The sequence below is a fragment of the Acanthopagrus latus genome, chromosome 3, assembly GCF_904848185.1.
Source record: "Acanthopagrus latus isolate v.2019 chromosome 3, fAcaLat1.1, whole genome shotgun sequence".
NCBI lineage: Eukaryota > Metazoa > Chordata > Actinopteri > Spariformes > Sparidae > Acanthopagrus > Acanthopagrus latus.
In genome coordinates this window covers 6,524,837-6,795,338 of record NC_051041.1, presented here as the reverse complement: position 1 = coordinate 6,795,338, position 270,502 = coordinate 6,524,837, and the positions used below count along the sequence as shown (strand labels likewise).

Here is a 270,502-nt window from a genome sequence, read left to right as displayed (position 1 = left end):
CTGCCGCCTTGATTGCGTACTTTGCACAAAGGAGTGAATGCGCAGCTGGTGGTGCAGCTGGCAGGCAGCCAGAAGAGAAGGATTTCCTGTCACCGCTGCAGTTTGACTGCGCACATTAAAGGTGTTTTCATTCTGGTCAGTGGCATGTAGGTGTCTGCTGTGGGGTTATCCCCCGCAGCAGAGATCACAAGAGGAAATACTATAGAATGAAGTGTCATTGCGCAGCAAAAAGAAAAAGAAAGTGGTTGAGAGACGGAGACAGATAGACTGACAGGATGACGGTAAAGAGCAAACCGTGCTTACAGTAACTTTGCTGTTAAGTGTGTTGATTGAAAGTGTGCCATGGAACGGAGATGATCCAGTTGCAGTTGTATTTTGAGGTTTCATGTTCGCTCAGGTGTGCCCATTGTGCCCGTAAATGCATGACACTCACTGTTGTTTTGAGAGTTAAAGATTGAGGTTTTCAAATCTACCTTTAAAGGAGCACCATGTGGTTTTGTGGAAGACATTTTCATCAGAGGAGAAAGATCTACAAATTAGTACAAATTAAACTAAATAAAGAAGCTGACCTTAAAGGACAACACTTTTGTCCCGTTTCATACTGTTTGACTTTGTTTACATTTGGCGGACCCTGCCACCTTTCTAACTTCAAACAGTGTTCTGGGGACCTACTCTTGAAGGTCTTGTCTGAGAATATTGTGCTAATCCATTACATTAAAACAAAACATGAGGTACTCAACACCTGTGACGTCCCTTACTGTAGCTACTGTTAGACGCCAAAACAGGAGTATCTGTGTTCCCACACTCAGTGATTTTGTAACAGGCAAGTCCTGATGTAAGCAGTGCTTTTTCTGAGTTTCATTCGTGCCTGACGACTTTCATTTCCTGTATTTTCTAGGAAAGAGCTTGAAAAGTGTACGAAATGAGGCGAGGGAGGGGGTGTAGCCTACCACTTCCTAGAGGCTATTACCAGCAACAGAGGGGTAGTAAGCAGGTTGTGAAAGGGCATTTGCTTTTGTCTTCCTGTCTACAATGAACAAGGCCAATGAAAAATGCCATTGTAGTTTTTGTGAGTTTAGCTGCTTTGACATGATGATGATGATGATCTGTAAAGGTCCCAAATCAGTCAACCAGATAATAGAAAATAAAAACCAAGATGAACAAGAAGGGTGAAGTGGAATATAATTCAACCGTCTCTCAGCAGGTATGACTCTCTTCAGGAAAGGCCTCATCTTCGCATGACGTAAACGTCTATGATCCTGTCAAGTTACAGGCCGAAAAGGTGTCCTGTGGATTTTTTTGAGTTGCACAGTCTGGTTCCTTGATTTGTTTGCGTCATGCACAAAGATACGCATGCACGCTCACAAGAACATGGGTCATTTCATTCACATCCTGCCATTAGTTTTTTGCACAATTCCGATGAACAACAGCTGACGGAGGTAGACAACAAATGAGGCAATGCGAAACTGGGAAGTGGAGACAAATAGACTGCAAGTGAACAATGATCTGGTGTGTGTTGGTGTGCATTGGCTGAATATGAGTATCACTTTTGTTTGTTTAAAAGACAACACCAATGGGAAACTTGGCCCTTGGCCAAAAGTCTGCACAAACTGAGACTGGGAGGATGGATCCCAATGATTTCGGATCTGTAATTGTGGATAATCTTGGTCATGACCATAACATAGAATCACAAAGATGTCTCCGTCCACACTCAAGGTAGCACAAACATGGACAACAGTCAGGGACCCAGGATGGGCCCCTGGTGGGCTCCACAAACGGAGTGGGTCACTAAAGTAGGAGGTTCCTCCACAGCCCTGTCTCCTGTAAAACTACTTTTATATAATTAATACATTATGTAACAACAAAATATGTATTTGGCTCGAACGATGAGGAAATGCTACTAAACATACCAGCAAGTTATTGTTCAGCACAACACAATTATGATAACGATCAAACGTAATTTCTCTAGGAGGGAGACGGCCGGTTTGACAGGTTGGAGCAAAGCTAGAGTGGTAGCAGAGTTGCATTGATTAAAAGAGCCAAAACTGCATTTAATGAGCAGTAAAAAAAACTCATGGTAAAATTCCGAATTAGGAGCATGACGTAACCTGGGAATTTTGTTAGAGGAAGAACACTAACAATTACCGACTAACACCTAATAACAGACAATGGATGAAATGAAGTGAATCCTGCTAGTCTGTCCAGACTGCTGCCACGCTCCCACTGCAGCATATACTGTAATCAAGATCACGCACGCTAGCACACAGCTAAACCTGTACCGTCACTTGCTGATGTTCAAATAGTCATGTTCATAAGCCCAACTTTCCGCGTACCATCCACCTGAGAGCTCTGACACTTCATCGATGAGATGAACTTCAGTATTTTGTTCATTTAATATGCTAACAGCTGGCCTTACAGTGCTGACAGACTATTGCCTCTCGCCAAGTGGTGTCACGAGGCAGTATGTCCCCGAGGCTAGCTGGTTAGCATGCTAACTAGTAGACATAACACCAGCACTGTTGTTTCTTCACATTCTAGGTGAAAACTTTAGTTAATTCTTTTAAAGTTATTCGTTTTTGGGGTTAAAAAGTGAATGTCTTTTCACTCCTTTCTATCAATCTGACAGCAGCAGTGATCCATGGATGTAAGCTCTGTTGTCGGGTGTTTATGTGCTGTAAAGTGAGTTGACTGCAACTCACTGGAGCTGGAAGGGCAGGGTCAAACCCACGCAACATACATTTGCTGTGTGTTTGGTCTGAACACACCATTAGTGGGACATTTGTGCACTGCCAAAATAAAGTAATGCAGTGCTGCCTTTAACATGGGATTGCAGAAAGGACCTCTTTTCTGCTATCGTTTCCACAAATCAAAAAACACACGCAAAACAGTAGATGTATAGAAACAATATCTTTAATATGCTACATCATGTAAATATAAAAGTCACCATCAAAATAGTCTCTCACATATAAATTCTTAACATCTTATAACCTGTTTCCAAAAATAGAACTACATAGACAAACATATTGTACATAAGAAAATAGAACTACAAAATGGTACAAGAAGGAACATTACTGGCTAAGGACACAAATCCCTGCCCTCTGGTTTTGGGTAACACCAAAAGCACACAGATCAAGTTGCATTTTTTTTCTTTTTTAAATCCAGTGCTACGTGACGAAATTATAGACAGTGTTGCAAAAATGTGCTTCTGCGTCTCTTGGTTGTGCTGTCCAATGCTGAATATGAGGTACCGACGTCTGTATGAAGATTTGGATGAAGCTCAGGTTAACATTTACAGTAAAGCTTTGTTTATATGAAATATCAGAAACATTTGAACCCAGTAAAAAAAAAAAAAAAAAAAGGTTAACAAGCAGTAACCGACAACATAAAAAATGTATTTTCCAGTGGGTCTTGTCTATTTGTTTCTTTTCGTGGCATTTGTTTATGTTCAGCAACAGTGCGTCTTTCTGAATTAGCTGTGAGTAGTTGCTGGTTAATCAAGAAAAAAGTGATTAATGCTCTGTCTGACCCTCTTTTCTCCCTTTGAGTTGAATAATGATCCCCACTAAAAAAACGTTGCTACACATTCATTTTCTTTGATTATGATTTTGGCAATGGCTTATTAACACACAGTTTGAAGGTACCTGATTTTCTTTTCCCTTTTTTATTATCATAAATAAATAAAAATAGGTGCAAACAGTCGAGGAGCAGGAAGGTTGTTTGTGCCGTCACTGTGCCCTGTCGTTCATATAAAAACTTCCACTTGCAAAAGCTCAAACGCACCGTCACACACAAAAAGTAAAAATATAACATAACAAGGGAAGACTGGACCGCATATCGTTCCTGAGTCCATTTGCGGTTTTTCCTAAAAGATCAGATCGCCTTGGAAAATGCCAGCACACATGAAAAAGACACTAGCAGAAGCTATGACACAACTAAATAAATATAGAGGAATCAAAAGTTGTTTTTCTTTTTTTAAAAAAAAAGGTAATAAGTTAAAGCACAAAAAGCAAACACTTCTCTACCTGAGTGAAAAGAGTTTTAAATAATTCACAGCTTCAACAACATCCCTCCCTGATTTCATTTGAAACTGACATTTGGGAGGAAGTACAATCACTGAATAGCCTCAGTCTTTGGAATGCTCTTCTTTTGGTGCTGCGCTCATTGGATTATGGAAGTTTATATCTCCCGTTATGCCCTTCATGGACAATATCGGGAGGTTTTTTTGGCGACATCTCTTTTCTTGGTTGATGGGATGCTGTATGTCCTTGTTTTCCCCTCCACCTTCTCACTGTCCTTCTGTTTTCACTGTCGCCCGTGTGTGGAGATGAACGACGCTGGCCCTCTCCTGATAGGCCACTGGAGAGCTGTGGTGCGACGTAGCTGATTGCGCCATCGATGGTGCGTTAATTGCCGCCGTCAGCGCTTTCAGCAGAATGGTGGCCTCCTTCTGGTCCTCCTTCCCCTCGCCTTCCAGGGTACGGGCCAACCACCGCTCCACGGCCTCCTCCACCTGTGGTGCTGACGCCGTCTCTGCAAGCGTGTCGGCCTCTTGGCTGGCGTCGAACCGCTCCACCATCTCTTTCATGTGCGCGTTGACGGGGGCGTTGGTGTTGGCGAGGCAGCAGCTGCGCTGGTGGATGCGGAGGGAGAAGCGGTGGAAGAAGGTCAGAGCGCAGAGCTGGCAGCGGTAGGGGCGGTCGCGGGTGCTGTGAAGGCGGCGGTGCAGCTTCAGGTGGATGTACTGGGTGAACTTGGTGCCGCACAGCTTGCACTGGTATGGCTTTTCCCCGGAGTGGAGGCGCAAGTGTGTTTTCAAGTTGCTGGTGCTACTGAAGCGTTTGTGACACACCTAGAAGGCATGAAGGGAAAGGTTTCTGTGAGCAATACGTCCACATGACTGATTACTAACACCATAGAAAAGTTTTATTGTGTGTGTGGAAGAACTTATGTAATGTTTTTTGTCATCAATAGTGGGTTGACCATGTTAGTCCAGTTCTGATTTTCTTTCTGTTCTCTGGATACTCACACCCATGAAGTCACACTAAATGTGTTGTTTTGAAAAAAAGGTGGGTCGTGGCACAATGAATATCAAACTGACACTTCACTGAGTTACCAGAGAGGTATGTGGCGTGTGTTGTGTGTACAGTCACACTCTCGATTTTAAATCAACGTCAAGGTTGAGATCAGCAAAGAAGCTCGCACAGAAACGTACACTGAGGTCACGATTTTCGACATACCTGACATTCATGTGGCTTCTCCCCCGTGTGGACCAGGTGGTGCTTCTGGAGGTGGGCCAGCTGAGTGAAGCTCTTTTTACACAGGTTACACTGGAACGGTCTCTCGCCGCTGTGCACTCGGAGATGGACCTACGATCATACAAAAAAAAAAAAAAAGTCATGAGCACCGGTGTCAAATGACGGAATTTTGTTTGGTGTAAGTCAAGTCATGATTGCCAGACAGAGGGATTGAAGCTGTTACCTTGAGGTTCGACAGCTGTCCGAACGTCTTGGAGCAGATGTTACATTCATACTTGATCTTCCCATTCTGCTTCTTCAGTGGGTAGGGCAGGGATTTGTGGCCGGGGCCGTTGCGTGGCGCTGTGCTGCCTTTGGTTGGAGCCAGGCTAAGATTCATGGCCTCCTCGCAAGTAGAGGGCGACTGCTCGGGAGACTGATGCTGATTGGCGGCCTTGGGGAGAGGGGAGAGCTCTGGGGTGGCTGGGCACACATTGGGTGTGAGTTCTTTCAAACCCCCTTGCTGGGACAGAGGGTAGGGGGGGGAGACTGGGAGTGGTTTGGGCTGGCTGATGGGTTGATATGGGAGTCCGTCTGTGCCCAGGTAGCTGTTGTGGTGGACGGGTCCCGTTGTGGTCAGTATCCTATGGAAGGGAGGGGAGTACGAGGGGAGGAGGAGGCGGGGATAATGTGGGGCGTAGGGAGGAAGGAGCTGGTAAGGAGGCTGGAGGGGTCTGGATTGAGGGTAAAGGGGGTAAGATGAAACAAGACCCTCCCTGTGGCCGTAGAGGCCGTGGAGATGCAGAGGGAGATTTCTGTGCTGGGGCTGGAGTTCAGGATGGTGCAGGTATGGGTGAATCAAGCCCAGGCCGAGCTCTCTGTGCTCGGGCTGGGGGGAAGGAATGATCACCCGTCCCTCTGGATCTCTGTCGCTGCTCTCCTCTTTCTCAACCTTTTTGCTGAAGTCCATGACGTGGTCGTCAGGCGTGTCAGGCGGAGTGTCTCTCTCCAGCATCTCCACATCTATCTTCTCCTCGCAATCGTCATCCCTCTCTTCTTTCACCCCCTCCTTTGTTCGTTCTGTGAGCCACGTCTGCTGAGGTAGGTGCCGTTTGGTGTACTCTGGCTCATGGTCTTCTTCAGAACTCGTGTACTCTGCAAGAAAGAAAAATAGAATATGAATGTAAGCTTCACAGGGCTGGATGACTTTAAACGATGGCAGATCTCAATTCAATATCACCGTAATCCCCAAATTCAAGTCACGAGGCTTCACACATGCAAATCACACGTCTGCCCATGGAAGGCACTCCCTCTTATGGTAAATGATAGTAGTTTCACTTTTGACTTGATGCGTAGGCCCTACAATGAAGGTTTCTGTTTGTCAGTCACAGTAGTGATTTTGGTGTGGGAGAGTGGGCTGGTGGTAGAGCATGTGGGAGTCCATGTGTCATGTCATCTATGAGCGGTAGGACAGCAAGATTCTGAGTTTCATTTGTGCAACCTTTTCTGGGTATCGCTGTCTTACCGTACCGGCCACAAGACAATGTAAAACACCCCTTCCTTTTTTTTTTTCTTCTTTTTTTTTCCCCTTTCTGTTTGTGAGAAAGCTTCTGTTTGTGTCATTCTGTGTACATCATGTGAAGGTCCTTTAAAGGGCTGTGCCACAGTACTTAAAAACTTTGAGACATCATCTCATGCCTGAGTCGCATAGGCAGATATTCATCAGCAACATCTGTCATGCTACTTTCCTCTTTTTTCTTAGTTTTGTTTCTTTGTTTTACATTTTTTTTACATTGTGTTTAAATCGCCATTTAGGATTTTCCAGATCTAAATGTTATCTTAGGTGCAGCCACTGGTTTCCCCAGTTTACAGGGACGTGAACCGTCTTTCTTCTGTTTTCTAACTTATTACAGGTGCACGATCATGAATTTGTAAAGCCCAATTACATTCATAATATCTTCTGGGTTTGTGAATCCAAGTGCTGCCACCCCCAGCACCTGAGCTGGCGGAACTGGATCGCCTTGACGGAATAACAGAAAGTTAAACCTGTAAGACAAACAATGACCGACCGCTCGTGGACTTTTACAGAAAGGAAAAGGTGAAAGGCTTTTAAAACCCTTTAGCGTATAAAACAATGTAGTGATACCGCCTTGCGTTAGTCACCAAGCTGGATGGCGACGCAGCTGGTGTATCCAGTTGGAGTGAGTCATCTTACCCTCACCGCTCAAGATGATGAGGGTATGACTTGCAGTTCTACTAATAGCTGAAAGCAAGTGACTCACTAAGGTACTTTGACCGGCCATTATTCCCCTTCGATCACTCCTCTCTCCCTCAGACTCCCACGTCATTTACCACATCTCACGAACCACTGAGATTTGTGCATCCTCCGTGGCCTTAAATAAATCTTGGGCTCTCCACGGGGAGCCAGGCGTGAGGAAATAACATCAAGCTAACTGTCAACTATCTTTTTCTTTTTCTATGAAAGATAACATCAAGTGTTTTTCACAGGAAGGGAAAACTGTGTCCTTTTGTTTTCGCTTTTGAAGAGAAAGAATTTTCTGCTGATAAAAGTGTTCCTCTGCTGGCGCAGACCCAGTGCTACGTGTTCAATCACAGTAGATCAAAATCTGTCATTTTTTTGGTTATCAGATCTAGTATGAAAATAGCTGGAACTGAATAGAATCTATGCGGGTAAGTGTTGTTTCCTCTCTCTAGGTTATTCTTGGAAGCGATTCTTACAAGGTCAAGGCGGGATGGAGCTGGTTACTTTGGTTGTAGGTGACCAGAAAAAAAGTACCTCCGTCGACTTCTATCGCATTTAAAAAGAAAAACAACTAAAAATGTGCATACACGCCTGCGTCATATATATAGATATTAGCGAGTCTATTTTAACTGAAGCGTCTGCTCCTGCTGCACTCACTCTGTTTGATTTCACCCTGCTGCTGGCTGCAGAGCCTCTGGGCAAACTCCTGGCTGTACCACACCAGCAGCTCCTGGTTGGGCTCCACCGGGCGAAGGGTGTAGAAGTAGATGTCCCGGTTGTTCTGGCACGCCACCAGGTTCTGCTCGGCCAGGGAGCGTGCCGGGTTGACATAGCGCATCCAGTTGCTCCTGTTGACGTCATAGCCATCAATGAAGTTTTGAAGGTGGCCGCCGCTATAAATCTGAAGTAGAGGTGAAGAGGTGGGGATTAAAACAGGTGCCCAGGAACTCTGATTTGTGTTTATTAATTGTCAATATTAATTAGTACAGTTCAATTCTTAACCACCACATTGCAGCATGTGATGCTCAAATTATTTTTATGAAATTTAACACACAGGAATCTGGTTGAAAATGCTGATTAAAATCCACATAAAATCAAAGCAATCAATAAAAAAATGGAAATAACTCAAGAATACATCATAAATACAAGTATTTAGAAAATAGAGAACATCAGATAAAAGTGTGTATAATCACCTCTGCCATGAACAGTTAAATCTCCTTTCCTCTCTTCAGCTGTCAGTCAGTGTATTTTGCTCTTACAGCTCTGTCCTGTGTGTCCTCAGTGTTGAACTCTTGAGTGTGTGTGTTTACGCCCGTGCTGTGCACTATTTTGTATTGTCAGGAAGGAGGCGTGGCCTTTTCTCACTCTCCCTCTTTCCTTCTCCTTTTTTTTTTCCTTCTCTCTCTTCTCTCTCACTTCTCTGTAATATCATTGTTTCTGTTTTCTCATTTATTTGTATGGAACGCGCGCCGGCGGCACACTTGTTTATGTTCAGAGGGAAGAAACAAAAAAGCGTCGGCATATGAAAAGACAAACTGGGTGAAGAAAAGGGGAGACGCAGTTGGATTCCTGCCAGACAGGTGCTGGCAGGCAGCCCAATGAACACGGGCACGCAGGCATTAGCTTGCTCTTGGCAGCTAGTCTACACACATGCCATACACCTGTGTGTCATGTGGTTGATAAGATAATCACTCCGGGAGGACGTCAGACTTTCACTATTGCTACGGGGCAGGAACAACCCCTTGCACAGGTTTTACAGGAAATAAAACCGGAAGGAAAATACACAGGATGGCAGCGTAAAGTCCTTTTGGGAATTGAGTCAGCAGAATAGAAAATTTCCTACGTGACATAAGTTTGTCGAGAGAGAGAAAGAAAAAGAAATACGACTTGATAAATAAAAGGAGGGGAGGAAAGACGAGAATTGTCTAGGAGTGTCTGCGTGCGTGTGGATGTTGAACAATAGCCCCTTCCTTTGTGTGTGTGTGTGACACATGTTGTATAGGACTAAATGCCGGTAAAGCTCTGATGACTGTGTGAGCGTCAGCCTGTTTGTTACGTGCCACCAGTGTCCGTCCAACTTCCTCTGAAATTTTTAGCAAAACCACTGTGCGCCAGAGCAATCTGTGTGAAAGCGCTTTCTTGTTTCCTTACGTGCTGACATGGACTTGGATGTGAAACTGTATCTGAGTGACTGACCTTCTTTTTTTTTTAATCATGAATAATAGGGGAAGATGAAAACATGCTGCTGCTCAACTGCTAATTTTCTTACATTTGGATTTGAGACTTGTCTAAAGGTTGGATTAGACTTGTTACCTTGTTGATGCCTATATTTGATCATGCATTGCTTGTGTATAATGTAAACATTCTCTTACCCTCCAGAAGTATTTCCTGTTGGCCTGTTTGGGCACGCTGTCTTTGGTGTAGATGTCTCCTTGAAGGGGACCAAAACGAGTCCCCTGAGGGATGTATTCTTTGCTGAACACACCCGTTACCTGGAACACACAGACCAAATGTATAATTAGATATCCCATCTCTCACCCCATACATGGAATATTACACAACAGGTTGTTAAGAGTCTTCCATGTAAAAACTAACCACCTGTCGGATGGTTGCTGTTTAGCGGAAAGAGACAGTTAAGTTTGCATTTTTGTACATTTCTGTGCGGTATGTTAAATCTGTTGAAGAATATTCCCTTTCTGAGTTTATTTTACGTATCACGCTAAAGAGGGAGCACGTAAAAACATAGCCAAGGCTAGCCGGTTAGCATGCTAGCTTTGAAATACTCTCTCTCTGCAACACAGTACATTGAATTCTGGCACCACACTAGAATTTCTTTGTGTTTCTTCATATCCTGTTGATAATGTCGACACATTTCTGAATGTTTTAAACCTGAAGATTTTACGTATTGCACCTTTAAGGTGGATGGTTCTCTCACTTTGAATGATTGTGTTTTGTTTTGTTTTTTTTCCCATTGTTTGTGTTTGAGTTGCAGTCGTGGCGGCCTCGTCACTTTGACCCAGACGGCTCTAGAGCCAAGTTAAAACCGGCGAGGTGACACACTTTCAGCGCTAATGAGTTAAGCGAATGAAGAGAATTACACTTTCTCTGACCTACTCCACTGATCTCTGACCTGCTGTCCTCACAAACACCGGCGAGAGAGAGGAAGCGGCGTCACCTGATGTGTGTCCTGTGGGCTTCTTACAATAGCTGCACTTAAAATGCACAGGAGACACGTTCCGATCCTTAGACCATGAATCAATCTTAAAGTCAGCACTGACTCAGCTTGCTGTATGAAACGGTTGCTTCACAGCCTAAAATCCCCGATTGCAAAATGTTCATCCTATAGATGTGTAAATCAGACTCCAAGGTGTCTTTTAAAACTTGTCCGGGCAAAAGTGAAAAGTGCATGAGATTTTTTTTTTTTTCCCTTTGGCTATAGTTTGAGCGGGAACCCTTTCTTTTTTGCCAAGATGCGGTAAGAACGAAAAACCTGTCATGTTCTGTACGTTATTGAGTCATTTCCAACCTTTCAGAGGTAGATGATCTCTAGGGAGGACGCACAGGATCTGTCAGTGTCGCCTTTGTTATGCAGAACAGGTCTGTGATTCACACTTTCATACGCATTGCACAGGCGTGGGGTCAAACCCTGGCCGCAAACGCACCCAAACGCTCACACACGCCATCAGGCAGCGGCGTCTGTGGCACACAGCCGCGGTGTCTTGAGGAGCTTTGTGTTCAATCCTTGGACACCCTCCTTGCCCAGCCCCCCACACACAAACACACACGCTCTCTTCCTGCCATTGAGAAATCGGGATTCAAACTGACCCCCCAAAAGGATTTGCATGGCCTCATTTGTAAAGGTCAAACCTTAAAAAACAAAAAAAGAAGCCAAACACCTGTAAACCTTGTGATTATTTACCACACTGTGAAGATCAGACTCGTTAAATTATGTAAAAGCAGTTAATTAGAAACAACAGGTCATCGAGGGCGCCAGGAGTGTGTGTGTGCGTCAAGCTGCCGTCGAGGCAAGTGAGGTGATTCCTGGATGCGATGAGCCGGGGTGACAGCGACATTGTGCTTCGCTGGCGTTGCGTGACTAACGAATCGCTGTGGGCCGCCGCTGCTTAACCGCTCAGTTCAGCCAGGTTGGGAGGGCGGGGGGAGGGAGGGGAGCTGAGGAACGGAAGAAAAGAGGGTTGGGGCGTTTCTTAAGTGGACCCACGCTATATCGCACTGCTGCACGACCCCCCCCCCCCCATCCCTCGTCTTTTCTTAACCCTCTCGAAATAGATTGTGCATCCGCCAGGTTGAAGCCTGATGCCTGGCCGGCTGCCTGTCCCCAACGAAAGTTAATCATCTGGTTTTAACCTAAATCCCCCCCTCCTCCCCATGCACACACACCATCCTCTCCTCAGCTCCTCCCTCCCCACCCATCCCCTCCGTTGCCTCTCTCTCGGCTCGCTGGCACCCGTTTCTGACGCCCCATCTGCCACGTGCCCCCTCCACCCTTCATCGCATTTCCTGGCACGCTTCGGCGCAAAGAAATGGAAGGAAAAGGGAAGTCTAGAACAGGTGGAATGGAAAGATAAGTGGGCCCAACAATCCTCCTGAATGTCAAAGGTGTGCGCCACCAATGATTCCTCTCATCTGTCTGAGAGAAACAAGAGTTTCACACACTCACCTGAGAGTATTAAAAAAAAGAAAAAATCCCTTCCCTCTGAGGCTTCCTGTTAACCGCATGACCTGTGTCTTACATTTAGGATGACACATGTGTGCACACCATCCCTCAAACCCAAACAAAGGAGCGGCTGTGTTTTTATGATCATCGCAGGAAATGAATTTCCCAGCTACGACAGGGCAAGGAGAGAAAGATTCACATGACGCCGTCTTTAGGAAGGGAAACCACTCACCGGACAAGGGCCCACTTGAAGCAATGCAGATTACTGGCAAGCATGTGAGCCACGCGCTCGTGCTCGTTTTCATGTTTCATGTTTCATTTCTTATCTGGTGTGCGTTGACTTACTTATCTCACTTACATGTGGATGTGAGATATCGTTACCTTCTCATGACTGTGCTGTTTGATCAGCTGGGACTGTGCCATTCGAGCACGCACCAAACTGCAAAAATTAGGACTGCGAGTTGCGCGAGGCGTTTTATAAGACGTGCCGGGCTGGCAAACGAGGGCCGGGGGGAATCGAAATTAGCTCTTGAAGAGATTTTATCACTTGAGTTTGCATGCTGTTTTTTCTCTCGAACTCTGCACAGAGAGAAGGGAAGAGATGAGAGTGTGACAGCCAGGGAAGAGGAACGACGACAGAAAGTGTTGCCAGAAAGAGGAAGGGGAGGGCAAGCTGACCACAGTGCTGCTTGTTGAGAAGCGACTACAAAAGAGGTGTGACATCTTTCTCTTCTCTGTCTTCCTTTTCAAGATGGGGATTCTCTGTTGAGTTGCAGAACAAATACCCCTTTTTGAAACCATCCTCGGCCGACGTGATTGCACTGCTTTACAGTAGGGTAACATGCCTGGGCACACGTCAGACCTTACTGCAAGCCAAAAAGTCACTTGACAGAACGGAAATAACCTCAGGGGGTATTGCTGCTTCTGACTCACCTGAGTGGGAGGAAACGTGCGGTAAAGAGGCCAGGCACGGTTGTAAAAAAAAAAAATAAAAAAAATAAGCTAGGCATGAGTGTTGATGTGATTAGATCACCTGGTGGAAGCCGAGTCTGACATGTTTGTGTTTACGTCCTGAGTCGTCTGCATGCGTCGCAACAAGTGAAGTGCGACGGAGCTGTGCACAATGGCTCGAGCGTGAGCGTGACATGATGGAAGTTAAGGTGGCCGGGAGACATGAGAAAGGCCCCTGACCTCAAGCTGCCGGTGGCCTCGTGTGCACTGGCCCACATTCACTCACACACACTCACACACGCGGCATACACCCTGCTGCGTACGTGGTAAACTCATTACTCAGCAGATCTTTTGTTTCCGAGTAGCCCAATACAGATGGCCCAACAGAATGTTATGTAACAGAATTAATGCTTCGAGGTGTCAACACTAAAGCTCTAATCTGACAAAACTGACGGTTTAAGGATGCAAGTAGCTTAAAGTTTGTTTTGTTTTACATTTTTCTCTCGGCAGGCAAACCTCGTTGTCCGCGCCTCGTTGTCTTACCTCGTTGTCCGCGCCGTACTCGAAGGTGAGGTTCCGTGGGATGGAAGTCATGGCTTTGGGCAGGCTGAAGCTGGGGTCCGACACCTGGTCCGGCACGATGTAGGTGCAGTTGAGGGCAAAGTCCATCTCCCTCCAGCCGCTCATGTCTCCCTGTGTGCTCTCCAGCTTCATGTCGACAGTGTAGAATGAACTGCAAGCGATCGGATTCAGGCTTCTCGGGCTTCTCGGTTTGAGTTTGGTTTGTTTCTGTTTGGTTATGTTGCTTTGGTATAAAAGTACTTTGGCTTTGGTTGGGGAGGTCCCCTTCTCTTAGGTACGCTGGTTAAAGCTCAAGATCTGGAAAAAAAACGGAGAGGAGAGAGGAAGTTAGCTTTGAATCACATTGACTTTTGAGCTAAAGGTCCAATTTTAAGAATTCCCAGCTCGTCAAGGACTGACTCTGGTTTTGGGACGGCAGCCGATCCGACCTACAATCCAACAGTGTCAGTGCTCAACGAGTTGAGATAAGATTCAAAAATCAACCTTCATACGAACGGGTCCTTTGAAGTGTATTTTTTAAATGAGAGAGATCTGACTTCAAAGTTGGCCCACTGCAAACTGAGCCAACTCACCCCAACCTTGGGCATGAAAAACAGCTTATTCATAAAAAAGCAGCAGCCTCTAAAGTGAACAGAACCTAGGACTGTGATTGCCACACTTCTTCCGAGACTCGCTATGCCCCCACCATCTCAAAAATGCCATTCATTATTCAAGTGGCCGGCTCCATTCATGACGAAAACCAAAGTTCAATGTCACCGTTTTTGGCCATCATCCCAGCACTCGCCAGTCAGTTCAACCAGCCGTTTCTTATGGGGCCAATTGGTCAACGTGTCCTTTTTCCGCTCACTCCGTTCCATTTAATCCATCTGTTATTCATTCAACGTTATCCTTGCAAGCAAAAAAAAAAAACAAGAAAGAAGGAAAGAAAGAAATTGACTTACTTTCACACATTCATTCAGCTGTAGGATCCTCATTTCTTTGGCTATGTCATCCCCCGTATTGCTTTCTCCTCCTTTTGTACTCTCTGTCCTTCCTGCAGTATTTTTTCAGGGATTCCTTCTCAGTTAAGATCCTTTTGGGTATCCGCTCTTGCTGTGTCCGCTCACTGTCACTGTCACCAAGAAAACTCATGAGCCGGGGATTGCGCCAAGCATTTTTAGCCCAGCGGCCCGGCCAATCGCAGGCAGCCATGGTCATGTGACCGAGCCATCTGACACACAACTGTTGGGATTTTTTTTTTTTTTCTTTCAGACAACAACATCAGTGACGTTGTACACTTGGCCAGCAAGTAGGCTGTTGTGATGATGAATGCTTGGACACACACACACACACACACACACACACACACACACACACACACACACACTCACACTCACATACACACAAGTCCACGCACACACAAAGAAGACATGTTAATGAATGAATAAAGGAAGAGCAGATGGCTGGCCTGTTGCCACTGAAAAACACACTCATAGACTTTTGCTTGGTTTGGCACTTAATGAGCAATCTGCTGCCACTGTATCTCCTTGACCTACATCTCAGAGAAGAACATCTTCAACCGAGACCTTTAAGACCCCTGCCACACACCCACACACACACACACACACACACACACGAGAACCTATGCAAACACAATTATTCTTAAATGTTTTTTAAGTTAATTAAGGAAAAAAAAGTGAAATACAAGCATTTTCCCTCTCTCGCATGCACTCGTACATACCTGGCTCTGATTGGTGTTCCCCCCCCGTTCACAGGTACAGATGTAGGGCAGGTCAATTATGCACGCCACACAGGGAAGGGACTTAGACACCTGACTGGCGGGCGTCCCCTTTACTTTCAGACACGCGTTTATTCTATATTGAGCCCTGGGTCACCTTCGCCTGCGTAAAAATAGCCAGGACAGGAGAGAGCACTTAAAGCACAACATATGGACGAGGTCAGAAAAAGAGAATGTGACTTTTTTCAAATGTAAACAGGCAGTCTGTGTTAGAAAACGGTCGTGTTTTCATATGTAAAAATGTCTGAAACAATGATGCCTTGATGTGAGATCCCCAGAATTTGTCACATGTGAAACCAGTGTCAGTTATTTTCCTCACATGCATCCAGGGGCTTGTGAAATCAAGGTTTTTCACCTGTGCTGTCACAACCAAAACCTTCGTCATGGTCACTCTATCACTGGTGACACATGTACCTATACATCATGACTAACGTCTGCATTTCGGTCTTACCGTAATTAACAGCGTGTTTGCTCATCCAACACGCATAACCTGCAGATGACTTGCACAATTCAATTCCTCAAGTTCTAGTTCCTGAAAAGATAATGCTGCTATGCTGTCTTTCATTAGAAGCTGACATGTGTATGCCTGTTGTATAATTTAAAATATGTCATAAAATCCACTATAAAATATCATGAGGGCTTAAACAATGCAAGCAAGAGAAACAGTTGAAAATGTTATGGCAACACATTAAATTAAAGGTGCAATATGTAGTTTTAGGGATGATATTTTAATCAAAAAAGAAAGATCTTGAAGATCCTGATTTTTTTTTATCCCTAAACAGACTAAATAAACAAACTCAGTTATGGGAACGATAAATGTTTCTGAGTCTGTAATATTTCCTCATTAATATCGTAAATAGTGAAATTATGAGTTTAAATCTAATCTCAAAATGGCATAGAACGCCTTTAATCAAAGGGGCTGTATGTTCACAAATGAAAGACACAGTATCTATTAAACATTTACAAGTATTAATAAATATTATAAACATAATTTGAAACTCAATTATAAAACAAATAATAATGATAAATGGTTTATAAAGCATTATATTGTTTATAAACAGTGAAATAACTAACAAATAGTGTAATTCACTATAATTTTAACCCCCATATCCCCATATTATTATCTTCACCATTATTATTATTATTATTATTATTATTATTAGATGACAGCATACTGTGTAACCACTTATAAATTAATATTTCAATTATTTTTCATATCATTACCACTGTCAGCACTATAAATTGATAAAGCCATAGCTTTGATTTAAAATATATATATATATAACATGTTTGTGTCCACCACTGACCCCTCCTCCTATCGCCCTTTCTTTCCTAACTTGGCTGGTGAAATAGTAAATTGGCTGCCATATGGCAAGACTGCTATTCCAAGAGTGGAGCTTTACTTTACTGCCCAGTGTGGCGTGGGGGTTAATGGTGCTGATAGGAGTGTGTGTGTGTGTGTGTGTGTGTGTGTGTGTGTGTGTGTGTGTGTGGTGGCAAGGGAGGGGAGGTGGGGATTTGGGTTGTTTCACTGGCCTGTGACTGGCTGGGCTAATTTCTCTAATTTGCAGACAGTCTGGGCTCAGGCTCAGGGCTCAGAGGCTAAAGACCCGGCACTCCAGGATAGCAGGCTAGCCGACTCATCTCACCCCTGGAGTCACATCACATCCGGGACACACTTTTTTTTTCCGGGAAGGGAAACCTCTCTCTCTCTCTCTCTCTCTCTCTCTCTCTCTCTCTCTCTCTCTCTCTCTCTCTCTCTCTCTCTCTCTCTCTCTCGAGCAGAGGGAACTGGGCCTATTAGCAGGAAGAGGGAGGACGGGAGGGAGATAACGGCACCAGACGAGACAAAAAGGATAAGTGGAGAAAAGACCTGAGGTCAGCTATATTGAAACTGTCTGAGACACGTGAAGTCAGACAAAGTGATGTGACCTGAAATGTGAACACGTAACACGAAGTTATAGGTGTTTTGTAATAATCTCGCTCTAAATCCACGTGTTGCCATGCAGAAGTCTAAGTGTGTTCAGCTCAAGTGCAGAGAAAGCTGCCACCTGCTCTACCAAGTGTTGATTTTAAAAGTGATTTCAATTAACTGAGGCGGAGAAGATGCACAGTGGTAGTTGTTGATGTTTTAACATAGCAATTGCGGTTGTACTGAAATAGAAACTGTGAAGCCCTACATCACACTCAAGAGAAGTAGGACAGTGAAGATCGAATTGGCCAAAACCTGCAGTGAGCACTGCTAATTTTCACTTCTCAAGAAATGAGAAAAAAACGATTAAATGCACGACATAAAAAAAAAAAATTTTGTTTTACACTCCAAGGCAAAAATAGATGTTCTGTTTCATGTAGACAGCTAACCTACACGACACTTTTTAGATACACTTCAACATACATAAATAACATGAAAGAACTGAGTTCCAAAGATAGATAGATAGATAGATAGATACTTTATTGATCCCGGAGGAAATTCAAGGGATAATGGTCTTTTTTTTTCCCGGACGTGGTGCATCTGTCTCCCTGCGCTGCAAGAAAACAAATCGGGCAATTAGGAGTGTAAAGTAAATAATCCTATCGTTTACCCATCAGTAACCACTGATTCCACCGCCTAAAGCCTCAGTACGGGTGTACCCCAACCAATGGGGCAGCAGCCTGTGAAAGGTGTGTTGTGTAACTGTGCCTTTTTCTGAATTGTACTCGAGTTCAGTTTTGTAGTTTTAAAACATAATATGAGATGATAGATCAAGGTACAAGGAAAGCCTCAATGTCCTATCTTTAATTGAATTTTGACAATAAAAAAACATGAACTATGTACATTTATATAGTTATAAAATCAGCAAATTTGTACATAGTGATTATTAAAAGTAACAACAAATGTGTCAGTCTTTTTTGTCTCAGATTTCATTTTCATTTTATATAACACGTCTACACAAATAAATGAGTGAAGTCATTTCCACTAAATAGCCTTTTGCAAAGTTTAAAGTAACAATTAAGTAATTGTTATTCCAATAAAGGTCTGTTAAGACACTGTCTGTCCCCTAAGGGTAACACAATGGTGATTTAGCCCACTGATGAAGGTACTACAGTATTTCTGTAATTGCCTTATCAAGAACTGGATGTCCATGGCAACATGCCAAGGAACAAAGGCCATGAGCCACTGATTCATTCACATTTGAACGTGTCATAGGCCACAGGTGCTATATTGACATTTCCACAAAACATGTCATATCACATTCACGTTACACATTTGCAAACTCGACTCTCTCATCTGGCAGTGGAGTGGACTGCAGTGGAGTTACAGGCGAGAAGGCTGTCAGGCCATTAATGGCAGTTTCTAGACTGCGTTTGAGTATTTGGAAGCGCGCCACCTCTTGATATATTTGAGGAAATTTTGGGGAATTTTTCCAGCAGTGGCAACAAAAAAAATCTGACCGAAAGTGGGTACAATCCCCAGTCACGTTTGACTGAAATAAACAGAACAGTGACAGGTATTTTAAGCCGATATGAGATCTTTTCCTAACCCTCACTAAGTGTTTTGTGTACCTAAGCCTAACCTGAACATAAGATCAGCACTGTGACAAGAGAAAGACTGAACATTTAACCTGAAGAAACATTCTGTTGCAACATGGTTTGAACACATCTGGGGGGGGGGGGGGGGGGGGATTGGGTTGCAACTACCCAGCAAGGTAACCAAACTCCTTTTACTGCTCCTAATCAATACTAATTGCTTAATACTGATGGGAAAAGGCCTAGTATTGCCTGAGTTCTGTGACCTACAGCACTAGGAAGCATTCGACTCTGCTGCCAGCACAGGTGTCACCGAGTGAGCAGGGACTGAGATCTTCAAGACTGATGCCACAAAGATAACAGGACTTTTGTGAGGTCACACAGTGGTCAGCTGCAGTTAAAACAAAATAAGGAAACAGCAGGTGATAGAAACTCACATGATGACATGTGTCTTTAAGGCCGAGTGTTTGTCTTTCACTGAGAATGAAAGTGATAACTACCCGGTCATGGAAGAAAAGAAAACAGCTCATTGTTTTCTTGAGAGCTTCTCAGCCATGAGTCAGCCACTGCAGCTTCCTTCTGCAGAGGAGACACACCGCTCCCCGACAAAATATATGAAACCAAGGGACCTGTGATGACATTGTGTTTACTTCGCCCGCTCTTGTCTTTCTTAGTTTCTGGGTGCCCCCAATCCCTCTGATTCTACTGGTTCACCCCCCCCCCCCCCCCCTCGCTTGGTGTTTTTTCCAGATCTGCGGTGGTAAACAGTAAACAGCTGAGCGGCAGATCCTTCGAAACAAAAAGAGGATTATTTCACAGTTGATGCATTGTTACCGTGGGCCTGCAGTTGCCGTCCCTAGCAACCAACAGCGTCCACATTACCAGGAAGCAGATGACCTATGGGAAGTAGGTGGAGAAACATCACGTTGTTTACTGAAGGCAGCCGGCTTAGCTTCACATCAGATCCCTTTAACCAGGGAGGATTAACCCCCGGTGATGAACCTTAAATATGTAAGATTATGTTATTGCATTTGGTCGCTAACATGTTGAGGCAATTGTTTTCCTGGAAGCATCTTTGTTTTGAGGCTGAGGGGCGGGGTCTTTTTGCAGGTCGGTAGTCATTTTGTTACCAGTGAAATCCTAAAGCCAGAGTTTTGTCCCTGGAATGCTGCAGTGCAGTGGAAGATTTGATCTAATGTTATATGCCAACAGATAACATGAAACGGATGAGACACACCTCCTTCCAAACTAGAATGTTCCAAGGAAGCACGTCTCATTTCCAGGGACTATTCATCATACAGCTTAACTTGGCAACTGTCAAGTCCAATGAATAGAACTTGTCAGACGTGTTCAATCACTCCGGGGGATATCGTTACTTCACTGGAAGAGGCCTTTGTGTGGCAACATCAAGTACATTGGCAGATTTAAAGCTTATGGGAGCAATCATTTTTGCAAATAAATCCTATGTATCTATAGGTTGAGGCGGGTCAACATACATAATCCAGGTATGATTTGAAGTGCAATTTTGTAATCTTGATGTGTGATCTTTAACAACAGCAGACCACTCCCATGTTCCAAGAGGGTTGGGTTATGAGGTTAAAATAATGAGGTTAAAAAAAACACTTAAATCCTTCTTTTTTCCATCTGTCAGCGCCACGTCAAATTCTTTGGAAGCAAGGTGTGAAAACAACAATGAAAATGAAAGTAGAGATGTAAGGAGGGGCTGTTTGATTTGGAAGCCGTGCTCACTTCTACGCCAGATCAATAAAGGAATGGAGGGAATGTTTTTTAATATAATCTTCAACAAAGCCCATATGTGAATGAAGTGGATTAATGAGCACTGCACTGACATTGTCTCATAAAATCCCTGGACAGGAGGCAAAACACTTCTGATGAGCTGGTGGTTCAGCGGTTGTGCGGTTCTGAAACTGACTGACAAAATATGGACCCTGTGATACAGCGATCACATATAGACCACCCAAACGCATCACTCGGTCGCAGACGACGCACTGTAAAACCAGTTGCTGGCTGGGATGTTGCTCACGTTAACCCCGCTGTCCTGTGTGGTGCCTGCATACGAGCACGAGTGAACCGCTGCAGCAGGGACGGCCTGATCAAGTAGCCCAGATAAAAGCACACACCCTGAGCTGAAGCGCGAGCAGCTGTACCAGTGGTGCAGCTCATAGAAAACACAACGGATAGATCCTAACAGACTTCTGATTTATGTATTTATTGCAGAGCTTGTCAGAAGGCACGGGCGGAGGACCAAGAGTCGCTCATGAGTCAGTTCCCCAGTAACGGAGCGGCTTTAAAGAATCGGTCTGGTCATCATTATTGCCGGCACTGCATTTATTCGTAGCACACAATAGCAGTTGTCCTTACGAGGCCCCTGTCTTTTTTTTTTTTTTGCCCTGCTGCAAATCAGTGACAATCAATGACTCAAAAGTTTCACTGACAACTGACTGCAGAACTGCAATCCATTTTACCGTAACCGTGCATGACACACACATGGCTCTGTGTGTCACAGTCATCAACTACAGTAGAGATGACAGCAGATGTAAGCGTTAAGAGCACTTTATCAGCCTTTTTTTTTTTTTTGCCAGTCGGCTTGGCCTTATAAGGTAAACACCAAGTGAGAGCTCACACTTTCTCACCATAATCTGTAGCAACAAGGCTGAGTTTCTCGGAGGTTGTGACTGTGACAGACCAAAATAACCGATGTCGTTTTCACACCTCCTTTGGGGTTGCATGCCATCACAGAAGAGGAAGGAAGAAGACGGACGAGCCAGAGGCCTCGACAGTCAACATCCTTATCTGCAACATCTTAATCAGCCTGTGTTTATGGTAACTTTAAAACCGTCTGGTAAAAGGGGGATTTTTCAGCACTTCTAATTTTAATCTGAGCATCAAGTATGTGTTGAATTTTAAAGAGGTGTGCTATCTGTTTTTGTCCCCAACATTTAATCACCGGGCCTCTGGTTTATTAGATTAGAAATCAAATGACACATTATATTGTGTTTTTTCTGCTCAGCTTCGTCGGCTTCGTGCAGTCGAGATCTCGTTGTGACCCTGACGCACTGCTTGCGCTGGTAATATCGACATTCAGCAACTTGCCATCACGCACGCCTCTTGTCCTGCGGTGCGCGCTCTCTGAAGGGGGATGGCCTCTTCTTCTTTTTTCAGAAAACGGGCCTTGCCTCCTGACACTTGTCCCGAGCGCCCGCGGCCTGAAGGCAGATATTTGTGACTAAAAAGAGGTTTAATCACGAGACGTATGTGAGATGTGTTTGTAAAATGGTGCTGAGATTCTCTCAGTTTAGGCACGTGAAAGTTCACACTTACAGTAGTGCAGCAGTGTTAGTATCAGAAGGGGAACATGTTAATGGTGCAGCAGCATCTCAGCATCAACACATGTATTCACCAGGTTCCTTGTGTTTCACGTGACTGGGTTGTACTGGGTTTCATATCATAGCTCTGCAGTTAAACGACTAGCCTTTTTTAAAATTAAATCAGTGTGTAATCTGATATAATGTGCTGCAAACACCCACATTTTGAGTCACGCGCAATTTTAAAGAAATTACGACACACATGCTACAGCAGGTCTCCTTTGACAGGCGGAAAAAAAATGAATCAGTTCCGCAGCCAGACAAAACAAAACACGAGACGGATGTAATTTATCAAGTGATGCAACCGGCACAGGACATTTTTCATTTAGTTTATGCGGTTTGAAACGTGAGTTTCTATGAGCTAAACAGAGAGACGGTATTATCATGATGCAGCGGTGGAAGAGGTAAGATCAAAATCTTACTTAAAGGTGCTTTTTTTATCAGAAATGTTGATTTTTGAGGCTCGTTCCCAATTCATCAAATAATTGCGCTTATAGATGGAGGCCAGCCTGTCTCACAATCCCAAGTTTTTTGATGAGTTTGGAATGAATTCAATCAAAATCAACTTTCCTCACACATAGCACCTTTAAAGTAAGTGTAAGTCTCAACAACTTTCTATAAAGACCAGAGGTTCACAAGATTAATCTGATTGGGAAATAAAGACACAGGAAGGAAATAATATGAATTTTAAAAAGTTCTGTGACACAAACCTGGATCATTTTTTTCAACTGATCTCCAATTTGTCCTTTTTTTGTGTAATACTTGAGTTTAACCTTTCAGGCCTGAAAGATGTAAACCAACTAAACTGGACATAATCACACACACACAAATGCAGGCGAGTGACCAACACCTGCGAGACGGGACAGGGCCACGACCACACACTTCTTTGTAGAGTAACAAGCCGAAATAGATGATTTAACCTATATCAGTTTCTTGGATTTTATTTTTGTTTATTTTTATTTGATATTGCCACCAAGGAGGTTGTGTTCCCACCCATGTAACTACACCTATTTGAATTTTAATAGATAGGGAGGATGTATTTTAACACAGTTGCTCATGTAAAATGAACATCTGCAGCTAGTTATGCTGTATATATATATATATATATATATATATATATATATATATATATATATATATATATATATATATATATACATACACACATATACATATATATACACATATATATGTATATGCAGATGTTCGTCTTATCAGCTGTAAGGTAGGACAACCCACACGTGCCCACAGATCACGGCCCATTAGCCAGCACGTTGTGCTAATTTGTCATTTACAGTGCTTCCATAATCTTTCCATGCCACTCAATTATCAGAGGGTGTTTACCGCAATCCCCTACTTTCTGAACTAATGAGTCCCTAATGAGACTCTTCCAGGCTAAAACCCTAATTATTGCTAACTTACAGCACATGCAGTTCACGTCTAGCGGGGGCCCAAATCCAACAACATTCGAGCGAGGGGGACACTGGGGGTATTGGAGGACTTAGGAGGACGGTGTGACGGGGAGAGCGGGGATAAGAAAGGGGGTGACGTAAGGGTGCAGCGAGGTCTTGCACGCTTTTGGCTTGTGGTCAACAGGTGGGCCCCCGTGCACCCCCAACCCCCCCTCCCCCCCCCTCCGCAACCCTTCGCAGACCACCAGCTAAAGAGGAGGACTTTAGCCAAGATCTGTCTGGCAGACAGAGAGGGGAGGGGATTTCAGCTCCAAATCCAGCGGATCAATAAAAATGTCTGCTAATTAGGCTTTCCAGAAAAGGAAGGGGGAGGGGGTAGGGGGGTGGATGAGAGTGAGCCAGAGGAAAAAGAAAAGAAAAACAACCAGAGCAGCCAGTGCTGATTCAGAAGTCTAGACAGATAAGGAAAATCCCCAGACAGGCGTGCCTGCTAAGGAAATCAGGTGAAGCACACTAGGTGACATCCCACCTTGATCTGTGGGTCAATCCGATGCAGCCTTGCCAGGCATCATCTCACCCGCCCACCGTCACTCTCTTCCCCAGTCAGATGCAGCCTCCCAGGCTACAGTGATCAGTTTCTCTGACCCCAATCCTTCCTCCTCCTCCTCCTCCTCCTCCTCTTCCCTCCCTCCACCTTTTCCTTGCCCCTCCTCCTTCCTTCCTCTGGACATCACCACTTTGACCTAAATCTCCTCATTTAATCTTCTTCTTCTTCTACTCGTCTTTTGGATAACAATCAACCTCCCTAATTGTCTTAATCTCCCCGGTCTTTTATTGTCCCCGGGGCATCATGCGTAGCACAGAACAAAAACATTAACCACAGATCAATACTCGGCATCAGGCCGCAACTACCACCATGGTCTTTATCGATTATCACTCATTTAAGGTCGGGGCACATGTACCGATTATGGGTTTAATTAAAATAAAAGGAGGGTGGGGCTCCCCAGCTTTGGAGGAAATGCAGAAATAATCTCTGTTGTTTGTCAGAGAAAACATTTGGGTGTCTTGTTTCATTCACAGGGGCTGATATCATTATTTTTCATAGAGAGCAACATTTAATAAAGAGACGGCTCAGAGCACCAATGGAGGTAAAGAGCAATACATTTTGAAATGTGATATAAAAAGAAAAAAAAAAGCTTTTTGTGCATCCGTGGATTAAGTCTGACTCAAGCGGTTGTAAACACCTTCTTCAAAATCCCCCCCCCCCACACACACGAAGCCTCTTATTGTGCTCTTGAAATAAAACAAATCTGTACATCGGCAATTTCTAAAATGAGAAGCTTATGGCATGGCACTCTCAGTTATATTACAACGCGGCTTTTGGAGGCTCCGAGCCAAAGATATTAGCTTGAGCGCTGCAGTAAGCCCGGAATCAGGCGAAGGTTAGGACACGATTTGTGTATGATTTTGAAATGACAACCCCGAGGGGACGATAATCAAAACATTCAGAACAATAACGGATTACGTGTGTCAGTGGCCGCACTCTGCACCATCTGTTAAAGGAGCGGGTCAGCGGGTGAACAATGTTGTTCATTTGTGTGTGTGTGCACGTGTGTGTGTGTTTATGTGTGTGTTTACATAGGAGCACATTTTTTCTTGTCTTAATTCTACAATTTCAAACATGGCTGCAGCATTTAAAGATTCACGTTCACGTTATAACCACAGATTTTGTCTTTTTAGTGTGAAATCGTCTTGTATCACTCCTTGGCACACATGTTTGTAATATTTTGTCTCCTTTTCATTCTTATTTGCCTTCATTCACACACTTTTTTCATCTTCATCTCCATCCTGTTTTCTGTTTCACAACATCACATCACAACAGCTCCCCGCCCGGCCTCCCCCTCCTTCTCCTCTCCCTCTCTCAGTGGGTGAGTCTGGAGCTGCGTCGCGGTCAGATGACACCATCTGACTCCGCTCCACTGTAATCTGACATGGCTAATCTAATCTCTCTGTCTCCGCAGATTGGCAAACTACCTGGGTCACTCCAGCCAATTAGCCCATCTGCACAGCACGCCGATGCGGGCCAGGCCAAAGCCGGCCGCCGTAAGGGGCCCAGCCCAGCCCAGCCTAGCCCAGCCCTGTCGGCCCAAGTAGTGCCGCTGCGGGGCTCAGCCATGGCTCAGGCTGTCTGAGGCCCCGAATATCTGCTTCCATAACAGCCCATCTGCCTTTGGCTTGGCCTGGTCCACTTTCATCCCCAGCGGCCCCAAAGATTAGGGATCCTCTGCAGACTCTACAGCCAATTAAAGCACTTGTCATGCAGTTGTTAGGTAATCACTGGAGCTATAATTCAACACGGTGTTAGGTGGGCTACTTTGGCACCAAATAACTTTTTATTGTTACTGCTTCTGCAACTCAGACAAGAGAAGGTTTTCTTTTTTTAAATTATTATTATTAGAATTTTTTAGCATTTGAAGGGGTTAGATGACGCACAGGAAACTGATAGCACAGCAGCAATCTCAGTGGGTCATAAATAAGCATTTGATCATAACGTGTCATAATATAACACAGGTGTGGCTCTTATCAGTGTTATATTTTAAACTCTGCAATCAGATAACGATACTAGCATGTATCATAGTGTCAGACTGAAAACTGAAGCTTCTCCCTTTCTTGTAAATAAAGTAGAAGTAAACTGTTGATATTTTTGATATTATAATCGCAACATTTCAAGCGTCAACTGCAACAGGCATCTGTATTATTTTACATACATTTACAACCATTGAGACGCAGAGGTAAATACTCTGAAATAAGGTCAGAGGCCCTCTAACAGCTTATTTTCTCATCAAGCCAGTCTCACTTAATCACCTTAGCTAAATTAGTTCGAAATTAGCCCTCTTTCTAACTCCCCGTCATCCATCTTTCCCCTCCTTTCCTCCCCCTCTCCTCCCCAGTCGTTTTTCACAGCTTTGTTGGATTAGACAGATTACGCGTCTGAAACTCTGTTTTTGTTCTTTCTCCCTCGCCCTGTTGCAGTCGTCCCACCCCCTGCCTGGCCCCTCCATCTTGAGGGGTGTTAATCCAGGATGCACATAGTGTCTCAACATGTTGTTTTGCCTTCAAACCTGTTGCAGATTAATTCATAAAACAACACATAGATGGAATTAAGGTGGCAGAATGACACTATTCCCCTGTGAGCTGCTGGAAAAGCACCCTGTCTTCCAGGGAAGAAGTTCACCCGCAGAGTCTTCCGGTAAGGTTGGGAGTTATTTCTTGTGGTTTGACATTAACATGTGGAAAAGTGACCAAATCATACCCACAAGACTTACATAACATGGAAAGGCTTTCAAATACAGGCATCTTTGTACTTGTGATTTTTGGTGCGTGTGTCATTTTGGGTTGAACTGAGAACAACACATGCCAGCTGTAGACAGAAACCAGATGAAAGATCTGATGATTATATTAGTACATTTGATTTAGAGAGCGATAGAGTTTATTCCATTACAATGGAAGAAAGACAAATTAATAACACATCTGTGGGCTAATTAGGCCTAATTTATATTACTGCATGTCATTCACAGGTTGGAATTAATTGTAACTGTGGCTTTTGAACTGTTTGTGCCCAAGGACTGACATAGTAAATTAAAGACTCATCCAATGCTTGTTGTATGGTTGTATACTGCAATAATAATCCATGGTTGTAACAAAATCCCATGGCACACCTGGACACGGGGTGCTTCGACACACCTTTTGGGAACCACCGATGTAAAACAGACTCCACTGCTGTGTTCACTCAACAAAAGCCTCTAAACTGAATGGATGGACACAGCAAAAGACTCCATCTCATTTTCAATCAATTATCGTGGCCATTTATTTTGACATTGTATAGACCATAAGATAAATGGATTAATTAAAAACATTCAACAAAAAATTAGTTAGGTTCAGCCGCCTGGTTTAAACAGTTTTTCAGTTCACACGCCTTCTACAAACCGAGCAACTTCCCCTTGCTCACACTCCGCCAGGTCTTGAAACCCCATCTGCACCACATCTCCTTTTCTGTCTTTCTTTCTTTCTCATTCCAAAAATTTTAGTTTTGTGTTAAACCGCTCGGTGAAATACATAATTTCACTCGACACATGTCACAACGTCAACATGGCCGCAAACTCTGCACAGAAATGGTGTTAAAAAAGATGGAGGTCACAATACATCTGGGCATATTGAAAAGTGCAGTTATATATGAAAGGGTAGTTCATCAGCTTTGTGAGATGCTAATATATCTTTATAATTACATATTTTCAATGTCTTCATTTCACTAGTTTTATGAAAAACTAAAACTTTCTTGACTTCGAAAATGATTTTTTAAGTTGATGGACATCATATGTGTGATTCATGGCACAACTACAGTTACATTTCAGGGCATTTAGCAGACGCTTTTGTCCAAAGTGACTTACAAACTGTTTCACATTCTTACACTGATGGCATGCAAGGTGCCAGCTGCTCATCAGGAGCTATTTGGGGTTCAGTATCTTGCTCAAGGATGCTTCAACATGCAGCTAGGGGGAGCTGGGATTCAAACCAGCAACCTTCCAATTACTAGACAATTTGCTCTACCTCCTGAGCTACAGCCGCAATTCAAACGGGATCAGCAAATTATTTATTCATCATTCATGTACGTAAAATATCATGTAGTTCTGTGTCAAACCACTCTGTTAACTACATCGTGTTGCTCAACACATGTCATAAACAACAACTAGGCCTCCAGCTCAGCACACAAAAAGGTGATGAAAATCACAATAAACTGGCATATCGACAACTGCTGTAATGTTAAAGAGTAGTTGTCAGTTTTGTGAGCTGCTGAAACACAGGACCAGCTCCACAATGTTTAAATTACAGGTTTTGGTGACAATGTCACTACTGCAACTGTTGACTGTGTAGTTTTTATAATTACATATGTCTTCTATTTCATTAGTTTTATGAAAATCTACAACTACAACTCAACCTTTTACATTGAGAAATGTATGATTGTTGACACAATTCAAGTGGGATCAAAAATGTTTTGTCCCTCAAAATTCTCTACCATACACGCAATTTTATTCTATGGACCTATAAAGTCCCAGGGGTCCAACTGAAGGGGCGTGACTCGGGCTGTCTTTTCCCTTATTTCTTTATGGGCTTTATTGACTTGAAAAATCATCTTTTTTAAAATTCATAAACATCCCATGTGTGATTTCTGGCACAGTTCAAACTGGATCACAAATGTATTTTTCCATTTAGTACCATACAAAGTTTTTCCACAGAAAGGGGCATGACTTGGGCTGTCTCCTCTGGTTTCCTGTATCTGACCTTATTTTGGACTTTATCCACTTGAAAAGGTATCTTTTTTTAATTTAAAAACATAATATTATGTGATTCGCGGCACAATTCAAATATTTTTGCGAAATGGTGCCCTTGGGAGTCCGATGGAAAGGGGCGTGGCCTCGACGGTCTCTTACGGTTTGCTTTATTTGACCTTGTTTAGGACTTAATCTACTTGAAAACATTTCTTTTTTTGATTCATAAACATCATATATGTGAGTCATGGCACAATTCAGATGGGATTTTAAAAAATATATTTGTGTATCTCCTTTCAAGTTTTCCAAAATGAGTTTCCATGGGGACAACCGGAAAGGTCCTTCACTCGGCTCTCTATTTTCAGACATTTTGCCTGTCTAAAAATGGACGTTTTCTGCAGGTGACCCACTAACTAAAGCTGTAGTGGGCGTTAGAGGTAGAATATTTTGCCTCTGAGATTGTAGTGAAGGTATACAGTTGCGATTAAATGAAAGTACTTCGAACTTGTACATAGTTTCCAACCTGAGCACTCACGTACTGCGCGTCTGGCAGCTCTTGGCCTCGGTGACACATCATTTCCTGTGTAAGGACGGGCTCGGGCGCTTTGTACAAACGAGACGTGTGTGTGTGTGAGAGAGAAAACTTGCTTTCACTTTCACTCTGAGGCTCCATTGACTTGGTCGCGGCGCCGCATTCACAACAATAATACCAGGAAAAAATACTAAAGTAGCAACACTCAGGGACACAGAGGAGCACCTTAGGAAGCCCCGTCATGGCGTTTAAGTACCCGGCTGCGAGAAGAGATGAGACTAAGGTCAGTGTCAAAGTCCCGCTGGGTGCTTTCTCTGTCCGGTCTGTGTGTCTGTCGGCGTTTATCTCCGGTTCAAGCACGAGAATAGCGAGAGCAGGAAGAGAAAGACGAGTCAAAACCCGCAGTGTGGATTTAGAACAAATGGCGAGGAGACGAAGAAACTACAACAAAACTTGGGGAGCAGCTGGAGAGGGAAGCGGGGGGGGGGGGGCACGGAACAAGCTGTCCCGGAGAGGAACGACGTGTTCAACATGTCCACGTTGCGCCCACCGTGACAGCCGAGGTGATTTAAGTTTACCAGTAAGCACTTCTCTCGCGTGTTGTGCAAAACCCCAGACACCGTAGACATTTCTTTTATTTTGTTTTCTCGTGAAGGCACCACGTCACCCCCTCCCCTCCCCTCCCCTCCCCTCCCCCACACTCAACTCATGATTCATCCGCGTTAATGTTTTGTTCTATCTGCCAACGTTTTGATTTAGACAGTTGTTTCACAAGCCCTCAACACGCCCTGTGAGGAATAATAAACTAGTGGTGAGGCTGAATCTGTTTTGGTGAAATCGCATGAGGGGCTCCTACTTAACAATGACTTTAATCTATAATTTCCAGTTAACTGAATATTTGTGCAAAACGCCTGACCCATCTAAGTCATGAAAAACAGATCAGATATGCAAGTTACTATTAAGGAAAACAGAAAAAGTTGGATTTATAGGTTTAGGTATACTTATACAGTTGTTACAGTTGTTGTTCTCATTTATGTGTTTAATTAATTAATTAATGATTACTCATATTATGTGACTGAAGCCAATGCATCAGAATGAGCCTTCAAAACCCACCGTATGTCACTTCTATGCAGAATGTCAACTCTGAGGTGACTATAATGTGCAATGAGGCCGTGACCTCCCTGCCCTCAGTGGTCCTGTTTGTGGTCTCAGGTATTTGAAACCTTCACCACAGTTCATAATTCTGCAGTGAATGCAGCTGATGCAAAACTGTCAAACTGTTTTAATGAGTGAACTTTCAGAGTACAGCCCAAAGCGCCTCATCTGAATTGCGCTTGCATGAGCTGCAGACATTATAAACTTAGTTAACAGCAGATGGAGACTTGCAAAAATGACAACGTTGTCTTACAGAGGGGAGTTGAGCTGGCAAAAAGGAAAAAAAGGATAAGTTCATCCAAAACTGAACATTTGCTCATTATCTTGGTCAATGGGGTGAGGTTTCATGATCCGCAAAGCATTGTCCTGAACAACTGAAGTGGATGGGACTATCCCTGGTCCCAAATTGAGAGTGGCGTGTGCCCTAGCTTTTAGCTTGGGAAGATTTTGGCATATTAAAGGGTATAAATAAGGTATTTTACAATTAATTTGGGAATTCCGGCCCTCCAAAGACTGAATGGAGCCATTTTAAAAAAATAAAATAAAATAAAATTGGGGAGGCAGTTTCTTAACATCATAAAACAAGTCCCCATCTACCTGATTTCTGGAGAAGACAGCAACTGTTTTATGCTGAAAAACCTCCAGAAATGTTTTGAGACTATGACATTTCACCTGGCATCCCCATTTACATAAAGATGAGTGGATTTTGACAGAATTATGACATTTTTGGCTGAACTTATCCTTTAACTTGACATCTCAGAGGAGGCAATGACACAATAAAGTGATATTTTGAGTCTTTTGACTTGGGGTTGTATGAGGTACTCATCCATAGTCAGTGTTTTACCGGCAGTAGATGACTGCCAGCTCTCCCCCCGTGTGGAGAAGTAGCATGGAGCACTGACGGGGAAGCAGAGCATTGTACTTCTAAATGACACCGACAGCAAGAATATTTTAATCACCTATAAGAAGGAACATCCAAAGATAATAGATGTTTACTTGTACACTATATTTTGAACATTTTTAATGTGGACGTCAGACACCCGTTTCCTTTGGCACTACAGTCCCTGACGAACGAAAAAGACTTTTGTGCGCAGAATAACAATAAAAGAAATGCTGGATCTGAGCACAAAGTAAAACAATAAAAAAAAAGGTTGATGTGATGACACAGTCTTTACCCCTTTCCTCAGAAATGCAGGCTGTTGTAAGCTGTTGTGGACTTGGTTCCAGTTTGGGCAAGTCCACAGTCAGAAATGAACACAATCCAGCAGCTATTTTGCAATATGATTGATTTGAAGACATAGACTGGGGAATGAGCAAAAACCATGTGACTTCTAGAAATAGATGTGTAATTATCTGCAGAGTGGATTTGCTCCTTCAATGATACCATCTTTTCAGTGTACCATTCCCAGTACAGACTCCAATACCTAAACTCAGGTATCTGCTGGTACTACAAACCAATGTGATTGCCCTGTGACAAATTAAAGGAAAAACTAAGATGTAAATCGTGTTAGCAAGGTGTTGTGCCACCAGCAACGCTTGCTTGTGCCTTGGCATAATCTACAAGTACCTGGAACTCTACTGGATAGATGGCAGCCATTCTTCCCAAAGCTATTTCTCATTTGGTGTTTTCATGTTGGTGATGGTGATTGAGAGCACTGTCTGACACGTCAGTCCTAAACCTCTCATAGCCATTCAGTTAGGTTGTGATCTGGTGACTGATAAGATGTTGTGATTATTGAAATGAGATTATTTTGACAGGTATTATGACTCTAATGTGATTTCAGATTAGTGGGAATCGTCATTTTTCCATTTTCACTGAAAAAACTCACTTCACGGTGATGTGACATTTGTTGGACTCTGCACCAAACAAACATATTTTCATGGATCTGGAGAACAGCATTCGGAGTCCAGGACATGTCTACATTTATTATATGTATTTTTTTGAGATTTGGTTAATATTTTGATTAATTATGCAGTGGACGATTTGCAGTGATCTTCCCCTCTGAGGGAAGAAGTTGAGTCAAACAATATTAGCAACATAATCCCTAAAGCATTACAGAGCCACCTTTGGTTGTATTTGTTTACTCATGTCTTTGAGTTTTTCATTTAATTAGTCATGAGTCTGTTTGTCAGAAAACATACGTTTGTCCTGCTTTTCTTTCCCCAGTATGCTCAATCCCCTCTGAAGTCTCAGCAGAAACAAACATGATTATAGTTCATAACGATATTCATAGTTCTCTCAACACATCTGACTGTCTCTTTAAGACGAACAAAATCATTTTCCCTTTCGTTTTGATATCTTTTGATTGATTCCAAGGTAAGCTAAAATTCTCAGGAAGAGTTGAGCAAAGTAGATTAGTGTATGACAGTCACTTGAGAGGCTGGCATGCCAATAAGGAGTGACACATTTTCTCAGATGCTCTTCTGTTCCACAGAAATTTGTTTTTTCCAATATAGTTTTGTGCAAGGACACAGTTGTTGTTATTGTTTCATGGTAGCATATTTGTTCCCGTGTAACTTTTTTGTGCCTTTGCAATAGATGGATGACTACCATGGGACGAAGATCTGTGATCCCTATACATGGCTAGAAGACCCCGATGGTGCAGAAACCATGGTATGTGTTGATCTCTTGCAAAGAGCTGAAGCTGTTCCTTAACCAAAAGTTCCCCAAATTTCATCCATAATAAATCTCCTTTTATATCCCAGGCCTTTGTTGAGGAGCAGAACAAACTGACCATGCCGTACCTGGAGCAGTGTTCTGTCCGGGCTCAGTTCCACCAGCGTCTCACTGAGCTGTATGACTACCAGAAATACAGCTGTCCTTACAAAAGAGGGAAGAGGTACTAGCTGAAGGATACTCCTCTCATAGGGGTTATAGTCTGTGCAGTGCCAAACCTGAATTGTAGGTTTAAAGATAAAGAAACAATAGTTGTGACCTTATTTCCTTATTTTCCAGGTATTTCTACTTTCACAACAAAGGTCTCCAGAACCAGAGTGTGCTGTATGTGCAGGACTCTCTGGACGCACCTGCTACTGTATTTTTTGACCCAAATGAACTCTCTGAAGATGGCACTGTGGCACTGAAGAGTAAGCCAGAGTTGATATGCTTGCTATCCACAAAAGCACAAATACCCAGTCATTAAGAAAAACATGAACCATGCAAAATCCCCCATTCTTTGTCCTTGTGTCCATCCAGTGGGCCGTCTGTCTGAGGAGTGTGAATACTTTTCCTACGGTTTGAGCAGCAGTGGTTCAGACTGGGTAACCGTCCATTTCATGAAGGCTGATGATCTCACCAAACTGCCTGATGTGCTGGAGAGGGTTAAATTCAGCTGCTTGGCCTGGACTCATGATGCCAAGGGTGTCTTTTACAACTGCTACCCACCCCAGGAAGGCAAAGCTGATGGTTAGAAAGAGTCACCATACACCTACATGCATGCTCCTTCAAAGAAACAACACATTTAAGCAAACTGTTCACAATGCAAAAACTATTAGAAATGTATTTCCATACTCAATCCATCTGTATGTCATTAAAAGGCACAGAGACCACCAGCAACATCAACCAGAAGCTCTACTACCACGTCATGGGCACGAAACAGTCAGAAGACATTCTGGTTGCAGAGTTCCCCGAGCATCCGAAGTGGCACAGCTCAGTAACTGTAAGTCCATAGTAATCTATAAACTGTTAATGATAATTACCAATTTGCATCAAGGTTACGCTACATTATTGCCTGATTAAGTTGTCATTGAATAATTGCATACCAACAGAAAAATCCACAGAGCCATTTTTTTATAGTAGCACATTTAAACCTTTCCTGCTTTGACTTGTACAAAGGTCTTTGGCTGCCATAAATGTTGATTTGAGCCCTATTTACATTGGACTTATATTGCCAGGGACGTCTATTCATTTTTAATAATTGAAAAGGTCCTGATCTTCCCATGAGACTCTGTCGTGTGAAAACCAGAATTCCGCCATGTTACCTTTCATAGTTTGGCAAACACAGGTCATCTGATATGTAGTGTGGAGTATTAGTCAGTTGAGAATTGGCATGACATTGGTTTCGAGTTGCATTTCTTTTTCAAAATTAGTTTTCTAGTGTCAGACAACGGATCGTGGCTCTTAATATGTCAAACGGCAGACTGCCTCTTTGCGGAGTGCAGTCTGCCGCTGGACAGAGAGGGGAAGGTTCACTGAAAGGTTGTCATATTCTTTTTTTTTTTCCACAGTTTGTTTATTGGGATTTTCATGTTAAGAACAACAGATACAACATTGTGATAAAAACAAAAACAGTACAAAAATAATACAATACAGAGTGGTAAGAATATACGATTTATCAAAATGTATCAAAATGTATAACAAGGACAATAAAAGCAGAATCTAAAGGAAGGACAGAGGGCAGAAAAAAGCAAAAAAAAAAGTAAAAAAAAACAAAAAAAAAACAGAGACAAAACAATGTTAAAGCATAACATTATAGCTGTGAGATCATCGCCATATCTTACCTCCAACTACACCACTGAAAATTCAGTTAATCCGGAATAGATGGAAAATTCAGCTTTCCAACATAAACAAAAAAGGGGTCCCAGATCTTGTGAAACTTCCTTAGTGATCCACTCAATACACATCTAATCCTTTCAAGCTTAACATGCTTGAGGATTTCTTTTATCCACAGTGTATGAGAGGGAGGGCTTGGAGACCTCCACCGCAGCAATATCAACCGCCTTGCTAACAAGGTAACAAATGCTATGAATGTTGCGTCTGAGGAAGAAGGTGGAACTGGAGGTGGTGGTGTGCCAAATAGTGCCGTCATAGGATTGGGCTCTATTACTTTACCTGTAACCTGAGATAATGAAGCAAAAATGTCTCTCCAAAAAGAAAGCAGAGCAGAACAAGACCAAAACATGTGGACATGATTCGCAGGAGCCTGATGACATCTGTCGCAAGATGGGTCTACATCTTTATGAATTTTAGCAAGCCTAACCTTGGTAAGGTGAGCCCGGTGAATGATTTTACATTGGATCAACCCATGTTTTGAGCATATGGAGGACTTGTGTACTCTTTGAAGGGCCACCTCCCAAACCCCCCCAGGGATCTCCTCTCCAAGCTCCACCTCCCAAGTCTCCTTGATTGAATCTAAAGAAGTGAGACAAAGGGAGTGAATATGAGAATAAAAATATGACATTAGTCCCTTCAAAGCAGGTGCAGGCTTAAGAAATGTGTCTAAGGGAGATTCTATTGGTACATTGGGGAATCGGGGGAACGTGTTGATGACAAAACTGCGAATCTGGAAAAATCTGAATAAATGATGTTTAGGTAGGTCAAATTTTTCAGATAACTGTTCGAAAGAAGCGAAAACGTTGTCAATATACAGATCTTTAAATGATTTGATGCCGAGATTAGACCAAATAGTAAATGCTGCATCTACCAAAGATGGTTGAAACATGTGATTAGCAGTTATTGGTGCAAGTATAGAATATGTTTGGAGACCAAAGTGGCGTCTAAATTGGTTCCAAATTCTCAGGGAAGTTCTGACAATTATGTTTCCTGTATAATTAGCAGAAGAGCTCTTGATTGGGGCATGGGCTAGTGCAGAGAGTGACACAGGCCCACATGACGCGGCCTCCATTTCAAGCCAGAAAGGAGAGGAGAAGACTGTACCTGAATGAGCCCAAAACTGAATTATTTTAAGATTAGCTGCCCAGTAATAGAGTTTAAAATTTGGCAAGGCCATTCCACCCAACATTTTGGTTCTCTGCAAAAATTGCTTACGGATCCTAGGGACTTTCTTGTTCCAGATAAATTCTAAAATCAAAGTATCAATCTTACGGAAAAATCCATGAGTGAGAAAAATAGGGAGGCACTGAAAGAGATATAAGAATTTTGGTAGAGTGTTCATTTTAACTGAATTAATCCGGGCAGCTAAAGACAGGTTCAGCACTGACCAGCGATCAAAATCCTCCCGAACACGAGTCAACAGAGAAAGAAAGTTAGCCTTATAGAGGTCTTGGAATTTGTCAGTAACCTGAATTCCTAGATAAGTGAAGCTATGCATCGCAATCTTGAATGGGAAGCTATGAAGAGGGTACTCATGTGCCGCCCTGTTCAGAGGAAATAACTCGCTTTTATTTAAATTTAGTTTATAGCCTGAAATGGCGCCAAATGAATTGAGTATAGTGAGGGCTGTAGGAATAGAGACAGCAAAATTAGAAATGTAGAGAAGCAGGTCATCAGCGTAAAGAGACACTCTCTGTTCCACCCCGTTTCTGAAAATACCCGTAAGACATGAGTTAGAGCAGAGCGCGATGGAGAGAGGCTCAATGGCTAAGACAAACAAAAGAGGGCTCAGGGGGCAGCCCTGCCGAGTGGATCGATGTAGAGGAAAGTATTCTGACTGCGTGCTATTTGTCTTCACCGAGGCTACAGGGGAGGAGTAAAGTAGTTTGATCCATGTGACAAAGTTCTTACCAAAGCCAAATGCCTCTAAGGTGTGAAATAAGTACCCCCATTCCACCCGATCGAAGGCCTTTTCTGCATCTAAAGCTATAACTGCCTCAGGAGAAGAAGTATGAGGAAGCTGATATATCGTGTTAAGCAGTGGTCTTAAATTAAAGAAAGAATGTCTATTTTTAATGAATCCGGTTTGATTGGGGGAAATGATAGTGGGCAGCACAGTTTCCAAACGCAAGGCAAGCATCTTAGATAACAGTTTAAAATCTACATTCAACAAGCTAATCGGACGGTAGGAGGAACAGGAAAGAGGGTCTTTGTTCTTTTTAAGGATTAGAGAAATGCAAGCTTGATTAAGTGTTGGGGGCAATTTAAGAGATCTAAATGATTCATTATACATATCTATCAAGACAGGAGCGAGTTTGTGTTGAAATTTCTTATAAAATTCAATCGGATAACCATCGGGCCCAGGACATTTACCACTCTGCATAGAGGAAATAGCAGTAGATAGCTCTTCAATGGATATAGGCATCTCCAAATTATCAACCAGGTCAGGGGAAACTGAAGGAATCTCAAGTGTAGAGAAAAAGTTGTCAATGCCTTGTGTATCTGAGCTAGTTTCAGATGTATATAATGCAGCATAATAATTTTTGAACCGATCGTTAATTGTTTGAGGGTCTATTGTTAGACCTGTTGGGGTGTTAAGTTGAGGAATTTGGTGAGAAGAGGTAGATTGCCGGAGTTGATGAGCCAATAATTTGCCAGCTTTGTCGCCTTGTTCATAAAAACTACTTCTTGACTTAAGGAGTAAACTGACAGCATTATCTGTAGTAAGTGTATCAAATTCTGACTGAAGGGAGAGGCGTTCTTTGTATAAATCTGGGGATGGAGAGGTGGTATAAAGTGCGTCCAATTGATTAATACGTGTTGTTAGTTCATCCAATTTTTTCTTTTTTTGTTTCCTTTCATAACTTGCAAAGGAAATTATTTGCCCCCTGATATAAGCTTTTAGAGTTTCCCACAGCACAGAAGGAGAAACATCAGCAGTCTTATTTACACTTAAAAATATGTCAATTTGGTCAGAAATCATTTCTACAAATTTTTCAGATGAGAGTAAACGTATATTAAAACGCCAAGCAGAGCGTGCCGGAACAACCCCTCTAATCTGGACATTCATGATGACAGGGGAGTGATCCGAAATGACTGTTGCTCCATAGGAACATGAGTTTACAAAAGGGAGATATCTGTTGTCTACCAGAAAGTAGTCTATGCGGGTGAATGTGTGATGGACATGAGAGAAAAAAGAAAATGTTTTGCCGGAGGGATTGAAAAAACGCCATGGGTCAGAAATAGAAAACTCATCCATGAATGTATTAATTATCCTAGCAGATCTCGAAATAGTAGTAGCTTTAAGAGAAGAGCGATCCAGGTCTGGGCTGAGCCAACAATTAAAGTCACCACCTAAAATCAGAAAGTGGGAGGACATATCAGGTAAGTCAGAAAAAAGCTGTCTAAAAAAGTCTGGGTTGTCCCAGTTAGGAGCGTATACATTTACCAATAGAACGGGGGTGTCATAGATCTTACCAGTAATAATGAGAAATCTGCCACCAGGGTCCGAAATCACATTAGCACACATGAAGGGAACTGATTTGTGTATCAAAATTGCCACTCCTCTAGATTTACTGTGAAAAGATGAGTAGTAGGAGGGACCAATCCACCCACATTTAATTCTTGGAAAGGCAGACGGTTTGAAATGTGTTTCTTGGAGAAAAATTATTTGAGCGCCCAAATGCTGAAGATGATGTAAAACCCTACTGCGCTTAATTGGAGAGTTAAGTCCTTTACAATTCCAGCTAATAAACTTTAACGTACCTCCATCAGGGTTCTGTATTAATTTGGGTTGGGCCATCAAAAGCTATGTAAGAAGAGTACAGAAATTATAGATATTGACTGGCAGATCGATCCCACAGCTAGCTCTGAAGTAATGGTGGTTACAAAAAATAAATAAATAAGTAAATAAAAATAAACCAGAGAGAAAAAAGGAAAAAGAAAAAAAAAAGAAATCAAGGGACAGACGCACATCTAAAACAAACAACCAGAAAAACAACATCACATAGAATCCCCCCCCACCCCACTCTGGCACGTGCACCCCCCCAACTGGGATGCGTGCAAAAACCGCCACAAAAGGAAAAACTCCAAAACACTCCATAGTAGCACTAACAGAAACTTAACAGTGCTACCTGAGATCAAACGGGACCCATAAACCAATACCTTGCGTATGTACAATTCACAGAACACCCCCAGCTGAGCCGTAATTAACCCAGTAGGTGCTAATAGTGTAACACTGTTATAATACAATGTAAGAGAAGGAAGGACGCCAGTATGCAACATTATAAACATGCCAGGCGAAATATTAAAATAAACAGTAGCCTATAACCGCTGCTATACTCGTAAGGCATTATGACCACAAAGAATCGTCTATTTACAGTTCTTATTGATAAACTCAGTGGCCACAGAGGGATCCTCAAACCTGTGTGACGTCCCGTCTGGCATGGTGATTCTCAGCACAGCCGGGTAGAGGAGACCGAACCTCACCGCTGAATGGGAGCGCAGGATGCGCTTCACTGGTGTGAACGCAGCTCGCTTCTTTGCTACGGAGGAGGTGTAATCGGGAAACACAGAAACCTTCTTGCCTTTATAGAGGAGAGGAGAGGCTTCTCCAGCCCGCTGCAGAATCAGGCTCCGGACATGAAAAAAGTGGATCCTTGCCAAGATGGGTCGAGGGGGTTCCCCCTCCTTGGGCTTCTCGCGCAGGGTCCGGTGGGCCCGGTCGAGTAGAGGTGTTTCATTCAGCCCGAGCAGGTCCCGCAGCAACTGGGCAATGAAGTCGGTGGGTCTGGGTCCCTCCACTCCCTCTGGTACACCAAGCAGCCTAATGTTATTTCTTCGAGATCTTGCTTCAAGATCCTCGTATTTGTCCTCTAGACCGGCGGCCCGCTTAGTTAGCATGCTAACAGTAGCTTCCAACTCGACAATCCGGCCACCGTGGTCAGAGGCTGAACGCTCAAGATCACACACAGTCACTGCATGAGCTTCAACTGTGCGCTGAAGCGGTTAAATAGAGCTCTTTAGTTCTTGCCTGACAGACGCAATCTCAGACCGCAAACCAGTGGATAAGTCATCAATTTTCCCGAAAATGTCGGATCTGAGAGAGTCCATCATTGATTGTAGCATTGTAGCATCGAGGCCACTAGCATCGCCAGGAGCCTCGGTGCACGTTGAACCTGGTCCTGTAGCTTGCGGTGCCTTGCGGCCTCCCTTTGAGGATTCTTTCGGGCGGGTGTTTGACATAGTGATCGGTCGGGAATCAAAATAACTCAGCTAAAAAGGTGTCATAAGTGCCACACAATCTTCCTAAGGTGTCGATACTTTAAATTGTACAGAAAAATAATACTTTAAGTCTCATTTTCACGGAGCACAAGGGGACACGTCTACTCTCTTCCACGCTCCATAGCGCCCCCCAGGTTGTCATATTCAAGTACAATGACAAAGCCTCTTTTACCTGATTGAAATGACTGAAAGTGAGCCAGTCCACGCTAACCCTGACCAGATCAGCACCAAAAGCTAATGTGGTCAATACTGTGCTTAGACCTGGAAATCTTCTAATAAGCATTTAAGAGAACTCCTTCTACTGATGCTCGAGTTATTCACATGACATTTTTATGTCTCTCATCTCTTTGGTATTTTGAAATGATTAATGACCTGGCCCATTTGTTGTGAAGAGTGCACCATTCCCATCAATAGGAGCCCTGAGAAGATTATTATAACGAAGACTACATTCGCATAATCACGTGCCTTTCTTTCCATCTTTCTTTGCTTCTTTTCCTCCCTCTCTGTATTCATTTCTGTTTCCAGATATCGGACGATGGCAGATATGCCGTTTTATCCATTACTGAAGGCTGTGAGCCTGTCAACCAGCTGTGGTACTGTGACCTTCAGCAGCTCCCCAATGGCATCACAGGTTTGTATCCTGTAACAAACCCCCGACTGAGATTTGAGCCCTACAGAAACACGACTATTGACACACTTTCGTGAGAAGTAAGATAAGAGATGACAAAGGAATCCTGAAACCTGCTGTGGCACTTTTGTACTTGTACTTGTTCGTGGGAATCTTACATTGATCTAAGAACAGATGTAAGCTGGTATTTCAGACTTTACAAGCCTTGGTGAATATTCATCCCCAAATTAAAATTGATGGTTGGGGGCACAAATGGATATGTGTGCAAATGATATTTAGAATATCTCTAGAATATAGCTTGTCATGAGAATTAAACACCACATGAATCATTTGTATTTACATGCCCAGTTTCCTTCTGATGAAGTCAACTGATCATGTAGTTCATGAAACTGCAAATAATTATAAAAAAAAAATGCCCATTACAACTTCCAAGATAGCAAGGTGATGTCTTACCATGTCTTCAACCAGAAGTCCAAACCCAAAGATACTCATAAACCATTTTATCTGACTAAGATATACAGGAAATCCATATATTTTAATAGATTAATCAATTGACAAAAAGGTTTGCGATTATTTTTTGTAGTTAGACTAACAATGATCAGGAGAACACAGGAGAACACAATGAAAAGTCACTTTTATATTATTTTCCTTTTCAAATCAGTTATCATTATTATCAACATATCCAGTCAATGAGTATGCACTACTTTGAGAGTCACCTTGGAGTTAGCATTAATGTTCCAAAATCCAACTTTCATTTATTGTAAACCACATGAGCTTTCCTGTTAGCACACAATAACATCCCTCCAGCTTCGTGGCACTTAAAATAACCTGCTGTATCGACAACTAAGTAGTTGATGCCATCGCCAATGACTCAACCATTATTGCACCAGATGGTGAAAAAATCTACTTTGCCACTGGTTGTCTGTTTGGAAATATCTCTCGCCCCCACAGACAGGAAATTTTACACTTCTTAGTGCAAGTCAGTTGTGAGAATATGATTTGTGATGTGTGCAGCCAGTATGATTCAGGTGTGTGGGAAGGCTGTGTTTTTTTTCTTGTGGAAGACACTGAATCAATACCGTGTCCCTCTGATTTGTGGTGGAGATAAAAAGCACATGATTCATGATTTACGTAACAGTCATATTGTATCTATTTTCTTAATTTTGACTGTTTTTCAGACCTGTTTATATCTTATTGTCACATTTCTTCTTGACTTTGCAGTGCATGCTTTAGGCGTTTCATTTCGTTTCTCTTGCTACTTGCTATTGTATGTTTGTTGTTATTGATAAGAAACACACTGTTTATTTTGTCATTGTATTCATCTTCTCTAGGCCTGCTGCCTTGGGTCAAACTTGTGGACAACTTTGATGCCCAGTACTCATATATTACCAATGAGGGAACTGTGTTTACGTTCCACTCCAACTTGGATGCTCCTCGGTACTGTCTCATCAACATCGACATCCAGAAGCCAGACAGGAAGCACTGGACCACCCTCATTCCACAGCACGACAAGGACGTCCTGGGTAAGACTGAATGAAAATTTCAATAAAATATACAGTAGAAGGCCGAGTCAGCTCTGTAGTCTACCACTATAGTATCAGTTCTCTACAGGAGAAAACTAATACGTCTGAGTGTTCGTACAGTAGCTTGTAAAACAGACCTATGTCACTATGACCATTGTGGGCTTGTGTCAGAGCGCGTGAAAACTCCACCAAGTGTTGAAAGACGTAAAGGGCTTGTACGTGGAATCGTAGTTCCACAATTCCAATCTCAGAATATTGTGAAATAGTTTTTTTTTGCTGAATATCTGTCCCAATGTTTCGATCACAGTTCAACCACAACAAGTGGGAAGTTCTGTCTGTGGTTGAAGACTTCGTCACAGCGAACTCAAAAAGTGAAACTTGGTCTATAAGCACTATGTCTTTTATGAGTCATTTGAATGATGGTAAATGGTGGATTGATGGAAAGATACACGTCCGAGCTACTGCCTAAATTTCTATTTATGTTTATGTTTTTGGTGACACTTAGTAACCATTCCATTAATGTCTGTCTTATTAGCATTAATATTGGTAGCATATTGACTTTTTTTTAGTCTCTATAAAGCACTTATTCTTATTCTGCAACAACTAGGTCATTAATTAAGCCTTTTTCCTCAAGAAAGTCCTAACTATATAGATGGCAGGTAAGGAAGCTGTTGAACATAAATATGATCCTAAGATGCCTAGCTTAGTATGGGCTTTATAAGGCAGTAGTACCACAAGAATAGTCATTCTTCCTTAATAATACATTTAAAAAATAGTCAATTTCTATTTAATAAACACAAAGTTACAAGTGTAGATTGTGTCAAAATAACTCTGCATTAATCTGTTGAGTTAGGTGTTCCTGATATCTAATAATGAAAGGGTATGAATGCTGCTAATATGCATGCTATTAACCAACTTGATAATGGATAATATGTGTACCCCAATATGAAATATTTCCAACTTCCTTATTGTCGTATGCAGAACAGTTACAGCGAAGCAGTCACTTGGCAATGGAATTGTTCATTCTGATTGTAAAACGTGTGCACACACTAGTACAGATTTTGAGACAAATAGTGTAATGACAAAAGGTGCAGAAACAAAGGAACAAATTCTGCATGTCTGCATAAAAATACTAACACAGTGATGTGTAACATAATGATGGTGATATCTTTACTTTTGTTTTCACCAACGTTACTGTTTGAGGAAAGATTTTAAATGAATAATGTGATCATGTAAAATAATGTTTTGAACTACTTTTCCACTTCATGATGATTCATAGTGAGTATGCATGGCGGGTCTTAACAGTATGACACACCTGTTGCCATGGTATCAAACAAATAATTTAATTAATGTTGATGCACTGTTGCTCTGGTGTAGATAGATGTAGATCAGCTGCTGTGATTAAAAAAAAATGGTCATGTTGCCAAAAAACTATGGTCGGATATGTCAATCCATTTATTTCACATTACACCAAAAAAAGAACGTCTCTTAAAATAAACACCAACTTCACCGTGTCACAGTCAAAAACCGTAGACCCTCATTGTGCGCCACACCTGTTACAATTAGTCCTACACTGAAGTGGACTACCATGATTCCACACAGCGCTACACTGGTCATCATTAAAATGGCTCGAACACAACCAGTCCCTAATAGCTTATGGCCATGCAAGACATAACCATTACAATCATAGAGGTAAAACTCAAAACAATAAAATAAATGAAATCATTTTCAAAATATAGAACCGCAACAAGAAACTCTTTTTGTTAACTCTGGTTCACATACGAAAACTTGATACAGATTTTGTCAGTTTTGTCACGTGTCTCTCAATAATATTTGTCTTTCTTTGAATTTAAACAGATCTGACAGTGCCTGATTTGTCAGGGAAAGTTTTGATGACTGTCCAGGAATTTCTGGGAGCAGTGGCATCTACGTTTTAATGTCCCCTGTTTCAAGATTACATTTTGGGTTTACTCCACTTCTGTCTTTTCTGTAATTTGGCAAGGTATTCTTGGGACCATCTTTTGCAGAATAAACCTGAAATGTATTGCGCCTGTTTGCATCCTCTTTTTGCATGCTGGTCCTTACAATCAAACTAGCCTGGGGGGAAAATTGGTTTCCTCTTCAATATGAGCAGATGGTTTGCTGTCAGAGGTTCCAGGTCATTAGAGTCCTCAGAGACTTTAGTAATGGGTCAGTTCTGGCCAGCCTGATCATGCTTTTCCAAGCACCGCCTTGATGTGAGGCTGTGAGTGGGTTGAAAGTCCACTTGATGTCATCGTGCAGCAAAGCTTTCTCAATTGTCCCATTGTTAATTTCTGAAATAGCATTTTTTCCTTTTCTGCTCCTGCGAAAAGTTTTGGCATTATCTGAATGAAAATGTGATATGAGTCCTTTACTTGAAGATGATCATAATATTTCAGATAGGAAAATCTTTGCTTTATCTCAATGGGCCCATAATAATCCACCCCCACATTGGTGAACGTTGGTGAACTGTGGTGAACGTAGGCAAGTCTGGAGCTGTTATTTGTTTGGGAACATCAGCCATCTTTTGCCTACATGTTTTCCTTTAAAACGCTTGCACAAGGCTCACCTTGACAAGATCTTTCTTGCGACTATGTTGGCGTGAGCGATACCCAATATCCCACACCTTTCACTCAACCGAGAGAGTACCTTCTCCCGCCTTCGTCAGTTGACAAACTTTTTTCCACGGAACAAACTTACTCAAATCTAATAGAGCATTTTTTATATTTAATATCCATGCAACTGCAGTTTTCAGTCGCCTCCGATCAGAGTGATACATGATGAGCTGACTGGTTGCACTCGTGTGCTGTACACATCGTCTATAGTGGACTCTACCTTGCAGTGCATCCATGTTTCCTTCTCTTCCCGTTAACCATGTCTTGTTGTCCAGAAGCCTATGGTCTGTCAGTCCTTTAGATGCATCGTCAGCAGGATTTTTTGATGTGTGGATATACTGCCATTGTACTCCGTTTGAAGTTTCCCTAATGACGGCTATTCTGTTCACAGTGGCAAAATGACAGCCATCATCATCAAGGTCGCCTTTCCGATCCTCACATGCGCCATTAACCAACCCACCCCAACAGGGTTTTAGTTTAAATAGGGTTCCTCGCCTTGGCTGTTAACAACTTCCTATGGTTCCAGCAACTTTGAAGTGTTCGTACCAGTTAATAACTCCACTTCAGCATAGATTTTAGGAATGTCAGTGTGATCAATTTAGGGCCACTTGGGGAGGTTTTAGTTTTTGATAATGTTTGCTGTAGTCACTGGCATCGTTTCTTATGTGCAAACATTTGGAAGATTGTAGTACCCTATTCCATGAAAGCTGGATATCTCTAGTCTATTGACAATGTATACTGACATCGTTGTCTTAGGGCTCATTGTTAACAAACACATCTTTGATCTTTTCCCAGTCAGTTTGAGCTTTTGGTCCAGTGCTTCAAATCAGAATGTAGATGTTGACTCACTGTCTAACAAATCATGAGTGTGAATCACCTTGTTGCCTTTTCTTGCTTTCACCTGAACTGGAAGAATTGGGAATATTCCATTACTACTGGCCCCTAGCTTCCAAAAGCTTGAGGTCGACACAAGTGTGTTGTTTACAGTCGCTTCGTTTTTGTTTTTTTTTAGTTCACATCCCTCTTGATTTGCATTCCTCTTTCAGTGGGTGGAATGTCCCCCAAAATTGGGTCAGACAAGAGCTTGACCTGAAGTGCGTCATGTCATTGAAGTTCAGTTTGCGCTTTTGTTTTTCATAAATATCACATGCTGTGCTTCTGAATTGTTCCCTCAGTTTAAAAGGAAGTTTTGAAATTACAACTTTAAGGTTAGCAGACATGTCAAGTTCACTCATGTCCTTTAATTGTCCTTTAATCATTTTGAGCTTTAGCAGCAGGCCAGTTGAGAACTTTTTTCCATGTAACCTGCTGTGATCTGTGTTTCATTGCCAGAAAGTTCTTGTAGGAAGGTTGCAGCCGTTTCAAAGCCTCTCTCAGGACTCCTATGTAAACAACTTTGTCCAATGTCTCATGAACGCCTTCTGGTGTATCTGTCCAGAAAATACAAAAAACAGTCATCATTCAAATGGCTCCAACAATGCATGCAGTTGACAGTGAGGAGTTGATGATTGCATAAGATAATAGTGTGTTAACGTAGGTCAATCGCCAGTTTAATAATGTCCAGTATCAACTCTTCACATCTTTTTAACTCCAGATTGATGTTTGTTGTGATGGTGGTTGTGGGCGACAGACTGTGTAGAATTATGCCAGTAGTCACTGATCAGTTTGCTTAGTTTTTGTCATTGACTCTGGTGACACTCAACCGGAAAATACCATAAATAGAATTGTGTTTATTATGTGTAATAAACAAAGTGACCAAGCGAAGGCAGCCTCTGTAGCACCACTGACAGTAGTTAAGCATCAACATGTATCACACTTTTAGTATATTAGACTGCCCCCTGCTGGCTGTTGATGAGCATTCATCATTTCACAGTGAATGGTTCCATTAAGTAATTCACACTACAGGTTTTAATACTACTGTTTTTGTTTTTATCATGCATTGGTCAATGTAGATATTTTGGAATGTTTTTGCTTCAGTAACACAGTAGTTTAGATTTCCATTCTTGACATGTAAGCATATCAGCACATTTAACACATTATATAGCCTCATTTGCATCATAATACATTAAATATCAGATTGTTTTTAATACAGAAGCCCTTTAAAGAGGCCGTTTTCCAGAAAGGAGTTTATTCTCAGACTCTGAGCCAGAAATCTCCACTTCAGTCTTACTTCTCCTTAGGTCAGGTTTTCATGCAGGGGTTTGTTCATATATTATTCATAGCCTGATTTATGAAACATTTTATTTTTTATGGCTGTCGACAGTATTTTCTTATTTATGGACTGATAAAAAGAGATATCCAAAGTTCTTTCAGCATCAACATTTGGCTGTGATATATCAAGTCACCTTCAATTCATAGCCATTATATTTGGCTTCATACCATCATGAGACGACTCCTCTCTGACATGGCAGAGAGAAAGTTGACACTGGTAGTAACAAGAGAAAGGAAGACAAACAACAAGGATACTGTTTCCCTTGGATACCATGTTTACAATAAAACCAGTCACACAATGTCTTATTCACTTTCTATCACTTCCTTTTTGTTATATATATCTTCAGGCTCCGTCTCCTGTGTGAACCAGCACCACTTGCTGGTCAACTATCTCCATGACGTGAAGGATATCCTACAGGTGTATGAGTTGTCCACAGGCAAGCACGTCAGGGACCTGCCGCTGGACGTCGGCACCGTTGGCGGAGTGAGCTGCAAGAAGAAACACTCTGAATTCTTCTACAAGTTCACCTCCTTCACTACCCCTGGTAATTCTGGCATTCGTTCAAGTATTCCCAGATGTGTTAAATTCATTTTAATCACTTAAATTACTGTAAAATAATCCCACATAAAAAATAACTATGAAAAGTGTTGCTATCTATGCATACAATGTTTTTTTCCGGCATTTTAGCTTGACAAATTTAGAATTGGTTGTTGCTCAGTCTTCGGTTGATCGACTAATTACTGCAGCCCAAAAAATAATACATCTGAAATCGTATTGCTGCAAGTGCTGTATTGCTACTGTAATGGCAACTTCAACAATAACTTTTAATAGTGTATCAAATATCTGAACAAATACATACTCAAAGGAAAAGACTAAATACTAGATGTAATTGTCTTTATTAGGATATCTCATGTAAATTGTAATTAGTATGTGTTACAGCCTTATATTTTCTCTCTAAATATTAAAAAACCTGTCTTAAATCATGTCCATGTGCTGTTGTGCTCAGGTATCATTTACCACTGTGATCTGAGTGAGCCAAACGCAGAGCCCAGAGTGTTCAGGGAGGTGGAGGTAAAAGGCATCAAGCAAGAGGAATATCAGACCAGCCAGGTGACATAACTCTTTCTACTTACTGGATTTCCCCCATCATCTTCAGCTCTGTTGTTTTTGTTCCTGTTGTGTTTTCACACCAACTGGTTGCTTATTCATGTCATGACGCAGATATTCACTGGGGTTGAGGAAGTACAATATTGTGTGTGTGTTTGTGCGTGTGAACTTCACACTTTAAGTGAAAACCTTAGTTACAAAACATTGATATAAGAAATGTTATGTAAAAGAGAGATGCATTGAAAATTAATATACAACAGAGGTAATCTTTTGAGGAACAAGTGTCATCATTCATCTTTTGCCATTTAGCTACTGAACAACAAAGTTAATGTTGCTTCCTGATCGAGAGACAAACAGACTGATTAAACTCATCTTCTCTCACACATTTACAGGTGTTTTATCCCAGTAAAGATGGAACCAAGATCCCCATGTTCTTGGTTCACGCAAAGGGCCTTGTGAAGGATGGGACTCATCCTGTCTTCCTTTACGGCTATGGAGGCTTCGAGCATTCCATACAACCATACTACAAGTAAGTACAGATGCTCTGCACTAAGTCTCATATCACTTCTTTTGTCCCAATCAACAGTCAAAAACTCAAAGACTCTTCATTTACTATCATAAATGACATAGAAAGCAGCAAAGCCTCACATTTAAAAAGCTGCAGCCAGCAAATGTGTTTGCTTGAAGAATTGTTTCGACGGTTAATGAATTATCAGAACTTATTCAACTCATTTTCTTTCAACCTACTAATCACTTAATTGACCAAGGGTGTATGTTCAAATGTCCAAAGTAGGGGAGGTAGATGAAGAATGGCCATACCTTTCTGTAAAACTTAAAAGGCCAGTCATGTTTGTTCTGCAAAACATTCCTGTGCTCTTAAATATAATAATAGTAATATAATATATAGCAATATAGTATAGTATATAGTATATTATATAGTAATATAACATGCGAAAGAGGGTTAGATAAAATTGATATGGGATTTTTTGATTGTGTAGCACATGAAGGTGAGCTGATTGCTGGTTGTTGCCACGGTTTTAAACATACCTGCCATTGTCTGAGACTTCGGGAATACAGGGAGAAATATATGAGGGGCTTCTTTGTGTTTGATTTCTCTGTAAATTATAGGGGATTTCAAAGTAATATTTTGAAAGAAAGGTTTAACTGTACCAACAAATTATTACTACCAATACAAATGCAACATTTACAATTTCAAACTCTGAAAACTTCTAGTTTTAAGTGTATGCAGCTAAACTGTTTTCCTGATTGATTTCCTCCTGTCTGTCTTGTCTGTGGCCAGTGTTGCTTACCTGCTGTTTGTGAGACACCTGGGAGGGATCCTGGCCGTGGCTAACATCAGAGGTGGCGGCGAGTACGGCCTCACCTGGCACAAAGGTAAAGACATCCAGAAAACCAGAACAGTGTCAGTTAGAAAATACTAACCTTAAGTTTGATTTAGTTTTAATTCTGTTTCCTTCTCATCTGTGTTTGTAGCCGGATCATTAGGGAACAAGCAGAACTGCTTCGATGACTTCCAGTGTGCAGCAGAGCATCTGATCCAGGAGAACTACACCACGGCCAGTCGCATCGCTATCAATGGAGCCTCTAATGGAGGGCTGCTCGTGGGTAAGTACGGGGTCCAAAGGTGTTTGTGTTTTGTGTGCAGAGCCCCGACACAGAGAACAAGAGAGCGTGAAGGGTTTTAATAGGTATTCCCCAGAAGCTATAATACAACACTTTATTTGTTACATCAAGGAAATTACATTTTACAAGTGGGCTTCATTTTTTATTGCCGAAATCTGCTAATGGAGCTTTTTACTCTAAATCCTCCCCCAATTCAATTCAGCCCTTGAAGCTGCTGACGGTGCATACAGGGTTCTGCAAGTCTCTGTGTCTGAAGCCAACTGTGTGTCAGCTAAGATCACTCGTCCTTCTCTGGTCTGAGCTGCATTGATCAGAACGCTTTGTATTCTTTAGATCACATCTCTGGCATAATTGGTAATGTCAAATTCATCTAACAGTAGTTAGCTGCTTAGCTGCAATTAATTTAGCTATTAAACAGCACATTAAACAGCGCTTAGTCACATCATTTACCAAAGGCTGGCTGCCATATGGCATCACACAAACCCAACTAATGCCTTCCTCCCTGGTGTGTAAGTAGCTATATAGGAGTGATTGTGTCCTACAGTGTAGACAGTAAAGTGAATGAATGTGTGTAACACAGATTTTTTTAAATACACACACACAGCAGCTTGTGTGAACCAGCGTCCGGACCTGTTCGGCTGTGCTGTGGCAGAGGTTGGGGTGATGGATATGCTGAAGTTCCACAAGTTCACCATCGGCCACGCCTGGACCACCGACTACGGCTGTTCTGACAATCCGGAGCAGTTCAAGTGGCTCATCAAGTATGAAAAACTCTCACACACACACACACACACCAAACTATATTTACATACAAGAATACTGCATGCTCTGCCGTCTGCCATCAGACCAAGGTGGACCCAGCCCGGGTCAGTTTGTTGTAATATATCATTTATCTGCTGCTGATCAGTTTGAAATAATTTACCCTAACAAAAACCGACCTCAGAGATTGCTTGCCTGATTGTGTTTAAATCCAATAAAAACCATAATAGCTCGAGGAGTCATTCTTTTAGAGCAGAAGTCAAAGACTTCTCTTTTTTTGTGGCATCTTGTTGTACACTCGTGATAAAGTAATTATGTTATGTGCGTGTAAGTGACGGTGAGAATGCGTTTTTGCACAGAGCAAAAAGAGAAGCAGGTCGATTTTCTAAAACTGTTTCAATGATATTATCAGTCATTGTGGTCACTTGACTCACACATCATTTTAGCGTAGATTGTAGAGATTTTAGTGATATGAAGCTAATCTTAGAAAATAGGGTGTAGGCACAAGGGAGATAGCAAATGAAACTATCAAAACTCCTTTGCAGTCTGTGTGCAGATTTTAGGGATATGAAGACTCTGAAGACACTCATACAAATGTTAAAATAGAGCCTGGTTCATGAACAACAAATAGGTTATATAGCAGTTCACCCAGGTTCCTGTGCAGAGCTGCAGCTCACCTGAGATTCACTTCACTCACCTTCACCTCCCTCACAAGAGCTGCCCACATCTCTCCATCCAACATCTGATCCGAATTTAGCATTTTCGCGCATTTTTTCCCCCCTCTCTGCTCTGACCTCCAGCAAGGAAATTAAATAAGCAAGTACTACCTTTGTTAATTTATAGTGTTGATCATGTGTTGTCTATATTTACTCAGTTGTTCAGTATTTTCTTCTGAGCATGTTGGTGTGAATAGTTGTTGTGTGTTAAGTCTTTGTTAGTTTCAATAATCTCCAGGGTCTGTTTCCAGATTTACACACACCCACACGTGCCAAAGAATCCCAGCAGGGCAACTGAATCGCGCGCTAAGGTTCATGAACCACTCTCACATTCTCCTCACGTTTCCTTCCAACTGCTCTTCCTCACCTTCTCTCCAGGTACTCTCCTCTCCATAATCTGCCTCCTCCACCGTACTCTGGTCCTCCCTACCCCGCCGTCCTGCTTCTGACAGCAGATCACGATGATCGCGTGGTGCCTCTCCACACCCTCAAATATTGTGCTGCCCTGCAGCACGGAGTGGGCAGCAGCCCCTCGCAGCGTCAGCCTCTGATGGTCAGGGTGGACACCCGCAGTGGGCACGGTGCAGGGAAACCCACCGCCAAGGCCATCCTGGAAGACACACACATCTTTTGCTTCATCGCTGAGACACTTGGGCTCAGCTGGAAGGAATGAAGAGATAATGACAGGGAGAGAGGTTCTGGATATACACGGTGAAGAGAGGCTTTTAAAGAGATGAGAGGTTACTTTTTTATACATTTAAAAAACATATTAAAGAAGAAAATAGAAGAAAATACTGGTACAACTATAGCGAACGGTTAGAGAAAGATGTAAGAAAAAAGTAATGGGCATATCACAAGACACACAATAATGAACAACTACAATACAAACAGCTTTATTAATCACTTCAGGAAAATTTTGCTAACTACGGTGCGCTAAAAATCTGAGATATTCATCACACTGCCTGAAACAACCCTTGACTGTCGATTGCCTTATACCAATGAAATGCACTAAAACATTATGAATTCATTTTGAATGCATGCTCTAAGTTAAGAACTGAATTTTAAACTTTGGATGGAGAATTTTCAATAAAATCTCTTGTTTGTACTGATCTTTGTCCAGTGTGTCAATAATCCATATGTGCTGAATCTAAATATTCTTTCGTAAAACAGATCTAGTTAGATTGGAATCCTTCAGCACTTTGGGAGGAGGAAACGTTTTAAAGCATGACTTTAAAGCATCAAAGAAGGGGTTCCCGGGGGAGCCTGTGGTTTAGGGGTGACATCAGCTCAGAGATCCCATTCATTTTTATACAAGTCCCGATCTACTTCAGCTGTTTATGACAGCACTGCAACACTGTCTTGCCATGAAGCCCCAGAAACTTCATGCAAATTTCCATCGGTAGATAATAACCAAATTTTCACTTTTGGGTGAACTTTTCCAGAAAAATGTGCTGTCTGTAGGGAAGGTTGATTTTTGAGTCTCATTTCCAACTCATCAAGAGCTGACGCTTTTTTGATTGTAGGACGGGTCGGCAGCCATCCCCGAGCGTCAGTTTTTGATGAACTGAAGATGAGACTAAAAAAAATCAACTCTTTGCCATTTGTAAGAAACGTTGGATATCTCAGTATATGTGCTCATTTAGCTTTCTCGCCAAGAGTGAGATGAGAAGATCAGAAACGTCTCTGATGTATGTGAGGCGAATTTGCAGCTAGAGCCAGGAAGTGATAAGTGCCTGCCAGCACCTCTGAAGCTCGCTAATTAACATGTTCTATCTTGCTGAGTAACCTGTAGGAAGAGCCACAGCTAATTGTGATCTTGCGATCCTTTTAATGTTTTATATGGTGATCCTATGCTTTAAATGTAATTCACGTATATATCTACAAATTAACTATATGTCGAATCAGTGAATGTAGCCTTAGTAGCAAAAAAGTGATTACGTCAGAGGAACTTCAAAACATTACTTGAGTAAATCTTCTTAGCTGCTTCCCACCACCAGTCTTCACTCTGAGGTGCAGTTTCCACGTTCACCACCAAGTGGCAGTGTGGGACTACAAACCGTCCCCCTCTCTAAGCTCTGCCTCCTCCACTACCACCTCAAGGTCAAAGGCTGAGTGTCAGTTTAGTGTCATTCTGCTTCTTCGAGAGGGATTTTGTGGAGTAAAAATAACCGCAGTTACAACAAAACGTGGTTTGCTAAATCCTTTTTTTTCATTATCTATCATCTGGTCCGTCTGCCTGCTGGAGGGGGGGGATTCAATCACCGGCAGCTGGAGACAAGTAGGATCTGTGTATGAAACATAAGTGGAACACAAGAATTGAGGAGTCATCGTAGGGAGAGATGAAAGGGAGAAACCACAGAGAGAACGAAAGATGTGTAGATTATTATGTGCAAAAAAAAAAAGTGGAGGGATGCAGAGCGATGATGGACAGCGGCTGTATGGCGAGGCGGCCGAGAGGCAACGTGCAGACGAGCGGAGAGAGGCTGAAAGTGCACTTATGGAAAGTCTCGGGAGACAGCCAGACAGACGGGTGTTTAAACTGTCAAAAAGAAAAAAAAAAAAAAGAAAAAAGAAAAGGAGAGACAGAAAAAAAACCTCCCTGCCAGCTTCCAGTCTGCCAGAGAGCGAGAGAAGTTGTCTGTTCGGTCACTCAGAGTTTAATCTCTGCTCAGTGGGAAGTTTTGATTTCGTCAGGCTCTGGACCCCGTGCCTTATCTAAGTACCCTCTCGGTGGATAGATAGGATGGGAAGGAAGGAGAGGAGAGGAGAGGGGAGAGAGCGAGAGAAAGGGCTGCAGGAGGAGGATTTGCCAGACAATGACTCTTTTGCCACAGGGACCGAGTGGTTGAGTGAAGCCAGGAAAGACAATGGCAGCAATAAGCTGGACATATGAGAGAGACGGGGGGGCTTTAAGATCATGCTGCAAAAAAAAAGAAAAAAGGCAGTGATGCTTCTTCTCCCAGGAGTGTCCCAGAGGATCAGGGGGGCTTTTGCTGGTTCATTTGCTTCATTCACCCTCTCGTCACCTCGTCGAGCTCCCCTCTCTCTGCTCACACACTCACACAAACTTCCCCTGTTTTTTTTTTTTTTTCCTCCAGAGAAACACAAGCTTTCTACCTACAAAAGCATCAGCACCACCTCATTCCTCCTCCTCGTCTTCCTCCCTTACAGGTCCCCATCCTGTCCCCGGTTTGTTTACTTTACTCCCCTCCATAATGCAGGGATTAATTTCTCAAAGCCGATTTGAGCTGCGGCACGCTTCGGCAAAGAGCGGAGAGCAGAACTTTTGTGCTGGGGGAAGTTTCCCCTTCACACTAGCTTAGAGGTGGACTGCTCTCCCCGCTTTTTATGCCGCCTGCTTTAATCTTCACACGGAGCAGAGGGAGCTGGGGGGGTAGAGGGGGAGGACAAGAAAGGGAGGAGAGAGGGCTCCAAACACACAGCTGGGAATCACTAATGTCTTTACAGAGGTGTTGTCTGCTTTCTCGTGTGCCTCTTTCTTGCTCTTGAACACATTTTCCAGCTGCAAATCTTTCTTGGATTTTAAAACTTTGAGGGGTCGGATCTGACTGTGACCGAGTGGATCAGAATGTCTGGTTTGGATGAAAAGCAGTGTGACGTCCAGGTCCGACTTTATAGGGCGATTATGTTCATTATCGATTGATTAATTATTTTAATGATGCTTGATTCGTTACCCAAAAATTAAAGGTGACGTCTGGTCCAACCAACAGTCCAGCGTCAGAATGGATTTAATTTCTGTTAATGTAAAACTGTGGAAAAAGCAGCAAATCCTCAGATTTTTAGAGCATATTACAGCTGCAGCTAATCATTATTTTCACTGTAAATAAATGGAGGAATTGTCTGTAAAATTTGAAATGGTGAAAATTGCCCATCACAGCTCGAGCCAGAGCTCTACTTCTGAACAACAGTCCAGAAAGGGAGGGAAATTTATTTTGAAATGATATGAAAAGCAGAAAATTTGGAGCAGCTGCAACAAAAAGGATGTTTTGCGTTTTTGCCGGATTATTGACTCAAACTCACAAACTAGTAGGGATTCATTAGGGATTGTTTTGGATTTCAAATCTTTGTCTATCAAAAAAAAAAAAGGTTCTAACTTGTATTTATGCACACCTGAGGCTCAGAGATGGATGCAAAGATGGATGACTTAATAATTCGCACTGGCAGTAAGATTTGCTGTGGACTCTTTTCCTGTCTGAACCCTTGTGGGTTTGTACTGCAGACTGCGATCATGTTGTCGTCCTCTGAAATGGTAAAAACCGTCCACACGCCAGCAGAGACATGTTTGTCTCTCTTGTCTACCCGGGTACAGCAGTCTGACGTCATGAGCTGCACGTTTCTTTCTTCTTCTTCTTCTTCATTGTGGTTACTAGTGGATCACAAACCAAACATTAAGGGGTTTTGCGAAACTTCTGTATTGCGTTGGAAGATGATCGTCTAAACCAATAGATACCGTCCATAATGTTACATCCTTTGGACTGTCGACTCCTTACCAATTAAAATCCACATTTCATTGCGGAGTTTGATGCTAAAGGGAAATCTACCTCTCGTTTGCCGCGTCATACGTCATGTATTCGAATTGCCTTCAACATGTCTCGAGTGAAGTCTCGGTTTTGAGCAGGCGTGAGGATTTCAGGTACAACAATCTACGTTTTGCATTTTGAAACACGGCTCGCTGTAATCTCTTGGAAGGATCCCCGGCCGTCTCCCCATCCCAGTCTCATTTACAGTGAATAAACAGGCAAATCTGATTGAAGATTTACGCTCGAACCGTGAGAAGCCTGATAAAATACCAACTAACACAACCCCCACCCCCACCCCCCCCTCGCCGCTCAGGAGAGTTACTGTGGGATATGATGTTTGCATACTAAGACATCACATTCAAATGAATAGCGTTCATTATTTTTGCACCACCAGGGAATAGGAGGCAGAAAGCAGTTGATTAGGCCTCGCTGCTCGGCTCATTTGGCATGTGTGCAGCTGCTACGATGGCTCATGACCCGGAGCAGGTAGGAGTCAAGTGTCGAGACTTATTAGGATTTCATAATTTAGATTATGTAGATGGGAAAAACACATTCATACAGATAGATTTCAAATCCCGATTGCGGCCTAGATTGGCAGTGTGCACTCTTTTTATGTGAAAATGAGCTTTGTATCTTTGGCAGCAGCATCTAAATAAAGGCATTAACATTTCTTTAGAGTCGCCACGTCTCCGTCTCCGAGACAGAATCTTAATGAGCCTGACATGTAAATAAGCCTCTTTGTGTTTTTCTTTTTTTCCCCTTTTCCTCGCATTCAGTCTTTAAAATCATGCAAGAAAATCTTACGAGAGAGCCTCCGATAATGAACGAGCCGATCCCTGCGCAACTGCAGCGGGAGTTCAGATGCTGGAGTCTGCTAAAGCGGCATCTGAAGGAGAAGGTGATGTTTGATTGCGTGGGAGGCCTCGGAAAAAAAAAAAAAAAAAAAAGCTGCAGCCGGCGATGGCTCGGAGATGAAACTCATTAAGTCTCAAACTTCCAATCCTCAGCTCCAATAAGACCGTAATATAAAAAAGTATGGATTTGTTGCCGCGACTGTGTGAGATAAATAAAAAGATATCAGTCTCAAATGTATTGCCCGTGGAACTGTCACACATGTGCTGACCCCATGCGGGCGGGCAAAGCAGCGGCGGTGGCGGCGCCACGAACCGGCGCTCTCACTCCTGCCCACCCACGCAGCTGCCTACAGCAGTCCCACGCAAAAAGTTAATTTGCATTTACAATAACGTCCCATTTGCTCGGTGCTGGTCTAAAGGTGGGTGTTGTGTAATAAAGCAAGTAATATAACCTCGGCCCCAGAGGGGGGGGGGACTTCATGAGGCCACATGGAGAGAGCTAGGAGAGGTAACTGAGAGTTGAATTGTGTTGTGAGTGGATTCGGAGCGTTAACCTTGTTACATGTAGGTAAGTACCATGAGTACAAGAGGCCCGGTCAGCTCGAAGGTTCGAGGGAATGAGTGAGCACCAAAAGGCCGTCGGTTTGTTCCTGAGCACCAGAAGTGAAGTTAAACAGCAGATGTAAAATTTGTAGTTTATCGTTCACCTTAAACTGTTCAGCTGCTCATTACAGATCCTCTGCTTCCTCAGGAAACACGCAGGAACTGAAGGATTACTGCGAAGAGCTGATTCACCCAAATGGCCAAAAAAAAAACCCCAAAAAACAACAGAACATTTTCTTACTTTTGCCTAAAACACCAGATTTAGGATTTTGCTGTTGATTTTTTTCCAACCCTGACTCTTTTAATATACATTTGCAATGTCTGTAGTACCACTAGTGCAGAGTGATGGCCCTCCCTCATAAAACATTTGCGACGCCATTTTAAAAAAAACATTGTTAATAGCACATTGTAACCTTCATGTTGTCATCTCGCAGCTTTCTTCTTCAGTGCCTGTTACAACAGTCGGTGTGTTGCTGGGATGGGATGTTAGTTGCGTCACCCTTGACAGGTCAAGATGGTAATAATATGCATGCATCTAGCAGTTACTCTTTCAAAATAAAGCTCTTTAGTGAAATGGTTGCAGTTTGGCACCAGAAGTGGGCGGCTGTGGCTAAAAGGTAGAGCAGATGTCTTGTCATCAGAAGGTTGCTGGTTCAATTCCCATGGTCTGCATGTCAAAGTGTCCTTGGGCAAAATACTGAAACCCCAAAATTACTTCTGATTTTCTTGTTGCCATCAGTGTATGAATGTATTACGGTAAGTAGCTTTGGACAAAAGTGTCTGCTAATTGTCAGTGTCAAAAGTACTTAGTTAGGTACTTGAAATGTCATGTAGTTAAGTCAATAGTTCCCTTACGTGACCAATGTAACTGCCTCCCGACCCAGACTGTTCTCACTCTTTAAAACACTCCACTAGAAGGAGTAACTGCAGCATCAGACTAAGAAGCACTGGGCCGCTGAAGCGTTTGCTCGTCACCCACATACTAAAAAACACTCACAAGACTCGCTTTCTAAGTTGAAACCTCCATTAGGTACCTTTAAACCAAGATTATCAGTGTTTTTTGTAATTTGGGTATATTGACCCAAACCATTTAGACAACTAAAACTGTTTTTATTGCATAGTGAGGCAAGATGATTAAATATAAGTAAATGTTTTAAATATTAATAAATCTGGAATCTATAGCTCCGACCAGAATGCATCAAATGTTCCCGCTGAAATCAATTTCAAAATCATTAGTGGGGCTTTAATATGTTCATTTCATTTTGAGTGGGGACATTAGGAGACAGAGAAAAAGTTTGCTTGTATTGGAGATTTTTTAATAACACGTTTCAATATTGCAACAGCCATCAGATTTTTCTTCTAACAGTTAAAAATCATCGAAAAACTAACAAAAAAAAGAAACTTTTTTTTTCCAGTTTTATATTCCAAACACCAGAGTTTTCTTGGCTATGGCCCTAAAATTAAAAAAACAAAACAAAACAAAACAAATAAAACCCTTACACAGTGAGCAGATATTATATTCAACACGTTGTTCTTCAAACAAATTATAAAAATAGATTTCAGCATTTTCAAATACATATTTACAGTATTAAACATATATCATGATGGTCACAGTAACAGAGAGGGAGGAGGGGGGAGAAATGGGAGTTTCATTCATTGTGGTGACGAGGTCCAGGTTGTTGCTTGTGTTTATGTGTGTGTGTGTGTGTGTGTGTGTGTGTGTGTGTGTGTGTGTCGTCATAGTCCTCGTGTATGTGTGTTTGTCAAAGGGGACCCCTCGGCGTGTTTCTTCAGATATGTCAACGTGTGTGTGATTATTCAATTTGATGAAAACGGTTACAAAGAGAGAACCAAATTCAAACCACTTACAATATTCCAGTCAAAAAAAATGGTGGCAACCCCTTTAATGCGAAAGTGTGTGGAAAAATCAAATAATGCCTCGATAAACTTCCTCCTTCGCGTCTCGAAATAGGAAAGAAAAAGGCGCGTGGGGGGGCGAGTCACTGTACAGGAGAGGATTCTGGGGGAAAAAAGTGCACCCACATACTGTTGTATGGCAGAGCATGATATCAGCGTCCACATGAAACTCCAGCAAAGAAAAGAAACAATCCATATGACATTCCTTAATACTGTCTTCATACTGCAACACACACACACGGTAATGTACACAGGGGGAATCCAATGATAGGACGTTAAAATGAACGGTATTAAATCCAGTGCTCGAGAAAAATACACAGATACTGTGTGCCGACAGTAAAAATCCTCCAGTGTTCCCCTCGCTTTAACAACCGATAAACTCATAATCAAAACAATAAAATCGACAAAACAAGACGAGACGACCGCTTTGCTTTTCTTCTTCTTCTTTTTTTTTTTTTTAAATACTAGTTGAATAAATAAACCTTCCTCGACTCCGACCACAGTTTGTGTTGAACAGTCTGTAAAACGTAAAATAAATAATATGGATAAATATCTGAACCAGGCCGATCTTCCAGAGCAGGCCCGCGCTCTATACAGAGTCTTAAAAACAGGGAGAGGCTTTGGAGAAGGAGGATTATAATACCGAGTGTGGATGTCCAGCAGGCAAGAAAAGGGAAAAAAATGTGATGTTTTAAGTGCACGGAGAAAACAGCTTCAAAGCAAAGAGGAGGAGGAAGATAAAGGAAACCAACAAAAGCGACGTACGACAAATTAACGGACGATCAAACACACGTTTTTCAACCTTTACACTTGTGTCCTGCAGCTTTTTTGTTTAACCATCACTGGATAAAATTTAAAAAACAACAGCAGGCTGACGTTCCTGAAAGCACAGCGTGTCGTCAGCCATGACTTACTGTAGCTCTTTTTTTTTTTTTTTGTCCCGTCGGCACTCTTCGTGCGCCATAGACGGAACTAAACTGGAGGCTGTCGAGGCCTCGGCCACTGACTCGCCGGACAGTACGGTCTTCTCAAGCCGCTGTTCTGAAATGTTACATTCCAGCCGCGTTTACTCTTTTTGCGCGGCGCTCCGGTCATCTTCGTAAAAATCAGTCTTTCTATTTTGATGTGAAATCAGCGGTGCCAGTTCTGAGGAGAGAGTAATGTATCGTCCAGTGCCGGTAAAAACAACACCCCCCCCCCCCGCCGGCTTTACTGATTTACTGTTTGCAGTGAATTCATGTTGTGGTAAAGGGAAATTCCACCCAAAATGTGAGAGTTTCTTTGAGCGCTTGTTCTGCAAACTGGCGTGTTCGCTCAGAAGTCAGCTTCAGAACAGAGCCCCAACAACATTTCATTTGTCTCTACGCGACGATCACCAGTGAGATGGAGCTGACGCGGTTATTTAAGTGCAGATATGGAGGTCACAAAAAAAAGAGGCGCCGTGTGACGTCACTCCTCTGCTAGCCCCCCTCTGCAATTGTGACGGGGACGCTCTCGCTCATCTCTGGATGGACTCGTAGAAAAAAAAGGAAGTAAGGGATCAAGGAAGGCATGAGGAAGTGTGGGAAGGGGGAGTAGATAGAGGAGTGCAGTCGGAAGAAAGATCTGCTCATCTTTCCTTCAGTTTGGGAGAGCTTTCGTTCTCTCTCTCTCTCTCTCTTGTTTCTCCTCTTCTCCACCCCATCATCCATCTGCACGTACGTGGTGGGGGTTCTGCAGCAGCGGGGTGAGGCTGGGCGCGTCGACTGCTCGTTAGACCTGCACACCGCGGCCGTGCATTTGGATGACCTGGGCTCTGAGGGTCTGGATGGCCGCCAGGATCAGCTTCTGGTGCTCGAGGGAAGTGATGCCAAGGCTCAGTACATCTCTGCGGAAACAGAGCAACAAGATTTACCAAGGTTATAGAGGAAGAAGTTGAGAAGTTCATTGGACTCGAGAGGGCGGCTGTGTGCTTCGTGCTACCGAGTTAGCTAGCTGCTGAACAACAGGCTCGGGGGCTGTGTGTAGTCACTGCTGTCAAGCTCGCTAGGATTAGAAACTTTCCCCGCTACTCTTGTTTGACTAGCTCGCTAATAGCTTCAGCGACATATCCACCTCGGCTTGAGGAAGACTCCGATGATGAGCTAGTAGTGCAGCAGCGGACAGAAAGACAGACAGACAGGTAGCCTGTCAAATGACTTCGTATGATCCAAACTTTTTTCTACTGCATTTGATTAATTGATTGCTCCCAAGATGCTGAGAGATTTTCTACAAACATAACAAACCCGCTCACTTTCATCAAACCACTTCTTAATTTATAGCTTTGTGAAGCTACATTATAATTTCCTAAAGCTAAAGGTAATGTCATGAAATAATAAAACTATGAACAGCTAACGCTTGAAACTGAGACACTCGAACCAAGAATCTTTGTGATCAGTGCTTTAATAACCAATGCATTATCAGAACGGTTGCTGATGTTTGATTTGTTGATCATGTCATTGTAACAGCTCTGATGTATTCATGTCTCCCCCTCCGAGCACCAGTCAGTTATAAATACTATCTTTAAAAGCTCAGGATGAAAAAGGAAATCAATAATAGAGCAGAAAAGGAATGGACATTATCTCCCAAGTCACTTATTTATTCATGCAGTTATCCGTTTAATGATCTCTTCTCTTATTATCTCACTCAGCCGCCCTCTCTACGACAGGAAATGAAAGGTCACGAGACAGAGTCGTAGAAAAGCCACTCACTGTACGGTCATTCGCGCCACGGACTCCAAGTAGCAGTATCCCGCCGCGGTGAAGTTGTCCTTGTAGCGGCCCATGTCCACGGCGTCCAGCCACTCCCCCACTGAGTTAAAGGAAGGGAAGGAGGGGAGAGGCCTCTCCGCTAGCGTGATGGATGAACTCAGGGTTCTAGAGGACGAGAAATTAGCATCGATTACACGGAGAAACGTGTAGGAATGAGACGCAGGCCGAGCCCAGAGACAACCGGGGCCTCACCTGCGTGCCAGTGTGGAGGAGCCGATGCCGTCGGGGGAGCGGATGCTCTTGCTGAGGGCCGAGTGGATCTGGCTGAAGGTGGGCCTCTCCGTCCTCTCCTTCTGCCAGCAGTCCAGCATCAGCTGATGGAGGTGTTGCGGGCAGTTAACCGGAGCCGGCAGCCTGAAACCGTCCTCGATGGCCTTGATTACCTACAGCAGAGAGGAAAAAAAAAAAAACGGGTTAGAAAATTTGGAAGCGGTGTTCGGAATTTTTTAAGGACTTCCACTATAATTGGATCAATTCCCAAAAGAGCAAGTGGGTGACTCACAGAGCAGGATGTGGGGAAGTGAATAAGATTTGTCGTACTTAAAAAAAAAAAAAAAAAGTTGAGTAAGGTATTTCAAACTTTATTTCTTCGCAGTGGAGTTGCTTAGCTGCCAAGACCAGAAGCCTTTGGACGGCAAACGATAAATAAGAATAGAAAAGTGTTGGTTGTTCCATTTTCTCTTGATTCGCTCCACTAATTACACCACCGTTGTTGTGCCAGTGCATTGATTTCGCTTTTTTAGTTATTGACCTTATTTTGAGGCGGCATCCTTTAAGGCCACCGCGCGAGCCAGCATCAGCTGCAAAACAAACAGGACTCGGAGAGATATTGCTAACCCGAACAATATGAGGTCATTACAAATCCGCAGTGATGTCGCGACTTTAACTGCTTCAGAAACATTGATCCATATGGCGAAAAGAGGCAGCTGTCAACTGAAAGAGATGAGGGATTTTCCTGCTAAACAAAATCACAGCTGACTGGACTGAAAGGTCACTCAGCAGGATATTTGACGGGCTCCTATCAGCAGAAAATTTCAGAATAACATTGTAATTGTAAAAACAATCCAGGCGATAACCGATATGACACAGACTGAACATAACAGCCAATTTTTGTTACGAGACTCCATTTCTAAACTAAGGCTGGCAATTGTTGCTCTCTGTTAGCCGATGGGAGACAGTCCGACACAAGCTAAAGATCTCATATGTATAGTTAACTGAAGTACAAGCTGCAGTGGTAGCTGAGCTAACTAGCTAACAGCAGCTACAGTCAGTTAGCGGTGCCCCCTGTGTGTTTGGGGTTTGGGGTTTGATATCGACAGGTGGCCATTGTTACATGTACAAGCACAGGAAAGAGACGGAGAAGGTCTCACTTTCCACGTTATATCACAATCTGCTCACATAGGGCTGATAAAAAAGTGATTCATAGATGTAAATGACTACGCGTTGTTACACAGAGCCCCTTTTAATCACCCGTAAAACCTCCCCGTCTTCAAACAGCACGAACGCCTCCCACCAGACCGCCTCAATGTTCCTCGCTCCTTCCTCCATCAAACTAATGCCGCCCTCGTCCACCACAGCGCCTCATGAGAGTTTTGCGCCCAGTATATTTATGGACGCGCGGTACGTCCTCCTCCCGAGTCCCTGAGAAATACAATCTCCTGAAAGGAGGAAATAAAGTCGGAGCGTAATCACAGAAATGACATCCATCAGTGGCATTACTTCCTGAAGCGCTCTCTCCCTTCTCTTCTTCTCCACCTGCCCGCCCACCGCCGCCACTTCACCGCCCTCTCGGCCCCCTTGAGCTCGTATCTCACTAAAGAGCATTCATAAAATGCTTTTCAGCGTTTGACATTTTCCATTTAATCAAAGTCGGTCGGTAAAGGTCGCGATGGATCACAGGTGGACAGGCCGACCAACAATGCCGTTATGATATAATGTATCAATTTAAAGTGGATTAATATCCCCCGCCGCTATACAAGCTCGACCTTTGCCCCCTCAATTGGAAAGTTTGATAATATGAACGAGACTGAGAGGAAACTTTAGTCTGCGTTGTGAAAGGGCACCAGAGGAAAGGAAGAGGGGGAAAAAAAACCACGGCGCTGTGAGAGCTAACTATTCTTGTGCCTGCTGAATAACTCATGCATATTAATTTTGGACGGTGAAAAAATTGGAACATGCTAATAACTCGTTGCTTTTTCTAAACCGTGCACCTGCCCGCATAAATTGTTGGCATAATTTCCCGATGACATGTAATCTGAGAGGGCATTCGCATGATTTGGCTTGATGAAATGATGATAACTCTTAAAATCATCCGCCTCTTGTCGTGCTCCTGTGTGCCGTCGGCTTCAGGTGAAAGAATAAAGCAGCACACGAAAAATAAACTGCTCTCTTTTGTGTCTTTAGAAGACTTGCATCATGCACTTCAGAAGCCCGACTTTCTTTCAAATAACAGGACAAAAACAACCTCTTTTTGTTTGAAGGGAGAAAGAGGTAGGGGTGTCGACGGCGAAGCACCCGCCCACGTCGACTTGGAAATAATAGGGTTCTGGTGACAAGCAGCGGGATCCCTATCGACTGGACAATCTCCTCAACCCTCAAATGGCAAGTGCTTTACATTTCCTTAAAGAAATTTTCCGGGGGATTAATTTTTTTTTTTAAAAAGCGGGATGGCACTCCGGGACAGGCGGAGGCCACTGGAAGGGGGTCAACGCGTCCTTAAGAGAAAACAGGATTGGTCATGGAGCTGATGCAGACTTAAAGTGGGGGACTTAGGCCCCGGCGAAAGCTTTCAGACGTACTGTGGCTTCTTGGCTTCCTCTTAATAAGATCCAAGCCGGGCACGGATACAGAGTTCATTGATAGAGCGTAGGTGAAAGGGAGGAAAGCAATATAAAGGAAGTGACTGGAGAGATTAATGGAAAGCCAACCTCCCTATCCCACACACACACAGACACACTTACATCCTGGTTGCCCATATCCCAGTAGGGCCTCTCTCCGTAGGACATGACCTCCCACATGACGATGCCGAAGCTCCAGACGTCGGAGGCCGAGGAGAAGCGGTGGTACTGGATGGCCTCGGGAGCGGTCCACAGCACCACGCTCTTCCCTCCGTGCTGCGGGGGGGGGTGGAGGTAGGTAAGACAGGACGTACAGAGTTCAAAAAAGTAGCGCTTAACTATTCCCTTTGAAAGGCTTTTGAACATATTTTCCGTAGATCAAAAGAATCTTTAGAGGAGTGGTTTCACCTTGAATGGAGCCCAAAAATATCCAGGGAAATAAAGCAATGAAATAATTAGGTTTTTTTTTCACCCCTCTGACAGCTTAATTATATGACCTCAACTGAACCACACATGATGTGTGTTAACTCGCGGTTTCGGTCTAAGGCTCATTAAAAAATATCACCCTACATGGCTGAACTTGGCTTTGTGCTGCTTTGAGGGTCATTAATTAGAAAGAAAGTGTAAAATAATGAATTTAAAAATATCCGGAAGAGATTTCGCTGCGGTTTTTGTCTTACCAGTGTGGTGTAGATGGCCTCGATCTTGTCCTCCTGAAGAGGCCTGAAGCCGGACACCTTGCAGCCCAGGTTCGCGTTAACAAGCACCTGAAAAGTGGAAAAAAAAAGCTGATTAGCATTGGTAAAATTTGTTGGGGGGGAACAATCTCAGCGTGACAGTGCACCGCCCAGGTGGGTAAAAAGCTCCAATCACACCGGGGACAACTGATTGTTTACAAGAACAAACGGTCCTGTTCTTCATTTTCTGCAGCGTGATCACTGCATTCCTAGTTTGACAGACGGGCTCTTTTAGGAAAATGCCACACTGTGAGACCTGGATGTGACAAAAGCAGCTTTCCCCTGCATTGTCCCGTCGTGTTCGGCTTCATGTAGCACTCAAAAACCTGCGGGCGAGCGATTGTTGAAGATGTTTTCACACGAGGACAAATGGTGTCCTGTGATCCACCTGCTCGGACGTACATCACCCCCTCGCCCTCTTTCTCTATCATCTCCTCCCACCTGCTCCCTCACCTTGTGCGCTGCGAGCCGCTTGTGGACGAAGCCCATTTCGGTGAGGTACTTCATCCCCGATGCCACCCCGGTCAGCATATCCATCAGCTGCATTACACTCAGCTGGCCCTCGTGTTTCTGAGGTGATGGGAGGCAAAAGGGAAAGGAAGGAGATGGAAAGTGAGAGGAAGGGGAAGCAGAACAGGGGGGGGGGGGGATGAATGAAACGTCTGTTACTAGGGCGCAACGTTGTGCTCGCTGAGCTGAATCCCTTTATTTGGAGAATAAAAGCAAACAGGCCATTAATTCCTATCATTATAAACCATGCGGCGGTGGTTCACAGAGCAGAGGGGCACAACAACTGTTTACAGAAGCTTACAGCATCTATAAGCGGAAAACACTCCATTTGTGCGATTAATTATGCTGCGTTTTCCTTATTACGGCTAATAAGCACAAGTACCGTCGCCACAGGACCTCATCACGGTAACAGTGACTTTAGGTTTATTAGAATAAAATGCCTTGTTTGTGAATCGTCTGATGAACAGAAAAAGAATAACGAGGCTTCAGTTTGCTATTAGATGATAAGGAAAGACATCCGGATGTGGATTTAAGGTTAATGCATAAATCTACAGCAGGGCATTATAGACATAATTAAATGTGACAATATTTTGACCAAATATTTCGATATCGATTGTGACAATATTGTAGGGCTGACTGTAAGGGCTTTAACAAAATATTAACACAATTAAAGTTTGGATAATCATCTATAATGTGGATATAATCACTAAATGAGTAAAGGCATGTATAAGAAGCAGTAGAACAGTCTGATAAGTTAATAATAAAGAACAAAAATGATGAGCAGTGGTTCTGAAGTTATGTCTATGTTCATATATATATATAAACTGTTTCTTTTTTACAAGGGCAAATTATCAAGGTACAAAATTGCCACCAGATATATAAGACTGGGCTCTTAAAGGTACAAACCACCGAGTACAAATAAGTGCCCCAGTGACAAGCCAATGTTCCCTCTAAAGGTACAAATATACACCTTCTATTCTGACAGCGTAGCGATACATTGCCCCCTATTTTATTTTCTATCCTTCAGTGGGACAGATATTCAGATGTGTCTTAAGATGAATGTCTTGGAGTGTATCAGTTGTTACAGTAACTGCTGCACCGTGATACTATCATCATATCCTTATTCTGTGATTCCCACCCTGTAGCATGATATCGATATATTTCCAAACCCGAGCATACGCTTACCCTCAGGAAGGAATCCAAGGATCCGTTAGACATGCTCTCCTCTATGATCATCATGGTGTTACCTGCAGAAAGACAAAGAGAGCAACACAGCAGAGTATATAAATAAGTGAAACTGGGGTAAAATGGAGAGAATCCAAGGGGAAAAAAAAAAAAAGGAGAGAGGGAGAAAGGTAATAGAGACAGAGACACGGAGGAGGAGGAGGAGGCAGGGAGGGAGGGAGAGAATAAAGTGAGTCTAGTCCACTTGGCAGCACGGCAGGCATTGTGCAAAGCCATTCCTCACCCAGTGAACTGTGGTGAAGTCAGGAGAACCTGTGTGCTGCCCTGGCTGTCTCAGCAAGTTTAACGACCCTCAAACACACACACGCACACACACAATCTGTGCGCATACATATAAACTGACACACAGCTCAGGTCGGCGCGTTTCGTATACACACTCACGCATGCTTACACACACATACACACTGGGCCCGGGCGCAGATGGCAGAGATCCAGCAGTGCTATGAAGTGCACGGAGGAGGAAAATAAGACTGCAGCAGTCGGAGGAGAGAGGGAACGAGGAGGAAGGAGGAGTGGATGATGGGAGGTAGAGACGGGATGACGAACTGAGCAAATTGATAGCTGCAAAATGCAAATCTAGAACAGTTTTTCGAGGCTTATTACGAAAATGATTGCTTGGCATTGCAATAACCACAATCGACGGTCTGCCCCGTACTGAGCTTTTCAGGAAGCTACACGGAAAAGGTGACCAGCGACAATCGGGAACTGTGAGTCAGCGCTGAGACACCGGCCATGTCTGTCATGTAATTAATGAGCGTGAATGTCGGTGGGTGGCACGGGGCAGATAACCACGTGGCTACAAACAAGGCCGCTAAAAACGCATTTCAATGGATGTCGCATGAGTCGCGAAAAAGCAGAGGTAGGAGAGGACTAATAAGCGCTGTTTGTGCGCCTCACACTAACACAAATTTATATACTCGTGTGCACTCGTGGGTCATAATTTGAATACATATTGAAAAGCAAAGCCCTGAACTTAACCGAACTCAACTGTTTCAAACAGTGCGTCGCTAAAACTGTCCCTCATACGAACGCAATCATTTTTTTTTTTTGCTAAAGCAGCTGGTGAAAATTGATATAACCACTTGTCGAGGTGGAGAAAAAAAAATGAATCTTGCATATTTTTGTCAGGGAAAAAAGGAAACGGAGGACAAATATTATTACATCCAATCGTACTTGGTAAAATTGCACAGAACAGGGTGTCAGCGGTACGCGGTGATTTAAATGCAAGGAAATCCAACAAATGCCAGCTGAGGCAGGATCCGCTATCAGCAGATCATCTTCAATAACCTGATATGGTAACTGCTGTTGTTGGGTTATTTCCTAGATTGGAAGTATAAAGGCACTTTATGCAACTCAGTGACACCGCACTACAGAGTGAGAGGCAACAATACGACAACAGCAATTCAGTGAGAAACTGACACAAAATCCCCACAGACCGATTTTCTGCTGTTACTATAAATCTCCATGTTTGATCATATGTACAATACTTATTACAATATGCATGTATGCATTCAAATTACATTATTATGTATGAACGTTAACATGCTGTACAGTAGATCCACCTTTCCACCTAGATCCAAACTCTCAATTAAACACGAAATCAACTAGTTGGTGATAATCTTTGTAATTGAACATTCTATATGTTCTAACTAGTTGGGAGAGTCGTGTCAGTCAATTCAGCTTCCTGAAGTGTCCAAGTGGTGTAACCGCCTTTTCATGGAGGCATTCTGTTGAGCTGAGCAGGGACGCCATGTGACAGAAGAAACAATATCCCAGATCCCAGGCCCCCTGATGACACTAGCTGCTGCATGCCGGGGCTGGTACCATGGTGAACTCAGTGGATTCTGATTTGTAGAGGGGGCAGATTAACTTGTAGTAACTTGACAGTATAAGCGGATATGATGTATGTGCTTGACTGCAGTTCTTAATTAATGCACCAGCATTGAACTGTGCATAAAGACATTGACGTATTAGTTCTCAGTGCTCCCTCCACCCTCCACTATAATCCCAACCCAACTGGCAGAATAAATGTTGGCAGTGTACGTTTCAGCAAACCACAGATATCTTGCAACTTTATGTTTCCTTCGGTTCCGTTTGCTCTTTTATGTGGTGACAGCACTGAGCTTATGGTCTGATTATGTTTGGGCACATCATCCACATGTTTTCTCTCAAAGTATCAACTATGGGGGCCAAAAACATGGCTGTAAATTGTCTCAAGATCCAGTATTTTCACACATTATTGAAACACATTCTTGCACTGTTACTTGCTTGGCAGCCTTCTGGCCCATAACTCCACCCGTGACCGCTCCACCTCCTGATAAAACAGCCAGGTCATAAACGTGTAACATGCGACACGTACGAATGTGAACGTACCCGTGGACTGCAGAAACATGAGCGGCCAGCATTTTATTCTGGGCTGATAATCCCATCATAGAAGAGGGATAAATGAAGAGGCTCGTGAATTAACGGGACACACCCATGATTTTCACGCGGCCTTGAATTATGGTGAACGGATGGGAAAATTAGCAAGGAGGCGGCTGCTGCTCGCAGGTGGTGGAGGGTTGGAGGAGGGCCGAGTGAGGATCCGGTGGGGGGTAAGTGATGTAAAGCAGGTGATTTGTAGTCTAACAGTCGGTGGGTGGGTGGGAGTGGGTGTGTGTGTGCTGATTGTGTGTGTATGTGTGTGTGATTTCATGCCAAGTGAGGAGGCAAGCAAGCAGGTGTGTGTGTGTCAATGATAGTGAAAGAGAAAGTGAGCATATGGGACTGACTTTGTGTGTGTGTGTATGTGTGCGCACGTGATGGTGGGAGAGATTGGAGTAGATCTCAGAGCCCCGCTGGGTCTCTAGCACCAATTACTGTACCCTGCACATCTGCTGCCATCCTACTGAGCACAGAGTGTGTTCGGGCACTGTGCCCACACACACACACACACACACACACACACTCACACACACTGAGCATCAATGCGGCAGCAACAAAAACTTCACAAACTCTTTAAAGCTTCTCCTTTCACCTGCCATTCCCATTAACCTCTACCTCATCTTCTCTGTCTCTCACGTCTCTCTTCCCTCCGTCTCCTCCCTTCCGCGTTTTTTTTTCTTCTCCTCCTGCTCCTTCCATCCTGTTTTCGCTCTAGGACCTCAATTGCTATCTGTCAGCGCTAAAATGGGCCTTGATGTAGCTCAGCTGCTGCGAAGGTACGCCGTTCACCCTCGCTACCCCTGCTCTCCACTCTTCTTCTCTTCCACCCCCCTCCTCTTGTCTCATCCCTCCCTCTCTGCTGCGAGCACTGACCCCCTCCGTTTGTGTGATATTGAAGTGGTCGGCGTATCACGGCGCTCATTCCCAATCCTCTCTTCACCTCTCATTGCCTTTGATACTCCTCTTCACGTCCCTATCCGTAGTTCCCTTCCACACTTGTGATATCAGAATGGTCAAACTCCAGTTCCCAATTTCTTCCCATTCTGCTTCCTTTTCCCGTCCCTTCCTCCTTGGAGACGGAGGTGATAAACCCTGTTTGTGATACCTTGGATCCTCCTTAACCCTAGGTGTTCCCCCCCTTTCTTCTAAGCTTCCTTTCATCCTCACCCACTCTCCTTTTGTTTTCCCCTGAGGTTTTTTTTCCTTTTCACCGTCTTCTTTCTGCTTCATCTCCCTCCCATCCTCCTTACCGGTGGTGATGACTCCCTCCAGCCGGATGATGTTGGAGTGGTCGAACTGCCCCAGGATACCGGCCTCGCTGAGGAAGGAGCGCCGCTGTTTGTCCGAGCAGCCGGCCCTTAATGTCTTTATGGCCACGGGCAGCTCTCTCTTGCTGGGCAGCTTCAGGCAGCCGCGACACACCTCCCCGAAGTCGCCTGTAGGGGGAGACAGACAGACAGACAGAGCTCGTGATCCCTGACGATCGATCAGCAACCGTGGGGGAGCGGAGAGAGAGAGAAAAGGGCAAAGCGCTACAAGTCGGATTGATGATGAGTAATATGTGTGCTCGGATGAAGAGAAGGAATGAATCGGGTGTAGACGGAGGTGGGAGCGGGGAAAGGTTGGCGAAGAATCAGTTGGAGAAGTACAAACAGAGAAAAAGAAGAGATGACGCAAATGAACAGACACCGCTGAGGGGAGGAATGGGAGGAAGGGGAGGAACATGAAATACAAAAAGATCAAAGCTACATCAAAGATGGGTTCAGGGTGCAGGTGAAACGGAGGAACATCGAGTAGAGACGAGGCAAATATTACAGCCAGAGAACAGCCAGGTTTGATTTTGGCAAAGATCCGTCCGATGCCAAGGTGATTGAACTGGATTCTGCAATTTGTATCAAGCCAGGCTGAGGCGAGGTGCAAAAAAAAAAAAAAAACTTGTGTTGCCTCAAGATTATTGCCACTGCTCATGGCCCCTGCTCTGTTTGCTGCCTTTGTTCATACCGTGTTTCATCTTTCTCTCGTTTCATAATGCTGCAGGAATCCAGATGATGGCAAAAGGTTAAGAAATCTTTTGCTTTTGGTTGTCATCATTGCCGCGGTGCATGCTCCATACTTTTGTAATCCGTCCATACCCGATGTGCTGCTCACCCATTTCAAACACCCATCAGTTGACTCGTCACAAGGAGTACAATTTGGCACGTTGCGATTGACGCGAGCCAGCTTCTGTGCCTCCGAGGAGAGCTTTGAAAAAATGTCATAGAGCTTGAGACCTTCTCACTATCTATCTATACTATTATCAACTTGGGAAATAGAGTTTGAAAGATGTGGGCATTTGCTCGGGAGGAAGCGTCTAATGCTAACATCCTTCCTACTTGGACGAAAAATTACCTCCAGCATGTGAAGATCAATAGAATGGTCATTCAGGTTGGAAGTCAACAGAAACACACCTGAACATAGCAGCAATATGGTGGGCGAGACAGTAAACGAGTAAACAGAAATATCCTGTGTTTGTGTTGTGAGCACCAACTCGGTCGTTGCCATTTACATTCAGTTCATTCATACCTGAGTGGAGTCCTTGCAAGCACATGGCCTCAGTTTACTCTCCCAGTCTCTTTTACAGTGTGCTAATCAGGACTTTAGTAGATGCTTGTGAAGTTCAGAGACTTGCCTTACAACTTTGACAAAGTCTCTGAACATAGATGCCTGCAACAAACTGATGACATTTAAATTGGAAGTTGGAACTATTGGACTTTCCTAATTGCAATCGATCGCAGCATAACGAAAGACGATACTGGGAAATTAAAAATGTAGTGTTGGAACAACTTGACCCATGCTATAGTCTTAAAGTCAGGATATCAGTGCCGTGCTGCTTCAAATACTAAAGTGGGGAAGCACCTAGGGGCGCAACGGTACATGTGTTCATCCCAAACCGTCAAGGTATGGACGTCGTGGTCTGATGCTTGCAGTCATACAAAAAACATCCAACTGCCATGCTGTGGTAAGCATATGTCAGTGGGAACGTAACAGTTCTGATCCGCACTCAAGATGAACAAGAAGAAGACACATTAAGCCTGCTTCTTTCCAATCAGCCATGTGGGGAAACGGAGGACTGTGTGTTGGTAACGCCAACAGTTAAAATAAACTCGTCATGCCTTGCCAACAATCTCTTCCAACTATCTCAGGTTTTTTTTTTCCCGGCTGAACCGAACTTCAGGGCTTCAGTGGACCGTTACACCCCTTGAGGTGCCCCTTAAAGTGCACACAGTCCTGCTTCCTTCCCACGTCCGGTCACATACCTGTGTGCACAATTCGCTCTATCTTGATGCTCGAGTTGTCCAACTCCTTGGCAATGGCGTGCACGGCCTGCAGCAGGTCCTCGCAGGTCTCCGGGTCGATGTAGGTCCTCCGTGTTGGGATTTTAACTGCGAGGAAAGATGCACAATGTAAGACACGCTTCAGAAAAAATGAATTTCAAAGTGCACTGCTGAGACAAGACTTTCTGCAGACCATAAAATCAACAGGACAGCAACACATCATTTACGGTCCGCGTGCATTTCTGCTGAAAGAAACGCATAAAAAGATAAAAGTCTGGAGCGCCAGCAGCAAAGTGCCCACACGAGGCACAAAATAGATAAAAAAGAGCTGGTCTTAGATTCAAAAACCATTAGACTGTGTATGAGCAAGTAAACACTGATGGCTAGCCAACTGTTTACTTAGTGTAGAGAGATGTCTGTGGCCCTGGTGGTGCTCCTCTTTCTCTCTTAACACAAAGCAAAATATTTTCTCATGTCTGCATCATTTTATGCTCTTTTGAGGCTACAGTCTGAGGACAAATTGGTAGCTCTGCCTCCTCGGACAAAGAATTTCTCTCTGTATGATTGTTCAACATTAGACCCGAATTTTGTGTCTGGGAAAAACTCTTTGCTCTTTGATCCGGAGACTCAGATCAATACTTGAGTTCTGCCATTGATTTTTGACATGCCAGAAACATTTTCTGCTTTCAAACCCCATTAACTGTAAGACTACTGTAAACAGCCCAGTTTGGCATGTTTAAAACTTTTTAAACTCTTTCCAAGGTGCTTTAGTATGATTTTTTTAAAATTAATAAGATACAAGCTGCTCTCGTTTATGTATTCACAGCTCAGATTCTGTTTTTCGGTTGTTTTGACCTTGCGAACTCCAGAGGCAGAGGGAGAAAAGACTGCGATCAAAGGCTCCGAGTTAGTTCTCAAAGCTGACTCTGTGTTTCCTCCGCATGGCTTTAAACAGATCACAGCGCTCTTCCACGAGGGCTTTTTGTCTTCTCTGCCTGCTTCCAAAATGTTATCTCATTAACACACACACACACACACACACACATATGCTAAATACCACGCACAAAAACCAACCATAATCTTCAGTAAGAAACTGGGACAGGACAAAACAGACAGTAAAATGCTGAGGCAGATGAACCTTGAAGTGCAGCAGTACTTGGAGTTGGTTGGCTGCTCTGGTGTCAGTTTTAGAGTTTGGGTACTGCACTCCCAAAGAGACTGACAGCCTAGGTCAGGGGTCTCAAGCTCGCGGCCCGCGGGCCAACTGCGGCCCGCAGGACGATAGTTTGTGGCCCCCGCCTTCATATGAAAGTTTAATGTTAGTGCGGCCCGCGGATTTGATATGAATGCTGTCCTGATTTATGCTTCTCTGTATCCGTCGGTATGCAACGACGCAGAGCCCTCTGCGTCATAGCGTACCCTCTCCGACCCTCTCTCCGTCAGCTTACGAGCACCTCCCCAAACAACAGAGAGCTCACGGAGACCGCATCGCTCTGATTGGTCCGCTAGAGTTACCTCATTTCCGGAATCCCGATTTGCCGGCCGTATTCCTTCCACAACAATAACGTCGCCACTCGTCTCCTCTTTAGTTCTCGTCTCAATATTTACAATAAAAATGTCGATCAGTTCCAGTTCCAACAAATGTCTTCTCTGTGTCTCCATTGTTCGTTGTTGGTAGAGGAACGAGGCCGGGCCGTAAATAAACTAGTTGATAATCCTAACGGAAAGAAACGTATCGCCCTCTATTGTTAGCGCTAGCTCCATGCTAGCCACGAGCCGAACTTTATTAATAACTTTTAATTAATTTAATTTAATGTTAAACTATATTCAACATTGTTGGGCACCACAAACACTTCGTGTTTCCATGGTTTCTGACCTTCAACCAATCACGAACTGTGCCATGCTTGACGTCATATGCAAGCGCAGGACCCCAAGCCGATCTGGCGCCGGCGGAAATAACACACATTGCAGAAATGACGTTCTCCGTGTGTCGGCTAAACACTGAAACTGAAACGTCAACGCGACAGTGACACCAAGTGGAATTATATGTTCCATTGTTGTTCAGAAAGTTAAAGGTTAAAGAACTGTTAATACAGACATTTGAATCTGAATAATAATAATTAGATTTCTCTAGTCAGCAACTATATGTTTCTTAAGTCTTCTATATCTGCTGTATTATTATTATTATTATTATTATTATTATTATTATTATTATTATTATTATTGTTGTTATTATTATTATTATTATTATTATTTTATACATATTATTATTATGTCATGTCATGTCATTGTCCGTAACCGCTTATCCCTTTCCATGGGGTCGCGGGGTGTTGCTGCTGGAGCCAATCCCAGCTTTTGTCTCAGGGCGAGGGCAGGGCACTCCCTGGATAAGTCGCCAGCTCATCGCAGGGCCCTCACTGATGAGCAATGGGGGGTTCAGTATCTTGCTCAAGGACACTTTGACATGCAGCTCAGCCTTGCCCGGAGCTGGGATTTGAACTAGCAACCTTTCGATCACTAGTCGACCTGCTCTACCCACTGAGCTACAGCCGCCCCATTATTATTATCATTATTATTATTATTATTATTATTATTATTATTATTATTATATATATTTATATATTAAATATGACACCATATATCAAAATTTTAATATGACATAAAACATTTTCTTCATGTCATAAGACATGACATTTTACGAATACGACATTTTATTTATTTATTACTGATTGATTTATTTATTTTCTTATTAATTCTTCATTTGTTTATTTTTTTCATCTTATTTTGTGTTAAAAATAAAAATAAAGACATTTGAGAACATTGGAATGTTTTTATCAGAGCTTTTCTTGTGGAAAACCTGATGCGGCCCAGCCTCACCCAGACTCTGCCTCCAGTGGCCCCCAGGTAAATTGAGTTTGAGACCCCTGGCCTAGGTGCATCAGCGGAAGAATCTCCCAGAATAACATCACTCTATGTCCTCTATCCACAATGTGACACTTGATACATAGCCTACTGAAAATAAAAGTGACCTATTGTTAATTTTTAATACAACAACAGCATTTAATAATCAATTTGAAACATCAACACCAGAATAAGTCGGTGTGTTTACCGGGGAAACTACAGATCACTACAGGTCAGTCCCCGGTATTAACATGGCCACTGGCTGCAAAATACACACTCTAATTCCTGAATCAACCTATTAACTAACAAGCCTACTCAGTTGAAAACCTACCCAAGGGAAGACGCAACAACTTATCACAGACAATGGAACTGAGTGACCTCACTGGAGCCACAAAATGTATTATATCACTTTTTTTTGTAGTACCTGTAAACACACTTTGTGTACAATGTGTACTTTTGGTGGAGTTTCCCTTTAAAACAGAAAACTCGGCATCTAAATTTAAAGCATCTGAATTATTTAACGTTGGAATTTTCCAGTCTTATTGACGACTTCCCTGGCTAATTTCATTTAAGCGCCTCTACAGGGCCGCCTCTGTGACACTAATGAGATACAACCATGGGAGATTTCGGCTGACATTTCGAACCGCGGCTGATATTGACCCCCACTGTTTGACTGTGTTCGACGAAAAAACGAAAGCACGACCTGATCTCTCAATGAGCCTCTTGTTTTCTGTATCAACTGCTTATGCACTAACACTAACAACTCGCAAATAAACTAGCCATAAGTAAGCCAATAACCATTAATCAATGGGCGATAGCTCTCAATTAGACGACCTCTGACCCTTGTTACCGCATGTTAAGGCTAATCTTCCAGGAAAAGGCCTGGGAGATTTCCCAAAATCCTGGCTGAGGCCCTGAAATGTGATTACAGCTCTCGATCGACCTGACGGATCCTATACTGGCTGCCTCATAACGGCTTATTGATCTGACGCACACACACACACGCAACACACAAGCTTTGCTAGTGCTGGACGAACACACTCCCAGACATGTTTGTGTACCCACACACAAATCGACAAATAAAAGCCAAAAGTCCAATTATGAAGCAAACGAAACCTTTTTCTATTCAAGGCCGCGGCTGAGTGGAGGATCGAAGGCTCCTTCCTGTCAAATTGGGTTTTCAAACACACTGCTGTAGCTTAAAATCCAGCTGTGCGGCGCGCACACACACACACACACACACAAAAGGGGATGCTCATATTCCTCGTATAGGCGGCAAACGGTGCACGCTCCATCGGCTCCGAGGCTGATTAGTTTCAGGGTTAACTGTGTCACTGCCACGAGCGATTGAGGGGAAACATGTTCACACTCGGCTGCATAATCTTCCACGGACCGCCGGGTTAGCTTCCCGGGCCCCCAAACATTTTCATTTGAAACCAAAGGCTGCAAACTTTTTCATTACATGTCTTGTTATCTTCCTCCCCACTCATTTCCCGAGACACCTTCCCCCCCTCTCATGCATGCAATCAAACTCTGGATGATATCTAAAAAACGGTCCGCTAATGGAGATGGCAGATTTCCTCCATCCCTCTCTCTCCCTCCCCTCCCCCCTCCCCTCCCCCCTCCCTCTCCTTTGCATGTTTCTAGGTCACACACTCTGACATGAGACTAATGTTCTGAGCAGTGTCACTTATGATGAGTCTCTCCATCTCTGCCAACTCACCTCTTCAAACTCCATCCCTCTCGCCGAGCCTCTTCACTCACTCATTGGCGCACCCCCACCCTCTCCCTCCTTCTTCCCTCCGCTTCTTCATCGCACACATTTATTCACCCATTCTCGCTGCCTCTCCGGTCCTTCCGTGTTAAAACTTTGGTTGTGAAGTGGGTTTTTGAGAGTCTTGCAAGGGTGAACAGATGGGCAGGGTGAAATCTTTCTTAAAGAAAAAAAAAATCAGGCTTTCGTGACACTCGCTGCCTCCAACACTTGAGGTTTTCTTTTTTTTTTTTGTTTTTTTGAGGCGAGGCGGACCTGCAGCACCGTGAGAGCACGTTGTACCACAGTCCACGGTCACGGAACATGAAGTGGACTCAGGAGAGAGTGTGTGTGTGCTGGATAATGAGCACATAAATGTGTCTGTTTGTGCTTGTTGGAGTGTTCGTGTTCTACTGAGACAAAGAAGGTGTGTGTGTATGTGTGTGTGTTGGGAAAGTGGTGCCAAAAATGTGTGTTTTTCTGTGTGTGTGCGTGTACACGCGCGTTTCTGTGTGTGTATTGCGTGCTTGTCAGCTGTTGGCATGTCTTTGTTTGGGCAGATTTAATTCCCAGCCGCATGGCTTCGGCTCATTATTCATCAGGCATAGTGCTCCAAACCTCTCCAGAGGGGCTCAGCATGCTGGGAGATTAAACAACGCAAATGAGCACGCACGCACACACACACACACACACACACACACACACACACACTAGCGAAGCGTTGGCACGCAGACTTACACACAAACAGGGAAGAGATATGTCAAACTACTTCCATTCTGTCACTGTCAAACAAAAAAGCCTATTGAGAGCGGAGTTTTTTTTTTTTTAAAAAAGCAGCATTTACAACCTTGTACGACATCACACACAACAACAACAACATTAAACGTCCGTTTTGGGAGCTCGGCTGCCGCTTTCTGCCCGCCTGCGCTCCTCGTTCCACGGCTTTCTCCTCCCCCCCTTCTCCGGCTTTCCAGCCCTTTATCTCTCCCCTCCTCCTGATTTCAATCTCTCCCCATCAAACTCAGCCGCACACACCACCTAATGGAGTGTGTCGGCGTGCTCAGAGTTGGCTAAGCGTGCACTCAGAATTAAGAATTAATGCCGCTGTGGCGCCAATGCCTCAAAAGTCATCTGTGATGCAGGCAACTGTGTGTGTGTGTGTGCGTGTACTCACACGCATTCCTGCACATGGAAGAAGGAGAGTTTCCTACCCCTTGTCCCCAAAGTTTGAACACCCAGAGTTAACAAACACGAACATCTGCAGTATAATAGAGCGATCAAGGCTGTCACTTACACTGGAAGTACAGCTCCTCGTCTCCCTCTTGAGAAGCTTTGCTGTAGCCGCATTGTCTGGAAAAAGAGAAAACAAAGACAGCCATCAGACGTTTTTTTTTTTTTTTTCCCATCCCAGTTGTCAGACACAAACAAATACAAGAGTCAGCCGCTGTTTATCTCGCGACAGATTATATGGAATGTGCAATAACTGTGAAATGAGAGAAGGCGAAGACAAGAAGTATTGATGGCGGAGATGGGAGAGGATACAGAGCGGCATTCAGAAAAGACCCCTGATGTGACGGCAGCTCGGAGATCTGAGGCTGAGGAAGTGGAAATCCTGCCTGATTTGACTGAGGCGTTCGCCGATAGGGCCCCGGGATTGATACGCTAGCACTGACGTTTCGCCCCGATGGAGTTTTTCTATAAAAAGTTGAACACGTATATACACACACACACGGGCAATTGTACACACGGTTATCTCTCATCCCCTGCTACCACAGGGGGCCTAAAGAGGAGAGAGCCTCTCTATGATCTGAGAGCTGATGGCTTTTCGGCTTAGAGAGGAGAACTTGGCTCTTTAGGCCTCGCACGCACACACACTGTCCACACACAAACACACACATATACTGTAAGTGAGAGATTAACAAGTGATGAACAGACATTCTGGAGGGGCAGCGCCATGCTTACTTGGATTAGAGCGAGGGATGAAAAAAAACAAGACAAGGGGGGGGGATACTGTGCAGTGGAGGAAAGTGGGGTGAAGTTTTGATGCAGCACATCAGAGGTGATTCTCACAAAGCGGGTACTGATAAAAATATCTTTTAAATACACCCCGAATATGTCTGAAATGTAAGACCATAAATACTTTGGGGGTGTTCCTCCAGCTACAGTGTGGAACAGGCCTGCACAGTTCAATTCATCTACGAATAAATCACAGAAACTTTTTTTTTCATATAAGGTAATTTGTCTCATAAAAACAGCATTATGATGAAATACCGCAGCGCAGCAGAGATTCCCTGGCCTACAAATCTTGTTCTGAAAACCTGATTTGAATGGTGCGGACCCCGAAGGACGCCGCAGCGTCGTGATTTTTAATCCATCCTTTCGAGTGAAAATCAAAGTTGTGGTGCAAAAATGCAATCTAGAGATTCGTCAAAAATTACATGTGATGTGGTTTCTTTGACCGTATGGTTTGATTGTCCATGCATGAGTTTATATCTGCAAGCATCGAATCAACAAGTGTTATGTGGGAGTCCTCCGTCTCTCATTAATTACCTCGACTGTGGCAGCCAGCCGTGATCTAAAGAAATATGTTCTTCACCTGCCATAGTAGCATTAAAGAGCTCTTAAGTTTTTTTTGGGCCATTGCTTCAGCAAAGCATCTTTCACTCCCAGTCAGTGAAGCCCTCCCTCCCACACATCCTCCGGTCCAATGGGCCCACGCGTTATGCTGCCGCCCCCTCATATCAAAGCTGGAGTCGGTGTTTACACCTTCAGCGAGGGAGAGCTATTCATTTCATTAAAAGAAAAAAAAAACATTTAACTTTAAAATCTGCTCAGTTTTCTGCCATGTGAGTATGAGCATGTCCCCGGTGGACCCGCACAGAGAGTCCTAAGTCCACACATCAAACTCAACTTTTGACAGCGACGCGTTGAAGTTAAAACGTGAGGAGCGATGTCGCTGAGGTGCATTTGTACGTTTTCGCCGAGTGTCAGAACACATCAGCGCTTCACACGGAGTTCACAGAGAGGCAGACGGACCCGTCATATAGGGCCACGCGCGAGTGGGGAAAAATGCAGAGCATGCGTGCGTGTGTTTATAGGATTGTGGGATTTTATTTTTTCGCATGTGCGTGTCCCTGTGAGTGTTTGCGCCCGGGAAAAGATGTGATCCAGGGTGAGGCTGACACATCCCTAAGCCCGTGTAGCAGCGGGGTCTGAGACAAGGTCAGGACCCTGTCTGTCAAAACACACCAGCAGACACATGCAGCACAGATCCTCAGGGCAGGAGATACCAGACAGGGGAGAGGAGACAAGAATTAATAGATAAGGGAGCGCAGCGAAGTGTCGGGGGGGATAAAACGGGAGGGGAGCGAGGACGAAGGGAATGACGGTACCAGGGGAAACAAGATGCACCATACCTAAAGGATGGAGGGAAAGAGGCAACGGGGGAACATGACATGGGGGCGAGGAGGGTGGATGAATCATCGAGAAGAAATGCAGGGAAGTTCGGAGAGGAAGTGACAAGAAAATAAGAGGCTGCGGGTAAAAGAGGGTAATGGGGCAGAAGGGTACGTAAAGGAAAGGAGAAATAGTTGAAAAGGCACCTAGTATAGCCCGTCAAGTGCACAGCCGGGGGCAGAGGAGGGAGCTAGGAGAGAAGGGGAGGATGCTAAAAATGAAGGAAGCAAGGCAGTGAAGGAAGAGCGGCATAGCAGCAAGCGGAAGTGAGGAGACAAGGAGGCAACTGAGCCTTTAAGAAAGGAAATAGGGAAGAATAGGAATGATTTGCCTCGATTCCATTTCCGTCACTTCTTTTTCGAAATGTCACAGATGTGACGAAAATGAAATGGCAGATGCAGAGTAGTTCTTTTTGGGAATAATTCAACGGTAACAGTCTCCGTCGCATTTTTAAGTTCGCCTCAGATACAGTACCGAGGGAACTGAGCCAAACAGCTTGACAAAAAGAGAATTTTTTTTGGCTTCTTATAAGTCTCTTGGTATGAAGACAGCTAGAGACAGAAGGAAAAAGAAGCGCAGAGGGTGCAAGAGGAGATGATGGGACGGCTGGGAGGGGAATGAAAGCAGGAGAGGAGGGAGGAGGAGGAGGAGGAAGAGGAGGAGGGGGGAGGAAGAGTGCAGACATGCCAGTGTACCTGGGCATCAGCTGTGTGAAGGGAGGAAGAGGAGAGAGAAGAGGAGGAGGAGGAGGAAGAGTGGAGAAGGAGGTCGAGAGCAGCACCACGCTAGCAGGAGTTACATTGGAGGAGCTCGAGCAGACGCTGCTGGGAAAAAAACAAGGAGGGGAGGGAGGGGAGGGGGAGGGAGGGGGAGGGGAGGGAGTGCCAATGTCAATTCTCCGGCTCGTTTCATTACGTCAAGACGGTCAGGCAATACAACTTTGGATTGATGAATCGATTCTCCCAATTATAATTATTGGAAAAATAACGGATGTGGCCAAAGAACGAAAAAAAAAAAAACATGGAAAAATGATAAAATGATGGTTACTATGAAAACACATGAAAATATCTCCTGAAAGTCTTTTGAACCCTCCCAGATCTGGTTCCAATTTTACCCCCCTTTTTTGCTTTTGCGAGAATTTTGGACCCGCTTTTTAAAATGTTCACACTTCAGAAGAACCAGATGGCGGAGAGAGAAACGTGCCGATGCCAGAACACTGAAGATTCTGGCCAAACTCCGTTGCCGTCAGCTCAGCCTCATCAAATGTTAATTCTGGCAGGAGTTTTCATTCTTAAGGTTTAGTCTTTGTCAATTTTTTTTTAACCGAGCAAAGCTGAAAACCAAACTTATAGGTCCAGTGTGCTGGAATTTAGGGAATAACGTATTAATCAGTATGTTGTCATTCGTGAATAATCACGTGAATCTCAGAACCGTTGGGTTTTTGTGTCCTTAGAAAGAGAATTTTATCTACAGAGGGAGCAGGTCCACCTCAGCGGAGTCGGCCATATTGCACCGCCTCGTTTCTACAGTAGCCAAATTTGGAAAACAAAACAATGGCTCACAGAAGGGACGGGCAGACTGGTCCTTTAAGATTTAAATTAACCTAAATAAAATATTATATCCTATTGTTTTGTTCTGTATGTGCATTTTTGTCAACAAATCACACAGAACGACCAAAAAGTGACGTCCAATTAAAGATGATTTAAATCTTTTAAAAACATGTCACATTTTCAATTAAGGCTCAGTAATTTCCTAAAACATAAGGCCTAACCTTAAGGCATTGTTTTCTGTGACATTAGCAAAAAAGCAGTGTTTGTGGTAGTGTTGAAATCTGTGTATTCCTGCTGGAAAACCATCCAACCAACCAACCAACCAACAAATGGACACAAGACAAAACAGTCCTTCTTTGGGGGAGATAAAAATATAGAATATTGCCAGCCTTGTGCCTCAAACTGCGTCATGTGTCAAATATGTAATTTTGGTCAAGGTACCAAGCTTCTAACTGTATACTTTTTAATTATGCTGTTTGATAACTGAGGGTTTTCTTAGCTGCACCTCGTTTGGCCAGAATGCTATCTAAGGCACACAGCTTGGGCACCAGCACTGGGGAATAAACATAGACAAAGGGACCTATTCGGTATAAGAAACCACCTGAAAACAATATAACTGCAATCTAAACTCAACATGTTGTTCTCACAAGCCATCACGGCTTCAGATGAGAAAATTACCACTAACCTTACCCTATACTTATACGCATACGGATGGTAAATTCAAATTTCTCTCATTTCGAGGTGATTATACGTGCAGCCCACACAATAGTGTTTTCAGGGGAGAACATTAAAGCAAAAAAAAAAAAAAGACAGAGAGCGAAAGAAAAAAGGAAACGAATGCCATGTAAATGAAGCCCATTCACCGCCCCACTCTCTCCTCTCCGTACCTGAATTCTCAAAAAAATAAAGTGTGGTTATGGAAATTATATGAATAATAGGTGAGAGAGCCGGAATAGAATCCTAGCTGGCAGGTACCAGTGAAGCAGAGGGAATTGAGGCCAGCAGGGACTTATGTAGGGCAAAACACATGGAGAATTTGGGGGATGTCAAAAAAAATCTACTTTTAACTTTTTATCCACTGTCAATCTTTTTAAGCACTGGTAAGACTGGTTACAGGTTACAGAGCAGTTTTTGAATTTGGGTTAAGAGTAATTAACAGGTTTATACTTAGAAATATATCAATAATTCATGAAGACATATTTCCACAACGGACACGTACAGCTTTCACATATAAAATGCAGGATGTCTGGGTCTGATGGTAGGGGGGCTTCTCTGAGACACGAAAGCACTGATCTGTACAAGACAGGCAGGAAACTCCACTACAGGGCTCGAGACCTTTTCTCCAGGCCTGCCCGCCCCTCCCTCGCCCTCCTTCATCCCTTGGATTCCGCCTTTTGTCGCTGTGTCGCCAAGACTCAGTGGCCCTATGAAATGACCCTCCGTTTTATTTCCCCCTTTTCTTCTTGATCGCCTCTCCATCTTCTGCTCCTGATAACTTGTAACTCTATCTCACACACACACACACACACACACACACACACTCAGCCGCAAGGGAAACACACATCTATGCTGGTGCGGCCGGCGAAGGGTAAACAATCCCCGCGCTGACCGGTCGAGCCTGGGCTTCTCGGAGGATGTTTGGGCAACGCTCTGGAACTCTGGTTCCATCAAACTCCGCCAGGCACCGATGGACCGCATGTTGGGAGTGTGTGTGTGTGTGTGTGTGTGTGTGTGCGTTTCATGTGTTTGCTTCCATGATTCTCTGCATTATTCTTACTGACATACCTCATTTGTTGGGAGTCATTTCTATTTACATCACGGTAACGCAACTGTTTCACACTGGACAAAATACCCACCAGCACCCACTAACATCTGGGTTTTTGTCTTGTGATGCTGATGGTGACTTATCTGTTCCAGCTCTGATCGGCTGTGACGGAAACACTGGAAACACAAGGGGTGGACGTGCTAATTTACAGCCCTTTTTCCAGCACAATAAGGACGTCCTTTCAGACGGGAGTAGAAGATATTGAAAAGCAACCGTCACGATAACATCGCCGCTTGCCTCAACACTGCTTTTATTTCCCCTGTTCCCCTTTCTGGCGCATCTGTGACGTCAAATGTGAAACACGAGAACAACTAGACACTAGAATTACAGCATCTTAGTTATATGTTGCTGCACTCCTGTCAAGATGCTGCTCCGTACATTAGACGTTAAATAATGGCTGGCAGAATATTAAGATGTCACTAATCTTTAAATCCTTTGAGACATTTGTGTGAAATGTTTCATCATACTGGTCCAACACAGACATTTGTTTGCAGGAATCGGTCGAACGGACGAACATGCAGACTGAGCAGGCCGTGGGGTATCGTCCATGCGGAGGCATAAAAACAGAAAAAAATTCACTCATTTATCAGCGACGTAGAAGAACCAGTAGCCCATTCTCAGTGAGTTTAAGCTGAAGACCCCGGCAGAGAACGATCAAAAGAGACTGAAGCAGTGAGAGGGCCATTACTGCACACCTGTAGCACCAGAAGAGCCGGACATGGTACTTGAACAAGACAAAAACATAATATGAGGAACATCACACAATAAGAAAATGAATATGAAAAACAGTACTTGATGCTTTGGGTGTTGTACCACCTGCCATCAAGTAGCCTGAGGGGAAGTGCTGCACAGTGCGAGTCCACACACACTAATACAAGTAAGCTGCTGGTGTGTTTTGGACACGGCTTCTGACCCGTACCTTACACTGTATTGTGTATATTTCCATATATGTGGATGTGTGCCTTAAGTGCGTGTGACCGCCTGTGTTGTGCCTCTGTGTGTGTGCGTGTGTGTGTGACTGGGACTCATTTCCATGCGTCTGTGTGATCAGGCGGATCGATGTAACGGAGAGCCTCCAGCCGTAGCCGGGGGCTGGCTCACTTTGCAAACACGAGAGCATGGTAATTGAGGCATCAGGCCATTTCGCTCTTTGTCTCTATGCAAAAAAAAAAAAAAACCACGAAGAGCAAGTTAATGGTCCAGCAGCGGTGAACAATGGAGACCACTTGCAATGAATGCGGGGATGGGAATAAAGGAGAGAGAGAGAGAGAAAGAGAGAGATAAGCATTATTATTCAATAATGTGCCGCGCACGACGGATGACGCCACCTTTTCCCTCAGAGCAACAGCGTATTTAAACACTCGCAAGCACTTTTTTTTTTTTTTGTTGCATGTTCTGTGTTTCTCCCGCTGCACAGATGTTGCCTTCACTTAGCTGTGGACTGCACATGTGTATCTGCGTCTAGATCTTTTTCCTCCCATATATTCCTTCATGGATGTTTGAGTGACAGCGGCATTTTGTATGGAGCCACCGCAAGTGAATAGAAGCCATTTCTACACCCGGTTGACTCCATCATTGCGGTGTTTTGTGTGTTTTTCGAATCGGTCCGGCGGGTTTCTATATCACAGTCCCTCCCCACCCCCTCTTTAGACAGGTAGGAGGAAAAAGGTGGAAAGGTACTTTTTTTTTTTGAGGCTGAGAAGTGGCGCCGATGCAGAATTGTGTTTGTGTGCACGGAGGCAAACAATCGAGGGACTACACACGAACTATGCAAACAAATGCACTCGCACTGTATCAGAAAATCTCCCTGGATAGATGTCAATTGAATGCCGGCCAAATGAAATGCAACAACAACACAAAATACATTTTAAAAAAACCACACAATAGTTTTCTGGCCATGTTGGGAGCTGTGTGGGAGTCGATATGCGCTCCCTTTGCTCGTGCGCTCACATGCGTGATGGAGTGTAAAGTGTAAATTGCGCGAGTTGTGTGCGTTGTTTTTCCGCGTGGGTGTGTGTGAAGCGAGCTGGCAGAATATAGAATTGGACAGGAGTCAAAGAGCAAAGCGGTTGGAACGGATCCCCCCCCCCCCCGATCCTCCCCCTCACTTTATCTGCTCAACTGAATTAAACATGATAGTATGCGTGAGATATACTGTAGTGTGCCATAAACAAGACAATAACTGTGCTTTAAGACGCCTCGGAAGACAATAACAGCACTCAACTGACGCTAAGAATGTAATGATTGGTTGGTTTGAAGCAAAAAGTAAAAATGAAGCCTCGGGGGCACGATGTAGCTTTATTTGGGGGAAAATAAATTCAAACTGAAAATTTCTAATATTTACAATGTTAATGAAGTAACAATACAAACTCATAAAAATGCGTCTTTTCTGCAACTGAACAAACAAGCAGCTCTCAGAGGAATATGAGGTCTGCAGAACCGCTGTTTGAGGCGAGGTAGGTGGCAGGGTCCGCCGAATATAAACAAGTACACAGTGTGAGATTGTGTTGTCCTTTCAGGTCAGTTTGTTTATTCACTTTGTTCAGCCGTGAAAAACAAAGAGAGTTTGTTTATTTAGTTTGCTCAAGCGCAAACAAATAAAGATCGGTTCTCTTCTGTTAAAGTTTCTTTCCCAGAACTACGTAGTGCTCCTTTAATTGCCACATAATGAAGCTACAATGATGCAACATATTGATATTATATAATTATCGTGATATGAGATTATCTGTCGTATTCGATTTTGGATGTGTTTATACTGTCATATGACATAAGTGTTGTCTTGCAAATAATGTCAAACGTCAAATCAACTTGGGAGTTTGGGAGTTGTTTTTATTTTATCTAACAGCTCCCCCCCACCATCTACTTCAGCTGCGTGGACTACGAATCCTCACCTGACTGGAATGAGTAAATGAGTGAATAAAAAGTTTTGGGTAATCTTATCTTTGAGAACATCCCGCTTCACTGTTCTCTTTTTCACACCCACTTGCCTGATTTTATAATAGTTATCACCATTCCGGCACTTTAGTTGTAAAAACCCACCCAGTATTTGTGCTCGAGTGTTCTCGGCCGCCACTATAATTTTGAATTAACGCAATAAGGCTTCTCGCGCTGATTGCTGCCGTCTGAATGGCCTCCTCCTCCTGCCGCCACAGAACCCTCCCGACTGAAAGTGTCTTGATTGAATATTTTCGAGCCGCGGCTGAAAAACGAGGTCACCGAACTTGCTCTCAACTCCGAAACGATTTGCTTTGAATTAAACGGGAATAATAACATCTGGGCCGTCCACTCTTAATGGAAGGATCACAAAGGAGTCCTGACCTCTTTTTAAACTCCTGGCCAGAGTGCGCCTCGTGTCAAGCGTTATGCAAGTGACACAGCTTTAAAACTTCCCTCTCATCTTTTTGCCACTCCAGAAATTCCCCTCTCCTCCTCTGTGAAAGCTAATTAAACAGCAAAGAACTATGAACTCCTCGCCCTCCCCAAAAAAAAAATGATCAAAGAAGGTTTTGACCCTGCCGTCATCTCTATGTCGCCTATTAGAAGATGAGTGTTGCCGGTGATGGCGCATATCGAGTCGTTCGCTCTCCATCAATGCACAATCCTTTCACACAGGGGCTCCTCCTACCGCCGGATTACTGTAATCTGGATTATGCTGGGGGGGGCTTGTGACATCTGAGTGAGCACGTGATTGTACTTTGCGATCGAGTGTTTGCACACATGTGCACGTTGTTGTGCATTTGTGCGACACGCTAAGGCTATTACAATCTTAGAATGAGTCGCAGGAAGTGGATGGTGATCTGATCGGTGTTGCGCGTGTCTGTGTATGCACATCTACCTCCTCCAGATCAGCAGCCCGACGCCCATGGAGAGCAGCATGATCAGGGCGGCCACGGACACGACGATGATGATCACCACCGGACTCTGTTCGCTGGACGCCAGCGCCACTGGAAGAGCAAAACACTCATCACACGCAGGAACAAATAAAAAAAAAACAAAAACACACTTTACCTGAACCACAGGCCTTGTTGTCTCCCTGTGACAAAGCAGTTCAACACGCTGACATGCAGCGCACATATACTCAATTACTTTATATTAAGTGTGAACAAGAACAGGAGATGAGGAATAATAATAAGGTGATGACCTTGAAGGCTGATTTAATCTCACAGGAAGTCGGTTAGAGAGGAGGCTATCTTAGAAGAACCCACGCCCTCCTCCACATTATTAACATTCCACTTGACCCTTCTGTGTTACGCTGTTTGCTTCCATTCTGCTCCGCTAAATGAAACAACACCATGTGTTTCTGTAACGCACAACATCCTTTTAGCACCGGCTGTATTAAAAACCGATGGGAGTAGTAAACCGCAACTACCGTCTCATCTTAACGCCCACTTGCAGCTGTTCCGCTGCTTTTGAATCACATTACAAGTCGTTCACCAGCAGTTGGAGGTTGTAGAAACTCCTTTTTTCCCCCCTTTTTCAAACCGATCTAAAGACTTCTCATATTCCTTCACAGATCCCCCTTATTGATGGAGTGATCAACATTACGACCTCAGAGTTGAGATCACACAGACTTACAACAATTGATCAGTAAAGGGTAACTTAAATCATTTGACACATTAAAGTGTGTTTACAGGTCTTGTGCCCGGGTGAGGAAGCTGCCTTCGGTGATGTCACCCAGTGGCGAAGTTGCATTGTGGGTAATGTAGGCGTCAGGTTTTGAAAAGGAAGAAAAATGTGTGCTGATTTTGATCATTTGTTTTTAAACTGTCCATAAACTGTGCTCCTGCAGTGCAAATGCAAGACCATTGGACCTCTTTTCAAAACGTGGTGCCTACAATACCCACAATGCAATGTCTCAAATGAGTGCTACTCTCCTGGCAGCTTCCTCTCGAGCCAGAGAAGGCTTCACGCTACTTTTTTCCCCCAAGACTTCAACTTAAATCTCAAAATTCCTCAACAAGTCCTCCTCCATTCTGATCGTGAAGGAGATTTAAAATGTCACAGTTTCTCTCAGAGCTTCCTCGTTACTGAGAATGAATGGTTAGAACATGGCAGCTCTCCTGATAATACTGCCTCAGCGTTCAGGGCAGCCAAGGCCAATAGATATACAGTAACGTACTTGGCTTCAGACTCTTTTCAGCCTCAGATAAGTAAAGGTAAGAATGGTTTCTTTATAAGATTCCAACACTCAATAGAATCCATATATTAGAATGGATGAGTGAAGAGCAGTGGCCTTAAAGAAATCGTTCCGGCCCGACACAATGTTCTCACTTGTGACTCTTACGCATGTTCTCCTCGATCGAGCTTCAATAAATACTCCGGTCAGAGACACCCAGGTCTAATGAACCTCCATCGTTAATGACCCGACCAGAATTCCTTCCCATCGTCTGCGGGGATCAGAAAAGTTGAGGCTCAAAGTTGCGGACTTGTGGAATTATTCAAGGAAACAATTGTTTTTTTTGTTTGTTTTTTTTGCCAGCTGCTGTTTTTCTGAGGTCAGGATTTAAATTTGAACCTCATCAGATCTTACAGACGTTCTTACAGTCCTGGGACACAGCAGAGTGTAAACTATCCATCATTATCATTGTTCACACTTGCCAAAGAAACATTCATTATTACGTGTCGGCGCATGGAGAGTCTTTCCCCTCGATACTGCCGCCGACCTTCCAACTCACTGCTTTCTTTCAGTGATCCTCCAACCAGTTACGCTTCCCTAATGCATTATTCACTTGACAGATGAATGCCACACTCTTGATGATAATGTATTGCTATTACTGTTTAAAATATTTTTGCATGTCTGTGATTCGCACATGGCTACGAGGGGCTGCTGGCTTGCAAGAACTCAGGTCATCACTCGTTTGACCGTCGAACCCCCGCCCGAGGCAAAAAACCAAGCAAACTGAATATGCATCGTCCCAAAAAAAAAAGTTTGTGCAACTACTGTAAGACCTCTAACCCAAAAGCGAGAAAAAAAGAAGCGCGCAGCCCCCGTCCGCTCGGAAAATAAATAAATAATCCGTCTTTAAAGCTGGTCTCGTGCCAAACTTGCGGAAGACGGTGGTTGTCGCGGGGCAGCTCTCAGGTGAGTTCAACTGCATGAAATGTTGCAAGACCATGAAAGCGCAACAAATCCGCGTCCCTGGAAGAACAAGAACAAGTTCAAAACAGAGAATATGTGAGGAGTGCGAGGCATGAAACGCACACCAGACCCTGAGGTGGCACAAGGGACGCTGTTATCAACTCCCACAAAGAGGAAACCATTTCACAGCTTACTAGTAAAACCTCAAATCTTCACACATAATCTCAGACACAGTCACAATCCCCACTTCCTTCTCCATCTATCGCACTCTAGCGGCACGCCTCATTGTGTGGGCTGGCCAGGTGCCTACGCAAACCCCCCATCCCGATCTGCCTGCCGGCGCCGAGAGGAGGGAGTGAAGAGAAAGTGAGGAGAAGGAGGGGAGGAGGCGTAAAAAAAACAAAAAAAAAAACGGGTACTCACACTCGCCAAGTGTCTGCAGCTCCAGGGGAGCACTGTACGCTCCGTAGTCGATGGGCGGTGGAGAGGAGGAGGAGGAGGAAGACGATGAGGAAGAGGTAGAGGAGGATGAGGAGGAGGAGGAGGAAGAAGAAGAGGAAGAAGAAGAAGAAGAGGAGGAGGAGGAGGACGAGAGAGGGGAGGAGGAGAGGGGTGAGGAGGGGGCCGGCGTGGAGAACGGGCGGATGAGGAAGACGTATGTGGTGCCAGGTTTGAGGTTGTTGACACTGATCCGTGTGGCGGCAGTCTTCACAGTAGAATAACTCTGATCCTTTTGTTCCTGCGGAGACAAGAGAGCGAGAAAAAAAAGAAAAGTGAGAGACGGAGGAAACAAAAGACGGAGAGGCAGGAGGGCAAAGGGAGGAAAGGAGTGAGACGAGTAGGTGGAATGCGCGCCTTGTTCATTTTCCAAGGCACAGTTTGCAACGCCGGGGGGACGCGCCAGACAATTTTGTAACCGAGTCGAAGGTCTTTGGTAATGTTTCATTTATCGACAGAGAGCAGCACAGTGTTCCGGGAAAAGTCAGGCGAAAAGTTACAGAAAAGTTTTGCTAAAGTTCAGTCTCCTTTAAAAGGAGCAATCACCCTGAAGAACCCCTCTTAACTGGAGCGCTGTTTATCCATCTGGGTTGTTTTAGTGCGAGTTGCAGTCGGTCTTCTTGACAATATGATGGAACTGCACGTCGCTCGGCTTGTGGTGCTCAAGGCGCCAACGGAAGACATCTTAAAAAAAACCTCAAGATCCGGTTACTTAAGAACATCTGTAGACTTTGCCGTGAACAGTGAACTGCTTTCTCTCGACCAAACTACACACAACCAACCGTATCGGCCCATAGAAGGAAGCTAACCAACCCCAACGTGCGACTCTCCGCTTTGGAAAATAACCCGATGATAAGAAACCCAGACAGTGACAGAAGAGAGACTCTGTTCATTAGAGAGAGTGTTTCAGAACGCAAACAGAAAGACGGCGCTCGTTTGTTTCCTCTTCGCGAAAATGACTCACACCTCGCAAAAGTGGGCACAATGAGGGCAGCGAGTGGGTGACAGGCACTGACATGATTCGCTCCGCTCGTCGTTTGATACGTTTGTTTTTCGGCCTGTTTTTTTTTCGGCACAATCCGCGTCCCATCTCCGCCTCGCTTCAGCTAGCTGTCTTTTTGCATATCACGCCTCTGCACGTCAATAAGATTACTCTGAGTGGGGTGATGTGTTATAGAGAGCTCTGGTGATCGATCTGATCTACATGCAAGGGGGTAAACTGAGGTAGAGCAGGAAGACGTGAGTGTAATGAGGAGTCGGGCAGCACACGCGACCGTTACTGCCTTTTAATGTACGTCCAAGAAGAGCGTTGTTCGGAAAGTGGAATGAAGGAAGCGGAGTCGGAGAGCGGGGGGGGGGGACACAGGCTGAGTGAAATAAAGAAGAGATTAAGCGAGAATGGAGGCTACTGTATAATGAGCGACTCCTGTGGAGCGAGCTAATATAGTATGTGACGGGGTGAGGAGAACAGAGGAGGACGGGGAGGAGAAGTTCTCCGAACAGACGAGTGGGAGAAAGAAAAAAAAAAGAAATAACAGCAGAGTCAGAGATGGCGCTTTGTAATTTCACTTTATGAATAAACAGCGATTATTCATTGTAAGTCATCGCCAGTGGGAGCCATTATTGTCGACAACAATGTGTTACTTGGTATGATCCGTATTAAATTAATACCTCATACATTACAGCGTTATCGAAGGACAATTAAGTGGTTTTCATAAACACTGTAAGCACACTGTGGGCCAATACTGTAAAGCTGCATGTTGATAATAAAAAAAAGGATGGAGGAAACAGTCCTTTTCCCTGACAGAGCCATATTTTATGCTTTTATGCTCTTTGCTGCAGTGAAGTCGGTCTTTCATTTCATGGCCTGTCAACAATGTCCCTGTCTCAATCTCAGTTATTCTCCGTTCATCCCCTGCAATCCCTCCATTCATCCTTCTCTCTGTGCTCTTCTCACAAAGCACCTATGTTCAGTTTTTTTTTTTTTTTTCAATACCACCGCGCTCTTACGAGCATCTATCCGCCGAGTCATTTTCCCCTCTTCTGTCCGTAATACACCCGGTAACCTTTTCTTTCCCCTTCGGTTATCGCACCGGCATCTTATTCTTTCAAAAGCGCTGTGTTGTAAATACTACCATCACAGCTCTAAATCTTCCTTAAAAGATGTCGGAGTAGAGCGGCGAGGAGCGAGGGCTTTATTAAATATGGTGAGGCATGGAGATGAGGAGGAGGTGTGAAAATGGGTGAGAGTGTGACACAGCCAAAATACAAAGACCTGGCCTCGCCAGAAAATGTAGCGTATGAAGACGGGGAGGCGTAAGCGTGACAGCTGCGGTTTACACGCATGGCAGATTTACTGTGAAGACTATGAGTGTTGACAGGGCGGCCACAATCTGACTAAGTGTTGTGTTAAATGGGCGGGATGGGGCAGATGAAATTACAGTGGTTATAGAAGCATGACCATGACCATAAAACCATAAAGAAGACGTGGCCAATATGGACTCAGGGTTCAACATGATTGGCCCTTTACAATGCACTAGAATGACTTTTGAAGGGTATGTTAGGCTAATAGTTAGCAGTTCAAGACAAGAGCTTTTTCCAGGAAAATCCAAAGGATGTGACATCCGAGTGCCGTACCTCTCTTCAGCTCCCATACGGTGTCAACAGTGTGCAGCACAAGCTAACGTTAGCTTAGAAATGTAATCCGCTAATGTCAGCAAGCGTTAACAGCAGAGTCAAACAAAGTCTATGGTCAAAGCTAAAATAACAAAGCATGTGATATTTAGTACGACGGTGTGGTTTAAGCTAGCTAATGTTAAGTAATGTTACCTTTCTTGCTAATGCAGAGAAACTGCTCGAGCTAATGTAGCGAAACAGACCTCCTGTCTCGAGTGGGTAGCATCAGCTAATTAATCCAGCCCGTATTTACAATTAACTTTATCAGCTAACACTATGAAGCAGCTAATGCTAAATCTGTGCAGCCTCGCTACGTTACAGCTAGCTGGTAAAACAAAAACAAAAAAAACCTATGTAACAGTGATTTTGTGTCTACCTCAACATGTCATCCACAAAATGGAATTAGAATAGTCCTTCATTGCTTTCATGCATTGATTTGCTGGATTCTTCTAGAATTTAGACAAACAAAAACTAACTTGTGAATTAAACTTAACTGCATGTTAACTAGTAGTGATGAACAGTAAGTGGAGACAAATGGGCTCGAGCAGGGCTGTCCAAACTGAGGCCTGCGTTAGTTGTCCCTTGCTGAGTCTTTACTGTCAGTGTTCATCCATGATAAAGATAACAGACACATACAGAAGTGAAAAACACTGACGTGGACAGGTAGTGATGTAACACCAGGTCTTACCTTCTCATAATATTTGACTTCGTACTCGGTGCGGCTGCTGTTCGGGTACGAGGGCTCCCTCCACACCAGGGTTATGCTCTTCTGCTCGATCTTCTCGGCTCGCAGCGCGCTGATCAGCGATGGCGCTACAAATGGGGGAGAAAAGGGAGAAGAGGATGAGAGATGAGTTTTTGGGGTCTCCAGTCTCATTCAGTATGAACACAGTAGTAGTAGTAGTTGTACAAAGTTGGACTGTTCAGGGAAAAAGGTCAAGGTCAGAATACACTGAATTCTGTCATGAGGAGGAATTTTGCAAGAAAGCAATGATGTAAGTACAAAGTCTCTTAAGAAATAAGACGCGTCAAAGCAGACGACTTCATCGCACAACACTGAGTACGTTCCTCTGTCTGAATGTGTGTGTGTGGCGTCGAGCAAGTGTCTGGGCCTGTACACTGGGGACCGACAATGGATCAATACAGATATGGATTGACTGACAAGTCCGCATCGACACGGGACTAACGGATGGAGACGCTCTTAATCTGAGCTCCCCCCCCTTCGAGCCTCTCAATTAAATAGACCTCAGAACGTCTTTCTGACTCGATCATAGAGAGACGCGGCGAAAAAGACCCCGACGCACATTTCATCATGTATCGATCACCGCAGAGAAGCAGAAGAGAAGATGAATTATCAGGACGAGAGGCGTTTCCCAAATTCAGATAGCGGCGCGCGCTGTGGCTCGCCGCGCAAAAAACAATTTCATTACCGAGGAAAGATCGGCTCTTTTGTTTCTCTGTCAACATGTGACAGGCGGCACATAGTATGATAATCAGCAGGCGCCACCCACTCTTGCTCAAGTGCTAATTAGGCCTTGTATAATGAAGCAGCAAAGTGGGCTGTCACTCAGAACTACTAAGAGAAATAAAAGGGGTGCGGCTGGTTCAGTCAAAAGGCCTTTTATGCTTGGGAGGAGCTGAGTCATCGAGGCCATCAGGGTTAGGACTGGTTCAGGAGCTGGCGGGTGTTTTCTGTCATCTTTTTATGTACTGGATGATAACTATTGCTGTTTTCGCTGTTATCTCAAAAACGCCTTTCGCTACCAACTCCCTTTCAAAATAAACCACTCGATCCTCAGGCAGACGAGTCCCGTACTTGCGGTTTCTCCTCCGTGCTGATTCCATCCCCCTCTCAGCTGAGCCACTCGCCCTGCGCACTTCCTGTTCCTCTCTTCCACCCCGACCTCTAAACCATCAATTCATTGCATTCCTCCACGGGAAAAAAAAAAAAAATGGCTGTGCTAATGAATACATTCTTGTCTGTCACTCACCCGCGAGAAGGGGAAAAAAAAAAAACTATACAAACACACATCCGTGCAGCTCCTTCAGAGCTGCTCTCACACAGCAGGATATTACAGTCATTTTTAGGCGGCGGATCAAAGACACATTCGATTTGTGTGTGTGTGTGTGTGTGTGTGTGTGTGTGTGTGTGTGTGTTTCTCCCTCTCTCACTGTCCACCTCCATCTGTCTGTCTTTTGATGTCTATGAAAACACAGGTATTTATCCATTATTCATGGTGACTCCTTGTGTGAATTTTTGTATCACAGAGGCAAAGAGTGTGGGTTTGTGTGTGTGTGTGTGTGTGTGTGTGTACGCGCACGCACGTGTCTGCCAAGGAGCGCCAAAACCAAGCAGAGTGGAGGAGACATGGAGGAGGCTCTGCTTTTCATTAAAAAAAAAAAAAAATCAGATTATTCAGATTTTTCTTTGTCTTTTTTTTTTTTTTTTTAAAATGCTCCAATACGTAAAGGAAAATCTAGTGAGCATGTTCACAATTTAATGCTACATTTTTGTTCCAAAAAATAAATAACACTGAGCAGTGGTGTACCCAGGATGTTTGAGGGTCAGGGGCAAAAAAAAATGTAAAAAAGGGCACCAGTGACCCTGAGCTTTTGCAGTTAGCTGTCGTTGTTCAATTAAAACACATGCAGTAATCAATTAAACCCAACACACATGCTGACTCCTCTGTGCCTGCCCCCCCAAAAAAACTTTTTCTAACCATTATCTTAACCACTGACCCGCAAATCAGCCTTTTCGCCCAACTTGGGGGGGGAGGGGGGTGCAGTTTTTCGTCCCAAGCTGTCCCCAAATAACAGGTTTGGAATTCGTCCCCAAAGTAGTCCATGTATAAAACACACCTACCCACCCGACACAAGCACCCAACACCCAATCAACTCAAATGTGAAAAAGACAGAAAACCTTGAAGTTACTTAAACGTTCAAAGCGCTCAGAAAAAACTTTAATCAGGCCAATTAGTGCCATTTTTTGAAAGTATGCACAGTTGGCTTTGAGGAGTCGAGTCATTGGAGGGGAATATCTGCAGATTTCTAAATGCAACTTAAGACGTAAACAGCGAGTGGCACAGCGGAGGGGTGGCTGGAGAGAAGAAAGGCGCTAAAGCAGAAAGAAAAAAAAAACGCTAATGAAGAGTTTACGGGACTTTAAACAAACACTTGGGGAGAAATGACTTTATCTCCGCAGGAATTTATCATATAGAGCGGAGGAAACAGGCTCTCATGGTAAATGTAAAGCAGGGTGAAAAAAAAAAAGAGTAAGATATGAAAGTGCACGCATGAGTCTGCAGGTAGTTAAAGGACAAACACTGAAGAAACCGAGAACATGAAGAGAGGAGACGGAGCTGGTTTAGAGTCAAAGGAAGCGCTTAGAGTCACTCTCTTCTCTCCCCCATGCCAAGTCTCTGAAACCGAAACGCAAAAGAGAGAAAACTTCAGTGTCAACCTGCTCTCCCCGCCTACAACCGCAGGCTATTGTTTGCTATTCTTTCCTTCCTCATGCGCTGAATTATGCATAGGACCGGTGCCTGCCTCCAAACCCCAGATCACACAGCTCAATCTGACACGTAAGAAAAACAGGTGCGCACGAGCTCTCTATCAACAGACACACACACACACACACACACACCTCACAGTCACCTGAAGGCTCAAATATAAAAGTGATACGCCAGGTTAAGGTGGTGTTTCCACCTGAGCAGATGAAAAGAAGTGGGCTGGGATACAGGAAGTCAGCCACAGCTGGAGGTGCAGAGGGATCGGTGTGACGACGACATCGTGCGTGACATTCATTGCTTTCTGTATTAATTCGAATGGCCATGATTAACGTTGTTATCAGTTCATTTGAGAAACTTTTGCAGCAGAGTCCCAGCAAGGCAGCAACCACAGTCAACAAGAGCTAGGAGCCGGCGAGGGAGAAACCTTCGCCAGACTCCCTTAGAAAATCGCTCAATTTTGCGAGCAGCTGAGTTCCAAGTAACTTTAAAACCTTTGCATAATGCCGTCTACAACAAATTTGTAATCATTTGGGCCTTCTTGTAAATTCGGTATATGTCACACATTAAGTTCACTCCTCTTTGTGTCTAAAGTCAGATGTGATCATAGCCGGGTGCGACCTGTCGGGCCGTCCGGTGATTATTAGATCGCCAAAGATCACACGTGTTAATTCTCGGGATCAACAGCGTCATAGTTTATAAAAAACCCAGCGGAGTGAGGATACATATGTTTGATACAGGAGAAGAGTATGTATAATGAGGATCTGCTTATTTGTCACTGTTGCAGCTCAGACACTTGATTAATAGAATTCATGATCTGGGAAAGATGTTGCATCCTGTAGAAACTTCTGTTCATATTTTTACATTCCCTATTTCTCTGCTTGCACAAACGTAAGTACATATACAGCACAGGCACCACTTCAATAAACAGACACATGAGTATACATGGCAACAACCAGTTGGCAGTGTTGGTTTTGTTGCTGCATTTGAGAGGAAGAAATCGATGCCGAGTGCCATCTGAAATGGACCGTACACACACACGCAAGCACGCCCACAAAAAAACACACACAATTGCACAATGATTTTCACAAGTAATATAGAAGAGGTGATGGCCCCGCGGGCAATAAGCCTCATGGGCTCTGCTGCGGAAGTACACGGCAGAAGATTTCAAAGCCTCATCATAAAGCCGAAATCACATGGCGGACACGCTGATAGGCACTCGTCACCGAGATATATACGGCTCCTGATAAGATCCAGCATGAAAGCCCCGCCGTACACATACCAATCACCGATACGGATAATGGTCCGTGCACTTCAAAGGGACGCCGCGATGAGAGCGAAAACACTGAGGCTTTGAGGAAGTGCAATAGATGGCAAACAAGAGGCGCACATATTTAGGTTTTTATAGATTCTGATTTTGTTGAGACTGCGGGTACATTTCACACAGCTCCAGACAACAAAGTGAAAGTGAAAGTTCTGCTGCTTTTCATGTTATTTGAATAAGTTAAAGACACAAAAAGAAAAAGAAATCCAAAGAAATCAAAAACTTTAATCATTTCTTTAAAACGGCATAACCAGTAAGTTCTTTTTCGGTTAAAAGAAAATTGTGAGAGAAAAATTTGACTTTCAGTGTTTTATAACAGTTCTGTCTCAGTTTTTTATTGTTTTGAATTCTGGAATGACGGGAGATCACTGTGTGTCAGCCTATGTTCTGTTCGGTTCTGCTCAGACCCTCGATCAGACCCAGTTCTGCAGACACACACTGGAGGTTATGTGGCAGCCTCTGCGCTCTTGGTCTCTGTGGCAGGTAGATCTATGAATAGGCTTTGGCACAAAATGGCAGCTGTAGGCTCCATGTGTATGGAGGCAGCTCAGGTGCAACTGGCATCTGTGTGCCGTTATCAAAGGAGACAGGCAGAGGAGCTGCTCTCCCCAGGGCCGACCGGCTGAACATCTCACAGTCGTTCTTACTTTCCTCTTCTTTCTCTGGAAACTCTCTCTCTCTCTCTCTCCCCCTCCATGTCTCTCCATCTCCTTATCTCTCCCTCACTTCCCCAGCTCCAGCTCCAGCTCTGTCTCCATCCCTGCTCTCAGGGGAATCTGCTGTTCCCCCACAGGCCTGTTTGTGCCTCTGCTGAGATGACATCCATCTTGTCAGGAGGGGGAGTTTCGTTGTTCTACTTCTCCGCCGTCCCCGCCACCCATGGAACTTATTACGCGCTCCTGTGTGCCCACGCATATTAAAGACCGAGTGACTGCACGGGTGTTAGGAACGGAGAGGCGAGAGTGTGTCAGCTGTAAGTCGTGGGACGGAATGATTGAGAGAGCCGTATCTGTCAGGCCCGTTCAGATTCAAAGGGTTAATAGGAAGCCAGAGCGTCGTTCCCTCCGGGCACAGCACCACGGGCTTCTACCCCGGGGTTAAACTGAAAGTGAAGTGCATCGATTTATGTGACTGACAGCAGACGAGCGGGAACATTACGTTTTCTTTTGGTTTGGCTGTCCCTGGGGCTTTTTAGACACCTACCGCCACGAGCATTTTTTCTCAGTGGTACCCAAAAATCCCAGCGGAGCGTGCATTTGCACAAGCGCCACTTCAATAAAGTCGTCAAAGTTTGAAGTAGTTGTGTGGGTTTTTTCGTACACTTTCACTGTCTTTCACAATGACGTGAGGGTGAATACTAAACTTTTCATCAATGCAAATAAGCAGTAAATGGAACCGACTGAAATGTCCCACTGACAGACGTTTGACTATCTGAAGTCAGAATCCACTGACGGACGCAGTCAAATATCGTTTGTGTGGAGGAATCCTGTGGCATCCTCTCAGAAGGGAGCGTTTAAAGCATTCCTTGTACTGACTCAACTAAAGGCACAGAAGAGATTTTCAGCAGCTCTTTGATGCAAGAAAAAAAAAAAAACAAGGCGAGATATTGGAGAGTTACATCTAGCCGTTGCAGTGAGATCACTGAGAATGAAAAGAAATCTTGCGTAAATCCCTGATCTAAATTTAAAAGAATCACACAACCTAAGTGAAGCGTTTCGCCAGGAGAGCTAAATAAGTTCTAACGGGTTCTAAAGTAAGCCTACGCACATAAACATCTCTAAACATTTTAAATTCATTATTCACTACTTGGATTGAATTAATGAAGACATAGCGAACTGACAAATTATAGATGTAGCCTCCGGGTCTGCAAAGTGAATCCAATGCAGAAGTGCCTTAAAGGAGAGCTTTTAGACTCATAAATGAGCTGAATAAACTCCCAAAATGTCAAGAAAGATGGTGCACTTACATCTCTTTTCGCCGTTCATTCAAGCTGGACATGAACTAAATAAAACTCACTGACACAGTCTTGGTTTGTCTTTTCACAATCATTCTGGTTTGTTCAAAACAAAGCCTCAATGCATTAAGTAAGGTTTCGTCTTTTGTCCTAAATGAAGCTGCTGTAAATCACCTCCATTCATTATCACCTGCTGTCAAATGGACCTCCGTGGGTCTCTGAGGTCTGGTCATGTTCGCTGCTAAATTGGGTTGCGTTGAGGCCCTGTGCCCTTGGTGACTCCACCTGTGATCCGGGGTCAAGGTTCAGACAAACTCCAGGGCCACTGGCTAAACAGCGAACTGAGCTATGGGCTGATAAACAAGGATATGTTTTTGGAGATACTAGCTTCCAAGTTGATGGATTCTTACCAAGTCCATCCAAGTTTGGTGGAAATCTGTTCGGATGTTTCTGTGTAATCCTGCTGACAAACTGACAATCAAATGGAAGGACGGAGAAAGGAAGTGATAATTCAGCGTCTGAAAAGTGGAGTCAATGCAGAAGGGCCTTAAACCTGCATTATTTTAAATGGCCATTAGGGGGCAACTTCAAACATATGCCCAATAGTAGGTAAGCTTATGAGAAAATGGCCCCACTTCCAACTTGAATTATTACCTCACTAAATATTTTCCTGAGGAGTTTATGATCCCAAGTCTTGTTTCAAGTTCTGGTCCCAATTAGAGTAAACTAGGCCATAAACAGAGCGTGGCTGTCTTGTGATTGACAAGCTGTTACCACAGCATCTTCTTGGGCTCCAGTCAGGATATCCCCCCCCCCAGCTGCATCCAGGGGGGGCAGCTGTAATGCCAAACTAGAGGCTTCAAACAGTCGGCCTCAAACCAGTGGGTGAAGTAGCTTTACACTTTCATCAGTCCAAAAGTATTCCGTTCAAATGTTCCACATCTTTATTCCGCCCTTCACCAGGTGGTTATATGTGCATGCATGTGATTGCATCCTAATCTAACGATGTTGTACGGAGGAGCAGCTACCCCCACCCAGGTCTCACTATCTCGCAGCGAGTCTTGCTGTTTTAATCTGCGGCTATCAGCTCGCCTCAGCAGCAGGGCGCTATCTGGCAACCTGTCCCCGCTCAACACTCAGTCTAATCTGCCCTATCAGCATCCAGCCACCTGGACGCCCTCGTCCCAAATACACATCCACACACACACAATTACTCTGCTCTGCAGCAAATAACCAAAGTAGGAACGTACTGTAAGAAAGAGCAACGGGGAAAACGATATTATTCGGGATCCTGCTTCAGAAGTGGGGTGACCAGATGCTGTCAGAGACTGGAGCTATTACCATTCATGTCAGTATAGCAAGGAAAATGGGAGGTGAGGTGTTTGGAGTCTTGTCTGAGCGTAACACGAAGACAAAATCTGGTATGTTTTTGTCTGTTAGAGGGAGGAATGGTGCGGGGAAGACACCTCCATAGGACACATTTCCATCTAAACTACAAGATTATATGTCGCAGGGACTGATCCGCCGCGCTGCGTGCATGTGTGTGCGTGTCTGAGAGTGTGTGTGTGTGTGTGAGAGAGAGAGAGCGAGAGAGAGAGAGAGAGAGAGCATGCCTCAGTGATGGAATGATTAAATGTGTCAGTCAGCAGGTGGGCGTGCGAGAGAAAGCACAGAACAGCGAGCGAATGAGCGAACGGGACAAAGAGTCTCCGTCTGTGCGATGCATTCAAAAGGGCCTGATCAACATAATCCAGCTGTGCAAAAACAAAAAAACACCAGGTCCTGAATATGCACTAACAATGAAGATGTGAAACATTCCTGCACATGACTGATGGCATAGCAGTGGTGTCAAACTGATCCAGTAAAGGGCCGCTGTGGCTGCAGGTTTTCATTCCAACCAAGCAAGAACACACCTGATCCAAATCAGATGTGTTCTTGCTTGGTTGGAATGAAAACCTGCAGCCACAGCGGCCCTTTACTGGATCAGTTTGACACATGTGGCATAAGGGATCTTCGTCGGGTGAGATTACAGGATGATTTTAAGACAAAGGACCCGCTGAACACTGAAAAAAACCACCTTTAACCTGTTGGCTCGGCCGGGAAATCTGTCAAATCTGGCAACCCACAACCCCATCAGGGGAGAACGACTTGGCCCTTCTTGCTTAAACTGCTCTTGACAGCTGCACACTGACTGACTCAGAACACTCTCCGGGCCCAGTGTGCTTCAGCCTAAAGGCAGAGGCATTGGTCTGATCACGACATGTCCGTCAAGCCAGACAGCCTCAGCCTGAAGCCTCAAACAAATAAAAACAACAGCCACACACACACACACAGAAACACATGCACAAACACACACACAGTGGCTGACCCAATCGTGCTGTGGGGGTTTTGGCTAAGAAGGTGTGGAAAAAAACACTCTATCTGCCCCGGCAGACTTGCAAGGAGAGCGGATGCGTGCACACGTACGCTCACATCTCTGCATCCGCTTTCAGGTTTGGTGCGAGTGCAAATTCAAGGCAAGTGCGAGCCAAACATGTGGAGAAGAGGAGGCGATCTTATAAAAGTGTGTTTTGGGTTCGGAGAATAAAGCGCCGGAGGGAGTGCTTAGATGTTTTTGGTTTTTTTTTTTACTTAAAGGATAAGTTCACCCAAAAAGGAGGATTCAGTCATGATCTGCTCCCCCCTCCGTGCTGATAGAAAGCCAATGAAGTTTTGCAGTCCACAAAGCATCAACTCCACACAGCTTGTCAGGCATGATCCAAGCCTCAACAGCCCAGAGAGCCCCAAACTGACTTTAAAAAGACATTATTTAGGAGCCAGGACTTGAACCAGCGACCTTCCACTAGATGACCTGCTCTACCCGCTGAGCTACAGCTGCCCCTGGGAAAAAAAGGGGGGGGGTGTTTACAACAGGATTACAATTTCAAAAGAAAGAATGATATCCAAGTGTGTGTTCTGACACAGTGGATTGACATTTCATATGTGGTAATCCAAAAGTAATGGAAAGTAATCAGGGTACATTTCTTCATTATTGGGATACTCATGTTAGGTTAGTGACGCCATTTTTAATGAGGTAATTCGTAAACCCTCCCAACACGAGAAAAAACAAACAAAACACATCTATTCTGAGGAGGAGACAAAATGGCTTGACATGGAAATGCATATACAGAAGAGTACAATCGTTGTGTATTTAGCTACATTTCACCAGTGGGGGAACATGAGAAGGACTGCAGATGTAAAAGAAAATAAACACTTTAAATATCTAAACAAAAACACACCATGTTGTTTTTATGTTTTTACCGAGATTGAAAGTGAAAAATCAAAGAAGTCGTGCACAAAGAAAAGCAGGAGCTGTATCTGTGTTTGAAAATGATGTAAAAGTGTCAGAGCGAATGAAGAGATGCATCTGTGTGTGTGTGTGTGCGCGTTTGTGTGCATCGCCGGTCTGATGAGCCGAACTGTCTGTCTCCCACCTACTGCTTTATCAGAGCCCGCTGTCATTCAGACAGACAGCTGCATCTCCTCTCTCTCTCTCCGGCACAGCAGGACGCCGCCAACCTCCCCTCGCCTCCAGCAACGCACGAGAAAAAAAAAAAAGATGGCACGCACACGCAAACAACAGCCCCGGCCTCGCTCGACGGAGGCACGGAAGAGACCTCACATGGCATTAGACGGAGGAAATGAGAGAGCCGTTTTGAAGTTTGAACTTTTCCTTTTGTGACGTTTTGGAGTTTCTCACCCGTTTTCGCCCCCCCTCCCTCCAGAGAACGACGTGCATCAAAGACAAGCCCCCGAGCCTCGTGTAAAAACACTCTGATTGCGAGGATGGCATCGCGAGCGTGCCATCAACTACCTGCGAGCTTTCTGCTCCGCCACAATTCCCCAAACAACAAGAAACGGCCTGTAAAATCCACACACAGAACACACACACTAAAGACCCTGAGAGCGCCTCTTCATAGACTCCAATTATAAGCCAAGAGGCAGGCAATTAAAATTCCCATCACAGGGTGAAAAAGCGTCTTAAGTGGCTGGGCTATAGTCCTGAAAAGTAGCTTGATGACTCTATTCATTTGGTGCCCGCTGAAGCCTCACCTTCCCCATCACTTCTAATTAAGGAGGCAGAATAAGGATCCAAACGCCTCCAACGTGGAGGGGCTCGAGAGGGGAGAGACGACAGAGAGGTGTGAAAGTGGAGGGGGGAAAAAAAAAAAAAGGGAAAATGGCTACTGGAAGCTAAACGACAGAAATGCAGACGAGCGCTCAATCAGCGGAGAGAGAGGAAAGAAACAAACACTACCTGAGAGTGACGATCGAGCGGCGGTGTGATCCCGAGTTAATTCAGATTTATAAATATTTGACTTGTCGAAGTGGAACGTGAACGGAGGAAATCGTGAGAGGTGCTACGTCAACTCCATCGCTCCGTTTCCACTCCTTTATTTTCATCATTCAAACATGTGATATTCCACTGACATCACACTAAATGCTACTCTACTAGTTTGGTCACGTTACGTTAATGTGTTTAGAAGTGAAGCGTCTTTTGGTTATAGGTTCCTTCTCGTGCCACGCCCCTTTTTTGGCCAATTGGATTGCAGAGACATACTTTTTTTGGGGACTTTACATGGACTTGGGTTTATTTTCTGACCCCTGACCTTACATGTCTAATCCAAACCCTAACCCTGGCCAGGCACAAACCCTACACTGTAAACTTTAAATGTCGGGACCTCGGAAATCATCAAGTGTAGACGATTACATTCATTCATTTCTGTGAACTAAACAGTTTGGACAACTTAAAACTATCAGTCTACTTTACTAAGTAACTTTTGAAGCAATCCTCAAATCGAAATACAAAGCGCTGTGAAAGATTCTAGCAGTGGATCCAAACCATTTTAAGGCTTGTTGTCATCGTTCCAGATGCCTGTGAGCTGATCACAATTTACAAAACAGACTTCAAATATTCTCGGACGACTTCATTTAAGTAACTGCTCGAGGCCCAAAGTGTTGAACCTCAGCGATATGTCACAAAAAATGAATTTTCCCCAAAAATGGATACATATTTGTGCCCCCGAGAACTTTTTCTCCTTTAATATTGTCGAGTAACTTGATAATATAATAACAGAATCAGCACTTTAGTCATTTTTTACATTTAGCAGACTGTGCTTTTTAAATGTGGGACCTTTACTAAACTAAAGGAACGGAGTCATTTCTCGTCGTGCTTTTGACACTTGTACTTGAGTAAATGATCTGTGAGCTTCCTCCACCAGTCAATCCAGAATTCTAACCACCTTCACTCTGCTTTCTGCCTCCCTTAAACTCAAATGTGTTAAACTGTATACGCCGCGCTGCTCGTCTCGCTTTTCCCCGCTTGCGCTCCGTCTTCATGTTCCCCTCCTATCCCTTCCTTCTCTTCTTGAGACCTTCCTGCCCTCCTCTCATCTCCACGCACAAGAACTCGTAAACCCGAAGAAGTTTCTCCCGCGTGAGCGCCATTTTGAAGAGGAGTTTGTGTGTGTTGTCGCTCTTCACCCCCCGCCTCCTCCTCTGCACCCACGAGGCGTCCCCACTCACAATGCCGCGCCGCTCACCCCTTCCCGTTCCCCCTCATCCCTCTCTCCTCTCCTCCCTTTTATGCGTCCATCTCCCGGGCGCATGTAACTCCGCGGGGACCAGCCATCTAAAGCCCGGCCCGTAATCCTCTCAGGATATTGAAATGCCAATCCGTCCTCCTCCCTGACCCGCACCTCCGCCCCCGTCTCCACAGCCTCCCCCTCGCCTCCCATCTTTCCCCCCCTGCCTCAGCTAAAGCGCTTTGGATGTACCACTGGGGGCCGAGACATTCAACCCAAGTGTGTTTTGATCACACACACACACACACACACAAACAGTGAACAATTCTGAGGCAAGATGTCATTATCGCATCTTTTTCTTGTACACACACAAATCAAGCGTGAAGCAGTGTGGCACGCGAGCACAAAGCGCACACGTGTAAATGCGTGTATGGCTCACACACACACACAAACAGACACACACAAACACACACACACACATATGCATGTCTAATCCACAGCTGGATAAGGGGCCCCATGAGCCCGGGGCAAAAATGATCCCCCCATTTACCCCAGCCCCATGCCCCCATCTCCTCACGCAAACCCCAGGCCTGTTTTCTATCCCCACACCCTCTCTCTCTCTCTTTCCTTTTATCCATCCATCCATCCATGACACACCGTGCAAAACTCCCCCCTTTTCCCCCCTCGGTGGCCTGGAGAGTTCTGATAAAAAAAAAAAATAAATAAATAAAAAAAATGTTGTTTTTTTTTTCAAAAAAACCCCGTCCGTCTGGGACAAAAAAAATCCACTTCTCTTTCCACGGTGCATGTGCAAGAATCCAGCTTGAGGAGACGCTTTTAAGGAAATTCATTTGGTTTTAATGTTGCTAGTTTGAAGAATTCAGTTTTCAGTTTTCACCCACTTAGAAAACACAATCTTAGTCTGTGCATGAATCTAAATTGGACCCCCTCTGTGTCTGTGTGTGTGTGGTTTGGGCTTTTTCGCTGTAATAAAACATCACTGAGCACCTTTTTTTTTTTTATTTATTTTTTTTATACCCCAATCTCAGACCATGCCCTTAAATCCTCGGGCTTTTCTTGGCCCCTCAGCTGCAAGCTAAGCCATACCCCCTGCTGCTAACAAGCTTACTGTGCGCAGAAAAAACAAATATGGTACAGTCGGAGAAGGTGGGGAGCGAGGGAATGAGTTGCAGCAGAGAGGATAGAGAGCGGAGCAGGAGAGGTGAGGAGGAAGAGGGCAGCGGAGATTATGTCGAGGAGAGAAGGAGAAGATAGCAGGGGGGAGAGTGGTCGGGGATGGAGAGGCAGGAGGAGGAGGAGGAGGAAAGGAGAGAAATTAACCATCTAAGAATAGTGAGTTTATGGGGAGAGCAGGAAAGGATAAAGGTGGGGGGAAATGAGGGAGGAAATAGAGGGTAAAAAAAGAAGAGATCGGTATAGGAGACAGGGGAGGAGGAGGAGGGGAGGGGAAAAAAGGCGAAAAGTAATAAAGAGATGATGAGGTGGCGAGAGAGAAAGTGAGAGTGTCTGTGTGTGTGTGTGTGTGTGTGTGTGTGTGTGTGTGTGTGTGTGTGTGTGTGTGTGTGTGTGCTGCTATGTGTTAGCCTTGCTCCAAATCCCCGCTGCAGTATTCATAAAGGTCAGTGAGTTTTGATGGTGTAAAGTCTCGGTGTAGGGCTGCTGCACACGAATGTACGGACACAAGGTTTTTTTTTTGTTTTTTTTTATCGATTCTGTCACCTGACCCCGGCTGCCCGGGATTTTTTTCCGACAATTACACCGCCTGCTCTCTCTACATGAAAAATACATTGAATGTATCCTGTGGAGCACGCAAGGCACACGGAGTCCTCGCGGGTTTAGCTTGAGGCTGTGATGCTAAACGCGGACGGAAAACATTATGTTCTCTTCTCTGATAGTTTCAGCTGTCTGATACGTTAATAATGGGCCGGATATGGAGTCAGGCTGGCATCTTATTTGCCTACTTTTCAAAAGAAATTAACCTCTAACGGACTGCGTTTCTAGTCAAAAATGCAACCAAGAAATGGAGGGATGAAGAGGTTGGCACGTGAAAGAGGGTGAGCGTTAAATTTTAAAGGTAACTCTGCCAATTTTTACACATTGAAACGTGGTTACAGGTCTTGGGGAGTACGACTGCACAGTAAAAAACACAAAAAAAACGTGAAGCCTTTAGCAGCTCCAGAGGAAGCTGCGTGCAATCTATGTTGCACTAATGTATGCAACCAGGGTTTTGAAGCGCAGTCCACTGGTCTGGCATGAAACAACATACTGTGACATCGCTGGAGGCAGTGTGTCCGATTGCATGCAGCTCTCCTCTTTACATGAGCAGCAGCGCTCCCCAATACCAGTAAACACACATTAAAGTAAAATTGGTGGAGCTGCCCTTTAAATGTAATGTATTGCTTCAAATAATAGAGACAATGACTTTTGAATTTTTGACTTTGAACACATATCATCTCATGTTCCCCTTGGAAGTCGCAGCAACAACAAACCAAATTAAACTTTCATTCTGAAACAAAAAAAGTTACATACTACATCTACAATCCATCTCAAGTTTTACTTGATGTTGAGTATTTCCACCATCTATAAAACACCTCCCACGCCTGATACGACTGAGCAGATTGTCCGACTCTTCCTGTACTTGTCCTGTACTTGTTGCATCTTGAGCTGTTCTAACAAGTGAATGTCCCCGCTGTGGGATAAATAAAATCCATCTAATCTGATTCCTCGTGCCACTGCTGACATTCACAAAACCCTGAGCCACTTGACCCCTGAGGGGACAGCTATACATCGAGGATAGCTGGGACGAGGGGTTTGTGTGGGGGGGAGGTCTTCGGTTGGTTAGCTGCTGATCTGGTCCACGCTCTGCTGGTCGTGTGTGTAAAGCCGAGGTCTGGTGAGACACACGAGACGTAATTCTAAGGCACAAAATCAAAATCAAATACCATTTTCAAAAGCTCTTTCTCTCTCTCTAACACACACACACACACAGAGAGAGTCAGGCAGCATTAAACACCCAGCACCAAATGTCAGTCTAAATCCTCCCTGACACACAAAGTCTTCTGAAAACCCTTTGCAAACACACTCTGCTAACCCCTTGTCCAATCCCTCTGGATGACACGGTTAGCGGGACAACTCACACCCTAATACCCCATAATAACCTCGAATCAATGCCATGGCAACTGCTGACGAGACAGACGGACAGGGACGAGGAGATAAAAGGGAGAAAGGTTGAAAGAACCGTCGGCGAGGGGGAAACTAATCACCTCAGGGTTTGTCCTTTTTTTCTGATGCAGCGTCCCTTACCTTGTAGCTCGGGGGTTACTGGCCAGCAGTTCTTACTTATCCCTCCAATAAAGAAGCAGATGGAACACAATCTACCCGGCAGGAGAAAGCATTCAAAGATTCAAGATGGAGACATGATTTGAAGGAGGGCAGTGACTGGTGAAGAAGGTTGAGTAACTAGCAAACAAAGACTTTTGGAAATTGTTTCTCGGGATGTCACATCTCAAAAAAGGGGTCAAGGTGACAGTGAACACTTAATTTAATTTGTCAGGTGGTTAGAAATTCAACTAAAGAACTATGATGACCATACATTTTTGTGTCTGCTCGATGCATAAGAAGGAAAATATTAGCTGAAAAGTTAGCCTGTGTTTCTGAGCCTTGGTTTTTGTCTTTTCTGCTCTCTAATGATCAAATATTGCATAAAGGTGCAACATGTACGACAAGAATTTTAGTTGAAAGCATAAAAAAATGTTGCGTTGCAGATAAATCTACTGTTAGCATGTTAACCAGCTAGCCCTGGTCTGTCTCGTTACAAAGCTCCCGCTCTAGCGATGTAAACACCCCAGGTGCTTCCAACTTCGAGTCGGGACTGCTAGCTGCACAGCTAACTGAGCTAGCTAGCTAACTGTGGCTACAGTAAGCAGCAGTAAGCGGTGACTCTAAGTCCCTGTTCCTGATTTGTTTTGAGTATGAATTCGACAAGACAACACCTTTAATGCAGCTTTAAGACAGATGTATGACTTGCAGAGGTCAAACACGTTGAATTATCTCTGCAAAAACAAGATTGCTTTTCTCGGAAAACGCCGTGGTTTTAACCCAGCACCGTGAGATGAAGCGGTGCATACGGAGCACGTAAAGCTGCAGCCTTTAGCCTCTTACCCACCCCGTGTGGCCCACACGTCCAGATGTTCCGCTTACGTAACATTTACAGTTGGTCAACAAGATAATCTGGGCCACTGAGAAGCACACACACTCATTAAAAAATACCCCCTTCAGCAATCTTCTTAACCCTTCTGTGTCCGCACCGTCACGACCCCTGCTCATGAACAGATGAGCTAAATCAGGCATGGTTCCTTCTGAGTTCTTCTACCGAATAGCAAACTATTAAAGCTCACCTGATACCAACCACAGACCCACATGCAGTGCAGCTGCCATCCGAGCACCCACATATGACTAACAGTTCTCCATTCATTATGCAGAACATTTCTCCGAGCTAATTTCCAATTAGTGGCAAAAAAAAAAAAAAAACACTCCATCTTTCTCACTTCCTCGTTGTTTCTCCATCACCTGCCTCCGTGTGCAGCACCTGTCAGTCTCTCCCCACCTTCACACCACATTTGCTTCATTATGACTCATGATAATATTTCTTTCAGCGTTTTCCCAATTAAAGGATAATCAAACAAACAGGGTAAACAAAGATTTTTCAAAAAAAACAAAAAATAAATATGCACAGTGGGTTTGACGCGTAAATGGATGTGCGGGTTTTTGTTTGTCGGCGTACGAGCCGGAGTGTGTTCCTGTAGGGTTTTTCCTATTAGTCTGTCTGTGTGTGTGTGTCTGTGTGTGTGTGTTTGGTCTTTTCACACTTGAGCTCCTTCAAATAGTGCCGTCACGGAGCTGCTTGACGGGGCTACTTGGCAAAGTGCTTTTTTTCAAGTCCCTGGCTAATGGCCTGCTGAAGACTTGTGCTGATGAAAATGAGATCACCTCCACCGGTGAGACTTTTCTTGCTCCGTCTGCAGCGACGGGTGCACTGGGGGGGCTATGAGTGTAGCACATGAATGAAAATCACATCACAGGATGCACATGTGGCTGTGTTTGCATGCTCGGAGATGTAACTTTGCTGCATGCACAAGCGAGTTCGACAGTCCCTGTGTGTCCGAGACATTCATCTATTTATGCACAGAGCCATAGTGCGCACTTTTATCTAAAAGTACGGATATGCATATACTGTGTGTGTGTGTGTGTGTGTGTGTGGGAACACCTCGCTGAATTGACAATTCTCCCCACCGATGTTATGAGAAATTAATGAGTTCATGAAACAGAACTTCAGAAGTCAGAGGTTTTTCTACACAGCGAAGGCCGCAGGATTGTGCGAGGCCATGTTTTAAGTCTCCTTGGTAGACTCATTTACAAAAGATCACATCCTGTAGCCGTGGAGATAATCTTTTCCCTCACAGCCAGGATTTGAACGTTAACAGCAGCACAATCTATAGCGAAATAGCACAAATATTCATTTTATTGGAAGAGCTTCTTGGAAAATTAACTCGAATTAGCAAAAGAGAGTTCCCTTGAATGTAGCCTACTGTAAGATATTCAAATTGAGAAACATATGCGGCGCAGGCCGATTAAAAATTCATTCTCGGCTGACACGTAATGTGGTCTAATGCAGAAAGAGTCTTGTGGACATCTAAGTGTGCTGGTTTGTTTCAGTTAAGCAGCATCTTCTTATTTGGAAATGTGCTGTGACCTCATTCTCGCTCAGCTGTTGTCTGTTACCTGCAGACTACTTTTGTTTTAATATGTAAAAACTTGTGTATAACCACACACACACACACACACACACACACACACACACACACACACACTCTGCACAAGCGAACTGGGACTCACCGGGCAGGCTTGTCGACACGTTGACCTGCGTGTAGAACCGCTTGTTCGGCAGCAGCTCTGACACCCCGTTCAAGGCCTCCACGGTGAACGTGTAGTTGGTGTTGGGGAGAAGGTTGACCACGGTCACCGTCCTTTCCGTCAGGCCCACCTGCTGGGGCACGAAGCCGACGCTGGCGCCGCACGGCTCGCACTGCCTGCCGACGCACCTCCTGCACCCCACGCTGTAGGTCAGATCGGCCCGGCCTCCCGTGTCGGACGGTGCGGCCCACTCCAAGATCAGCGTGGACTGCTTCAGGGTGTAGACCAGGTCTCGAGGCGGGGAGGGTGGCCCTGGAGAGACAAGAATGAGTAAAGAAAATGCATTTTCATACATCGTTACACCCTTAAAGGTGTCGTATGGAAGAATTTTGGTTGAAGCGAACGGCTGCGCGTAGCAGTTCGTCATAAGCTGCCCCTTGTGGGCTTGGAGCAGGAATCCAACAAGTGGTCAGTTCTTCAAAGAATGTATTAATCTGGCAGAAATAGAGACAGGACTGGACTTTTTGTAGGTCTGAACACCAGTACTTTTTCAAACATCAGCAACAGCATCATTCACCCTAAAAGACGACCTCCTGCTCTCCACTCATCGTAATCTGTGACTGTAAATATGAATTGAGGCATTTCCTGAAAAAAAATAACAGTTTGTATAAAACCTCCCTGGATCAATAAAAGCAATAATGCATTTGCCCGTAACACATTACCTGCACAGCTTAAAGAGACAGCTGCAGCACCACGTTGTTAAAGCTCAAAGTTTTTTCACATGACTGACGGTCTGAGTGCACCGGGTGCTGTGGTTGTGACCGCAGGGCCTCAGCTTGCACATCATGTACGATAATCCTGGTTGATCCAGGATTTGTTGTTAAGAAATTGGTTCGTTGGCAACCGTTGTGCTGTAATGGGAACGGGCAATTGAAATCGCGGAGTCTATGCAACATTATCGTGAAGGAGGGATTACTGATGATGCAGACGAAGAGGAGAGAACGTTGTTCTAAGAACTGACGGCCGTTCATTCTGCTGAAAACAAAAAAAACTCTTTCCAACCAGCGGATTATCAATCAGGTGATTGATGTTGTCTTTTATCTGAGTGTACGCGTGCACGTGCATGAATAATACGTTTGTCCATTATGCACTTATGTCAACAGCCCCGCGCAGAACAAATCCTCCACTTACAGTCAGTAAATAAAGGTGAGTTGTCATGGAGAAGGCTTTTAACTCTCCTGGAACGTGACTCTGATTTGGAAAACAAGGTTTTGTTTTCTTTTAATATTCCAGACGCGTGGCAACAGTCTGAGCGGCCCGTGACAGAGCTGCGTATGTCAAAGTTTGCGGTGAGATAATTATAATGTACGTCTGCATCATGCTGGAATTGTCAAAGCCAAATGAAATCTGCGGGAAAGTTACATCATTCACCGCCCGGTGCACGGGGCTTTGGATGCAGTTAACAAAAAAAAACACAAAAAAACTCCACCACATGTGACAAAAGAGCTGAAAGTATACAGTCGAGTATTTAAATGGCTGCGAAATGTCAGGCCGGAGGACTGTATCTCATTACCAAGTCAGTGTCCTGGCTGACCCGTGTCTTTTTCCCTGCAGGTCCAATGCGCACTGAGGCCGAATGGAGCTAAGGTCCATTAAAGGTCATGAATTTTATATGTGTCCCTGTATGTGTGTGCATGTGCTGTGAGATGAATAAGTGAAGGTGTGCTGCTTTGTGCGTGCCATCACACACGTCACACACACCACACAGCTGCGTCCTGCTCCCGGACACACGTGGGGCCGCGGAGTTACATAAGCCCAGGGAGCATTCGGAGTGTGAACACACACACACACACACAGCTGATGCAGATACAGCTGGGCCTTTATTTTTTGGACATCCTTCTCTTCTTTGGTGTGTCCTCTGCCTTACACTCCCTTCTCTCTCTTGTAGTTTCTCTTCTTTGTGCGCAGCTTATTGAAACTTGACCTCCACGACTCTTTCAATGCCGTTTGCCCTCCTTCGGTCTCCATCTGTTGCCGTCTTTTTCGTCTCCTTTTCCGCCCCCTTCACCCGAGTGACTCTCTGGCTCCCTCTTGACTGCTGCTCCAAAACAAACATGTTCCTGATGTTGTTTTTACAATTTTTGCCAATAAAGCCTGAAAAAAACATGCTGGCTGGGACAAATGCAGGAATGTAATAGTAGGTAATATGTTGGCTAGCCGATTTTTAGCTAGCAATGATATTCTAGACCCAAAGGAAGAGTGCCAGGGTTTGAAACAACCACACACCAGGTCTGAGAATATAGAGGATACGGGTAATTTTGTACCCAGGAAGTCAAGCCTTTTTGGCTTTATGTGCCGCAGAGAAGCTTTTATAAGAAGCGACTGGGCTCAGACTCCGGCACCGTATCTAGTTTTCATTAAAAGTCCATGCTGACCATGTTGTTTCAAGTAGCCTGTATCTGCTAGCTCAATATCTAAGATACACCACTCCCTCTTAGAAAATAGTTAGATCACAGACATGTTAAAGGTGCAATATATAAGATTCTAGTGGAAAATATTCCAAATTACCTAAAATGATGAACCGAATGCGAAGAAATAACTGTTTCGACTATGACTATCGATATTTTGTGTTGTAGAGACATGCTAGCATAGCATGCTAACCCCAGCGTGTTCTGGTCCAAAGCTCTGGTACTAGCAGTATGAACACCCAACACTCAACACAGTTCCCAGTCCAGACAACTAGCTTTGATGCTAACTGAGCTAACTAGCCAGTGGCGGCCACAGTCAGCAGCTGTTAGCAGTTACTCTGGTCATATGCTGCCCTTTAGTATGAATTTGATGGATGTCATGTTTCTTTTTTACATATCATACCTGTTAACTCGTATCCTTTTAAAATGTATGCCAGCATTAGTATAGATTTATATTTCCAGTGAATAAGGCATTGATACATTGATGTTAAAGATTTTCTGAGGCAGATCCAAACCTCCAAACCTTTGTTTTTTTTCCCTCCACTATTTCCATTAAGGTCCATGAAAAGTCTGCATGTGTGCTTTTACTTCCTCTGCCAGGAGTTAAAATCATTATGCCGCAACTTCATCCTCCCACTGGGGAGCTCCCACTGTTTTCAAAAACCCATTTACAGGGACACACATTGACAAACATTATGCATTACTTTAAGATATATTTTTCGTTATAGTTATTATGCTACAATCACTGCCCTGTCAGCAGTACTTCCACTCAGCGGAACCTGAGTACAAAATAAAAAAAAAAAAAAATCACCATTGCCTCCTCACTGCCAACAGGAAATACTTAACAGTGTGCTGTAATGGGATTCTTGTGAATATTCATCGTTTTTAATGGTAATTAAACGTGTCAGGAAGTATAACATCATGACTCTCATTTGAAATAATGTAGCTGTGTGAGGTGAGAGTCAAGGGTCTGTTATTTCAAAGAGACAAGGGTGGCAAACACAGTCGAGCTGAGACATTTCACAGGCACTGATGGTGATGGGAAATAATAAAATCACGTATTATTCTTTAATTGTTGGGATAATGAGGCGCACACATCAAACCCGGCTTTCTTTATATCTAATTCTTGATTCATCAGCTTTTTCCTCTCTCTCTCTCTCTCTCTCTCTCTTTTCCTCATCCGCACCATGCGGCGGATTAGCCGAATCTGGGGGTGATCATAATTACCGAATCAATGGCATAATTAATGTGGTCATTAGGCTCCTATAAATGTTATCACGCAGGGATCAGAGAGCTCAGCGATCAATACTGTAATTACACCCCTCCGTTGCAGTTAGCGTAAAAAGCTAGTATGACCGCACACTTGTGTACGCATGTGTATGTGCACACCAGCGGTTGTGCATGTACACAAACACGCGTACGCGCGCACCGACCGAATGACCCTAAGGTTTTACTGCGCTGAGCAGGACCAGGATATAGAGCCCATTATTCCTCCATCTAATTACTAAGCTATATCAATAAGCCGGTCTCTGTGCAGGAATCAATAGGCCTCCCCTGTATGGTCTTTGTCTTATTGGCCTTGTAGTGCATCTTTATTGGAGACAAAAAAGGTATTGGGTGTGCGCGAGACGGGGTGAGAAAAAGCTAAGAGGTGAGGGATGAACGGATAATGCGCGGACAGTAGGGATGAGATTATGGACTTTGTCGCTCGAGGACAGAGGGATGAGATTTTCGGTTTGACAGAGGAAAGAGGGATGGGGTGATAACACGCGTGAAGGGATGAAGGGGAAGGCAAATGCGAGGAGGCAATCGGCAGGAAGAAGAGCGATGAGCGGCTGAGCCGAGCAGACGGGACGGAGAGCTCGGAGGGGAAGTGTGCGTTCAGGGGGTCAAGAGGAAAAGGGGGTGGGAGAAGATAGGGTGGTCCGTGTGAATGGGAGGGATAATGGATGTACGGCGGAAAATGGATCTGTAATGTCAGGCTAAAAAAAAAAAAAAAAGGTGGAAGAATATGGAGAGGATGCACAAGGTTAAGCAAAAAGATGGAGAGATTGGGGTGATGGGCTTTTTGGATGGATATACTGTATAATCTTGACCCGATGTGAGGAGGAAGGATGAAGGATTGATGGGGGGTGAAAGGGATGGAGGTTAAAAAGGCAAGAGAAAATGGCTGTTGTCAACGGACCCTTAATGCGTGTATACCATTAGATGGAATAGAAAGGGTGCACGCGCAGGTCCAGAGGGGGAGCATATGCTTAAAAATATGAAATAATGCACAATTTTTGATCAAACCAGGACTGGATTTAAGTGGGTGACTTCATCTGGTGTCAGCTAACATATGGTCGTGGACGTGATTAAGATTAAAGGCGCAGTACGTAGGTTTAGTGAGGAAATTTTGATCAGAAGAGAAAGATCCTCGCTGACTGATTTTTAATGCCTAAATACATAAAATAAAACATGTTTCAGTGTTTTTGTGACTGAATAAACAAAACTTCACTAAACAACAACACCATTTCATACTGTTTATTTTTTTTTTTATGTTTGGCGGACCCTGTCATCTGGGGTTACACAGTGTCCTAGAGACCTATCTCTTTTGAGAACAGCTAGTTTATTTGGTATGAAAAAATAAAAATAAATTCTGAGTTTGTATTATTAATATTGCAAACGTTAAATTCTGCATTTGCATTTGCTCAGCAAAACTACACATTGGCCCTTTAAGATCCATCAAGATGGCGAACATGTAACATTGACCTGCCCAGGGACCTGTAGGCACTTTGAGTGATACGGGACAGTTACTGAAAGATTGGCACAAACTTAAAAAGTCTGCTTTTTGCAGCTATTGTGAAGTTGTGAAGGCCAAACAGGTTCCCATCCACCATCTGGAATCATCCGGTGGCTCTCGAAGACACCTGGAGCAGGAGTGCTGGTGGTGCAGCTGCATTTCTTTCCCCGCCATTTTTGACAGTTAGTCAGATCTTTGTGTCCTTGGTGAGTGTGTCTCGATAGAAATTCAGCAGCATTATAAAACCCAACTGAGTCGAGCACTTCAACCTTTCATTGCTCAATCTATTAAAAAAAGGCAGCTGTTTTAAAAGTTCAGTTCCTCAAGTGTAGGTTTCAAGGAGGCCTTTTATGTTTTTTCGTTCTCTACCTTTCCATCAGTGTGTTATGTACAGTATGTAGATAAGTCTGCACCAACAGGTGCTCCTCTCTCCTGCAGAAAACACTGCTCCTGAAGAGTCTGTAGTCCTGCCCTTTAATTTGTGACTTCTTGACATCACCATTTCCCATCTTCACGTTAGAATACGGGCATATAAGGCTAACTGGAAGCTGAGAAGACGACAGACAGTGACAGTGACAGTGCTGGCTCAGGCGTGTGTGAGCCGACCAATCAGATCGGACTGGGAGATTCAGGAGTAGGGCCTTAAAGGGACAGGAGCTAAAACAGCTCGAGATAACGGATGAATCTTTAGAGCATTAAAGCATGTAAACCTATTCTTAACCAGACAATTACCATATTATGACTCCTTTAAAAAGTACACTTCTCAAGTGTAAGTTTAAAGTAATCTTCAATGTAATCTTAGTTTAAGACTACAAACTAAAATGAGGTTTAAAGAAAGGACAGATCAAATTGAAACATTAAACGAGTTTGAGCATAATGTAAAGTAATTAAAAAATTACTTAATTTAGTCCTCCTTCATGCAGGTTTGCTGGTTTTGTGAGTTGTACATGGGCAGAGAGAAGAGGTGAGAGATGAGGTTTTGTTGGCGACAATTTACTTGGATTTTGAAGGATAGTCTGAAAAAAAAAAAGGTATCGCAGCTAAAACTGTCAAAATAAATCCCCTGATCCTGGCTGACAATCTGGGATGATTAAAATAAACACAAAAACTGTCTTTAGTTGTTTTTTTTTCTCTATATGACAAGAATATGATACTAGAAGAGTGACATAAGGTGAAGGAGAGGTGAAGGTGGAGAGACATGGAAATGTGGCGATGATGAGGAGCTGGAGACGGGAGAATGAGGATGGATGATGGGACAGAAGCCGAGCGAGGTGGGCGTGGGTCAGACGACAAGGTGATGAGATGAGAGAAGGGGGTGGGGGTTGGGGGGCGGATGAAAGGATGCAGGGTGAAGGACGGGTTAAACCTGGGGAGGGGGGGGCAAAGCGGTCTTTAAGGATGAAGAGGCCAAGAGTGGAACGGGTGGGTGTGATAATGATTGGCTTACAAACAGGAAATTATTCAAGAAAATGCCAAGATGAAATGATACGAGGAAAAAACAGCCACATGCAGGGGAATATAAAAGCGTATGATCTTATTACTTGTGCACGGCGCTGAGGGCGTGTCCAGGGGAGTCCTGAAGTGGTCCTCCTCGCACACACACACCACGGATCCTTCATCCTCCGCGATGCTGTTGGCTGGGCAGGGAAAACACTCCTGCTGCCTGGAGGACATCTTGTAGGAGCCGGGGGGACATGCTGGAGAGGGGGAAAAAAACAAGATCACACAGACATACAGCACATTAGGATGTGTTGGAAAAATACGATCTTACAATTCTTTTTTTTTCCTTTTTTTGTTAACAAGAAAAATCCACTTTTGAAGGCAAATACTTCCAGAGGGGATAAACACATGAATCACGCGCGAAAGAAACCCGAAACCTCCAATTCTCCCTACAAAAGGAGGGTTATGAAATATTCCTCAGCTCTTATAATAATTTAAAGCCAATTCCCCCTCTTTGAACAGAAACTCTCTGCCAAGTCGAGCAGCGCGTTAAACCCCGAGAAAGAAGAAGAAGAAAAAAAAAGCTCCATAATCTCCCTTATAATTCACAAGAGAGAAAATTAAGAATGAATGGAGGGGAAAGCAAGTGAATCCGCAGGGAGGTACAGACGAGATAAAAGATATGATTAACGGGGGGGGGAGAGCGGAGGAGACTTCGGCTTAATCCATCTGACAAACACAATTCTGGCATTACGTGTGATCAGTGGCCTTGGCGAGTGGCATCAAAGGCTGCTGCTGGATCTGAACCAGCTCAGCGCGAGAACACAAAGCCGAGGCGTTGTGTGTGCAGGGAAAAAAAAAAAAAGAAACCCCAAAACTTAATATTGTTCTCCACATCTCCCCACTTTATTTGATTGCTCCCCCCCATCCCCGACCCTTCCCCCCAATATCTCCCTCTACAGTAGGCAACGCTCAACTGCTGCACACACACACACATAAGACAGAATGAGGAAGGTGAGAATGTGGCCGAGGGTGATAAGCACCCGTGACCTTACGTCGCGCGGCTCGCAAGAATACACAACCGTGTAACACAGGAGCTCATCAATGCGGTGTGTGTGTGAGTGTGTGTGTGCGCGATGATGGGGCGGCACGTAAACACACAGAATAATAATAAAAAAATTTTTTAAAAAAGGTTATTTTACACTCTCCCTCTATGCGGCTTCATTTTCCACTCATCGCGCCTTTGTAGCAGGTGATAATGGGTGTGAAATCAGGGAGCCGGCTCGCTCTACTCTCCCTCTCTTCTGAGACTGAACTACTCTAGTTGACTCTAACAGCTCTGGTAAGATCGCTCTCTCTCTCTCCTACGCTCTCTTCCTATGCTCCTAATATATCTGTCTTACATCTATCCCTTTAACACTCTCCTTGGCTTTTCTTTTCCTTCGCGTTGCCTTGCCTTTCGCCCCGTGTCTTATCCCCGCCCTTCCCTTAATTTAACCCTCCCTCCTCCAATTAGGAACCTGCACAAACTCCAACAGGCTTTCCTTTTTCCATGAGTAAAAATTCCCACGTTAGGGAAAGTGGCTAGAAGGGTAGATACGTCGACTGACAGGTGGACGGATAAGACAGACAGCCCAGGTTCATTGTTAAATTTGACGAAACTTCAATGTGCCATCTCACTACAGGAGAAAAAAAACAACTCAAGATAAGACTACAGTGCAGTCAAGACAATATATAAAATATATAAAATGTTTAAAAAATCTAGAAGATTAATTCAAAGTTGTGCCTACTGAGTGGCTACAATTAGCCAGCTAGACAAGTGAGCTGAGTAAACTGTTGGCCAAGTTAGCGATGTTAGCAATTACAACACAAACATGGTCAAGCTGGAACAGGTAGGATCCATGATCCTAACCACTACCCGCTGACAGCTGCTTACTCTTCGCTCTACAGCTTTGACTGGTTGTAGCAACTAGCTGCTGATAGCATGTTAGCCCAGATATATTTCTCTCTGCAACAGAATGTTCATTGATGAAAAGGGATTCATTTCAACCAGCCATGTTTGTTTGCGGAAAGACAAATCAAGGCTGTTTTGGTGAGTTTAATCTGGTTTATGTGCTTTGAGATGAGTTAAACAAGGCGATTCAGCTTAAGTCTGTGATGGCTAAAAGGGAGAAAATGTAATTTAGATGGTGAATGGCTCTGTCAGTTGTAAGATATTTCATCTTGTCAGTTGATTTTGTTTTGTTTTCTTTGATTACGCCAAGCGGCGAACAAAACCTGACGGGACGGCCGCAGATTTTCGAGGATCGCCTCTACCTCTGGCGCCACATCACGCTGGAATAAAGTGAAGTCGGCAGAGAGGAGAGGGACAGGCCTGTGTTGGAGACGAGGCAATCCGAGGCGCTCACAGCGGGTGCAACGACGCATACACAAAGGCTGCTGTCCCCAAAATGCTTCGGGCTTACGGACGTTCATCAAAACGCGGGCATAATAACGAAGGGGGGCCCTCTGTTATCCCGCCTCGTTTTTACTCAGCCGGTCTAACAAAACACACACATATACACGCGCACAAAAGGCCTGCCATCACACATCGATTAGTGGGCCTCGACAGCCTCTCCTGGCTCCGGCTACAGCGAGTGTGTTCTTGCGCCTGTCTACATGCATGTGTGTGTGTGTGTGTGTGTGTGTGTGTGCCTGCGAGTTGCCTTTCTGAGGCAGTAAGAACCTTGTAATCGACTTTCTAATATCTGTCATTACACAGAGAAAAGCCTCTCGCTTTCAGCTCACAGCAGAGCCAAGCACGGGGACATAACAGAAAACACACACACACCCGCACACCCGCACACACGCCATCGAGCAGCTCTGGAGTAGACGCTCTTTGTTCCTGACCGTGCTGCCACTATCCCTCCCTCGCCACGCCAAGGACATCAAGCGTGAATAGCACCCGAATCAAGGCGAGATTATGCATAGATCTATGGGAACGGAAATGGGTTTCGCATTTTCTACCTATCACGCTTAAAAGCTGGGCTAGCCATGTTCGTGTCTGGCCGCGTTTCTTTCCGACTTATCTCGTCAGTTCAGCGCGGATACACATTTCGCCGGGCCCACCTCGGAAACGTGTGTCTAATGATAGGGGTGTATCAAGACAATATGTGCAGCTCAGATAACAAAAAGAAGCTTGGCGTCGCCCGCTGCCCATCATTCTCTGCAAGCGAGGCATCATTCGACGGCCACCGCCAACAGCCGGTGCCAGCTAAGGTCACATCAGTCAAAACGGGCCGGCAGCCATCTGCCAATGGGAGAATGTGGAATCTCTGAAATGCGTCCAACGGCGGGGGGGAAAAGATGCTCGTAAGGAAGACCACTTCAGTCATTAGAAGACGTGTGTTTTTTTTCTTCTTCATCCCTTTCATTGCCAAGGTATACAAGTTAAACTGGAGACGAGAGCGCCAGGGAGGGAAAAAAAAAAAAAAAAGGGAGAGGGGGGTTGGTTTGAGAAATAGAGAGACAGAAGGAGAGATCTGCCAGGACAGCTGGCAAACCAACTGATCAATTTGTCCCGGGTGCCAACTGGGAGCCTCGATTAAATGGAACATGGCAGCACATGTACGCACACACACGCACGCACACATATAGAGACATATTCCTTCAAGGTGTAATAATATAGATATGCAGCGACATGCCAAGCCCATATAACACGGGTGGGTGGGGGAAGAGGCGGGAGACCAACTGCTGCGAGAGATTGTTAAGACGACGACGGACGGACAGACAGATGGCGTGCGAGAGACGGAAAGACAAGACACTCCGTGACGTACAAAGAGCCGACATTAAACAGGGAGGGAGGGTGGAGCTCACTGAAGGAAGGTCATCTATCATCGCATCATACACAACCACTGTATCATCCAATGGCGTATAAATAGTTTGCCACCTTAAAGAAGATTCTGGATCTCGTGCCACGCATTTGAAACCTTTCACGTGTCTTTGAAGCCATGCAACCTTCATCGTCATGGAAACTATAATTAACAAGTGACTAGCATTGTGATATTAGACCAAAATTACTCGGTTAGGTTCAGGAAAAGATGGTGGTTTGGCTTCGGACAAGATGGTTTCTGGAGATTGCCAACAAAGCCCCAGATCGGAGGCAATTCAGCGCTTCCTCTCGTGTCCCCAAATCGCCACGTATGAACCAATCAAAGACGTGAATACGGCTCGTTGAAAGCTCAACAACACGGCAAATATGATCGCTCATGGGACATGAACGCTGGTCTCCTGGGTGAAGGTCCTGTCTCAGTTTGACTCATCCATCACGCCCCCACCTCCTACATACACAGACTTTCTCGCTCTTTACACTGCGTCACATGACAAGCTTAATGTTGACGGCATTAAACGATGCTACAGCAGTATCAACGTTCAGCGAGAGCCTGCGGGTGTCGGGATGAAACTCGATATCCATCTAATCAGATAAATGAAAGTCAGATGTTCATGATCAAAATGGCGCTACTGAGATACGCCCGACAGTTTCACCAGCTAATGAATCAAAACTAAAAAGGCCAACGAATCCACATTTCAATGGGCTCACAAATTACTTTAATAGACTTTTGTCTTTGTGGGAGGAATCAATTTATCGTTTGCCCTTCTCTCTCATTTTCCCGTTCCTTTCTTTTTTTCTCTAACCTTAAACATGCCCATTAATAAATCATGAGGCACTTAATACAATAAATGTGAGCAATGAATTGTTTCTTTGCCTCCTTGACAGCGCACATTAATTAATATTAATATACCAAAGGGGGGTTTGCACGCACACACACACACACACACACACACACACACACACACAGCTTAACGCCCGCTGTTATGTTGACAGATCCACTGGGAGATAAACTCAAATACACATGCAAAAAACTAAATAAATCTAACTTTTGTATACAAAAAACCCCCCTCTGAAAAAAAAAACAGACAAACAGCAATTAAAGAAGTCGTGAAACCGGTAAAAAAAAAGCGCTGAAGAAAGAGGCGATGGTGTGAAGGAGAGAGACGAGGGAGACAGGAAGTGATTCCAGCAGGTGGAAATCAATAATTCAAAGAGCCCCAATTGAGATCAGTGTCTGCTGTGTGGCTGACACTGATTCCGATGCTAATTCTTTCGTCTGGTGGGCAGCTTTAACACCCACAAAATGAACTCTCATTACCATCAAACAGTTCTCAAGGTCTCCTCCACACACACACACACACACACACACACACACACACACACACAAACACACACACACAGACGGATCTCCAGGTCAGACGGGGAGGCGTGTGGCAGTGAAATGACTGATTGGTGTGTTTAAGTGTTCCAGGTTGGATCAAATTTTTTTTTTTAAAGTGAAATGATGATGTAATGGCACCCAGATGACTCTTACTGGAGAGGACCGGTCGAAATTGGACTCAGCGGGATGGAACCAGACTCCCCCACAATACCAAAAAAAAAAAAAAAAAAAAAAATGGGAGCATTAGCTAAATAATGGGACTCTTTAGGCTGAGGAGATTTGGATTTGGACCACTCTAGACCAGAACTAAAATGTTTAAAGATATTAACTCCGGGGCCAAATGTAGAGTAGATTTAGAAATATCCTGGAGCTTAGGGGAGAAGGGGGGCTTGAAGGGTTGCCAGTGTGAATCCCCAGACTTGAGTAGAAGTCAAACAATGAATGGAAAACACTCTCTCTGACAGCTCGTAAAGCACCCGGACACAAAGACACTTTTTCGCTCTATTGATTGAGCAAATATCAGTGGTCTGCGAGGCTTAGGCACAAAGGCGCATTTTAACACGCCAACAGATACAATGCCAACACGGCGATGTTTACCATCGTCACGATCTTGGTGATTCAGCTGGTTAGAATGCCGACACCGAACACAAAGTATGGGACGGGGATGACGGTGAGTGTTATTCTCGTTCAGGACTAATAAGATTTTATGGAAGTACTGAACAAGTCCCAGTTTTGACCTCGGCGCTTGATGAAAAGCAAGCGGATTGCAAAACTGATTCCTCCGGGTCCTCCTAATAGGGAAACATGAATGCCTGTTGACAAAATCCATCGCAGTCTTTTCAATATTTGTCGAATAATTGTCTGCTTAAAAACAGAAGTGTGAAGTGTCATGGTTGGCACTCGATGAAAAGACAGAGAGGTTAATACAAACCTGCTTGTTTCATCTACTTGGGACCGTGAATGTCCCTACAAAACTATCATCCAGAGACTTGAAGTGTTTCATTGTGGAACAAAGCGGTGAACCGAACCCCAGTGCCATCAAAACATCCCTACTTGTGTCTGAAAAGTTGTCTTTCACATAATCCTAAACATCATTACGAACCTCTGTTGCATCTCTAACTTGTGTTCTCCAGTGGACAGAGCATCAGAATTTGGAGTTTCTGTTGTCATAGCTCTTTCACGGGGAGGAGACCTTTTTTTTCTGCGGAAGCCCAAAATGAATCATTCATCGCGCTCGATCAAGGTGGAGCCGCTGAAATGAAACACTGAAAACATACAGTATCTTCAAAGGTGAAGGAATATGAATTATTAACGAGCCTTGCGAGGGATTTCTTCTATCCCTTGTGAATGATTGATAAAGTCGCCGCCGCGCCGCATGCGTGAAAACGTCCATTCTTAAATCGGAGAGGCACGTCTTTTTTATTTTGTTCCCATGCTGCGGTGCGACGGCTAATGGCTGTTTAAAGCTTCATAAGAGAACAGATTACTCGGTGAAACGTGAACACGGGACTGAGCAGAGTGCTGAGCGGTTACATGACGGTTTGTTTTGTGGTTTTGGAACCGCCTCCATATATTTATACGCAGTAATACGCTGCACTGCATCTGTGATATTTATGGATGTACAGCTCCTGTATATTTCTCATCAAGGAGTGGCGTATTTTGGGTGGCGAGTGAGATGGAAAAGGAAGCTGTCTCACGCCAAAAAGGACACCAAATGGAGGTCTGGAATTTATTAATACCTTTAGCACAAATTATTAAAGAGAACACAAGTTGCTGTCCTAATTTGACAGCACAAATGGTTCAATCTGGAGCACGAATTACTAATTCAAAAGCACAGGTTATTAAATCGAGAGCACCAAAACCTTTATTTTGCGCCTCCCGCGGAGCACGCGAACTGCTGCGCACTGGATCTTGTTCGGGGTCCGTGAAGTTAAGAATGAAATCGTCAGTAATCAGGCATCAGGTTTCTCTGCTGTCACGGGCCTGACTGATGGAAAAAAAAGTGATTTCTCGACACTTTCCACTTTCTGCCTTTTTCTCAAGACAACAATTTTCTCCGGCGCTACACGCAGTGTCATAACCCGTCTGCGCGTCTAGCTGCTTTGAAGATACGACCGAGCCCCGAATTACAGCGTAAATCCCTGCTATCAGCTCAAAGTAAAGACCTCATTCAGGTCTACCCACTGACTGGCTGCTGCCTCACAGTGTAATCGGGAGGGTGGTGGGGAGAGAAGGCTCTGAGCCGTGCCATTCAGGTCAACGCTTTGCTTTATCACTTTTTATTCTCTGTTCTGCCCCGGTTACCACGGACTGACATCACACGGAAGACACAGGAGGATAACTAGCGAACAATGCCGCCAGGGGTATTAATGTCAGCGGCGCCGCGTATGAGCTTAACGCTGGAGACATGTCTAATTCTGCCCGACACGCCGAGTGCTCACACACACTCACACAGAAAAACACACAATTTCACACACTTGTATGAATGTAAACACCTACAGATTTATCCACCGGCTTTTTGTTTTTTGTTCCACACAGGCGTACACTTAGACACAGAACATTTAACAGCGAGTGGAGCGGTTACATCACGAAAGACAACGGACACAACAAAGAGCCGTTGTTGTGTTGCATCACGGCGCGAACAAGTGCAGGGTCTGTGCTGTTTGTGTGAGACAGAAGGTGCAGAGAGACGACCAGACAAGGCAACCCATCCAGACACACACACACACACACACACACACACACACCTGAGCTGGGAGAGGATCAAACACAAATGTACTCAACTCTCAGTCTGATACATACATCAGAGAGATTCAGCGTTTACATCCATTACATATACAGCTTTGTGTTGGAAGAACTACGAAATAACACACACACCTGTTACAGCTGGATTAATTGGGCACAGTGGGTGCTCTGAGCTAAATGCTAACATCAGCGTGCTAACACACTCACAATGACAACGACAACAGCATTGCTGATTTAGCCTCGGGGAGGCCCTGGCTCAGGAGATAGAGCGGGTCATCCTCTAATACAGTGGTAAAAAAAATAAGCCCCCAAGCTAGCTGAAATTAGTAGAAAATCAATGTCTTTGGAGAGCTACTTTACAAAGACCCCTAGTCCCTAAAATAACGTCTCAATGAAACCGGTCCGTGGTGTAAAAAATGTTGGGGACTGCTTCTCTAATAGGAGGGGTGAGTGGTTCCATCGCTGGCTCTGGCTCCATGTCATAGTATCTTTGGAGAAAATAAATATATAAATAAAGCTCCCATGGCTGTTCCATCAGTGGGAGAGTGGATGTGTGAATGGTTGAGCCATTACACAGGTTCGCCATTGTAATATAGCAAAGCCTGCAATTTTACTCGCTTTGCTATTGACTAAAAAAAGTTGAATTTTGACCTGACGGAGGTCCTGGAGGGACGTCATTTGATTGTCTGCGCCGATCCATCCAGCAGATGTGGTTGACTTCTGTAGGAATAAAATACCTCCGACATGAAACTGCTCTCGAAAAAGGCCCAAGGATTCTATTGAGTTACAGGGTCGTGATTTCTGGAAAGAGCCAATTTTTATAGGATATTTTATTTTTTTTTATTTTTTGGCTCCATATTTGGCGGAGAGCCACGTAGTTATCTTCAAAAATTGGCAACCCACACCAAATAAAACATGATGAATAAAAGGCACTACAGGTATGGAAAAAAAATAGTGTTTTTTTTTTGTTTTGTTTTGTTTTTTAATTTTGGGATGAACTGTCCCTTTAGGAAAACCATCAACCATCAACCGCCAGTTTTAACAGTGTTTAGTGTATTCCCAACTTGTCTTACATGAATCTATAAATAGCCAAATGTATTTTTTCCCCCGTATGCACACACATTATTGGAGCTGATAGATGGACGGAGGATGCATATCTGTGTTTTATGAAAACACAGTGAGTCACCAGGCCGAGGATCTGACATACAAAACGCAGCGTACACACACGCAGATGTCAGTCACGGGCTGCTGACAGAACCTCCTCTTCTTCTCTCCCAATGTTTCCCCTAATACCTGTGTCACTCTGACGTTTACCTTTTCTCCCATCTCATCTTCTCAAATAGCTCCTGACTGCTATCAGCTCTGCTCCCTGTCAAATGCCCCCCTGCTCGCCCCCCCACCCCGCCCTCCCTCTATAATGTTTGCTCTCACCCTCTCTCTCTCTCCCTCCGTCCCTCTCTCTCCTTTCTTTCTCCTCTATTGTTCACCATCGCTATTTTTTTTTTTTGCTCCAGCTATCATTTTCAAAGGATTTATCAGAGGCTGTGGAACAAAAGACTGCGAGGGGGAACAATTTCAGGATATTATCGCCTCCCCCCTTTCCTCTCCTGCCCGTCTCGCAGACACATGAATGCGCTGTTCATTTACATTTCAGGTATCAAGCTGTTGTTCTCGTCCCGGAGTGGGCCGGAATAAGGATACACATTGTCTCCGGGATTGAATTCATGACTAACCTGCTTTTTGTTCTTCGTCATATGCGCAGGGTTTTTTTCTTTTTTCCTTCACTTGGAAGAACCTTTACATTCAGATAATCCTATGCAAATGATCTTGGCGGCTTGTACCACGAATGCAGTTTGCAGTGTAAAGATACGGCCGGGGTTCAGTGTCACCTCGCTGCCTCATTGGAACATCATCATCTCAGTCACATCGTCGCGGGCTGGGCCTCGAGTCCTTCGCCCAGATTGGCACATCAGCAGCTCTGGCACGAAGCCTCTCAGCCTCATTAGGACATTAGCATTGGCTGAACACTTTACTGGTTCCTATCTTGGAATTGTAATAAAAAGTTAACATGATTAAAAGTTAATACAGTACAAAAACTATTGACCCTGACCAGAGGCAGTCCATTGTCTTGGATATCCCCAAGACCTTGCGGTCCAGGAGGCATGCCTTGTCTGAAATCACCCAAACATTCACCACTGCTCCCTGCTAACTGCAGGGAGTTCTGTATGGCAGACTATGTGATGTGCTCATTGGTCAAATGAAAGTACAATTTTGGACACCGCCGGGGTCATTTTTACTCCACCATGAGGGTATAGAATGCTTGTGTTAGTGACCGTCAGTCGCTCCTTACATTTCATGATGCATCGTGGGATACTGTGAGCCAACGATAGTCTATAATAAATCTCGGCATACATTTGAACAGCGCTACAAAATGGCTAACTCACTACATATTGGGTAGTTAGTGATTTCGGATACACTGACTGTATATAGATGGACACTATGATGACTGAGGCCAAGGCATACTGATCACCCTCCTGGTGGCTGACTGCCGTGCAGGTCATTAACATGATCAAGTGTTCAAATTTCTGTTAAGTTTGATTTTAAATTGTTTTCTGTTTCCAGACCGATCAGCCCAGTCACATCGGCTCCAGGCAAATTGCTTCAGCTTAACACGCACAGCGTTTCTAAACCCTGATACAGTAGGTGGCTGTTTACACAGCGAAAATGTGTTTGCGACCTGCCAATAATTGTATGGGTAAGCCCTCGCTCCCAAACGTTCCAACACCCATTCACTGCTGGCTCCTGACCGGCACAAGGCCGTAGCACCCGTAGCTTCATTTCTGTAGAGCTGGAAGATGTCATCTATCTTTAAATTCAATCTATGGTGTCCACTGTTGACCCATTAACCAACTAGATAAATAAAACACACCAACACACAGGTCCTATCGCCACACCATCAAACTCTGACCTCATTCTTCCCGGGCCTAACTTTGGACCTCATCGAACCTCCACTCAATCACGAGACCCCGAGATGCGGGACCTGCAACCTTGCCCAGCGGTCACCGTGCTGAAGTGGGTTTTTTTGTTGTTGTTGTTTTTTTCGCCATGTGTGTGATGGATGGCTTCTATTTAGCTCACCCACACAGGCATTTTATCTTTGTCCGTGCCTATCAAAGTAACGCGGCACCTGCATGCAGCTGCACGTGTGTGTGTGTGTGTGGAAAAAGCAAACACACACACACAAGGACACGTCTGCTTATGCGCCTACGCAGGCCCAACGCTGCAAAATCACACAAGAAATGGCTCCTCTGATGGACACAAAGGAACAATATTTGGTGGAGAGAGATGACACTGACTGGCAGGCTCTCAGCCTTCGCGTCCCACTGATACCCACTATCATCGCCATCACCATCACCATCGCATCCAAGATGGACAGTCCTTAACTCCTTTGCTGCACACACCCAGCCTGCACGGGAAAACAGCTCGAAGAAAAGAAGATACCAGTTCAGTTAATGTTCGGGTGACGGATTGCGTGTTTGGGTGTGTGTGTGTGCGTTTGAGCAAAAAAAAAAAAAAAAAAAAAAAAAAAAGCAGGGAGAGCGTCCCAGTCATTTACATTATAAGCGTATCAGCCGCGAGTCAGCAGACGTGTTTGCATGAGAATGTCAGGCAATTTCAGGTCGAGCGCTCGCGAAATGAGATTCAATGTTCCGCTCTTTCTCAACAGTCATGCCGCCGTGCTGCGCACGCGTTGCCCGATGTGCGTGTGTGTGTGTGCGTGCGCCCGTCTCTCCCTCCCTCCCCACCCGCCTGTCATACTTCACTAAAACACAATTCCACCTTCAAAACCGAGAGCGAAGATAAGCTTAGGTAAGAGAAGTAACATTGATTGGTAATGCTGCCGAAGGTTACACACACACACACACACACACACACACACACACACACACACACACACAGCAGCGTTTTAGACACTTACATCTCTCCCCCCCATTTGCGACGGCAGTGCGTAATGCAATTCTTCACTACTTCCAATTTCTCGTGTATAAAAATGCATCAAGCGCACATCTGCAGTACGTCTCTACTGCGAGGGGTTCTGTATGTGACAACCGACCGAGTGTGTGTGGGGGGGTGAGAAGTACTGAGGGGGAGAACGCTGCCAATATTTGCGCGCCGACATAAAATTAGAGCTGTCAGACGAAGAAAACAGTGAGTAATCCTGAAAATATTGTTTGCTACAGTCGATACAGTGCGTTATTCGCTGCGACACACAGGCCTAGATTTTACATTTCCTAAAAAATTTAATAATACATGCAACCGAGAGGCTAATCACATTCGCCGGTGGAAGCGTTGGGGAGCAGACGGGAGTTTTGTTTGCTTACAGACCCCTCGTTTGTGTGTGTGTGTGTGCGCGTTATGGAAAATTAGCAGGCATAATCTCCAGCCTATAGTCTGTTGTGACGCGCCGATTTCATTTGATTCTTCTTCGAAATCAGCTATTCAAATCTGAGCCTTGCGAACTTGAATGAGCCTTGGCCTACTAATGACACTCCCGTTTTCATTTTGCCTCATCCGAATCAGCCATTTCCATAAAGACTGTGACCCAGATATGGATGAATCAGCCTGATAAATTTGACGCCCGAGAGTTCAGACGGATGAGCTGCTGCTGTTGCGTATCCTTAAGTACAGCTGAGAGGAGGAGAACGGAGGGAGGAGGAGGGAGAAACAGCAGAGCAGTTCATTCAATGTCGTATCTTGTCCTGTTGTTAAACGAGAGAAGGAGGTCAAGGGTAATCAGATAGCTCTCCAACCCGGGAGGACACACCTATTAGTGTCACTTAGAGGAGAGCAGGATGGAGAAGGTGCATATCTCTGTGTACTTATGAAGTGTAATTATGTATATGAGCGCCTTTATGGGGGCGGTGTGCATCTTTTACCACATATTAGTGCCTAATGTGTGTGTCTGGGCGTCCACTGCAGATGACGGATTAGAGGTGCGTATTCTAGATGCAAAGAGTTTTTCCTGACAGATTCTATCGAGAGTGGAGAAAACCATCTGCTTATACTAGCACATCATTTTCATTACTGTACACGCCTGAATTTAACACAACACATTGAATATTCTGCGGTAGTAAACTGGTATTTGACGACCTAGAATGAGAGCCAGAGCTCAATCTCTCCTCTAAATTCATTTCCAGGGTTTGCCTATGTTACGCAGGGCTGCCTTAATCGTACTGTCGCACACTGGCTCGCCTACACTTTGTTTTTTTTCTCTCTCTCAGCAGTGTTATCTCCTTTACTCGTCAGCAGTATCTTTTATAAAGTCACCTGAAAGACGACATTAGAACAACCAGGTGCACTCACAAGTTTCTGCAAAGCAAATGCAGAAGTCGGCCTTCATTAAATAGGAGCGGTGGCATCGCAATCAGTGTGTTTACAGGGGGGACAACCAAGATTGTCCAGTAGTTAATCGATCTCCAATGGCGTCGGTCTCCCTGACGGATACAAAAAATTACAGCACAAAACGCTAAAATGGGTCGCAAAATACAATTGGACGCACATTAATAAACCTGGGCAGCCAGCCCCAGTGAAAGTCTACGTGTGGGAAACACTGGAGTACTTATTGCTGTGGTTATTTTTGCCCATCGTGTTGTTCAGCTGGTTTGCAGTATTTTGTGAGGTGTCTCTGTGATTTCTGCTCGTCCAAATGTGTGAATGAAGAGAAACAAAATATGCCACCCGACGGATCGCAACCACAGGGTGCAGACTCAAAAACGCAAGCAGTCGAGACAAACAGCCCGAGGCAACAGAATCTGGACGTTCTGAGCGAGGCGCTTCTTAACGCAGAGGTATTGTATTGCAATTGTGTTACATCATACAGGTGTTTACTTCTTCATGACTTTATTATTTCTTGACAAACTGAGCATTCGGCTCACTTCTTCAGTCCTATTTTTTGAGCCCTGCATATTTGTTTTTTAAAACGCACACGCCGGCAAACGCGATGAGAGCCTCGCCGATCCACCAGCCTGACCCGTATCTGACATCTAACCTGTACGTGTGAACCGAGGCCACGAGGTCAGATGTCAGTGAACATCATCCAGGGAGAATGGGAAATCAATATTTTTTTGTTTTTCCTTTTCATGCATACACACAAAGAGTGATTTCAGGGGGTACTGCGCTTGACTTCCCAAAACATCGGTTATGTGTCAGAATGCACTGATTCTGAAGCAATAGATAATGTTAAGACTCCTCTTTCTCAATGCTTCTCATTCAATATAATCTGCCAATATAAAGGAAAAGCTAGTCATTTTATCTGGCTCAGTAGAGTGAAGCGGTTCCTTAGGTTTGTCCTAACAGAAATAGGAATCCTGCTTTTTCCCAACTTGTCTGAAAACAGACATGAAGGCAGGGCAGACTGACTCTAAGTACATGCTACCACCCGTTTGTTTCAGACCTTCCAAGTGCACGTCTGGCTGCTTAAGAACAATAATATCCAACGCGAGTTTGTGCAATTTCTACACTGCACAGTCCCCTCTTCATCACCCTGATCCTAAGTTATTAAAAAGCTGAGCGTGTGAAGAGATGGATGGAGATAGTGGCGGGGGGTCAACCTGGACCATAAGGCTGATTAAGTGTTTTCACTGGCGGGGGGGGGGGGGGCGAGTCACGGTCACAGCATACGACAGTTAAAATATTTTTAGAGGGGTGTGTAGGTCGTGTGTGTATGTGTAAAAAATGTGGGCGCATGTGTGTGTGAGACCCCATGTGATGAGGAACAGTTGGTCTATCAAGGAGATGGATGAGGTGGGCCGATCCTTCAACACCATCCCACCACCAACCCCCCACCACTGGGTTTACCGGCTGAGCTCTGTGTCAGGGCTCAAAACACGCATTCACAAACACGGACAACCAGCAATAAAAAATGTTCGAGGCTTGTCATTCACGTCCCCCAAAAATACCAAATTATTTTTAAAAAAGGAAGATCATTTAACCTTATCTTCACCTCATCTTTTACATCTCCCGGCATCCAAAAACGACCGCTTCTCGCTCCAGTTTACAGTCAAAAAAAGGTCTTCCCCTCTGCAATCACAGCTCAGAAATTGCTTCCCGTGATAAAAAAAGGGGGGGGGAGAAAAATATGGAGAATGAAAATGAGCTGCTGATTATGCACCGGGAGCTCTTTGAAAAAAGTTTGAAAACAAACAAACAAAAAAAACATAAAACAGCGGAGCAATCGCGCTGCAAAAATTACATTTTCACAAGAATTTCTTCATAATTGGCGTTTGTGTGTAAACAAATATAAACACAAGCGTGATAAACACACACGGCACCTTTGCACCTTTGCTTTCTCGAACGAGTTTCCTTGAAACACCGTAACCCTGCCCCGATACTTCACTGTCGAGGGTGAGCTGATGGATTGCCCAATAAAACACACACTTGTTACCTTGACGCACACGCCCAACATAAATGCGTACGCGCACACACTTTACAGACAATTAACGTAGTTTAGTCCGCCTGCTGCTTGAATTAAAAATGAGGCCTCGCAACACAATCAGGGGCCGCAATTAAGCTGTGAAGGTAAAGCGGCCTTGACCTTGTTGTGTAATTAACGGACTCTTCTTTCATTAATCCCCACCATCCCCGCCACCACACACACACACACACACACACACACACACACACACACACACACACACTCATCCCCTTGTTCACTCAGTGCCTTCCTCTTTCTAAGCAGCCGTTTAATTAAGACATGCGAGATGGCGTCATGAGGAGTCGAGTCGGGGGGATAGAAGTCAAGCAATTAAGGGATGGTGGAAGCAAGAGATGAAGGGGGGGTTGGCGCGAGACGAGAGAAAGTGAAATATTCTTGGTCTGTTACCACTTTTGTTCCCGTTTTCTGGGGATAAAAAAGAAAAAAAAGCGTTGACACACGCTCCGATCTGAGCCCTCCAACCATCTCCTGAAAGGTTTGCAGACCAGTCATCAGTCTGAGTTTTGTGAATGGCTGTTTGAAAAGGCCTTTTCACTTTGTTCTGAGTGCAGTCTTTATTCTGGCATGTACACACACACACACACACACACACACACACACACACACACACAGCACACAACTTTCAGAAAACTCCACTGAGGCCTAAGCCTGGGAATTGTGGTCCAGACGCTGTAGCATGTGGAGACGGCCTGAACCAGACGGTGAGTCATCGAGTTAAGTGACTCAGAAAGCATTACATCGCGTGTGTGCATCGCTCCTTTGCTTCCTTTCTTTACGAGTGTGCGTGTCGACGTGTGCGTGTCCTCGTCGACGGTGGTCTCAGGCGGTGGGGGGGAGCGCATCTGACACGGCAGCCTATTCGCCGGGCAGAGAGGAGCTAATAACCTGTCCCTGACAGAGGCCCCGACCGCCTGAAACGAAAAGACTTGCGCCGCACAAGCAGACGCGACAGACGTTCCGAGACCCACTTTGCCGTGTTATTTACCGCCTCGCTCGGTGTTGCCGCCATCCGTCGCCTGATGCAGGCGGAGAGGCGGAGAGTGAGATTCAGCGTGTGGCAGGTAGGAGAAGCAGACGAGCAGGTGGTGGGAGAGACGCCGAGCAGTTGGATTGTACTTAAAGATGGCGGGTGAGCATTCCAAAGGAGGCGCACGTGTTTGGGTAGAGCAGCTGTCGGTGTGGTTAGAACACATGGTGCGACGCAGGTTTTCCCCTCGTTTATTTGCTCCATAAAAAAAAAAAAAATCATGTTTTAAGCCAAACCCCCTAAATTTAGCTTGTGTATTTCATTTTCTGTCGTTGTGCCAGTGTAAAACCTTGGGGTGAGCCACAAAAAGCACCATTATGAACTACCTGACTCATTACTTTTCAAGTTAAGTCTCACAAACCTCTCATTACTCCACAGTCGAGGCTTTTCGGAGACAAGAGGAAACTGCAGTTATTGTCACACTGGCACAGCGGCTCATGAATCCAAATGTCACCCCTCCGGACTGTGCACTCAACTTCAGACCCTCGACACTGTGGTGCGTTCACTGTCATCACGTCGAGCCTACGAGGGTTAACTCCATTGCCTGGAGTTACAACTGCGCTTCCTTGACGTTGCAATTTTACATTTCTTTAAGTTCAACTTCAGTTCTGTACCTGTGCTCAAAGGATGCTTAGGGATATGGTTAGGATGATGGAAACAACATGTTTTGGCTTAAAATATCTGTTTTGGTTGCCAGAAATGGGGCTGGAGATAGCCCGACTCACTCCACAGCTAGAAATTACCCCAAAGTCTCCCTTAAAAAAAAATAAAAATATCCAGCGGCTAATGGCTAAATGAATAGTGGGTTTTGACGTGCAGCCAATAAGCACAGAGTTATGCACTTAGAGCGTGATGGAGGACACACTGTCATCCCACTGCATTACACATGAGTGGAACATAAATTACTGTTAAGAAGGACTCGTCGGACGAACCAGAGGCATAATGGCAGCGGTGCTGATGTGAGAATTTGCTGCGCGGACAGCCGCGGTGCTTGTCATAATTCGGGTAAAGCGGGCCGACACACACACCGCAGCGGCCATCGGCGGCGGTTACAATCAAACGCTGACACTAGGCGGTCCGGTTAAAGCAGCCTGTTTTCACACTCGCTCGGGCTGCACATCCACGTCCTCGTTGCTGCTGCTACTTCACTCGACAAGTGTTTCTCCGCCACCTCTAGAGAGATATTACATAAGACAGAGATTTTGTCTTCATGCTGATTAAAATAATTTACCCCTGCAGGGAGCAAAGGAAAGACTTGCAATGCTTATACTGAAAAAATACAACAGGCAAAATAAACTACATATCGGTATCAGGGGACTCTTAACAACATCTGGATTTTCAGTGTAAGCTGACAGACAGCCGTCCAGACCAGTTGTCTGTGCCAGATCCTTTTGTTCTTCTATTTAACTTTCATTGCTGCATAACTGCACGGTTGCTGCGTCGAGGCCCGCTAACGAGAACGAGCAGCAGAGTTTGTGCCAGGTTTGCCAACAGCCTGCAGCGAGGTAAATAATCACTGGTATTGGCTCGTCTGGTGTTCATTCGTGAGTATATGACCGGATGCATTTAGCTGGAAAATTAAACACATCTTCCCTCAGCCACTGATGAGGGCTGATTGAAGGTATCACTCGGAGCGCTTATCAGCGGGATCACAAGGACGCTGTCGTCCAAATCTGGGCTCACGTGTGGGTCCACAGTTGGAGAGGTTCTTTGGAACAGGGCAGCATTGTAAACAACTCCGCCTCGGTCTTGGTCAAATTCAGATGCAGCTGCTGAGAGAATCAAAGTTCCACTCTCTCCGCCTTGCTACTGGTGCTGCGAGGGAAAAGGCCAATTATCAAAATAAACCCTGGCACCGAGTCAAGTAACTTAGCAACAAGCCATTGGCCACGGCTGGAGCTGAAACTGTGCAACACTTAAACATATGCATCTAGCTTTATTACACTCACAGCAGCATGTGCTGCAGCACCGCTGATGGTGGGATGTAATCGATGCTGTAATGTAGTCTGACTCGCTGCCCACACTCCTGACCTTGACAACGCCGGAGCGCTGGAGATCAAAAATTTCCCCGTCACATCGTAACCAGAGATCTGTTTCTCTAAGAAAATCACGTGCACACGGAACGGATTGAAAGTGCCAATTTGGGACAACGGAGGCTTTGGAACCAAAGGAAATGAGTCCTTCAACAGGGCTTGGCAAGCTAATAAAAAAGCTTTTTTAATAGCGTGAAAGCAGGCAGGAGTGGTCTTGTAAACACAATTTACAGAAAACTTTTGTTTGAAATATCTGTAATTTTGCAAAACAAGAATAAACTCTTCCACCCAGCATGCGAGGATGACCGAGGTCACCGAGGAAGAAGGAAAGACAAACTAGCAGCATTATTCAGTTGGTGCGTGGGAGTGTTATATGTGCGAGCGTATCGATTTGTCCTTCCCCTGAAGCGCTCGCAGCACCATCCCTCCCCCTTTGCATTTTTTTTTTTTCCCGCTCTCTTTTTCACTCAATCCCTGCTTTTCCTGTTGGCTGACATCCTCCTAACTCGGAGCTCCTCTATGGCTGGGAGGCGAGCCGAAGTGGACTGTGCATGTAGGTGTGTCTCTGTGAGAGCTTCAATATAACCCCGTCTCTCAGTATTTATAACTTAGCCTCGCTTTGGGAGCGCTGCTGTAGGAATCAGGCTGTGGTGATTACTATGAGGTTCAAGTCCTTGTTCTCCATACAACCAAAAACTGTATGCAGTATCGATCCGGCGCCGTGCTTCCCGGTGATTTACTCCGGGATATTTCTGTGCTTCTGTACAAAGAGCTGGATCGTAAACAGTACAGGGGCTCATTATTGAGTTTTTCTATATTGCTGTAAAAATGACAAGATCAAACGGAAAGGCAGTTCGAGAATTCCGGCAGGGGAAAATACATCTTAAATACAAATCCTTTAAATTGTTTCCTGGCAGCTCCATTTCCAATTTTTACCTTGACCCCTTTTCGAGGGCTCACTTGCCTCTCAGCACAGAGTTTCAAGGGGTAGCGCTTTACTGCGGCAATCCTGGTTTCATCGCAGCGCAAGTTACATTTACCTCTCAGCAGTGGAAAGGAACAGCCCTCGCAATGCGTCATCAATCCATCAAGTCATCACGTAAAAAAGAACACCGTTTCACTACCTGGGGCCACTAGCAAGATAAAGGCTAACACGGGCTAACATTAGCAACCTGTGCACCCATGAGCAGTACCAAGGAGCTTTGGCCATGTAGCCCAAACTCCATATCCTAACAAGAATCCAGACACTCTACCCTAAGGTAAGTGTAGGCGTCAAGGAGTGTATTGGGATTTGATTGCTTCCTTAAAAAGCTGGGCACTGCAGTTTCTTTTAAATGTCACTCGAACTGAAGAAAATTGTGTTTTTGTTGAGGACCATTTTCTCCCGCGGATGAATACCCAAGCATGTATACGGGATAAGCTTATAGTTAATTAGCAGACTTCAATGGAGGCATACAACACAAGCTGCACGGCAGAGCTCCAGATTACACAGCTTCAACCCCGATGCTTTTACTCAGCCCTCCATTTGGCGTCTGTCCCCAGCTTCAAATGACAAAAACACACATCTCTCACCCAACAATTATGCACTCAAGTCATCGAGTGTTGTCAGACCCTTTTTCCTGGAACAAATGTCTAGTAAAAAAAAAAAAAAAAAAGAAGAAAGGGCTCCTGGCATCCTGGTTCAGCATTGTGGAGGCCTCAGCGTGCTTGACTGAGCTTATTAAGAAATCCTGTAACCTCACCGTTCTGGCTTCCCCATTCCCGGACACACACTCACTAACACAAAAGCACACGCGCTCCATCCCTTCCTCGACCTCTGCCACCAACACATACTTATTCTGTCTCTTCTTTCCCTCTCCCTCGCTTCACACACGGCGAGCACTGACCCACGCCCCCCCTCCCGCGCCCTTCGCCGCGCCGCGTCCTTGTTATATTCCCGCCGTCGGCACATCAGCCGGTCGTCCTCGCACACAGGGGTCGACTCGGGGTACATGACAAGTCTGGCTTACACCGAGGCAACACGTACTCGGAACGATTGGGACAGGAGGGACTGTGAATTTTCACTTTTTTTTTTTTTTTTCCCTTTCAGGGGTCGTGTACAGCCCGAGCAGAGTACATCAGAAGGTGAACTATCTGAAACAGTGTAAAAAAGTTTAGGCCGGGAGAAAGAAAGAAAGAAACGAAGATGCCGTGTGAGTGAGGCAGATTTTATTGGAAGAGATGAAACTACCATCTCTTCCTGGCAGGGCTGGACGGGTCACGGCTGGCGGTTTCTGTTGCGGGCCAATCAGGGAGGGGAGGGGGGGAGGCCGCTTGCCAAAATGCCTTCCCATCTGGATCCGAGCCTTCTCCTCCCGTCCACCCTCCTCTTGCCCGCTGTTGATCTGCATTGCTCCCGCCGCTGACCCCGTCCGCCCACTCTCCTCCAATCGTCCATCCAGCTCGTTCACCACCCTTCATCACCTCTGTCCATCCATCCGTCCCCCCCCTCCCAATTCTAACATGTTCTCTCCAGCTCACTCGCTCGCTCTCCTTCCTCCCACCACTCCTCTCCATTAATACCTCTCACTATCTACGCGCCCCGAGGAAAGAGCAGGGAGCGAGTGGGATCGCTCCGACTCTGCGAGGAAGCGGGGTGCGATCCAAGTCAAAAAAATGAAACATCCACACACACACACACACACACACACATGCTGGCTCCGAGTCGGGACCCGGCGCACACGCGCATTGCACACAATCATCCAGCAGAAATAAAAAACCCAGCAGCGGAAACACCCACCACCATTGCCATCGAATACTTAATAATCTGCAGGCTTTTTCTTCGAGTACGCTTCCAGCTTTTTCTTGTCGGCAACTCTGAGAAAATTCACCGAGCTGGCAGTTTGCTTCATGTTACTTCCTCCCCCTCCGCTAACTCGCAGTCTGTCTAGAGTTTAGATGAAATAAGCATATGCACGCCACGGTGGCACCACAAATATATTTTCTTTGATGAAGTTGCAAGAAGAAGCGTGCAAGTTTGTGCACCTTTGGAGATTGTACACAAAGAGCTGTGAGCGGCAGCCATAACAATGAAGGGAATCAGCAGCAGGGGGTTACGGCAAACACCGCAATAACATTCTGATTACAGGCCCTGAGCCGAGATCATTTCCAGGGCCTAAAGAATAAGGAATTATCTGCCTGAACTATCAGCGAGTAAAATCACCTGAATACCTTGAACTATGGGCTGTTTCACTTTGGTTCTCACTCCTGTAATTATGTGTTCCCGCGGTATAATCACCGCAGATATCAGATTTGCCAGAGATTGTTGTTTCCAGGATAAGTTCCCAGAAACAAGTGTTGTTCCATGGCAGTGGCACGACACATTTTCTGGGACAGGTTCTGAGAGTAAGAATAATTTAAAAATGGAAATGTGTTTGGATTCCAAGTCGAGAAGTTGTCAAGCACAGTAAATACTTATATACATATAAAAGACTGCAGCAGGATTTATATGGAACAAATGTTGACACAACTAAACCTGCTTTAATTAAGTCTTAAAATGTACTGATAGTGTAGCTCTGAGTCACTGAGGCGGTTTCCAAGGATTCTGAAATCCTACTGGTTCCCTTTTTTCTTGTCTTTGTTTTGGATGAACACATTTCAGACCACCTTCTTCTCACCTTTTTCACTTAATATTTATTCTAAATCTACACCATAAACATTTAAAACAAACAGAAAAACTTTTAATGTAATTCAGAAACAATGTTTGCTCCCCAGTTGCTCAGTTGGTAGAGTGCAATTCCCGTGTACAGAGGCCTCGCCCTCGCTAATCCCATTTTCCTGTCATCTCTATAATCCTGTCCTATTAAAATAAAGCCATAAAAAGGCCAAAAATATATCTATACATATGCAGTGTATATACTGTATATTTAAAAACAATGTTTTTGTCTTCATCTCCTTGGTCCAACTCTCTTTTTCACTTACCGGAGTTCAAATATGACTAACAACGGACTAAAACTGCCAAAAACTGAAAAAAATTAAGAAGAATATATGAAGAATGAATAGCTCAGTAAATACATTAATAAGCTTTTAGCCTCATTAGTTGCGTAAAAAAGTAGCAATGGATGGAGAAATGAAAAAAGGAAATGAAGTTATAATGAGGGAAACGGGGGAATACAGAGGGAGAAGGATGTAGAAATTAATAAATACATTTATAATTAATAAATTAATTAATAAAATTGAAAATAGGAAAAAAATACATTAAATTTATATAAGATGGGCTAAAAAATAAAACATGTAATTTAATACAAAAGTACATTTAATCAGTCAATTTAGTATTTTTGTAATGTATTTTATTGATTTTTTTGATTAATTTAATTATGTCTGATTTTAGCATCTTTAGTCCTCCATATACAAGCGCTTCAAGTACCATATGCACCGCGGAGACCCTGTACAGTTACTCTCATCAATCACCATGAGAACAGCAGATAGATCTTAAAAATCAAACACGTTTGGTCTCTTTATTTTGATGCCTGCCATCTTCTAACACAGTTGATTTTCGACTTTGGCAGAAGTAGTACAGAACTCAGTCAAAAGAATAGATGTGGTTGAATCACAGATGACCTCCAACACTTCTGATATAAACCTCAATAGTGAGTCTGCTACCTCAGTGTCGCAGAACAAAAAGAGTAGTTTTTAAGTTCCCGACTTTGTGTTTGAACAAAGTGAAGGAGCACCACTGAGGGACGCACCATCTGGAGCCTGAAGGACACGCTGTTGTGTAGAAAAAAAATACAAGATCCGGCGCAGCGGCCGACTCAGACATCCAGCGAGTGAATAAGTGGTCGTAAGTGTCGGGTTGTGTGCAAGAGGACAAACTCTGCTGCATGTTGTAAACAACTCGAACAGGGACGCTGAGGGAGACGGATACAAGACATTTTTTGGAGCTTGATGCGACATGACCACGACATGACCAAAGGGAATCAGGCCCGTCTGGACCCAATCTTCCAAGCGAGTTCAGCTTACTTGTACAGACGAGGCGGTGCAGGACAGGAAGGGACGAAGGCTGGAGAGGAATACAGAGCGGGAGGAGGCCGGCTGGCTGAGGGAGGCGATGGAAGGGTACACAATATGAGTCCCTCTGGACATTTTTATTGTTTAGCTCGCAGGGTTTATGGCGTTTAATGTTCCCGTTCCCTCTCTGTCAGTCTCGCCCCGCTTCAATTGCTCCTGCAAGTCACGCAGAGGAGTGAAAGCAGGCAAGTTTACCTCCTACAAGGACGACGCCAACTTTCATATGAAGGTCTGTTTTGTTTTTTGTTTTTTTCTGTGCGAGGTAGATGTTTTTGTTGCCGAGCGTTCTGTGTATTTTTCCAGGCGCAACACACGAAAACACTGGATGCAGCACTCAGGCGGGTTGACGACAGGGTTTTTTTTTTTTTTTTTTTTTTGGAGACATCCTGCTGGGTGTCACGGGACAAAGCGGAATCTACGACGTTTCCGTGAGATTGAAGAGGGAAGAAATGTATGGCAGCCTGCGGGGAGGTCGAGTAGACACTCAGAACTGACATGTACACAAACTCATCTTCCCCCTTTTGATTTTTTCTTTATTCTCCGCTTCCTCTTTGAGGGCACATTTTTGATTTAGTTGAATGTGTCCCGGAGCTAAAATAGCAGCAAAACGACTGTGAATGTCTCATTCAGACGCACCAATAATTACAATCACAAAGAAATGCAGCGACTCAAACTGTGATAAGAACACATTAAGCAAAGAAATAACCTTCTGAAAAAAAAGAAAAAAAAAAACAACAACTTGTAAACCTCTGGAAGAAGATGTTACATCAAAAATAATATCGCATTTGAATTTAAGGCATTTAACTTGTGAAATTCTGACTTTTTCAGACCTTTTCATTTACGGTTCATAACAAGCAGCCTGCCCACATGTACGTCCATCAACTCGCTATTCCTGTTTTTTTTCTTGCTGTTTACATGCACACCAATTAAAACCATAATCTGTTAATTACCTCACCGGGGCGAGTCACGTATGTAGTATTACACAGTATGCAGTATGTTGTTCCTTCACTAAATGTGATGGTGTCACTTACTAATAAACCCCTCCACAGTCCAAGAAAAAGACAGGTTACAAACAAGAGACCGGAGGCTCAAAATGGTTCGCAGTCGGTCGCCAGATTGGACAACTGAGAATGAGCCCGTATTTATAACAGAACAAAGAAACTGTCCCAAATATTGATCTGAAAATTGAGAAATCAGTTTGTGGAGTTTGTGTTTTTGATTTGACTGGAGGAGTTCTTTAAAACCTTGGAACGGGCCTTGGATGATGAATGACAAAGTATCCACAAAGACAGACTCTAATTGAGACAAATGGCCCGGTGCTGGCTTTGGTAAGTGAGCGAACAAGTTGCCAGTGAAATATTGGACTCGGAAGCTGAGCTCTTGATAACAGACAGGCGTCACGTGGTTCAGTATCAGCAACTGTGTCGGCTTTAACAAAGGGAGCTCATTAGCGTTCACTAGCTCTGTTAGCGCTGCTTTTAAAAAATCAATAGGCAGGAAAATTTCAAGGTAGAGTACATCTACTGCTGACCCGGGGCCTGCACAGGACCCCATCTACCTTACATACAGTGCGTTCTAAATGAATGTACGGTGGCCCCTGAGGGTCAAAACACCACAATAGTGTTGCATTTTGAAATGTTCCATTTTCCTGAATTGTTGTAAATGGACTTCCGCATCTCTATAGCACTTTTTTCCAGTGTAGTGACGACTCAAAGCACTTCACAACACTCACATTCAGACACTGGTGATGGAGAGCCACCACGCAAAGATACTTCAACGTGCAGATGAAGGATCTCGGGGAATAGAACCAGCAACCTTCCCATTACTTGACGACCTGCTGTACCTCCTGAGGTACAGCTGACCCAGTGCTGTGAAATGATGTGTCTTAAAAATTTTGTTGTGTTTTGTGAAATGTTATTGTGTTTTAAACCCCAAGGAACACTATATGAATCTGTATTACTCACACCTACAATGAACTGGACACTAACGTAGGCATAATTCTAACATTTAACACCCTAAAACTGTTCTCAATTCAGGGTTTCGAATATCATTCTTATCCGTTCCTCCTCCAAAAGATATCCCACACATGCACACAAACCGACTCTCATCCTACTCATTCCAGACACATGTTCTGACACTGCCAGCTGGGCAGATTAGACGCTATGACAGTTTATTAGAGAGGAAGTGACACGAGCAAGACAGGAAACAGCGCCGACATCGCATACACAGCCAAGTCCATTTTTCTGAACACACACACACACGAACAGAGCTCGTGGAGAGATGCGGATGTCAGCGCTGTCACACCGCTAACTTTGGACTTCAGAGATTCCTCCAACATGTGCATCACACAAAGATGCAGAATGTGTCCATAGGGCTATTCCCCAGTTTATCAAACATTCAGACTTCTAAAAGGATCTGAAACCTGTCTTGCCACGCCAACTTTTGCACAAGTCATTCCAAATGTCTTCTCATCTTAAAATTAAATCTTAAAATGAATCTTTGTCAGTGATGTCAGCAAAGCTAATTTTGCCGCTTCCATCGAGCAGTTATAACGTCTCATGTATGTGGAACAAAGGTGTCTAAGAGCGGGGCGGAGACGTGACATGGCATCAGAAATAGCCAATAAGCACCATAAATATCATGGTGCAGAACAAGACGGTTACTCTCACAGAGTTGAGTTTCCAACCGATGATGGGACATGGGGTTGATTCTGCGGGGCCTCGGAGGGCGAGGGGCAGGTCATTCTATTACTGGACAGCGTTGGGATCAGAGCTGGGAGTCAGTGTGGGATGGGAAGGAGTAGGGGCAGCCAAGCAGCTTGTAGGGGGCAGAGCAGAGATCAGAGGCTGGTCCGGGCCACAGGCCTGGAGCCGGAGCCTTGTACACCAGCAGCGGGGTATGGAATCTGATGCTGCGGACAGGCAGCCAACGTTGAGGGAACTAAAAGCAAGTGAGTGACACACGGGGAGAAATTCTTTCCCTCCAGCTCCGCCGTTGTTAAATCACAGTTGCTGCCGCAAATGGGAACTGGCAACAAACAGAAACAATTAGCATGAGCAGTGTTGCTAGCAGAACATGTTACGGCAAATTACTTTAGACAATGCAAATGATGTGGGTTGATTACAGGCGGCACATTCTGATTATAGTCCAACTCTTCAAAAAAAAAAAAGCTCCAGCAGAGGGGAGCCACAAACCATAACCACGCACACAGTCTTCCATTTTACATGATTAAACAGCTTTTAACAGTTAATATTGTTTGCTGAGGTTTTCATTGTTCTTTTATTGGATGAATAACTTCCGTAACTGCTGTTGCTACGTAATGAGTTGTTAACCGGAGTCGCTAATTCAATTTAATGCATTAGCTTTGCCAGGCTTGCCCAGCTATGCCACTCTGTGTACCAAAATATTGATTTCAGCCTGGTTGGTTTGTATTTGGGTGTGTGTTTTAGTGTGTGTGTGTGTGTGTGTGTGCGCGCGTCCCAGTGTGTCTATGAAGAGTCCTCATTAGTATTTTACACTTGTGTTACTATGATACCTACCACTGAGAGCCAGTCTAATTGGACTAGAATGGGAACTGATGACTCTAAATGGGCCCCGCACTTGTACTTACCGAGCTAAATGGCCACGGAGCCTGCCGGGTAGCGCTCAAACAAAAGGGGGGAAGGCATGCCTCTCTGTGATTGGATACGAGCGTAGTGTCTTTGTTTGAATTATTCTGCTTGTTTTTTTTTCAGCAGAGCCACCCTCTTAGTTATTGCTCCTTGGTCACACATAAAGACACACAGACATACACAAATCTGCTCATCTGCACAGACGCACTCAAAACAATCTGCAGTGGAATGAAAGGAAATATGTCCGATTGTGTTCACTCAGGTGAGCAGCTGTTTCAAAAAGACAACATTTCAGAAAAAAACATGTTGTGGTTCCTGAAATGTTGTGTTTTGAAAAATATAGTGCGTTTTGATATATTGTGTTTTTTGAGCAATGTGTTTTGTGTAAGGTTGTTTTCTGAAATGGTATTTTGTTTTGACCCTCAGGTATTATATTGCATCTATATACTTTTCCATTCTTTACTTGTTGTTTTGTTTTGTGTCATTTGCTTTGGCAATGTAAACATTTGTTTTCGATGTCAATAAAGCCCTTTTAAAATTTGAATTAGAATTCACACGCAAAACAATGAGCGCCAAACACGGAGACAATGGAATAATAGGAAATACATTATATTGTATTCACTCACTGGCAAAGACAAATAATGCATGACCTTTGCTGGGCTGCAAAACCACAATTCATACATCAAACATACACACACACACACACACACACACACACACACACACACACACACACACACACGCACGTACACACACATGCATATGTACAAAGCACACATCTACACGAATGCAGCAAGACAAAAGACCAAAAACATGCCGGGAGACAACACACAGTGGTCAATAAATGACAAAAGCCATTCAATCCCACATCCATCCTTTCCTTTTATTTATACCTGTCCCCTCATCGAGGGAATGTGATTGGCTGCTGGTGGTGGGTGGTGGGAGAGAGCAGAGAAGTGGGTGGTGGTGGAGGTGGGGCTTTGGAGCCAGACACAGCTCTCCAATTAGATTGATCTTGGAATGACGGGATAAACAAAGGTTGCCAAGACAACAGTTGGCAGGGGATGCCGGAAAAGGGGGGGGGGGACTAATGAATCTATTCTGTGGTTTTGACACAGCACAGAGGTATGTGGTGGACACACACACACACACCGTGTTGAATCGATACTGGATTGAAATGCAAACTATTTCTGATCAATGCTGAGACAAGTGCGACCCCACACACAATGTAAAGAGATCAGATCAGTAGATACAAAATGGCACAAGGAGACAGAGCAGGAGTGAGCAGGTGTGTGTGTGTGTGTGTGCACGTCTGCATGAGACACACACACACTCTCTGTTGCAACTGGTCAAATGAGGCAATTACAATAGCGAGCGCCTAGATTTCATTTGTAAGCCCTCACTACCGGATAGAGCTTCAGCTCGTCGCGATAACACCCGCAAAGTGTGTGTGAAGTGTCTCCATAGCTATCGATTCAGTATGAACACACACACACGGAGCAGCAGCAGCAGCAGCAGCAGCAGCAGCAGAAGGGGACATGTCGATATACAATCTGGAGAATTCACACCTAATTGTGTTTGATCGCAGGTCGCTGCAGATCGATGACAGCAGATGCCGGCCACATGTGTTTACACACACACATACAAGCAGGCAGGCACGCACACAAAGACACAGAAACACACAGTACACACTGCTTAGATGACATCTATAATTGAGATGTGATTAGAGATCCCTTTAAATGATCGATAAGCCGAATTATCGATGAAATGTCATCTCAGGTCAGGTCATTGTTATTCGCTTGATGCAGGGTTTAGACAAAACACTATCTCACGCCTTCAGCTGTCGGGCTTCTAACAAATACTACAAGTCAAGATCAGATCTTCACTGGTTAGCAGCAAGTTTTAGAACTTATTTTAGAGAACCAGAAAGATTTTACTGATCACCTTCAAAGCTCTTGCTTGGTTTAGCTCTCAGCTACACAGCTGAAGTGCTGCTCCCCCATGAGCCGGAGCACAGCCTTCAGATCCTCAGGCTTGGCTCTGCTGGCTGATCACAAGTCTGGGCTCAAGATTTAAAGGGAGCGGGCTTTTCAGCGCGCCCCCCCCCATCACTCAGAATGTGTCTTAACAAACTTTTTGCTAAGAAGAGCACACAGTTTGAATCAAAACACGTCTTATCTGTGTTATAATTATTGTCATCATTTGTTCCTCTAGACCCCATCCAATTTTGGTGGATACATGGAACTTAATGGTATCTACAAATTAATTTGATTTGATATGTTTCATTTGTCATGCTGGATTTGGCTTGATTGAATTGAAGGGCACTTGTTGGGCCTTGGCAGAGGTACGCGCTCTACTGAATGCAATTTTAGTCAATTTTACATTTCCTTTGTGGCATTTAATGGACGCTTTTCTCCAAAGTGACTCACATTAAATCATACATACACTGATACACTGATGGTGGTGGCTGCCCAAGGAAACTTCGGCATGCAGACCCGGGCAATCAAACCAGCAACCTTCTGATAACAAGACGCTGGCTCTCCCCCTGAGCCACTGCCGGTGTCAAGTAAGTTCACAGCTAACTTTCCATCTCTCTCTCTGTGTTTGTTCGAAACGTCTGCATCAGAATTATGCCATCCAGTGAGCGCAGGCAGAGATGTAGTTGGCGAGCCACCCCGCCGACACATCTGTCTGTCGGAGTCACCACCACACTGAGAGCAAGAGATAAAGATTTGTGTCCTCAACCTTCCCCGCCACCACCACATGTCCAACACACACACACACACACACACACACACACACCAAGTCTTTATATACTATACGGTGTGCATTATGCTGACATGGCGTGAGGCTGATTGTCTGTTAGCACCCAGCAGCAGGGTCGGACAAGGAGAGAGGGGAGGGGGGGGCAGCTGAACAACATGGGAATTGAAGGGTGGTGCAGGGATGGAGAGTGGCAAATGAGAGAGAACGGGAGTAAAGGGGAGGGAATAAACATGCTTTATGAATAATTCAGTCGGGGCCATAGCCCTAGAGACATTGACTTTAACACACACAGGCACGCACACGCACACACACTCTCTCCGGGCAGGTCACTTGTAATGGAGGGATTACTGCGCTCTCGTGACAAGTCAGATCTGATCCAGAGGAAGCGCCTCAGGCAGAGCAGAAGAGGCAGAACGGAGGAAAAGGAGGTAAAAGAGAGTGAAGTGACAGGGAGGACGGAAGGAGGGAAGGAAGGAAGGAAGGGAGGAAGTGAGGGAGAGAGGAAAACCCTGTTAGGAGTTCAAGCGGTTTGGCAGCAGTGGGCGTTAACACATCAGCTATCCTCATCGCCATCCATCGTTTGCTTTCTTCCCCCTCTTTTCTCATTCCAAGGGTGTTGATTTGCAGCCTCCCTGCCCTCTAAATCGCTCTCTGATGCGGAGTGGTTTTCTTTTCAACATTAAAAAGAAAGATGAGGAGGTAGAGGCGGAGCGCGCGCGATCGTTTTTGATGGCACGCAACGGGCTTTTGTCTGAACTTAAGAGCGGCACTTGTAAGGCGTCACAACATCAGTCGACGAGGATGCGAGGGTCTCACACAAGTTTTGTTGTCCATCGCTAACCGCCAGTAAATTTGGTATTATGGTAATACGGAGGGGCTGAAATGCAAAAGGGGAATCTTTCATCTTCTCGCCGTCCACAAGACAGCGAGCGACCCTGGCTCGGTCGCATGCTCTCAGATCTGCTTAGACAGATATTTCACAGTCTGACAGCTACTTAAAAGTCAGATGGCACTCCCAAAGCAACACTTCTACGCCGTTCTCCTTCTTCATGCCCTTCATCTCGCTGTGTTACACGGGCACTCGTGTTCCTCGCTTTCATCTGTCCAACCCAGTTTTTTCTCATAACAAACACACAATGAAAGGGGGTTCATTTCAAGTGCAGCCTCCGCAACAAACAGGTGTATATATGTTAGATGAAGAAAGAGGGAGAAATAGCACACAATTAAAGAGGCTGGTTTAGTCGGAGGCAGCGGGGAACTTGTTTTGCTCTGTGGGGAAAAAAAAAAAAAACCACACTTGAATCTGGCCACGCAGCGCTCAGAAAGGCTTCAGCGTTGAAACACATACATGCACGAATCGATCCGTTGATACTCCGCTGAGAGCCGAAGCAGGTGGAAGTGGACTGCGCCTCAGACACAATATGTTGGTGTGTGGCTGACCCTGACCTTTGACCTTTGTAAACAGAAAAACACATTTCCCCTTAAGGGATCAATAAAGTATCTCACCACGATTATTTCTGACAGCCCAAGCTGAACTACCAATGCTATAAAATCCATAACAGCATATTTGAGGTGCCCTAAAGTAAAAATGTGTACACAGCTACCAAATTTATGCATTGACTAACATTACATGGCCAAACAAATTACATTGTTGGCAACACTCAAAGATGCAATTTGTTGGAAATGGACAGAATTCAAAAGTTGGCTCCAAAACTGTAGGGGACAGAAAAACTGACCACCAAACTGGACTTGCCACTCTTTCCTGTAGTGACTACCTGCTGTTAGCGAGAACCTCAGGTAGGCATGGAGCTCCAGTAAGTGGCTCTATTAGTGGAGGGAGTCTGCTCGTACACAGAAGCCATGGGTGACAAGTGGGGGGTCAACGTGGGCAGTGGCGCTCAGTCTGCAGACCACCTAGTGAACACAGCTGGACACCAGACAGAGACTGAGCACTGCCTCTGAGACGGACAGATGTGAGTTTGACTAGAAGAGGACACAGTATGGAGGCGATTTACAGCAGTATGACCAGGAGGACAAGAAGACATGGCAGATACATGGACATCTCTGACATAACAAATTTCTTGTTTCTTCACTCGGTTTTTAAATGTTTTAAACTGAATTTCTGTCCATATCTTACAAATTACTCCTTTACAGTCTGGCTCGCACGTGGAGTATCAACTCATCCCGCAGGTGTCGGATGAGAGCAGGGCTTTGTGCAAACTGTGGCAAAAAAAAGTTGGATGCACGTTGTCGCCAGCATTAAGATTTCCCTTGAAGCCAGACTCTGAACCCTTTGTTAAACAGGAGCAACTGTGGCCACAAGCTGCCATTATAGAAATAGTGCATTTCCATTCATAGCTTGTTTTAGCCACCATATGCTACTGGTCAGTCCAGGCCAAAGGAAAATCACTGAATGTGATGAATTGCATAAGGGTACATTTTATATCTTGTGAATTCAACTTTTCATTTTTAATCATAAAATTGGTTAATTTCTTCTTTCATAGTAATATAATCTTTCCTTAATTGGAAGTAATGGCTCCAGCCCAGACAATAATTAACTGCCCAAGAACAAAGGTACACACAGGTATGAGGACAGTGGTGTCTTTAACAGTCAGAATGAGAGAAAAACTAGGATGATAGATAAAAAGAGAAAAAGGCAGTGAATAAACCAAGTAGAATAGATGGAGCACTGGGAAACCAGAGAGATTATGGCTAAAATGAGGCAGACAGACCCAATAAAAACAGAGAGAGAGGGATCAAAAGATGACAGATGGGTGCGGAGAGAGACAAAGATGAGAGATGAAGCGAGCGCAAGAGAGGAAGACGGAGAAATCTATACAGCAGGAGGAAGACGGGGAGAGAGATGAGTGTGTCCTTGACTAGTGCCTCTGTTATTTTCATGCTTTATCAGCGCTGTGCTGAGTTGTGCTGCAGAGAGCAGACAGACAGACAGACAGCGGCCATACGACATGGCTCACATCCCAGGGACATTTAGCATGGTCTATAAACCTTGTGCTCACACTCACACATACACACAGCCAAGCTCATTCATGTACAGAGCCAGCGCTAATGGCACCGCTGTCATTATGACAGCTCGATGCAATCGCCTAGCCGTTCCTCGGTTACAGATAAAAATGCACGGCCAGTCACGGGCGTGAAATAAATCACAAAGAAGATGGCATTTCTTTTGTTGTCTCATACTTGAGAACGGGGGGGAAACCGTGATAATGCCACTTCTTTAATCAACCGAGAGGAGAGCAGCGAGAGTCACAGGCACAGAATGGAGCCCTCCAGCCACGACTCGAACCCCAGTGATAAGCTTTGATGGTTGTTTTCATTGCTCAAATTGACTGGAATAGGAACTCCAGCTTGCGCACTTTCTAACAAATGTAAAAAAAAAAAAACTGCTTATTTTCCCCCCTGCGGAGAGCTCCCTTAAGGAGGAGCTAATGATGGTGTTTTTCATGGGAGCATTTCACCAACGCTGAGGTGAAGGGATTGTGACAGGCACCACGCACAGCTCTGAAGAGGCTTCAGCTGAGATAAAGGCCGAGAATGCACACCGACTGGCTTGGGACAACATGCGTAAAAACTGAGTGTCGTATTTAAAGTATAGATGCGTGTTTGTATGTGTGTGTGGAATATCCAGGTCTATGTGCGTGGGAGGAGGTGGGGTGATTCCCTGTGCATGCGTGAATGCTAATCTGCATCTGTGTGTGAAGGATATAGGCCGCGTGAGACATTATGTGTGCATGCCAGCAAGAGAATTGCTTTTATATGTAGCGTGTGGGACACATACGTTGTGTGGATCCTCAGGGAAGTTTTGTGCTATAGGAGGAGATCTAGGGGAAGACGTTAGATAGGTTAGCGTATGTGTGCGTGTCCACCAGGGACTCTGTTCTTTAGGGTAGTCAGGGCCTCACCCCTTTCTTCTTCTATTACAATTCCCCCGATTGCCTCTCCCACTCCTGGTAGCCTGAAGCAACAAACATGCACACACACATACACATCTATCTCATCATAATGCATCTCAATCCTATGCAATAACTGCTACATAAGCTCACATACACACAAACAGTCGGTGACGAATTCAGTGTACCATCTACCCCGGTGGGGGCAAAAGGGTAAGGGGGGGTAATGAATTAGTGAAGACCGAAGACTGTGTAAGTAAGGGAGATAAATAAATAAAAGAAAAGAGGAGGTGAGTATGAGTGGGTCTGTTTAAGCAGATCACAAAAAAAAGTTTGTTGGTTTCTGTCAAACATTTGTTTGCCAGGAGCAACGCCTAGCAGCACCGTTCTATAGACTGAATCCCTGTGATGTCACGCTGACAGCAACAGTCACCTCGGGGTAGACAGCTGGTGGTTGATTTGCATCGCCTGGATACGTGAACATGGAAATCTTGTTTATTTCTGTTCACTTTTTCAACTGTACTGCATTTATTGCCCCGCCTCTGATTCGCTGCCTTGTATTTGCTGCGTTCTCTTTCCTCGGTTCTAACTGTTGAGTCATGTTTCCCTGGTAAACACACCAACCGCTTTTGCTTCCTTACCGGTCTGATGCTTCTACTCTCAGGGTCAGTCATCCCATGGCGCAGCTCTTTCTCGCTGCCAATGGTCTATTAACTAGCCAAGAGACAGTGCAACTGTGACAGGCTAATAGGTTGGTGTGTTTACTGGGGAAACTGCGTCTCACAAACCACTGGCAGACACAACCCATCACAACCCCATCGGAATTCTCTGTCAGATTTATTACATTTTCTTGACTGGAAGAAGGTGTACTCTCAGTTGAACTCCACTGTTTTTATCACCTTATCCCATTACAAAACTTGTCAGATGTACTGAGAACAGAGTACCAGGTCCACAAAGCTGTCAATCAGTGGCGAAGGACGGGTGTTGCAAAAAAAAAAAAAAAACAGTGTAAAGAGTTTATTGATACTCTGTTGCTTCTAAACCAACAATCCACAAGTATTTCACTCTTTTTGCATTTGCTCTGGTGGACTCTGTGTGTGTGTGTGTCTGGATTAACTACTGCTTTGTACCTCCAATGGGGACTTCTTTTTGGCAAAGCTTGAGGCACAAATTAATTCAATTTAATTTGACAGCTGGTCTACATTAATGGGAATCCAGTTTCTTTGTTTACGTGCAAGTTACATTTTACGACACCTTTGCTCTAACTCTTGTTTACGGCACCTTGTCTTTTTCTTGTCACTTACAATCATGATTATATCCGACCATGTTTAATGGAGGCGAGTCGAATTTCATCGGGACCCTTTAATTTTGTTAAAATGAACTTTCGGGAAAACTAAAGCCTGTGGATTATCCAGACAAAAGACCAGTGGCTAGATAACACAAAACAAGTGAGAAAATCAACTTACAGATACATTTTGCTTTTATCTGGGTGAACTGGAGCCACTGAACCGACATAATTACAGGCCTGTTTCACCATGTTCCACATTACGCCATACAGTCTTTCCTTAACTCCCTCCTCCCCTTGTGAAGTCACTCTGTGCTCAAAACCCCACGGGTGTCTTTAAGCATCATTGTGAGCATGACAGGCGCTTGAGAAGAGAGCCATACGTGCCGCGGTGAAGGGAACTTCTCAGGAGGCAAGATAGGTATGGATGGAGAGGAGGACAGCGGCCCGGGGGAGGCCGATTGAAGAGTGAGGAGGGGAAGCGGAGGAGACAGAGATTATGTGGAGCTGGGAGGAGGAGAGAGGGGTGAAGTGTGAAGTAATGAGGCCAGAACGAGGGCTGCAGCTGTGCCGTGTCCAGCAGATCACACACACAAGCACCGACACACACACACAGAGGCCAGCCAGCCGTGGGGACTCCAGAATGACAAATGACAAAGTGACAAATGTGTCTTCGGGGAGCAGGGCAGCAGGAATTTAGAGTTCTGCAGGGTTCGAGGAAAACACAAATCCCACAACACCACGCCGAGGAGAGTCGACGGAGTGTGTAAAGACACAGAGGGAGTGATGTGGGAGCTGAGTGACTGGTCACGCATACAGTACCAGGGTCCCGCTATCTGAACGTAAAACACGCGTGTCCGACCTGTGCGCCGCCGTCACGTGTCAGACGCGTTGACACGTGATCCGGAGGTGACAGCGCGCGCTACTCCCGACTCAAACTACATTTGACAAGCCGCGCTCAATCAGACTCTCTCTCTCACACACACACACACACACACACACCTCAGCACACTATCTCTCATGAGAGCTCGACCATGTCAACCGGCTGTGTTCTCTCCTTTATTGATTTGTTTTTTTTTCTCTCTCTTTTCTCTCACTTTTTTTTTGGTTTTGTTTCTTACCATGGGGTGTTTACAAGGCAACCTCCGGGGTCAAAGACACACACACAAGTGGAGGTGGAGGGAGAGAGAGAGAGAGAGAGAGAATGATGCGGCGCGACAGAAGGATAGAGAGGCGGAAAAGTGAGGGATAAAGAGGGGAGGATGAGATAAGAGATAAGAGGTTTGCCACCGGGGGTTATTGCCTTTTTCACACTGTGTATTGACTCACCCTGTCAGGGGGGCGGCTTTTTCTGGGTCACAGTGTCGAATAGGCACACCCGCACACTCACACAGACACAGACACACTAATCTTTCCTAACTTTTTTTTTTTTGTGTGTGTGTGCTTCTATGTTTGTTGCAGCGTACAACGAGGAGCTGGCCAAACAGAAAACAAAGTCGTATGGAGCAGCCGGGCAGCAGCAGCATCCCGTGGCCGCACGCTAATTGGCATCCTTCCTCCTGCGAGTTGCAGGGAGGGGCCCTCGGACAAACACGCCGACACAACACGCATGACCGCGGCTGAAGGACGCGGGGGCACGGAAAGAGCAGACAAGCGGGGAGAAAAGTGGAGAGGAAGCAAAGGTATCGATCAAAGGAGAGAAAAGGAGCAAGAGAGAGAGAGAGAATCGGGCGGCATCAGAGTGTCAGTTAGAGGGATGGGGGAGCGATGGGGAGACAGAGGAGGACAAGTGAAGGGGAAGACAGAGAGGAACGAGGCGTAATCCCCCCATGCCGAGTTTAATGGTTTGGCCCAGCGGTCGAGGACACTGGCGGGAGGTCTGAGGATGGATCGATCCAATCCCTCAGACAGGGGTGGAAGAAACTTTTTGTCTTTGAGAAAGAACGGCTGAAGGGTGAAGACGAGCGGCGGAGACGGGAGAGAAAGTCGGGGCGAGGGTTGGGCGGGGAGAGCAAGGCGAACGAGAGAAAAGTTTGAGAGAGAGAAAAAAAAACTGCTGAGAGGAGACTCAAGGGGAAGAACAGTTAGGTGTAGGGGTAATAGGAATTATCTCTGTAATGCTGTTTGACCATGCAGAATGCCTGGGCAATGCAGAGCACAGAACACGCTGAGTGTGTCACCCGGAGTGCCAGTCAAACTCTAATTAGAGATGCAGAGTCCGTGCAGGCAGGAAGAACCTTGTAGGTGGAAATAACCGACTGATCCCACACATTCTACACTCTATATACTAACAAAGTCAACACAAACAAACTGCTACAAAGAGCTCTGGTTTCATGCTCTCCCTCAAGCCTCCGGATTTCCTTTTAATCACAAATGCACATATGCAAACTGTCTTTATTCCAGGCTGTAGATGTGTTATTTTGAGATGGTTTAGTGTGTTTGTTTCCCCGGTAAACACACCAACCTCTTCGGCCTCCTTCCCGCTCCCTCGGGGTCACTCATCCTATGGCAACATTTGGCATGCGAGTGGTGCTACACATGTTGTAGGACAGCAGTGTGGTCTATTTTGTTGATCTGTAGCTCTGTGTTGCAACTCTGCTCTATGCTTAACTTTTCAATGTGCAATGGTGTGAATATTTATTTTGTTTATGACATATGGTTACTATAGTTTTGGGCTACAGCTTGCCCGCAGTACATTTGCTCACATATGTTGGTCAGTTTGCATCAATTATTGACAATTTTTCAGACAAAAATTCAACAGGATCACTATCGAAGGAAATGTCTAAATTTGATATTCACGGGGTTCAGATCTGTAGCTTGACCATTCAGGAGAGATGATGAAGACTCGGACATCTGTTCTAAAGACAAATCTATGGTAGCTGTGAATCGCTAGGTTGCACTGACCATGAGATATAAACTCAGAGCAGGCACCACTGTGCCCTTATCCAGACCTTAACAACTCCACAGGGTACGAATGACATCCTATCGTATGAAGACAGAGTGTCCTGGGAGAGTCATGTTTCCCTCCCACTGTAAAGAAAGTCTTTTCGTGTGATTTAGAAACAGGTTTGCTGTATTTTTCTCAGTGAACGTCTGAGAGTTAGATGCATTTTTTTGTTCATCAGTTTGAATCAACGGGATGCTATCAAGATCCTCGCAAGATTCACACTTGTGGAAGTTAAACAGGATCGCAAACAACTACGTGGTATCAACCCCCCCCCCCCCCCCCCCCCCCGCTTCATGTTCCCGGCCTTTTTAAAGACGAATAACATTTTCCTGCATCCCATCCATCTACCATCATTCACTTTTACCACCGCCCCTCCATCCCTCCATCCCTCCCCTCTCCTGGTATAAATCACATCAGTGAGCGGCGCAGCGAGCGCAGAAATCCCTTCTTTCTGAGGGAGGAGATTAGGAGAGAGCACAGACAACTGGATTTAAACAAAGATCACCTTCCCAACGGAGCTCATCCCTAAACTGGGAGCAGATTCACTCTGGACATTAAGCGTGGGTGTGTGTGTGTTAGCGAGTGTGTGAGGGAGTAAAAGTAGGACCGAGAGGTGACGAGAGAGTTGCCTGCATGTGTTTGAGTGTGTGTTTCTCTGTACACGTGTGTGTATGTGTGTGTGTGAGTGTGTCCTGGTGATAACTGCATTATAAAAAGCAATCTGCATGGAACATCTCACCCGGAATATGAAATGAGATTTGTTTTTAAGCCGGCAGAGTTCAGAGAACAATCATACGTGCAACCGACACGGGCGCACACACACACACACACACACACACACACACACACACACACACACACACACACACACACACACATTGGCCTGATAACATGTAAATACTGTCACCTGAAGGTCAGCCACCGCTGTGCTCCTGCGGATCTGTGATGCACTCCGGGAGAAGGAGGGGGAAATTTACCGTTTGTTCGGTGAACCTGCCTTATCGGGGGCGTCACCTGGAGGGACACCTACCTCACCCCCACCCCCCGTCCCACCTTTCTTCTCTGCAGGTGGCGCTGCAAATTCACCACCTCCACCCAACATGATCACAGGCCCGCTCCTGCGTCATGTGACTGTCGCATGGCTAGTAAACTGAAAACTGGACAGATTTATAGGGACGTAAAGTGTTCAGGAGGGGACCATCGCGGTACAGATAACACATCGGCCCATGATTCCTCCATACTGCATATCGATCCATTCGCATGCAAACACTCGTGCCGATCGATTCACGCGTGAGAGTGTGAGACGATTGAAGGGACGCGTCATCTCGGCCTGTCGTAATTCCCGGTAAATGGTGTTCAGATTTTCACACCCACAGCACTTCAGCCTTGCTACAGTTCATTCAGACAGTGCAGGCATGAGCGTTACCCACAGCACCGATATGCAGCTGCTGCTCATGAGGGATTCACAAAATATAATTAAAGGCAATTTATCAGCTTAATTTGCTTAATTCTTAACCAACATTTAAGGTTTTTTTTTTTCAAAGAGCCAAGGGAACCCTGTCTAAAGACACACAATCAATTACATGATTGTTACTGGATTAATCATTTAATTACCATTAATCGAGCTAAGAAAATGTGAGGCATCGTTATTTCAGATTTCATGTTCCTGACAGATTCTGCTCTATATAATCATTTTTCTTTAATGTATTTTTGAACTTTTTTTCAGACTAAACAAAGATTTGAAAAGTCAAGGTGATTTTTCAGTGTTTTCGTCATTGAAATAAAAGCTGATCGTGTGCAATACTAGAAAGTAAGTGGTTGCATGCGTGAGTGTGTTTGTGTGCCTACAGCAGCCTTGAGCACAGCAAAGAGCAGCTTATCAACAGGCTGAAGAAGACGCACTTCAACACAAATTAAAATATTCAGATTTTTCCCTTTCACAAGAAAGTTCAGATAACTTGTCTGTTTTCATTCTGGAAAATGCATCTTACACCTGCTCCCACAGTTAAAAAAAAAAAAAAAAGAATCCTGAATCTATAAAAATGCAAATGTCACAACTAGGTACAAGACTTCACTGAGTCAAAGATTCTCAGTGAACGTGTGCTGGAGGTTGCAACGTCGCGCAATCATAATGTTTAGATTCAAGGCACGCACAAAGAAACTTTTCACTCTAGAGTTAAACTGCGCACATATCACATCATTCTGCACACTGAACCTCAGACAACCCAGTGAAGAGGAGAGGAGGAGGACGGTGGCACATTCCTCCATACGTTTCTGCAGATGCGCTAAAAACCCAATGCGGACACACAAATACAAGAATATGAAGAGAGAAGCAAAAACCTCACACAAACACTCCTATCCCGACTCACGCAAACAAACACAGCTAAAAAAAAAACACGTAAACTTTGCTCTCAGGCAAAGAACAAAAGAACAAAGCCGAGCTAAAATCAGAGCACTTATCATGCATTATTAATCGCGTGCATTTGGGTTTCCCCTTAAATTACAGGGACAGTGCCCAAAAAAAACCAAGTCACAGGGCCTGTGTTTCTGGTAGATTCAAAACTACAAGTGTGTGTTTTTTTTCACAAGCACGCTTCCAGGGGCGACACTAATACCTCCTCAGTGTGGACGGCATTGCATAAGATTATTCACAGTTTATCCTTGATTTATGTAGAATCCCCTTCACTGTGTAATCAGACGGGCACTTTATGCATTCATTTAGAGCATTATTACATTCCTTTTCGCAAAAGCCACCCCTCTCCCCCATTCACTCATCCTCCTCTGTTTACATCGCCTTAATGAGCATAAGAGCAAATTTCTCATCTTACAGTTCTCAGTGCAGTTTTTTTTTTACCTGTTTGAAAATAACGCAGTCAGCACGCTCCCTAAATCCAGCGTTTTTTTCTCACAGGCCGTGGCTCTCCTGCTCTGAGAACATTTTCTGTGTAATTCTTTTTAATGTCCCTCGTGCAAAGCCGGCCTTGTCTGAGCCCTTTCAGGGGTGGCGGTGGCCTTACACTGTTTTTTGCTGGGCAAAGCGAGACATTCTAGAATTTGATGAGAGATTTTTTTATTTATTTATTTTTGGTTTAGGGTGGAGATGAAGCTGGCCTGGGATGTTGAGGTCCTGGCCTCAATCAGAATGAAGCACAGGGAGACAAAAGGAGGAAGGTGTACCGCATCTCCTTCTTGAGGGAAAGCGGGAAAAAAAAAAAAAAAAGCGTAACCTGTCTTCTAAGGCGGCGAGAAGCACCGTGATAAACGGCGGTGGCAGACAAACAAAGATCGAGGGGAATAAAAGCGGCAGTGAATGCACCACTACATTGTCACGGACGGCAGACAGTAAACAAGGCTGAGCCCCGGAGGTTTGTTCTCGGCGGCGGGACGCTGGACAGGGGGGTAAAAAATAAAGGCGGAGAAGGTTTTATGCAGCAGAGGTACGGGGACAGGGTGTAAAGTAAGTTAAGAAGCACACGAGTGGAGGAGAAGGGGACAGATAGGAGGAGAAGTGTTGTTTCGCTCGCCGGGCCCGGTCCTCCTCCGGCCCCATGATTCATTGCAAATGAAATGTCACCCTGGCAGGCAGTAATGCAGGCCGGCCCGCTCCCCTGCAGCCTAATTGAATTTTACAGGCACATAAACAACAGTCGGCCCCGGCGAAGAGAGAGAGAGAGAGAGAGAGAGAGGAAGGGAGAGAGAGAGAGAGATTATTGATGCTAGTGTTTACAGGTGGAGGCTTCTGATGTTCCATCAGAGAGTATGTAAGGGCCTCTGGGGAACCGTAGCACAAAGCGCACAGATGGAGCGGGACGCTAAAGCAGGACCGCCACCGACACGACTCCCTCAAGACACGCGCACAAATACACACATAACCACGACACTAAAGCTGCCCGCGCTCCGAGACACATATTCGCTAAATACCGCAGCACGCCTTCACTGTTAGAGGAGCTGCTAGTCAAAGATCAACGACAAAACCCACCGAGGATGCAAAACACAACTCCGAGCATATTTCACAGCACTTCCAGCAGATTGCGTAATTGTTTCAGGAAGGTTCCTGGAAAGGACTGTGTGATTTGGCACTAATTACACCGCCGGAGTCAACTACTCAGAACAAAGCACCTGAGCGCACGTGTTTGAGCATTACTGCAATCAAGTGTGCAATTCAACGAAAATGGCAACTAAAGGTTTTTTTTTCAGCAGCAAAAAGTTTATCTGTACTTGAGGTGAAATGGACCAAAGTCTCTGTTCCGAGCCAGCGAGACGCTTGAAATTGTTCTGTCAGTGCAACTCAACTGTTAGTCAGCAGCCACTGAACTCTCTGAACTGAATGTAATTACATGCATTCTGCGAGGTTCCCTGCTCGTTCCTTAAAGGAGAGGTTCAGCCAAAAATGACAATTCAGTCCTTCACAAAACATTTCTGGAGCTTTCACAGCAAAACAGCATTGCAGTATTCTCCTACACAACTGAGGTAGCTGGGGACTTGTGTTAAATCATGAATAAAAAAAAACTCATCTGGCATCATCCAAGTTTGTTGGAAGCCCCAAGATCCCCAAATTGATTTGAAAAAAGACTTTATTTTGCACCCTTGACGTCCGTGCAGCTGCTGCGGATGGGCTGCCAGCTAATGCTTTTAGCTTATCAGCTACAGATTTGCAAGATTTCGGCTGTAAAAAAAAAAAGGAGGTTAAATAACGTCTGTTCGAGTCAAATTGGGCTCTCGGGGCTTCTGGAGACTCAACATATGCCTGACTATGGATTATGGTGTTATTTGTGTTTTTTTGACAGTTTCTTACATTTTAAAACATGTCCCGTCAATGCTGCAACGTTGTTTTGCTGTGAAGCTCCAGAGATGCTTGGAACCAGCCAACTTTCCACTGGCACGAGGATGAGTAGGTAATGACTAGAATTAACTTTTAGGTAGACGAATCCTGTGCATTCTCGCTATTTTCCCTACTTTTTTAAAGAAATGGAATCATTACAAAATTGCTAGACCCATCAATAAGTCACCTTCTTCATCATCTCTATGCAAATGCACCACATGCTGAGAACTCTTCTCTGACATTTCGGTGTAAAGTGTGCTTGAGTGCGTGCTCCCCTGTCGGTTAAGTGAGATGTGCTGGCGGAGCTTTTTTCTGCAGATGACAGCTCATGAAGACGCTATAGGAACAGTCAGCAGTGTCCCCTCGGGCGGCCCCGGGGGCCAGGTCAATTTGTCCTATCCTGATAGAGGACATCACCTCCGTGACAGCAGGGCAGGTTGGCAGACAGTGAGGCATCTGCTGCACCGGGACGGACTCACTCCTGCAGCGACAGTCGATTTCTTTAAAATTAACAAACGGTATCAAGTGGTTTTCTTTGTTAGCGCTGCCATATGTTGAGTAAATATGAGGCGTGCTTGATTTTACCGAGGGGTATGCAACTTTAATTCCACTGCAATCAAATTTCTTTAATTCTCAGAATTACCGGTCCCTTAGGGGGTACAGGATAATCACTTGAAATACAAGAAAGCTTTAAAGGCACAATTAGTTCACCGTGCGGTGAGAACTGACAACAGGCGGCGTGAGTCTCTAAGAAAGCAGCACTGCTGTAAAGTAACGACGTGCATTCCTGTTACCGCCACATAAGGCCAGGAACATGGTCAACGCATACAGAGATGATGGGAGCATTTCCATAGCACTGTGTCTTTGGTGGAATGCGTAGCGCTCTTCCCTACTGCACAAAAGGAGGATAAAAAGGAAAGTGGAGATGGAGAGAGGCGAGGAAGGCATAACAAATATGCCGATCCATGTGGACGTGTTCGGCTGGAGCGTTTCTCGTCAAACTGGTGAGCCGTGATCGTCTCGGGCAGAGGTGAACCCGAACAGAAGGGGTCGGCTTCTGTTGTCGTATCGGGCCCGCGACGCTCAGGGGTGCAGCCCACGCTCGCGTCGCATTCAGATTTTCTAGACACATTGCAGAGCACAGCGACACCAGAAATCAATCCTGCGCAGCTCAAAGTGTCTGTGTTGTGTTTGTGTTCGCGTCTATACATGTGTGCTGTACGGAGCATGTGCCCGGCCTAAGCAAAAGATTTGTGTACTTCTTCCAACACCGGAAAATAGTCTATTTTGAGCTAACTCGTCAATTGACAATGCCCCCCCCCGCCTTCATTTATGGCTGAAGTACAGTTGATTCCGCTGGGTAACTACTCCTGTGCCAATTTCATCCCAGAGGAGATGGGCACTTTGAGGATGAAGAGGAGAAAGTGGGAGCCTTCAGTTCATTTACTGCCACTTACAGCTCTGACAGTCAGCCTCCTGCGGGCCCCTCTGACCAGTGGACTTACACAGACACCACATACAGAGCTGCCGCCTTTAAAGGTAAAAGGAACTGTCATTCTAAAGCTAGCAGGTGTGCTGTTCGGGGGGGGAAATCGAGAGGAAACTCTGCCTTTTGTCAGAGTGGGGATTTGAGCCGGACCCTGACACACACAGCTCTTCGGCTCTGTAAACACCGTAACTGGCAGGCCAAGGACTCCATACGATTGGAAGGTGTAGGTTTGCTGTCGTGGCCTTTTCCAAGCTGGGAACTGGAGCCCTGGTTTGCAAACACTTGGAGAAAGAGGAAGGCGAAAGGTAAAGCAGCAACACTGTGAACCGGAGAAAATGCAATTCAGACAACAGCCTTATCGATGGAGCGTGTGCAGGAATGTGTGCTTTTTTTTTTTTTACAGGAATGAGATTGTCTGTATTATGAATGAAACACTTCCTTGGCCTCCTGATGTTCTCCTGCTGACCACTGCGACGCCCCGAGTCCGAGTCCACCCTTCCCCCTCAATTCTTGTCAAGTCTCGACTATAACTCAGTAAAAGCCAAAATATTTCTGCTTTCTAGCTCTCACTTCCTGGGCTTCGACTCAACTAATGAGATTATTTGAGCCTCGAGAGAAACTCCACTTTGGGAAAACGCTTGTGTAACCAGTAACTCCGATCTGCTTCCACTCTGTCTGGAACTTGCCAACCTGTCACGCAAAATGTTTGTCTTCCTATCTAACGGCTAGCAACTGTGTGTTCTGTCTGTCTTGCAGTCGGCCCACCTGCTTATTCATCTCACTACTTAGCAGCAAGTCTGCTCGCTTCTCGCCATCTATCGCTCCTCTTCCCATCTGTCTTTCCGTCTAATAGTCCGCTGGTCGGTCTATCTACGTCTCTCTGACTTACAATTGCTGCCCCATAAACCGGGATGAGATTTATCCTTGTGCCAAATGAGAAATAACGACATAGTATAGATGAGGCTGGCGAGATGAGATTAAACGGGGGGGGGCAAATAAAAAAGCAGAGAGGGGGAGGCAGCTTGCGTGTGTGTGTCTGCAGGCATGTGAATGCACTCGGGGAAGTTATGAGCTGTCGAGTTAATTGGTGCAATAATAAACATCCATCACAGCCTCCGCAACGAGCCGCGACACCTCGCGTCCTCTTAGTGTTTTTTGATTTGGAAAAAAATGCTGAAGAGGTAAGTAATGCTTTACAGAGTGCAACGCAAGATGTGGGACTATTTTGGGATTTTAAAAAAATGGCCCCTCCAGTGTGTGTGTGTGTGTGTGTGTGTGTGTGTGTGTGTGTTTATGCTATATGTCCCTGGCTCAGCAGGACTCCACCCACCCCCTGCTGATTATGACCTTCCCTCCAAGCAGGCAGCCCTGTTTCTTTCCCCCGCACCCTTCCGACTCTCTCCATCTCTGCCCAGCCCTAAATCCCTCCGTTCCGCCGTCTCCTCCTTCCCTCGAACCGTGCTTCCCCTCCCTCCCTGCCTCCACCCTTGCCTCCGTCATCCCCTTGATCCACCCGTCCCCCCCTCTCGGTCTCACTGGATGACGCCCGCAGCACCTTGATCCAGAGCTCGGAACGTTGGGCTTCATAAATACACCATCCATCACCGCTGGCCGGGGCCGGTTAAAACCGCATGACACGCACTGCATTGATTTGGTGTGTCTGGTTGTGAGTGTGTGTGTGTGTGTGTGTGTGTGTGTGTGTGTGTGTGTTTGTCTTCTCAATGCCACGTCAACACAAACACACAGAATATACAGTGCAGCCAAACAAAAAGGTATAACATGAGCGTCGAGCCGTGCTTAAACACACACGTCGCTCGAATGATTTTCCATGTGTAATGATAAGGAACACTGAGCGTCTGTGTTGACAAACAAGCATGCGTGCGTGTGTGTGTGTGTTTCTGCATTTGTGCGTTTCCATCCGGACATTATGTATGCATCATGAGCCCACACGCAGAAGGGAAGGCAACAGCGGCAGGTGCCTAAACTGAGATGTACAGCTTGTGCGTACACATGCATGCCGCGCATGAGCAGGTCGACCAATAACTCCTCGCGCAACATTTTCTGAGTGTGTGTGTGTGTGTGTGTGTGAACCTGGCTTAACAAAAAGTGCACGGGTAAGCATGTGTGAACTCGTGCTTCCCCGTGTCTGATTTTTATTTTTTTTTTCAATCTGTGCAAACATGGCGACGGTTCACTGCGCAGCACAGACTCTCGCACTGTTCCGCCCTCTCAGTGTGTCCCTGCGTGATGGATGATAGGGAGGGGAAAATAACTAATTCAACAGTAGATTTACATTGTTCTGGATGGCGAGCGGCGCAACCCGCACAGGGACCCGGAGTGAGAACGGGAACGAGGGGGAAAGTGGGGGAGAAGTCCAGCGCCATGCACCTACAATCGCATACTCGACAAAAGCCAGTGGTCTGCCTACGTGCTGATGTTTATTTTTTGCATATGCATCACTTGATTACTAATGAACTAAAGTGGGAGGTTAAAACTATGGACTTTAAGATCGCCTATAGACGTCTGGTGGGATGTTTTGAGTCGGGTGCAGAAGATCTAAACAGGAGACCCATGAGGAGCTGAGCCGTAACAAGCAAACAGTTAACCACTGTGGGTTAGGGAAACACAACCAGAACTACTTCTCTTCGAACTTTAAAGGGAGACTAACTTATGAAAAAAAAATACTTACACAATATTACTCCAACAAATCAAAAAGTTTAATTCACAAGCAATAAAACGGCTCTTTCTTAAATTCAGTACACCCAGGGGTTTTTAAGTTATAGTCTAACTCAGTCTGGTATGACCAGTAGCTTCATTTGGCGAATGTTCAAAAGAACCTGAGACACTATACTGTATAATGAACATCGGTGAATCAGATCAATGACTTAACGGCCCCCGATCCTAACGTCCACGCTCACAGATTTGGAGTCGCGTTCCCAGGTAGCCTGTGGAAGGGTTCAGGGCCGTCCCGCTGTCAAATCATGACACTACGGCCGAGTCTGGTCAGTTTTACCAGTATAGCACCCATTCACAACAAAAGCTGTCACATAACACTTTTCAGTCACAGCAGGTTACGTTCCCCGATAAGCTGGCACTTGGGCGATAGCGGTGAGAGAAAACTGCCAATCTTGTCACTTTCTGCCACCGTTCACTGTGAGTTACAAACTTTATTACCTTAATAACCACCTCAAAGGAGATGTTCAATCACTTTCCCTCTGACTTTACTACAGCCCAAGTTTTTTTTTTTTTCTTTCTGGGGATCCGCCATCTATCGTATGTAAAGATGGATGACATGACAGCCCTCCAAGTGTAAAGGCCAACATATCTCTTTTGACAAGTTTGTTTTTAATGAGTTATTTGATGCTATAAAAAGAGGGTTTGCAGCATGAGTGACAGCTGAGCCCTGGCACCATGAGTCAGGTCGGTGGATGGGCGGGGGAACTCCATAACCCGATCACAGACTTTTGGTCTAGATTGATGTCACTGACACAAGATGGCAGCACTCCTGTCCGGACATTTTGGCTCCATTTTTGTAGCCAGTGGAGACATATTTATATACAGTATGTCAATGGGATCCACCATCTAGTGCCTATTCTTCAGCACTAAAGAAAAATGTATTGCCACCAAAGATGGTTTGTAATCTGTACAGTGGGAGGAATCTGTCTCCTATAGCACAGAGTATGAGGAAGTGTTTTAATAAGATCTTAAAGGAGGCATATTATACATTTTCTTCTCTTCCTTCAGTGTTGTACATAAGTTCTTGCGCAGGTAAAAGCCCCGGAAGCTCTTTTCTCCCACAGAAAACACTGTTCCTGAAATGCCTCGCCACACATATGCACTTACAGTATATGCCTAAAAGCTAGGTCGGCATGTAGGAATTAATTTTGCCCAGCTGCTCTGTTGGTGTTGTTGGCAGTGCTGGCTCAGGCATGTGTGAGCTGACCAATCAGAGCAAGGGACAACTAACAGTGAAGACTTCTGTGTTTTTTGAGCATTAAAGCTTGTAAACCTATTCGAGTAGTAACCCAAAATAAAATTATTAACCTGAAAAAGCCAATACTACACTTACAAAGAACAGAGACAAGGACAAAAAGTAAAAAGGGGTGTTGGAGTATGAGCAACAACCTGAGAGGGATTCAGGCACCAGGAAGATTGTTATCATTTTGTGTCCTTTAGAGACACTTTGACAAAGATTAGACTTTCTATTCAGAGGGGTGGTCAGTTTTCCCTCTTTGTTACACAGTGGTGTTTGGATGTCACAGTGAAATTAAACCTTGTTGAGCCAAGACGAGAAAGCTCCGAGACGTTCAGGCTGTCATCTCTCAATTTTTTTTGTGTGGGCAGTCGCGTTTTGCTACTCTTGTGAGAACCTGACAGATTCAAGGCAATCAAGGAAATCTCTTTGTGGTAAGTCTCCGTCCACGTGCATGTATACGGGATAACCCACGTCTGCCATCCTCCCTCTCTCTCTCTCTCCCCCCATCTCTGTCTCTACCCACCTCACGCCACCCCCCTCCCCCAATCTCTCGGTGCGCCGGTGGACCACAGGCTCGGCAGGAGACCTCTATACCACAGCACAGTGGAAATGTCACCCATAACACTCGCCTCAGGATGCCAATCACTTCACGCTGCTCCCCACTGCGAGGGTGTGTGTGTGTGTGTGTGTGTGTGTGTGTGTGTGTGTGTGTGAGAGAGAGAGAAAGACCAACGAATGAGTGGATGCGTGCAAAGAGAGCATGTAACAATTATTGATATAGTGTGCGCACCAAATCCCCCACATCTCTACCAGAATATAAAACAGGATTCAGCCAAAAGTGAAAGTCTAGATTTATGTTCTTCATGTTTCCGCTCGGTGATGCGTGAGCCTCCGGGTGCTAATGAGCCCGTCCGTCCGAGCGGATTGCGGGTTGCCTGGTCAATAAGAGGACTACAGGTGTTTGTGGAACTTTGCATGATTATACATCAAAACAATGAGTCTGTGTGTGCGTGTGTGTGTCTGCTGAGTGGTAAGCAGCCTTTGGTAAGGCGTGAAGACTGAAACAGATGGAGTGGGGTTATGGACAAATAACGCACATGAGCCTGCGAGAGAGTGGGAGTAAGCCCATGTCTGAGCGCGCATATGTGGTGTTGTTTGCATTTCAGGCACGCGTGTCCTACTGTGCGAGTGTGTGGACATGCAAATGCACGTGTCAAAGAAAAATTCCAGCGCACGTTTACGCGCATATGTGTGGGCGTGTGGAATCATGAGCGTGCATGTAAGGAGGCGGGGGGGGAGCGCAGGTGGACTGGAAATGCCATTTTTATTGGGCTCTGGTGTGTATCGGTGAGCACGATGGAGGACACGCAATGGGTTAGGTGACGGCGAACAACAACAAAACGAGGAGGGCGGGGGGATGGAGAGCCAAGCTGGCACAGGCTGGCAGGCCAGACTCCCTGTGCAGCCAGGGGGGAGGGCACTCTGTCCTCACGGCAGGCCCCTCTGCAGAGCTGTGAATACAGAGACAACAGCCGGCACACACAGTCCCATATGATGGAGTGGCTACAAACAGTGATGGCACCGCAGTCTGTCACATGCGAGCACACATGTACAAATGCACAAAATGAGTTTGTGTCATCTGAGGTTTATTTCTAATAAATGACGACTGCGCTTTTAGTATTGGATAATCATCCATCACACGGCTCATGCACATGCTCGATGACCTAAAACCATGAAAGTATTTCATGTTATGAAGCTGAGATATTAACAATGACATGGATGGACCCCAATCTTGGAACACTGGGTCCAGGTCTCTTAATGTATCCATGGTGGGATGTGTGGCCACAGGAAGCAGCATCTCTCAAAAAAAGCATTATTAAAAACAGTGAACTGATTGTCCACATGTATGAAAACTGTCTTTGATCATGAAGCCTACGGTTACTTGACAAATCAATCAGGTGTATGAACTACACAGCTGGTAGATCCGTGTTAGATCCTGAGAAACTGTATCCTGTATCAATGTTTTTTTCTTACACAAGGAGAGAACTAACTTTATCTAAGCCGAATTCACAAGACGACCCAACTAATTAAGAATTTATCACAGAAAGCGTTACACACAAGTTATAAAGTTTTTCCTAACGAAACAACTTACGAAATGTAGAGATTTTGTAATGGAGTCTGGGGAATTTATCTCCCTATCAATCTCCTTCCACTGGCCATTCAAATGAATACAAAATGCACCCCATATACTGTGACGTCATTATATAGACCGACCTCGCAGGATTCCCAACTGTGACAGACGTCCAGCGTCACTGGTGGGATGTCGGGATCTCATGGCGAGAGCTGCAGTTCATTTTATTATCTCTTCCACAACACTTCTCCCCATCGGGTTTGGATTCATTTAACTCAAGACAACTCAGATGTCACCGTATGACTCACGTGACTCCGACAAGACAATCAAAATAATCCTCATTAATCAACACGACTGCTGGAGCGGTTTGAATGAGCGACAAACACCCTCCCGACTCATTCTGCAAAGCCACTTACCTTTTGACTTAGAGACATTAAAGATATTTCTTTTTCCATTTCGCTCCTGTGACCACGCCGAGACCTGCATGCTACTTTTAATTACGGCTTTAATGCCATTCCTGTTAAGTCTTACTTGTGAATGACTGCGTGCGCCACTGTGCTCGTCTTCTTTTGAGCATTTCCACAGAATAAGTAGGTTTCGCGGAGGTTAAATGGGATCAGACAGATATATAGAGTGATCCCACATCAATTTGAACAGATGGAAAGTTATTAGCGGAGGTTGAATGGGGATGGAAGGAGGTGATTGTGGGACAGCAGGGCAATTGCTCGACAGTGCCTCGTCACCTGCAATATATCATTTTTGAAAAGGAGGAGGAGGGATCCACGTGAATGGCAGCCAAGTTGCTTGAACACATCTATGCGTTGGTTTTTCTGCGTACGGCGCTCAGTGGGCAGGGAGAAGGAGCCGCTCGACTACTTCCAGAGGCTGTCCCCACATGACACACTTGCATGTGCTCCTGTACTCGCAAGCTGTCTCGGGCACCAGCCTCCCTCTGTCGCGTCACTTCAGGACATCAAGAATTACATAACCTGACATCATCAGACTTATCTTCGGGGCTTGAGGCAGCTCGTCCTCAAGCAAACCTTCAACTTGTCAGAGTTTCACCCGGGATTTACAAAAAAAAAGCCCCGTCAGCAAATGCTACCCAAAGTCACATCTTTGAACAAACAGCGGAGGCAGCTGGGGACGCACATAACTTGACACAGCAGGTTAAAATCACAGGAAAGGTCTCTGTCGGGTCATTATTTCTTGTCTGGGTAAACAAAAACAAAAACAAAAAAGATTGTGTAGACAAAGAAACAGCAGCAAGACATTCTTATGCAACCGCTTAACACAGCCTTCAACCATCAAACTATCATTTTCTTTAATAATGTGTTTTGACATTAAGAGAGACACACTGTAAAAATTATTGGGCTGGTTAAACTTAAAATATTAAGTTCAACTGCTGCCTTAAAAACATAAGTAAACTCAACTTTGACAACAGCTTTACTTCAACTCAGGATGGGAAGTTATACAAGTTGCTTAATCAATGATCATTTGTTGTTTGAACTTGATACTCTGAGTTGAAATAACTTACCATGTTACATAATGCATTGAGAAAACTTACTTTTTCTTGTCAAAGAAACCTACAATTATAAGTTATTTCAACTCACACAATTCATTTATACTAGTTGTTAACTCATAATTTTGTGTTGTTTGAACTTGATACTCCGAGTTGTGACTATTAACTATATTACATTATACATTTGAAAAAATTTGCTTTGGCTTGTCAAACCAATATACAATTACACAGTCTTTCAACCCACATTTTCCAGTTTAACTAACTATACTCATACCAATTGCCTTTTCAAGTTACATTAACTCATGTTTTTAAGGCAGCAACTGAACTTATTATTGCAAATTAAGTAGACTAATGTTTTCAATTTGTATCCCATCTTAAATACCAACAACCCATCAAATTAAGTTGAAATTTCACAATTCATTATATTGATTACAAGTAAATGATAGAAACAAGTTATGATAACTTATTGAGCTTAACAGTTTTTACAGTGTAGAGATTCTGTCTCTGAAGATATTCATGACTGTAAAAAACCCCACATCTCATCATCTGATTGGTAGCTTGGTCATTTGGTTGGTGGGATAGGTGTTTGTTTGGTTGGTTGTCAGATCGGTTGGCTGGTTGGGAGGGTTGGTTGGTTGGTTTGTCAACAGGATCACACAAAAACTACTTAACAAATTCTCATGAGCGTTGGATGGAGGATAGGTCTCAGCCCAGACTAGACCCCATTAACTTTCAGTGTTGATCTGAATAAAGGCACAGACCCAAGATTGTCTTTTTATCTTCATTTACTTTAACATTCCGAGATTAGCCATTTTCTTTTGCGGGTGTTTGAATATCCAGAGTGACACAGGGCTATCAAGTTTGACATTGGCTTTGGCTTGGTGCCATTTTAGGTATTATAATATTACATATTTATCGTGGTAGTAGTAGTAACCTATTATTCAGTTTCAACATTGTATATTCTACTTTAAATCTTTCAGCACTTGCCTGATTAAATAGAGGGCTTCTATCAAAAAAAAAAAAAAAAACACAAAAAAAAAACAACTCAACTTTTTATGTGGTAAGAAGAAAAGCTCTGTTTTCAGTTTTGTGGTGATGCATTTTTCAGATACAGGTTTATTTTTTTTTTTAATTGTTTATTTTAGCTTAAGCAGAAGGAGAATTCTCTCAATCCACTGAAGGATTACGAATATGTGTAAATTCAAAATCACCAAAAATGGAGACTGGATGGTTTCTCACTGAATAACAATGATTTGTGAAAATATGCACAATGTCTTTGGGTGAAAATAACATGCTTCTTACAGTCAAATATGTCTCTTAGGAGGAGAAAAAAAATACTGCTGCTGTTATCGGCTGTGCTGTTAATCTTCCCTCATTGTCACAATTTTGATTTATATTCTATTGTGCCTCCTGTAGTTAATTTCTATTTGCTGCTGACAAAGGGGAACATTGTATTTCTCATTCTCACCTATGCTAGGTTTACATATTGTGCTTTTAACCCCATGATTTGAAATAATGAATCATGTAGTGAGTAAATATAATGAACAACCACATGCATGTTATCGGCTGGTTTGGTAGGTTCCTTGAATTGCTCCTTGAATTCCTGAAAATACAGAAAACAGAGGAGAAAAGAAGGAAAGGAAAGGAAAGGAAAGGAAAGAATGCAACGACAAGCGAGCTGTCTTGTTTGTCTTGATAATCTTGTTTTATGCCGGACTGACATCATACCCGTCATTTACTTTCCATCCAACAGTTCCTCTCGCAGGATCCTTAACTGGATGTACGATTCAGCTCAGTGGTCATGAGTGAGGCGGAGGAGAAATGAGGCTGTCATGTCGGTTGAGTTAGCAACATGATTAAGCTGGATGCCAACCTTTTCTAACTTTGATGCATTCATGTCGGCTGTGTTTAATTCATGAGTCCAATGTGGAAGGATTGAAAGTGGTAAGGGAGAGGAGGAGAGGAGGATAGGAGGAGAGAGGGGATGTCGTAATTTGCTCGTTTGATTCTGCCTGTGGCCAAAGTTGACATCTTCTCATCCTGCTTTACATCCTTTATCTCTAGCCTCTTTTATTTATCAGTAACCCCGGTGACCTGAACTTTCTCTCTCCCCCATCTCAACATTAATCTTTCAAAGGAGACCGATTACGCTTTTTCTTTTTTCCTCTCCTTTTCCTTCTGTGTTTTATATCTATTCTCGTGCATGTAAAGGATCTTGAAAGTTAAAAAAAGTTCAAAGTCCAACAGAAGCTCCCGTTTCCCACAGAAAGCACTGCTCCTAAAACGCCTCGTCGGTAGCCCCGCCTTTACTTTGGTGACTCTGTGAAATCACACTAGATCACCATGTCACATGTTTGCATGATTTATACCTAGAATTTAAATAGCAAAGCTGCTCTGTTGCTGTTTCCAGAGCTGAGTCAGGCATGTGTGAGCTGACCAATCAGAGTAGACTGGGTATTCATGAGCCTTAAAGAGACAAGCGCTAAAACATAATGTTTCCTTTAACTTTCTCTGTTTTACACTTCAAACCTCTCATCTTTACTCTCATCCGACACGTATCTCTTCCCACGTTTTTTCCCCCCCATCCTCCCCTCTTTCTTCACTCTCATTCCCATCCCTCTGAGGAGTCTCTCCGCGCCGCCATCGTGCACCTTTGAACTCATCCTCAGCTTTTACAACTCATATTTTATGCAACCGCTTCCTATGCACTGCAGCTGACATCTCCGTGTGTTCCCTACTATATTTTTCTTCTCCCTTTTTTTCTCATTTACGCCCCAAACCCATGACGTCATCTGCTTTCTTCTTGTCCTTTGCATCCCTCCCTTATTTCCTTGCATCATTCTCCCTAGGTGAAGGAAGGCAGGGGAAGGATGAATAGTGAACACTTGGCCTCCCTCCAGCTCGCATTTTTCAATAACCAAGAGTCATTTTTAATGGTCCGTCCTGCGAGGTGCATGTGCGCCTACACTAGTATGTCTACGCACTTACCTCAGTGTGGGCAAACGTCTGTCAGTCCGAGTGTGTATTTACGCCACCCGCCCACTTGTTGTATGGCCAGCTGACTAAATAAATACATCAGGCCCGAAAAGAACACATTTGTCCGTCTCCCCCTGGCGAATGTGAATTATTTAACATGAAAGCCGGGGAGAGAGATGACTAACAGGAGCGGGTGACGTGGCTGGAGAGGAGAGAGATGGAGAAGGATGGAGGATGGAGGGAAGGGGGAGGGAGGAGGACCAGATGGGCAGCGCTGGCACCGAGCCAGAGGGAGCCGGTATAAAGAAGAGGGGTAAAAGGAGTGTGTTTAAAAAGAGAGGAATGGGAATGGATGGAGCTCGAGGAGGGAACGCGGGGATTGTGTAAGTGACGGCGGTTTCTGAGAGGGAGCTTTTGTGTGATGGCGCAAATCAATCGCAGGGGAAGCGAGAGTGGGGAAGAGAGGGAGAAAACAAAAGTCAAGAACGAAAATAGGAAGCGACCCCTGTCTGAGACAAAAGAGTCAGGGAGGACATGACAGGAAGTGACAATAGACAGAGGGGAGGATGAGTGTAACAGAGGGAGCGACTTGAGAAACATATGATTGGCCACTGGTGCCAGAATTTGAGCACAGGCCAATGCACACACACATACACACACACACGCTCTCGCTCTCTGCTGCATACACACATCAGATGAATCGCGTGAGCTTCTCCCAGCCCGTTAACCTGACTCACCCCACCTCACCCCTGCCACATGGTCCTCATGGGGGTGGTGGTGAGGGGAGGAGGTTTTTGGGAGAGACAGAAAGCAGCATGTGAGAGGGAATATTGAAAAGAGGGAGAAAGTGAGAAAGGGCGGGGGAGCATGAAGGCAACCCAACAGACGCTTTCAGAGGAAGCCATGTCGCACCGGCGGAGATCAGTGGGATAGAGATGAAGTGCACACCTCTTACGGGAGAGCACCGGGGCAGGGGGGTAAATGGAGGGAAGTAAAGACACGAAACATGGGGGGGAGGAGAAGGGAGGCTTGAAGTAAATTATAGAGAGAAGGGGAGCAATGGGAAAGGAAATAAGCGGGGCGGTGAATGCGCCTGGAGCCAGTTTTGTGGAGCAGCAAACAACGGAGATAATAAGAGAACGCGCTGAAGGCGTGCGCCACACTCGGTAATTATACAAAAAAAGAGCGGCGCCGCCTTAATTAGAACAGGATGGAGCTTGTGAGCGCGACACCAACACACACGCGGAAATGCGGCACTCGCAAGGTAAAAGTCATTACATAATTCATCTTTCCCCTCGGCCCGTTCCCGCTTTTGGCACTTCATTACGAGATGAGAAACACACCCGTGCTCATCATCGCTGGGTAGGGTCAAGATATAGTAACAGTTCTGCGTGTGGATGCTTCTCCACTGCAAGTATATCACTCCTAACTGCTCTGTTTGTTAATTCCATCTTCCTCCTCTAAGGCACTTTATTACACAAGAGGAAAGCTGACCAGGCACATATGCTAATTCACCAGTAAGGCCCTCATTCACATTTATACTCCTCTTCACGTTCACAACTCGCGGCTGGTCAAGTGCCACCGCAGCGTCCCAGTCTTCTCCGTGACGAGGGATTAAGTGTTCCTGTCATTGTGTTACGATGCCAGGATTCTCTCTATTCATTCGCTCGTTCTCTCTCTCTCTCTCTCCCTCTAGTTTATTTGCCGTAACTCGATTTTTAAGAGACAAAGCGAGGGGACTCATAATGATAGAATTTTAACCAACGTAAGCATTTGTTTTGTTTTGGCTTTTACTCCGAGTGGGTATTAATCACAAGCAGGGGAGTTTCTTATTTGAGTGGATTTGAGTGTTTTGCTGGTCGAAAAGCCTCGCTGACATGTTTGTCTGCATAATTTACAGCAGATTGATGATTATTGTTACTGTCTGAGAGACCGCTGATCCGTGTTGACTTTTATGCAGTTTCATGTGCTTGTTAATGAAGCTAATGTGACTGCAGACGTTGAGCTCGGGCCTGTTTGGTTTCTTTTTTCCTCATGAAGAAAATAACAAACATTGGCAGTTGCGTTACTCTAAATGAATCTAGTGTTGTCTGGGTGTGTTGGGACTGTACCGCTGCGTGTGGTAGTCATCTTTGTCCCGACTGCACAACACTATCTACTTACAGCATTATCAGTAGCTACTCACCGACTATTCAATACTATTGACCCGCACTGAGACACTTAATGCATCTGCTCTCACTCCGTCGCAGAAATAGACCCCGGGAGTAAATAAGACATAGTTCCACGAGCTGTGCTAACTGTGCGCAAACATGCAGAGAAACTGGTGGGACATTGTGTTTATGTGATCGCTCTGCTCCACACGCATTTCATTTATGTTTCACTGTGGTCGGCAAGGCATGCTCTCAGAGCCCACGTGCGTCAGGGCGAGGGCGGCGCACTCAAGCTGTGGCGGCGCTATCCGTTTCTATCAGCAGCCTCAGTGTGTCTCTCTCACACACAGAATGACATCAACCAAAATGTTAGTGTGTGTGTGTGTGTGGCTGCACACACACACACACACAGCAGCACGCTGTGTGTGTGTCCTTATTATATGTGTGTATGAGCAGTCCCAGCGCAATTCCTCAGTTTAGTGGAGCATTACGGCTGATCAATAGCTCTGGTGCGGTGGGAGATGTCGGGGTAGAGGCTGCATATTCATACCACTACAGCTGAACTGAGAGATTAGTCACTACGGGGGAAGTGTGTGTGCGTGTGTGTGTGTATGTGTTGATATGTGTGTATGGGTAGATCAGTCTTAAAAGAAAGTGGCAGGCCCTGTCACCTGGTAGACCACACCACTGCTCACTTAACTGTCACCAGGGGAAGGTCAAGAACTAAAGAGTCGGCATCTCCCGCGGTGCCGTCACCGGTCTCCACCGTCCTCGTCTGCCCGGCTCGTTTCCTGCTCTCTCCTGACTTCGCTCATTACTACTCTCGTTTGTCAGATTTCACCGTTTTCGGCTCCACTTTTATTGTCGAAAAGGCATCTTCGGTAATTACGTGAAAACAGGTCAAGCACGACACACTTTGCTCACGCACAGACCGACTGCCAATACCAGTGAGTGGCGCTTATCTCCGACTGTCGAACACTTAGCGTGAGGGCAGGAGCTCTGCACGGCAGCCGAAGTTCTGCATGATTTATGATCAACAGAGTTACTTTCACTAATACTCTTTTCTCATTTCACTCTGACTTTCATTCCGGTTGCTCTCTAAAAAGACGAGTTTGTTCAGAAAAATATGCAAAGCGACGAGCGGTGCGGCGTGTTTGGAAGAGCCTGAGTACTGTAACGGCTCCTCGTTAACTTTGCCCAATGTTGAAAGGACACGAGCGGCTGTGAAGTGAACACAGCGTTCTTCTTTGTAAGCTTGCCTCTGTCTGTCGTCTTTCCAGGTGTCTCTCACTTTCCCTTACCCACCTGTATTTTTATTTTTTTCATTTTCTGCCTTTGTTGTGCTTCCAAAAACACCATCGTCAAAAAAGATACACAATTTCTTCCCAAACTTCTTGGACCATATGCCACTGCCTCTTTTCATCAGATTTTAAGTTGCGTGTGCGCAGGCTGCCGTTAGATAAATCTAAGTGTCTGTGGGACAAGCCTGCGCTTCCACTCACACAGCAGCCATAAATGGATATAGACACATTTTCCCATCAATACTTCTGTCTGCTCCGCCACCTATTTGAGACCTGTCGATGGAAAGAACTGCAAAGAGGAGGTGCTATTGTACGAATTGTGCCACGCCGTTCGATGATCTCTAACAAAGCAGCTGGCCCTGAACGCCGCCTGTATCATTATCTCATCGTCGTCTGTAGGCTTTTCAATCAACGCCAATTAGTATTAGAAAGGTAATCACTGGTTTTGTTTATGGTATCAATATCGAGAGAGCTTCACAATAAAAAGGGCCAAAATGAAAAGAAATGGGATAAAATACAAGCACATGGAAATAAAATGATGCCTCTAATAAATTAAAGGGTAACTCCTCCAGTTTTACACGTTAAAGTGTGTTTATAGGTCCTTGGGAGTACTACCGCTATGTGTGAAAGTAGTGTAAAGCCTTTTGTGGCTCCAGAGGAAGCTGCATCTACTCTGATAAACTGCCTCCAGTGATGTCACTCGGTTTCTAAGTTGCATTATGGGTAATGTAGTCACCAGGACGAAAGAATGAGTGGAACAAAAAAGGCGATATGTTGATTTTTGACATTAGTTTTTAAACAGTTATGAAAGTGCAAAGCTCAGTGGACTGCCTTTCAAAAAAACCTGGCACCGATATTACCCACAATGCACCTCAGCCACTAAGTGAGATCACTGGAGGCAGTTTATCAGATTACATGCAGCTCCCTCTTGAGCCACAAATGGCTTCACATGACTTTTTTCACATATGCAGTTGTAATCCACGAGACCTGTAACCACATTTTAATGTGTAAAAATGACGGAGTGACCCTTTATTTGGTGCGCTCAATTATACAGATTCCTTGCGGTGTGCACATCCTCTTTGCAGATTCTTCTTATTAAAGATAATAAGATAACACCCAGTGAGCATGTTTCCACTGAAAAGACCAGAAAGGGAGAGTTTCTTCACCGACTGCTTGAAGAATTTAATTAAATATTCACATTCAGACCATATTTCACTGGGATTTGCAGTTCTGGCTTTCAACTTTTAAATTTGGATGTGGTTTCTCAGTCGGGCTCCAAAATAAAAAAAATTTAAAAATGCTCTCATTTGCACATTATAGATGATAAAAAGGTGTCTCGAAGCAGAGTCAGGGGATCGAAACCACCAGTCGCCCGAAAATCATCTGAAGATTTTGTAACACAATAAGCTCAAGGTGAAGATCACTACCAGAAAAAAACAGAGCAGCAAGTCGGTGCCGTAGATCTGATAGCGAACATCAACCACAGCAACATCAGAAGAGTTCAGCGCTTCCTACTAAATCTGCCCTCCAATTAAAATGCACGGAGTCTGTTGTCCGGTGACTACAACGCCCACGTCGCATTGCACAACAATGCAAGATGGGGTGTGAAAGCTAACAGCGACAGTCAGCCGACCAAACTGCTGCTGCTGTATGAGCAATGGGCCGTGACAAAAGATCCCAATACTGTCCCTCTGTGTTTACGTCAGAGCGCTACACCCCACGCCGCCCACCGGCTTCACACCGACAGCGCTCCATGTAAGTGTGCATTTGTGCATGTGGAGGCTACAAGAAATGTAAGAAGGAGAGGCCGCGGTGTTAAACTCGGTGAGGAAAGAGCACATTAGTCACCGGGTCACACGTTCTGACTGTTCAGCCTTACGGATCACACGCCGCGCCTCGCATGTCGATGTGTGTGACAACATCCTTTCGAACGTACGCATGAAACAAGGCGACGCCGAGGCCCTCAGCATCGACACGGGCGTCAGCGGTGAACAAAAAGGGCAGACGTGAGTCGAAATCGGGCGACAGAAAGAGGCCTCCCTGAGCTTCTATTGTCCGTCCCTTAAGAGTAATGTCCACTCTGCGTCTTCCTCTTTGTCTCAGCGCTTGTTAACAGCGCCGTCGCTTTGATTTCTCCCCGCTCACATGCAATCCTGTCGACCATCCTTCATCACTCTCGCAGTATCTCCGCCGCTCCCGCGTCTCTTTTCATATGGATCAACCCCTCACCGCTCTCTCATCCTCCCTCTGTTCTTTTAATCTGCACAGCCTCGCTTGGTCCTCTGCTTTCCATTCTCTCCTCGCATGCCTTCCCCTCTTCTGTCTCACTAAAGAAATCTTCATCTTTTTAAAGCCTTTTTTTTTTGGTCTATAATTGAGTCTAAAAGGTATTATTTTCTTCAATGGGAGCTCCGTCAGTTTTACACATTAAAGCATGTTTACAGCTTCGGGGGGGAAAATATCTGAAATTCCAGTGGTTTGGAGTAAGAAAGGAGCGAGTTTAGCGGCCCTTTGTAGCACCACCTCTCATCTCCGCTTGAGATTAGCAGCTTGAGGCTATATTAGCCGCTATTAGCACATCACACCTGGAACCGGGTTGGACTGTGGAGAATGTAATGTAGAATTAAGAAAGAGAGTATCTCTGCTTCTGCCGCATCAACTGTGCTCCTTTATTTTTTAATCAAAACTCCCCATCCTGAATCAAAAGTGCCCACTTGAATGCCCCTATAGTATAAGGTATAAGGTTTCCTCTGGGGTGCCCTTCCATTGGACAAAATGTGCCCCACTGCATGCACCTGGTGCCCTTTTGATTTTTTTTTTGCCCCTGCCCCTCAAACATCCCGTGTCTGCTCCTGCTTAGCATATCCCTTTCACAAGCCAGGTGCACAGGAAAGGGACAAGTAGACCAAAAGTGTCAAGTAAACTCCCACACACCGTCTGTAGTAGAAGTTGATCTAGTAACTCACAATACTACATTAATTGCGATGTTTCGGCAAAACGTCGGGTAACATTGAGAGTAAATGTAGTTTAGGAAGTTCAACAGTCCAGAAAACTCAAAAATACACTTAAGTTCATGTAAGAGCTGGATTTTTTTTTCTGTTACTCCCTCATGTCAGAGAAACTTTTCACAGGTTCATATTTTTCTGTCAAACAGCTGAAAGATATCAACAGAGTCTGAATAGCTTCCCTCCCTTCTCCCACCTTCATGTCCGCTTTGCAAACATGTCTTTATTACCATCCTTCCACAATCCCTCACACGTTTTCTCCCCTCTTTCATCCATCCCACCAACTGTTTTATTCATTCCCTACCTTCACAGCTGCTGTGTCCCTCCTCGTAGCCGGCGCTGCAGCTGCACTTCCCAATGGGCACCAGCCATTCCCCCTCTGCACTGCAATGCATCCTGGGAGGGCTGTCCGTGTCAACCTCAGAGTTGTTGACGCAGGCGCCGCGCACCTCCACCAGCGTGGCGAAAGCCGCCTCGGCCACCGTGTCGGGGAACACTGCCAGGTTCTGGACGGTTGCGAGGCAGCGCTTGTAGTACACTCGCACGGCCACCAGGGCCACGCAGGCGCCCACGTCCTGGAAAGCTAGGTGGAAGCCCTTGCGGTTGAGGTGGCCGATCTCGCGCACCTCCGTGTTCAGCTTCATCTTCCTCTCGCCCAGGTCGCCCTGCGTGAAGCTCTCGTCAGCGGCGATGGTGTCGATCTTGGTGTAGCGGTCCTCCCGGGTCACACCGCCGAGGTCCCGGTCCGTCTCGACGTAGAGGAGGTTGAAGGTCTCCTTGCAGGTGCCCGCCACGCCGGGGATGCTGTTGCAGTCGCGCAGTGTGAACTGGAGCTCCACGAAAATGCGCTGGCCGCCTCGGCGCGCCACCCAGCCCGTCTGCAGCCAGTTGTTCTGCTGCAGGGGCTCCATCACGTTGCACACCTGGTACGTCCGGATTGGCTTGTACTTCTCATCTACACCGCTGATCTCCTCCCACTGTAGACACGGAGACAGGTGGGAAAGGAAAGGAGGGGGAGGAAAAAAAACAGAAACACAGACCACGATATAGTTAAAACAACACAAAGAGAAAACAGTGACGAGCGATGCGATAACACGAGGGAGTGGGAAGTAAGGAAACAAAGTGAAGCGAGGTGGGCGGGAGGCGACAGAGATGATGAAGAGTCAAAGGACAGACTGAGAAGAAATCCAGTCAGATCAGGTCTAATGACTTAATCTGACGAGTGGGTGTGCGGGTGCCTGCGCTTGAATTATTTAATGACATCACAGAGAAAATAACAAACTGCACACTCGCGGTCGTTACATCAGCCCTTGAGTGGTGTTCGTGAAGCTACGGGTCACACCTCCGCTGCTTTCTCAGCCACTTTTCTTTTGATCCCCCCTCCCCCCACACGCCTTTGGTATTAAAAGTAAATGGCATCTGAGAGGAGTGTTTGTTAAATATATCTTCCCACGCTCTGCTGAGTCACTCCCAAGAAACGCCCAAGAAAGAAGACACAGTAAGACACGGCTTCTTCTCTTCACGCTTAGTCTCAGCCTGGCCTTGAAATGTTGAACCATTGATCGTTACACGTCGGAAAATGATTGATTCTCTATCTCTCCCTTTTTAAATATATATATGTGATGTAATAAAGGGGTTTTGTCTTTTATTGATCTGAATAATTGATGGTTGTTGGTCGATTTGCTGACAAAAATTGCTCAAAGTGAAATAGCTGATGTATAATTCAAAGCAAGTGGTTCCCTTCGTTCCAATAAATAATCAGTTAAGGGACTGTAATAGAATTATCAGGAGGAGTTCTACATTTTTATCTTTTTGCTGAATGCAGGGATGCCTGGACTTTTGGGGGGCGAGCAGAGGAGCGTGTTCGAACAAATACATCATAGATTTATGATTTATCTATATGTTTATTGCACGTTGTTTACTGTCTGCCACCGATGTTATGTTTTTTTTTTACCTGTGTCCGTTCATTGGTTGGTTTGTGAGCAGGATTACACAAAAAACTACGACACAAATGTCCACAAAACTTGAGACACAAGACAGGTCGGCCCTTAAAGGACAGCCCTTAAATTTTGGTGCCAATCCCGTAAAAAAGGAACAGATCCAGGAACTTCTTTCACACTTTTGTTGATATCTTTCTACATATTTGGTTGTTTCTAAGGGAGTAATCGGTCTTGGTAAAAAAAAAAATAAAAAAAAAAAAATGAAATGAAATGCAGATCCTAATAATAATCCAGATCTAGCACATTTAATTATGTTTTCACAGGAGTGGAATTGTTTTCCACAAAGAGGATACTGAGTTGTTCTGTTTGTCAAAATCTAAACCTTAAACATGCTCTGTGTGTTCAGCCATATGCAGATGACAACAATCTGTTGTATGAAAATGACTGATCCCTTAACAGATTAAAAGATTTTAATGGGGTCGAGCATCTTAAATATTATGGACACTTCAACTTACTCACCATTTTTCCCGATTGTTAAAAATATTTTGGAATCATTGCGGGGGAGGATGTTGCAGTTTCTCTCTTAGTCAAGGCCAGGCCAAGCATTAATAATGGAGAGGGCCTTGCCACCATCCATCGCCGATCTAGTAATTACAGCACAGTCCCTAAATGTGTCCATTATAGAAGAGTTGAAAGGAAATTGCAGATAAACACAAAAGTGAGAACAACTCTTCACCCAGTAGCCTGAATTATTCATCCGGTGGCTGAATGATAGGAATGCCGTGTCACTATCTGACTTACAGAGACTCTGACTAGACAGAACTGAAGGTAAACTAAGCACAGAGAGCCATCACTCTCTCTCTCTCACACACACACACACACACACACACACACACACAGAGCGAACCAGACAGCGAAAGCAGATTATCTGCGACGGTAATGTAATATGCTGCACTACTGTCAAGGTGACTAAATCAGAGTGGCTGCAGTGTGTTTCTCCCTCAGTTCTATCGAGGGCTTGCTAGGTGAGTCACACAAGTCCATTATTCTTAGATTTAGCTTTCCATGTGGTCAAGTGGCCGCGTCATGGTGACCATGATTCAAAACACTACGCTACGCCGGACCGTGCATACTGTACAGTTCATATAATAGACATCTTGTGCATGGGGAGGCAGACTTCCAGGTGGGAAGCGGGTGACAAACTGCTCCTCTAGAAAAAGGGCTCCCGCATTTGTCTCGCAGTCATAACGTTGCACTTTTTTATAAGCTGAATCGATTGTTTTTGGAAGGGGTGGGGGGGGCCATTTATCCGTGGCAGCATATCTGAGTGGCGGGTTTTGGACACTGCAGTATCCTAGCCTGGATTACCACCATCGATTAATGATAATGATGAGCTCCGGACTGGAAGGAGAAGCGAGGTGTGAGAGAGAGAGGGAATGGTAAGTAGAAAGTAATAACAGAGAGAGGGATGGGGGAGGGAGGGAGGGGTGAAACGTGGCGGTGTGCGGCAGATGTAAAGCGAGCAGCTGCAGTCGTGGAGCCTGGCGAACAAAACAAAACAAACAGACGGACAACGAAAAATGCAGGTAGGCACACTTACTCCGTTGGGGGGATATGACGTCCAGCCCAGCTCTGCCTGAGTCTCTTTAGAATTCAGCAGCACCACTGCAGGAAATAAGAAACAGACAAGAGGTGAGGAGTCAATTCAGGAGAGGGAGGAGGTTTACAGAGCCATTTACTTATTTTGTCAGTGTGAACAAGTTTGTCAAAAGTGCGCGAAAGAGTCGCCTTAAATTCACGTCTGACAGTGTAAGTGCGGGCGTGACACGTTACATTTGGCACAATGAAACTCAGCCATTAACGCTGAGGCAGGCTTGTCAGAATCTGTTGTTGTTGCACGCATCCTTTGATAAGTGCACTAATACCATCTGAGGACTTAAGCCGGAGCGTTCAACAACAAGCCGCGACACAAAGAGCAGCCCCTCAGCAGAGGAAACACTGTACTTATAAAGCCAGCGCTCTGTGTGTTCTCCTCTCAGCACCACGGACAGAGAGCAGGGCCGAGCTGTGTGTCCATTTTCAGGACCACGGACAGCGACACACCAGAGCGCGAGCTCAGAGGGATGTTTAGCACGAGCTGCTCAGACAGAAGACACACAGCAAGGCGAGGTTTCCTGAAAAGAACATTTTTTTATTCACTCATTTATGGGCAAGCATTTCCTGTTTATTTCAGTAGTGATATTACCAAAATACATTTGCAATATAGCGGCGTTAAAGTGAAATTTAAAGCCACTTTCTCATTTTCATACTTGGACTTTAGTGTTTAGGGGAAGATATAGCAATGCATTTATCTGATAACCATAATTAAACATTACTTTAAGTTTTAAGATTATCTATCTAGAACAACAAACAAACGAAACATTTTGACTTTGTGTTCTTTAGACACTTTACGGTCATTCTGTTACTTAACCATCTTTATTTTCAGTTGGGGTACAGAAAGTGTTAACAAAAGCTGTGTGATTGATGCTATTTTAAGATTAAACCACCTTAAAATATTTGTTTTTTGATTAATCGTTGAGTAGTTTAATCTCCACGGTCAAAACTTATAAAACTGGATACTTTAAGTGCATGTTGTGGCTAAGAAATCTACACTTTTACTTCATGAAAAAAATAATTTAATAAAATTAACAATTAATCTGACAATTGATTAATCACTTCAGTAAGTTTTTAAGCAAGAACACCAAATATTCTCTTGTCCCAGGAGAGTAAATGTCAAAGTTTGATTCTTCTTCTTCTCTTTAAATACTTTAGATGGAATATCATTCTTCAGCCAAATAAGACTTTAAAAAAGTTATGTTGACTGATCGGTTTGAGAGGACCGATCTCATTCCAGCTTCTTCGAGGTGAACATCTTTTTGGTTTCTTTCGTCCTCCACATCAGTAAACTGAATATCTTTGGATTGTGGACAAAACAAAGGATTAGACGATGCCATCCTTGGCTTTGGGAAAACACCGATCGCCATTTGTCCCCATTTTCTGACATATTATGTTCCAAACCACTAATCCACCAATCAAGAAAATCGAGTGATTAATCCACCATGAAAAAAAAAATCCTTAGTCACAGCCCGAATTTCACATTTTTCCTCCCATTTTACAGACACAAAGATAAAGTGGTAACAAGGAAATATCCATCAGATTCATCAATAATAGAAAACCATGAATCTAGTGTGTGAGGACGCCGCAGTTCACTTGTCATGATGTCTTCGAGCCGTCAGACTGTGGGGGGAGGGCTTTGTTCCGTACTCAGTATCATGCAGCAGGCGTACGCAGGCCATCATCAGCACATTTATCTTAATCTATAATGTAATATCAACATCTGCAGCGGCATATGGTGGGCTGCATTATCGCCTCATTTTTAAAGGGATTTTGCTGATGTTAAAGTTACCCGTGCTTTAAGCGTGTCTGCTTAAAAAGACCCCCCTGACACACACACACACACACACACACACACACACACACACACACACACACACCACTACACACTGTTTCATGCTCTCTCGCAGCGTTCCCAACACCTACAGCCTTGAGGCAATATGAGATCTGACAACCAGACGAAGCCACCCCGCGCACAGACGGCTATTTTTCATCCTTGAGCAGCGCTTGCTTTCGCTCCGGTACTTCGGCGCGTCGCTCGGCTTTGACTTTTGTTTTTCTGCCTTCGACTTTCAGCCGCCACCGCCGGAGCCTTGTAAGGGCTATCAGAAACAACCGGCGCGATGCAGTCGGGAGCAGGCAGTTAGCTCCTTGACAAGTAACCATTTCTCCTCATCCTAGGCAATTTCTGGAGTTCTTGAAATGACTTTAGCATCGCAGCCGCCGCCACATGACAAATATCTGGCCGCATCGACATTAACAACCAGGCCCGCCGACGTCATCCTGAGCGGGGAGTCGAAAAAAAAAAAAAAACCTACGCAGTGTGACTCAAGTCGTGGCGACTCAAGACCTTTAGTCCTCCTGACTCATGCTCCGAGGACTCTGACACAGAGATGTGTCGCCGTACCAAAAGGGGGGCCGGGGGAATAACTGAGAACACTGTTTGGTGAGAGGTGTTCATTTTTTCCATCTCGAGGCCATGACTCCATCGGCTCAGGGGGGAGAATATCAATAAGAGGTGAAGTAAATGCGAGTTGAGAGTCATAAAAAAAAAGGCATGCTCTTAAGTGTCACCACAGCTGAGGAGCCAAATTCCTCAGAGAGGCCAAGGCGAGTGAATACTTTCGTCTTTTCTGGCTTGAGAAGGAGACGCCGGCAGCCTTGGCTAGAGTGCAGGGGAGCCTTGCTGGACCGCGAGAGATCCTTTACCAAACACTTAACTTTATTGTTTTTGGGTTAACACTGCCGGGCGCCCAAAGCACGGCTCTGCGCTTAGCCGATAACATAGAGGCGTTTGGAGGAGATTAGAGCGGGAGAGGGCCAAGGGTGGTGGAGAGACACAGAGGAGGGCTGAGGAGGGGAGGCGAGAGAGAAAAATAATCAGCGGAGGAGGGTGATGAGAAGAGCCAACATGAAAGAGGAAAATGAAAAAGACCCCAAAAAAATGTCAAGGGAAGGAAAAGGAAGAGGGAAAGGAGCACATGAAGTGCAAATAAATGAATACTCCAGGATCAGCGTGCCTTAGTGAGCAGTCAGTCAGTCAGTCAGTCAGTCAGAGAGGGACTCGGAGGACAAAGTTGGCACTATGATCACACGCTGAATACATAAGTCCTGTAATCACAGCCTAGTTAGACAGACTAATGGGCCTTTAGGGGCAGGAAGGGCGAGAGCAAAAACACAGGGAGGCCGATAAGAGCAAGAGAGTCGGAGGGGAAGGCGAGAAAGTTCGGCAAAGAAAGCCAAAGCAGGGGACGGATGGGTCAGCGAAGTTAGAGAAAGTACATGTGACAAAGAAACAAAAGCCTCTCCGTCCGTCACACATCGCTCTTGCTGATAGCCGTGACACATTAGCTGCTAACCACCAATTTTAATGGTTGTTTCATAAGTAATTGCCCGTCATTATAGGGACAATTTGGAACTGTGAGCCAATTTTGCTTTTTTTTTTTTTTTTTTTTTTTTTGGGTTTCAGAGCGATTTAGGACAGACGAGATGAGGCTGCCTTTCATTACTGATAGAAAAGGCAAAGTCACAGCCAACAGAAGAGTCAAAGTCCGTCTTAGTCAGATCACACGGAGAGCTTAAAGGTCCCACTTGTAAGAAAGTTTGATTGTTGCGTCTCATTCCCGACTCATCAAATCCTGACGATTTGGGTCGGTGCGCGCCAGAGTTTGACGAGCTGGGAGAGAGCCTCAACAATCAATTTTCTTACAAACTGGACCTCTAACCAAAGAAAGCGTTGATTTGTGTGTTGGGTAAGCAGAAGACTTGATGATGCGGTTTATCTTCGGTCACGCTTGAGTGTGAATTTTAAAAAATGCGAAGAGGGCATCAAAGAGCTTTCTTTCTCAGAAGGTCTGAAAGAACCGTCTCCGGAAACCTTTTGAAAAAGTTTTTTACCCAAAATGAAACAAGATTGATCAATAACCACATGGAGGCAGAGAAGCTGCCCCGCTAATGGGGCGAAGGCTATCGCGAGGCCTTTTACTTCAGCGAGCTCCGAGCACGACTCTTTGGGATAAGAGGCGTACAAAAGCTCACATACAACCACAACGTGAAACGAACGTTTTGTGCACTTCAGAGTGGAAAACATCTGTGTTTTTCTCTTAAAAGAAGACCTTTGTGAAGGTTTTCAATGCCGCAAAAGTGGAGTCTCCACTTGAAATTGCACATTTTAATATAGTGCTACTGCGTGCCTCTGATTGCCTCCGTGTGTGTGATTAAGGGTATCTTTTTCTTTGTTGCTTTCGACTTTGTTTTGCAACGAAAGGTAAGTGTATCTCAAGTGTTTGCCCTCCATTTCTACCTCCCTCCTTCACCTCACCCACCTCCTTCATCTTTCTCTGGTTTTGTGAGGTGTACTAATTGAGTTGTTCAGCCTTGCCGACACACAAGGATGAGATGCACCAACGCAAACAAAAAGCAAGCTCTGAGGGACGAGACAGCTGTAGGGAGAGATGCTCACAACTGCGCTGAGGTCAAATATTCTAAAGAACGTGAGGGTGCACCAGTAGCACTCGTGAGGAGGCCAAAGACTTGCCATTCTCCAGCGTGTAGCTGATTCTTACATGGCTATTTTTCCTTCCAAGTGGTAGACGGTAACACGAGGGGACAGCTCTGGATCAGAGGTCATTTTCAAGGACCTCCAAAGGGTTTGTGTTCTTTCTCCTAGAACTGGTGTGTGTGTGTGTGTGTGTGACTCTTGAACTGAGAGTCAATGAAGATGTTCAAAGCTGAGAAGGTAAGCTGACAGGAGAGGGAAAAAAAAAAGAGCTGAGCGAAGAAAAAGAAACAGAATCCAATGCTCGGAATACAAACCCGACAAACAAAAGGGATAAACAGTGAAGCATTTTACCTGAGACATTCTCTCGCGTCTCCATCGAAACACAACTCACCAACACACAACGCCATATATTTTAACAAACAAAGAGCATTCAAATCCCTCCCAGTGAAAGCGGCTCGGTTCATAATTCGTCTCTGTAATGTTCCACAGTTTCATGGCAGGATTAGTTCTTACATTGGCTGTCCTCACCACGACCTGCGGGCTGCTAATCAGCCGGCCCGACCCTGAGGCCGACAACGGGGGCTCAGGAAGCTCAACCTGCCCAAAGAGGGAGCGCAGAGATCGGGATAAGTACGGGCACCACTGGGACGACTATTGTCCAGTCATTATCCTTCTTATACAATAGAAGAGTGGAGGGGAAAGTGAGACTTTAAACAGGCTGAAGCTAAGATCAAAGGCATGAGAAAGGAAAGAATAAGATATAACGGAGCTGTAGCCATGAGATTTGGACAGAAAATAGAGACTTGACTGCTGCAAGACTTGAGTCTTATGAGCTTGACTCCAGTAAGACTTAAACTGACTTAAGACTTGAAAGCAAAACATTTCAATCTCAGATAACTGGCACGTGCATGTATTACATGCATTAAATGAACTTGATCTCAAATATCTTTATAACTGTGATAAGAAAATGTTTAATAAAGACCTGGAGGACTTCCATCTTTACTTGCAGTTTGCTAACAAAGACGTGTGACTTTCACTCAGAAGGGACTGAGACTGGAGCTGAACCTGACTCAAGGACTTGATAGCTGACCTGTGACTTGCATTCGCAGACTAGAGACTTGTCACAAAGGCTTCAGTCTTAGCTTGGAGTTGGACCCGAGCCTTGACATGAGTCTTTATGACAGTGAAGAACTTAAATCAAATCTATCTCAAGTGTTGGGTTAGTTATGGAAGAGTCAAGTCATTGTGGTGGATCTAAATTAAGCCTGATTTAGTCAAGTCATAGCCAAGCATCAAGTCACAAAGACAAGTCCAAGTCATGTCTCAAGTCATTGGAACAATAGTTGTGTCACTGACTTCAGACTTTCTTTGATAGAACTTGGTATTGGCCTGTCCTAATAACTTGAGACGTTGGTTTTGGTTTGGGTCTTCACTTGGACCTGTCTATGTGTCTCGGGTCCCTGAAGAGGACCTGTTTCGTAACTCTACACTTGCGTTTGACTTGTCTTAATGAATGAAGTCTGGACTTGGACTTGTCTGAACAACTTCAGCCTTGGTTTCAAACTTCTTTTGAGAGACTTGACTTGTCTCAAGGGCTTCAGACTTGACAGACTCGGACTTGGACACAGATAATATGGAGCAATGTGTCCAGCTGTACTACACAGTGCAGTTTGTTGATCCCTCAGGAGGCAGACTGATTCTCCACTCCCCTCCTGCCCCCCAAACAGAATTACTAAAGCAGAAGCACCCTCGAGGCTGGCTGGGATTTACAGCCTTGCTCGAGGACTCTAGAGCGGGACGGCAACACGGGACTCAGAGGGGCCCCGAATCGCATTCGCAGCACTTCACATGAAGAATGGTCCTCCTGTTTGCTACGCCGCCCCGCCGCTCCAAGACGTGGGAGGGGAGATAATATATAGTTTGACAGCAGCAATACAGTAATACTGCTGTAGAACAGATAAAAAAGGATAAATGGGTGGGGATATGAAGTGTCACATAAAAACACAAACAGGCACATAAAAGATAAATGCTGTGTATAAACTGACACACACACAAATCAGGAACAAACGCACGCGCACACACATAAACCACCTTCAGAGACAAATGGTGTCAGCGAACTCACTTTGCTGCTAAAACACACACACACACACACTTGCAGATAGCCAGCCAGCGGTGCTATAATAGCCGTCCTAACAGCGGAGTGCATTAACTTCAAACAGGGCTCTGCTTTCAACAGAGTCATTAAACTTTCACTTGTAATGTGACATACTGTAAAGAGACTCGGCCGTCTGCTTTCTGAAGCCCACCATGCAATTACCTACATGATACATGACGATGGGGGTAGATGGTTAAATGCTTTCATGGTGCGCTGCATGTCTCTTTTATACATACCGCAAGCTTAAATAGGCTGTCGAGCAGCATAAACTTCAAACAACTTCCTTTTTTGCTGCAACTTCTGAACTAAATACTGATTGCGCCGTATGACAGCTGCAGAAAAACGACACCATTCACGTGTAGATTGGCACAAAGGGAGCGCGAGCAGAACAGAAAGAGGCATTATTTTGCCTGGTCACTACCCCCTGGTAATGGTGGAACAACCGGGATAAGGCAAAGAGGGAGTGACTGAAACCGAGGAACAATAAGAGCGAAATGGACCGACATTAACTGTCGGTCCGTTAATGATGGAGGGTGCTCCGGTGCCGCGTTAAGAGTCTGTGACGTGTTTCGTCTCACCGCCAGGACTTCAGATGATCAACACAGACATTAGATTTGTACAACCGGGTATCTTACTCTGCGTTGTCACAGCACTGAACTTAGGTTAAACTGGGACTTTTTTTCCTTTGGACAGTGGCTTGGAAGTTAGCTGTAGCCTGGATGCTAATGTTGTCTTTGGGGCAACAATGGCGGTATCACAGGGAAATGCTAGGAGGGTTCAGTTTAATAGCATTAGTGAAAAGCAGTAGTAGTAAAAAATGCCAAAAGCAAGTTCCTAGAGACAAAAGAGATGTTTTTCAATCAAAAAAACAACAATTAAATTACTAAAACATCCAAAAGCAAAATCTTCTCATTTGAGTAACTGGAACCATGTGTGCATTCATAATTTTCGTGTCACTTTGGTTCTTTTAGACTATTTAAAGTGCTGCTCTTGTGTTTTTCTCTCGGTGCTCTGTACCAGTTGCCTACAATACAGCACTTAGCATTACCATGACCTCGATGACTGAGAACCTTCATCAACACATTCTTATTTTTGCCCCCGTTTACCAGCTACTCTACACATTTGGCTGAAGTGAAACGCAATCACGCCAGGATGCTTAATCATGCCCGCCGCTTGGTTATCGATGGAAATTACAATTTCAACACTTGGCAGCCACTTAAAGTCAAAGGGCCAATGATTAGTGATATTTTTCTCCCCCTTTTCCTTTTTTGTTGATGATGAAACTGCTGGCGGTTAATTTTGTGTCAATCAACTAATTGATGAAAGGTTCTGTATGGATGGGAGTGAGGCAAGAAAGCGGGGAGAGAGAGAGAGAAATTAATGTGAGAGCAGAGAGCGTCGAGATGAAAGTAGCATTTTCCTACGCTCAAAGAAATTTGATAAAAATATGTCAAAATAAGTGCATGTACACTCTTGTTGAGCCAGACTGTGCAGTTAGTAAAACAGTGTGAAAACATCTCGGGGGCTGATGAACAGCATCAAAGTGCTGATCCTCCCCCAACCTTGTAAAAACAGGTGTTTCATGGGTCATTATGCCTCATTCTTAGTTTTGAAATGAAGACTTTCTGTGGCCAATATGGGCAGACCCGATAAAAAAGGATGACAGCAACGATTGAAGAGGGATTAAAGACGTGACGGTTAAAATGTGTACTCAAGCAAATACGACATGTTCTGTGCAGAAATCGATGCTGCCATTACTACTTTGATTGTGGCGACTGTGACATCACAGGGTACGTTATGTCCCCGGCCGATCACGTCTTCCTCATCTCCTCCCGCCCGTAATTGTCAGTTTTTCCCTCCCTCCCTCTACCTCTCCTGCAGTGCCAGTCTTGAATCTGAATGACCACCTGTTAAGACAAATCGCCTCCAGGGGGAATAAAGCCAGTGTGTGTGTGTGTGTGTGTGTGTGTGTGTGTGTGTGTGTGTGTGTGTGTGTAAGCATGTTTGTGTGCGCTTGCGGGCGTGAAAAGAAAAGAGTCATTGAGCGAGCCAGAGAGGCAGCGAAGGCAAAGAGAAGTGTGTTCAGGCAGAGAATGAGGGGCTGACGGAGGGAAAAAATAAATAAATAAATAAATAAAAGAGCGACAGGTTGAGTCACCTGAGGAGGAAAGAGGGATCCTATTAAAGTAACGCCTGCTGCGAGTGAATAAACACACACCTGCGAGGCTTTGATTACAATATGTTCCAAAGCTCGGAGGCGGAGATATTCCTTCTCTTTTCATTTCCCACCGAGGAATGAGAATGAGAATGACGGAGGGACGCGTGTCCCCGACGCCGATCAGCACATTCAGCGGACGTTCGAACTAGAATCATAGTAACAATGCATGACAGCTTAGGACAAGGTTCATAAAATAGTATAAGTGTTGGACGTAATGTACAAGTGCAGCACTCATAATGATTTGTAGCTGCAGGCCGAAGTGACTACAGCACCGTGTAAGTCCAGTTATAAACACTCATAATGCTTCATAGCAATAACTAGAGCTTATTATGAAGACGCTGGTTAAAAATCTATTAACAACATTCTTGTAATGCTTCATAATAATGACCACAACTCATTATAAGTTCCAGTAAAATACATAAATGCTTGTCAATACAAGAAGAAGACACAGGACACTTTAAAATATGTATTTTTTAACAGGTACCAACATGCAACTAAAAGATTACTCTGAAAATGTTTGTATTTTTTTATATTATCATGATGTATCATAGATATTTGTGTAATAATAAGTTATGGTTATTGTTAACATTAATAAGTGATTGTAACTATGATTACAGCACTATAGATTTGCATTATTATTAGTATGTTGTTATAATGCTTTATACACAGAAGTGGGAAAAGAAAGGTAAGAAAGACGCAGCACATTGTGAATACCATAACTTTAGCCAGTTATAGACATATGGCAAACTTCTGAAATTAATGATATATATACTACGGCATGACTGAGAGCCTTGAGTAAAATGAGAGTACTGAAATTTACTGTACGACCAAAGCCACGTCAAGTCTTTATGTCCCAGAGCTTCACATTTTAATTAAAAGAGACAATGCTTGTTAGAGACCTGACCTCTGTAGAAAGTTTAACCGAGAGAGCAGGAGCCGAAGGAAGGAACGAGCCAGGAGGAACGAAAGCGAGAGACAAGAGCAAAAGACAGAGGAGGAGAGAAGACCGGAGGCCAGAGGAACTTATTTTCATTTGTTGGGTCTGGTAAAAGGTTGTAATTGGTTGTCCGGATTGATATAGTGAGAGCGGTTAGAGCGCTGTCAGGTCTTGTTGTTACGACAGAGTGGCTCCGAGGTACAGCGCTGAGAACACGCTTTTACTGGCAAGTAGGCGAAAAGTCCTCTGCAAGGCAGGTTGGAGCGACTTCCACGGCAAACTTCTAAAAAAAAAAAAAAAAAAAGAAGAAGAAGAAGAAGGGTTTTCAAAGTGGCGGGGTGATATTCAATGTCAGACTTATCTTTAAAGGGGCGGCACTTATCAGAGAATATCTCGGGTTACAGCGAGGACACAGAAATCCAAAATGCCTCCTTCTCTTCCGTGACTTGTTGGCTCAGGTTCAGACAAGCCACTCTGACCCCGGGTTTTTAGCAGAGGGGCGCGCAGGTTTTAGAGGAACTAGCGGACTGTGCGAGCAGAACTATTTAAAGGACGGACAGAGCGGTAAGCGAAAGGGACAAATGCAAGAAACCACTTCGGGAACCGTCACGGCACTAAAAGCACAGTGCTGGAAAAAAAAAAAACTAACTCTGGAACGGTCCACGGCAGAAATCGAGCAGGCAGACATGTTGGTGAAAGAGACTCTCGCAGATGTAAAAATAAAGAGAAAAGAGCCGGGGAGAGAGCGAGATGACGAAAAGAGATATGTCAGTCACATACAGACAAAGACAGAGACGCTGGAATGACTCAGCTCGGCTGCCAACAGAGAGACACAACATCGGTTACAGAAATACACCAGCTGAACTTTTTGGGTCGATTCAAATGACCAAGATGAAGGAGGAACTGACAGTTTGTTCATTTCTTGGCCTCATTAGCATTTAAGGCAACGGACTCGACACAAACAATTAACTTCTGAAGGAACAATTTGTGCGGCATCAGTAGCCGTAATGGAACCACGGCGATACGGAGCTCCAGTGGGGCTTCGTCCACACATAGCCCGCTCTTGTACGATACCGTGCAACGCACCGGACGACTCATCTGCAGAGCTCAGATAAAAATTTAAGAGGCATTACGTCTAGAAGTTTACTGCCCACGTAGAGCTCACACCCCAGAATAAAGTTAAAACATCTGTTCTCTCTGCCCCTTTAACCTTCTATCGCTAAAAGTTGCAACCTTGCTACCTCAGAGCAAACAATTCTAAACCCTCCGTCTTTCAAAGCAAAAGCCTATTAGTGATAAAAAAAAAAAGTTTCTATTCCACCATGTGACAAGGCCAATAAAAAGAGGCTTTTGGAACGACAATGAGCCTTGAACTAAACTCAGTAAATAAAACACAAGATGCTTCACTACTTATGTATTCTTCAAAATTAACTTCCTTTTAACGCATTTGCAATCATTTCATGTGCATTTCTCAACGATTAAACAGGCGTGACGCTGATTTTCTCCACCTCCTTATGCAACCACATTTCCATATGTCATGCTATTAATGGAACTACAGCATGTGCATCTCTGTAATGTCAAGGCAATCCACAGTCAGTGTACATATGTTTGGTGCTCAGTGAGCTGACTTTAAATGTGCTTGCGTAACAGAAGGGTTCACAGAGTTCATAAAGAGTGATAAAGGAAGAACACACTGACTGCGTTCCTCATCTTCATGTCTGAAGATGAGGAACAAGTTAAATTCATGGTTATTCATATAGAAGGAACTCAAGTGGGCTTCATGTGTAAACAAACACATGCACGGCTGGATTTGCACAGTATTAAGAGTGATGCAAAAGCAGCCATGTCACCAGAGTACATGCTGGAAATGCACTTTACTGCAAACCACGGATATGTTTAAACTAAAAAAAATATCAATGTTGCAACTTTCTTAAAACTTAATTTTCAATTTTATGTTGTGACAACACTGCTTGGGAGGTTAAGGAGGAAATAAACCAAGAGGTCTCTTTTAAAATCAGCCCGAACACAGCTGGAAATATCAAGCGGTCTCCAACCTACAGATGTTTAAACTCAGTCTCGAACTGTGGTCACTGGCTTGACACCCTTGATGCTTAACTCTACCACCATCCCCTCTGTTTCCCAATATTAAAGTCGGTTCTCAAACATGTAATGTCAACATGATACCAGGGACGCTGAGGAGACGTGACCGGAACACCAAAATCTTGTTCACTGCCTTCAAACTTTGCATTCGTACCCAGATATCTTGTTCATGGAACTGTCAACACATCAGGAAGTAAATCTCAAACGATCCTGAAAGAAAAGCACACTGGAGGCAGAACCAATCTCTCCCTCCGCAGCCTCTCCCGCGCTGACACGCTCACACTCACAAACACATGATTATGCTCCCTTGTTTGCAGCGACGAGCTCAGACGTTAACCTTTTTGGAGTGCAGAGGACTGTTTCAAATGTCATGGAAACACGGAGCGTGACGCTAAAGTGGCATGCGTGGCATTCCTGTCTGCTCCCACAAACACACACACACACACACACACACAAACACACAGTCTATTCATGTTGTGTATGCTCTTTGGAATTTGTGCATTTGTAATGCAAGTGCGCCTGCATCAGCACATGTCATGCATGATAGCTAAACGTTGCCTGGGTGTGTATGCAGCGTGCATGTGTTTACATTCCCACGTACACACGTACCTCTGGTTTTTAATTCTGGGAATGCCTAACTTGCAAGCCTTTCAGAGGGCTGTTAAATAATACAAGTCTGTATCTTTGCACTGTGCAACTACTCCCCCCCCCCCCCCCACACCACCTCCACCACCTCCACCCCCACTCATCTTCTACCTCAGTCTCTCCTCAGTCCAGCCAGCTAAGGCAGCCGGCAGACTGCATTATTTAACTCGACACTCATTCAGGCCACGGTCTTGAATAGAGCCTGCCGGGGCCGTACAGTTTGATGTCAGTGCAACGGAGAGCTACAGAAAACACGGCGAGACGTCGAGAGGGGACGGCGAGTGTGCATGACAAAGGGACGTAAAAAGTTTTTGTTTGTCAGCCCCTCTTGACATGTTCATCCCTCTCGTTCGTTTTGTCCCCGCCGCAGCTCTTCGCCCCGCTCTCCAACACCTCCTCTCTTCCCTCCTGCCCTCGTCTTTTCCCACACTTACCCTCCCTTGCTCCCTCCATTCCTCCTCCTCTCTTATTCATAAGTGAGGGAGGGGGGGAAAAAAAAGAGGGGGGGAGGGCGGCGTTACATAAGCGCAGAGGAGCTACAAGGTTTTTTGTGCTGACTTTGTTTTCCCTCTGGTTCAATTTGAGAACCACTTTGGATTAAATTAGGTCGTCTTCTCTCTGCATTCACCTCTCCTCGTCCCTTTTCATTCTCCCCCTCCCGGCTCCGTCTTTTTCTCCCTCCTTCCCACCCCCTCTTTCTTTTATTCACTGACAACTGAATGAACAAGAAGTACCTGCGCCGGCGCTGATGTACACAGGTCTGACCGGGACCCTAAATCACTCATTGCACACGCAGCACATTCTCAAACCTATCTTTTATTTTTATCGTTTTTCTCCCGGGTTGTTTCTCTCTCCTCTTGCGTACGTGCCGTACTCACCCTCGGGGGTTCGGGAAAGTCCACAAAACTCACTAAATAAATGAACGCGCGCACCGCAACCGACACATACAGCGGTATTCATTTTTTGTTCACCGTCCTGCCTTCCCATGGTGCACCGCAAAGCAAACACCCCGCTGCGCAGAGGTAAACAAAACACGGCATCCAGTCACTGAAAAGCAGACACGCCGACAACATTGTTTCGCAGAAAATTAGGCGTCCAGAATAGACTTGGAGAGAGAAGAATGCGTCGCGTAAGGACCTCAGGATGAAAACAAGGACGAACCAGCACAAAAAAAAAACAACCAAAACAAAACAAAACAAAAAACCACCCCAAACACTTTCTGCAGCGGCACAGCACGCACCGCCTTGCGAGGCAATTTGACTCCTTTCAGAAAATGTTGAATTTAAGGATACATGAATGGATGCCAAAGTGGCGAGAAGAGGCGACGTGTCAGATCCGTCAGACTCAAGTCAAGACTGAAGTGAAGGACTTTTACAAACCAGACAAAGAGCGAAAAAACATCAACAGGTCTCAGACGCAGCTACCGCAGCCTGTTATTGGCGAGAATAATAAAGTCATTATGTTTTGTAAAGGAATAAACTAGAGCAGACGCGCCAGCCGAAAAGTACATAAACGCTGCTTTCACTGGTGACGACTTGTTTTCTCCCCCACGCGCTGGAAAAGCTGGATGTACTTCCAGCGAGTGTGTCTGTGTTTCACCTCACAGCATTTGGCAGCAAACAGTTTCAACTGATTTCACATTTACACTAAGTTTATGAAAGGAGACGACATTTCATGGGTTGTTAATAAGCAGTAAATAATAAAAGCAACTTGTTTGTCGGCTGTGGAGAAAGTCCCCAGACTCCCTTAAAAAATTACCTAATTATGTTATTTGTTGAGTTAGGAGACTCTTTATAAACATTGTAAAACTTTATCTATAACAAATTCTCAATAAATCATGCCTTCTTGGTAATTTGGCATTAAATTCAATACATTAAGTCTTTCCTTGTATAATGTGTCAGTTTGTCTGCTTTGCTGCCAACACTGAGCAGCTGTTCGAACAAACTTTTTTTCCATTGATTTTACCATTTATACTGAATGAATGAAAGAAGACAATGTGTTGTTGATGGTAAATATGTCAGATTTATCGCAGTGCGCAGTAAACAATAAAGGCAACTTAATGTTGCCTGTGGAGAAAGTCCCCAGACTCCCTTTAAAAATCCCTTAATTTAGGGAGCAGTTGAGTTAAGAGAAACTTTATAAACTTAAACTTTAAACTTTAAAAACATGTCCGTTTGTCCCAGTGATGCATGCGTTTATTTACATGAAGCGTCACTCTAATGCCAGGTGTGAACTGAAGGGCGATCTGTGCTCCGATCACTCAGGATGGATGCTGACACCAGGCCTGGATTCCCTCTTAGATGTTGGTATCTATATCAGAAGTCAACCACAGAGCAGTGGCCGGCTGTGTGAGATGTAAATCATGCTGCCACTGAAAATAAATGGACAAAAGACGACACTCGCGCCACGTCACGATAACAATGCAGTCTCTGAACAATGCTCAGCCCCTATTTTATTCTCCCTCACACATCATCACCCAACTTTACCCACACTTTATATCTCTTACATGATGACATGCTGCTCTGAACGTATGTGATCAATCACCTGCCGCGCTGATTCAGACGGAACCTGAAGCATCTCCGCCATATGACGGTTTAAACAATTACCCCGCTCATTAAATAAAAGGCCCGTAAGTAAGTCCTGTACCGCCGCTGTTGGATTCCCCTCAAGCTCAAAGAGCCTAATATCGAATTTTATATAAATGTAATGATTTCTTCTCCCGAGCAGTGGTGTTCTTTATTTCAGGAAGCGTTGCTGGAAACTATGATACCTGGTTTATAAGGCAAACAGTTAGCAGATGACACACAGGCAGTTAGTAATGCTCGTCTCGTCTTACACAACCTCTGCAGATGTGGCCTTTACTAAATATAGGCAGAGAACATCCACTGCCAGAGGAGGAGAGACAGCCGCGTTTGCTCGTCTACCTTCTATGTTGTAATGTTTTTATGCTCAAGATATTTATCTTTACAGCTTCCAAACGCGTTCGATATCCGACACACGTCCGTCAGACCCCCTCACGTGACCAGCATTAGACGCTCGGTCGTGTTTACTGGGCGATCCTGTATGAAATCACACCCGTCAACCAGCCGTGCTTCGGAGAACCTCCTTCAGCGCGCTTCTTATTATCGCCTCTGCTCTCCCGCTACAATCTGAGGGCACTTAGCACCGTGACTGACAGTTTCCCTGGGGGCAAAACCATAGGTAAATATTTGCATGTGTATAGACAGCACACACACTCATATAAGCACCCACTGTGCATCATTACCTCGCTCGCAAACTGTCTCGCTTGCTCTCCTCTTTCTCCATGGGAAATAATGTACAAGACACTCGCTGCTGCAGTGTGCGGGCAGGCGGCCGGCCCGCCTTCCATCCGCTAATGGTCTCACATCGGCTCATTTCAAATAACCTCCATCTTTCGGCCACGGCATCAGTGTAATGTTTTTGAAAAAAAAGCAGCAGCTGAACTAGGTTAATACGTACACATCAGCCATCTGGTTAGCATGTCAGTAAGAGTAGATTATTTCACATTCAAGAACGAAGCGATAAGCTCTTCTTTAAGCCCACTTAACTTAAGCCTATTTTTAAGGATCCACTGCGCTCCACTGATGCCATATTTCTGAATACGTGGTGAACATAAACATGCGCATGAGAATATCTGAAGTGTCCAAATTCTAAGACGATATATTTTAGAATAACTATCAGCACGGACCGGGGCCATGGCCTTAAAATTGCGATGTTTTAAGCTATATCGACAGCATTGCAAAGACAATGCCACATCACAACATAATGGAGGCCGTCCTCATCAAAAACGATCATAAAGGTCGACTTACAAAGTGTCTCATTACGAACCAAATTACCTTTTCTTGTTGGGAAGGCTGATTTTCAACCTAACCGAATATTAGCAGATTTACAGTCGTTTTTAGCGATCATCTGTATCAGCGTTTTTTTTTTTTTATTGTGTCCGATTGCCTGTAAAATACATTAATTTAAAAACACTATACTTTGGCTCTGACGCAGCATCCTTACTCCTGTCAACACTGAATAAGCTGAATCTGCAAACTAAGAGGTAACAGGGTGGAAGTATGAAGTTGCACACGTCATCAAAATCGATCTAATAAGTCGTTTTGGTATGAGGATGTGTAGATATAACGATATTTAAAGCCTGAAACACTTATGATCGCCCAGCACTTATGTAAAGGTTTAGTTCACATAATTTCATTACTAAGGCCATTTCCACTGTCTGTGTTGTAGGCTCAGTATGATCCCGCTGCTTTTCACATGTTCATAAAGTGATTTTTGGATCTTCTCAGCACCATTAATACAGTTTTGAATCGGGCTGGCATCATAACATCTCAGAGCAACACATTATGTCAGAACCCCATCAGTTGAAATCAAAACTATCTGAATGGCTGGATACTCCCCACGATGAGGGAGAATAATGGATTTTTGTGATTCGGTTAAACTAATCCTTTAAGCTTCGTAACAGTGCGAAATGATCCTTAATAAATCCTCAATATGTTCTAATATCTGTGATATATTCTAGCTCTGGACCGGAGGTACGTGAGCCGCGTCATTGTCGGCCAGCTTCAGGGATCCTCCGGGTGTCTCCTTTCTCGACGCTCTCGTCTCTTCCTGCCCCGTGTGTCTCATCGCTGCCCTCAGGCTTACACTCCTCACCCCAACTCTCCTCTTTGATTCTCTCTGTGCGTCTCTCCTTGTCCTGCTCCCCTCGCTTCCTCTTCTTTTTTCCTTTTTTTTCCACCCTGAGCGACATCCCCACCTCACTTCGCCTGCCATCAATTCATCTTTACTCCCTCTTCTTATCATCCGAGTCGTGTCGGCACCTGCGTTTCAGGACCCATACAACCTTTTGCCGGCTCCCCGCGGGGCCCCGGCGGCCATTATCCTCCGCATCGATCTCTGCAGCATCGATGAGCGATAGCGGCAGGGGAGGACGCGGGGAGAGATAGAGGGAAAGAAGAATGGCGGGACTCGCAGGCGGATGAAGGTGGAGAGGTGGAGGGAGAGGAGGGTGGCGGGAGATGAAATGAGGTGAGTGACAAATTAAGCAAAGGCGGATAGAGAGGAGAGAAAATACAGGAGGCGCTAAGAGCAGCGGGTGAAGATGATGGAAGGAGGGAGGGCCAGCATTGCACGACCATTCGTCAATAGCCAGCGGTGCGACCTTGGGGATCGATGGGGCCGACAGTCGATCACTCAATAGGCTCCATAACTAGCTCTGCTAGGCAGGGACGGGAAGGAGAGAGGGAGGAGAAAAGACGGCCTGGTCATGGCAGTCAATAGGGCAGAAAAACAGACCGCCTGTCCGTTCAGACACAAGTCCAGTATAAATGGCATTGAAAACAATGAGAGAGCAGTGATGAGTAATGGGCACAGAGAGAGAACATGCATCAGATCAATCGGACGGATGAGGGATGAGATAAGAGAGAATGAACAGAAGCAAAGGAGAGATTGAATGTCACGTTCACGCACATTTACTTGAGGAAAATCCCACAAAGAACAAGGACGGCATCAGTCTTTTCAGCGACGCCTTAAAAGATTTGTATCTCTGCATTAAAAGGGGTGAAAGTCCTACAGCTGACAACCAAAGGAAGAAACTGTGTGACGTTGTTACAGAGCCACAAAGTTTGTAGAGTAGGATAGCTGGGTCGAAGACTTCAGACTGAATTGCGGTGGTCAAAAGTATCTATACTTTTGACAGGAATCCCCCTGTGTTCGTGCAGGAGCGGTTCGATAGGAACAGCACCGACACGGCTGGATAAAACGGGAAGTCGAACATCATCATCTGGATGGCAAAAAAGTGCAAAGAAAAAGTCCAGAGAGCAACACTAGCTCTGCAACCACTTGTAGCACAATAACCAAAACGAAGACCAACAGGTCAGGTTTGGATTCAATAGGACTTAAATCTTTTAAAATAACACATCAACGATCAGATTTCCAGTCCAAGGTTGCACAGATATTAACATGATTACAAATGTGCTGGTTTGTATTCAGTGATTCAGTATTCAGGTAGTTATTTTCAAAAAGAGAGAAGATTTATGCTATTATGTGTCTCAGACCTTTCTTCTCTTCACCATTGTACGGAAAGAGGTACTGAGTTTCATTTTGGTCTACTAGAGCTTAATCAAAGCTACCAATTGTGGTATTGTGACAACTTTGTTTGGTATGGGAGGCGATCGTGTTCCCAGTTTCTTATTTTGTATTTGTTTCTTTGGATGTCTTGCAGATTATTCCTTTTTCGAAGGCGCCATGGAAATGAGAAACTGTCTCCTGAATCGTGCCGCTGTCCAGATGGTGATCCTGACTTGTGTACGTGACAACAGAAGAATCACGAGGATTTGAGATCCCAAAACCAGAAACACAGAGACAGGCGAATCACGAGTTGAGTTCACCTTTCAGAGACGGTGAGGAGACTCCTGAGACACAGTAATAGTTTTTGTCCTCTGCATTACAGAGGCGCCATCGAGCCGGTTTCAGACAACCCCTCAACAATCCACTTGTGCAGCTGGTGATATTAGATTCCTATCAGATGGGAGCTCATCACAAAAACCGAGGCAGCTGCTCCGCGAGAGACCTCAGAAAGAAAGACGCGCAAAAAAAATTTAAAAATCTGCGGAAATAAACGGTGCTGAAAAGGAAATACCGGAATCTGCAGAAACAGTGAACCTCCACAGTGAGTGATCCGTTGTTGACAGGCACACAAACGCACACTCGCAGCGGGGAAAACTCCGCGGGAAATCATGATTATTAATTATCAAGCCAAGGCGATAAATAAATAATGCGGAGCGGAGCAGCAGCGGTATACTGCGAGTGGTTAGAATGCCAGATTGTGCCAAACCACAGCCGCAGCAGCAGTAGGTCAGTAATTAATGAAATCAAAGAGCTGCTCTAATGAGCGACAAAGAGCACTTCCCTTACTGATGACTCCCCTCCCTCAAAACAGGAGCCCGGTGGGAGAGAATGCAAAAAAAAAAAAAAAAAACACAGGACAGTTTGCTTTTTGATTGTGTTTACGAGCGCCGACGAGTGAACGCACCTCGTTAACAGTAGCGTTTCCAGCGCGCGTGGGGCAGAAACAGTTTAGTCGGCGACACACATGAACAAATTCCGCTCCTGCGAGAGGGCAGAGCCGGCGCTCGCTCCTCATTTGTACCGCTGGCTGGTGAGCGCCACCAGCCTGTCTTCTCTCGCCCCTCCTCCTCCTCCCCCCCACAAGTCATTATCCCATTTCATTTCTCCACAGCCGATTGTTTATTTGCTTATCGCCAGGCAGATAATAGAACAGAATTAATCTGCTAATTCCTCATTTTTTGAACGGACCAATTCTACTGTTTATGTAAATGGACAGAGAGGCTGGACTTCACTCTACAGCGCGGGCTCGCTGGCTGACTGGAGGATTTAATTAGCGGGGCTAATTACTTGTTTTCCTCTAACAGTTAACCACGGGGCCGCCACCGCCGCTGCTACTACACTTCCCTGGGTGCTGACGCCTGAGGCGGCCGCTGGTTCCAAGGGAGGGAGCGGGTGGTGGCAGAACTCAGTGGGAAACAAGATGTCTTTTCTCAGCTTGCCATCTTAAATTATCAGTTTGTTGTGTGTCAGAGTGGGGGTTCCTGACGCTGCCGTGGGAGCAGGTATTCATCTGTTTCTACAGTGTGTGTCTGCACGATCCCTCTCTCTCTCTCGATTCAGCCTGGCTTTCCTGCCTGAGCTCGAATGATCAACAAAGACAAGAATGGCAACGAAATAATCAGTAAAAGACAAAAAAAAAAGAACAGACTAGCGTGTGTCCATTCCAGACTACAATTTCCCGTTTATTTAGTGGCCACCCATTTTGTACTAGGAGGCTAAAAACTAAAGAGGGTTCTAATCCGGAAAGGTGCAATACTTCTTCTAAATGGATTCAGACACTTGCACAGGATTTAATGGAAAGGTTGGTAATGAGCCAAGTGGTGAAAAGGGGGTCTGATAGTGGGAATGGTTTTAACAAAAGGGTGCAGAACTGTAAACAGAAGGAAGGATATAGGATAGGATACAAATCGTCTTTGAAAGCGGGTTATTATGACCCGTTTTTATGTTCACTAATAGCACAGGAGGAAGTCAGTTGAAATAGTATAAAAAGTGAAAAAAGGTCTGCAACAGGTGGACGTTGCGGAGACAGTTGGGACAATCAAGCACGGGACTTTTATCCAGGAGACTGTCCAAACCAAAAGCACACGGCCTTAATGTTATTTTTAACCCAAACTAGGATGTTTTACTAAACCTAACCATCTAGTTTCCCTGCCTAAACCTAACCAAATTATGATGATATGATAAAGGTGCAGTACGCCTGTCGCCTGTTACCAACTTACTCAGTCGTTCAGGCATGAGGAGGATGTATTGAATAGACGCCACACACCACCACGCGCACTCCCCTGATGAAGGCGCCCGTGTAATTCCGAGGACAGCTGCGCCTCCTTCTCAAGGCGCATCGTGTGTTCGTTTACAAATCCGCGGATGCGTGTGGGAATGGAGCCAACACCATATCCTCGAGACAGACATGTAGTGAGCAAGAGAAGCAACATGTTGAGTGATAAAAATCTGCAGATGGGGCCTTAGGTAATTATAGTTCATCAACGTGACGACTCAGCTCTCACTAATCATGCCATTAATACACACGAGCTTACAATATTGCCTGGAAAAAAAAAAACAGCATTTTCATAATTAGCACTGACTAATAGGCCAGAGATGTTTGACACATGCTGTTCTAAGTGGAAAAAGATAGCACGAGTTGGCTTTTCCCCTAAATTCTGTCAACTGTTTTGTTCCCAGCATTTTATCAGCTCATTAAGGAGGCAGACATTTGAATCCAGACCATGATCGTTCCCCAAACCGACCCACGTCATTGTGCGCCCAAAACCAAACCCAACTCATTTCATTTGGGTATTCTGCGGTTTTGTTTCCACCGTGAGATGTTTAAATGGAAATGTTTTTTGAACCCAGATCAGAATAAGACCAGTAAACAGCCCTACAACCTGCTGGCTAAAGCCTCTGGTACATTTGGTTCTTTCCGCCCCACTTCATTTTAAACACACACACACACACACACACACTTTTACCTATGCTGCTTTAATTATGCTCCACATCCACAAACGCAGCACTTCCATACCAATAGCTTAAAGGCCTTGCTGTTGACTCCCTGATCCCTGAGGGTTAAAGGTGAGAGGTCATGTGTTCTGACCTCTGAAGTCCTCCATGACACCTTGTACCAAACAATCACACCGCCCAGCGCAGAGCTCAGAAGGTCACCTCCCCGGAGGTCTCGGCCTATCGAGTGAGAGGTCGCACCGAAACGGCCGAGAGGCACAGGAACCAATCAGAGCACCTGGAGCGGGCTTGTCGGGGGATTTGATCAAATGTATGCACACCTCATTTTACAGGCAGACAGCCTGCAGCCGTTTCTGTACCCTCGCGTGCAAATCACGGATGATGGATTGATTTGGGGTTTTGATCATGAGGTGCTTTTAGCGGCGTGCACAGATGGCTCCATCAAAGGATGAAACCTCAGGCGCTGTCTGATGCGCATGTGTGAGATTTTAAAGAGAAGCGGATGAGGAGACTGCTGTGAGGTTGGAGCTCTTTCACGAACAAGCTGTTGGACGGTATATGTTCTTGTTCGTTGTCGTTTGCCGTGGAAACTGCCTTATACTAACCTTTAGAAACACAATTTAATGCACAGTCCACTAACTGCACAATGGTATCAGAGTTTACAGTCACTACTGGGTTAAACCTCCTCTGCTCCGGACTCCAGGGAGCAGTTAGCCGTGTGAAAGAGGTCCTTCATCTGCCACGGACGGCTTATGGCCACGTTATAGACGACTAGAGCGGAAAGAACGGATGGAGGGAGTGCAGGGAAATATCAAAGGGGGGACAGAGCCGTCGGTGAGGTGGAAAGAGGGATGGGATGACAGATGATGAGGGCAGAGCAGGGTCGTGATTCCATGACTGCCGGAGCCCTTCAGAGCCGAAGCAGCGTGGCACACGGCATCGCTAATGAGATCTGCGCGTTCGCTCGCCGACCAATGAGGGTCGACGGGGCCGGCTGAGGGGAGAAAGGTGGAGAGAGGGTGGGGGTGGGGGGGGGAAAGGGAGGAAAGAAGCAGGGAGAAATAATTTAAGACAGAGGGGAGAGCGATGAAAAATGAAGAAAGGTGGGGAAGGACGGACACGCGGAGAATGAGTGACAGAGGAAGAGCGAGAGAGGACGCCTCATCTCCATACACCGTGATAGCAGGCAGATTTGAATTTAGGGCCCGTCTCTCATGGAGCCCCCATAAATAGGGACGAGGAGCAAACACCAGGCAATTTCGCCGCAACACCAAACACAATGGCTGATTGAGGGCAAATTAAAATGCAAATGCAACACTTCCATTTTTCCAGATTTCACCTGCGAGATAAGCGGGGGACCTCTGTTTCTTTCATGAAGCGGATGCGGCGTGCACGGGCGCGCGCGTGTTTATGCACAAGTGTGTATATTTGTTTGTTTGTCAAGTTTGAAATGAGAGGCGACAGGAGGGAGACTGGAGGTGAGGTTGTATAAACAGATTAGATTCAGTATTGTCCTCTCGCGGGCTGCATTTCAATCGTCATCCTCGCCGCCCGTCTTTTCCGCCCCGTGTCCCGCCGGCAATTTCCACAGACCTTCAACAGGCTTTCGACCTGACGAACATTACCAAAGAATACCGGAACAGGATAAAGAAAAAAAAATGAAAGCATAAAACTGATTACCATCTGTGACCGAAAAGTCCACCCACAGGAGTCAAAGGTTTAACTTCATTTCTGCATCGAAAAGCGATCACAAAGAGGAAATTCAAATGGCCATAAAACAGCTTTTAAGGAGAACACAGTGTTTTCTTGTTGACAGATTCTGGTTAATTGCTACAAAGCAGCCACTTCACCATATGAATTCAACCCTTTCCAAGTCACGGGTCAGAAACACATTCAACCGCTGTGGTCACGTGGTCTCGGTGAGCAGAAGGTTCGGAGTTCAAGCCAAGCGACGGGCAAATGTCGACCACAAAAGCTCTGCCCAGTGAGCAGTGGTCACCCTGTTTGAAATCATGGCAGACTCGCCAGCCCATTTCCATTTACCGCACGGACACAGGGAAGTGTTGCTGCCATGCAAGGAGAGGACGGGGTGGACACGAGAAGAAAAACAAGAGTGGAAATCCATGAGACAAAATGAAATGAGAGCAGGGGGAATGCAAAAAGTGACAAGGGAGGAAGGAAAGAGCCCAACTAAACCAAACAGCCTTCTCCTTTAAGCCGCTCTTTGACTAACCGCGCTGAATTTTTCATCAGCCTCCGCTCTCAGGGGGTGGCCGCCTAAAAGCAAGCGCTCCCTGCTCCTTCACGCTGCGTATGTGTGCTCGTACGCAGGGAGAGTCGGGCAAAGAAAAGCAGCTAGAACGACTTCCGAGGCGGCAAGTGGTGCATCTGTAGGCCTGTCACATGTGTACGGTACATGAGGAAACTTTCCTCGTCCTCACATAGATCTTCGCTGATTTACTGAATATGGGGCGAGAGAGGAAGGAACAGGGGACTTGTGTCACTTAGTTTACAAGGACATGGTAATGTATTCACTATTAACTTTGACTCTCTGCTGTTGGGCATTTTTCGGCTACTTCTCAGTCCCAGAGCAGGCTCGGTGAGACGCGAAGAGAATGGCAGAACGAAAGTGAAGGAGAACAGCGACGACAAAAAAAAAAAAAAAAGAGAGAGAACTCAAGATTTAACAGAAGAAAGGGGCGATACTGGAAAATGTGCGGCGCAAGATTATTTTTCAGATCATTATGCAAAATCTAAACAGGGAACATTCGCTAGAAAGTGAGTTTTTGAAATAATTTTGGTGCCGTAGCAAAAACTTAAACAAGACAGGGGACCAGGGAGACTGTTGGGTTCTGGGTCTGAAAAGTGAAGCGACTCCACCGGTTCCAAAAGAAAGCCTGATTGAGAAAATGAAGCCACTTCTTACTTCATTTCTCATCTCAGTAAACGGTTTCCTAAAGAATTTATAGTCTAAATCACCACTTTCACATATTGTTTAATAAAGTCGGATGTTAATTTTGTAAATGGTTTTCCCAGTAAGAGTAAAATAAACAGGGTCTCGGTTAGATCCTCCCCTGAGCCGCCCAAATATGTCCAGGTCACTTGTGATTCCAAAAAACAAGATGGTGTCGGTCGTGAGTCAGAAATCGAGGCTTCAAAACGGAGGGTGACGTCTGGGTTGGTTTGACTCAAGATCACACCAGACTCTAAAGTGAAAACACTAATGGCCAGCTTCTGTCTTTGATCAGCGCTGGACCCGATTTCCCTCTTAAAGAAACCTTTTTTATCTCTCTGCAACTGCTGCCAAGGCCGGTGCTGGAGGGAGAGTGGCCTTAGTCATCTTGGCTCGATAAACGGCGGTTGGTTTGTTAATTGACTCAAGCCATGTGTGTTATGATCTGAGTCAGACGTCTGAGTGATGCTGCCACTCTGTGTCATCATCAACATTCCCCATGATCCCGCAGGGACACACATCGACGGCGACAAAATGTAACAATGTACGGTAGGTAGACGGTTGTTGGAAAGCAAAAAGCGCCGTTCTTTGCTTCGGCACTGAATGTTGAGCGCCGGCGTTGTGGCCTGTGTGTGGGCTGGAAGACAATTGCTCTCCACGAACTGGTAACCAATTTGCATTCACATGTAAATCCACACAATCCCGGCCGATGAATAGACTTCATTGAATGCTTTAGTGGCATTTAGCGATTTAATGGCAGGCTCCTTCAAATGACCTTCCTGCAAAGTCCATTACTTTAGCCCCCCTCCAAACACACACACACACACACACTCAAGACTTCAGAGAGGCAGGTAATTCGCCATTAACTCGAGCCACTCAATCCCTGAAACACTGCCAAGTTCAATTGTGCTTCGAGTTAGATGGAGAATGCGAAAGAGAAAGAGGGAGAGAGAGACAGATGGAAAGAGCAATTGAGAGAGAGTGACGGACTGAGTGAGAAAAAGAGGCCGAGAGGCAGGAAGGCACTTTATTCTGCCACTTCCTGTGCAAAAAGCATCGCCACCCATCTGCCCAGGAGGAGAGTCTCTCCCCGCCACCTCAGCTCCGCACCAGCCGGACCATCTGACCGCTCCAGCATGCATCGCCACAGAGACATACTGTACGCGCAGAGAGGCGACTCTCTTTGCACAGACAGTAATTAACGCACACATAATCCCCTCCGACAAAGAAAAGCCACGCACAGAAGTACAGTAAATAACTTCACAGAGCAAACAACACAAAATGCTCGCGTTGCGAGGCGCTCGCACGCTGAATTCAAGCGCGAGGGGCCGGACGTTTCAGGCGACAAGAACACAAACAAGAACACCATGCGACCACACAACAGCCTGCATCACTATCACCCTCATAATAACCCTCTGTAACCCCCATTAAAATCAATTCATCCATGGCAGGTGTAGCCAGGACGCACACACTCGCACTGAAAAACACAGCTAGGGCACAACAACCGCACACATCTACTGAATATGAGGGCAAACCAATTACAGAACATAAAAAAAAAAAAAAAAAACAATTCTTGTGAAAACGGATGCACACACACACACACACACACACAGGCCACAATACACTCAGTCCTCCTCGGCAGAGCCGTAATAACCATGGCTAGCCTTTAGCTACAGGCTGGACCAAGGGGGAGAAACTGGAAAAAAGCGTGTAATAATTTCAGAGCTTAAACTGCAGAGGAAAAGAAAAGCTTTTCAATATTTTATATCAAACATTCATTTTCTCTTATTACTGCGTGTCGTATTTGCGCTACAAGCCGGAAATTGAGTGTGTGCTCACGGCGCCAATGTGTGAGAACGCGTGCATGCTTATGAGGTGGCGGCACGACATGTGAGCCCGCACGCATGAATTACAGGTGAGACGGTGAGGAAAGAAAAAGGCAATTGGGTGTCATGTTATTGACTTTCAAATCGCATTAGTGTGAATGCCTCGCCATCTAGTCGGGAAAGGTAGAGCGCGAGCGAGTCAGACGAACTGTGATGAATTGCAAAGCCTGCATTAAGAGATCAGTTTGAAATCAACGTTGAATTAAATTACAATTGCAGTCTCTACGTGTGAAGTGTAAAAAGTCACTCCGAGTGTCAGACCTGCTGCCGAGAATCAACGCCCAGCTACGCGGCGTCAGTCAGTTCTCCCGCAAGCAGATGCGTTAGCCATGACAAGCTTTTAATTTGATGAGGTAGATTTCTCCAGAACTAGATGACGAAAGCAAAAGATGGTGGCTGTTGAGTGAAATCAGAACTGCTTCCCTCGTGCATACACCCTGAAAAAAAGTTTTCTTAGTTTACTCCCTGATTATGCGCCCCGCTGGATGCGTGCAGCGATGTTCCTCCCGCTCTGCCCCTCCACTTAACATTATGATGATGTGACAGATTTTTGAAATAGTTTTTTCTTGCCTCGAGGAAAGTTTTAGAGCTATAAAAAAAAAAACTCCATAGATGAAAAACCCAAAGCAGAAAGAGTTATATTGCTCTTGTTTTGCAGTTCAAGGTGTCGTGTCAAACAGGGAGATGCTTTTTGGGGCCGCAGGGGGATTTTTTTCACAGTGATAAATGATTTAGGGAGGGTACTTTGCATGGTCTAATTTGTTTAGTCTATTTTCCAGAGAGGCAGCAATGTTTTCTGTAAGACACGGACATCAACACCAGTTAGTCAGATGAGAGAGTTTTCCATCAAAGAATCCCAAATCTGATCACAGAAGGGTGCATTCGGGTGCTGGAAGCCAGAATGTGGATTAGACTTCCAGCTGAGGCGCACACTTTGTACTTGCAACAGTTGGTGACGATTTTTTTTTTTTGCCTTTTAATTTTTTTGTATTGGTTTTACAGTGCTATTTTGATGGCTGTCGGTGCTACAGCTCCATTTGCATATTTTCTTAGCAAATAAAGCCTCTGCAGTCTTACTGTACTCCTGGTCCTGGCACCCACGGTGCAAAAACAAGCAAGATGCACTGGCTTTGCTGTGTGTGTGTGTGTGTGTGTGTGTGTGTGTGTGTGTGTGTGTGTGTGTTGCTCGAGAAGCAATGTTTTCCTGCTTTGACATGAAGTGAAGTGAAGACTGATTGATGCTTTTCCGCGGGATGATGCATCGCGTAGGTTCAGAGTGACAAGATTCGAGTTCAGTGAGATCTCACCGCGCTCAGTGTCTGTGGACACAGTACAGGAACAAACGCCTTTGGTGCTCTCGCTGTTTTGTTGACAGACAATCACTAGCTGCTCTCGGAAATGAGCGATTAATCAAAAGCCGTGCTCTTTGATTGGCACGCTGGCTGACAGACCAGAAGACAAAATGGCAATGGGCATCTGGCTGACGTATCGGCTGAATAACTTCCTGACTGACTGCTGGCTGTCTGACTGAACGTCTTTCCTGGCTTGCTCGGTTGCCAGGTTACCTGACGAAATGACTAGTTCCATCTAGCCAGCTGGTTAACTGACTATCTGATTGACTGGCTTGGTGCGCTGATTGGCTTACACGCTAATTGACTTTTTCATTTACATTTTGCATTTATAGCTGACAAAGGGAGCCGGGAAACAACAGGAGCACACTCCACCCACCCATCCTGCACTGATGACACTCTGATTGCAATCACGACCAGGCACACGAAGGGAACACACACACAAACACACACATACACTCACACACACGCATACACCTTCACGCACGTACTTATGGTCTGTATAATAAGATGCATAGCAAGTAGCCAAGAGAGCAAACACCTAAAGCCGACAGGAAAGGCGCATTCATCATGCACATATCTGCGAGGACAAAAACAAGTAGCACCACCAACAGTTTAAATATCCAGTATCGTCATTAAAGAGCCAAAATGAAGAGGTCACTGATGAAGAGAGTGTAAAAAGTATGCTAATGGGTTTCTCTTACTTGGGCTCACTGATTTGAGTTTGATTTGTGGACTGTTACATGCAGCTTGAAATAACAGAGAGAGGATGTGGCAGTTGGAACGGGCTGATAGGAATGGATTGGTGAGGTCCCCTTTGGGTGAGCTGTTGACCTTTATCCACGAAATCTATGATTCAAGCACCGACGGCTACGCTATCGTTCGACTCACGCATCCGTATCTGTAAAGATCAACAGACGATTGGGTTTATGCCCTTGAAACTGTCATTCACATTTTCCAATTCTTCTAAAAAAAAAAAAAAAAAAGATGAGGTACTTTGCAACAACAGTCTGACTCGATCCCGGGTTCAACAAAAGATACCATCCTTTGGGGGATTGGACAATAAACAACCCAAAGACTGAAATTCCATTTGCTACCGAGATCTTTTTTTTTTCCTCTGACCTGTCCAGAGTGAAAGCATCTTCCAAAGCAAATAGATGAACGGATCTCTGGCAATGTTATCGGCTCGGTTCAGTCTTTTGGTTTATCTTTGAAACGTCTCCAAGACCGTCAGAGTTACCTTCACCACCAGCTGACAGTCTCCGATCACACAGGTTAAGCATCTGGAAATGCAGCTGCCGGCTGAAAGTCGGTAAGATGTGTCTTCAAAGCATTTTTCTGATGCGCTCCTCGTTTTCTTTCCTGTCTTTGGTTAGTTAAGTTAAAAGCTCTCTCAATCAGTTTTTTCCATTTAGGATCGAACGCGCTCTGTGTCCTGAAAAATAAAACGTGTTAAATGTAATATTAAATATAATATGTTTCGTGCTGTCGGCCGACTCCTCAGCACTTCTGTTCACTCTAGCAGATTTTTTCATGTCCTTTTTTGCTTCTCGACTGCCTCCCGTACTCTGACTCCACGCTTCGTTTCCTCCTCCCCCTCCCGTCCTCGTTTGGACCTACAGTAAACTGAGCGCGATATAAGTTCCGTCCATTCCCACCTCACCACTTAGCCCCTCACAGCCTGTTCCACTCTCCCTATTGCACTTTTTTGATAAACCGAGCAGATCAGGGTCCCATGCTGCTATGTTAACCTTCCTTGCCACTCGCCACATTATATCCTCTGGCACCTACAAAGCTGTGCTCTCGCTCCCGCCCTCGCTGTCTGATACACTGAGAGGAGCAGGTCCCATGCTGGCATGTTAACCTGCCTCGCCCACTCAACCCCCATTACATCCTGTGCCATCTACGCCGCGCTCACACACACACACACACGCTCTCGCCCTCAGCCCGGTCACTAACACCCTTTCATTATGGATAGTCTTCTCCGCGGGGGGCTATCACTTCAAAGACACCCCCTGCCTCCCTCCTCCTTGTCGGTGTGGAGAGGGGTGCAGATGACGGGGGTGCAATGAGGTGTGCGGGAGGTAAGACTGGAGGGTGAGGGGGGGGGGGGGGACAGAGGAAGGGGTATCATAAAAAGCGACTGAGCCGGAGCCGCGCGATTTATGCATTTATTCATCGGCGGGGAAGCTGCGTATTAAAAGGTCGGGCAATTTTCCAGGTCACTGCCCAAACCCACACACGGCGAGGAAGCGAGAGGATGAAGAGGACAGGACGAGGGAGACAAGAGAGAGACAGTGAGAAAGAGAGAGCGTGGCTACGGTGGCAAGCTGGTGAAGGTGGTAGGTGGCAGGTGGACACACACCGGCGCGCTCAGAACCTCACCTGTGCTCCTATGTGTATAAGCCAAATTTGCCTTAGCGTGCTCCTTTTTTTGTGTGTGTGTGCGCATGCTGTTTGTTTGTCCGGGAGAGAACGGAGCAGAGAGCGCTTCGGCGGGTTTGTGTACGCGTTCACGTCTGTCTGCACACCGGCTGTGGTTAATGAGTTTGAAAGGTCAAACGCCTCTCAGAAAGATTAATGGGGCTTCCTAGGCACGGGGGTAATGGTTTACGAGGGGCCCAGCCGGACACATTTCCAACATGACGGTCATTACCACCTCAGAGCGGGGAGACGGAGAGGAGGGATCTGCTGGGCGGCTGGCAGCGGGGTAGACGACAGCGCGCGTCCGTCCAGCTGATGTACATGTGTGAACCATTCTGGTGCATGTGCGTGATTATGTGCACACAACTCCTCAGACAACAGATTCCACTGAATATTGTATCTCTTGCATGGATTGCAGTTGGCAGATTATGGCTTTAAATAGATTTTTAGCATCAACAGCCTCTTTCATGTCCAGCACAGATCTGCTGGTTTCACTGTCACTATGCAACCTGACAGGAAAACCATGTGTTGTAAGAGGGTCTTGCTGTGACCAAGAGTTTAATCTGATTTGGTTTGAAAAGTCAGCTGCAGGCTGCTCTGTGCACGGCTGACACATGAGCCTCAAAATGGCAAGACCTGACAGTCAGCTGAGTAGAAGCCGGCATTTGCAATATCTTATTGCCAAAGTGCATGCTTGATTGCTTTGGGGTTTTTTTGGATATCATCATTAAAGAGGAACTCCACCCGGAAAAGCATGACCTCTGAAGCCCACTCCTCGTTTCTGCTTGCAGCTCACGGCTACATTAGCTGCTTCTTGCATAAAACACTTGAATTTCCGTCCAAAATGTTGGCTGCTAGAGTTGCATTGTGGGTAATGAAGGCGGCAGGTTTGGTGAGGGAAGAAGACTGAATGGAATAAAACATAAAAAAAAGATGAAATCTCTCTTACAATCAAGTGCCATGCCAAAATCGGTGGAGTGCTCCGACAATGCAATGCTGTTAAGCAGCCAACAGCTGTCCACAGGTTTCAAGCCAGCACCTGAATGCACCGTACATAAATAGAGCAGCCCGTGTTCGGCCTCTCTCTGTGTCTGAGTAGGTTTTGTACTGCAGCGCGACGCGGCTCAGCGACATAGGCATGACTCCAGGGTGCAGACTATTTTTGGTGGCACAGGCGCCCAAAAATCTGTCAAGTGCGAGTGAACACTTTCATCGGTCGCACCAGCGCCCCTACAAATTAGCAGGTTTTTTTCTGAACAGTTGCTATTTCTTCTTGCATGAGATTCAAGTAAAGAAAAACACGGATTTGCACCTTTGTTCCTGTTTACAATCATTGAAATGTGTCAGCTGAGTGAAAAAGTCAAACAGCTGACATGAAGAGAAGGACTCAGTGTCGTTATGACCGCAGTGTTTGTGAGTAGTGGCGAGCATGTGCGACTGGGCCATTGTTGTGCAAATGTTACGTAACACAGCTTCGAAAAACATGTTTGCAAATCTTAGAGAAAAGAATTAAAATTTCATTACCCCACTGTATCTATATTAGAAGATGTGGAAGAAGAGAAATCTGAGAGTGGCTGCACACGCGGTGTAGCGCCTGATACGGGCGCGAGAAGAGAGAAGGGGCGAGCAGGAAGATGTGCATATATGAACATGTTTAATGTGAGGTGCGGTCTTTTCTCCTCCTCGCCAACACACACGCTCAAAGTGAGTCCTCCCGGTGCGCCTCCTCACGTCAAACATGTCAGAGGAGAACCGGCGGACATGAAAAGAACATTAGGAGGCGGCGTTCACGGGGGCCAGCCGGCCTCAGCCAGAGCCAGCGACGCGGACACTGACACAGCAGAGCAAATATAAAAAGGAGTGGAGGCTAATGGCAGAGTTCAGCCGCTGAGGTGTTCAGGGTCTGCCGTGTGTGTGTGTGTGTGTGTGTGTGTTGCCAGAAAGAGGGCAAGACAGCTGGGAGCATGAAACTTTGAGCATGAGTAGATGTGTGTTTTTTTTTCCTCGTGCGGCGATGAAACATGTGCAGCCTGGTTTGGTACACGGACGACATGAAACGGGCCGCGCCTCATGTTTTAACAAGATGGGAGCCCACTCTTTGTTCTGCTCACGTGACGGTTACATAACTGGGTTACGGACCGCTGGACAGCGCTGCCTCAGCTGCAGCCAATCCAAACGGCTCAACGGCATGTTTGGTGACAAAAACAGCATTTCTCCAAGACACGTAAACATATTCAAACGTGGGAATATAATGAAGGCAGCATCAGGATTCTGCACCTTCCCCAAAAGGATGTAGGTTTAAGTTGAAGTGGCAAAGTGTAGAGACTCTAGTTGTCATAGAAATTTCAACACAGAGAGATAAAGATAAAAAGATTTCAAAAAATAATAATAATAATAATAAGCATGCAGATGACTTATTATTATTACCATTTTGGCCAAACTTGATACCAATATCAGACAAAATTAGTACTTTAAAATGTATTTTAAGGAAATTTCCAGGCGCAAAAAGGGCATTTTGTGACTGTAAGATACCCCTGCTCGAGTTAACAGAAGCATAAACACATATTTCATCATTATTTCCTGTTTCATGGTAACTTTGTGAATATAAAAACGGTCAAAAACAAGTGCTGAGGGGGAAAAATACGACAAGCATCATACATAAATGTTTGTAAACCTTCATAACTTCCAAGTTTGGACCTTAGAAAACCCATATTAACTATACTGTCGTTTTTGAAATTTACGTGGCTAATTTCCACAAAGGTTCAGGTGATTGCTGCGTTTTTCCAGAAGACAACGTGTGGATCTACGGAGAAGCGTGGCTAACCGAAACTAAACTGTGTGTTGGTGTTGGTGCACAATCCAGCACCTCCGTCACCTCCATGACAGTGTGATGGGACCACCTAAACCAGGCTCAATTGAGGCTGATGGTCTCTGAGCCAACATCTGAAAGGGAGGGCAACGCATTTAACCTCTGGAGGAATACCGCCTCCACACACACACACACACACACACACACACACACACACACACGGAGGTTATAATTCCTTTCTCTTGATTTTCCTCACAGAAGCCGGTTCTTGATTCTAAAGAGTGTACATTGGTCAAAACTGCAGGATGGCGGCTACATTTGAGCTCACTTTGGAGTCAAACGGAGTCAAATTTGCAAGTAACAAGTAAAGGTACAGGTAGTCTTCAGGTGTGTTTCATCAGATTGGCGGCGTGTCTCACCAGCAGCTCCGGTTCATCCGATCACAGATGGGAAGAACAAAGCTTGCTCGTCTCGATAACTCTATCCCTCATGAAACTGGCTGATGATGTTTTTCACCATCAAGAAAAAAAAAAAAAAACAAGGAAATCAAATGAAAAAAAAAAAAAAAAAGCCAGGGAGTGTGAGGGTGGGAGGCCGACCGAGCTCCGCCGAGTTGTCGGTCCAATTCCCAACATGCCCACCCACATCAAGCCTCGCATTAATGCGGTTGCGTGTTTACTCTCGATGCAAAACACCCCGAGCTGAAATTTCTGCCAAGAGCACGGCTCCCACTCACACACACACACACACACACACACACACACACACACACACATACCAGTGACATTTATCAACTTTAGACACCTCAGGACGGAAAAGCCTGCCAACAAAAAACTCCTCTAATCCATTAGTATCCCAACAAAGGCAGCCGAGATGAATAATGAGTTTGAGGCGTCCATCGAAAAAAATCCAGCAGAAATCTGTCTTAACTGCGGCAGGATGCTGACGGTGTGGGTGGTTGAGGACTTTTTTCTTCTTTTTTTTTCAACTTAATATTTTTCCTAGACTTTTTCTGCATATAACCTTTGAAGAACCTTTAGAGAACAGGCCCTTGAGATGTTTGCATAAGGCTCCGGCATGAAAGCACGAGTGCATTTTGCTTGAGCATTAAAGACTTCTTTCTTCTCCTCTTCGCATGTGGTCCGCAGTGTCAGGCGATCGTTTTCACCCTCTGTTTTAGGGACAAACACACCTACAGCAGCTGCACACTTATACATTTTCCACCATCTCCTATTTATGTCACGCTATCCATAATATTACCCTTTAATTTAGCTCTCAGAGCACTCCAAACTGATTCATTAAACGTGGTAAACACTGCAGGATCCCATTTGTAATATATAAATTACATGATATCGGATCCTTAACAGAAATTCAGCGTCAATTAATCAACTAACTGATGATCATTGTACTTTTTAAATGGTGTTTTAATTTCCTGCTCTCCCCGCGCCGCTGCCGGCCCCCTCAGCCTCCCTTTTCAATGCTATATTACTCTTGCTGATGCGACGATTTAATTATCAGCCGCACAAATTAATGACATATCATTACATTCCGGTATAATTAACAAGTCGGCTAAGATGTATTTAAAAACAAAAGAGCAGTTTGTTTGTTCTGCACGCTGCGAGGATGCTTCTCGCAAAAAAAAAAAAAAAAAAAAAAGGCATTGGCTGAAAAATGAGAAAAAACAGAAGGGACAAAAAAAGGTGCCTGACGGGAAAACTGAGATGCGAGGAAATGTGCACGATTGGCTGAGGCTGTCTCATTCGTACACACACGCGCACACACACACACACACACAGACAGCAGCTGAAGATGTTCCGGCATAGATTCATCAATAAAATGATGCGCAGTCCGACCGCAGCTCCTTCATCTATCATGCAGCTGCACAGAGCCCCTTCCTCACTGTCCAATATGGCTGAAACACCTGCTAAATCCCCATCTTTCCTCCCACATGTGCACACACACACACACACACACACACACACACACACCCTTTCTAGGTCTTGCAGACCCAGCAGAATATCCCCGATGCTGTTGTACTGTCCTTACCCCGAACAAAAGAAATCAGGTGACCCTATTGGCATCCGATAGTCACGCACACTCCCCTGCTACACACACACAATCCATCTATCAGTCTCAGTCAATGTGTTCCAGCAGAGTGGGAGGTAAATAAGGAGCCGCCGCATTGACTCGTTACAGGAACCCGTGGTCTGTTTGATTACATGTAACATGCGAGAGCCGCGGAACAAAGCGGTGGTGGCAGCTTACAATTCCCTGGTCGCGTGCTCCCTCCCACTCGCCTTCGCTCGCCTCCAATTTTCTTTCTGTCACTCCCTCATCTACTGTTCCCCGCTTTCGCTCTGACCCGGCCTCCCTTGTTCGTTGCCCCTCCACCCGGCGCACCTCTTCTTGTAATGCATCAGATTTTTTTTGGATGAGGCTCCTCTCTCTTCCTCTCCCCCCTCCCAACACTGGCCTTCCTGTTCCTCTCCTGTCACGGCACCTGTGCCTCTACCTTCCCCTCCCCGTCTTCGCCCCTCCTCTGGTCAGAAAATGACATCGTCCCTGAGGCCTGAGGCGAGAGAGTGTCGCCGCGCTACGCCTGCCGTCTTCACAAATCACTGTGACCTTTCGCACTCGCAGAGGTCACAGTCGCCTGATCCAACAAAGCGCAGGTCCAGGGCTGTCCTTGCCAGCCGAAGATGGACCGGTGCACTGGGCCCGGCAGTGGCAGCAGAGCAGAAATAAGCCTGCATCAATCACAGACAATTAGTCGCAATTGATGCCTGGGAGGGTGGATTGCTCCTCCACTGCCAGTCTGGCAATTGCTGGTAAACCCAATATTAGTCAATCAGATAGCTCCTAAGTACTAATTATATGATTCAGTAATCACATGACATATGAGAGGAGTTTGGTAATGAATAGATATTTTGATTACGTTGCGTTAAAAGTCAGCAGTAAGCAGAAATACCAACGCTTTGCATCTCGGTACAGCAGTTTTTGTTTGTTTTTTTTAATCAAATGATACTTCACTGAACGTTCTGGATAACAATGTAAGTGACGACGTGAAGTTAAAGATTCAAACGAAAATGAAAAAAGGAAAAGTTTGCTTCAAAATACACACCCTCGCCCGCAGACAGAACATCGATAATGGATGACGCTGCGAAACCTTGACATTTTGGAACACAGAATATCAGCGGGGGATGTTTTCAGTCCGACGTCGGTATCTTGACTCGGACTACTTACGGAAAGATTGGGATTTCAAGAAGTGCATCTGCGGTCGAGGTTAAGGTCAGACAACCGAAAGGTTTGTGGTCGAGGGAGAAGAAAAAGCTCTGGAGGGTTGGACCAAAAACAACGCAGGTTTTAAAGGGTGAACGCTTAAGTATGAACTTGATGGAAAGATGCAAGTGGAAGCCAAAATCCCCCCCGGGAAGTGAAAATTGAGGTGAGGATTTGACCAAGTGAGTTGAAAATGTTTCAGCTTGAAAGGAGAAAAATTGCGCTCATGACAAGAAACCGCAAATGGGTTCACTGAGGCAGCGGTCTCCAGCGTAAGGGCTGGACCCTTTTCACTTCCTCTCGCCAACCTAAGACTCTAAAAACTTTTAGTTTTTCACCTCACTGCTTAAAAGGCTTCCTGTGCTAACGGTGAGCTTGACCGAAACTACTTATGGAAAGACTGTCATTTCAAAAAAAAAGGTAAATGTGACTCATATATGACTAGACAACCAAAGCTCCTGGTAAATAAAGATCGTGGTCAAGTGAAAGAAGCCAACATTTTTTGACGCTCCGAAGGGTCAGGCCGAACGCAGCGCAAGATTTCAGAGGTGAAAACTTGCACATGAACTCGCTGAAAAGATGCAAGTGGAAGCCAAGATCCTCCTCGGGAGTGCAAATTGAGGTGAAGATCTGACCGAGCGGGGTTGAAAAGATTTCTGCTTGGACGAGGAAAAAAAAAGCAAAAAAAAAAAAGAATCGCGCTCATGCCAAGACCTTTATGACTCCACAACAGAGACGAGAGGAGAGAAAACTGAAGACAAACAAATGAATCATGAGTTCCCGGTAAGTTTCAGAAGATGAGTCGTATGCCGAGCTGTCTCACACACACACACACACAGACGGATGGACGGACAAGGTCGACGGGTACACTGAGGCAGAACTCAGGCCACATAAATGAGAGACACTTTGCATCCCATAACTACCACTTTTTACTAACTTTGCTACTGACAAGGCATCCTGTGCTGACACTCAGCATTGGAGGCAGAATTACACTTTATAAGCGCCTTCTCAGACACACTTCCACCAAGGCTTTATGAGTCATTTTACGGCACTTTCAACCTTTTAAAGCTGACTTGAAAACTCAAGGACCTGTCACATTTTAAGTTGATCTTTCAGCGGTGGGTGGGTGGGGGGGGGGACCCTTCCCTTCCCTGATAAACCGCTGTGTATTTCTGTCTGGTTTAATAGCGCTAAAACTGGGACTTCATCCCAAAACTACCACTCGGCATCATGGAGAATCATGGGCGGAAAATGTCAGCCGTAAATTTGAAATCACGTCCCGGCGCGGGGCGCTCCGGCGTAATAAGGCTGCGGGTAAACAATGGGCTGAAAGCCTGCCAAGAACACAGTGCAGTCGGTTCTGACCGGCCGTTCTGACACGACAGGGCATCAAACAAAAGCTCCGGCCCGCACAAACAGGATGATCCCACAGGTTACGGCCGGGGATCTCCATCACTCCGGCTCCTCTCCATCACTCTGCCTCTATTGTTCTGTACCTGAGCGCGGTGCCCTCTCTCAGCTTGCTGCAGAATGGATGGATGCAGAGAAAGAGGGAGGGGAGGGAGGAGAGGGGGAAGTAAATGAGATCCCGATGAGATGCCAAGGTGTGTTAGCTGTGAGGTGCAGGGAATGAGAGAAGCGGCCTGAAGGGAGGGAGGGAGGGAGGGAGGAGTGGCTAGATTGACTGTGTGTGCGAGGTGCCGGTATGGGGTAGTGGACACCCGGTCGTATTAGTGTTTGCTAAGTCAGCTCGGGATGCTGGAAGCGTGTACAGGGGAGGGGAGGAAGAGGAGGATGACATATGAGAGGAGAGTGGGAAGACGAACAAAGGAAAATGGGAATACAGAGGGGGGAGAAAGAGGAGTGGAGCGAGAAGGAAGATGTCGAGCAAGGTAGTCCTGGCACATGACGAGAATTAAACGAGAGCAAGGCAAAGTGGAACGTGGGTAAAAGCTACTTGAGCACTAAAAAAGGGCACATGGGTAGTCTGTGAAAGAGGAATTTTATGAATAGCGATCAAAAAGTCACATAAATCCTGAAGGTTTTAACAAAACCCCCCAAAATTCCTTATACAGCCAAGACTTACACGCGCGCTACCTTTGTTAAACCCATCTCCCGTGGTAGTTTGGCACTCGAAACCGGATGCGTGTCGACAGGTAGCTAAATTGCCTCAATTAACATGGACGCCATGGCGGAGAATTTTTTCAAGGAGGAGGAACTCTCCCGAGTGGGTTTTTTTCCCCCCCCTATCTCCCCAAATCCTTAGGAACAGCGGGGAGGAATCGCTGCCAATACCAGCCTTCAGGAGCACATTGCTTTCGCAGCAATTAATCGCTGTCACAACATCAATTAAACAAAAGCTAGCATCCAAATCCTGGCTACCCAGCATTCCAGGGAACCCAATCAATCTGGCACGCGGGTCCTCGTGAGATGAATCCAAAGAGCGTGCGAGCGTTCGGATAAACGGGAGGCCCTCAAGTACCAGGAAATGTCGCACCATGCATGTATGCGCATGTGTGTGTTTCATGAGAAAGCCTGCATGCGAGCCCAACACGTACGTGTCAAGCGAAGCCTGTGCATTGATCCAGACATGCGTGTGTGCCGGTGGAGTGCATTATGCGTGTGTCAATGATGTATGGCTGCGAAGTGTGTGAGCTTGCCAAATGTACTTTATCTATAGAGCAGAAGTAGGTTACTGTATATCTGTGTGTGCGTGTGTGTGTTTGGCACATGCATGAGTGTGTATCCGAAACCCACTCAGCCGCACCTGGCCAATAAAACCACCCTTTTTTTTTTTTTTTTTTAAAGAAAGAGCCCGGGGGGGTTCTGAAGCCATTATGTTGGTTTCCACTTCACAATCTCAGAACTGATGATAGGATCACTTCCCCGAACACACTCTCTCACACACACACACACACACACACTAGAGCAGCTCTGTGTGGGAGTTTGAGCTGATATATAAGTTGCGCAGGTTCAGTTTGTGTGTGCAGGAAAGTGCTCGTCTGTGGCAGTCGGCCAGGCTCGCCGGCAAACTGCTGGACCCCAGCAGCTCCCCTCACTCTCTGACACCCTTCGGTGCAGATGCACAGGGGCAATTAAACAAGCCCACAATTCCAAATCCCCATCCCACACCGGCATTAAATCTTGATAAAACCACTCAGCAGGGTTGTGCATTGTCGTCTCCCCCACCCCTACTCCTCCTCCATCGCTGTGTTGGTACTGATGGGAAAGACAGAGGAAGTGTCAGAGAATAACAGCTGCCCAGCTGTTTGGAACTGACTTGTTGGGAGAGGAGCTGTGCTGGAGAGAAAAAAATGGAGAGGAGAGGATAAGCAGTAAGGCATCAGCCCTAATGCGTCCTGTCGTCCGTGCCACAGCTACGGCAGAGTATGGAGAGAGAAAAAGACAAAGAAAACCAGTTGCACGGAGATACCGTGACAACACAAAAGCCCAGCACAAGATCCAAATCTTTGTGACAACACACCGGGGATCTCACCCTCGCAGCGAGAACGCTCTCCTGAACGGAACTGACTTTTCCTTTCAGAATAAATCAGGAACGGGGACGGTGAAGCGGACAGCGGCTCTGTACTGTGTGGCAGCAGAAATGTAATTGCGCCTCAGTTTGTGTTTAGAACGCAAATCCTATAAAAACAACTTGTCCGCGTCATGCACCGCGTTCCCCGTCTCTCTCTGCGAGGACTGACGGAGACGCTGGAAATTTAAAAAAAAAAAAAAAACTGCACGGGTTTTTGTTTTTTGTTAACCTCCCGTACAGCAAGTGTCATGTATTATTTAATTTTGATTCAGTGGCAGTTTAGTGACGAAGCAGCTGACAATCGGATTGAATCGTTTCTGTGCGCATTTTCGGGGTAAGACGCCGCGAGTTCACGGAGCTCAGATGCGTAAATCTGTCAGCATTCTGATGACGCGTCTCTCTCGGTGGTCAGGAACAAATTTGGTTTAATAAAGGACAAAAAATACTTTAAATGCTGTATATCTCCATACTCATCATTGGGAACAACACACCTGCGTCTCCTCACAGGACAAGCGCAGATGCCAAACTATCTCCGCCGCGGACATCTGTCTGTGGATCAACGCTGGCCGCTGCGGAGACCAGTTTGGACACAACCGAGCCAAAAAAATAAAGGAAATTAAAGCCCACACACAAACACACACACGTCCCCACATACCTTCTTCGGCGTGACAGTCTTCTTCCAGGTTCACCAATAATATCCAAAGCACCGAAATCAGCGTTTTACGGAGATCCATGTTTGTCTGGCCAGTTCCGCGGGGCTCTTGTCATCTCTCTCCAGCCTGCGCGCAACGCACCGCAGCAAGAGACGCACTCAGTGTTTCGGAGCGGAGCGGAAGCCGTCTGGGCAAATAGTGCGGGAGCCACTGAGCCACACGGCCTATTTCATATCTCGGGGGAGGGTTTAACGCGCGAGATTGACACCGAGCGAGCGCAATGGAGACGGGCGCGGAGGCGAGGGTACGGGAGGGTCGTCCTATCACCGAGCAGCGACCTGAGGCGTCCGCGCCAGGTGTTTCCACCACAGTCAACAGAGTCTAACGCGCAGCGCTGCCGTTCTCCACACACTACAGAGAGGGGTGTCGGTGAGTCAGGGACCTTTTGTGGATTTAGCTGGCTGCTGGAGAGTTTTACGGAGGATTACATTTCTCCGCACTTGTTTTATGAGCTCACTGTCTTGGTTGTGGAGATTCGGTTTAGTTTGGTGAGTTCAATTCACACAAACAAACAGGCGCCGGAGAACAAGAGCATCTTAGTGTAAATCAGTGGAACAAACTCTTGACAGACTTGTCAGTTACATATGAACACTTAAAGGGGCAGTATGTTGTACTGAGGAAGCAATTCAAACTCAGAATCTTAATATGTACACCATTAATGAGGTAATAATACAAACTCATAATTGCTTTTTTCCCCCATAAGGGTATAAACAAGAAAAATAAGGTCCCCAGAACACTGTTTGCAGTGATAAAGCTGGCAGGGTCCGCCACATATAAACAAAGTATAGATAAAGGAAGGTCAGTTTGTTTATTCAGTCATGAAAACAAAGAGATCTCCGAATGTTATGTTGCATTCGGAGGTCGATACTTCTCTACTGGCAGGACGGCAGCTAGCGGAACAAGCTACTGCTAACGTGAGTTGTTTAAAAGCTTTATTTTTAGTAAACTCTGTGAGACCCTGGTCACACTATGAGCACGTTGTGTCGAGCCTTCTTAGTGTTTTAAAAATATAGATTTGATGCTAGCGTAAAAAATGCCTGTAGCACTCCCAGTGAAAATGAGTTTGACCCGAAAACGAAAATACGGTGAATCCTAAAAGTGCCTTTTTTATCATAATAATGCTTTTACACAAAGGTTTGACTCATATACATTCACAAAAAAAAGCCTAGGTTGCATTTTGACGAGAGTTTCACTTCAAAGGAACACAGACTGCATCATGGGACAACATCAGTGTTGGAAGAGCTGCTTACAACTGCACAAGACTCAACAAGCAAGGACGTCACTTTGTGTTGAGCAGTGGTGGGAACATAAAGGGTGAGATGAAGTCACCGAAACCTACAGCAGGTGAAAAAAACATGTCAAAGTTTAGGTTTTTATGTACAGAGGGGCTGGTGCTCTTACAATGAAACAAATCAAGGGCTTTTCAAAGGCAACGTGTTTCAGAATTAAAGGCCAATAAATCATAAGGATTTTTAAATATCCCAGTCCGACCCGGCACCGCTCTCAAGGGCGCCACTGTGTTGGAAACAATTTTAAAGAGCCTTCAACATGTGTGGTTTCAGGCGATGTAGTGAGGAGGTTGTATAAGGTCAGAAAAGATAATCACAGGGGCAGGGAGATGCATATGGAGAATCGACATTCATTTCACTTCCTTTGTTAGTTAGGATTAGGTTTAGGATGAGATTCATGACAGTTTCAAGCATGTTTGTGCAGCTGGGACTGCTGATATGCATGAGGAGGATATCAAGTCCCACAGGGGTGACAACCGTGTACATGCATGACAGAAATATCATTTATGGGGGGAAAATATCATTTCAAATCTTTTTTTTTTTTACATCAGCGTGACCATTAAGAGTGAAGCTGGACACAGGCCCGGTCTCGTTAGCCCGAAACAGCTGACCAGAGGTGCTGCCAAGATGGCTGCCAAGTGGCGAGACTTCGAGGTCAGTCAGTTTTTCAGTTCTTTTGTCAGTTTTCTCAATATTTTTCTTAAAAAGGGGAGCCACAGTTAGCTTAGCTGATTGACGAGCTAATGTTGCAAATGATCAAGAGGCTGAGGTGATGAAAAAGATCCTATGTACAGAAACAAACATTAAATACTATTAAGAAGACGTACGAAACTAGGTTAAAGGTGAAAAGTGATGTCATTAACTGAACTACTACATAGAAATCACCCTACAGTAACATATTACATATTTACATACAACCTTAAGATTACTTTGTTTTATGTTAAATGTGTTTTTGATAATTCCTTAAAGGAAAAAACTCTATTAGTATGTGTCAGTGTCCCCAACTCACAAGAAAAACACCCCCAAAAATTCCTCTCAACATCAAATTTAATCAGCATAATTGATATAACTGAAGATTTTCTTTGCGCACACACTCTTGGCAAATTGACTTGAGATCATTTCTGTAATGGAAATCACCTCCTTCTCGGGGGGACTATTGATTTGATGCGTTTTAAAGTGAGCAGTCGTGTTCATAGTTTTCCGCACCGAGCAAACGCTATCAAGCTTTTTCCGGGTTTGTGTGTGTGTGTTTTTTCTTTTTTTTTCAGATGGACAAGGAGATGTATTGAAGCGCGGAGGTGATGTTTCAAGAGTTTGCATCACTGCAACACACAGACTACACTCAACAGTCCCCCCGGTCTGTCTCTTATCGGCGTAGTCACACACACACACACAACCGGAATTGATCACCCTCTCAGTTTAGCTTGGAAAAGCAATACAGTTTATCGCTGATTGACAAGCAAGATATCGAGAAAACTAGTGATGTGACCACAGTTCAGCCTCTCAAAGAGCACCTCGCCACCATATGCATTTTTAAAAAATCATGACACAGTTCATTTAAAATTTCAGACGGATCATCGCGAACATTCAGCTCCCGTAATTGAATTCAGTCGAAGTGGCTTTCTTATTCTTTTCTGCTTGAAGTGGCTCGGCAAAATTACAATGACTTAATAATGTGGAATTCTGTCCATTCATCAGTGTAATTATTGTAAGGATCCTTCTAGTTTTACTTACTAAACAGTGAAACGGGCACATTCCTGATTAAAAAAAATAGAGTTTAGGTCACTCTTATTTTTTCGGCTCTTGATCAGACAGTTGAGGTTCAAAGGCCGACGCTGAAACTTCCTCGAAAACATAAAGCGGCTTTAATGATATGCAGCCTCCACTTGGCAGCTCCTCAGTATGTGCAGCCAGGCGCTGCTATTTAGCCACTTTTCAAACTTTAATGACGTGCTAATGAAAAGGCTAGTCAGCACACCTAATTTTCCCCTTAAGCAAGCCCTGCAACGGCCGGACATAAAACAGCTCCGTAATAAATGTAATAAGTACTTTTAATACCACTCACACACTCACACACACACACACACACACGTATACACAGCCCACACTCCCTCCTATATGCTCCATAATCAACGGTAAGACTCATTATCGTCGTTGTTACCCAGCCCCCCTGTCGCCACTCTCTCCACTCAACCACATGCTCTCTCACACACACACACACACACACACACACACACAGATTATGGGCCATCAGGCTGACTGATCCTCCCCAGCAGGGGGGCTGGTAGCCTCAGTTCTGGGAGCTGATGAACATGATCATCTGTCCTCCTCTGTGGTCATTACTCACCAAGGACAGAGGCCAACAGCCCCACTCACTCACTCACTCTCCCTCCCTCCCTTCTCTCCTCCTCCTCACAGTCCATTTACCTGCGTTCACACAACACACTGTCCTTTGTGCCTCTCGCTCTCCCGCCACACGTCCGCCGCGACCACATCTGCCACGGAAACTGTGTCAATTTTGGGCGTTTTCCGCCGCGGTGCTGAGCACTCGCTGAAGTGGCGTGTCCAGACTTTAATTTTGACGTGGGCGGCCCGAATCTGGTTCACGCAGGTGCAGCCTGAAACATGTATTAATCCAACGCTTCTGTCTCCGGAGCCACCGATATGACAAACGATAAAACGCTGTTTACCCTGTTTAGCATGCAATTTTGCACTGTTAGCTGCTGACACGAGCAGATGCTGCGGATGCTCAAGTAGCCGCTAGAAGTCGGCAACTTCTGTTTCGACAGGAATACTTCTCTCCTGCTCTGCCCTTCTTCTTCCTCATGGTTGCTGTTTAGAGCCACGTTTGTGTCGTTTTTGAACCTTTCACTTTACCTTTCTTGAAGCAGCAGTTTGAGTTAAGCTCATAGCTAATTGTGGAAATCACAATTTTCTCTCGCACTTCATGTATAGGGAGAGGAGAGACAAGGGTAACTGACCAAACACTCTTTATAAGTGATTTCTGTTAGATTAGGGATCTTTTTATTCTCTCTTATTCTAATAAACATGTATCCCTTGTGGCAGCTTTTTAAGTTTTAGATTATGAATATACATTATTTCCGTCTTGTACCACTAGGGGGAACTCCACAGATAATAGTGGAGAAAGATCAATAGACCCACCAGTTGAAAAAACTACAATGCCCACATTTGTGGTATTGATGGAACATCGGGATGTACACTTTTTTACTAGTGTTTGGACAACAGTTGAGCTCTATGTCCCGGAGGAATAACATATATTAGCTTTGGCTCCACACTCTGTATGCTACCAGCGATTTAGTCTTTCCAAGGATAATGTTGACAACAGTATAAATACTGAACACAGGCAGCCTGTCTGAGAGAAGCCTTCAGCTCCATTTTACTTGATTGCTTTGTGCACACACATCACTTTTCCCCTTTTGGCCTCTGTCAACACATGCCAACACGAGCGGGCTGAATCATCTGCACTCCCCCAACACACCACCAGCCATGTGGTTGTATTATTGATCAGATGCACAGTCGCTGGGGAAAATAAGAAAAAGATGTAAATCACAATCTGATAGCGTACAGAGAGGGGGGAGGGGTGATGAAGCGGTAAACAGATGTCAATTCCAGCGCGTGTACACTGGTTAAGAGTACGTCCACAGTAAGCTGGCTGAAGCTGGAAATGCTGTTTACAAGAACTACCTGGAATTGGGGTCGCTTTTGTAAAGACCTCTGCTCCGGAGAGCCGCGATGACCTCGGGGGCCGCGTGCCGTGTAATTCCAGCCGGGGATCTTTGTCGCATGTCAGCCCCGCTTCACATTTCCTGAATGTCCAAATATTTTTCTTTATCCACTTCCACTCAATCCCATGCTTTTCACAACGATCCCCTGCTATATGCTGCGCTTCAACATGACGGTGAAGTCATCTCACAGTCCAAACTAATAGAGATGAAATACAACAGCTGATAGCATTGATCAAGTCAGAATATGATCATTATAAGTGATTATTGGCTATGATTTGGGGTTATTCTCTGGTTTGTTGAGTAGGTACGGTGGCTCAAAAAATATATCTGAAATACGTCTGGGTTTCTTCAGAAAAATATTCTTCTTTCTCTGTGAGCACGGTAAAACGAAACTAAATGTTCTGAAATGTTTTTGACAGTTTGAATCAGAGGCCACTTGAAGTAGTTTGTTCTATCAACGCAAGATGACCTATTACTCAAAATGTTCACCTCCCATCCTTTGGTATTAAAAACAGAAAACACATATTAGTTATGTAAGGAAGTACGGTGGCCCTGAGAGCTCAACACAGGGCAAGAAAGACAGTGCAAATAGGCAAGTTAAAAACACGTTCCCACCAATTACTTGCAGCTTTTTTTATTTTTTATTTTCTGTATTTGGTTGTTTTTGTCTCACTCTGCAGCGTTAGTTTTTTTCAAATTGGTGAGAATGTTTTCTTAATATGCTTGTGTTTCTTTTCGAGTTGCAGTGCATTGAACTCTCAGGGCCACCGTAGATTAGTGCAGATCAAGCCATACTGCAGACAGGAGTCTCTCAGTGATGACTGAAGTGACAGCTGTCTTTCATGAGTGGGTCTAACACATACACAGTTTATGTTGAGTAGATCCATTTTATATGTCCTGTAAGTCTCCAGTAATGATGGATTAGGTAGTAATGGACTACATGTTATCAGAATCATTTAATCATATAAAAGAAATACATCTAATTAGCCTAGATTATATCTGAAACTAGAGTGGCAGCTGCTTAATGTTAATTTAAAGATCGCCATATATGTGACTCGCATCAGTGTTTACAGACTCATAGATACCAGCCAAGATCCCTGTATTCTTCCATGAGAAATCAACCGAAACATTGACAAACGCCCTATCTTGTGCCGTTAAAGAAAGCGAGAAAAAGATCCCGCATTTTTCCGGATCTGCACCAAAATCTTATGCGGTCTATTCTGGACTGAGACCCATCATCCATCTGAGTTATATTGAATTCCGTGCAGCAGTTTTTGCGGATATCGGCTGGCAAACCAACCGAGCGACAAACAAACGGACACGGGTGAAAATAAAACCTCCTTGGTGGAGATAATTACAAAAAAAATGATGTGTGATCTGTATTCAGAAAGTAATCTGACCCAACTCTTGGTATCACCGTATTGTGATCAGTGTGGACATGGCGCTAGCTTGGACACCCACGCTGCCCCCCCTCCCTTCCCTTTTCTCCTCCCGCTGCATAATGTCACAGTAATGTTTTTTTTTTTGACACCCTCTGGGATTTAAGAGAAGCGTAGGAGGAGTGAAAGGGGGGAGAGTGGGCGGTGTTTGTGGGTGGGAGGTGAGAAGGGAGAAAGGGAGGGAAGGGGAAGGAGGAGAGGAGAGGAGAGTAAATGGGACGATGGAGGGAGCGGACCTGTTTGATAACAGTAGGCCACCAGTCCCAGATGTATTGTAACATAGCTGTTATTCCCAAGACAGGACCCTCTAAACGCTGCCAAGTGAAAAGGTGTTAATGTGTCTTTGAGAGAGATGTGCGCCTACACACATGTAGTACACTCACACACACACACACACACACACACACACACTCACACAGCAGTGGTGACAATAACAGATATGAAGTATTTTAAACAGGCAGAGGGGAGCAGGCGTCACTCTTTTCTTTATCCAGACGGGCGTGCCGAGGAATCGCCGTTCCCTTTATGAGACGATTAGCCGCCAGGCGTTAATCACACCGACATCTCGTAATGAAATTAGATTAGCGGTATGCTCCGACAATATCTCCGGACAGATTGTTTTTATTACCTTCATTAGTATTTCTCTAATAGGCTGTTTGTGGTTTGTTAAGTGGATTTATTGCAATCATACTTTTCCTTTTATTAATGCCAATGAGATGATAACCTTTATGGGTGGGCTGGACTGTAAATCAGACTTGGAACGTGACGTGTGGTGTCAGAGCGAGGTCAGAGTGAGGAGAGGTCGTAGTTCATAAACCGGATTGACAGGGAGGTGGAGCGCTGTACTGCTAATCGGCACCGACAGGAAGTGTACACTCGGTATGGGCGCTACACGTTGCCATCAGACAGCCCTCCCCTGCGGGACTACATTCCCTCGACCGCACAACGTCCGTATTCCTACGCATGAGCACAGCTGTGCCTACACTGCATTGCATTACCCAGCTGCCTGCCAGCAATGTAAAGCACTGAAAATGTTCAAAAAGGATATATATTTTTCTAGGCGTGCCTTCCTTAACTTGGCTAAAATATGTCTTCTCTACATCGGACTCATTTTGCAGGACAGTGTTCCTCCTCCCTGCCGGGGCTACGTGCTGCTTCTCCACTGCAGGTAATATACTGACAATGCATAAGTGCCTCATAAAACCCCACATGAAAAGACCTGAACTATAACTTATAGAGTTAACCAGGATGGTGTGGAGATACTTTTTATCATTACGTCAGCCTGGTTTGAGAAGCAGGTCACGCTGGTGTCCCAGTGGCTCGTCCTGGGAGAGAAGCGGGTAAAGCGGCCCACGGGAGGACGACTGCCATCAACTAATGAGTGCTGGTGTCGCAATTTGTTCCGGGTACAGGAGTTTATAGTGTCGTCAAGGTCGTGTGAAAGAGTCGCATGAGGACAGGACGTGGTCTCAGCAGAGGAAGGGCTCAGATTCTTTACTTAATAGATAAAGGTAGCAACACAATGATGTAAAAATAACTCCATTACAAGTCCTGTATTCAAAATCTGAGTAAAAGCACATAAGTATTATCAGGAAAATGTGTATATGTAAGTGTCAAGAGGAAAAACTTTATTTTCATATGTGACATTATCAGATTGTCAACAGTGATGCAACGGTGTACAATCAACAGTTTATTGTTGTCAGGTTTTCGAGGTCTACTTTATCTACTTTATTCAAAGATATTTAGTGTCAAGAAAAAAGTTCAGCGACATAAAATCTTCCTAAATTTTATCAAATTATTTATGTTGGAAAGGTTTGCCTCTCTGGGTTTTGACCAGTTATTTCGGTGAACAGGAAAAATACTCCTTGGTGAAACATCTGACATTTGAACCAGGATTTCCAATTGAACTTCTGTAAAGTCAAATTATGGCAGAAGGGAAGTGCTTCTGCCGCTGTGCAACCAAAACAGGAAGAGGCATCGTTCAACCTGGTCACCATCTACAGGTGATGGTGGAAACGCTACACTGCAAAGGAGGAGGCAAAGATAGCAAGGTAAAACAAAAGTGAGCATACGTGCGTTCACCGGATGGTGTTGTGTCCAAGTCTGTTACCCTGCTGATGTGTGTTTCCTCTCGCAGCCGGGATTCTTTCTAACAGATTAGTATGAAACAAAACCTGCATCACAAAGAACTGAGATTGTTACAGTTGTTTGTTTTTGGACAGATGCGAGCTGAAGCCATGCTGCTAACGCTGTCTTTGTGACAATGGTATAACAGTGATACAACCCTGGGGAGGAGGGAGAAGTTGAAAAGTTGTACTTGTACTCAAGTCCAAAAATAAAATGACTACATATTTGACATTTAGAAGCTCCGATCTTAAATGCTCCCCAATCCATTTCAGCATTCCACCAACCTTAAATATTCATTTCAAACGGCGCTTGATGATTAAGCAGCTTATAGTACTCGCCGTACCTCTTCCCCTGGATGTTGTTATGGCTGGACTGAAATTAATTCTCTCAGAGCAGCTGCCACGTATCTCGCTCTGGAATTAGACTCTTCAATTAGCTTGATAACACCACTCGCGGAAGCTGTGGCCAAAAATAAAGAATCTCATGTAATTGAGGTGATGTTGCTTTTGAAGTGGCACTGTTTCCAGACGGGGGACGCTGCTTTACTCCTGACCTGACATTTCTGCCTGAGCACTTAGGCAATTGGAATAACAAGGCAGCACAGCGGGTCTGGATTTTGAATGCTAGTCACAAACAAGATCTCACTTACACCATTTTCGCTTCCAATTTTCTGAAGTTAAGAGGACAGGAACATTTGAAAAAAAAAGAAAAAGAAACGGAAAAAAAAAAGAGATTATAATAAGTGCTAAGCCATCCTGAAAAGTATTAGATAGCTTTTGGCAAAAGAGATAAACATGAGACACAAATCCTGCTCTGTTGTTACTGACCAACTTTTTATCTTTCTCCCGTGAAACTCATCGTTTAATTTCGTTTGCCGGAGGGGTGAAAGAAGGGAGGAGAGTGGAACAGAAGTAAAAAGACGGGCAGATGGACACCGAGACAGAAAAAAAGGTGTGGAGTGAAATGTAAATTTGAGTAAAGGACTTAAAAAGAGCAGGAGAATGAGGGGGATGTCGAGGCGGCAAAAGGAGGACACGGTAATGGCGGGGCCAAGCCAACTGTCAAGTAGCCATGTGGCAGTCTGCAGATAAGGCCTGTGACTAAGTAATCAGGAATATACAGTGTGATCTACTGCTCGCCGACACATTCCCCGGATATGACATCTGCCCGGCGGCCTCATTTCTCAACCACAGCAGGCCGGTTCTGAGGCGGCTCACTCGGCGGGAACTGAATCCGATATCGTTCCCTCCAAAGGATTGTTATTCCAGCCACCACTGCTCCTTGCGCCGGTATTTTTAAATATCAACACAGATAGCACAAACCTATCGTGACTTTAGATAAAGTTCAATTATACAGTTTACACGGGCGGCTTTGGTTCGCATGGAGCCGCGTGCGTGCGTGCGCGTTCGTCTTTAGAGGGATGATCCTTTTATATTTAAATCTGCGTGCGAGTGTGTGTGTTTGGTAGTTTTCAGGGTTGCGGGGGCGGTTTATCAGACGGCTGAATACACTCTGTGCAGGTGATGGGAGATTAGGGAACGCCACTGTTTCCAATTTTTAGAGCCGAGTTCAGACAGCCGGGAAAATGGAACAACTGTGACTTATTTTGCTTTTTCCTTCACCTCCATTTCCTTTTTCGATAACCACCTTTCCCCCCCCCCACCTTCCTGCTCCTCCTTTTCACCCTCTGCATACCCTTCTCACTTCTTTTCCTCCTTCCTACTGGCTTTGCTTTTCCTACCGCAGTTTCTTCCTGCATTGACGGCAGTGCAAAGTGATGTCTCCATTCAAGCTTTTTTTCTTTTCTTTTTTTTTTTTTGCAGTTTGAGAAAATTAAAAACTTAAATTGTTCATCATTAAAAATGTAAGAGGGGAAAAGATAAAAAATACAGCAGTGTGTTTCATCTTTATTGCAAACAGTGGTGGTGGGGGGGGGACACATGTTAGGCAGTGTGCCAAGAGTTTGAACCATCAACACAGCCAAACAAGCAAAAAAAAAAATAGAAAACAACTGTGCTGGCTCCAGCTGAGAGGGGAGAGCACCACAAAGTGTGTTCTGCTGGAGTCAGACCCCACGGCAAATCGAAATTCTGTGCTCTTAATAAACCAGAGCGATTCCAGCAGCCATTAACTGCAGTTTTTTCTTTTTCTTTTTTTTTTTTTTTTCTAGGGTCATGTAAATTTTTCATCCCCTCGTGGAGACAAGGTGAGGGAGGGGAGGGCATTGAAAAAAAAAAAAAATCAATTGATTTAAGAATGAGGGGGAAATGGAGAGAAAGAAGAAGAGGGAGAGAGGGGAGCAGTCGAGTGAGAGTGAAAAATATGTTGGTCTGTCAGCAGGGGCTGGATGTCTCGGGAGACACCGGCGGGAATACATCACGAGAGACAGATTATATTGCAGTGGTATCCCTCTTTTCGCCTGCGTGAGTGTGTTCAGGTTGCAAACACACACACACACACACACACAGTTAGTGTGTCCATGTAGGTAATTTCTTGATATCTTGTTCGAAAACTCTTGTGTGGTTACCTCAAAGTCCTCAAGCTGAAGAATTACAGTGTTTTTGTCTTTTTTAGAGGGATGAGCAAGGACACCATCGTGTGTATCTTTATCACTTAAACCAAATAAATGATCCGTATCTGTGTCAACAAGGCGTCATCTGGCAGGTTTTAGCGCTGTTGCGTCAACCACAGATTGTACTAACCGCCACTCTCTCTCCCAGGTGGATCAAGTGAGGGGTGGCTCAGCGAACTCCGATCAAACTGATAAACCAAGACTCTGTTACTACACTGCCTATGTCTCGCCCAAATTGGTCTAATAATAAAGGTTTACTTCTTTGTGCACCTTGGAATTTGGTGATGTCCTGCCAGAAAAAAACACTAGTCTGTCACTACCAGGCCGCCATAGTGTTTTCTGTTTTGAAACAAATGATAAGCGAAAGCCAAATGTCGCCTAACTCCAAGTTTGTCACCAATCTGCAGTAGTGTCTATTGGCCCATTTGGTCCAACCTTTGTATTCTGGGTGTTTAAGGGTTTTTTTTTACCTTTAGAGATACCGCTGCCTTTTTCCTATGTTTTTTTTTCTTTTATTTTCAAATGTATTTTTGTCTTTCTACTGCACAGGAGGCCCTGTTTTGTGCACGGACCATCTTTCCAGTGGAGAAATACTTCTCAGAGTTGATCAGAAGCTGCTCTATTTATTATTTATCAGAAAACTATTTACAGAACAGCCTTTGCTTCAGGTCGATGCTTTTGATCACAAGAGTAAGACAAGTTGTTTTTTTTTTTTGAAGAGTGAGCTTTTTGTGAACTGGAATGCTAAAGCTTCGCCCGATGAGGGCTTTCCTTTACCACGTACAGATATCGACCTGTTATGTGGGCGTCTGTGGCTCAGGGGTGGAGCCAGCGTCTTGCTATCGGAAGTTCACTTGTTCGTTTCCCCTGGTCTGCATTTTGAAGTGTCCTTGGGCAAGATACTGAACCCCAAACTGCTCCTGATGTGCTGGTCAGCATCTCGCATGGCCGCCACCGCCATCAGTGTATGAATGTATGTGTGTATGAATTATTATAAGTCACTTTGGAAGGAAGCGTCTGCCAAATGCCCTAAAATGTAAATGTAATGTTGGTTTCATACCTGTAAACACGACATCAACTGTAGCAGAGACTTGTCATAGAACTATAATAAGGAGAGAGCTCTTTATGTCTGAATGCAGCCCACTGGAACATGTTCTCGATGTACAGCACGTCATTGTGGAGACACAGCTATTATTTTGGGAGAGACACCTCGACCTGGCTGTGAGACGCAGGGTTCAGCCTCGCTACACAAATACAGACAATATGTACCGTACACGCGTGGCGTGCTGTGTAATGAAGCGGCTTCCTAATGCAGGGCGCACAGGGTGTATAAATTAGATTACAGCTACAGGAAAAAAAGGTGGTTTAATAATAATCTTCCCCCGCCGCAATTAAGACGTAAAACTTTGTGCTCGCTGTAGTCATAGAAACACGCAAGAAATCAACTCTTCACCCTCCTGCCGCTCCTCATTATGAAGCATCAGTAGAAAATAATGCACACACGGAGACGCGCGCCGCGAGGAGCTGCTTGCACATCAGAGGGGAAGGATGAGAAGATAATTTTAGGGAAACAAAGAGGAACAAAAGATTCCAATTGAAAAGTTGAAAACAGGAGACAAGGAAAGAATTTAAGTACCAAAAGTACATACAGTAGAAGAAAAGTGCATAAAATCATTACAGAGAGAGATTCTGGATTCACATATCGGCGAGCCGTCGCGCTCAGGGGGTCCGGCATTGGCTGACAGTTGGCAGACATTGGGTTACCGTGGGGGCCGACTGAGGGGGACAATAAAGAGAGCGAAATATGCATGGCCAGGAGAAGAGAAAGAGACGGCCGCACAGCCAGACTCCTGCAGTGATGTGAGGCATTATCGAGGTCTATGACCGAGGTCAAACTGTTTTTATCACCCCTGTTTACTCCTCGGCGCCGGATGATGGGGACTTCAAATTGCACCAAGATTGGATCTTACGAAAAAAAAAATGAATATGAATATTATGGTTGGAGGCTGGCGATAACACCGGTCCAAGAGGTCCACTTAAAGCACAAGCCAATCTCATATCAATACACTGCCATAGATTGGACTGCAGCAAGAACTGAGGCATTCATCGCTGTTATCTTGAAGCTTAACAGATGGCAGATCTTCTTTCTTTTCTCTTTTTCTGGCCACTCTCAGAAAAAGAATCACTGGAGGTAGATTACAGCTGATAGCTCGGCGTAGAAAAAAAGCCTCTCACTGTGAGCTGTTTATGATTACAAAAGAGAGAGTTTGGATAGTTTTGTTCTGGCTGGAAATGATGCTCCAGTTTATACTGCGATGGAATATTAAAGGAACTGGAAGATTTCAGAGCAAGATGTCAGACCCAAAGAGGACTTACAGCCCGCCCAGTTGTCAGGATAAAATGCTGATAGTTAACATTTGCAAGCGTCATGCTACAGGATATTTTCTAAGGAGACCTCAGGACAGTTTCCAGCCGTGTTTACAGTGACAACAACCAGATATTTTTGATAGGGACTCTTAACATTTCTAGCCACACTTCCAACCCTAACTCCAAAACAGGTATTTCAAGCCAAAACATGATCTTTTCCTAACCCTAACCAAGTGTTGTTTGGGCCTTAACATAACTGAACCACAGTTACATACAGACACAAGCATAATATGTCATTTGCTATGTTATTAGTGGTGTGAAAATGGCCAGTATAGCTGTTAAAGGTAGCTTAGGGATGTTACCTGTTTCCTTTACTGAATACATTAAAAGTAGCCATTACATTTGCTAATTGTTTCCCAATTAGCAAATGCTTTCGAATGTAACTTCTATTCATTGGGCTAACGTCTGCTACCTGCTTGGCTGCTGTGCACTGGAATGCTGCTTGCTGTTATCTGTCAAAAACACAGAAACGTCCCGGTGAGCATACTTTAATGTCAGCCTGCCTTAAAGGGGTTTTTGATTGAAGTGATTATCCATTGGGGGAAGAAATGGCATTATTCAGAGAATGTCCGTGGGAAGCCAGTGAGGGATCATGTCCTTTTTGCAACATTGCGCTGGCAAGGGGAGGAGGTGAGGATATCATGGAACCCCACAGACACTGCTCGCCCCTGTTAAAGCATCTTGTAGGCTGATTAAAAAAAAAAAGTCTGGTGACATTTTGTAGCACATCTGTGAAGTAAGGAGTGACACAGGAAATTGAACTTTTGAAAAAAAATCCCACCAAAAAAAGCTTCACCCACAGTGCATGCAATCATTATGGGACAGGCTCTCTGGGAAACATTGATTGGCCTTTCAGTAGGAATGATTTCTATGCAGCCACAGTTACCAAGAGAGACCAGATACAAAAACACAATTAGCATCTAAAAATTCTCTTCAAAATTGCTGCTGGGGAAAGAAGACACGCAGGCAACACCTAGCCAACGTGTTGCGTCTCTGTGAACAGTACGGTCAATTAAGGAAATCCACACAACAAGCAATTGTGACTCGCTAACTCCGCTAGAATTTCTCCAGCATACCAAACTTTTAAAACTGCTTGTGTAAGAGAGTGGACACAGGACTTCCTCTCTGCCACTTCAGCAAAACTTTCTCTGTTTTTTTTGTTTTTTGTTTTTTTTAATCGTGTTTCCGGGGCTGTCTGTCAGTCCTTTAAAAAGGAAGCTGTCGAGTCTCAACATCGGCGTGTTGACATTACCCGACAACTTCCAAACACGCACGGCCACTTGAAGCTTTGCTTTATTTACAAGTACAAGATAAGAAGGTGTGTCAACATCCTGCGACTCTCCTCCCCGACGTCTCCAATGTGCGCTGACGGTGCTCAATTTTGCTGGGACAACAGCGCTATTTGCATAATTGATTATACCTACAGTCTACGGAGCTAGGTGCAAGTGGGCCAGAGGATGAGGAGCTAAGCACATGCAAATTCAAAGCAGAATATTCATGCTTTCCGATTGCAGGCTGTCTCTCTCTCTCTCTCTCTCTCTCTCCGGGATTTCTGGAGGCGTGTGGCTGAAAAATTGTTTCTCAAACTTTGGCTGAACTTTCTCTACCCTCCACTGGCATTAAATATGTAGCTAAATTTGGGCTGTGTAGACACAGGAAAAATCGGCAGTTTTTCTTTTTTAAGGAGGTTTTTATGAGCTGCCGCATATTTTGGCATGCTGGTTTTTTTTGTTGTTTATATTTGCTTGTGTGGCATGTTGCTTGCGCTCGCCAGTCTTTTCTTTTCATCCGCTTCCAAGATCCTATTTTTATTGTGTTGCGTGCGTGCGTGACTGTGTGTGCGTATGCGTTCCGGTGCGCGCCTATGCTTTGAGATTACATCTGGTTTTTTAAATTGCTTTGTGCGTGTCATTTGCATTCGCGAGGAAGTGCGATGACACTTTTAACAGTTTCTTTAGAAGTGTGTAAAAGTCACCTCTAAATGCATAAATTGGGAAGAGCGAGGCGAGTGACGAGGGGAGTTAGTGTGCAGATCAGGTAAATGATTTCCTCCCTCTCGGCCCCAAATGAAGAGATGAAAGGCCAAATATGGGCACCTGAGGCTTTGGGGGATTACAGTGCACTGTGGAGACGGTTGGTGGCAAATTAATTGGACTCAGAAATTGATGCCCTTATTGCTTTGACCAAAAGATCAGCAAACTTCATCAAGTCGGAGCAGAAGGAAACTTTGTGTTTAAGAATGTCATCTATACAGAAAATGCAGGGAAACAAAGAGTTGTCTCCCAGACTCCTCGTTTCCACATAACTCTCAGGTCTGCGAGGCTTGCTGTAGATAAAGAGGCATTTTGTTCTGCGGCTGTACTCGACAGCGCAGACATCACACTTCTCAAGTGATGCTCGAGATCGAGAAAACACTTATGGAAATATCGTCTGACACGCGGTTGACACTTTGCTTACATCAGTATCTCTAATGATCCTTTCCGGCGGACAGAAAACACTGTATTATTCACACATACAAACATGCACGCATAAATGTACACATGAACATAGTGCAAAAAAACATACAGCACACATGGTTACTCACATAAACACTATGGAATATACATATTGGTATACACTCTACACTATACACTCATTTACATCTGTTTGGACAACTGCAAATGAAAAGGAAAAACAAACTCAGAATTTTTGTATGCTATATGTTGTTAAAAAAAAAACAACTTTTTTAATCTAAACTGAAAAAAATATAAAAATAAATCAGATGAAATTAATTTCACAACAGCAGGAATGGAAGGTTTTTTCCATGTCAGACTGCTGTGGTGTACAGAAACATTTCCTGTGTCTTTACTATGGTAAACAACACCTACGAACGCCACAGTCTTTTCAGCCTTGCTGCCAAAAGATACAGAAGTATCTGCTGTCGTACCACCAGACTACAGAGCAGCTTCTACCTCCAGGCTGTGAGACGCCTCAATTTATCCTCGCGATATAACCTTGAAAATATATTGTATGTAAGTTCCCATTTAGACAAGAGGACCATGAAACTCATGAAACTGACTGAACAAACCTGCTGTGGAAGGTTTGTTCAGTCAGAGCTGGAGGTCGGAATTTTGTAGCTCAAATTTCCTATTTCCGTCCTCAAAGCGTTCCAGATGCATGAAGTTAATAAAAAGCTTGGCTGACCTTAACAGAAACAATGCCTCTTTGGCAAGTGTACACACGAGTGAACCCTTGGCAGTTCAGCTCCCGTACATATATAAAAGGAATGGAGGAGGGAAATCAACATGAGTTAACCGACACCATCATACATTTTATTTTACGGCACATTTATACTTGGGGACGTATCTAAGAATCCCGTTTACTAGCCTGGTAAAAATAGTCTATAGACACTGTGAAACCCCGTCCTCATGGGTGCTGCCTTTGTACTCTGACGTCGGGCAGCTCTTCCCTCACGAGGTCGGGGTGCATAGATTTGCCTCGAGACTACAAGTAGGAGTTCTGACTCTGAGCGGCGTTCAGAATGAAGATTTCCTTGCAGCAGCTCGACGGGAGTTGTCTGGTTTGCAACGCAGACTTTAACGGCAGACACCTACAGTATCTGCACACACAAGCAGTATCTCAGAGGTTGCACACGAATGCAATGCGAGCGCGTAAACCCTCCCTGCCGCTGTCAAGAAATGAGAGGAAATGAAACAATTTCGAGCGATGCTGTTAAAGCCCCTGAATACCTCAGACTCTCTTCCGTTCATCTCCCCCGATCTCTCAATCATTCGTTTCTAAATACCTTTGAACTCCTATCTCGCTACCCTCCCTCCGACTCCTGTAGGAAGCCCATTCTTCATGCAGCCTCGGGTCTGTCTTGTGTGTTCGTGTTTGTACCTGGCGCACATTGATTTAACCAGGTGCTTCTCGTTGTGTGGCGCTTTTGTATTACAGCACCGCGGTGTAGCTCGTGTGTGTTCTGGTATTGGATTCCCAGGCAGGAGGGAGGCAGGAGTACATACGTGTCCCACTGCTCTACTGCTGACAGATCAATATGCTGAGAGAAGAGAAGAGAAAAGAAATAGAAGAGAAGAGAAGAGAAGAGAAGAAAAGAAAAGAGAAGTTCCTGGGGCAAAAAAAAACATCTTACACCCGGATGAAAATCCCCTGCAGTCTGCAATTTAGGCCCTCTTCAGGATGAGCCAAAATATATTACACCAGCGGTGTGTCTGATCAAAGTTAAGTACCAGCAGAACCTTGCCTGTTGGAGCATGAACACAGACATAATAACACGGCACAGAGAAACAGTTGTCTCATTTTCGAAATGTCATTTTCATACAGTCCCCCCCCCCCAAAAAACATACTTACCTGGCTATCTACCGCTCGTCTACATCCTAATTATGTAAATGACACTGAAAAAAAGCCCCCTTTTTTTTCTTTCCCCTGTTTGTTCCACAAAATTTGCTATCCCTCACTTTGGGCCTCATAAGCATAACAATTGCTGTAATTATGTTCCAAAGGCACTGTGCTAATAGGGTTATCTGTAACCTAAGCGATTTGGACATGATTTGCTTTATTCATGATGCGTCGCCAGTGCCACTCAAATTATTGCTGCATTGTATTCCTCAGAAGACCAAGACCTCCTTTTTTTTTTTTTTTTTTAAAGCTGAGAGGTGTGAAACACAAAATTAGGAGGCAAGAGGCATGCTCTTAACCAGGGCCTAGCAATAAAGTCTTGTTAAAATATCACATCCAAAATTAAAATGCATTCATAGTTATGTGTAGTAATGTTCCAACAGCTAGCAGGAGGCGAAAGAGGTCTGATTTTATGTAAGCTTATGAGAAAATGACATGAGTTTATGGTCTCAATTGCAAGTTTCACGTCCACAAATTTTTAAAATATTAACGATTTTTATTGCCACATCCATACTTTCCGAGCCAGTTCACTACAACCATTACAGAGGTACAGCTGATGGTGCTGCCAAGCAGAGGTACACTTCCAGCCGTTGAGGCCAGGGTTAGCTAGCAGCTCCCCACTCATCCAGGCTAGCTTTCTTTTGTTTGTTTTTTCACCTCAGCAGGTTGTTGCACCATGCCTAATCTCCATTTTGTTTACATCTGCTTCCCCATGAGATCATGTGAGATGGATCATGTCTGAGTGTTAGCTTAAATCTGTAGAGCCATTACGGCCAGAGTGTCCCAGCTGCTGCTAAGAGCTATGTTTTAACTGAATATGACGCTTTTCCAAATTGCCCGAAATTTGACACTGCACTTCCATCGGTCCTCAGCATCAAACCTGCAAAGTGTGAAGTAGATGGAATGGACAGTTCTCAAGATATCTGAACACCAAACAAACAGACAAGACTTCCTGCTTTAGAGTTGGATGGCCCCATTTACAGTACAGGCAATAAAACAGGGTGTGCTTTAATGTCCGTCTACCCTGTGATTGACAAGTCAAATCCAATCTAGTTCTCCTCCCCTGCTCCAGCACTTCATCCAAATATGGTCCAAAAAACCAAGATGGCAGCAGATATAACACAAAGTACGAGGCTTCAAAATGGCAGTCCTCAAATCGCCCAGTAGGTTTACACTTGCTTGAAACAAGGCTATTGATAAGAGTTAGGCTGAGCAAAATAAGTAAAAGCTGAACATACCAAAACAGTAAACTGAAAGACGCTAAAATGCTCTGACGAGCTGAAGGGAACTGCAGTAATTATTCTCTGTGGGGTTGTCACTGTAGTCAGTTAAACTATTTTTAACATAAAAATATTGATTAGAGCAGCTCTGATTGAGTGCTGTGAAGCAATTAGAAAGTCGGCTCAAAGCACAGACATAAGACATCAATTTCAGTTGATCTAAATGTCTACCTACAGCCACTTAATATCTTGTAACAATTAATCAATGACATTTTTTTCTAATAACAAATCACCATTTTACAGTTTCTGTGTTCTCATACATCTCGTGATACTCCAGATGAATAACAATAAGCTGCATTTTATTAATACATCTTCAATGAACTCTTTCACTATAACCTCCCCAACCGCTTCATATATATATATATGAATATCAAAAGAATATGGTTTGATGCTTCCTCACATCAACACACACCTCCACACAAACACAAATACATACGCTGCCTTCCGTGGCTGTGAGGAACGGATGAAAAAAAGTTCAGTGAATGTAAAGAAATGACGTCACCTGACTTTTGACCAACGCAAGCCGACTGAAATACCAGCCCACCTAAACCCAATCCCGACTGCCTGTGGGCTGGTGACTGTCAGCTTTATAGACTTCATACACCTACAAACACACAAACACACTGATTCTGTCTAACTCGCAGCCTGCCTCTCTATCACATTACTTTTCCTCCCACAGGCCAAACCATGAATCTTCATTCAGGGAGATACGGACAAAGACGGAGAACGGGATCGAGGCTACACAATGACTGCAGTGAGTCAGTGCTTGTAATGTGATTTGTCACTCCCTCTGCTCTCTCTCTGATGTGATTACGGGACGGGCTTTTCGGCCGGCCGTGTCAGATGAGATGGTGGCCTCTGATAGGAGAAGCAGAGCAGAAACCAGGAAGCGCTTGGCCCCAGCCTGCGATCTGTCACGCCGGACACGGGGAATACCGGATTCGGAACATGATGAGTGTGAAGATGTTGGGGGATTGTGGAGCTGTGTTTGTCTGTGTGTGTGTGTGTGTGTGTCTGAATGAATTAAATGGACTTGACAGCACTTGCTATATATACTCTCATTTCTCTCTTACACACTCAATGACACAGACACACACACACACACACACACACACACACACACACACACACACACACACATAAATCTGTCTGCATCAGATATCCTATGTATTATCTTAATGTCACACAGAACATCTATCACTTTGTGTGTTTTCATGCAGTGTGTATTTCCAGGAGAGGGGACATCTACTTAACAGTTGTCTTGCCAAGCCTTTGTTTTTTTGTCTTTGCTTCCCATTCCTTAAAGGAACACTACGTAATTTTAAATGGAAGCGAAATCATAATTTACTGATCATTTTATATACATGCCTAAACAAATTAAATAAACAACTCTGTTTTCACGACTGAATAAACAAACTGACCTTAAAGGACAACACAGTTTATATGTGGCGGACCCTGCCAGCTTTCTTAGCTTCAAACAGTGTTCTGGACCTTATTTTCCTCTGAGAACAGCTTGTTTATTCCATTATAGAAAAGATAAATATTTTTGATTTCTCATTAATATTGTGAATATTAAAATTATGAGTTTGAATCACTTCTCCAAAACAAAGTTCCCCTTTAATGTGGGATTTTGAGGCAAGCTTTTTTTAACAGTTGTGTAAAAAAAAAAAAAAACTCTATCCTGGTTCATCATGTCGGCTTGACTCCTGCCAAAACTGATGATTAAATGAATTAGGGGAAACGGGTAAGACTGCATCTGTCAAGGTTATCAAAACAGGACCCAGATGCGGAACAACAGGCAGGTTGAAAAAATTAAAATGAGCTTTAATGATAGCTGAGTCCAAAATCCAAAATCCAAGCAACCAAACAGAACTAAAGTACAAAACCAGTGCAGGTGGGAAAACAGATGACGAAGAAGAAAATATAAAGTGTAAAATAAAACTGAAACAACCAAACCAAACGTTCAAACCTTAACATCCTGCCATCTTTCCCTTCAATTCACAAAGATTGGCTTCAGCGACATGCCAGTCTCTGATTGTATAAGCTGTTGTCTCAATTGACAATTTAGCCTTTGAGGGCACCGGCCAATGTTTCAGGCCTTTCGGTGCAGCCAGGGTGTATCCACGTAACTGAGATCTGGGCCAAGGATCTCTCTGCCATGCACCAGTCATTGTTTGGATGGACACAAGACAACATTTTGGCTGTTTTATACAAGCATATATCCGCATGTAGAGGCAGATTAATTTAAAATGGGCTAAAATAAGGTATAAATAGTTGTCAGGCTACAGCTGATGGGTTCCAGAAATGCATTTTGGCCGGAGCTGTTCTGCCTCCCTCGCTCTCCTTGTGGACGGTTGGTCAATACTTGGCGGACAAACAGAAACCAGAATGCTTCCAATACCAAAACCGTGTCCCTTGCCTACAGATTCTGCATTCATATGCAGATATTTGTTCATAGGGATTAGCAAAATGCTCTATATGTCGTTAGAGATGATTATCACCCAGCATCTTGCCTCGTTAAGGAAATGCCTTCTGGAGGGAATGTAGGCACCTCATTTTAAAGACCTTTTAGATCCAAGCAGCTCCAAAAAGGACTTTCCTGAGGCTGATCTGCCACCTTGAATGATACATCTTTGGTACTTTTACGGTACCCTTTCCCTGCAGTGTATTAGTTCTTTATGAAATTGTTAATTTAATAGTTTTAACACTAACCCTAACCCTGGGCTGTTTGACTCTTAAATTGTAAACTTTGGGGACTATTTTATTTTAGCTTGTCTTTGGTATTTTGTGTATGCGCCATGTTTTCCTGTCCAAGCTCTCCCTGGCATGTTCCAAACAAACTTTTGCTGTTAACGCAAGTGAAAACTGTCAAAATGTGTTAATGGCTGACTTTGGCATTTGACTTGGATTCAACTCAACTCAAACTAATTCAACTCATCAATATGATGCCACTTCATTTGACCCGTCGACAAAGCTGATGGCAAAAGACAGCGCTTACAGACCAAAGTGCCCGGGGTCGACATCTATGCAACCTCCGTATTTTTTATTTGGATGGTTATTTGGACAGCCATTAAAAGTTTTATTTTGGCGGTAAACACACACACATGCACACACACATCCAATTACTGATGAAGTAGAGAGGGCAAAGCTGCATTTGTCAAAAGTCCATTTTCAGTTTTCTATGAAAAATGGGATCAATTTTGCAAACAAAATGTATTCTTTTAGTGTTTTGCATACCAAAAAAAACTATTATTAAGTAGTAATTATTACATTTTCAACAAAAAGAGAAACCATCAGTAGAAGTAATATTCTGTTTTCGCCACAACAGAGTGTTTTCTCGGCTTATTGTAATTGGCCCCCTCGCAGAAAAAAGTGGCATTTGGCTTCTTTGTCTTTTCCCCTCTCTGTTTTCCGCCTGCAGCAAATCGTGACCAGTCTCATGTTTGAGACAATCCATTGTCTGCATTTTTTTTCAGTGGGACAATTAGCACACATGAAGGGAGCCCTGCGATGGCTGCTAATGAGATTCAATAATCAGAAGGCCCTGCATGCATGCTCACCAGAGAGCCACTGGGGCTTCCACTCCCTCCCCGTTGGCCCCTCTCGCTAAAACACATCCTCCCCAATTTAACCTATTTTCTCCGTCAATCCTCTCGTTTTGTCTCAATCTCCCCTCTCCTGTCCCCACCACGCCCCCTCTTTATCTCTCTTTTCTCCTTTCATTTTCCCTGTAAATCCTCATTATTGCCAATCTCCCCACCCCCTTATTTTTTCCTGTTTTCTCTCTCACACACTGAACACTCCCTCCCCCACTTCATCTCTCTCTCTCTCTCTCTCTTTCTCTCTCTCCTTTCTGACTGGTAGCTTAGGGGGTAGTTGGCAGCTGTGAGCGCTGTAGATTGGGTGGGAGGAGGAGGGGGCTGGTTACGGCTGGCACGGCTCTTCCACTTGGCAGGGGGAGCCATGGGTAAATTGGAAAGGTAACCTGCACCCAATGCCAGTGTTCAAGGTTAGGCTGGCTCTGCATGGGTGCATCCAATTGACCCCCATCTGTTCGGCAGGGGTAAGTTGACCCAATCTCAAGTGCTACAACCTGACCGGAGGCTATGGAGATGGTCGCACGCATGCATATAGACACGCTCACGCCACCGTCGCACGCCATAATGCACACATGCCCTCATTTCCCGCCACGCACGAACCATCGTAACGTGCCTACAGTCCACTCGCACATGAGAGTCACCCACTGACACAAATCCACAAGTACTCATGCCATCTTCTTTTTCCCCCCTGCATTCTGCTTCTCTCACATGCCATTGCATCACGCACTCTGCGCGAAACGTCCTCCTCAGCTTCATCACCGCCTAATCCTTCACACAGCATCCGGCTGCAGCCCGATCTTTCAAGACCTGCTGAACACAAGAGTTATAAAGTGCTAAGTAACCCGTCGTGCTTTGTCGTGTTTCATCCCCACACGCGGCTCCAGATAAGCGACGCCTTCATTTGCAGAGATCTAATTGCGCTGCACTCACCCACGGGCATGTTAAGTGGCGTGGTGGTGGTCGGCGGAAGTGGATGAATAAATAATGAATCTGCTTGAACGCTATCTTTAATCCCTTCATCCCCCCCCCCCCCAGTGAGCTGACCTCAGGAGGTAAAGGCACGCATACAGGTCCGAGCTAAATACACGCTTCATATCTTCCCCTCGCTCGTTCATGCCGAGGCGCTGGAGCTTCGCGTTCTCTCTCTCTCTCCCACGCAGAAGCAAAAGCCAATACGAGCCGCGTGACATGCAGGGCCATGCCTTCAAACCTGCAGCCTGCAACGACGCCGGGTGTGTTTGTTCACCCACATACTTAGAAATACGCACATGGCCACGCACTCCTATGGAGAGCAAAGCTGAAGCGTCCCAGTGTTTTCTCCCGGCTAACGCGAGGCTAATATTCCAGACAGTATCCGCCGCTCTCTGCGGTAGAGAGATAACGCCTCGGCCAAACATTACAATCAACAAGCCGGAGAGGTCATAGCCTCACCTAGGATAACAGCCGCAGAAAAATGTTTATCTCTCGCTATCAGCATGTCAGCCGCCCTCGCCTCCCCTCCTCCCCTCCCAGCTCGCCCTCGGCCCAGGATCCTCAGAGTTTTGTTCGCCTGCGTGACCTCCACGAATGCAACGTGGGAAAATCATTCTCAATCCGTCAGGAAAAAAAAAGCAGGTAGTAAGAATAAAGGAGTGTGGGGGGGGGGATCCAATAAAATAACAGAACAGAGGGAGGAATCCCATTTTCCACCTGCCATTCCCAGTGTTGGCAGGATAATAGCGGGCATCCCGGTGTTGGGATAAGCTGTGATAACAAATAGCTCAATCTGCTCCGTGTCTTCATCTGCTGTTCTATCTCTCTCTCGCACACAAAGCCGCGGAATTATGATTAATGGTTGGAGTCGAGGTCTGCTCAGGTATATTGTGTGAAAGATGCTCCTGTTCAGAGCCTCACACAAAATACCACGGAGGTCACAACATGCGCTGCTCCATTTTCTAAGAAACCATAACAAAAGCCGAGACGGGAGAGTGTTTTTTTTTTTTTTTTTTTAAGGGGGGTAAATTCACTGCTGTTGGTTTTGCAAATAAGCTAAATTGTCCGCGAACTTCCCCTCTCATGTTGTCTGCGTTAAATATGAGAAGATTTTTAGAAAAGCAAAAGGTCTTTTTTCAGCTCCATTATGACGGATATAGATCCAGCGCCTGGCGTGACGCAGGCTGTTTCTCCAGACGATGAGCCGAGTCAACGGTAATAAAATTCTTCTAACAAGGCTTTTTTATTGCCTTCCTACTGTTTTCATCTCATTTCAGACTCTCGCTTCGCGCTCCTTAATGGCCTCAGATTGAAATTCACCCTAATGAGGCGAGGAAGAGCAGGAGAGGAAGGGGAGGAGAAAAAAAAATAAGATAGGCTGAGCGGAGGTTTCAGAGTCCATTCACCCACTTGGATAAAAAGGTCAAGACTTTCCAGACTGAGTATCTGCTCACAAAGGACACACTGAGTCATTCACAGGCACACAGGGACACATCATAAAGAGAATAGGGGCCATTTAGCTGAGTCTGAAAACATTAAAAAGTCAGTCAAGGAGTGTGTTTTTAAAATTTGTCCTCCGGTGTCCAGATTGAGAGGGATTTGAGGAAAGATCGACAGTATATTCATGCGTTTTTTTTCCACCAGCAAAGTTGAGTTTATGGTCATTTTAAGTTCAGTCAGTCAGTTTTTTCCCAGGAATCTGGCCATCTCCAGCTGTGTTTGTGGAGACAAAAATTGGATATTAGTCATGTGAAGTCAGGAGATATGCAGTCGTGATTGTGGTGGCAGAACACAATCTCCACAGTTACGTTTGTGAAGACCTTATTAGGGATATTTTTCATGGGAAGTCGGACCTTCTCCAGCTGTTTAGTGACCTTTTGACATTCCACCTGTGTTTGTGATGCACAAAAATAACATTTTAAGTCAAACCATGATATTTTCTTAGTTATAACCAAGCTTAAGCCTAATCAGAGAATGATCACAGGAGTGTGACAAGAGAGACATTAAAAAAATGGAACTAAATCAAAAGTTGCAATAGGAACAAGCGTGAAGCTTTAACTTGTCTGTGGTTTGGCAGAATTGAGCTCCCATTTACTCTGGCGATCGGGCTGGGTATTTTCTAATGTGTCACACCTGATTCATACGTCAGGAAAACATTATCTTTGGGAGAAAATGTCAGTGACAAAGTTAATTAAAGCCCAAAAGGACAGATTTCTCTGTTTAACTTGGGCCGTATTGACAGAGATGTGCGGGGACGCTGACAGACATGGACACCGAGCATTTGTCATCCATCAGCGAGCGAGGACAGCCTGCTGTCATCACCTCATGGGACCCGTCAATTTCATTATTTCCCTCTCTGTCCGTCTCTCACTCCGCCTGTCTCTCATCTCATCTCGCGTACGGTGTCCCACACTGACCTGAATATCTTCTGCAGTGTGTTGATGACTTTACTTTACCAGGAACGGGAAAGGTCACCGAGGGGTGTAGACAAGCACAAAAACACACGCGCACGCCGACTAATAAAAACACACACACACACAGACACACACACACAACACTGATGTCTAGGACTCAACACAAGCATGTATGCGCACACACACACACACACACACACACACACACACCTTTTGTAAGTGCAGGGATGTTTGAGGGTGGAAGTAATCTCCCGTGAATATTCCATCCCAGCAGCAGCAAGCCATTTTAATTATCAGCCCCTCCCAGGCCCTCTGTGAGGTCTAGCCCAGGTAAATTAGGCTCAGCAAACACCCTGTCTTCAACCCACCAAATTCAATATGATGTCAAATAGAGCACAGCGGTCTCCGAGCGCACACAAAGCATGCGCTCTGTTGTGCGCACAGAGGGCTGGCGCTGGGCCGGTCTAGAGGCCGGATCTGTATGGGGTGAGTGTGTGTGTGTGTGTGTGTGTGTGTGTGTGTGTGTGTGTGTGACAGATGGGGAGAATGTCAGTAAAAGACAGTTGCTGCACGATGTGAACGTGATGCACACACACACGCAAATACATGTCAGCGTGTAGGTATTACCATTATGACCGTATATTTAAATATATGGATATATATACAGTATATTCCATACATATTAAGGTCAGATAGTGTTGCCATGGCTGCACAGCTAATCTCATCACATATCCCAGAGCTCAGACCTAATCAGCGCTCTGAGTAGCTTTAACTTCGCATTCACCATCATGCAATCTCTGTTTCCCAGCATTCCTATATTTTGCATGATGTAAACATACCAACAGTTGCCAGCGCCGGTTGGTTTTCTAGAAATTCTAAATCTCATTTTGACTTCTGCTCATTAATACCTTTCGAGGGGCTGTTAACAAATATCTACTGGAAGCAGATGCACAATTTTAAAGCACTAAAATTGGTGCTTTTGTTTCTGAGCTTGACTTTTAACTTTATTTACCTGAAAAATACTGATAATGTAAATATCTCTTACACCTAATATGGATCTGTAGAAGGTCTATTGTTGTGGCTCGAGGTATAAAATTTGTTTTTCATTGCATCATGTTTTACTGCCTCTGTCAGTTCCAACATTTTCTCTTTTTCCTCTTCTTTCTTTTCCTTTACTTCACCAGGTTAACATCTGATTAAATGATCATCTCGCATCCAAGAGAGAAGGCAGCATGACAGCAGTGTTGGGACCACGAGCACAATACAGACAACATCAATAGACAAAGAAAACAGACAATGCAATATCCATTTAAAATGCAGATGTACATGCAAATATACAAAACTTAACAAAAGCACTTCCCTAGGTCTGTAAAACAAAAATCCTCTCATGGCAGGTTAATTGTGTGTAATTTGACTAATTCTGCATTTGTTAGGGAATTTGTACAATCAAAGTGAAAAAAAAACAAAAAACAAAACAGAACAGAACAACACATCATTACCTGATATTTCACATAAAGGAGCCCTGTGTCAAAATCTAGTGTTTAAACCTCCATTATTTCAGGTTAAAGATTAATATTCCTAATTAAAGTTGTTAAATCAAATCATACCACAGACTAATTATTCCAGCATGGGAGTAATGCCTGATATTTTGGTCCGTGGGTGTATAATGAAGCTGCCTTTTCACTGTATGAAAACACGATGACGAGTGGATACACAAGGTACAAAAGGGCTCTGTGGTGAGATGTCAGCAGACAGTTTGGCTGCGCCACCTCAACAGACAGAGTTACTGCAGGTTTTGACACTTTTGAAGACCTAATTTCACAGAGAAACCCACTGACCAGAGGTTTTGAGGTGAGCGTCGCACTGGAGTTAAACTTGGGGTGATGACAGGTGTTTCCTTCTTACAGCTTTAAGCTTTAGGTGTTTCTGGCTTCCTGTGCAATTGCCTTTAATTTAAGCCCTTCAACCGAGCATTAAATGTGCTGTTCTGGAGCCAGACCCCATTGAACTTGCACTTAACTCTATTAGATGAAACATGAACATCAACTATTTCAACTTAATTCTTCATTTTTATCATGAGAGGAGACTCACGACATCCAGACACACCAGCTGGGTAGACATTTTTTGGATACTGGTTCGGTATTGTTTTTTGCTTTTTTGCATCAACACAAGTTTTGAATTTAAAAGCAAGACTGAGGTAATGCAACTTCATAAAATAAATGCCAACCTCATAATTAAAAGACTTTTTAATTTACACTTAAACAGTCATATTTCATTGCATCTCCTTTATCTCAGAGGAAGAGGAAAATCCTTTATTAGTCCAGACCTGGGGAAGTGCTTTTGTTAAGTTTTGTATATTTGCATGTACATCTGCATTTTAAATATAGTAGCAGAATATGTATTGTCCATGAGACCGCTGACTGACTACTGACATCAGTCGTGGCACGGGTCACCAGGAGAACTCGCCATTTAAAACCCACAAAAAAAGCTTAGCAGGTTAATCCAGCCACGGTAATGAACTCTGGCAAGTGTGTCCATTGTTTTGTATGTTTGTCATGTTCAGCTTGTGATCGTCTCAAAAACACAATGGATATCTGGTGAAACGCGGCCTTTTCATTGCCTCACTCTGAGCTCCCACAGCTCTCTACATCAAAGTAACTCAGTTTGGAATCGGATCAGGTGAGACTCAGGTGCTCGAGTAAAGATATCCATCATCTCTTATCTTCTTGATGTTTAATCTACCCCAAAGCCCATCTCCCCTCTCCGCCTCAGCCCCGTGGAACAAAATTGAGTGGAAACAGGCCTTTACACAAACACAATCTTCAATCTTCCTCCTCCGCCTGTGCCTCCCGCTCTCTCAGGAGTGATCATAAGACCCCCTGAGTGGTGCTACCACATTTATACCTACTAATGATCTGTTCCCTGGTCCTCCCCTGCTCTGCTACACTTCTAATCACAAGGACATCCTCTTTCTGATCTGCAGAGACTTACCTGCTTGGCAGTCAATTATCATAATCGGGGACGGGTCATAAGACAGGTATTTAATTGGCCGTCCTGAAAAACACATCAGTGCACACAGGGGCCTGGCAAATGTCTACAGTTCGCCTGGTGAAAGATTTACCACTCCATCTCATCTGGCTGCTTTTAAAAAAAGTGGGAGGCCAGGTTTTTGGGGTTTTTTTTCTATCTGACACGGAGCGATGCTGAATAACATCATTCGTGTTACGAAGCACCGCTTTGAAGCTTAGGAGGGTCTGCTGAATTTCAAAAGTTTTCCAATAAAAGAGGCCGATGATTTGAGGGAATAAACGTCTGTTTCATTGACTCTGGCAGGTTTGCAAGAAGAGTGGTTGCGTCTGGTGCAGAGCGAACAACAACAACAACAACAAAAAGTCTTTTAGAAAGCAGTTAGTGATTTTATACGGAGCCATTTGCTCTGAATTCATCATTCATCATAATCTTTGCCGAGAACAGCGAGGTGAGTGGTTGTGGGAACTTGGCTTCTTCGGCGAGGTTATCACCAGGTAACTTCACTGTGCACATCTAAACCTTTAGACTTTACGGAGTGTGATGCAACAGCTGCATTTTCTATAATTTACATCTTATAGATCTGTAATGTCACAATAACCTTTATATTCAGGCATAAGGAATGGTTATACAGCTGCCTTAGCACTGTATGATTACTTTAATGACACATGTATGTATTTGGATCTGTTTTAGCTCTAGTATAGTCACCCAAGAGGAAAGTTCATCATTGTTTTCTTGATTAATCTAAAATCATTTGGGTGTTTATGGACCATTTACATGTGTTAATGGTCAATAAAGAATTATCATCATCGTCAAATGATTTGTCTTCAGAGTCACAAAAGTAAACATGTTAACATTGTGCAAAGGCCACAGTTTGGTTAAGTTTAGGCGCCAAATCTGGCCTGTTCTCACTACCAACATGTCAAATACAGCCGCCTGGTTAATTGCCCCTTTGGCATCACTTCATCACTGAATCAGCTAGAAAAGTCCAAGTTTACAGCAGTCAGGGTGGTTAGATGAGTCACACACTGGACTTCGGGTTCCGTTTGTGACCAGGATTCGAGGGTGATTTGTTTTTAAGTTGTCTTACGTAGGTAACTTACCATACGTAGATGACGTAACTTACGTAACTTGAGTGATGAATTTATATCACTTAAGATATGTGACTCAAATTATCTCACCTAGCACTGTTTTTTTGACCCAAAGGATGATCATTTCCTAAACCTAACCATGAGTTCGGAGTGAAAACATGCCGGTTAGGTTCAGGAAAAGATCATGGATTGGGGTAAGTTTATGTTAAGATCAGTATGTGACATAAGTTCAGTGCTGAGCTCTGGTTTAGATGGGTCATGAACTGGTCTAGCGCTATGTTTGTCAGCCTATTTGGACCTTCTTACTCTTCATACTGCTATTTTCCATGCATGACATTTGGAAGCGTCTGTTTCCAAAGAAACCTGCACACAACATTTTGACTTTGGCTTATGTACTGCATGTCATTCAAGAGTCTAAAGTCGTGTTATTTGTAAGCAGATTGAAGCAACTGGCCTGTTTAAACAGGCAGTTCCAACAAACACTAATTATTCACGCGTTTATTGAAGGTCGGTTAATTTTAGCGAGGTTTTACGGCAACTGATTGTATCCCTCAGAGACCGTCTGTGTCCTTGGTCCATTTACTGCAAGAGAATAATGTACATTGTTCACTATCGCACATGTATCACAACGTATTAGTGTTTAACATACACACACACATAATTATATGTTTCTTCACATTACAACATCTATATGCAAATTTCCATGATACACATTTTAATCAGCATCAAATTAAATCATATATTCCACATAAAGTGTAAAGGGACCTTTGGCTTCAACTGTCAAATGCAATGAAAAGGCTTTGGATACAGATGGTGAGTGTCACCTCAGTCGGCACGAGGGAGAGCTGACCGTCTAATGAGTCCAGTGTTTGGTTGAATGCAATTAGTGATGCTGGATTTATGCTGATGAGCCTTGTTGTGTCGTGTGTGCACATATATATGTGTGTGTGTTTGTTGTTCAGTTGCATGCTACATGTATTAATACCGTCTGCTGGGAGATGGTTGAACCACCAGTTTTCTGTTTTTTCTGTTTAAATTATGGCGTGTGTGTGCATACAAACCCTTGCTATGACAAAGCAACGTTTTATTCACCCCACTCTCGCTCATATAGCCTGTTCTAATCATAAATATGTCTGATAAAAACGTTGTAAATGGCACTGGCAGAGAGGCAGAGACGGAGGTGTGAACCCATGGAGCCTACAGCGACAGTCAAAGGGATTTCACTTTGAAAGATGTCATGCTGCAAAAAGATCTTTCGTGGACGCTCTCGGTCGGAGCTTTAGCAGGACTGTCAGTGGTTTGCTGACACTTTTATTCTTGAGATCTCGCTCACTGACAGCTCTGCCGTAATTATATGTTCAGCTGGCGTAAGAGCCACCAACAAGGGTCGACAAGTGTGCATGGTGTGCAACAACGAGGGCAACAACACTGACGGGCTATAGCTGATGTTGCTTCAGGACCATGATTACTGACCAAAGGCAGCGAGTTGTACATGACGCTCGTCCATGAGACTGAGATTTTTATCCTGTTTGGAACATAACAGCTTACTTTCCATTTATTTTACTCTAAGTTAACATACATCCTCCGTTTCTGTTCTGTTTTGTTAGTTCTCAGTTTCAGTTTTCTCTCACAGTTTGGTTGGCTTTTGGTTAGCAAAAATACTTGAAAAAAATGGTTAAACAGACCCTTACACAACATTAACCCACAAGTTTCTTAGCATTAACATTAATCATTAGTAATCAGTTGCAGTGATGGTCCAGGAGCGGCATTAAACATGATGTTCCTGGAGCTACACCAACACTGTGGTATCAGACTGTGCTGAATACAAACCACGGCCAATGCCTTCACTGCTCTTCTGTCAGTTCTTTGTCTCTGACACAGAAAATCTTAATTGCCGCTCACATGCACATACAGCTCACTCTTTACACTCACTATCTCGGTCCTCTGAACTTAATTTCTGTTGTGTGAGGTGTTAGATTTTATATCCAGCAGACGTGCGTCAAACGCGATCGACAGTTGACACTGACAGGCAGAAGAAAAAAACTAAGCTTTTTAGTGCCAAGTGTTTCATCTGAGAATAAGAAATGTTCTATTTGACAGATCTGACAGCTTGTCTAAGCACTGATTAATAGTACAAAGAGTGGAACGGAGATGATTTCCCGTGTAGGAAACTGACAACAATGGGTGATCCAGAAATGTGTAAAACTTGAATTGAAATATTGACAAAATAAGAAAAATAACCAGATTTTAAGGTGCCACTCTTTCAGAATATTATGGTTTAAGCGTTGTATTAAAAATTCATAGCATTCATACTTTGTACGCAGTCTAACTCATTGCTGTGTGCGCAGGGTAGCTGCTATGAATAAGGGTGAATGGTGTTGCGTGTGTGTGCGTGTATACATATGTATTAGAACGCATTACCGTGTGTGCCGGAGCGTAACCAATCTTCATATAGTTCCACATATCATTATGCATTAGTGTATTAAGTTATGCTATCAGCTTCTCTAGCTGACATATTAATACAATATGCGCGGTGTGTGTATCTCATTCCTCGTATGGGAGGAAGTGATGAAATGGCCACACATACAGCAGGTAAACGCTCAGGGTAAACGGCTCAGGTGAGAAAGCTGGACAGACTGGAATGTTTGTTGTTTGTTGACCACGCGAGAGGGACGATTTGTTTATAATCATTTATAGTTTACTGTGACTTCATTTAAATTCAGTTTATTTTTTATTTTTTTTTCAGTATATTTTGTTCAGGGACACACAGGGGTGAGAAATGAAACAATGGTTGGTAATAACAACCTTGAAAAAAAGATTTATCACTTAAACAGGAGAGAGAGGAAGCAAAGGGGGGAGAGGACGCCTTAGTGTGAGTGCATTGTGTCACGGTGTCATAAATATTCAGTTTTCAAGTGGGGCAGCATCCCTTCACACTCTCACTCTCTTGCAGGTCGCTGTTTTTGAACGTTTCCTGCATAAATCAGCCGAGTGGATTTGGAGTTCACACAATTCAAGTATGTTACAGTTGGCATGCAAGCAGGAGAGCTGCCTCTGGTATGCCTGTGAGTGCACAGGATGCCTGCCCGGAGCAGATTTGTGGTGTTTGTTTGTGTGTGTGTATGTGTGTGTCTGTGTGCTCACGTACATAAAGCATCTGTGCATAATGTACATAAAGCTGTTTTTACACACTCTCTGCATGTGTGTGAATGTGTGCCTTGCCGCCAGCGTGCCTATGCGTGGTCTCGTGTGTGTCCTAAATATTACAGCAGCAAATCCTTAAAAAGAGATCACTTCTCTGACACTTTCCCCACGTGGCATGATATGTCGTGAGACCCAGTTCTGTTAGTGGGGAGACAGATTGCTGCGGCACCACTTCCCATAATCCCACTGTCACTTAGTCCTGCTGTATATTATCGTATGTATTCTCGCATGCATTCTGCTGCACTAGTAAAAAAAAAGTATATGTTAACATGTTTCGATAATTCCCATGGAGTTGGAAAATATACACATTTGCAAAGGTAAAGGGTGGAAAAGTGAAAATTGCTTAAATCTCTCGCTGCGTACCCTGCACTGCTGAAGCTTATTTTTAGCAGTGCTCTTGTGAGTTATGGCATATAGTAATATATGCATGACTGAAAGGCAGCCACATAGGTGGAATTAACTGAAAGGGTCATCCATTTTTTGTGCTGTTATAAAACATCACCGAGACACATCGGGCTCCTCACCAATCTGTTCAGTTTCACTACGCAGCTGCAACCATAAATGCAGTCGTGTTCAAGCGAATTGGATCACAGAGTCAATTAACAATGTTTTGATCAACTTTTTAAATGATGTGATTAATCTTTTGTAATATATCTGTGATGTAACTACTACACTGGCCTCATAAAGCCAGTAAATTACATTAAGTAATTCACCTTAATTAAGTTTTTAACTTAAGTGCTTGGCTTCAACAGATGTTGAATTACATCATCGTTATTTAAGAGTGGTACAACAATATGCAATATAGCTTTTTTTTTGTTTTTACATTGGAGACTCATAATTCAAGAATCCACTTCCTAGATTTTTCTGATGTGTTCATAAACTGTAACAAGGGTCAAATATATAAACCAGGAGTCGATGGATCTCTGCACCCCTCTGTTCAAAGAGAAAGTGGTAATATGATACAACCCAATCGCCAGAATAAATGTTGGCAAAGTAAATTTCTGCATTTCAAAGAAAAGTTCAAACTTAAGGTTTCTGAAGCGTCTGTTTGATGCAACTTTATGTTTCTTTATGGTCATTTTTTTCTTGTCACAAAGCTGTGCTTATGCTCTGGTTAGGTTTAACCACAAAAAGATTTTTTTTTTTTTTATATGTTTCGCCTTGAAATACCTGTTACGGTTGCCAGAAACACGGTTGACGATGGTCCCAAGGTCACATGAAAAACATCCGGTTTTGTTGCCACAAACATGGCTGGCAATTGTCCCGAGGTCACCAAAATATCTAATGGTGTCACCCTTACAAAAGTTGAAACAGACTCGTCACAGACTTGGCAGCCTTGTCGCCTCTAACCTCGGCACCGCCCTCCACCCTCCCTACAGATGATAACAAGGCATAAAGTGCCTTGTTATCATCTGTAGGGAGGGTGGCCCTTCTTTATATGTACATTATAGTTCACATAATTTACATTGTCAGTAAGCAAAATCAATTTACACTTTTATCATTCTACAGAAAATTACTTCTCGTCATCTATGACCAATTTGATTAAAGGTTTCAGGCAATCCACCCATCTGTGCTCAGAGTGTTTTGCATATTAATACAATGGTAACGAGGTGATGGACAATTCTGCATGAACCATCCGGAGAAAAGTTTCTGGTTGTAGAGGGGAATCAGAAGTCAGGGGAAGGAGCCAGGAGTGGGATTGGAGCTCGAAGACGAGACTTTTGGATAATCCGAGATAATCCCTAGACAGAATCTCGGTCAAAAAAGCAACATATGGCGTCAGACAAAAAAAGAGTGTGAAGGCAGGCGGGAGGGCAGCTTCACAGCAGCAGTTCAGACTGGGACAGCTGAAATCAGCTGTCAGCTTTACGAGCCTGCCTCAAGTCAAAAGTTCTCAAACCCCTGAGTCATAGCAAAGCCAGCAGTGACACTTTGAAAGAAAGGAAGTCACTACTCTTGAATTAATTTATGCCTCCAAGTTTTGGGGGGGAAAAAAAGAAAATCAAAAAACTTTTATAGACCACGAGTTCTGGCGAGTCAGGATAAAGTCACTCTGGCAAACTTTCAAGTAAATCAAACACGAATCAATGCGTGATGAGGGGAAATGATGAGACTTCAGTGGTAATTGACTTGATTGATTAGAGGGATCCCAGCGGTGGGCGAGGTGGAGGCGACAGAACATCTGCAGTGGAGCTACCCAGCTTTTTCAGTCGAGAGAGAGAGATAGAGGACATGCCTTCATCTTTCAGACAGCGGAGGGAGGACGTCCAAAGACAAAGAGACGGCCACAGGACGGCCAGACCGGACCTGGGAGAGAGAGAGAGAGAGAGAGGAGGGAGGGGAGATGAAAGAGGCAAAAGGCTTTAAAGACGGCGAGGAGCCTTCGGGAGGGAAGAAGGTTGCACTTCCTCTCCGTCGCCTTCTTAAAACAAGTGTGTGGGTGTTAAGTGTGCACACAACAACTGCCTCATTATTTGTTTCCCATCAGGGTCACCGCTCCACTTCTATACCGACTCCCTCCACCCACTCACTTTCTACAGCCATTAGCACATAAGGAGCATTTCACTACATCCCACAGATGTACACCGCACATGCACATATACGACTCTGCCTTTCACCTTTGTCTCCCTCTCACTCTCACTTTCTTTTTCCTTTCAGTATGTTTCTCTCACGCCCCTTAACTCGTGAAGCGCCCCCACTCCCCCCTCTCTCCTCTAATCCCACGGACTGTTTAAAATCGTCCGGCGTTTCGGTTCTCTGCCCGAGATTAAGATGGACCTTGTCTCATTAGTGCCTCATTAACACATCAGATAGCGGGTTTAGCAGAGGGGTGGAGAGAGGGAGGATGTTCAAAAAAGGGGGAGGGGGAGAGGAAAAAGAGCGAAAGGAGATTATGTGAAGAGAGAGGCGTGAACGCGTCTGTTACATAAAGGTACGGTGCGAAAAAGCCTTGTTATCCTCGGGGATTGTGGAGTTTGAGATGCAATGTTTATTGTTTGTACGAGTCTCAGATGACTAAATACTGAAATGAGATCACACACACACACACACATACACGCACACACCTCTGTCCCCCATCCACACAAGTGCCATTAGTCGGCATCCATCCTTCCGTCAATCAATGAGAACTCATTGACACATCATCCCTAATCATGTGAGCTCCCCAGTCATCAGGGATCCCCCACAGCAATCAGTGGGTATGTTAACATGAAATTAACACAATCGAAACTGGATTAGGTACCAGACATGACGGCATCAGATTTGATGGTGGCGTGTGGCCATTGCTGGAGTGCATTTAGAGCGTTACTTGATATAGGTTTGGAATAAGGATGAAAAAGAAATGGCAAAAACTTCCAAGCTATTTACACTGCGTTACATTTAGCAGGCGCTTTTGTCCAAAAGCAACTTACAGTAATTAATACATACAGACACTGATGGCGATGGCGGCCATGCGAGGTGCCGACCAGCACATCAAGAGCAGTTCAGAGTTCAGTATCTTGCCCAAGGACACTTCAACGTGCAGACCAGGGGAATCGAACCAGCGACCTTCCGAGCACAAATATCAGAGCACAAATCGAGCAGCTTCCAGTTTATTTCTGTGTTCGCCTGTGTTGCCGCCCTCTGAAATGATTAATTCAGTCGTTATCGACAGACTGGGAAACATGTCAGCCCTTCAACCAAGGGGCTCCACATTCAGTCTCTCCACAATCAGCCATTCAAACTGAGTTTTTATTATATATTTCCTAAGTATACTGTTTATCCCAGTAACATTTCAAAACGTTTTTTTTCAAGTTTCAGAATTCCAAAATAGTTCAAAGCAACCAAGTGTCTTCAGTTTTTAAGAGTGAGTCAGCTGCATGTCCATAATTACAGCGATAAAAATATTCATAAATACATTTTTTTTCCTGAGTGTTTGTTTTGCGCCTGGCATTTCCGTCAGAGCTCTGACTGGAGATGAATTTATCACCATGGTGCTCTGCTTGCTCTGGATGTGAGTCTTCCGCCTGACAGAAAAAAAAGGTCTTTATTTTCCAGATTATTTCCAGGCGTATGCATCCTTTGTTTTCCACAGAGTGATGAGGTTTTTATAACACTGAATCAACCCAGAAGAAGAAGATCGACTAATATGGTTTCTTCAGGGACGATACCGATCATCATTAACCGAGGAGGCTGATAACTGATATACATTTACATTGAGAAATTACAAAACATGCTAGCATCAAAATTGAGATTGACCCGTGATTGAATGTAACATCTCGAGGTATTTTACTATTTCAGACTTCCGCCCCTCCATTGTCTTATTTTTTTGTAATTTATTTTTCATAATTTCTGTCCTTAGTTAATTTGCAGATTCAGATTATTCATCGTTGTCAGGCTTGTGATGCGCGACCAATCAGATTGTGATAGTGATGGCGGTGACTACAGATGGAGAAAAGGTGCTTCATCAGAGCAAAAGTAATGCATTTTTAAATCCATTAGTTCCATCGGCGATCGGACACAAGAAACACACATGACACACAATTATCTGAAAAATGCTGAATATCGGCCCTGATAATCATCCAGGCTGAAAAACCCGTCTGTACCCTAAATGGTGGCTGTGATACGATGTGCTGATGGTGGCCCTGCCATGTGTCCAGCTCGTGAAGATATCTCTAATTTTACAGCGTTTAATGGCACTTTCCTCCCAGGCTTTTCTCCTTTCGATGTGCTCCCTCTCAGCTCTACTTTTCCTCTCTCTCTCTCTCTCTCTCTCTCCTGGGCTTTCCATTTTTTCGCCACACTGCGACCACTCGCGGTCCACACACTGGCTGTGCTGATGTGTGTGATGACAGAAAGAGATCATACCAATTTCAGTATAGCATTTTTAATACTGATTTTTCATATTTAGTGAATGACAATTATGACATATAGCATGTGTGTAAGGAAAGGAGATTGTGGGAATGAGCACATTTACTTACTTTACTTACTTCTACAAAAAAAGCTCCCACAGCAGCGCTGACCAAAAGAAAAAAAACAAATTAAGCAAGTTGAGATTTTCTTGAAGTGAGCGTCGATCCCTGCGCCTGCATTAGTCAGTGAAGCTCCTCACAAGCAGCCCTACTGCCCCGACTTGGATATTCGGCTGAGTACCCCCCACTGAAGCCCTGCAGGCTTATTCCCTCCCAATTTAAACAAATCTTTCCCCTGTGCAATTAGTAGCAGAGGCCTAATTCCTGTGTCCTCAGCTCCTACTGCCAACCCATTAACCCGCAGGCCTTCGCTGTGGCCGTAGCTCCAATATAAGTCAGCAGGCTGCAGCTCGCGGGCTTAACATAGAATAAATCCCCCACATATCAATGTGGTTTAAGCTGAGCAGGCTGATATATCTGCCGCAGCAGCAGGGGGTCAGGCTAGGATGGCAGGATGCCAGCTGGGACAGTCAAAACTACTAATGTAGAAGTCATGATACGCATGATACACTCTCAGGCGGATGCAAGTAAACACCTCCCCAAAAATAGCTATTGTCCAAACATGGTGTAACGGCCGATAACTTGGCATGAAAGGTCTGTCAAGATGTGTTTCCAAAAATAACACCACAGCAGTTCAGTTGTAAAGAGAAGGATTAAACAGTGTTTTTATCTGCTCAGCGAGTGTTTTTCCAAAGCCAAGGCGCACATCATAAATCAGCTGAATGTTTTTGTGGGGTTCCAGGTTATAAAACGGCCAATTCAGGCTCGTCCAATGTGTAGTAATTCCCCAGGATGCCATTAGAGTTTATGCTAATGTTGACGTCTCTGTCATGCTGCTTATTTACATTGCAAAGCAGCTGGATTTACGAGGTCACAAGGTCACGCAAGAAAGAAACCATCCTGCCAGGCTTAAAGCTCTGCACTTGTGGCCAAGAAAAATGAGGAACTACTGGCTGTTGCTGGCTCGGTGTAGGTGTGACAGCAGCAAGATAAGCAACTTCATTCTTTAAACAGCAATGGCGGCTAAAAACGCAGCCGCTGCTAGAATCAGTTGTATCAGACCTCTGAGCAAAGAACAGCACTGAAGGGTTTTCTCAGTGGAGATGTTTTCCCTTTGCTCTGTCTACTACTCTTGATCTGATTGGTTGATAGATGTGCGGTTCGTCCAATCAGCTGCCAAGTAGTTTTTAAAAGTGCCCACCACAGTTTCCAAGGACAACTTTTCCAACGGTTTTGTATAACAAACCATCTGCTACATCAGGTAAGCACTTTATTGGATTTAAGGCAAGTTTACACTCCAACCCAGCCGCACTCATTATTCAAGATAGCTCTGCGTTTGGCAAACACATTGGTTAGTCCTCATCCCAAAAGCCTCTTTATGTTAAAAGTAAAAGCAGATGAACTGCTGACCTTTGCCTGGGGGAACATGCTGCTTTAACCCTGTCTTTTAGAATAATATAATGTGCATAGCCATTCAAATGCATGTTAAAGACCATTTTAAAAAGATTCACAGGTAAAACAAGTCGGCTACAAACATGATGAGGAAACTTTTTAACCATCTCATCGGGCCAAGGTCGTCTTAAATTACCCAGCCAGCGAACAAAGGTTTCTCTCCGGTGACCTCTCTTGAAAAAGAAAAGCCTGCTTATCAACACCAGGAGTTCACAGTAAATTCTGATGTACTGTAAATATGCTTTTACGATGCATGCTGGGTAATTATTTGAAATATTACAGTAAGCTGCTGTGAATTTGAAGTTAAGCGGCATTGTGGCACATTGTGGTCCAACATGTTAATAGGCAATATGGTTCTATCATAAAACACAGTACATTGTTGTATTACTAGGAAATGTACTGTAAATTGTTATATTTAGAATAACTACACCCAATACCCACTACTGCTTAATACAGTATCATAATTTAATTTTACATCAAAATGCCGTATTTTCACTGTAAAATGATACAGTACGCTACTTGAAATTCACTGCAATGTAGACAGTAATTTACTTTATCGATGTAAAATGTAAATCGTGAGAAGCATCAGTTAAAGAGGGGTCATGAGGTTTCCACCAGACAGAATGAAGATATGGATGTAGATGTTGCTGATTTGTTGTGTTTTATATGACTGTGAATTATTTTTTTTGTCTGACATAACAAGCCATAGAGGGCCATCACCTTGGACCTCACTGAACTATATCTCTGTTTAATATAACAGTTTGTCTACACTCAATTAATCCCCTTCTTTACGATCACAAGTGCACTTTCCGGCAGCCATGTTGTGTCCGCTCGAGCCTCCCGAGACAAATGCCGCCGCGCGCCGCTTCCCTGATAAAGCGCTGCCAACTTCGTCATTATCGACGACTTTGTTTCTTATTAAACTAAGGTAGTTACTCACACGGGTCGGACGCCCTCGGTTCTCCCCTCTCCCGGTAAGACAAACACCTCAAGTTAACGTTGGTTCTATAGGGCAGGCCTGCGAGGTAAATTACGGCGAATAATCACATGGCGCCAGCAGCAGTACAATAACTGCCAGGCCGCCTTGATTTCTGCTCTACCTGTTATTGAATAATGACAGAACTAAACGCAGGTTCCGCGCCGGCCACAATTTATCATCGCGCATCGACAGCCGGCTCACAGAGAGAGGGGCTGGAAAGAGGGAGGCTGAAAGAGGTAGAGGAAGGTGAAGAGAGAAATGCCGGGGCATGAATAATGGAAGGAGTGTGGTGTGTGTGTGTGTGTGTGTGTGTGTGTATTCCCAGCGCTCGCAGAATTACTCTCACTTTGCAGCATTTAATCAATGACTCTCCCTCTATATTTTAAATCCCCCACTCACTCCCAGCTATGGCGGTTTTCATTTCACGCCGGGGTCATTTGTGTAGCAATGCGCTGTAATGTTACTGCCCGTCGCATGTGTACAGATACGTAACTCACGCTCGTGCCGGGAGGGAAGGAGGTGGAGTAATAACACCTCAGCTTCCCCCCGCGAGAGATGAGTTCCCGCTTCTTAAGAATCCTGAAACACAAAACTCTCGCCCCTCCTCTCTGCCGCAGCTTCAGATGAGATCATTTACAACGCGGTTACATTTTTTTTTTTCCCCCGGATGAATTTTTTATTTCTTTATCGTGGATGTTCTGTTTTGTTGAGACAGCGATACGTTACCAAAACCGTTCCGGAGAATTCATCTCCATCTCCATCAGAACCACATACAACCGCAGATGTTTTTCCCTCATACATGAAAATGAGGGAGATGCAGCATTAATAACAAAACAGAGGATTTATTTGCCTTTTTTCTTCCATTTATCAAAACTGTGGGATCAGTTTAAGGTAAGAAAGTTGTTGAGTTGCGAGCCTCCAGCACCCATGAGTCACAAAATGAAAAGAAAAAAAGTGACAAAACTTAGAGACAGAGGTGACGAAAGAAACAAATATGGGGAAAGAGAAAAAAAAAAGACGTTTTCCCACTTTCTTAACGCCAGAGCTGAGGGAGAAGTTGTATTATTCTGCTCGCAGTCAAAGCTGAGGTGAAGGAGTGCTCCGTCAGAACTGCTCGTCACGCCGACAGATAACTTCAGAAACTATCTCCCTCCCCTCAGACCTGGGGGCTGTGTCTGACAATTTAACTGACAATCCGACATTCTCACCCACGTCGCTCCATGAGCGGCCAGTGGTGCTCTCCTTCTTTCATTCCTTACACAACTATTTTTCATCACTTTTCGTGGGAAAAAAACAGAGTGCCACACTATGAATGGAACAGCCTGAAAATGTGTGTTGTTATACCCAAATCTGAATGATTATCACCGTCTGGGTCCAATATACCAGCCTGCACCTCCACACTCAGTCTGAGCAGTCTCTGTGAGTGTGTCGGCTGACCTCCAGTAAGTTGCTACTTATCGAAAGGTAACTCAAAAAAAAAGTTGTGACTGACGTTTTTATGTACCATTAAACTGTGTCTGAAACACTTTCACAATGTCTTCATTATTTTCATCTTTCACCTTGTGATAAAATCTTGAGCACCAAGCTCAGCTGCAATATCCGTTCTTGGCAGCCGCATCTTTTCCTGGTACAGACCTGAAGTTCTATACATTTAATACAACAGCACTTTTGGCAGCACCTTTGGAATAAAGTTCTGCCCCCGCTGTGTGCCAGCGTGCTTTTCACTCCACCTTCAAGTGTTAGTCACACTTCAGAGCTGGTCAGAAAACACAACAATGAGCCAGTTATGTTCAAACATACGGCTGATGTATGCTCCCTCGCCTGGCTGCAAGGCAAAATTTAACTCTACTGTTACACAAGAAAGAATATGTGAATATTTTACCCGTCTGAAAAAATATGAGCGGAAAGATACAAAATATAGAAAATTATGCAAAATATCACAAAATGTTTTATATTTGACTTCAACCTGGTTTTGACATAACAGTATTTGTTTCCATTTTTTTCTTAAATTCCCCTGATGGAGCCACACAGAAACTGCCATCTATCTTAATGTTATCTGCTTTGAATAATCTTTCATCAAGCTTTCACATTTCATTTTGCAATCACTGTGGAACTGTGCTTGGAACTTGCCCGACTAATGGAAACACGTTGTATTTTTTTTGTACCTCTGACTCATAAATTAGCCGGCTTGCAACGCGGAAACGGAGGTGAGGATTCTACACGCATGCCGCAACAGCAGCTATCACTGAATGTTACAGCAGATTGCATGTGTCAAACATACATGTCTCCCCGGTCGCGCTGTGCCGACTGGGACGAGGCCATATAGGGTTCAGGGAAGAGTCAGCCGCTGCAGCTGCTGCTGTGTTTCCTTGGCAAGACGGAGATCTTCTGCATTGCCAGAGACTAAATTAACAAGCCCTCCCGTAATTAAGCAAGTTTATTGGCCCCCGGGGAGTCCCTTCTCCTCATACAATTCCCATTCAGCCTTGTTTATATCCATGTCTTCTTCCCCTAGTTCCTTGAGCCAGGGAGCGAAGCGATCTTTATCGTGATTAAACACAAATAAGTGCTGTTGGTTGCGCGCCTCTCCGAGTGTGGGCACGCACGCCGCCGACAGGAAACGCTACTTAATCGCCATAAGACGCCCGCAATCACACGTCTACGCGTGTGTACACAAATTTGTTTGCTGAGAATCCAAAGCAAACATGCATAGATGATGAGAAGCACACTCGCGAGGCAGTCGTCAACACACACACACACACACACACTGATTGCACATTACACACATATATGCAGGTATGCATGGGCGAGGAGACAACATTCGCTAATGATGTGCATCGGTTCGCCACAAAGGTTTGGACTCTAGTCTGAACCTCACATCTGTCATCCCTCTCATCTCTGTTTCTGCCCCCCCTTTCAATTATATATCTATCTTTGTAGTGGCTGAGTGATGCGTTGAGCCCCGATCTGCTACTGATCCCAGCCCACATCCGACAGAAATAGAACATCCTCCTTATCCCACTATCAACCCCTGAGGCTTATGCAAATATTTTTTTTTCCTGTGATTTCACTTCCCTTTCTTGGTCAGGTACAGTGCTTTTTCTCTCTCCCCTCGATTTGGCTGGCGACAAGATGACAGGCTGGAAAACGGGTAAACAGCCGAAAGAAGAAGAAGAAAAAAAATAGAGCCCGAACAAACAAACGTATGCGAGAGGGAGAAAAATAGGAAAAGGGGGCGAGAGCTCAGAGAGGAGGATGTACATCAAGGGAGGTGTCGCTCTTTAATCAAATCTTAGCTGGAGGTTGATTTGATGTTTGCAATATTACTTTTACTGATTTTTTCTTCTCTTGTATGTGCAGATCCTCCGGTGGGGCCGAGGCTCTTAGCATGGTGCCTAATATGAAAATCAAATGAAAACAGATTGGTTCTTATCGCAGTGGCAGTACCACGGAATCGGTAAACAGTAACCTTAAATGCTCAAATAGTGGTCGTGTATCTTTCAGAGCCCATTACGACGTCATTATTTTTGGGAGATAAGTCGATGTTTAAGCTGGACAGGGACCTGAAGGGAGGGAGACACGGCATGTGGGGTCGAGGTGAAGACAGAACAAGTGAGTCTTGAGTCTTTTGCGGAAGATGGCGAGTGATTCTTCTGTCTGCTGAGCGAGCTTTGTTTGCTGTCAGTGACGGCGGCACCAGCCGGCCTGCAGATGTAGTAGAGCCAAGTGCTCGCGCTGGGTGGCGTGTTGTCTCACCAGTGTTTGGAGGTAGATGGGCGCAGTTCCATTGACGGCCTTGAAGGCCAGTGTTGTCGTCTTGAATCTGATGCAGACCGCAACAGGAAGCCAGTGGAGGTCACGGAGGAGGAGGGGTGTCACATGGGACAATTTGGGCAGATTGAAAACAAGGCGCGCTGCAGCGTTCTGGATATGCTGCAGCAGTTTTGTAGCAGAGGCTGGGGGTCCAGCCAAGAGCGAGTTGCAGTAGTCCAGGCGGTAGATGACCGGCGCTTGGACTGGGAGTCCTGCAGATGTTGCAGAGGGCAAATCTGCAGGATTGGGCCACAGCAGTGATGTTGGGGGTGCAGGATAATCCGTCAGGATTACGCCCAGGTTCCTCGCAGTCAATGAAGGCAGTACTGTCACATTAGTTAGACAGTAAGGATGTGATGTGTTTGTTGTGGAGGTGGCAAAATCCCATTGGGTGAAGACAAAAGAGTCAGTCAGTAACTGTATTTACATTCAGCAGTTTCTCTCTATGTACAGTAATCGTTTTTTATTGTTCCTGGTGAATCCCGCCGTTCCCATGCCGGATTTAGATCGTCAGGGGATTCACAGGGAAACAATGAATGCGTTTAATCCACTGGAATGTTTGTCTCATTGATAACATCGCACTGTTTCATTGTGCAGCAGTGTTACACGCCCTAATGTTCTGTTGTTTTTCTCCTTCTGCGCTCTGCCATCTCTCAGCGCCCGGCCTCTCCAGGTACCGCC

At 44.6% G+C, this 270,502-nt stretch overlaps 3 protein-coding genes and 1 long non-coding RNA gene across 7 annotated transcripts; 2 read left to right on the top strand and 2 right to left on the bottom strand.

Annotated features, from left to right (window-relative positions):
- Window positions 1–2,894: 2,894 nt before the first annotated feature.
- Window positions 2,895–15,220, bottom strand: prdm1b (PR domain containing 1b, with ZNF domain). 2 transcript variants are annotated; one of them, XM_037094068.1, is made up of 7 exons: window positions 14,650–15,220; window positions 13,670–14,005; window positions 9,870–9,989; window positions 8,155–8,398; window positions 5,479–6,389; window positions 5,238–5,366; window positions 2,895–4,849 (listed from the first exon to the last, which is right to left on the bottom strand). In XM_037094068.1, the coding sequence occupies exons 2-7, from the start codon at window positions 13,838–13,840 to the stop codon at window positions 4,286–4,288; spliced, it is 2,139 nt and encodes a 712-aa protein (XP_036949963.1). In that variant the 5' UTR covers window positions 13,841–14,005; window positions 14,650–15,220; the 3' UTR covers window positions 2,895–4,285. The 2 variants fall into 2 exon arrangements, with proteins under 2 accessions (XP_036949963.1, XP_036949964.1); XM_037094069.1 differs by lacking the exons at window positions 9,870–9,989; window positions 13,670–14,005; window positions 14,650–15,220 and adding an exon at window positions 8,691–8,800.
- Window positions 15,221–29,542: 14,322 nt separating this feature from the next.
- LOC119017158 (prolyl endopeptidase-like) lies at window positions 29,543–52,974 on the top strand. 2 transcript variants are annotated; one of them, XM_037093633.1, is made up of 15 exons: window positions 29,543–29,932; window positions 33,344–33,418; window positions 33,511–33,644; window positions 33,761–33,891; window positions 34,001–34,210; window positions 34,342–34,463; window positions 41,165–41,270; window positions 42,599–42,790; window positions 47,985–48,182; window positions 48,645–48,748; window positions 49,138–49,274; window positions 50,046–50,140; window positions 50,240–50,371; window positions 50,994–51,150; window positions 52,243–52,974. In XM_037093633.1, the coding sequence occupies exons 1-15, from the start codon at window positions 29,891–29,893 to the stop codon at window positions 52,535–52,537; spliced, it is 2,130 nt and encodes a 709-aa protein (XP_036949528.1). In that variant the 5' UTR covers window positions 29,543–29,890; the 3' UTR covers window positions 52,538–52,974. The 2 variants fall into 2 exon arrangements, with proteins under 2 accessions (XP_036949528.1, XP_036949530.1); XM_037093635.1 differs by lacking the exon at window positions 29,543–29,932 and adding an exon at window positions 30,077–30,212.
- A 6,182-nt stretch (window positions 52,975–59,156) lies between these two features.
- LOC119016766 (ephrin type-A receptor 7) lies at window positions 59,157–225,167 on the bottom strand. 2 transcript variants are annotated; one of them, XM_037092999.1, is made up of 19 exons: window positions 224,986–225,167; window positions 184,379–184,443; window positions 181,143–181,815; window positions 119,447–119,602; window positions 112,638–112,967; window positions 95,062–95,186; window positions 91,623–91,938; window positions 88,956–89,064; window positions 82,441–82,566; window positions 79,584–79,639; window positions 73,618–73,743; window positions 71,572–71,757; window positions 67,838–67,899; window positions 66,596–66,712; window positions 66,086–66,172; window positions 65,529–65,681; window positions 62,761–62,951; window positions 62,509–62,673; window positions 59,157–61,646 (listed from the first exon to the last, which is right to left on the bottom strand). In XM_037092999.1, exons 1-19 carry the CDS (start codon window positions 225,062–225,064, stop codon window positions 61,532–61,534), a joined length of 3,237 nt encoding a protein of 1,078 aa, XP_036948894.1. In that variant the 5' UTR covers window positions 225,065–225,167; the 3' UTR covers window positions 59,157–61,531. The 2 variants fall into 2 exon arrangements, with proteins under 2 accessions (XP_036948894.1, XP_036948895.1); XM_037093000.1 differs by lacking the exon at window positions 82,441–82,566.
- LOC119016768 lies at window positions 95,044–97,942 on the top strand. The gene is made up of 2 exons (XR_005074252.1): window positions 95,044–95,368; window positions 96,642–97,942. It is a non-coding gene; the product is annotated as an uncharacterized LOC119016768 (long non-coding RNA).
- Window positions 225,168–270,502: the final 45,335 nt, after the last annotated feature.

Bases quoted from the DNA above. Each gene is read 5' to 3' on its own strand.
- prdm1b (XM_037094068.1), bottom strand. From the start codon at position 13,840: ATGAAGCTGGAGAGCACACAGGGAGACATGAGCGGCTGGAGGGAGATG. The intron at 8,399-9,869 runs GTAAGAGAATGT...CCTCTACTTCAG, and splicing joins ACAGGAAATACTTCTGGAGG to ATTTATAGCGGCGGCCACCT. The intron at 4,850-5,237 runs GTATGTCGAAAA...CATGCCTTCTAG, and splicing joins AGAAGCCACATGAATGTCAG to GTGTGTCACAAACGCTTCAG.
- LOC119017158 (XM_037093633.1), top strand. From the start codon at position 29,891: ATGGCGTTTAAGTACCCGGCTGCGAGAAGAGATGAGACTAAG. The intron at 42,791-47,984 runs GTAAGACTGAAT...ATATATCTTCAG, and splicing joins GCACGACAAGGACGTCCTGG to GCTCCGTCTCCTGTGTGAAC. The intron at 48,749-49,137 runs GTGACATAACTC...ACACATTTACAG, and splicing joins AGGAATATCAGACCAGCCAG to GTGTTTTATCCCAGTAAAGA.
- LOC119016766 (XM_037092999.1), bottom strand. From the start codon at position 225,064: ATGGATCTCCGTAAAACGCTGATTTCGGTGCTTTGGATATTATTGGTG. The intron at 181,816-184,378 runs GTAAGTGTGCCT...CCGTGTCTACAG, and splicing joins CGTCATATCCCCCCAACGGA to TGGGAGGAGATCAGCGGTGT. The intron at 62,952-65,528 runs GTAAGTGTGTCT...TCTCTGCTGTAG, and splicing joins GGGATATGGGCAACCAGGAT to GTAATCAAGGCCATCGAGGA.